General features: G+C 40.1%; 1 protein-coding gene across 3 annotated transcripts; it reads left to right on the top strand.

The window, feature by feature from the left end:
- The first annotated feature begins 124388 nt into the window (after positions 1-124388).
- slc30a9 (solute carrier family 30 member 9) lies at positions 124389-249755 on the top strand. 3 transcript variants are annotated; one of them, XM_069924793.1, is made up of 20 exons: positions 133508-133596; positions 159366-159474; positions 159584-159687; positions 160144-160323; positions 190277-190324; positions 191641-191740; positions 198481-198573; positions 206229-206311; positions 215504-215562; positions 217037-217104; positions 217446-217548; positions 218844-218899; positions 219180-219315; positions 222841-222880; positions 224509-224580; positions 227920-228027; positions 229135-229300; positions 239729-239858; positions 247971-248084; positions 249043-249755. In XM_069924793.1, the coding sequence occupies exons 3-20, from the start codon at positions 159618-159620 to the stop codon at positions 249085-249087; spliced, it is 1671 nt and encodes a 556-aa protein (XP_069780894.1). In that variant the 5' UTR covers positions 133508-133596; positions 159366-159474; positions 159584-159617; the 3' UTR covers positions 249088-249755. The 3 variants fall into 3 exon arrangements, with proteins under 3 accessions (XP_069780891.1, XP_069780893.1, XP_069780894.1); XM_069924790.1 differs by lacking the exons at positions 159366-159474; positions 159584-159687 and adding an exon at positions 124389-124530 and having other exon boundaries at positions 133476-133596; XM_069924792.1 differs by lacking the exons at positions 159366-159474; positions 159584-159687 and adding an exon at positions 124554-124846 and having other exon boundaries at positions 133476-133596.
- The last annotated feature ends 23480 nt before the right edge of the window (positions 249756-273235 follow it).

Genomic DNA, 273235 nt, shown 5'->3' with positions numbered 1-273235 from the left:
AAACCCAGGAGTGACCTTTCTGTGCACTCTGTCAAAACCCTCAAAGTCCGTCCAACAGCCAGAGTGTCTCTCCAGTCCTACACTATTTCCTGTAGTTAGGTGACCAAAACTGCACACCCCTGTACTCCAAATTTGGCCTCACCTACTCAGTATGAGACAAAAACTTTTAAGGTGCAAGTAGGCACATTGGGCACAAGGGACTCCAATACTGGTGGCTGCTTACCCTACTACACTCTCCCACATGTATACACACTTCACAGATGGACCTTCAAACAAGTTCTCGATTCCCTGTACCAACATGGGTGTGGGTCTCTGCAAGTACTGATCTATTGCAGTACGATGGCTCATCTCCATGTAGTGCACACCTTGCCCGCAATTCCTTCAGTGATGTCCACAGTAGCGACCTAGTGTGGAGCAATGCCTGGGATTTGGACCAAGATAAAAAGTGGCATGCAATGATATTTATACTGTTCTGAGTTGAGTGTCTGGCCAGTGATGACACCAAATCATTTAAGTGAGCCAAAGATAAGGTGTGCGCTTATGGGTGGCCAGAGTCCAACCTTGATAGGAGATGCAGCTTCCGAATAGGTTTCAGACAGAGGTCACATGGTCCTCTGCAATCCACAATGTTCCAGACGGGGAGGCGTCGTGTTCCTCCACAATTCACTTAGAGGTCCTATCACTCGCCATTCACTCTTCTGGCTATCCATCCCATAGGATGATAATGGTTCTTTTTAAGTCAGTTTGTGGGGTTTGATATGTGCATCCTAGAGTGGCTATACTGGCCAGTCTTTGATAGGCCCTGCTTGCCACATAGCAGGTAAGGCTTGTACTGTAGTTGCTGGCTTTGTTTTTGGGTACCACTGAACAGTTGGCTGTACAAGATGCTCTTGGGCAGTCATCTGGCAGACATTCTGATGACATGTCCCGCTCAGCACAGTTGGGCTGAAATCACCAAGTACTGCTGGCATTCCGGCTCAAAAAAGGACCTCAGTATTGGAGAACTCGTCTCACCAGGTGATCTTCATCAGAAATTGCAGGTGATGCTGCTGCAGTTCGTCAAGCTAACTAAGTAACTCAGATATGGGCACCTTGGCTCAGATCCATTTAGCAAGGTTGCTTGGACAACAGCCCTGTACACCTTGAACTTGGTGGCCAACCTGATGTTTTGTGACCAAACCCAATCTTTCAGCTGACCAAAGACAAAGCAGGCCTTTCTGAATCTTGACTCAGTCTCTACATCTAGAGAAGCTGAGGATGTTGTTATTGCTGCCCAGGTGCAAAACCTGTTTTAAAAAAAAATATATTTTATAATTTTCATAAACTCACAAAACTCAACAAACCATTCAATCTTTCCAGCATTCCTGCTTCTGTACAGAGTTTGTACTTATCCCCTCCCCATCACCCCCACCCCAACGCATGCAAATTAATATACATCACCATCAGATAATTTATGTTGATACATCATTGGGGTTATTGACCCCTACAAAAACCTAAACAGAGGGAAAAAAGAGAAAAGAACTGAAAAGAAAACACGTCATCTGCACCATATCCTTTTTTATTAGTTACACTCCTTTTCCTATTGGGGGAAGATTATTACAGTATCTCTTTCTAGAGAGGAGGTGGGGGGGGGGGGGAACAAATCCATCTGAGTGCCGATATATCTCAGATAAGGTTGCCATACTCCAATGAATGTGTTAGGCTTCTTAGATTGTATGTGCTTTTCTCCAGGGGAATGCATGGAGTCGGACTTCCATGAAACTGCTTTACACTTCCTGGCTACTGCCAAGGTGACCTTCATGAACAAAATTTGGTTAGTCTAAACTGCACTTCTCTAATATCCCCCAGTAGGTACAACTCTGGATTCCGTGGAGTATCCACTTATACAATTCTTTTCAGAATTTCTTCCAGGTCTTCCCAGAAGGGTCTCACATAGCCAGGTGGAGTGGACACAAGTTCCCACCTCCACACCAAAGCAAAAGTACATCTCTGAAATTTCCAGCTTTGATTTGTGTAATTTTTGAGTGTAAGATATAACTGGTGCAAGAAATTACATTGCAACATCCTGTATCTGGCATTGACCACCCTGTCACACTATCCAGACAGGTCTTGCCACCATTTTTCATTGATTGTTGTACCAAAGTCCAATTCCCATCTCTCCCTCAATCTGTGTAAGCCTGGCTTCAGGCTCTCACTTTGGAATATGCAATACATCTTAGAAATAAATTTACATACATCCCCCTTTCAAATTAGAACTTGCATGTCATTACATTCAGGTAGGGTCATAGCTGGTCCCAATTTTTCCCTTATGAAAGATCTCATTTGCAGATAGCAGAAAAATATTAGACAAATCATAACTCAACTGCTCAAATGTCATTAGCTGCCCCCTTTTCTAACAATCCTGAATACAACTGATCCCTTTCTGGCAGCAGGTGTCCAGGATTTTATTACTCAGTATTAACTTATTCTGGGTCAAGTGCATTTTGAGGAATATTCCCCACCTTTCATCCCAATACTTTGTTTTGCTCTTTTCCATATCTGGAGTACATCCTTTAGGATGTGGCTATCCATTTTCTTTTTCTTTAACTATTTATTTGAAGAATCATTAATAGTAATACAAAGTACATTCCATAAAGAAAATTTTATGAATATACATTAAAAAATATTAAAATTTTAAAAAGACAACTGAATTTTTTTTTTAATCCCCACCACCTTCCCACCCCATCAGCCTACTCTCTTAAGGAGAGCTAAATATATATAAACAGAAACCAAAAGTAAATAATAAATCAAAATATATCTAAATGCATATATTCCAAATATGGTAACCACTTATTAACAAAAAAAGAATGATTGTCATGTAAATTATACATTTTTTTCTAAAACAATACAAGCTTTCAATTTATTATGCCATCGCATTATATTGATCACTATATTATCTTTCCATGTACTTGCTACACATTTTCGAGCAACAGAAAATGGTAAATATATAAATACAATTTGAAATTTATCCAACCCTAATCCCCTTAAAGGAATCATATAACCCATTAAAAAATAGATGAATCTAATGGTAACTTAAAATTATATAATTTTTCCAAAATTAACTTAATTTCAACCCAGAATGGTTGTACATACATACAAGACCAGACAGCATGTAAAAAGGTTCCAGTGCATTCACCACATCTAAAACAAGAATCCGAATTACTAAAACCGTATTTTTAAAATTTCTCCGGTGTTAAATACAATTGATGTAAAAAAATTATAATTAACCATTCCATACCACACATTCGACAATTTAGTAACACTATCATGACACATATCTCCCCAGTAGTCTTCAGGAAAAACAAAAGCTAAATCATTTTCCCATTTAAACTTAGACTTCTCCCATTTTGACTTATCCATATTGTCTTGTAATACTTGATACATAACAGAAATATAACCCCTTTTTGGTATAGAAGAAATCAAAGACTAGAATTCCATCAATTCAGGTAAAATCATCTCTCTACCATACATATTTTTCACCAAAAATCGAAGTTGATAATAAACAAATAACAAATTTTCAACAATATCAAAATGCTCTTTCAATTGAGTAAAAGAAACTGACCTTGTACAAAACAATCCTGTAATGTTTTTATATCCTTAAAATCCTAACTCTTTAAATTATTATTAAACATTGAAAAATAAATAAGCTGATTATTGTATAATGGAGTTAAAATTGACAATTTACCTTTTGATCATAAAATCTTATTTTTTTACTCTATAAGGTTAAATGTTTTAATATCAGCATATTATATTCCCTCAACAAATTTACATTCCATCAAAATATAAATTAATACACCTCAACTTGAATACAGACAATTCAACTTTACCCCAACTTGGAGGCTGGTCCAAATCCATCAATCTACTAATAAATTTCAACTGGGCTGCTTTATAATAATTCTGAAAATGAGGTAATTGAAGCCCACCTAACGCATACTTCCAAGTGAGTTTATTTAATGCTACGCATGATAATTTACCTTTCCTTAAAAATTCTCGCATAACTATTCAAATCCTGAAAGAAACTCTTTGAAAGAGAACTCGGTATTGATTGAAATAAATATTGAATACAAGGAAAAATATTCATCTTAATAGAATTAACTCAACCAATTAAAGTTAACAGAAGATCTTTCCACTTAATTAGATCTGCTTTAACCTTTTTTAATAATGGAACATAATTTAACTATATAAAGATTGATACTCAGTATTTACAATTATTCCTAAATATTTAATTTATTCAGACCATTTCAATTTTATAATATTTTTATACTCTGAATAATCTCCTCCAGTGGGTAAAATTTCACTTTTATCCCAATTAATTTTATATCCAGATAATGTTCCATAATGTAATAAACATTGCTGTAAATGTGGCAATGATTGTTCTGGGTTTGTTAAATATATCAAAATATCATCTGCAAACAAATTGATCTTATACTCTTCATCCATAATTTTTATCCCTCTTATCTGTTCATTCTGCCTAATTGTTTGAGCTAATGGTTAATAGCCAATGCAAACAGGGCTGGTGACAATGGATAACCTTGTCGAGTTGAACGTGTCAATTTAAACAATGAGGAAATGTGAGCATTTGTCATCACCCTAGCAGTCAGGTTTGTATATAAAGTTTTAACCCAACCAATAAAAAAAGAGCCAAATTTAAACTTCTCCAGTACTTTAAATAAAAAATTCCATTCGATCCTATCAAAGGCTTTTTCCGAATCATGCGCAACCACCTTTGGGTGGTTGGGCTGCTGTCGATATGCATTGACCAAACTAATAAATTGAAGAATATTATCTGAAGCATTTCTATTTTTAATAAAACCTGTTTGATCACCAGTATCAATTTAGGTAAATACTTAGCAAGTCGATTTGCTAGCATTTTTGTTATAATTTTATAATCAACATTCAATAAAGAAATAGATCTTAGCGAAAACACTTTCAATGGGTCCCTATCTTTTTTTGGGATGACAGTAATTAAAGCACTAGAACAAGATTCTGGTAACTTATACTGTTCAGTCACTTGTTGTAATACCTCCCCGAACACTGAAGATAAATCTTCATAAAAAGTTTTATAATATTCCACCAAAAACCCATCATCACCTAGTGACTTTCCATTGGGCATTTCCAACATAGCCTCCTTAATCTCTAATTCTGTAAATGGAGCTTCCAAATCCATAACATCCTCCTCTTCTAATGCTGATAACATTAACTTAGATGAAAAAAGAATCAATAGAACGATTATCCTGTTTCCCCTCAGAAGTATATAATTTTTTATAAAATGAATAGTCATTAATTTCCTGAGGTTTATAGGTAACTGTTGAATTCTTTTTTATAGCATTAATAACCTGTGAAACCTGTAACTTTTTAAACTGCCATGCAAGTACTTTATGTGCCCTCTCACCAAACTCATAATATCGCTGCTTAGATCGATTAATTAAATAATCAAATTGATAAGTCTGCAATGACTAAATTCAATTTAGTCAAAGCTACTTTTTAAAAATCTTCTGTCACTTCCTTGTGAAATTCCTTCTCCAATTCATCAATTTGCTTTTCTATTTTTTTGAAGACTTTATTTAAAATTTTATAACATGAATACAATAAAGAATTACATTTAAAGAAAAATAGAAAAAAAATTTAAAAAGATATGATTACAATATTACATCAGAAAACTACACAAAATACCCCCCATTAATTGTAACACAATATTAATAGTCTAACTTAAATTTAGTCTAACCCTCCCCCAAAATAAAGAGTGAAGAGTTAATAAAATTGACAATATATATGAGAAAAAAATACCCACTTACAAAAAAGAGATAAAACTTAACCTAAAAAATTTCTAACAACAACAAAAAAAATTGTCAATACTAAAATATCACACTTAAACATATATTTAAATCAAACTTAAATGCATATAATTAGTAAACGGAGTCCACTTTAACTTATAAAAAGACATCGTATCCTTTCCATAGTCAAAAAAAATTTCATTTCCAAATACCACTTATCTAAAGTTAGTATATTTCTATCTTTCCAAGTAAGTGCTATACATTTCTTAGCCACAACTAAAGCTAAATAAATAAATGAAATCTGATAATCCTCTAAACCTAAATCAATTAATGATTGCATGTTCCCTAATAAAAATATATCGGGATCTAATACAAGATGGATATTATATAAACTGTTAAAAACAGATTGAATACCTTTCCAAAACTGTTGCAATCGATCACAAAGCCAAACAGTATGCAAAAAAGTATTGGCCGTCTGATCACATCGAAAACAAGAATCCAACTTACTAAAACCAATTTTTTTAAATTTCTCCGGCATTAAATATAGCTGATGAATAAAATTATAATTAATCATCGCTAGTCTAGCATTAATTAATTTCTGAATACTATTCTGACAAATTTCCATCCAAGCTTCTTCAGCTATTTTATGTCCTAAATCTTTTTCCCATTTCAACTTATCTTTATCCCAGTCTTTTTTACTATCAATTTCTTGTAAAATACAATAAAAATCAGATATATATCCCTTTTTTGGTATTGAAAGTACATATTCTTCAAAACTAGATTCAGGCAATAAAATCATATGTCGACCACATAACTGTTTTACAAAAGATCTTAATTGATAATATACAAATATAGAATTTGCACTAATACCATATTTCCTTTGTAATTCATCAAAGGAACAAAAACAACCCTCAGAAAAACAATCAGATAAATTTTTTGTTCCCTTCTTTTCCCATTGTTTCAAAGTGGCATTGGAGACCGTAAAAGGAACAAGTTGATTGTTATATAATGGCAATCTTCCAGAATATATATTTTTAAGTCCCAATTTTTTAAGTTTACTTGTCCATAAATTCAATAAATGTTTCAATATTGGCATATCATAAGTTCGTAATAAATTTTTATTCCATCGAACAAAAACTCATGAGGAAATTCAATTTGCTTTTCTAATTCAAAACTTTCAACCATATACTGTTTCTTTTTTTAATTTTAAAAAAAAATTTCACACTATGAACCATATTGACCAAAATACACATAAACATTTCCCTCTTGAATATACACAGTAATTTTTTCTACTTTCCCCCCCCCCCACTCCCTTCCCTCCCTCCTTCATCCCCCTTCCCCACCCACTGAACGTTCAACATATATGATACATTAAACCCATTAAACAATGTCATCACACAATGAAAATAAACAAGAAAATTGTGTCATCTACTTTTACATACTGGGACAGTTCATTTCGTCTTCTCCTTCTGTAATTTTAGGCGGTGGAGGTCCGCGGTAGGACTTCTCTATTGTGTGCCTTGTATGGTTACCAAATTTGTTCAAATCATGTGACTTTATTTTTTTAATTATATGTTATTTTTTCCAATGGAATACATTTATTCATTTCTCTGTACCATTGTTGTATTCTCTGGCTATCTTCTAATTTCCAGGTGGACATAATACATTTTTTGCTACAGCTAAGGCTATCATAATAAATCTTTTTTGTGCTCCATCCAAATCAAGTCCAAGTTCTTTACTTCTTATATTACTTAGAAGAAAGATCTCTGGATTTTTTGGTATGTTGCTTTTTTGTGATTTTATTTAATACCTGATTTAGATCTTCCCAAAACCTTTCCACTTTCTCACTTGCCCAAACTGCATGTACTGTTGTTCCCGTTTCCTTCTTACAACGAAAACATCTGTCTGATACTGTTGGGTCCCATTTATTTAACTTTTGGGGTGTGGAGTATAGCCTGTGTAACCAATTATATTGTATCATGCGTAACCTCGTGTTTATTGTATTTCTCATAGTTCTGGAGCATAGCTTTTCCCATTTTTCATTCTTTATGTTTAGATCTTGTTCCCATTTTTGTTTGAGTTTACAGCTCATTTCCTCATTCTCTTTCTCTTGCAGTTTGATGTACATGTTTGTTATAAATCTTTTAATTATCATTGTGTCTGTAATCACATATTCAAAATTGCTTCCTTCTGGTAACCTCAGTCTGCTTCCCAATTTTTCCTTCAAGACGGTTTTCAGTTGGTGGTATGCAAACATTGTACCGTGAGTTATACCATATTTGTACTTCATTTGTTCAAAAGATAATAAATTATTTCCCAAAAAACAATTTTCTATTCTTTTGATCCCTTTTCTCTCCCATTCTCTAAAGGAAAGGTTATCTATTGTGAAAGGGATTCGTTGATTTTGCGTCAATATTAATTTTGGTAGTAGGTAATTTGTTTTATTCCTTTCTACGTGAATTTTCTTCCAAATGTTGAGCAGATGGTGCAGAACTGGTGAATTCCTATGTTACACCAGCTTTTCATCCCACTTATATAGTATATGTTCAGGTACCTTCTCCCCTATTTTATCTAGCTCTAATCTGGTCCAATCTAGTTTTTCACTTGTTTGATAAAAATCTGATAGGTATCTTAATTGTGCTGCTCTATAATAATTCTTACAGTTTGGTAGCTGTATGCCCCCTTGTTTGTACCATTCTGTTAATTTATCTAGCGCTGTCCTCGGTTTTTTCCCCTTTCCGTAAGAATTTCCTTATTATGTCCTTTCGCTCCTTGAAGAATTTCTCTGTTAGGTGAATTGGTAATGATTGAAATAGGTATTGTATCCTTGGGAAGATATTCATTTTAATACAATTTACCCTTCCTATCAGTGTTAGTGGTAAGTCTTTCCAATGCTCTAAGTCATCTTGTAATTTCTTCATTAATGGCTGATAATTTAGTTTGTATAGATGTCCTAGATTATTATCTAGTTGTATACCTAGGTATCGAATTGCTTGTGTTTGCCATCTAAATGGTGATTCTTTCTTAAACTTTGTGAAATCCGCAGTATTCATCGGCATTGCTTCACTTCTATTTGCGTTGATCTTGTACCCAAATACTTCTCCATATTCCTTCAATTTCTTATGTAATTCTTTTATTGATATTTCTGGTTCTGTTAAGTATACTATGATGTCATCTGCAAATAGACTGATTTTATATTCCTTCTCTTTTATTTTTATCCCTCTTATTTTATTTTCTGTTCTTATCAGATCTGCCAGTGGTTCTATAGCTAACGCAAACAGTGAGGGAGATAGAGAACATCCCTGCCTAGTTGATCTGCTTAATTTAAATTGGTTTGATAGATATCCATTTACTGTCACCTTCGCCAATGGTTCCTTATATAATGCTTTAATCCAATTAATATATTTCTCTGGTAGGTTGAACCTCTGTAGTACTTGGAATAAATAATTCCATTCTACTCTGTCAAAGGCTTTCTCTGCGTCTAAGGCAACTGCCACTGTTGGCGTCTTATTTCCTTGTACTGCATGGATTAAGTTAATGAACTTACAGATAACGTCCTTTGTTCGTCTTTTCTTAATAAATCCAGTTTGATCTCATTTTACTATTTTTGGTACACAGTTGGCCAATCTGTTTGCTAATCTGGTTCATTACTTCCAGGAGAGGAGAAATTAATAACTCTTTAAATGTTTTATAGAATTCTATTGGGAGTCCGTCCTCTCCAGGCGTTTTATTGTTCGGTAGTTTTTTTAATATATCCTTTATTTCCTCTACCTCAAATGGTTTTATTAATTTATTTTGCTCCTCTTCTTGCAATTTTGGTAGTTCAATTTTAGCTAGAAATTCATCTATTTTGTATTCTTTCCCTTCGTTCTCAGTTCGATATAGTTGCTCGTAGAATTCTTTGAAGTTTTAATTGATCTCCGTTGGGTTATATGTAATTTGTTTGTCCTTTTTCATTGATGCCAATTCTGTTCTTTTAGTTTGTTCTGTCTTAAGCTGCCAAACTAGTATTTTGTGCATTTTTTCTCCTAGCTCATAATACTTCTGTTTTGTCTTCATTATGTTCTTCTCCACCTTATATGTTTGTAGTGTTTCATATTTTATTTTTTTGTCTGCCAATTTTCTTCTTTTTGTTGTATCTTCCCTTGTTGCTAATTCTTTTTCTGTACTTACTATTTCCCTTTCCAGCTGTTTTATTTCCCGATGTTAGTCCTTCTTCATCTTAGTTACCTAACTTATTATCTGCCCTCTGATGAATGCTTTCATTGCATCCCATAGTATAAACTTATCTTTCACTGATTTCGTATTTATTTCAAAGTACATTTTAATTTGTCGCTCAATTAATTCTCTAAAATCCGATAACAATCTAGTTTTATATTCCATTTTCCTAACTCTCCCTTGGATGTGGGCTTACAACAGGAACAGGTCTATCCTTGATTATGTTTTATGTCTACCCGAATAATATGAGTATTCCTTCTCATTTGGGTGTTGTCTCCAGCATATATCCAAAAGTTGCATTTCCTGCATCAATTTAACCATAAATTTGGTTACTTTGTTCTTTCTTCTAGTCTTTTTTCCAGTTTTATCCATCTTTGAGTCCAAATTAAGGTTAAAGTTCCCTCCTATCAGTATATTCCCCTGCTATCTGCAATCTTCAAAAAAATATCTTGCATAAATTTTTGATCTTCTTCATTAAGTGCATATATATTGAGCAAATTCCAAAATTCCGAATATATCTGACACTTTATCATTACATACCTCCCTGCTGGATCTATTATTTCCTCCTCTATTTTGATTGGTACATTTTTATTGATTAATATAGCTACTCCTCTGGCTTTTGAATTATATGATGCTGACATTACGTGCCCTACCCAGTCTCTCCTTAATTTCTTGTGTTCCACTTCAGTTAGATGTGTTTCTTGCACGAATGCTATATCAATTTTTTCTTTCTTCAGTAAATTTAACAGCCTCTTCCTTTTGATTTGGTTATGTATTCCATTAATATTTATAGTCATATAGTTCAACATGGCCATTTAATTGTTTATCTTTTCTTTCCGCTTCCTCATCACCACCTTTCCTCCTTATCCATTTCTGTTTTCTTTTTTTGAACACACTGTAAGACAACACTTCTAAAACATAAAATATTTCCACTATTCCCACATCTCGTCGAACCAGTCCTTGTTTTTCCTGGAGGAGGAGCCCAGTACCTCTTCAGTGGTAGTCTTCAACTGATCCCAGAGGGTTTCAGGGGACGGGTCCATGAGGCGGGTTGCATCGTCGAGCTTTGCTTTGAGGTTTGCCTGGAAGTTTCCTCTCACTTCGTCTGACTGCAGGTTTCCAACATTGAACCTCTTTCTGGGGGCTTTACTGTTCCTGGGCTTTGGCTTGAAGTGAAGGTTGAGCTTGCAGCGAACCAGCTAGTGGTCAGTGTGGCATTCCGCGCTGGGCATGACCCTGGTGTGGAGCACATCTCGTTTGTCACTTTCTCGCACCAGGATGTAGTCCAGGAGGTGCCAGTGTTTGGATCGGGGATGCATCCAGGTAGACAACGCTGGTGGAAGCGTTCTAGGAGCCGTAGGTGATGCCGGTAGAGGACCCATGATTTGGAGCCGAACAGGAGTGTGGGTATGACAACGGCTCTGTATACGCTTATCTTTGTGAGGTTTTTCAGTTGGTTGTTTTTCCAGACTCTTTTGTGTAGTCTTCCAAAGGCGCTATTTGCCTTGGAGAGTCTGTTGTCTATCTCATTGTCGATCCTTGCATCTGATGAAATGGTGCAGCCGACAAAGTCCTCCTCAGCAACAAGATCTCCATCCTCAACCGATGGTCAGAACACTTCCAATCTCTTTTCAGTGCCAACCGCTCAGTCCAAGATTCCGCCCTGCTCCAGCTCCCTCAATAGCCCCTAAGGCTAGAGCTGGATGAGGTTCCCACCCTGGATGAGACATATAAGGCAATCGAACAACTGAAAAGTGGCAAAGCAGCAGGTATGGATGGAATCCCCCCAGAAGTCTGGAAGGCTGGCGGCAAAACTCTGCATGCCTAACTGCATGAGTTTTTCAAGCTTTGTTGGGACCAAGGAAAACTGCCTCAGGACCTTCGTGATGCCACCATCATCACCCTGTACAAAAACAAAGGCGAGAAATCAGACTGCTCAAACTACAGGGGAATCACGTTGCTCTCCATTGCAGGCAAAATCTTCGCTAGGATTCTACTAAATAGAATAATACCTAGTGTCGCCGAGAATATTCTCCCAGAATCACAGTGCGGCTTTCGCGCAAACAGAGGAACCACTGACATGGTCTTTGCCCTCAGACAGCTCCAAGAAAAGTGCAGAGAACAAAACAAAGGACTCTACATCACCTTTGTTGACCTCACCAAAGCCTTCGACACCGTGAGCAGGAAAGGGCTTTGGCAAATACTAGAGCGCATCGGATGTCCCCCAAAGTTCCTCAACATGATTATCCAACTGCACGAAAACCAACAAGGTCGGGTCAGATACAGCAATGAGCTCTCTGAACCCTTCTCCATTAACAATGGCGTGAAGCAAGGCTGTGTTCTCGCACCAACCCTCTTTTCAATCTTCTTCAGCATGATGCTGAACCAAGCCATGAAAGACCCCAACAATGAAGACGCTGTTTACATCCGGTACCGCACGGATGGCAGTCTCTTCAATCTGAGGCGCCTGCAAGCTCACACCAAGACACAAGAGAAACTTGTCCGTGAACTACTCTTTGCAGATGATGCCGCTTTAGTTGCCCATTCAGAGCCAGCTCTTCAGCGCTTGACGTCCTGCTTTGCGGAAACTGCCAAAATGTTTGGTCTGGAAGTCAGCCTGAAGAAAACTGAGGTCCTCCATCAGCCAGCTCCCCACCATGACTACCAGCCCCCCCACATCTCCATCGGGCACACAAAACTCAAAACGGTCAACCAGTTTACCTATCTCGGCTGCACCATTTCATCAGATGCAAGGATCGACAATGAGATAGACAACAGACTCGCCAAGGCAAATAGCGCCTTTGGAAGACTACACAATAGAGTCTGGAAAAACAACCAACTGAAAAACCTCACAAAGATAAGCGTATACAGAGCCGTTGTCATACCCACACTCCTGTTCGGCTCCGAATCATGGGTCCTCTACCGGCACCACCTACGGCTCCTAGAACGCTTCCACCAGCGTTGTCTCCGCTCCATCCTCAACATCCATTGGAGCGCTTACACCCCTAACGTCGAAGTACTCGAGATGGCAGAGGTCGACAGCATCGAGTCCACGCTGCTGAAGATCCAGCTGCGCTGGATGGGTCACGTCTCCAGAATGGAGGACCATCGCCTTCCCAAGATCGTATTATATGGCGAGCTCTCCACTGGCCACCGTGACAGAGGTGCACCAAAGAAAAGGTACAAGGACTACCTAAAGAAATCTCTTGGTGCCTGCCACATTGACCACCGCCAGTGGGCTGATAACGCCTCAATCCGTGCATCTTGGCGCCTCACAGATTGGCGGGCAGCAACCTCCTTTGAAGAAGACCGCAGAGCCCACCTCACTGACAAAAGGCAAAGGAGGAAAAACCCAACACCCAACCCCAACCAACCAATTTTCCCTTGCAACCGCTGCAATCGTGTCTGCCTGTCCCGCATCGGACTTGTCAGCCACAAACGAGCCTGCAGCTGACGTGGACTTTTTACCCCCTCCATAAATCTTCGTCCGCGAAGCCAAGCCAAAGAAGAAAGAAGCCGAGATAGGTAAACTGGTTGACCGTTTTGAGTTTTGTGTGCCCGATGGAGATGTGGGGGGGCTGGTAGTCATGGTGGGGAGCTGGCTGATGGAGGACCTCAGTTTTCTTCAGGCTGACTTCCAGGCCAAACATTTTGGCAGTTTCCGCAAAGCAGGACGTCAAGCACTGAAGAGTTGGCTCTGAATGGGCAACTAAAGCGGCATCGTCTGCAAAGAGTAGTTCACGGACAAGTTTCTCTTGTGTCTTGGTGTGAGCTTGCAGGCGCCTCAGATTGAAGAGACTACCATCCGTGCGGTACCGGATGTAAACAGCGTCTTCGTTGTTGGGGTCTTTCATGGCTTGGTTCAGCATCATGCTGAAGAAGATTGAAAAGAGGGTTGGTGCGAGAACACAGCCTTGCTTCATGCCATTGTTAATGGAGAAGGGTTCAGAGAGCTCATTGCTGTATCTGACCCGAACTTGTGCAGTTGGATAACCATGTTGAGGAACTTTGGGGGACATCCGATGCGCTCTAGTATTTGCCAAAGCCCTTTCCTGCTCACGGTGTCGAAGGCTTTGGTGAGGTCAACAAAGGTGATGTAGAGTCCTTTGTTTTGTTCTCTGCACTTTTCTTGGAGCTGTCTGAGGGCAAAGACCATGTCAGTAGTTCCTCTGTTTGCGCGAAAGCCGCACTGTGATTCTGGGAGAATATTCTCGGCGACACTAGGTATTATTCTATTTAGTAGAATCCTAGCGAAGATTTTGCCTGCAATGGAGAGCAACGTGATTCCCCTGTAGTTTGAGCAGTCTGATTTCTCGCCTTTGTTTTTGTACAGGGTGATGATGGTGGCATCACGAAGGTCCTGAGGCAGTTTTCCTTGGTCCCAACAAAGCTTGAAAAACTCATGCAGTTAGGCATGCAGAGTTTTGCCGCCAGCCTTCCAGACCTCTGGGGGGGATTCCATCCATACCTGCTGCTTTGCCACTTTTCAGTTGTTCGATTGCCTTATATGTCACATCCTGGGTGAGGACCTCATCCAGCTCTAGCCTTAGGGGCTGTTGAGGGAGCTGGAGCAGGGCGGAATCTTGGACTGAGCGGTTGGCACTAAAAAGAGATTGGAAGTGTTCTGACCATCGGTTGAGGATGGAGATCTTGTCGCTGAGGAGGACTTTGCCGTCTAAGCTGCGCAGCGGGCTTTGGACTTGGGGTGAGGGGCCGTACACAGCCTTAGAGCCTCGAAGAAACCCCTGAAGTCGCCAATGTCCGCACTGAGCTGGGTTCGTTTGGTGAGGCTAGTCCACCACTCACTTTGGATCTCCTGGAGTTTGCGCTGAAGATGGCTTCATGCGCGACGGAAGGCTTGTTTCTTCTCTGGACAGGACGGCTTTGTAAGGTGAGCCTGGTGGGCAGCTCGCTTCTTTGCCAGCAGCTCCTGGATTTCCTGGCTGTTTTCGTCGTGCAAGCTCACACCAAGACACAAGAGAAACTTGTCCGTGAACTACTCTTTGCAGACGATGTCGCTTTAGTTGCCCATTCAGAGCCAGCTCTTCAGCGCTTGATGTCCTGTTTTGCGGAAACTTCCAAAATGTTTGGTCTGGAAGTCAGCCTGAAGAAAACTGAGGTCCTCCATCAGCCAGCTCCCCACCATGACTACCAGCCCCCCCACATCTCCATCGGGCACACAAAACTCAAAACGGTCAACCAGTTTACCTATCTCGGCTGCACCATTTCATCAGATGCAAGGATCGACAATGAGATAGACAACAGACTCTCCAAGGCAAATAGCGCCTTTGGAAGACTACACAAAAGAGTCTGGAAAAACAACCAACTGAAAAACCTCACAAAGATAAGCGTATACAGAGCCGTTGTCATACCCACACTCCTGTTCGGCTCCGAATCATGGGTCCTCTACCGGCATCACCTACGGCTCCTAGAACGCTTCCACCAGCGTTGTCTCCGCTCCATCCTCAACATCCATTGGAGCGCTTTCATCCCTAACGTCAAAGTACTCGAGATGGCAGAGGTCGACAGCATCGAGTCCACGCTGCTGAAGATCCAGCTGCGCTGGGTGGGTCACGTCTCCAGAATGGAGGACCATCGCCTTCCCAAGATCGTGTTATATGGCGAGCTCTCCACTGCTGGCCACCGTGACAGAGGTGCACCAAAGAAAAGGTACAAGGACTGCCTAAAGAAATCTCTTGGTGTCTGCCACATTGACCACCGCCACTGGGCTGATATCGCCTCAAACCGTGCATCTTGGCGCCTCACAGTTTAGCGGGCAGCAACCTCCTTTGAAGAAGACCGCAGAGCCCACCTCACTGACAAAAGGCAAAGGAGGAAAAACCCAACACCCAACCCCAACCAACCAATTTTCCCCTGCAGCCGCTGCAACCGTGTCTGCCTGTCCCGCATTGGACTTGTCAGCCACAAACAAGCCTGCAGCTGACGTGGACTTTTACTCCCTCCATAAATCTTCGTCCGCGAAGCCAAGCCAAAGAAGAAAATTCCCACATCTAAAACTCCCTTAACCCAAAATGTTCCCCCCCTCTCTGAGTTTCCCCTTGTCCCTTGTCGGGCAACCACATCTCCCCTCTCCATTTGGATTGCGAACCCGCTTGCAAGCGTCAACTGATTTCGCAGTGACTGTTATTCTCTCTCACCCAGCCCCCTCCAGAAACGACTTTTATCTTCTGTAATGGAGGATTTAGACCAGCTTATGCAAGAAGGGATGCAGTTGCATCAGAAGACATTATCTAATTTACACTATGGGGCCCAGGGATGCATATGAATTAGTAGACATTATCTAATTTTCACCGTGAGGCCCAGAGATGCAATTGTCTTTTGTTGGTCGCAGACTGTCAGGAGACCTTGAAGATAATGAAATCATTTGTTCAAAGAGATAAGATCTGAAGTAAACAAATTTTGGGTAATATAAGCCATGGTCCCACTGCTGAAGTTTGAGACTCTCCAAGAGGTGGCAACATCTCTCAGCAAGAAGAAGAACTTCAAGATTCCAACCAACGTCCCTGTCTGGGGAGGTGAAGAAACTGGCGCCCAGACAACCTACTACAAGTGTGCAGTCATCGCCTCACTTTGGCAGTTGGGACCAGTCCAGGCATTGATAAGTATAATTGGGAAGGACTTGCATATTGTAGTGTGAATTCAGCTAGCTATTTAGTAATAAAGACTTGTATAAACTGAACTGCTCTCGGTGTGTGTGTGTCTATTTCCTTTCGGTAGCTCAAACACTGTGACCAATCTAAAACGAAGAAAATGAGAAGTATAAGTTTACCCAAGACAATTGGTGCAGCGAGCAGGGTTGGTCTCAAGATGTTTCGCCGAAAGAAAGAGGTGAGCCCTGAGCAGTTCTTGATTCCGGGATGGACTTCCAAAGACGATGAGTTTGGCATGTTGGCCAATACCCTGTCTTTGTTGGGACCACCCCTCAGTTGGGATGAGAAGTTAGATCCATCAAGTGTGCCTCTGGGAGAACGGGTTGCCACTCTCCTTCAAGAAAATAAATTTCCTGTTAAAAAGGGGACACTGACGGACGGTTTTTGGCTGCTGGCCACAGCCTTATGCCGCTCCGTTCAGCGTGAAGCAGAATTAGTTCAGTGAGAAGTAGAATCTCAGCATAAGAGAGAGCAATTAGAGGAGGAGCTAGAAGCCTTGTGACAACGCTATTCCTTGATGAGTGAGATTGTTTGCACCAGTCAGGACCGAGTCAAAGAATGGGAGGATAAGCATGACCAAACGATCTGCCGTAATATTAAACTCCGGCAGCAGCTCTGTGCAGATAAAGAAAGGCATGGAGTAGAACCCGATCCACATCGTATTCGTGCCATGATAAGGAATGGCAACGATCCTGATGTAATTGATGAATGGGACGGGAATATCTGGAAAGATGACCATGGTAATAATGCAGATACTCCTCGGCAGGTGCCTAACATACTGCCCTCTCCAACTGCTGTTCACGCCCGCCCAATAAGGCAGCAGACTTCCCAAACAGATGGAAGGGGGGATGATGTAAGGGTAGAGATTGAAGGGATAGATACCCCGATCTCCCAAGAGGACCCAGGGGACAATACCCAAACCCCTGCTTATGCTCAATGGCCCACCCCCTCTACGGGATGGCCTAGGCCTCGTCCTGTCCACTGGGCAAAGGACCCTGTGGGCCAAAGTGGGAACAGGGGTCAAGAGCAGTCAATGATACGTGACTTCTCTATAAAAGAGCTGGCTGCCATTGGAGATCGATATAGGCAAAAGACGGGAGAAACTCTGGCGGCCTGGCTCCTGCGTGTTTAGGAGCAAGGAGGGGGTAATGTATTTTTAACCCCTGAGGAATTGTTGGGATTAGGAACATTGACTACTTCAAGACCACTGCTGAGCTGCGGGGTAGAGGAAGAGAGGTGGATTACTTACTTGCCACTCTAGGGGATGCCCTGCTACGAGTATACCCATCACCAGTAGATTGGGATTTACATTTACAGAACAATTGGGGCACCCCAGAGGAGGGTATAGCAATAATTCGTCAGCAGGCCCTGGCCTCTGCCTTGTATGCAGGGCGTTTGAGGCTGTGGGTACATGGGGGGAGCCCTGATGAAGAGATATTCACGGCCGGAATGCATACCAGATTGGTTCGTTCTGCCCAACCCACTGTACGGGGACTGGTTCTGTCCGTAACTAGTCCACTAATTGGGCACCCTGTGTCTGAGGTGGTGCACGCCTTATCTGGGCTTAGAGAATTAGAGGTGGGAGGTAAAATCCACTCACGTACAACCCAGGTTAAATCAGACAAGCAGGATGAAAAGAGAGGGGCTGCTGTTAATAACGGACCGACAAGGAAGGACCTTTTTCTAACCTTGTTAAAGTTAGGCGTACCGAAAAGTGATATTGATGGGAAACCTACTGCAGTCCTTTATGCCCTTTATAAGAGGAAGGCAGGGGAACATCTTCCCCAGCTGTTGAGTCCTCCTGGCCCAGCTCTGCCTTCTGCTCCCACTGCTGCTCCTATCGAGCCAACTTCTCTTGCTCCAGTTATCCGTGATGAGATACAACAAATGGTTAAAAAGGCTCTTTTGGATAATAGTGGCATGTGGGCCTGAAGCCCCCGAACCCGACTAAAGTCTACTCTATTGAGACATGGTGGATACACGGGGACCCTTGATGAGGGTCTCTCTACATACCATTAACAATCCATTGGGGTGGGGGTAATGTTCGCCAATATTTGGCCTTGGTCAACACCGGTGCGGAGCACTCGGTGATTCCTGGTAACCCCGACCTCTGGACTAGACCGACATTTCGAATAGAAGGGATGGGAGGAGCGATCACCCTGGCGAAGGAAATAAAAGTCTGCGCCACGGTGGGTGATGGCCCTTCCCCTATATGGTTACATGCCCTGGTGGCTGCCACTGATGAGTGTATCCTGGGTATTAATATGTTGGCCGGTACGTCCCTTAATACTAGCCAAGGGGGATTTGCATTTGGAATTCGGACTATTACAAAAAGACTAGTGGTGGGTCGGGATAAGTGGGATCCTGTGATGGTGCCTCCCCCCTCTCCCCCCCAAAACCAGTATGCATTCCACAATATCGCCTCTCTGGGGGGCAGGAAGGGATTACTGCCACCATCAATGCTTTGCAAGAAGAAGGGGTAGTGAGGCCCGCAACGTCGCCCTTTAATAGCCCTGTTTGGCCGGTCCAGAAGCCGAATGACTCCTGGAGAATGACAGTTGACTATCGTTTTTTGAACAAACATGCCCCACCACTTGCTTCGGCAGTTCTGGACATTGTTACCCTTGTTGAAAACATTGCTACTGGGAATTCAGGAACATGGTATGCTGTCATTGATCTCGCTAATGCCTTCTTCAGAATTCTTATAGACGAGGTCTCACAGGATCAGTTCGCCTTTACCTGGAAGGGGTGCCAGTATACCTTCACCCGCCTCCCTCAGGGCTATGTACACTCTCCCACTATTTGCCACAGCCTAATTGCCCGTGATTTGGAGACGGTGCCAATATCGCCTTCCCTCTCAATTCACCATTATATTGATGTTGTAAAGATCCAAGGGGCCACGGAAGAGATGGTACAGGAAGCAGAACGAGAGGACGTCTGGTTTACTGATGGTAGCAGCCAGTGGGTGCAAGGAAAGCAGAAGTGGAAGGTGGTGGCTTACCATCCCAGGTCAGGAACTCACTTATTGGAGGAGGGGGATGATGGCTCCTGTCAGTATGCTGAGTTGAAGGCGGTCACTTTACCACTAGACCCCCATGATCACCCTCTTCGCTTGCTTACTGATTCCTGGGCTGGTTGCTAATGGACTAGTGGTATGGATGCCTGATTGGCAAAAGAATGACTGGCTGGTGCATGACAGCCCAGTATGGGGCAAACAGTTGTGGCAGCTGTTGTGGGATGCTTCCCATCATCGTGAGATAACCATATATCACGTTGACGCCCATACCAATGCGACAACGAACATGGCACAACATAATGCAGTAGCAGATCAGCTGCACCGATACTGTCCCCCCGGCTCGATGGGCACACGAACAGAGTGACCATTTGGGGGAGAAGGGATCAGCTATGTGGGCCTGTACACATGCCTTACCCATCCATCAGAACAATGTCTGCATGGTCGTGGGAACACCCCTAGCATGCCAGCTTGTGAAGTCCCGCACCGTTCCTCCTGGTCCGCATGGCCGAATAAGACGGGGTGCTCGCACAGCTGTGGGCTGGCATATTGATTACATAGGCCCTATGCCAGACTATATGGGTAAACGTTATGACCTAGTAATGGTTGACACCTTTTCGGGCCTGGTTTTTGCTTTTCCCACCAAGGCAGCTGACCAAGCTAGCACTATCCAAGGACTAAACCATTTAATTTCTCGTTATGATGTACCAGAGGAAATTCAGTCTGATAATGGCTCGCACTTCTCCGGGAAGCCAATCTTTGAATGGGGAACTGACAATAGTATCTTATAGGTCCACCATATTCCTTATTACCCGCAGGCTGTCGGGTTAGTTCAATGAATGAATGGCTTACTGAAGTTACTGAAGGAACAAATTCGTTTGTTAACACCACTGGGGACCCTGAAGGGGTGGTGCCATGTGCTGTAGAGGCAGTCGACAATTTGAATCATCGCCCTTTGAAGGGAGGTATACTTTTCCACCATCTTCTTCACGCTTCTGAACTACAGCCTATTCCAGAGGAAAAACAGTCATTGCCCCCACCCCCCATTCCTGAGCCAGAGAATGCCGGTCAAAAGGTATGGGTGGCACCATCAGGTAGTGGCCCTCCTGTAAAAGGGGAAATAGTGACACCTGTCCAGGGTAACACTCGGTGGGTAGCTATTGAGGGACAGGATGATTTAGTTTGTTTAAATATTGAACGCTTACGGCATCGTGAGTGACACAAGTCAGGCTTCTTTGTTCCAGGTCCTCCATCTTGTGCTCCTGCTGATCTAGCTTAACCGTTGCTTTGATGCCAGCAATTGGATTTGTAATGTGGAGGACGTTCGAGGGAGTTGCCCGTGGGGGACACGGCCCGATGTATCCACTAATATATCTGATATTGTTAAGCATGTTTCAAAATCTGTTCGTGAGCTTCAGTGTCTGGGTATTGTGGCCCACAAGGATAGTTTGAGCCTTGATTGGAATCCTTTTTCATGGTTAGCTGGTACATTTGGGGGATTGGGCCACAATATTCTCCGTTGGTTGCTCGCATTATTGCTTATTTTTTTGCTTATTATAGTTTTAGTTTCTCTTTTTCGCTCCTTCTGTACTCAAATGCTTGTAAAGTCTCGTAAGTGACAGGCTGCGACCAAGGGGTGGAATGTAATGGAGGATTTAAACGAGCTTATGCAAGAAGGGATGCAGTTGCATCAGAAGACATTATCTAAATTCTACTATGAGGCCCAGGATGCAGTTGAATCAGTAGACATTATCCAACTTCCACCATGAGGCCCAGAGATGTTGTTTTTTGTTGGTCGCAGACTGTCAGGAGACCTTGAAGATAATTAAATCATTTGTTCAAAGAGATAAGACCTGAAGTAAACAACTTTTGGGTAATATAAGCCTTGGTCCCACTGCTGAAGTTTGAGACTCTCCAAGAGGTGGCAACATCTCTCAGCAAGAAGAAGAACTTCAAGATTCCAATCAACGTCCCGGTCTGGGGAGGTGAAGAAACTGGCGCCCAGACAACCTACTACAAGTGTGCAGTCATCGCCTCACTTTGGCAGTTGGGACCAGTCCAGCATTGATAAATATAATTGGGAAGGGCTTGCATATTGTAGTGTGAATTCAGCTAGCTATTTAGTAATAAAGACTTGTATAAATTAAACTGCTTTCAGTGTGTGTGTGTCTATTTTCTTTCGGTATCTCAAACATTGTGACCAATCTAAAATGAACAAAATGAGAGGTATAAGTTTACCCAAGACATCTTCACATATAACAAAGCTCACTCTCTTAATTCCCCCCTTACTTCATTTCTTCCCCGTCTTAGTTCTTACTTCTACTTTATTCTTCTTCTTTATATGAAGTTTGTCGTCATTCTTGTTCTTGCTACATCTCTTCATCTCTCTGTCTGTTTTGCAGGCATTCTGCAAATTCTCATGCTTTCTCCAGATCCGAGAACAGTCTGCTTTGCTGCCCCGGGATAACTATTTTAAGCACCGTTGGATATCTTAACATAAATTTATAGCCTTTCTTCCAATAGATCAATTTTGCTGCATTAAACTCCTTCCTCTTCTTCAGGAGCTCAAAACTTATGTCTGGGTAGAAAATTTTTTTTGACCTTTGTATTCCAATGGCTTTTTGTCTAGTCTTATATTTTTCATTGCCTTCTCCAATATATTTTCTCTGTCGTATATCTCAGGAATTTTTCTAGAATGGATCTTGGTTTTTTGTTGTGGCTGTGGTTTAGGGGCTAATATTCTGTGTGCCCTTTCTATTTCTATTCCTTCCTGTAATTCTGGCATTCCTAGGACCCTGGGGATCCATTCTTTTATAAATTTTTTCATATCTTTGCCTTCTTCATCTTCCTTAAGGCCCACTATCTTTATATTGTTTCTCCTATTATAGTTTTCACTATCTTTATATTGTTTCTCCTATTATAGTTTTCCATTATATCCATCTTCTGAGCTAACAACTCCTATGTTTCTTTAACTTTTTTATCAGATTCTTCCAATTTCCTTTTTAAGTCGTCCACTTCCATTTCTATGGCTGTTTCTTGTTCTTCCACCTTGTCTAATCTTTTCCCTATTTCTGTCATGACCAGCTCTAATCTACTCACTTTTTCTTCTGTACCTTTTATTCTTCTTTTTATTTCATTAAATTCTCGTGTCTGCCATTCTTTTACTGCTTCCATATACTCTTCAAAAAATTTCCTATCTATGTACAATCCATTCTATTTATCTTCTATTTCTCTGTGCAGAGCTTGATGTTCTCCCTCCTCTTCCCCTGAGTCCACTCCAGGACCTGTGTCCTCTACCTATCTTCCTTGTATCTGTGTCTCTTCTGACTTTCTTGTTGGGCTGCTTATCTCAGTTTGCTGGGTATTTTTTTTATTAATGGTGTCTTGATATTGGTCCTCTTCCTCTGGGCTGGTCATCTGCTGTGTCTCTGATTTCCTTTTTTCATTTCCTCCCTCTCGTTCCCGTTATTTTCTGTATTTTCCTGCTGGGAGCCCTGCTGTTGGGTCTTACTCAGCTGTTCAAGCTGTGGAGTTCCACTCCACAGCTGGTCCCCCCTCCCGTCGGTGTTGTCTTTGTCATGCGCAGTTGCGCACCTCTGGCTCCGTGAGCCATCCTTGTAGTCCTGCGCTCGGTGGGCGTGGCCCTTCAGGGTTTCCATTGACCTTAGGGAGTGGGCTCCTCTTTCCACGGCTGGTCCCTGCTTCTTCGTACAGGTAAGGCTTTCACCTTTCTCTTCTGACGTCTCTCCTTCTTCTTTTCTTCCCGTTATTTTTGGCTTTTCTTTCTTTGGTGCCATTTCCTCCACACCTTTATTTTTTATTTGTTGTGGTTTGTGTATCTGTGGCTTTGCTTTTTCTTTACATTTTTCCTTCTTTTCTGGAGAGGGCTGGAATCCTCCTATCAGCCACTACTCCATCACGTGACTCCTCCCTGCTACTGCTTGAATGCATTCCGGCCACCCTCGTGACACTGGGTCCAACATTTTTGAGAGGAATGTCACAGGTTGCCTCTGGCCTCCTCTTTTGTGAGCTAGCACTCCCAAAGCTATCCCTTTTTCCACATTTACAAACAAGTGGAAAGGCTGATTAATATCAGGCAAAGCCAGGAGCGGAGCATTAATTAGGTCTTTCTTCAAGCGATTAATTCCTGCTGTTCCTCTCGGTTCCACTCCACATTTTCTTTTTCACTTCCCAGTTTTTCATCTAAGAATCGGACTTTCTGTGCATATCTATCTATCCACATTCGGCAATACCCGATTAATCTGAGGATCTTCCTTATCTCTTTCTGATTTTTAGGTATAGGCAGACTGGTGATACCAGCAATTCGTTCAGGTCCGATTCTCTTTTTCTCTTGACTAATCAAGTGTCCCAAATACCTTTCTTTCTGTTCCACAAATTACAGTTTGTTCTTAGAAACTCTTAACCCTTTCTCTCCCAAGAAGTTTAGCAACTCAATGGTGGATTTACGAACTTCATTTTCCTTTGTTCCTGAAATCAACAGGTTGTCTACATACTGTTCCTGTAGTGCTTGGGTGTTCTTCTAATACTTGCTCTAAAACTTGTCCAAATAGATTGGGAGATTCTGTAAATCCTTGGGGGAGGATTGTCCATCGATACTGCTGTTTTCTTCCCGAGTGAGGGTCCTCCCACTCGAATGCAAACAAGTCCCGACTATTCTCATCCATGGGGCAACTCCAAAAAGCATCTTTCAAATCTACAACACTAAACCACTCGTGTTCCGGGGGAATTCAATTCAATATGTTATAGGGGTTTGGGACTGAACAATCTTATTTAATTCTCGTAGATCCTGGACCAAGTGGAAAGTCCCATCTGTTTTCCGTACAGGGAGGACAGGGGTGTTATAAGGGGACATGCAACTTTCTAGCATTCCATCTCACAGCAAATTTTCAATAACCAGCTGAAGGCCTCTTCGTCCTTTAACCAAAATAGGATACTGTTTCACCCATACTGGCTGGAACCCCTCCTTTGGAGTTATTTTGAGTGGGGTCATTTGCTGTCCTCCCCTGTTTCCCTCTCTGGCCCAGACACAGTCCCCAATGTCCTGGATATCCTCTTCCCTTAATGGGTACAATTTCACCATTATATGTCCTTCCACTGGAGTGGTACCAACTCCTAGTCTAATTTGCAGATCTCGTCCCATCAGATTCACCCCAGCTTGAAGAACCAGAATCAGGTTTTCAATTGCCTACCTGTCTTGATATTTCACACAGATCCCCTTGATCAGAGGGGTCTTCATGACTCTCCCCCCTACTCCCGATACCTTTAATTGTGGACTAGTGAATCTAACTCCCTCCAGTATAACGTTTAATGATGATCTAGTGGCCTCTGTGTCCACCAGAAAAACGGCATCCTCTTTGTTGGGTCCCACCTGGAAGAAACCCCTGATACCTTTAATCCTCCCCAAAAGTCATCAGAGGGATAACATCCCTTTTCCTCTTTAATTTGGGACATTCCTGTTTGAAATGTCCCACTTTCCCACAATAGTAACACCCTGCCTGCTGGGGTTACCCAAAACTCAAGTACATCAACATAATAACAACCGGAACATTTCCATCGCTCAATTTCTCTATCATCTGGTGAAGTCTAATCTCCTAGATGGAAGGTATAAGGCTCATTGAGGAGGACTCATGTTGAACTAAATCTTTGGGGTCCCAATCTTGATAACCCTTTAGATACTTTATCTGCTGCCTCATTAAGTTAAGAAATCACATCTTTATCATGGGTATGTGCTCAACTTTAAATTGCAAACAAATTGGTATCTTGTGTGGCCCCTTTAAGAGTATTCCTGGCTGTCTTCGTTAATTTTTAAACTGTGCAAATGCAGACGAACGTGTTTTAACAAAAGCTTCTAGAATTTTCCAGACTTTAAATCTTAACTTCTTTGTTACAGTGGCCAGATGATTTATCATGGCTCTGGGTTCGAGCACGAACAGAATCCGAAAATACTTTGGGTATTGCTGGCTAGGGGTCTAGATACAGGCAGATGATATGCTAGTGGTGGTCCTTAGGGGGTCCCCGAGGAGTACTCAGGGTCACTCGTCTCTTCCTCCTCCATCAACCTTAGGACTTCCATTTAACTACGTAATCTTTGTTTACCTTCCTGTGCAAGAGGCTTCTCCTGCCTACCTTTTGCTTTTTTCCTTTCCTGATTTTTCCTGTCCTGCTCCTTTCTATGTACATATTCTTTCTGGAGGACATCCATAGGTTTACTGTACCCCCTTCTGCCAGTTTTACAACGTTAGTTTGGCATCCTGCAAGCCTATCTCTTTTCTTTCTTGTGCTAACAGGCACCACTTTCCAATGAGCACTTTAATGAATTCATCATCCCAAATACCACCCCCCGCCACGCCCCAACGGCCAGCCTTCTCTCCCTAGACTTTTATTTAATGTCTCAGAAACTTTTCAAATTATATTTTCAACCTCCAGATAGTTGTATCTACACAATTCCCCATTGTACCTCAGGTTTCCAAAACCTGAGCTCTCCGAGCACACACATACACACAAACGGTCCCTGACCGGACTAGTTCCCTGAACTCTTAACTGAGCTCCCTGAGCTCTTATTCAACCACAGTCCTAGACTGCCGAGTTCCCTGAAATATCTCCGGAGACATTCCTTGGTCTCCAACCCGACCCTTTTACTGGTCTGTTTCTCTTTTTCTCATGTTTTTCCTGCCTGTCCGAGCTCTTCTATCCTCCCTCCTCCAGCTCCGGGGCTGTAATGGAAGATTCTAACTTGCTTTTTTAATTTGCAGCTCTGGGTTCTGCAAGGCTGAGAACCTGCTTGTTTTTAGAATCATGAGAACCTGCTTGTTTTTAGAATCAGCAGACATAAGCTAAATTCCACCGAGGGGCCAGAGATGCTGTTATCTGAAGAAAGGACACCTGTGTACCAAGAACATTTAATCTTCCTGCTTGTTTTGGTCACAGACTGTCAGAGGCCTAGCCTTGATACAAAATAAACCATTGTATTCAAAGTGATAAGCTGAAAATTATATTAATCGATAGAAGCCTAGGCATGCTAGCTTGCTCGATTATCTTTCTTGCTGTGCTGGGAATAGGTGCTTGGGTAAGCAGTTTTTGGGTAATATAAGCCATGGTCCCGCTGCTGAAGTTTGAGACTCTCCAAGAGGTGGCAACATCTCTCAGCAAGAAGAAGAACTTCTAGAGTCCAGCCAACATCCCGGTCAGGGGAGATGGAGAAGCTGCTACCGGCGCCCTGACAACCTACTACAAGTGTGCGGTCGTTGCCTCACTTCGGCAGTTGGGACCAGTCCAAGTGTTGATAAGTATAGTTGGTAAGGGCTTGCATATTGTAGTGTGAATTCAGCTAGCTATTTAGTAATAAAGCCTTGTATAAACTGAACTGCTCTCGGTGTGTTGTCTATTTTCTTTCGGTAGCTCATACACTGTGACCAATCTAAAATGAACAAGTGAGTTTACCCAAGACAGGGGCACAGGCCTCAACACCTCCATCGGACTCTCTCACCTGTTGGTGTTCCTCGGAAGGGATATCACCAGCATCCTGGTTATTCTCCCCTCCCCTCTGACTGTCATACGGTGGGGGAAGGTGCTTCAAAAGATCCCAGGGAGGTACGTCTTCCTCCTCATTTTTTTTCACAGCAACCTTATACAATTCGGTCACTCAGATCCAACACGTTGCATAATCTGACTCCTCTGGGTCTAGAGAGCTTTTTTCATTTATGAATAAATTTAATTTCTGACATATCCAATCTTCATCTGAACCCAGTCGGGGCCACCAAACCGAAGACCCCAGAATTGGAGTCTGAGGCCATTTGTAATAACAAAACTTTATCATAGTTTTCTTAGTCTTTCCCTGTGTCCTTCCCTGACCCCAGTTTCCTAACATCTGCCCCAATGGACTATCGGGCGGAAGGTCAATCCCGGGACCCCCCACTCTGGAGTCCCTTCTTCTCTCGGGTTCTCTTATTACCCATATCCCTATCAGATCACTCACTTCTGACAGAATCCCGGTCGCCCGAGTAGAACTTAATAGTCAATTTTTCTTACCCGGGTCTCGTGCATGAGAGTTGCCCCGACCAAACCACTCCTCCTACCAGAGTCCCTTCATTCTGTTCCACTCCCTCTACTGGAGCTTTCCTTGGTCCTGTTCTCCAGAGTCTCCTGTCCGGATATCACTCGCTCAAACCACTGAAAATTGGAGACCACTGAAATCAGTGGGGTGCACCCTCTCATTCTTCGATAGCTAGTCGAGGATCCCAGACGAGTCCCCAAGCTTTTTTTCTTACATTTTTATATTTTTCACACTTTGAACCATATCAATCAAAATACATACAAACATTTCCCTTAAATATGCACAGTGGCATTTTCTCCCCCTTTTTTTCACCCTACCTTCCCTCCCTCCTTCCCACCCCCCTCCAAACCCATTAAACATTCAACTTATACAATACAATAAAACCATTAAACAATATCATTACACAATGAAAATAAACAGGAAAATTGTGTCATCTACTTTTACACACTGGATCAAGTCATTTTGTCTTCTTTTCATTTTATGATTTTAGGGGGTGGAGGTCCGCGGTAAGCTCTCTCTGTTGCGTTCCATGTCCCGTTCCCAAATTTGTTCAAATAATGTGACTTTATTTTTTAAATTATGTTATTTTTTCCAATGGAATACATTTATTTATTTATATGTACCATTGTTGTATTCTCAGGCTCTCTTCTGATTTCCAAGTTGACACTATACATTTTTGTGCTACAACTAAGGCTATCATAATAAATCTTTTTTGCGCTTCATCCAGTTTGAGGCCTAATTCTTTACTTCTTATATTACTTAGAAGAAAGATCTCTGGATTTTTTGGTATGTTGCTTTTTGTGATTTTATTTAATACTTGATTTAGATCTTCCCAAAACCTTTTCACTTTCTCACATGCCCAAATTGTATGTACTGTTGTTCCCATTTCCTTCATACAGCGAAAACATTTGTCTGATAATGTTGGATCCCATTTATTTAACTTTTGACGCGTGATATATAGCATGTGTAACCAATTATATTGTATCACCCGTAACCTCCTGTTTATTATACTTTTCATAGTTCCAGAGCATAATTTTTCCCATATTTCATTTTTTATCTTTATGTTTAAATCTTTTTCCCACATTTGTTTGGGTTTATATCTTATTTCATCATTTTCCTTCTCTTGCAGCTTGATGTATGTTTGTTATAAATCTTTTTATTATCGTTGCTTCTGTCATCACATATTCAAAGCTGCTTCCCAATTTGTCCTTTAAGTAGGATTTCAGTTGATGGTATGCAAACATTGTACCATGAGTTATTCCATATTTGTACTTCATTTGTTCAAATGTTAATAAATTATATCCCAAAAAACAATTTTCTATTCTTTTAATTCCTTTTCTCTCCCATTCTCTAAAGGAAAGGTTATCTATTGTGAAAGGGATTAGCTGATTTTGCATCAATAATAATTTTGGTAGTAGGTAATTTGTTTTTTCCTTTCTATGTGAATCTTCTTCCATATGTTGAATAAATGGTGCAGTACTGGTGAACTTCTATATTGCACCAGCTTTTCATCCCAGTTATAAAGAATATGTTCTGGTACCTTCTCCCCTATTTCATCTAGCTCTATCTTGGTCCAATCTGGTTTTTCCCTTGTTTGATAAAAATCTGATAGATACCTTAATTGTGCTGCTCTATAATAATTTTTAAAGTTTGGTAACTGCAAACCACCTTGTTTGTACCATTCTGTTAATTTATCTAGCACTATCCTCGGTTTCCCCCCCTTTCCATAAGAATCTCCTTATTATTCTCTTTAGTTCATTGAAGAATTTCTCTGTTAAGGGAATTAGTAACGATTGAAATAGGTATTGTATCCTTGGGAAGACATTCATTTTAATGCAATTTACCCTCCCTATCAATGTTAGTGACAATTCTTTCCAATGTTCTAAGTCATCCTGTAATTTCTTCATTAATGGCTGATAATTTAATTTGTATAGGTGGCCTAAATTATTATCTAATCTAATACCTAGGTATCGGATTCCTTGTGTTTGCCATTTAAATGGTGATTCTTTTTTAATCTCTGTGTAATCTGCATTATTCATTGGCATCACTTCACTTTTATTTGCATTGATCTTGTACCCCGAAATCTTTCCATATTCCTTCAATTTCTTATGTAGTTATTTTATTGATATTTCTGGTTCTGTTAAGTATACCATGATGTCATCTGCAAATAAACTGATTTTATATTCCTTCTCTTTTATTTTTATCCCTTTTATTTTATTTTCTGTTCTTATCAGTTCTGCCAATGGTTCTATTGCTAAACCGAACAGTGAGGGAGATAGTGGATATCCCTGCCTAGTTGACCTACTTAATTTAAATTGGTTCGATACATATCCATTTACTGTCACCTTCACCAATGGTCCCTGATATAATGCTTTAATCCAATTAATATATTTTTCTGGTAGGTTGAACCTCTGTAATACTTTGAATAAATAATTCCATTCTACCCTGTCAAAGGCTTTTTCTGCGTCTAAAGCAACAGCCACTGTTGGTATCTTATTTCCTTGTACTGCATGGATTAAGTTAATTAACTTACAGACATTATCCGGTATTTGTCTTTTCTTAATAAATCCAGTTTGATCTTCTTTTACTATTTTTAGTACACAGCCGGCCAATCTGTTTGCTAATAGTTTTGCTAATATCTTATAATCTGAATTAAGTAGAGATATTGGTCTATATGATGCTGGTGTTAATGGAACTTTCCCTGTCTTTGGTATTACTGTAATTATTGCTGTTTTATATGAATCTGGCATGTTTTGTGTTTCTTCTATCTGGTTCATTACTTCCAGGAGAGGAGGAATTAATAACTCTTTAAATGTTTTATTGAATTCTATTGGGAGTCCATCCTCTCCAGGCGTTTTATTGTTCAGCAGCTTTTTTAATATATCCTGTATTTCCTGTATTTGAAATGGTTTTATCAATTTGTTTTGCTCCTCTTCTTGCAATTTCAGTTGTTCAATTTTAGCTGAAAACTCGTCTATTTTGTCTTCTTTCCCTTCTTTCTCAGTTCGGTATAATTGTTCATAGGATTCCTTGAAGTTTTAATTGATCTCTGTTGGGTTATATGTAACGTGTTTGTCCTTTTTCCTTGATGTCAATACCATTCTTTTAGCTTGTTCTAAGTTGCCAGGCTAATATTTTGTGTGTTTTTTTCTCCTAGCTCTTAATACTTATGCTTTATTTTCATTATGTTCTTCTCCACCTTATACATTTGTAATGTTTCATATTTTATTTTTTTGTCCACCAATTCTCTTCTTTTTGTTGCATCTTCCCTTGTTGCTAGTTCTTTTTCTGTACTTACTATTTCCCTTTCCAACTGTTCTATTTCCCAATTGTAGTCCTTTTTCATCTTATTTTCTGCCCTCTAATGAAGGCTTTCATTGCATCCCATAATATAAATTTGTCTTTCACTGATTCCATATTTATTTCAAAGTACATCTTAATTTGGCGTACAATAAATTCTCTAAATTCCTGTCTTTTAAGTAGCATGGAGTTTAATCTCCATGTATATGTTCTTGGTGGGATGCCCTCCAGTTCTATTGCTAATAACAGGGGTGAGTGATCAGATAGCAATCTAGCTTTATATTCCGTTTTCCTAACTCTTCCTTGGATATGGGCTGACAACAGGAACAAGTCAATCCTTGAGTATGTTTTGACTTCTTGAATAATATGAGTATTCCTTCTCCTTTGGGGGTTGCTTCCTCCATATATCCAAAAGTTGCATTTCCTGCATTGATTTAACCATAAATTTGGCCACTTTATTCTTTTTGCTAGTCTTTTGTCCAGTTTTATTCACCTTTGAGTCCAAATTAAGGTTAAAATCCCTTCCTATCAATATATTCCACTGAGTATTTTCAATCTTCAAAACAATATCTTGCATAAACTTTTGATCCTCTTCATTAGGTGCATATAAATTGACCAAATTCCAGAATTCTAATATATTTGACACTTTTACATTACATACCTCCCTGCTGGATCTATTATTTCCTCCTCTATTTTGATTGGTACATTTTTATTGATTAATATAGCTTTTGAATCATATGATGCTGCCGTTATGTGCCCTACCCAGTTTCTCCTTAATTTATTATGTTCCACTTCAGTTAGATGCGTTTCCTGCATGAATGCTATATCTATTTTTCTTTTTTCAGTAAATTTAATAGCCTCTTTCTTTTGATTTGGTTATGTATTCCATTAATATTTATAGTTATTTAGTTCAACATGGCCATCTCATACTCTGTTAACACCTCATTTCCACTTCCTCACCACCACCTTTCCCTTTTCACCATTTTTATCTCTCAGTTTTCCCTTTTTGAAATCAATGTATGACAACACTTTTAAAACATAAAATACTTCAACCACTCCCAAATCTAAAATTCCCTTAACCCCAAGTGTTTCCTCCCCCTCTCTGAGTTGTCACTTGTCCCTTGCCAGGCAACCACAACTCCCCTCTCCATTCAGATTGCAAACCCGCTCGCAAGCATCAACTGATTTCGCAGTGACTGTTATTCTCTCCCACCCAACCCCCTCCAGAAAAGTCTTTTCTCTTCGCATTTAACAAAGCTCACCCTCTTCTTTTTCTCCCCCTCCTTTTTTCCCCTCTCCCTTACTTCCCTTTTCTTTCTCTTCTTTAGTTCTTACTTATACATTATTTTTACATCTTTATATGTAGTTTGTCATCGTTCTTTATTCTTGTTACATCTCTTCATCTCTTTTTCTGTCCTGCAGGCATTCTGCAAATTCTCGTGCTTTCTCCGGATCCGAGAACAGTCTGTTTTGCTCCCACGGGATAACTATTTTAAACACAGCTGGATATCTTAACATAAATTTATAGCCTTTTTTCCATAGGATCGATTTTGCTGTGTTAAACTCCTTCCTCTTCTTTAGGAGTTCAAAATTTATGTCTGGGTAAAAAAATATTTTTTGACACTTGTATTCCAATGGTTTTTTGTCTTCTCTAATTTTATTCCTTGCCCTTTCCAATATATTTTCTCTTGTGTATCTCATAAATTCTGCTAAAATGGATCTTGGTTTTTGTTATGACTGTGGTTTTGGGGCTAGTGTTCTGTGTGCCCTTTCTATTTCCATTCCTTCCTGTATTTCTGGCATTGCCAGAACCTTTGGGATCCATTCTTTTTTAAATTCTTTCATATTTGTGCCTTCTTCATCTTCCTTTAGGCCCACTATCTTTATATTGTTTTGCCTACTATAGTTTTCCATTATATCATCTTCTGAGCTAACAACTCCTGTGACTCTAACTTTTTTGTCACTTTCTTCCAATCTTCTTGTCATTCACTTCCATTTCTACAGCCATTTCTTGTTCTTCCACATTTTCTAATCTTTTCCCTATTTCTTTCATGACCAGCTCTATTCTACTCACTTTTTCTGTACTTTGCATTTTACTAAATTCTAATGGCAACCATTCTTTTAATGCTTTCATTTGTTCTTGAAATTTTTTTTTCTCTTCCTCCTCTTCCTCTTCTTCCTCTTCCCACCCCCCACCCCCCCAGTTTGTTGGGTGTTTTTTTGCATAGCTTCTTGTTGTTGGTCCTCTCCTTCTGGTGTAGTTATTTGTCGGGCTTCCTTTTTTTCTTTCTTAACAATCCCTTTCCTGTTGCTTTCCTCTTCTTCCAGCTGAGAGCCCTAATGTTGGGCATCTCTCAGCTGGTCATGCTGTGTAAGTTCACTCCACAGCTGGGCCCCCCTCCCGTCGCTGTTTTCCTTTTCCTTGGTATGCACATTTGAGCACTTCTGTTTGGCTCAGAGAGCCATTTTTTGCAGTCCTGGGGTCGCCACTAACCTCGGGGAGCGGGCTCCTCTCTCCATGGCGGCTCCCTGCCTCTTCATGCAGGTAAGGCCTTCTCCTTTCTCTTCTGGTGTCTTTCCTCCTTTTTTCCCCATTGTTTTTGCTTTTTTCTTCTTGGGTGCCATTTTCTTTCTTTTCTCCACACCTTTATCTTTTATTTGTTGTGTTTTGTGTTTCTTGAACTTTGCGTTTTCTTCACTTTATTTCTTCTTTTCTGGAGAGGGCTGGTATTCTCCTACCGCCCACTACTCCATTATGTGACTCCTCCCAAGCTTGTTAAATATAAAGTGTTCATAATTACTACTCTGGAGACAAAGTCTTGGAGAACAAGTTCAGCTTTATTTCGAGTCTGCAGAGTTGGGTGTCCCTGGTCTGGAGACATACCGGAGGTTCAGAATCATCACTCCTTTGTACAGTCCCACGCTCAACATCACCCCACCTTCATTTACTTTCTTCCAATCAGAATCCCAATACATTATAACATTCTCCTTCTCCCTTCCATCAATCCAGGTATCACTCAGTTTCTCCCTCTTCATACATCACATGTTATGTTAATTAGTTCATTCCCTCCTTAGGGCATCTAAGTTAATATTCATGTCTCTATTAAGCAAGCGCAGTACTAGCTATAGACTACCTTAGGTCACTGACCAGCCTGAATCAGATCCTTGCATCCTTGGGGCTCGAGATAAGAAGGGGCACACTAGCTAGTACTGTCTATCTCAAGCTTTAATCTATGGCCGGTGAGGGTCAATGGGACCAGGTGGAAGTAGGTGTTCGGCATGGACTAGAAGGGTCAAACTGGTCTGTTTCTGTGCCACTATTGTTATTTGCTTACAAATTCTACCCCATCTATCCCTCTTGCAGTGAGATGCCAGTCAATATTTGGGAAGTTGAAGTCTCCCACAATAGCAGCCCTGTTATTTCTTCTCCATTCTAAAATCTGCCTACTCATCTTTTCCTCAGAGTCACAAGGACTTTATGGGGCCCATAGACCACTCCAAAATACAGTGATAGCTCCCTTCCTATTTCTGACTTTTACCCACACCGATTCAGTGGACACTCCCTCTACAGCCTCCTCCCTTTCTATGGCCATGATACTAACCCTGACCAGTAATGCTATTCTCCCCTCCCTCTTTTACCCTCCCCCCTCATTCTATTCCTTTTAATGACCCTGGTATCTGTCCTTGCACCAGCCAATCTCTGTAATAGCCATAACATGATAATTCCACATACTGATCCATGCTCTAAATACATATTCCTTATTCCAAATACTTCATTGAAAAAGACACATGTCAAACCCTTCAACTGACTATAATTATGCTTCCTCTCCTTCTTCACAACACATTGCATCATCCTTCCCACTTCCTGCTCTTTTTCTTCCCACACATTCTGATTCTCAATCCCTGCCATATTAGTTTAAACAGTCCCCCCAACAGTTTGAGCAAACCTGCCTTCCAGAATAATGGTCCTTCTCCAGTTCAGATGCAGCCCATCCTTTTTGTACAGGTCACCCCTTCCCCAGAAGAGATCCCAATGATTCACAAATCTAACCCCTCCAAGCCCCTGTACCAGCTTTCCAGCCATGCATTCATCTGTCACAGCTATAACAGCACTGATTTTCCACAGCTTACAAAGAATACACTCACTCATTTCTTTCAGCACACATGGTTGACTTCTTTTAATATTCACTAGCCACAACATTGCATTCTTCAACACCCAGCCAAACCCCTCTGACCTTCTCATTGGATCACTGCCACACGGGTGATCCTGATGCTCTCACTCCCCTCCTCCTGCATCTGAGATCCATACCTGTATGCTGACGCCTAACACACTCACACATGCTCACTATTATTCCCATGTGTCTCTTATCCTCATGCAGATAAGTATGCAACCACAACACAACATCCTATTCTTACCACCTTTGAGGCCCCTGCTGTTTAGCTTCTTTCCTAACTCCCTATATTCACTCATTCCTACTTCTATCTGTGTCATTAGCCCCTTTTACACTTGCATCCCACTAAATTGGCCATTCAGTGTTCCGGGATATGAATGGTGTTTTTGCTGTTCACACTTGATCACTCTTAACTGGACATTTTGCTGTTCACACTTGCAAGGAGCCATCCCCGGGGGTTAGGACTGTTATGACATCACAATGCAGTGAGCAATAGCGCATTTGCCCTAAATTTTGATCAATGTATATTGATCTTGTGGTGGCCCGCAATTGCGGAGATCGGGCTGGCACATCGCGCGGCAGCAGAAGCGGACAGAGATCGCTAAAGCAACTCCCAGGAGAACAAACCAGTGGGGGTAGAAGCAGGGGCAGCATCAGACCAATAACCCTAAAATGGCATTGGTCAAGCTGCCCAGCTAACTCAGCAGAAACAGGCTGTGGAAGAAGGACATTTATATGCATGGATGTTCCTGACAATTATAGTTATTCATATGGCTAACTCAGTCAATCATCAAAAATGGCAGGTACTTGAACAGTATAAAAGCAGCCTTTCCAGCCCTAATAAAGAAGTGACCTTAACCTTCCGCACTGCGTGTGTGTGTTACTTTGAAGCAGTCGACTACAATTGGTGACCCCGACGGTTTAGAAGGAATCTAAACCTAGCGATGGAGAACGAAACAGCAGTCAGCGCAGTCGGCCTGAAGCTCCCAACCTTCTGGACAGTTCGACCCAGCATGTGGTTCAAAAAGGCGGGGGCTCAGTTCCAGATCCGGGGCATCACAGCAGAGACCACCCATTACTACCCACCCTGGACCCACAGACTGAAGACAGAGTGGCCAACTTTATCCACAGGCCACCATGGGAAGACACTTACAATGCCTTCAAAGAGCTATTAACCGTGACATTCAGACTCTCGCGGCGAGAGCAAGGCGCACGTTTGCTCCACCTGGATGGGGTTGGAGACAGATCCCCATCGGCACTCATCAATGAGATGCTGGCCCTCCTGGGAGATGAGAAGCCTGGCATCAAGTTCAAGCAGGCGTCCCTGGAACAGATGCCTAAAGACATCTAACTGCTCCTGGCAGATGCGGATTTCACCGACCCCCAGAAAGTTGCAGCACGGGCAGACATTCTGTGGAAACAGAAACAGAAATGCTCGGCTACTGTGGGGCTCATAAAAAAGTCCCGCAATCAGACCAGAGCAGTCCCAAGCAAGGAAGAGCAGACGAGAGGCAGGAGTAAGTCCAGCGTCAGATGGTGATTTTACCACCGGAGATGGGGCACTGAGGCCCGCCGATGCCAGTCCCCCTGTAAGTTCCAGGGAAACAACAAGGCCAGCCGTCGCTGATGGCATGACAGCTGCCCACCAAGAGATCCTCCTGTACATTGGCCTGTCCAGCAGACACTTCCTGGTGGATACAGGAGCAGAGGTCAGTGTGATACCCCCGACAGGATTGGACACTAGGTGCAGGCTATCGGGACCCATATTGAGGGCTGCCAACAACAGCAGTATACGGACCTATGGCACTCGTAGGGCCGAGCTGCAGTTTGGAGGCAGTCACTTCTCGTGGGAGTTCACACTGGTCGCAGTGGAACAACTACTCCTCAGAGCAGATTTCCTATGAGCTCACAGCCTCTTAGTGGACCTTAAGGGTAAGCAACTCATCCACACCGAGACCTACCAGACCATTGCATCGACGGGCGCTAGGTTTCCAGCAATGCACCTGGACTCTGTCCACAGCTCGGAGAATGAGTTCTCCAAGGTGCCAGCGGGATTCCCGGCAATCCTGTCCCCTCAGTTCACAGCGGAGATGCCTCGACACGGCGTCAGACATCACATCCTGACCAAGGGCCCACCTCTCCACACAAAGGTGAGACGACTTCCCCCAGAGAAACTCCGACTGGCCAAGGCGGAGTTCCGCAAGCTTGAGGAGTTGGGTGTTGTTCGACAGTCAGACAGCCCATGGGCCTTGCCTCTGCACATGATGCCTAAAGCAACTGGGGGTTAGAGACCATGTGGCAACTATCGCCGGCTCAATGAGGCCACCACCCTGGACCATTACCCCGTGCCATACATCCAGCAACAATATTCTCAAAAATGGACCTCGTGAGAGGATATCACCAGATCGTAGTGCATTCTGATGACATCCCTAAGATGGCCATCATCACTCCATTAGGGCTGTTCGAGTTCCTGAGGATGTCATTCAGGCTCAAAAATGCGGCACAGATATTCCAGTGACTGATGGACGCAGTGGGCTAAGACCTGGATGGCTACCTTGACGATATCCTCGTGGCAAGTAGACCCCAACAGGAACACCTATGGCACCTCCAAAATATCTATAGTCGTCTGCAAGTGTTCGGCCTCACCATCAACCTGGCCAAATACCAATTTGACCTGAACACCATCAACTTCCTGGGCCACAGGATTACAAAGGACGGGGCCACACAACTGCCCAACAAGGTAGAGGCCATCCGCAGCTTCTCGAAGCCCAAAGGTCTGCAGGAGTTCATGGGGATGATAAACTCTTACTGCAGGTTTATCCCAGCAGCTGCTCAAGTGATGTACCCTCTGTTCATCCTGATGAGGAGAAGGAGAAGGGCCTGACCTGGGATGACGAATCCGCACATCTGTTTGGCACAGGTACTACCACCCTCCTGCTCAATGTGGCCACCGGGCAGGTTCGACCTATTGTCCCAATGGCATGGAGGTGATTAGCTTTTGACTCCATCCACGGGCTGACACACCCATCCATCAGGACTATGGTCCGGCTGGTGGCCAGCAAGTACGTGTGGCATGGATTGCAGAAGCAAGTCCGGGGTTGGGCCAAGGCGTGTACGCAGTGCTAAACAGCCAAAGTGCCATGGCATACCAAGGTCCCCTCCACCCCACAGCCTTTCGAGCCAATGAAACACAGGTGGACATAGTGGGACCCCTGCCAGTCTCTCTGGGTTTCCGCTACCTGTTCACAGTGGTCGACCGTTTCACCTGGTGGCCAGAGGCAAACCCCCTGGCCGACACATCCACCAGGTCCTGTGCCAAAGCACGCTTCTCATCTGGGATTCCAAGATTTGGACTGCCACAGCACATCACTTCTGACCAAGGTACACAGTTCACCTCCAGTTTGTGGACGGACTTTGCTAACCTGTGGGGCACTCACCTACACCATACGATGGCATACTACCTGCAAGCCAATGGGATGGTGGAGTATTTCCATAGGTACCTCAAGACTGCCCTCATGAACAGACTCAATGACCTCAACTGGATGGACAAGCTACCATGGACACTACTGGACATCTGAACAGCGCCAAAGAAGACCTCCGCTGAACTCGTCTACAGAGCCCCACTCACGGTTCCCGTGGATTTCATTCCACAGGCCGGAGGACAGGAGGAGGAGACAACCACCTTCCTGGACAGGCTGCACGGAAAGGTTCGTAACCTGGCTCTGATCCCATCCTCCAGACACTGACAAGCCAAGTCCAACATCCCCAAAGAAATCAAGGACTGTGAGTACGTTTGTACACTGTTCTCACTGCAGAAGCTATATGAAGGTCCCTTTCAGGTCATCTGGAACAACGGAAACATCTTTGACCTGGACCGGTGGTAAACCAAAGGTCTTCACTACAAACAGACTCAAGCCAGCAGAACCCATGTAGACACTAACACCTCGACACAGAGGCAGACCACAAAAGACTTTGGGGATTATACCTACGACACTATAGACTGTAGTGCTGGTTCTAGGTGGGGGGGGGGGGTGGTCATGTGGCGGCCTGCAATTGTGGAGATCAGGCCGGCAAATCGCGCGGCAGCAGACGTGGACAGAGATCACTAAAGTGACTCCCAGGACAATGAACCGGTGGGGGTAGAAGTTGGGGCAGCATCAGACCAACAGCCCTAAAATGGCATTGGTCAATCTGCCCAACTAACTTAGCAGAAACAGGCTGGGGAAGAAGGACATTCCCGTGTCCCGTGGATGTTCCCGCCCGCTATTGTTATTCATATGGATGACTCAGTCAATCAGCAAAAACTAGGGGGGCGTGGCAAGATGGCGTAAGGATCAGACGTGCCTTCCAGTCCTCTCCTGACTCTATCTTATTGTTTTGTCTAGAAATGCCCGTTAAAATTCTTTAAAAGTTTAGATAATTTCAGTGCTGTTAATTTAACTTATGATGGTACAATTGGTGAAAAAGAGCAAAAAAAAACGACAACAGATCATCAAAAAAACTACATTTTCCAAAAGTTCAAGGTTTGGAGCCTACCTGCAGGAAAGACACCGGGACTCAGCGTGAAATGGATCCCAGGAGAGAGGTACAGTGTTCGGATGTAGAGCTCTATGTTACATTGGTAGAGCCCCCTAAAGAGGGCACCAAACAGCCTTTAGAACAAAGAGTTACTCAAAGGCATTTGTCAACTGTACCTCTTGAGATAGAAGAACCTATACAACTTGATGTACTGGGAGAACTTAATACATTATGGACCGGCCAGCGTCCTCCAGTCACTGCTGGAGAGGCTGTGGCTGGGGTTTCCACACGCAGTCATACTACAAGGAAGGCAACCAGAATGAAGGAAGGAACAGAGATCCTTTGGTTATGCAGAAGAAGCAGGAATCTGTTGAGCCAAAATCTCTTCCAATTGAAAAGATTTTTGTGAATCTTGAATCTAAATTATCTTATACAATGCAGGGATTATCCAAGATTATGACTGAACTTGTTACTAGGTTTAATACTCTGGTGAAAATACATTCTCAACAGATGGCTGAGTTTGGAGCTTTTAAGCTTGAAGTGAGAGATAAATTTAATTCGTGTGAAGAAGATATAGACGAAATATGGGATCAAGTTTTTGATGTGACCAAAATGGTCGAAGACTTACAAACTCAAAATAAAAATTTGGTGAAAAAGATTGATTATTTGGAAAACCAATCCAGACGGAACAATATAAAGATTATTGGTTTGCCGGAAGGTATGGAGGGACCAGACCCAAGAAAATTTTTTACTGAATGGATTCCGCAGGTGCTGGGTCAAGAACATTTCCCGGAAGGTATAATACTGGAACATGCTCACAGACCTATTTCAGGTCAAAGTCCAAGACCTGTTTTGGTTCGTTGCTTGAATTATTACGACAGAGAAATAATTTTACGAGTGGCTATTAGAAATGCACAACAGAGAAAATCACCCTTGATGATTTAAAAGAAAAGAGCCGTGCTCCAAGAAGGGATGGTTGTAATGGTGACTCGGCAGTTGGAGCTGATTAAAAGAAGAGTTGTCCTTTTTTTTTTCTAATGTTTTTTTTTTAAAAAAAGGGATATTAAATAATGATGATGTTAGTTTAAGATGAAGTGAGAGTTGGGGGAGAGAACTGGATAGGCACTATTTCCTGAAAGTCATCTGCTACGTGTGAGTTATCTCACACCCATTTTTTTTTGGGGAGTTACCGCATTGCGCGGTTTAGACGGGAGGGGGTATTTTTAACCTCCTACCCGTTTTTTTTTTCCTTTTTTTTTTGTATTATTAGATTAAAGAGTGAAGGAGTTTTTTTTAATTTAAATATTTTAAAAAAGCATAAGAAAGTATTTGATTGTTTAAAAAACTAAAAATTGAAGTGGTTTTTTTTGTGAAGTTTATTCAGTAGATAAGGAATATCTGAAATTTAAATGTGAATGGGATGGATAAGTTTTTTTTTATTTTTTTCTTTAACTTTAAGGTGAAAGGAGTGGTAATTCTGGTGTATATTATTTTGCTATTTTAGTTATAGAACGAAGGGAATAATGGTGAAAGTTATAAATTGAATTGTACAATTCTTAATGAGGCTTGAATTTTGTTTGTGGTTTATGCTCCATTTGTTGAAGATATAGATTTCGTTGTAGATGTGTTTTTATTATTTGTATATCTGAATTTTAACGTAATGATTGGGGATATTTAAATGTGGTATTGGAGCTTTTATTGGATAACTATTCAAGAGTAAAAGGGAAAAATGGTGGAAGAGTACTAAAATTGAATTGTACAATGCTTAATGAGGTTTGAATTTTGTTTTAAGATGGTGGTTTATGTGACTAATATGATGATAGATGTGAAGTTAGTTGATATTTGGTGAAGGTTTATCTCTATAGAGAAAGTTTTTTTCATCTTTTTTTTCATGCTACAATTTTTTAAAGAATTGATTATTGTTTAAGAATTTTTGATAGATAATGTTACTAACTTTAATTTTTTATATTAAGTTTGAGTTAAATATATGTTTCATCTTAACTCCGTTTGTTAAATATATGCATTTAAGTTTGATTTAAATATGTTTTTTAAGTCTGATATCTTAGTATTAATTACTTTTCTTTTTGTTAGTATTTTAATCGGTAATGTTTTTGTTTTTTTTGTAAGTGGGTTTTTTTTCTCACATATATTATTAACTTTATTAATTCTTCACTCTTTATTTTGGGGGGAAAGGGGGGGTTGGATTAATTTGAGTTGGGTTATTAATGTGTAATAATTATTGGGGAGGGTATAGTTTATTTAGATTACTGATACTGTATTGTAATTTTATTATTTTATTCTTAATTTTTTTTAATGTAATCCTATATGTTATTCATGTTATAAAATCTTAAATAAAGTTTAAAAAAAAAAATCAGCAAAAACTGCGGGAACTTGAACAGTATAAAAGTAGCCTTTCCAGCCCTAATAAAGGAATGAGCTTAACCTGCCACACTATGTGTGTGTGTTTCTTTGGAGCAGTTGGCTACAATCTTATATTTGAACATAATTAAACTTTATGTACAACACAGTATGGGCCCTGTTGTTAATGTGTCAACCTATATAAACCTTTATAAGGGACCATGGGAAAGTGCTAGCAATAAATAGCAAAGCGGACAGTTTTTAAACAATGTGGGAAAGTTGGTAGTGCTATCATGGAAATACCATGGGGAAAAAGCAATGGCAGGCCTGCCTTTCTAGAAGGCTGTGTGGCAGAGAAAGAGCTGTATGCATGAAGCACTCATGGAGGGTTTCTTCGCTGCACGGCATTCTGGAAAGTCAGGACTGCCATCGCTTCCCCCCTCCACATGTTAATAAATTGTGTGCTATAGTGCTACCAACTTTCCCACATTGTTTAAAAATAATCTGCTATTGCTATTTATTTCCTCTCTCTCTCCCCCGCTGCAACTTTCCCATGGCAAGTTTATACCTTTATTTTAATTTTTCTTCCTTCATGTTCCTACACTCACGCAAAAGCTTGGGTCATTTCTATCCCAGAATGCAAGTGCCTGATCTACACTTGCCTGATTGCAACGCTAGAGTCTGCAGATGTTAAGGATTGTACAAGGGGTCAAGGCCATCAATCCCTGGCGTGAAATGACATCATCTCATGCCAGCATTGAGAAGATTTTCCTTTCACACTAGATTCTTTTTTGGCCAATTGGCAATGAATTCCTAGGACCACTTGCATGTGTGAAAGGGGCTATTGGTACAAGTGTGGAGCATGACATCTGGGAATGTTGTTGATTCAATCTGAGACATCCTTGACTTCGGTACCTGGGAAGCAATATACCATCCGGGAGACTCGATCTTGTTCATAGAACCTGCTAACTATTCAACTAATATGTATATTCATGTAATAGTCAAATTTTATGGACTAATATTTTAGGTAAATTTGGGGATTTGACTTTTACAGGGGTACTGCTTTCAACTGTGTAAGTACCTATGATTGGATGGCCAGCGTCAGGTGGTAAGTCTGCATTCGGGGCATCAGAAGCTCAGATAGGCAGGTGGCCAGGGCCTTGGAGAGGATCATTGACCAGGGTGTCAGGAGCTTGGATGGGTCATCCATTGGAGCCGAGAAAAAAGTCTGGCCAGGGCAGGTGCTCTGGTGTTTGGGTGGCTGGGCCGAGAGTTTGCAGTCAGGGCATTGGGAGCTGCAGTGGGCAGGTGGCAGGTGCAAGGATCAGTGGTTGGGGCACCATGAGCTCAGATGGGCAGATGGATGAGGCATTAGGAGCTCGGATGAGCAGCCAGTCGGGAGCTCGGATGGGTGGGCAGCCAGGGGAAGATCCACAGTCATGGAAATTGGAGTTTGGATGGTTGGGTAGGGATGTTGGGAGCTCAGATGGATGGGTAGTCAGGGCATCAGATGGATGGGCAGTTGTGGTATCAGGAGCTCAGATGGGCGGGCCATTGGGCCGCCAGGAAGTTGGATGGGCAGGCAGGGCGTGGGGAGCTCAAATGGATGAGCGGTTGGGCTACTGGGAGCCCAGATGGGCGGGTGGGGTGTGGGGAGCTCGGATGGGCAGGTGTAGCGTGGGGAGCTCAGATGGGTGGGCAGTCAGGCCACCGGGAGCTCGGATGAGCAGGCTGTCGGGAGCTTGGATGGGTGGGTGGGGCATGGGGAGCTGAGATAGGCAGGGGGTCAGGGGGATAGCCACAGTCATGGCTTTTAGAGCTTGGATGGGTGGGTGGGGATGTTGGGAGCTCGGATGGGTAGGCAGGTGTGGCATCAGTAGCTCAGTTGGGCAGGCAGCTGAGATGAGTGTCAGTGGGCATTGGGAGCTCAGATGAGAGGGTGGTCGGTGTGAAAATTGGGGGGTTGTTTTTTTTTATATAAATGTACACTGGTCATATGGAAAACATGATATTTGGGCCAAAAAAATGCAGGTGGATGGTCAACGATTATGCAGGATTGACTTTTACAAGAGTATATAGTAACTATCAAATCTCCAATCACTGCAGCTCTCCCTTCTCTCCACTTCCCTGTCTCTGTGCCACAGACCTGTCCACTAAGATTTGTTCCTGGTAGACCATCGACCCCAACATTATCCAAATCATATCTACACATGAACAGTAATAGTCAAGTTTTTTTGGAGCAATTTTTCAAGTCAAATTTTGGGAGGATGACTTTTATACGGGTCATACTGGTAAGTCCACATTCAGGGCATCAGGAGCTTTGAAGGTCGCATTACCGAGGTGATGATCGTGGTGTTGGGAGCTCAGTTGTGCGGGTGGATGGGGAGAGGATCCATAGTTGGGTTGTGGGAAGCTCCAGTGGGCAGGTGCACAGTTGGGTCATCAGGAACTCCAGTTGGCAGGTGGCTGGGGTGAGGATCCTCATTCAGAAAGTTACGAGTTCGGATGGGCAGGCAGTCAGGAGGCAGCAAAGGTGATGGTCATGGTCAGGGTGTCAGGAGCTCAGATGGACAGGCAGTTGGAGCCTAAAATAGGAGGGTCGACCTTTACAATGGTCATATAGAAAAAGCATGATTTTGTCCCATCGTTTGCATCTCTCAGTGTAGCCTCTGTACTTCTGTCCATGACATCTTCTGCAAACAGTTGTCATAGACATACCCACACCTGCCTCTTGAAGAGTGTTTCTGATCTGTTGGACATATGTTTGGGAATTTTTCTTCATTATGATAAGAATTCTTCTGTCTTCAGCAGTGGAGATCTTCTTGGAGTACAAGTCCTTTTTCAATTACTGAGCTCACCAATAAGCTCTTTCTTTTTAATGATGTTCCAAACAGTTGATTTTGGTAATCTTAAGGTTTGGACGATGTCTCTTACTGTTTTATTCTTGTTTTTCAGCCTAATAATGGCTTCTTTGACTTTCATTGGCACAACTCTGGTCCTCACATTGAAAATGGCAACTATAGCTCCAAAGGTAATCAAAAGCTTAGAAACAAGCCTAACTCTCTTCTATCTGCACTAATGAAGCAATTAAACATACTTGAGTACTCACAAACAGCTGTGCAAACCAAATATCCCAAACATTCTTCTTTCTTTGGCTTCGCTTCGCGGACGAAGATTTATGGAGGGGGTAAATGTCCACGTCAGCTGCAGGCTCGTTTGTGGCTGACAAGTCTGATGCGGGATAGGCAGACACGGTTGCAGCGGTTGCAGGGGAAAATTGGTTGGTTGGGGTTGGGTGTTGGGTTTTTCCTCCTTTGTCTTTTGTCAGTGAGGTGGGCTCTGCGGTCTTCTTCAAAGGAGGTTGCTGCCCGCCAAACTGTGAAGCGCCAAGATGCACGGTTTGAGGCGATATCAGCCCACTGGCGGTGGTCAATGTGCCCTGAAATATGGGGACTATGTAAAAAAAGTGCTGTAATTTCTACATGGCCAAATCAAAATATATACAAATAACCTTGAATAAAATCTGGAATGTGCACTTTAATTACATTGTTTGATCACAAGTTTAAAACTATGGAACACAAGAGAAAATAAAGGAAAAAATGTCTTATACCAAACATTATGCACTATATGTGCATATTTGAAAGATTAAGTGAAATTACGATTTCAGAATTCTATAAACAGACTATCTGTGCAGATTTTTTTGATTCTGGATGTGTGCTGAGGAAGTCCATGCCACAGACCACTTAATCATGTGGGCAGATTGCACCGGTATGTGCAATCCTTTTGACACTCAGAAAATATGGTTTATACTTTTTTAAATATAGAACTGTTCACTATGTGACATTTGTGGTCTAACCAAGCTTCTATGCAAGTTTAAACTCCATTAAAAGTTGTTGCAAAAATATAAAGTCTGTATATACATGCATAATAGTTGATACCATGTCCCAAAAATCTGCTATTTTCCTTTTATCCCATAGAAAAGATGGCCTCCCCCCTTGTTTATAACCATGGCTGCCCGTCCATCCAATCTCCCAACACCCCGACAGTGGACTTTCACCTAGGCCTTGGCTGCCTGCCCACTGGAGCTCCTGGCACCCCAACCATCATTTCTCACCCAAGCCCCAGCTGCCTACCCTCCAGAGCTGCCGATGCCAGACTCTCACTTAGGTTGAGGCTGCCTGCCCATCCAAGCTCCTGACAATGTGGCCACTCACCCATCCAATCTCTTGTTACCCCAACCATGGACCTTTGCCTAGGCCCTGACCACACACCTCTCCAAGCTCCTGACAGCTTAAAAATGTATGAACCCCTCCCTACCTTGTAACCCTCAATTTTATTTCCATCCATGTGCCTATCTAAGGGTCTTTTAAATGCCCCCAATGTTTTAGCCTCCACCATTATCTCTGGCATGGCATTCAAGGCACCCACAACTCTCTGTAAAAAAAACCTGCCCCTGATGTCTCCCCTAAACTTCTCTCCCTTCAATTTGTACTCGTGACCTCTGGTGTTTACTATTCCTGCCCTGGGAAAAAAAGCCTCTGGCTGTCCACTCTATCTAGGCCTCTCAAATTTTATAGACCTCTATTAAGTCTCCTCTCATCCTTCTACACTCCAAAGAGAAAAGTCCCAGCTCTGCTAACCTTGCCTCATAAGACTTGTTTTCCAATCCAGGCAACATCCTGGTAAATCTCATCTGCACCCTCCCTATAGCTTTTACATTCTTCCTATAATGAGGTGACCAAAATTGAACACAATACTCTGAAGTGTGATCTCACCAGAGATTTGTAGAGTTGCAACATGACTTTTCTAATCTTGAACTCTATCCCTCTATTAATGAAGCCCAGAATTCCATAGACATTTTTAACTATCCTATCAACCTGCACAGTACCTTGAGTGATGTATGGATTTGGACCTCAAGATCCCTCTGTTCATCTACACTCCTAAGTAACCGACCATTAACCCTATACTCAACCTTTTGGTTTGTCCTTCCAAAATGCATGACCTCACACTCACCTGGATTAAACTCCATGTGCCACTTTTCCACCCAACTATGCAACCTGTCTATATCCTTTTGTAATCCACACCAATCTTCAGCACCATCCACAAGTCCTCCAAACTTCGTATCATCTGCAAACTTTCTGACCCATCCTTCCACTTCTTTATCCAGGTCATTTATAAAGATCACAAAGAGCAGGGGTCCCAGAACAGACCCTTGTGAAACTCCACTTTTCACCAACCTCCAGGCAGAATACTTTCCTTCCTCTACTACTTTCTGCTTTCTATATTCAAGCCCATTTTTTGTCCACATAGCCAAGATTCAATGCATTCCATGCCTCATGACTTTCTGAATGAGTCTCATGGGAAACCTTGTCAAATGCCTTGCTAAAATCCATATAGACCACATCTACAACCTTATGATCATCAACTTTGTTTGTTACCTTCTCAAAAAACTCAATTATGAGGCACGAGCTTCTCTTCACAAAGCCATACTGATTACCCTGGAGTAGACTGTACAAAATGCTCACAGATCCTGCCATTAAGAATCCTCTCCAATAGTTTGCACATCACTGACGCAAGACCCACTGGTCTATCATTCCTATTATCTTTTATTAAACAAGAGGACCATATTTGCCATTCTCCAAACCTCTGGCACCTCCACTGTTGCCAAAGAGGATTCAAACATCATAGCTACTGCCCCAGCTATTTCTTCTCTCACTTCCCACAGGAGCCTGGGCTATATTGTATCGAGTCCCAGGGTTTTATTCCCATAGTCCCATCAATCCCACAATTAATTCAAGCCTCATATAGAAATCTCTGCATAATCCTGTAATTCTTAGTCCTGTACAGCGAAACTGCCACCCTGCCACCCACCGTTGGCGTGTAGCTCAGCAAGTGGGCTCGGGTGAATTTGGGGCAGATGACTTGTAGCCTGAATCAGATCTGGAGCGGTGCAGGCCATGGACTTCCCTGGGCTTCCACTCATGTGGATCCTCACCCAATGCCCTTTCTTGCCACAGAGGTCAGGGATGCTGGCTCTTGCTGCAGAAAAAGTACTCCCTAGCATGGGTGCGCTCCCTAGCATGGAAAGAGGTAGCTGTTAGGACTGGGGTAGTGGGAGCACCCGGTCCTTGGAAGGGGTCACCTGGGTGAGCGAGCTCACTTGCTTGGAGATCGTTATTCTCAAGCTTGGCTTGTTCCAACAATTTGGCCAGTTCAACATGGCTAGCCAGGTCCTTCTTCCCAACTCAAGTAGTCACTGTCTCATGCATTTTGAGCAGAACCCTGTGATCAGGAGTGTCCCGGATCTGTTCTTCTTCGTGAATGCAGCCCATAGCCACTTCATACCTGCACTTCTTGGCAAGTGTCCACAGATCCAGCAGGTAGTCATCGATGATCTCTCCTGGCCATTGGCAACGTAAAGTGAGTTGGTGCCTCGCTAGGACCTCATTTTGCAACTTCAGGTACCAAGCCTTCAAAACCTCGATGGCTGTGTCATATGTAGTGCAGTCCTTGATGACTGCATACCCTTTCGTTCCTACCCTCGAAATGAGTGCGGACCACCTGAGTTCATCAATGTAGACTTCTCTGGTCATGTTCAGGTAGGCCTGAAAGCAGCTTAGCCAACACATGAACTCCTCAGCAGAGTTGGGGGGCTGTGGGTCTAACAGCAGCATACTTGGCTTGAGTAACACTTCTATCATTTAGGGAATAAGTGAAGAAAATTGTAGCATGAATAAAAGCTCTCACGACTGGAGAGAGAACAAACACATTTATTAGCTTATAACTAAGGGTAGGGTCTCACAGTGGTTTTCAGAAGGGTTCTGAGTTTAGGTGGGAAATCAGAGTTATATGTGAGCAGATGGGGGTGGAACCAGCCATCAGAACAACACATTACCAGTGAATTGTAGTTCACGGTACCTGCCTCCTGACTTTTGGGCAGGAATATCTCCCTGAAGCTCCTCTCTATCAGTGTCTTTGCCTCCCAAATGATCCTGTGTTCATCCAGCTCCAGCTCCTTAACTCAGTCACTTAGGAGCTGCAGCTGGATGCACCTCTTGCAGGTGTAGTCATCAGGGACAATTGTGCTGTCTCAGATTTCCCACATTCTGCATTTGGAGCATTCCACTGCTCTAGCTGCTGTCTCTATTATCTATTCCTAGTTTAAATACAAAGGTTCTACCTGGTCTTACCTTAATAGAAACAAGCTCATCTTCTGCTTGCCGAAGCCTCACAAGTCAAAGCTTCTAAATCCCACTCCTACACTGAGCTATTAGACACTCCACTTGAGCTTCCCCTCTTTTTATTTGTTACTGCCCCTTATCTTATCTTATCAGTAGTACTCACTCCCACCAATCACACCTCCATTTAACCCTTAAATTGCCATTTCCTCCCTTTTTAAACGCACTCACCAAAGCTGGTTCCCGATACTCACAACTCTCCTGAGTCTGAAGCTCTTCCTCTCCCATGAAGGTCTTGAAATTATGATAGGATATATGGTAGTACATACAGTACGAATTAAGATTGCAGATTCCTACCTTGCAACTGGATTTACAGGACCTTTTTATATTCTAAGATACTGTTACCAATGAAGGACTTTTTCAATGCAGTCACTCCAGTAATGCACTTAAAGATTCCTCTCCTACTATTGATGGCATGAACAAGATCACCAAGCTCTTTGCATTTCTTTCTACATGGCTCAATAAGTGGTTCCCTTGAAGAAATGGGATGTTCGTCTGGAGCTACATTGTTACCTTATTTCTACAGCTAGAATGATTGCATGAACAAAATTGATTCCTCTCTGCTCCCCAGCTTTAATGCCGACATAAAAATCACCACTGCTCTTCCAAAATAAATCAATGCACAAAATGCTTTGAGCCGTGTTCATGACAATTGGCACATATGTACCTGTTAAGCATCCACTTTAGAACTGTGATTATATATTTATTATTTTATTTAGTGACCTTCAATATGGCTCATTTCAGTATATTGATGATGTCATGAAAAATGTACATGACATCTATCATGTCACTATGGTATCTCAAGTAGTGTCTCCGACACTGATAAAAGATCAGCATGATGCTGAGGAAAGCTGGCCTCCAGCACATTTCTGTACTGGATAACTCAAGCACAATGGTAACAATATTGCTACTTTAGCAATAGACTTAGCAGGGAAACAAATCAGAAAAGGAAGATGTCATGCTATTGCTGTCCCTGAGGACTTGAAAATCTATTTTTTGTGTTTTTAAGAGCATCAGAGTGATAAATCAAAGTTTTATTTAAAGCAAGAATAATCAGTAACTTCAGAAGTTGTTTTGAACCAAAAGATATTGAATAAAACAGCTTCTTTCTCTGAAAACGTGAAACCACCAAAATTAGTAGCACACCAGAAAGACAGTTTTATTATATTCTGTTGCTCTTTATTTGGTGAAAATGTAACAAATACTTTGTTCCAAGTGAGACAAATACTTTTTATCTCCAAGTGGAATGATTGATTATATCTTGGTGTAATGTGTTCATTGTTTTAATTGTGCTTTAAAAAAGAATGGTCAACTAAATATAAAAAAATAGTAAAAATCCAATAGGAAAATGCAAAGGGGTTGAAGGTTACAAAAAAAGGATAGAAAAGAAATCATGACTATTTTCACAATATGCTTACTTCTCTTCCTGTATTCCACTTGTAGATCACATTAATGGAAAAATATATTTATTAATATTCTTCCAATTTGTTGCAGTGAAATATATAATTAATACCCAATAATCAACATGGTGGCATTTATTTCTATTTCCTCCAGATGAAGTTGTACTTGTTCATTAAACATGAGGAAAAAGTAGAACAGATTTCAGAGAATCTGATAGCTGATGGAATAGTGATCACACTTCAGCAATGGATGGCATTAAGGTGTACCCTAGCTTCACGCACATTCATAGAGCCATATAGTATGGATCATATCCTTTGGCCCAACTCATCCATGCCGACCAGGTTGACAATCTTGGTGAGTCTACACTTGCCTGCATATGGTCCATTTTCTTCTGAGCCTTTCCTATCTGTCCTATCCTCTGAATTTGAGCTTAATTTTACCTCTAAACCAATGAATAATGTGACATTTTCTAAATTCAGCATTAAAATGAACCCCAAAAAATTAATTAATATAAATAACAAAATATGATTTTAGGAATCTAATATATCATAAAATACAGCAACTACATTTTCAAAGTAGTTTTCACATCATATCCACTGTAAGGTTGAATGGAAAAGGTTATAAAGACATTATATAGCTCCAGTGGTGAAAAGCATGAAGTAATGAAGCAGAGGCAATTGAAGTCGTGGAGTAGGCTATAATGTTCTATGTTCTAAACAAAAGATTATGATGTTTCTGTGATTAAAATGCTATTACCCCAATTTACAAGAAATAACTATAACTCAGAAAATAATAAAAAAAAATCTGAAACAAACATTAAAAAAAAACAGTGGGAACACAAATCATTCAGGATAAATTTTAAAAAATTGAAAATGTACTGCAAATATCATTCATCATATCTTCTGTTAATGCTTCAAACTGGAAATTAGGTTATTACATATTATTGTGCAGCAGGTTGTTATGGGGTATATTATATTTTATATTATGTATTAATATGTCTTTAAAAGAGATAGATTGTGGGGGGTTAGTGTAGGTCATTTCACAAACAGACATTATGATTTCACAAAAGACATTTCATTTAAGATGCAAGAGCTTTGCTGAAAGGGAGACTTCATGTCCACAGTAACTTTACAGAAACTTTGAAAAATGCCTATGGAGACTTCACAAGTAGGTGTTAATTGGACTGATTCTGTGGAGTAAATGGACTCTTTAAAGTGACAGATGCCCAGGTAGAAAATGATCCCTGTGCCAGCAATCTGTCTGGTTGCAGTTTGCTGTTCTAAGAGGCAAACTGGCAAACTGGAAGACTTGTTAAAACCCCATTTTTAAGATGGGTTGTGAGTTCTGAGTTCAGCCTGTTGAAAAACCCTTGTAATCCTTACAAGAGAAAAGGCTGGGTAGAGTGTTTCTCCTGAAATAAGGGGGAAAAGAGGAACTCTGTGGTGACCTGGAAAGAGAGGTTATCATTTGGAAAACTCACGATGGGGCAAGTTTCTTCGGCAAGACATTGAAGTGGCTGATTAGAGGGAATCAGTTTTGTCTGTGTCCAACGAAACCAAAAAGATCCTTCATGAGTGGTATCCATTTACCTTTAAGCACTAGAGCCTAGTGAAAATTCATAAATGTTAAATTCTGTGCACAGTATAAGAATTGACTGATACCGATGAACTTGGAAGAGTGAGAAGTGAGATTGGACTGTGAATCAAAGAACTTTCCTGAACATATACACTTTAGATGCATGTGAACTTAGAATTAGAAGGGGGTTAAGTTAAGTTAAAAGTAATAAGTTAAAGTTTGATCCTGTTTTTTATGTTTAAGGAAAATTAAAAGCAACTTTTGTTTAAGTAACTATTTGTCTGGTGAATTTCTATTCCTGCTGGGTTTTGGAGTCCTCTGGATTCATAACACAGGTTAATATCAAATTATTCATCTGCCTCCTAAACAAGATTTCAGATGATAATATTCCTCTACAGCGTTATTACCCTATTCTGAGCTTTCTCATCCATATATTATTCAGACCCTTTGAGGCATGGGTTTGAAGTAGGGGTTGTCAAAGTGGTCTATATTGACCCCTTGGGGCCAATTGGACTATCCAAGGGGTCGGTAAATGTCTAGGCTATAGAGAAATTTATAATTGACATTATTTATTTATTTATTTTACATGCTTGGGGGTCGATGAGAGATCAAGGATTCCATGAAGAAGTCGATGATTTAAGAAGTTTGCTGACCCCAGCTTAAAGGGAGAAAGACACAAAATATAGATACAGATAAATTATACATTTTTAAATTTTAAATTTAGACATACAAAACGGTAACAGACCATTTCAGCCCATGAGCCTGTGCCACCCAATTATACCCAATTAACCTCGACAACCCCCAGTACGTTTCGAACATTTGGAACCCTCAGAGATATGGAGAGAACATACAAACTCCTTACAGACAGCACAGGATTCCAACCGATCGCTGGCACTGTAAAGGAGTTGCACTAATTGTTGCATCAACTGTATCTCTGGATTAAATCAATTGTGGAAATTTATTTTTTGGATGGCGTGAAATTATATTGGAATCCAAAGTAGACACTACTTTGGCCCATCTAATACTCCACATGAATTGATCTGTTTCATCACGTTTATCCACCTTTTCATGGGCTTTAATTAATTTATGCCAAGTGCCTTTATCTTAAATTGTATATTTATTAGGAATCCAACTTTTCCCATTCCTTGACAACTTTTATTCAGATCATCTCATAATTTTCCAGTCAAATGAAAACATTTCCAATCCTTAAAGTTCTTCCTTTTATCATTTCTGATATCAGGTATCAACTAACCAAATGTGTGTTCTACTTTTTTAATATGCTTTATGATATTGTGAACTTCTATAAATGTAATTTAGATTTAGCATTATATTTTAACATTTATATTCTCAACATCTTGACATAAAATTCACATAATTATTTAATTTTTTTGTGTGAATACAAGCCTCAAAATTTCTGTTTTTCCATCATATCACTCACCTTTCCAGGTTCAAATACTGTAGATGTAATACTTCCTGATTTTTTGATGCAATATTTGTCACCATATTTCTACATATCTGATTCTTTTGGCTACTGTATCATTTTAGCAGCTTTGTCTTACAATTTTAAAGGAAAATCAAGAAGCTACAGATGCTGGAAATCTGAAATAAAAATACAGGGGACTTCAATCTGATGTTTTAAATTAGTTTTTCTTTCCACAGATTTTCTGAGAGTTTACAGCATTTTCTGCTTGTATACCCTTTGATTTCTTCTCATCTGGACGTCAATTCGCAGATTCCTTTTATTTTAGCATCATCTGCTTAACTGGTACACCCTTGCCCGATACCAAAGATATGTGGGTGAAAAAACTCAGAATATGGTAACAACAATGGTTCAAGAACTTAATACTTTGCTTCTGTAGAGGAATGCACAGATTACGTCAAATGGTCTTCTATATTTAAAACTTAAGTAAAGCATAACTTGTATGGTGAGGTGCATAACAAAACGTTATGAAATCATGAAAGCCATGCAGTTTCGCTGTACAGGACTAAGAATTACAGGATTATGCAGAGATTTCTATATGAGGCTTGAATTAATTGTGGGATTGATGGGACTATGGGAATAATACAGTTCATCCATTTACAAGTCAAAACATCTCTGAGGGTTTCACTCTTGGTTAGTTTGGGAGTCAGGGACTGATTTATGTAGCTAGCAGTGAAACCAGATTTACATTGATTACTTCCCAAAATCAGTAATGAGATAAAAAAAACTACTGTGACAGCATTTTGCTGAAGAAGACTATTTGCCTCCTTTAATACAGAGGACATATAGACTGACATATACAGGGAGACTGAAGTTTGTTTTAACTTTCTAACAACTTGGCATTCTTCCAGTATTCAGCCAGAGTACCTTTCTTCTGATATACAGTCACAAGTTGTGCCAAATTAAGACAAGCAGGCACAACAGCTGTCAGTGGTTAAAGGTGAATAAGACAGGAAAAAAAATTGATTGGTTTTCTGGAACTTTGCATGTCTTGCTTTTGGAGATGTCAGGAGTCTAGCAGAATATTTCTTCAACAGAACGGGGAGTTGGATAGCTCAGTGTAAGATAAACTTTACCTGATGTGTGAAAAGAAGACTAAATGGAATCAGCAGCTTTATTTACTTAGCATTATGCTTTTTCATATTCCCGTAAGTGCCAAAAAATCTCATGCATAAAATGTCCTGGTGTCCGGAAATGATTGGACACTGACACATATCTAGAAATTAACTTACAAATGTCCAAGAAAAATGGAAGACAAATCTTGTAAAAATTACAGTCAGGTATTTGAATCAAATGCTTTATTGTTATAACTCAACTGTATCAAGAATGAATAATATCTGAAATGTGAATTCAAATAGCCAAAGTGTATTCATATGAGGAAAATACATTTTCTTCAGAAAAAATGTTAAATTTCAACTCCCTCTTTGTGATGTGGCAGCACGTTATTGTAATCAGTCTAAAAATCCAGAGTTACTGAACTGTATCTGGTGTCAATTTGCATGTTTAGTTTGCCCAAGCTGTGGATGAAAAGAACACATAGACTGCATCCATCTTCTGTTTATCATTTGTAAATAAACAATTCGATTGAAAAAAAGCACTCGGAAGTGGATTCAGAAAACGGAACACCGCTCTTCTAAATCAAAGGAGTCAGACTTCATAAAATAACTATGGCTTGGGATTTCAAATATCCCATTACATTCAACCTGGAATTGAAAAATTACTTTGGTTTATCTACTGTTATGGTACAGAAATGCTAATGCAGGCCTTAGAGGGCAGGTATATTTCCCTTGCTCATTTGACAAAATGTGAAACCCATTCAGTAAAATCCAATAAATGCAATAATCACAGTCTGCTGACACTAAAGAAAAAGGACTTTATTTGCTGTTTCTTTTATGCAGCAATTACAGGTCCCTATAGATTTCCAAATCAGATCAGCACAGTGAATTAGACTTGCCATTACCTGTGAATGTGAGCCTTTGGATCCATATTTGTTTTAGGTTCTGCTTAAATCAGCAAGAATGATAAATCTGATGGTGTAAAATTGGAAATGTCAAGGGTATTCTGCATTGGCAGCTGTAATTTATTGTGACCCATCTTTGTACATGCATTTTATTGCAAAATATGAGACAATGTTTGTTTCAATTTAAATTAAATTATCCTTTTCATTATTTTATCCCCGTTGCTGTCACCACTGTCAGATTTTTATATAATTTTTTTCAGAATTTCTGATTTGTTCATTGTTTATATTCTTGTTCAAAAGTACAAGTATTAGTTAACTGTTTATTTCTCTAGTGGGCAAGGTTTATGCAATCATTCAGCATTACATGAGGCAATTCCTGAACAAGAATTGGATTTCATCTTGGATAATTTTGAAAATATTAGCTCAGATATTTAAATGCATTAATAAATAAAACACCAAATTGTCAAACTGTAAACTAAAGAATTTTCATGTCTCAAAGTTAACAATACATTTTCTACTCCATACATGGAAAACCCTCTCCAAACATTTTGTGGAATGTTATATGATATTTGGAATAGTTTGAATATTCAATTCAATGCAGAAACCAATCTTTCAGATTTATTGTCACATGACACCACATCCAACCCTGAGATTCTTTTTCCTGTGGGCGAGGCAGAATTGCCACTTATTGGTTGTGCAAAAACTGTTCTCACATAAACAAGTAAACAAATAAATGTAAACAAACTGACTGTGCAATACAGAGAGAAAAAAAAATCAATAAAGTGAAAAAGTAAGGCTTTACTATTGGATAATTTTGGACATACTTTAAAATGATCAAGGAAATCAAAATTTGAAATTTTACTTATGGAAGGTAGTACAAATAAATTTATTTCAGATATGTATAAATAATTGCAAAGAAAATTAGACATTCATAAATCAAGATTAAAGTGGGAAAAAGATTTAGGAATAACAATAGATTAAGATGATAGGAGAACTATTTGTAAGGATAGTATGACATTGCAGGCAAAATCTTCGCTAGGATTCTACTAAATAGAATAATACCTAGTGTCGCTGAGAATATTCTCCCAGAATCACAGTGCGGCTTTCGCGCAAACAGAGGAACCACTGACATGGTCTTTGCCCTCAGACAGCTCCAAGAAAAGTGCAGAGAACAAAACAAAGGACTCTACATCACCTTTGTTGACCTCACCAAAGCCTTCGACACCGTGAGCAGGAAAGGGCTTTGGCAAATACTAGAGCGCATCGGATGTCCCCCAAAGTTCCTCAACATGATTATCCAACTGCACGAAAACCAGCAAGGTCGGGTCAGATACAGCAATGAGCTCTCTGAACCCTTCTCCATTAACAATGGCGTGAAGCAAGGCTGTGTTCTCGCACCAACCCTCTTTTCAATCTTCTTCAGCATGATGCTGAACCAAGCCATGAAAGACCCCAACAATGAAGACGCTGTTTACATCCGGTACCGCACGGATGGCAGTCTCTTCAATCTGAGGCGCCTGCAAGCTCACACCAAGACACAAGAGAAACTTGTCCGTGAACTACTCTTTGCAGATGATGCCGCTTTAGTTGCCCATTCAGAGCCAGCTCTTCAGCGCTTGACGTCCTGCTTTGCGGAAACTGCCAAAATGTTTGGCCTGGAAGTCAGCCTGAAGAAAACTGAGGTCCTCCATCAGCCAGCTCCCCACCATGACTACCAGCCCCCCCACATCTCCATCGGGCACACAAAACTCAAAACGGTCAACCAGTTTACCTATCTCGGCTGCACCATTTCATCAGATGCAAGGATCGACAATGAGATAGACAACAGACTCGCCAAGGCAAATAGCGCCTTTGGAAGACTACACAAAAGAGTCTGGAAAAACAACCAACTGAAAAACCTCACAAAGATAAGCGTATACAGAGCCGTTGTCATACCCACACTCCTGTTCGGCTCCGAATCATGGGTCCTCTACCGGCACCACCTACGGCTCCTAGAACGCTTCCACCAGCGTTGTCTCCGCTCCATCCTCAACATCCATTGGAGCGCTCACACCCCTAACGTCGAGGTACTCGAGATGGCAGAGGTCGACAGCATCGAGTCCACGCTGCTGAAGATCCAGCTGCGCTGGGTGGGTCACGTCTCCAGAATGGAGGACCATCGCCTTCCCAAGATTGTATTATATGGCGAGCTCTCCACTGGCCACCGTGACAGAGGTGCACCAAAGAAAAGGTACAAGGACTGCCTAAAGAAATCTCTTGGTGCCTGCCACATTGACCACTGCCAATGGGCTGATAACGCCTCAAACCGTGCATCTTGGCGCCTCACAGTTTGGCGGGCAGCAGCCTCCTTTGAAGAAGACCGCAGAGCCCACCTCACTGACAAAAGGCAAAGGAGGAAAAACCCAACACCCAACCCCAACCAACCAATTTTCCCTTGCAACCGCTGCAATCGTGTCTGCCTGTCCCGCATCGGACTGGTCAGCCACAAACGAGCCTGCAGCTGACGTGGACTTTTTACCCCCTCCATAAATCTTCGTCCGCGAAGCCAAGCCAAAGAAAAAAGAAAGAAATGACTAAGGTTACTAATATGAGATATAGATTAGTCCAATATAACTTTATACATCAGTTGTATTTAACACCTCAGAAATTAAAGAGATATAATTTAATTTCTTCAGATTTATGTTTTAGATGTTGCAAAGAAGTAGGTTCTTTTTTACATTTGACTTGGTTATGTGACAGCATTAAATCATTTTGGACACGGCAAGGCATTTCTGGAGAAAGTTTTAAAAGTTCAATTATCAATGGACCCAACATTACTTTTATATGGCAATGTTAAAATGCTTAGTTTAAGATTTAATTGACTATGTATCAAATTACATTTTTAAGATTAACAATGGCTGTTACAAAAAAATGTATAGCTATTACTTGGAAAAATGAGATTGATTTGTGATTGCAGAGATGGCATTTGGAAATGAAATGTTGTATTCCATTGGAAAAAAATAATGTATAATTTACATGACAAGTAACCTTTTTTTCCCAGAAAGCATGGAGGCCTTATTTAGACTAAATAGGTTTAAAAATTTGAATCTCTTGTAGCTCATTGTGGCACTGTTGCCCTGATCCATGGCAGTTGATTGTATTTGTAATTGTTTAAATCTCCTTCTTTCTTTCATTTTTCTTTCTTGGGGTTATTGGGTGGGAGGGGGTGGGTTCTGGGGGGTGGTGAAAAGAAGGGAGGGAGGGAGGGTTATTTTATATCTTTATAATGATATAGAATATTCACTGTCAATTCTCTCATGGTTTGTTAAATATTAAGTCAAATATTTTTTAAAAATGCAAAAGTAAGAGTCCTTAAATGAGTCCGTGATTGAGTTTGTTGTTGAGGAGTCTGACAGTGGAGGGGTAGCAACTATTCCTGAACCTGGTGGTGTGAGTCTTATGGCACCTTTACCTTTTTGCTGATGGTGGCAATGTGAACAGAGCACGTCATGGTGATGTGAACCCTCGATAATTGCTGCTGCCCTCCAAAAGCAGAGTTCCCTGTAGATGTTCTCGATGGTGGGGAGGGTTTTTCCCATATTGTCCTGGCTGGGTCCACTACCTTTTGCAAGGCTTTACTCTCAGTGGGTATTGGTGTTCCCATACCAGACCACGATGCAGCTGGCTAGCACACTTTCCATATAGTAGGCAGCATACATTAACAGTCATCAAGCCCCCAGCAGCTGAAAACTGTTAATCTCTATAGCCACAAATACTGTAACTGACATTTAAACAATTCAAAAACGACAGTCAGTTTGTTATCTATGGCTTCAGATGTATATGAAATAAGTGGTATGTCGGACAATCAGTGAGAAGCTGGAGCATTCATGGGAAGAAATGGTCAGTCAGCATTTTGAGTCGGGACCCTTTATTGAGACTAAAGTAGAAGGGGGCAAAAAAAGGGGGAAGAAGCTGGGAGGGGCTAAGAGATGATAAAGTATTGGACTGAAGGTAGGAAAGATGGAGAGAAAGAGAGAGAAGGAGAGATCACTGGGAGGGATGTGTGAGAGAAAAGTAAGAACAAAACTAGGAAAGATGAGATGTAAACATTGTAATCAGATAGCGGAAAAAAAACGAATCTGCAGATGCTAGGGTCTAGTGCAAAAACCTGAGGAAGGGCTTAGGCCAGAAACTTCAACTGCCAGTTGCATGGTCCTGCTGAGTTTTTCCAACATTTTTATGTATGGAACAACATAGCAATAGGGGTGACCTAAAACTGGAAACATCAATGTTTGTACCTTTAGATTTAAGGTCATCCAGGAAGAATACAATATGTTGTCCCTCACATTTATGGTTGGCCTCTCTCTGGCAATGGATGATGCCATGGTCAGACATGTCTGTGTTGGAATGGTTAGTGGAGTAGGCATTGAGTGTTCTAGCATGGACCCACAAACAGGGTGCAGGCGAAGTGATTGCTCAATCTGTTTGGTCGCACCAATTTAGAGGAGGCCACTTTGTGTCCACACAATGCAGTAAATTGGCACTTTACATGTGTAGGTAAGGCTCTATCTCACCTGGAGGATCTTTTTGTGCAGTTGGCGAAAATGCTAGAGGATCTCAGCAGGTTATGAAGCATCCATGGAAAGTAAAAGGCAATCAAATTTCAGGCCTGATTCCTTCTTCAGGTGTGTACAAAAATCAGCCAGATAGCTAATAAAAATGTGTGTTGGGGGGGTGGGGGGGTGGTTGGGTTGGGGAAGGGGATGTGCACCATCTAGTAGGTGGTACACATGGAAAGGAAAGAAAAGAAAGAAGCTGAAAAGTAATAGGGAGATGCAGAAGCCAGTGGGGGTAGAAAGTGGGGGGAAAAGGGACTCTGTCCTTGTTCTGCCTGGGGAATGGTGGGGGGGGGGGGGAGAGGGAGTGGAAATACAGGAAATAGAGAAGTTACTAGATAGCTGCAGAGAACTGACATTAAAGAATGAAGTCATTTTGGAAATCCTGAAGTAGAAAGCCTCATCCTTGGAACAGATTCAGTTGAGACAGAGAAACTGGGAGAAAGAGACAGTGTCCTGAGAAGAGGCATGGTGAGAAGAGTTATAATCCAGGTCAATGTGGGAGTCATTTATTTTATAGATACCTGTTTATTGCTCCAGATGGAGACAGCGAGGTAAAGGAAGGGGAATAACATATCAGAAGCAGTCTAGGTAAATTTAAGGGAAGGGAGGAAGCTACAGTGAAGTTAATGAAATTATCAGGTTCTGCGTGGGTATAAGAAGTAGCCCCTTTTCAGTTGTGATGTAGAAGGAAGGGTTGGGGAGTGGAACTTGAGTGTAATTAGAATGGGGACAATAAAGCAGGAATAGCTGAGGCCCAGGTGTGTGCCAAGGCTCACCCTAAGTCTGAGGGAAATGGGAAATGTTGAATAAGTTGTTAAGGGTAAGGACAAGTTCTGCCAAGCAGAGGAGAATGTTAGTTGAGGGGGTCTGAATGGCTCTGCATTCAGGAAAGAAGTGAAAGACATTGAGGCCTTTCTAATGAGGTCCGGATGTATAACAGGATTGGACATTCAGGGTGAAAATGAGGCAGAGGGGGCCAAACCATTGGAATCCTTCAAGGTGGTAGAGAGTGCGAGTGGAGTCCTGGATGTCGGTGGAAAAGGACTGAACGAGGAGGGACAAAATGGTGTTGAAGTATGAGGAGATGAGTTCAGTGGGCTGGAGAATTCAGAAACAATGGTTCCATTTGTGAAGATAAATGTAGGTGGAGAAGGTTTGAAATCATCAGGCTAGAGGTGGTGTCCATGAGATCAACTGGAGCGATGCATCCATGGTAATCTGGGAGATAACTTGATGATGGTTAGTAGGGTTCTGGTCTAGGGGTAGATATGAGGTGGCTTGTGGTCTTGTTCTTTAAACTGTTTAAGAAAATAATAAAATATTTGGACTTGGAGTGGTACTTCATAGTATTTGTACAAGTGGGAAAGAATAGCAAGACCAAGTGGTCAAGTGCAAATCACTTTGAAGTGCACTGATCTTACAGCTTGTGTACAAACCTAAATATTCAGAAAGAGAATGGAGCAAAAATAGTAACTAATAAAGATTAGTTTTTCTCTGACTCCCAATAACTTCTATTTGAGGCCCTATCTACAGGTGACTGTGTAAATATGGATTACCTATCAAGCCTTTATTACAACAGTAAAAACACAATGCTGAAGAAACTCAGCAGGTCAAACCGTGTCTTTTATATAACAAAGGTAAAAACACATAATCAATGTTTCGGGCTTGTGTCCTTTATCAAGGAACAAAGGGGTCAAGCCCAAAATGTTGGTTATGTATACTTACCTTTTCTATATAAAGGGCATGGTTTGACCTGCTGAGTTTCTTCAGCATTGTGTTTTTACTTCAATCACAGTGTCTATGGATTTTTGTGTTTTACCTTTATCGCAACAGACCACATTGTCCAGTGTTACATCCTTAGACCTCCCTCTCATTGCTGCAACTGTTTCAAACCTCCCTTCCACTATTCCTCTTACCTGCAGGTTTGATACTCTCTCAACTTTTGGGTTGGCTTCTGGAATTTCAGGATCTGTGTTTCTTGTCAGGATTTGGTCTTTATTACACTCAATGTTAAAATACCACAATTTGTCCATTTGTTTTGTAATTACAAGAGCAATCGTGTCTGCCTGTCCCGCATCGGACTGGTCAGCCACAAACGAGCCTGCAGCTGACGTGGACTTTTTACCCCCTCCATAAATCTTCGTCCGCGAAGCCAAGCCAAAGAAAAGACAAGAGCAGTGAGACTCTCAAGGACATTTCTCCCAGGCTACCATGGAATTTTAGCATGGAATTTCAGAAACCCCATACAATTAGTGTCAACTGTTCTGTACTGCTACACTAACTGTGTCGAGTGTCTGAGATCAATGACAGGTATTTACAAAATTGAGGAGAGAGAGCGAGGTTCAAATGAAACTCATTATGTTAATCTTATTAATTTTCATAAAGGTTTAATCTAGTGTTCGATGCAAATGGATGACCCCAATCTTGAAAGTGTCACAAGCAAAGTTTCTGGACAAAATAATCATGAGGTTTTGGAACTGAAATTCATAAAAAGATGGTTTGCAATTTGTTAAGAGGTTCTTGAAATAGTCACACTGAGATCATCGCATACAGTGTCATTCAACAAACGTTTCCATGAAAGCATTGATGGATGACAATTGGACAAAATGCTCCTTCATCTGTCTCTGATATGCCTTTACACAGATTGTGAGTGTCTAGGACATAGTCCAATAAAATCCAAGATTCCTTCAATTGTAATCTAATTCCAACTTTATCACAAAAATAGTAATTGATTAATTTGGATCTTCAGCTTTGTGCAAATTGGCTGTCACATTTCTCTGCTAGCATTTAAAAATGATCCACAAATTAACACAGCCTGGCACATGAATTTTAAACAAGCAATTGCATTTGGGTTCATTGCACCACTCCCCTCAATAGCCGCCCAGAGTTTCTTTTTTTTTAAAAAGGATCAATCCCTAGGTGCAGTTCATGTTAATGTCAGGAAGTTACTTTCTTGTCAATGAGTATTATCTATATTTAATGTAAATGCATAATGAAAAAAATAAGTTTTTCACTAATTGATGTAGGTTAGAGATGGTGATCAAATCTGAATTAGAACTCCTCTAATTTTCCCATTAATACAGCTTTACAACAAAGAAATCAATCATCTTTCCTTGAATTTAACATCTCTTGTACAACCTGTTCTTCTGTGTATATTTGATTTAAACTTTATGTGACTCAGGTATAAGTTTAACTTTGCGATGTGCATAATCAACTCATTTTTATTCTTGCAAGTAGATAATCAGGAAACAGGAAAATGACGAAGGTTAGAATTTCAATCTGCTGTGAAGCTATTTCTGAATCTGATTTACAAAAGACCAAAATCGTTTTTTGCATCTTTTTCCTTTGCATTCATTTCAGTTCCTTCACCAAATAGTTTCATACCTCTTTAGACTCCCACTATAGATATTATTAAACAGATATTCTGCCACAGCCCAAAAATATTGATATAATTTAAAAAATGGTGGTATAAACTAAGCCACATCCAGAAACATTAAATCTTATAATCTATTCAAATCTTTCTTGAAAGAAGATTAATCATTATAAAACAAAAGTGACAAGTAGAATGCTGCATTCATCTTATGAGTGATCTGCCCAATTTAAGATTGCCAGATAACCAATTGTTGCTGATCTAAGGGAAAGATGTAGCAATAAATACATTTTAATAAAGTCCATATATTTTACATTCATCAATGAAATCATTGAATTTTTGACACAATGGCATAACAACAGAGGATTAAGCAGAAGTAAAGCTATATAGTGGTCTGCAATTAGCTTTAGGTCCATTTAATTTAGAGAGCCAAGCATGGGTGAGGTATACAGTTTTATTAATTTTGCTACATGAAAAATTATTTTTAATCTGAAATTCCTTCCACTGGCATTTTATCAAAGATTTTAACCATTCACGACAAGTTGGTTAAAAGCACAGAGGAAGTCTAGATGTATGCGATAAACTCCCACTCTTTGGGTAATTTCAAAATATTGATTTTGTATATGGATTTTCTTTATTTCCATTAACAAAAGAGTGGGATTTTTACATTTCAGCGCACATATGGTAATTGAGAAACAGTGTCTAAGCAGGACACTTAAGAGTGCTGCTGACTGTCCAGAGGGACTTTTGTAAGTGAAATCTAGACAGGGAACAATGATGGTGATGTTTAGAAGGGACAGAGTGGACCAGAGGGAGTGTTAATCATAAAGCTCGCTAATGGACAGTGTTTCCAGGCGTGTTTTAATTTTAAAATGGAAACCCTTAGTAAAAGTGACATGTCCTGACAGAGATTTGCAATTGGTGTCTGGCATTCATTATAATCTATTTGCTTTCAGCTGGCAAATATTCAACCACCTCCAGCAATAATACTGAAAATTTGCTCAATTTAGTTTGGGAAAGAGGGTTGAGATTGGGGTAAATGAATGATTGTTTTACTAGTTCGCTAAGATCCTTTTTTAAAAAAAACTTTTATTGAGCATAAGCTATGATGTTGCCCATTTTGTCAGATCGAATATTGAAATGGTTTGAAATAAATCAAAATGTCAGCAATACACAGCAGGGCATGCGGCATCTGTGAAGTTTAAATCAGTTTAAACTGATTTATTAAAACTGGACTTTATTAAAACTTAATCAGTTTAAATCTTTCATATCAATGACTTTTCAGGCCACAGATGCTTCCTGGCCTGTTGAGTATTCCCACTATTTTCTGTTTTTTTGGTCACATTTCCACCAGTCCTTGCTTTTCAATTAAAGTAGTTTGATCTTCTTCTTCTTCTTTGGCTTGGCTTCGCGGACGAAGATTTATGGAGGGGTAAAAGTCCACGTCAGCTGCAGGCTCATTTGTGGCTGACAAGTCCGATGCGGGACAGGCAGACACGGTTGCAGCGGCTGCAGGGCAAAATTGGTTGGTTGGGGTTGGGTGTTGGGTTTTTCCTCCTTTGCCTTTTGTCAGTGAGGTGGGCTCTGTGGTCTTCTTCAAAGGAGGTTGCTGCCCGCCAAACTGTGAGGCGCCAAGATGCACGGTTTGAGGCGATATCAGCCCACTGGCGGTGGTCAATGTGGCAGGCACCAAGAGATTTCTTTAGGCAGTCCTTGTACCTCTTCTTTGGTGCACCTCTGTCACGGTGGCCAGTGGAGAGCTCACCACATAACACGATCTTGGGAAGGCGATGGTCCTCCATTCTGGAGACGTGACCCACCCAGCGCAGCTGGATCTTCAGCAGCATGGACTCGATTTGAACGCTAAATGACAGATAAGAGAGGATTGTCAATGAGCCTGTCCCTATGCCAAATTACCTTTGTGTGTGGTTTTATTGATCCTAAAGATATAGAAAACATGGGGCTAATGTGTGCAAGACCAATGGCGAGCTGGGGTCCAAGGGTCTCGGGTGTTAATTAACAACTTTAGTTCAGAAATCAGGGGTTGAGAAGGATGGCTCAGATGCCTGGGGTTCAGATCACCACTGGAAAAGACAAGGTGCCATGCGGTAATGGAGGTTATAAGCGGCAGTGGCATCTGAGGTGTTGGTGGGATCCACAGACGGTGTATGTCTCTGAAGGGACTCTCTTTAACTTCCTTCTCTCTTCTCAGTAGGGACAATGGACAAATGGCATCTCTTTGTCTATATTTATGGGCAAACAAAAGTAAACAAATGTTGTGTATTATGTACTTGAAAATAAAGGGACCTTGAAATTGCTCATTATTAGCCAGGCAGCTGACTTCATGGCAGGTACCAAAAATGTACTTTGAATCCTTCCAGGTTTAATGGGAGGGAATTTTGTTGCAACCATAAGTTAACCTCAAAAGCTAGCTTAAAACTGAGAGATGGCCAGAGTTAAGAGATGGACAATTAAAGCATAAGATGCAGGATAGTTAGGGTTTTCATTTGCTGCCTCTATATGAAATCAAAAAAAGTGCATTGAAATGCAGGCGAATATGTGATGGTCTGTTGGATGGCAGGAAATTATTATCAATAAGTGTAGAATGTAATAGGATAGTTAGCATAAATTAATAAATTGTATTGTATACGCGCATAAGAAATTAGTTGAATTCAACTGACTGGTGGAAAATGATAAAACAGATCAGGACTGAGCATCAGTACGCAAAGGGATAGATAGCATAATGTGTAAAGAGCACATAACTTGAATGAATATAAAATTTTAAGTTTAGAGCTAAATAATCAAAAGATTAATAATGTGAATAGCAAGTATTAGAATTCAGTAAATTCGTTACACAAAAATACTGAGATTCTTTTAGTATAACAAGGCAAGAATGCAAAATTCAAAAGCCATGTGGATTTATATATATAATAATTAAGGCCTTAATCCATTCAGCTTCACATCACAACCAGTCACATATCTGCTACTGTGCTGACATGTCAGTTGCAAATAGAAAACAGAACAAATGCAATATACAAATTTGCTAATGACACCACAGTGATTGGCAGAATCACAGATGACAATGAGAAAGAGTACACGAGTGAAAAAAGTGGTGTCACAACAACAACCTTCCACTTAACATTAACAAAATGTTAAGGAACTGATTGTGGACTTCAGAATGGGGAAATCAGGAGAACACAAACCAGTCCTCATCATGGGGTCAGCAGTGGAAAAGGTTAAGAACTTCAAATTCCTGGGCATTAACATCTCTGAAGATCTATTCTGGGACCTCCATGTTGATGCAGTGGCTCTACTTCATGAGGAGTTTGAGGAAATTTAGTATGTCACCAAACCTCCTTGCAAATTTCTATAGGTGTACCATGGAGAGTATTCTGACTCATTGCATCACTGTCTGGTTTGGAGGTGCCAATGCACACGACAGGAAAGACTACAGAGAATTGTGAACTCAGCCAGTGCCATCAAGGCCATCAGTCTTCACTCCATTAAGAACATCTATGAGAGGTTCTTCACCACCCTGGCTATGTCCTCTTCTCACTGCTACCATCAGGAAGGAGGTTCAGGAGCCTGAAGACAAACATCCAACAATACAAAAACAGTTTCTTCCCTTCTGCCAACAGATTTTTGAATGGACTCAACACTACCTCACTTTTCTTTTGCACAAGTTTATTTATTTAAAAAAATGTCATTCATAACAATATTGTGCCTGTAATGCCACCGCAAAACAACAAATTTTGTGACAATAAATACTGATTCTGAAATGGAGATGTTTAAAGCAAGAAATAAAAATATGTGAATCCCTTTATGAAGATAATTCAATGTTAGTAAAGACCTGGATTAGCGATGTTCCCTCATCATAATGGCAGTTTTACCCATATGAGCTGCCAAATAAGATCTGTCATGATAATCTAACACAGATATGTCAGACGTATTAATTATGGAGGGTTACACAGCAATACAGAGAGTGAAAGCCAAATTTTGATTTTGTGCAGGTGGAAAGAGAAGGCAATGTTGAAGGTATATTCAGAGAGTTAGGATGTAACAAAGTAATAGCTTTTCTGTAGAGCAAATTGATGTTTCCCAGCACAATACAGGAAAAAAACCCAAGTTCTAGAGAACAAACTGAAGAGGATTGGAGATGAAGTGAAGGTTGCAGAATAACTTCCTGATGAGAGAAATAGTGATGAACATTCTGATAGTGAAGAGACAGTGACTGAGAAAAATTATCCAACAATGATTTGAGAAAAAACATCAAAGAGAAATAGTTACAGTGCCCTCCACAATGTTTGGGACAAAGACACTTTTATTTAAAGTGCTCCACACTTTTAAATTTGTAATCAGACAATTCACATGTGATTAAAGTGTACATTCCACATTTTATTCAAGGGTATGTGTACATTTTGGTTTGACCATGTAGAAATTGTAGCACTTTTTATACATAGTTCCCTCATGTCAGGGCACCATAATGTTTAGGACATTTGGTTTCAAAGGCATTTGTGAGTATTCAGGTAAATTTATTTGCTTCAATAGTGCAGGAGTAAGAAAGCTAGGCTTTTAATCCCCTATGGAGTCTATGGTTGTCATTTTTCAATATGAGGGCCAGAGATGTGCCAATGAAAGTCAAAGAATCCACCGTGAAGCTGAAAAACAAGAATAACACAGTAAGAGACATTGCCCAAACCTTAGGATTATCAAAGTCAACTGTTTGGAACATCATTAAGAAGAAATAGTGTACTGGTGAGCCAAATATGAAAGGGACTGATATTCCAAGGAAGACCTCCACTGTTGATGACAGAACAATTCTCATTACCATGAAGAAAAATCCCCATACATGTCTGTCAGATCAGAAACACTCTTCAGGAGGCAGGTGTGGATGTGTCAATGACTACTGTCCGCAGAAGACTTCATGCAGATAAATACAGAGGCTACACTGCATTTGAGGATTTTTCTTCATTATGATGAGAATTATTCTGTCTTCAGCAGTGGAAGTTTCCATGGCCTACCAGTCCCTTTCCGATTACTGAGCTCACCACTACACTCTTTCTCCTTTATGATGTTTTTGATTTTGGTAATCCCAAGGTTTGGGTGATGTCATTTATTGTCGTATTCTTGTTTTTCAGCTTCATAATGGCTACTTTGACTTTCATTGGGGCACAACTCTGGTCCTCATGCTGAAAAATGACAACTACAGACTCCAAAAATGATCAAAAGCTTAGAAGCAAGTCTAGCTCTCTAATTGCTTCATTGCTTCACAAACGCCTGTGAAGCCAAATGTCCCAAACATTATGGTGCCCTGAAATGAGGTAACTATGTATAAAAATTGGGTTAATTTCTACATGGTCAAACCAAAATGTATACAAATAACCTTAAATAAAATCATGAATGTCCACTTTAATTACATGTAAATGGTTTGATTACAAATTTAAAACTGTGGAGCACAGGGGTAAATAAAGGATAAAAGTCTTTGTTACAAACATTATGGAGGGCACTATATGTAGTAAGAGGTAGGGGCTAAAAGGTAGGGGGTGAATTGCAGGAAATAGATTAGTTATTCTAGGGAAATACTGAAGTAAAGCAACAAAGCAAGACTAATTTGAACTTCACTGAATTTCTTAATATTGGGCAAATATAACTGAAATATGTATGATATGGCAGATAAATAAGATTAGAGAGGCTGAAATAAGTTTGGTAATGTTTTGATTCTCAGAACATTTTAAGGAGTGAAGGAAATATTACATTGGAGAGGGGGATGAAATAGTACAGGATCAGAGAAGGTTGACAGTAAGAATAGTTGTATGGGAACTGTGGTGGGAATTAGAAATTTGCAAGGGGAAAGGACAGTGGCCCCATGAGGAGAGACAACAGTAAATCAACATTGACCCGATTAAACAATGTGGAGAATTAGGGAAGGAATAGGAGAAGAAGCTGCAAATATTTTTCACCAGAAATGTAAGAGCTTTAAGGAATAATTCTGTTATTGGAAGCAAAAAAAAGCATTCTTAAACAGAGGCACAATGACCAGTTGAATGAGGAAAAGATTCAAGGATCTCAAAGCCTCATTCCATTCTAGAAACACTGTAGCATCCCCATTAACATTTGGGAATTACTTTCTCAGAATGAAGAAAGAGCTAATTCTCATTTCACAGCAGTCACCCATCATTAGCTGCTGGCATCAGAAGCCCAATGTAAGCAATACAAGGAGCTTGTCAACTCATCAATTATCCATCACCCTCCCCATAGGTCTTCTTGCTCCACCTACAGCAGAGTGTGCGATTCTCAAATTGACCCCATCAGATACCTTACCTCAGAAAACACTGAAGTTCACAATCCTGAGGAACCACCCAGGAAAATTGCTGCTACCTCCCCCTTTACTGTAACATTGACAATATCTTTCTCTTTATTGAACACAAGCAAAAGTATTCCTTTAATTTCTAGCTATGTCATCTCCTTCCAAATAAAATCACGGAGAGTTAGAAGGTTGAAAATGGAAAGTTAAATGTTTGGTGCATTTTTATTTAGCAAGATGGGATTCACACATTTTTTTTGGATGAGGATGTAAAGGTAATTTCATTTAAATATCAGGAACATCAAGAAGCCATTGACTTTGTTCCTCAGTAACTTAATTCCTTAGCCACCACCTCAGTCCCTTATCATGGCATCTGCCTGAAATTCAACCTGCCTGTTCAGGGCATTGACTTCATATTTCACCCTGAGATGATCTTTGGACAAATCAATGAAAAAACTAAATAATTTGGTGACCCAAATTGGCTACCAGTTAAGTAACATGTTACTTATTACACTTTTTTTAAATAATTCCCCCCCCCCCCCCCCCCCCCACTGGGACTTATCCCATCCTGTTCTTGAATCCCAGCAGCATACAACCTTTCAAGCTCTCTGCACCTCACAAATATTAGCGACTTGGCTATTCCTGAACATGAATTCCATGAATGGCAACCATAATTTCAGCTGCCAAGATTCCAAGACACTCTGATCCTCCTTTTTTTCCTTAAAACAGTTTTTTTAAAAATCTCTGACCAAGCTTTTGAAGGCATTTGATATATTTGTGCATCACTGTCAAACTTTGGTTATGCTCCTGTTAACCATCTTGAAAGGATTAACCATGTTATACATGATATATGCAGAAAATTCAAGTTTAATGTTACATACATCAGATACAATGATAGAATTTTGCGAGCAGTCTAACTAGCCATCTCAACATAGTACAGCAAGTAAGAGAGTGCAGAAGTACAGAGTTACAGAGAGAGGTCAGTTGGTACAGAGCAATATCAACATAGTTTAACAATGTGAGGCTTATTCAGGAGTCTGATAAGGGCAGGAAATAAACTTTAAATATTTATATTTGTAATTTATTGTTCCAATTAACTTTGTTCAAATAATATCAAACCTGGACCTAAATTTTCTCTTCAATATGCCTTTAACTGATAATAAAAGAATATTGTATTGTTTTGTATTCCATACTTACTTTTCAGTTGCTCAAATATTATTAAAATTGAACCTTGAAAACTATCTTTTATTGTCTTAATTCCTTTGTTAACCCAAATATCAAAAAGTTTATCATTTATTGTAAAATAAATAAGTTGATTCTGAGTCAATATCATTCCTGGTATCTGAAATGTTCTTATTCCCATTTCTGAATGTATTTTATTCCCTATTAATAAAAGGAATATCTCTATTTCCAAAAAAAAGCTAATTTTTTTTAATATATAAATTTTATTTATATATAAAATTCTCTAATTTATCTTCTCCTATTTTATTCATTTCTATATGAATCCAGACTGGCTTCTCTCCCTCTTGAAAAAGTAGAGAGAAATCTCAGCTGTGCTGCTCTGTAATAATTTTTAAAATTTGCTAATTTTAGTCCTCCTAATTCAAATTTCCATGTTAATTTTTCTAATGCAACTCTTGCCATTATCTCTTTCCAAATAAATTTCCTTATGTACTTATTTAGTTCTTCAAAAATTTTTTGATGCTACAGTATAAATGTAGGTTGCTTTTTAAATAAATACTGTATTCTAGGGAATATATTCATTTTCATACATTAATCCTTCCTATTAATGTTATAGGTGTATAATTTAATGTAAATAAATTATTTAGTTTGTTATCAATTTTAATACCTAAATATTTAATTGCATCTTTCTGGCACTTAAATTGGCTTTCCTTTTTACATTGCTCATAATAGTTGTTATTTCACCTTTATCACAATTTATTTTATTGCCAGATACTTCACCATATTCTTTTAATCTTAAATGCAATTTACTTAATGACCTTTCTGGTGCAGTCAAATACATTATAACATCATCTGCAAATAAACTAATTTTATGCTATTTCCTGTCTACTTTAAAACCTTTACTATCATAATCATGTCTATTTAATTTTGCCAAAGGCTCTATTGTTAAAATAAATAATGAAGGTGACAATGGACATCCTTGTCTACTTGATCTAATCAATGAAAAAGATTCTGATATTTTCCCATTTGTTACCACTTTCGTTTTAGGTTTATTATATAGAGTTTTGACCAAATCTATAAATGTGGGTACTATTCCAAATTAACTTAAAACTATGAACAAAAAATCTCACTCATCTATCAAATGTGTTTTCAGCGTCTGAAGTAACTATTATACCAGGTACCTCTCGAAACTGTGCTAAAGAGTCTTTCCCTTTATTCAAAATCACTGTTATTATTACTGTCTTAAATGATTTTAGTAAATCATTCATCTCTCACATCTAATAATTCCGTAAATGGAGGAATTCATAAATCTTTAAATGCTTTATAAAATTCAGGGGAAAGCCATCTTCTCCCAGACACCTATTATTTTGTAAAGAACCCAATGATTCTTTAACCTCCTTTTGAGTAAATGGAGTAGCCAATATTCTTAGATCTTCCATATATAATTTTGATACAAAAATTCTACTATTTTATTATCATCTTTTAACAACTCTGACTGATACAGATTTTTATAAAACTCATTTATAATATTCATTTATTTCTTGTGATTTATATGTTATCAGATTTGATTCTTTCTTAGTTGCTATAATTGTCCTAGAAACTTGTTCTGTTTCTAACTGCCATGCAAGAACCTTATGTACTCTCTCTCGTAACTCATAGTATCTTTGCTTAGTTCTCATTACATCTTTCTTTTTATGTTTGCAAATTATATTTCAATTTCTTATTTAACAACATTTTTTTTCATTTGATTGTATAAGTAATTTTTTTCTATGTCTTGGGTAAACTTGTACCTCTCACTTTGTTTGTTTTAGATTGGTCACAGTGTTCAAGCTACCGAAAGAAAATAGACACACACACACCGAGAGCAGTTCAGTTTATACAAGTCTTTATTACTAAATCTAAAGCTGAATTCACACTACAATATGCAAGCCCTTCCCAATTATACTTATCAATGCCTGGACTGGTCCCAACTGCCAAAGTAGTAGGTTGTCTGGGCGCCGGTAGCAGCTTCTCCACCTCCCCGGACCGGAACGTCGATTTGGAATCTTGAAGTTCTTCTTCTTGCTGAGAGATGTTGCCACCTCTTGGAGAGTCTCAAACTTCAGCAGTGGGACCATGGCTTATATTACCCAAAAGTTGTTTACTTCAGATCTTATCTCTTTGAACAAATTATTTAATTATCTTCAAGGTCTCCTGACAGTCTGCGACCAACAAAAGACAACTGCATCTCTTGGCCTCATGGTGGAAGTTGGATTGTCTACTGATTCATAGAGTAAATTTAGATAATGTCTTCCTATTCAACTGCATCCTGGGCCCCATAGTGGAATTTAGGTATGTCTACTAAATATGCATCCTGGGCCATCATAGTCTTCTGATGCAACTGCATCCCTTCTTTCATAAACTAGTCTAAATCCTCCATTACATTCTATTATTTCTTTCTGAAGTTGCTTTACTTTTAAATTTTAGATGTTTAACATTATTTGACATCTTAAATATGCTTTCATTGCATCCCATAAACAAACTTATTCATTATTGAATTAGAAATAATTTCAAAAAGTATACATATTTGCTTTTCCATAAATTCACAAAAAACCTTCCTTTTTAACAAAATAGAATTAAATCTCCATCTATAAACTTATTTCTCTCTATCTTCTATAGATATTGCTAAATTTTTTTCCTTGCAACTGAGCCAATACTAATAAAAAATCAATTCTGGAGTAAGAATCATGTCTTTTTGAATAAAAAGAATAATCCCTTTCTTTTGGATGAATTTTCCTCCATACATCTATTAATTTAATCTCTTTCATTAATGACTATGAAACTTTGGCAGATTTACTTTTAATAACATTTCTCCCAGATCTATCCAACAATGGGCCAAGGCAAAAATTAAAGTCTCCTCCTATTAATACATTTTCATTAGCATTTGCTAAAATTCAAAAATGTTTTTTTCCACAAATTTCTCATCATCTATACTTGGTGCATATATATATTTTAAAAAGTAAAAAAATTGACAATGTACCTTTATATATCAACCTTCTGGATCTGTAATAATATTTTGTATTTTAACTGGAAGGTTTTTATTAATCAAAATGGCTACTCCTCGAGCCTTGGAATTAAATGAAGATGCTACAACATGTCCTACCCAATCTCTTTTCAATTTTTGATGTTCAACTTCAGTTAAATGTGTTTCTTGTAAAAAAAGCAATATCCACTTTCATCCTTTTCATCTATACCATTAATATTTCCTTTTAATTGGATTTTTAATCCAGTTAATGTTAATACTTACAAAATTTTCCATTTCACCCATTGATTATTATGATAATAAAACCACCTCACACCCATACCTCATCACTTCCAACTCTTAATTCTACTACATTATCATATATAGGACTACTATTATCATCTATTCCAGATATAAAAATCATAAGGAAAAAAAAGGAAACTCTAAAGATTAAAAAAAAAGAAAAACCCCTACAAATGTTGTGACACAGAAAAACAGCATTACTCCCCTCCATGTTACAGGCAGTGGCCATCAACCCCTCCCTCCCAGCTCTCCCAAAAACTTGTCACATTTAATTTAATTAAACATAAACTGATCACCCTATATCAATTTAAAAAAATTATTGTTAGGAATATTTTTCAGATAGTGCTAGCATACATCTCCTCTTTACGATGAATATCTGGCAAAAAGTTGACCTCCTGGAACAGAAACCTTCAGAGTGGCTGGATATCTTAAAACAAGTGCATGACCTTTTTTTCCACAGTATATTTTTAATTGGATTAAATTACTTTCTTTTCTTCAGCAATTCAAAACTTATATCTGGATAGAAAAATATCTTCTTTCCATTATATTCTAAAGGTCCTTGTCTCTCCTTTGCTTGTTTAGCTGCTAGTTGCAAAATCTTCTCTCTTACTTGATAACGTAACAATTTAACCAATATTGATCATGACTTTTGATCTGGTTGTGGTTGAGTTCTTAAAGGTCGATGTACTCTTTTTATCTCAATATCTCCCTGAAACTCTGACTCTAAGACTTTGTGGGATCCATTGTTGCAAAAATTGTCTGATATCATCTCCTTTATCTCTTTCTTTGAGTGTTACAAGCCCAAAGGACCCCATCACCCAGCAGCAATATACATTCACCAAGACAAGTAGTTACTTAAACAAAAGTTCTTAATTATCTTTAAACATGAAAACAGAATCAAACTTTAACTTATACTAATCTTAACTTAACCCCCTTCTAATTCTAAGTGCACATGTATTGATGTGTGTGTGTAAATGTAATAAAAGTTCTTTGGTTCACAGTTCAATCTCACTTCTCATTCTTCCAAGTTCTGAGGTTGCAGGCAATTCTTATACTCTGCACAGAATTTAACATGTATAAAGTTCACCAGGCTTTGGTGCTTGAAAGGTAAATGTTTACCACTCAGGAAGGTTCTCGTAGGGTTTGCAGAGAGAGATTTGTTGTTCCAGGATTTCCACAACTGAGGTTCCACCATGAGTCACTTCAATGTCTTGCTGATGAAACTTGCCCCATCAGGGTTCTCCAGATGATAATCTTTTTTTCTTTCAGGCTACCAAAGAGTTCCTTTCTGTTCCACTTATTCCATGAGAAACATCAGACAGATAGCACTTCTAGCCATCTGCTGTTCTGGAGTTTGTTTCAGTTCCAACCAGCTTCTCCTGCTTGTTTCAGCTATCTCTCTCTCTCTCTCTCTCTCTCTCTCTTTCTCTCTCTCTCTCTCCAACTGCCAGAAAGCCCATGTGACTCTCTCACTTGCAAAACCCCTGACTTTCTCCAGCAAACAATAGGAGTTAGTCTTCTTGGTCAAGCTGTTGTCTTTAGGTAAACAAAAACCCAGGAGTGACCTTTCTGTGCACTCTGTCAAAACCCTTGCAAAGAGCTGTTAACAGCCAGAGTGCCTCCTTCTTGTTGCTTTAATGACATCATTTCAATTAGCACCTACTTGTGAAATGTACACTGCATTCTCCATAGTTTCTGTAAATTCACTGAATATGATTTCTTCAATATTTCAAATAAAATCTGTTTTAAAGTATGTATGTAACCTACTCTAATTTTACCAATTTATCTCCCAAATATTCCATTGCATGAGTCCCACAATTTTTATATTATTTCTTTACTAAAATTTTCTAAGGCATCCAATGTTTGAGCTATTTGATTTTGAGCAGAAGCAAAATTAGTTTGAATATTCTACATCCAATATTTAATTGATTCAATTTCAAATTCTGCTCCTTTAACTCTTCTTTCCATCTCTTCAAATCTTTTTTTACATATCATCACTATTTCTTCTATGTTTAGTTCTAACATCTGATTTTTCCATTAAGGCTCTAATATACTTAATGTGCTTTATTTCCTTCATCATTACCATCCTTTGCTTGTTTAACTTCTGCATACCCAAAAACTTAACAGTTTTACCTTTCCTAGCTTTCAGCTGTCTGCTGCTCTTTCTAATTCTTCCTCTTCTTCTTCTTCCATTTCTTCTTCTGATTCATGATCACTAGAATTAGATTCTTCTTCTATTTCTTCTTCTTGGTGAACCAGTCTGTATCTGCTTCCTTCTTCTGGCGATGCTCCCGTTTTATGCGTTCTGCGTCGCTTCCAACACAGACTTCCTCCGATGGGTCGCTGCCCCTGGAATAGCTCCCGAATCCATCTTCAAGGAACCCTCTCTTTAACTCATTGTAATTTCTGTTGCTTTTCTTTTGAGCCAGCAGCAGCTTTTTATCTCTTTGGAGACATCTCTAAATATTTATTATGTTTTCTTTTCTTTCTATCTCTTTCTTTTTTACACTTTAATATTTTTTTTGGGAGAGCAAGGTTTTCCAACTTGACATTACAGCATCACATGACATCCCCGCCCCCCACCTTTCTTAGTCAAGGCATCAACATGTGTTGACCAGAACAATTCAATGGAGGTTTTACCCACTGAGAACTTAAAGCTGTGTCCTATGTACTCCTCAACATCATTGATATGGACTGGGGAATGAGCTTTGGTCCTCTTCCAGAAGTTTATATCCAACTTCTTGGTCTTGCTGATGTTGAGGAAAAGGTTGTTACCATGGCATAAGCCTCTAGTCTCTCTGTCTCCCTTCTGTAATCTGACTTGTCATTGCTAAAGATCCTGTCCACAACAGTGGTGTCATCTGTGAAATTATAGATTGAGTTGGAGCTGTGTTTGGTCTTTCAGTTATGCATAAAGAGTACAGTAGAGGACTGAGTGCACAGCCTTGAAGGGCTCTAGCATTGAGAATGATCATTGGAGGAGATGATGTCACCAATCCTCACTGATTGTGACTTGCAGGATAGGATGTTGTGGTTCCAATTGCAGCAGTAGATGCTGAGGCCAAAGTCATTGAACCTGGGGATAAACTTGTTTGGTATTCTTGAGTTGAATATGGAGCTATAGTAGACTGGCAAAAGTGTCCTTGTTTTCAAGATGTTCCAAGGTTGAGTGTAGGGCGAAGGAGATGTACCCATTACGGTTGTATGCAAACTGTAGTGGGTGGAAGGTGATTGATAGGATGGAGTTAATGAGAGCCATGCCCAACCTATTAAACTCATGAAGAACTACATGATGGTAGATGTCAGAAAGACTTTTTTTTTGATTATTTTGATTTTTTACAGACTCAAAGTAATTTCAACAATCAATACAATCTCTTTAAACATTCATGGATCATGAGTTTGTGTTTTGTTTTCCATCCACCACCCCCCCCCCCCCCACCTTGCCCCCAAACACATAACCAGACCGATTATACATTATACTAATGCAAGTAAATACAAATCTGGTCAGATCCTCCACCAAAAACATAAAAAAAAGGAACAACCTAATTAACTAAATAACCCAAGTAAGAAATAAAAGAAAAAAAAAACAAACTAAAATAAAACAAACTAAAAAAGGGCTGTGAAAAGAAAACACACACATTGCTTGTGCCATTTTCCAATTTTTACTCCAATCCTTTCCCTACTAAGACAGGTTTTTATAATATCCATGTCATTCTTGGTCCCCACGTATTTCAGATATGGCTGCCACACTTTAACGAATGTGTCATGTTTCCCCTTAGCTTGTAAGTGATTTTCTCCAAGGCAATGCAATTCTACATTTCCATATTCCATCGTGTGGTATTTAGTTGGGAGTCAGACTTCCATGTAACCGTTATACACTTTCTGACTACCTCTAAGATGACCTTCGTGAACTGAATTTGATATTTGGACAGTCTAAAACTCACATTTCCAATACCTCCAAAAAGGTGGAAAATCCACTTTTGTATTTTTTTGTAAATGTCCCTCTGTTCTTCCCAGTAGTCTCTCACCTTTATATACAGCCAGGTGGAGTGGACAAAGGTTCCAATCTCCACACCACACATAAAGCACATTTCTGAAATTTCCAGCTTTGATTTATGTAATTTTTGTTGTGTGAGATACAGCTGGTGCAAAAGGTTACATTGCACCATCCTGTATTTGGCATTAATGACCCAAGTCACACTGTCCAGACACAGGTCTTTCCTCCATTCTTCAATGATTGTTGTGCCCAAGTCCGACTCCCACCTTTCCCTTGACCTATGTAAGCCTGGCTTTGGGCCCTCACTTTGGAATATTTAATACATTAGAGAAATAAATTGACACACATTTCCTTGTCCAATTAGAATCTCCACATTACTAAATCCAGGCAGGGTCATAGACTGTCCTAATTTTTCCCTTAAAAATTATCTTATTTGCAGATAGCAGAAGGATGTTCTATTAGACCAGTGGTTTCCAAACAGCCCCCTATACTCACATTCCACCTTAATCAATCCCTATGCCATGTGCTCTGTGATTAGTAAGGGATTGCTTAAAGTGGAATGTGAGTCGGAAGAAAAAATTTTGTATGCCACCTTTATTGATTCATTATGTGAACAGTTTCATAACTCCAAAGGAAATGGGCCAAGGTCAATTTTTCTCAAGCAAAATATTTCAGTACAATTACGTCTAGAGCAGTGGTTCTTAACCTTCCCTTCCCACTCACATACCACCTTAAGCAATCCCTTACCAATCACAGAGCATTTATAGAATAGGGATTGCTTAAGGTGGAATGTGAGTTAAGGAGGGCAATTTGAAAACCACTGTGTTAGACAGACCATATTTCTTTCTCAACTGCTTGAATGACATAAGCTGACTTTGTTTGTAACAGTCCTGGATAAACCTGATCCCCTTCTGGAACTAGGTGTCAGGATCTTATTACCCAGAGTCAAGGGTATCAACTTGTTCTGGGTCAAAGGCATTTTTGGAAATATCCCCACCAATTCATTGATTTTTTTTTTGCCATATCTGAAGATTATCCTTTAGCATGGAGTTATTTGTTTTCTTTGAAATTAATTTGGTGTCCCATTTGTATATAAATTTTCATGCCATCTTTTCACCTATTGCATCTAATCCAATTTATGCCCAGGAGGGGGATCGCCACCCCCACCAAACCTCCTCAAAGAGTGAGGTGATAAACTTTGCCTTGGCTGCCCAATATTTTTTTTAAATCTGGTAATTTTAAATTCCCCCCCCCCCCCCACTAAATTGTGATCCCATGTCAACTTTTCCATGGAGGTTCTAGCCACCTGGAGTCTCGGCATCACCTTCATTCTGATACAGTTAACTCTGCCCACCAGTGTTATTGGCAGAGACATCCATCTATCAAGGTCCTCTTCAATCTTCTAGAGCAAAGGGAGATAATTAAGTTTGTATAAGTTATGTAAATCTTTATCTGTTTTTACCCCCAAATACTTAATGCCTTCCTGTGGCCATTTGAATTGACTCCCCTTTTGGCTATAATCTCCATTTGTTAAAGGCATAATTTCACTTTTATCCAGATTCACATTATGCTCCAAAACCTTCTCATAATCTTCCAGTGTGGTCTTCAGCCTACCCAAATGACCCCATCCCCCTCCAGGGTTTGTCAAATATCAACAAAAAGGTTGAATATGTGTTCCACCTTGCCCACTGTGGACCCCTTTATGCCTGGATCTCACTGAATGGTTTCCACCAGCAGCTCAATTGCCAGTACAAACAGCACTAGAGACAATGGACAGCCTGCCTAATGCACCCACTCAATGGAAACACTGGAGACATCTGCCCATTTGTAATAATTTTTGCTTGGGGCTTATGATAAAGTATATTCACCCAATTAATAAATGTTTGACCCAATCCAAATTTCTCCAGTACCTTGAACAAAAAGTCCCACTCCAGACTGTCAAAGGCCTTCTCCGCATCCAGAGATACAGCTACTCTCAAATACAGCTGCTCCCGGATCCACCCCCGATTGTGCCAGATGTTCTATATTAAGCAGTCTAGCTACATTGTTTGCTGACTGCCTCCTTTCTATAAATCTGGTTTTATCGGGACTTACTAATTTTGGCAGATATTTTGCCAACCTGTTAGCTAATGCTTTTGCGATGATTTTATAATCTATATTTAATAACAATATAGGTCTATACGAGGCAGGGTTCAATAGATCCCTGTCTATTTTAGGTACCACCATGATGAATGCTGTTGAGAAAGACTCTGGGAGGGTAAGCATCTCTGCTTCCTGATCCACAACCTTCATAAAAAGAGGCATTAGCAGGTCTTTAAACTCTTTATAAAATTCAGTGGGGTAATCCTCTCCTGGTGATTTCCCAAGGTCTCTGCGATTTCCTCAGAGAAAGGGGCATTCAGCCCCTCTCACTCTTCCTGATCCAAATTTGGTAAGTCCAGTGGAAACAAGAAATCATCCATTTTGTTGGGATCACCCCTTAATTCCAATTTATATAATTCCTTGTATAAATCAGTTTATATGAGATCTTGCCTTCCCCTGTCTGAATTGCATTAATTGCTCTTAAGGCCTCTTCCAACCTCACCTGCCAGGACAAGTCTTTGTGGGCCTTCTCCTATAGCTCATTATACTGCTGTCTAGATCTTAATATCAGATTTTCTGTTTTATATGTTTGTAACGTATTGTATTTGAGCTTTTATGTTCACCAAATTCCTGCAATTTTCTTTTGTAACTGCTCTTTGATTATCCTTTTCCAATTGGGCTATCTCCTGATCTAGGATGCTAACCTCTTTCATATGTCCATTTTTGGTGCTTTTGGTATATCTAATAATCTGACCCCTTAAATAAGCCTTTAATATGTTCAATATTATAAAATTGTCTTCAGTAGAGGGGCAATTCGTCTCACAGAACAATTCTCTCTGACAAAGCTACAAAATTACAGTTTTCCCAGAGCTACTGTATTCTTATTTGACACAGGGATGATAGTGACATCTTGAAGCAGGTGGGTACTTCAGCCTATGGGAGACAAAGATTGAAGATATCTGTGAATATTCCCTTTAGCCGGTCACTTTTCGTGTGTTCACTCTCTAGAAGGTCACTGATGGCTGTGCTGATGACCGTGGATGCAGGAATACCTGATGTTGAAGAGGTGTGTGCCACTGGTTTGCTGACCTCCTGCTTGGTGAGCATAGAAAGCATCGAGCTCATCTGGGAGGGATGCCATGTTGTTTGCTAATGTGCTCGGTTTTACCATATAATTTGTGATTGCTCTGAATGTACACATAAGTTGCTTCCCTTCCAATAACTAAAACAATGTGCAATATTCAAACTATTGGAAGGATATATTAGAGGTGTAGAAACTGCAATGGAGATTTATTAGAAAGATATCACTTATAATTCAGATTGAGGAGCCTTGTGAACTTGTTCAAATCGAACAAGTTACATTGGTTCTGACCTGCAGGTCTAAAATAAATGAAATAGCTGGTCCAACTGAGTCTGCAGGACGCCACCTACTGACCACGGTAAATAAAATAATTTCATATCATTGGCAGGCACTGAACCATGCTTCAAAGCAATGCCCTCTGCTGGTTAACATATGTATTGAGATTAAAGATGTGAAAATCAAAAACAAACAACTGGACACTGGAGAAATGAATAAAAAGGCAGAAAATGCTAAAACAGGGCATCTGTGGAGATGAAACTAGAATGTTTCAAGTCCAAGGCCCTTCATCAGAAGTCGGGAAGAGAGAACAACTGGTTAATTATCCATTGTAGGGGAGAAAGGGAATAATGAATACAAAGGGAACATTTGTGAAAGGACATGATCAGGCCAAGTGTTATAAGCCATTTAGATAGTGATTTACAACATTTGTCTTTGTCATGAGTTGCTAACAACAGAGTTGTGGGGCATGCCTAACAAGCAAGGCTATGTTTATGAAGAGTTTTTTAAAAACGGAGCTAATATCACAGATCATAGCCAGTTTTGACATGGACAGAGAAAGTTAGTTACCTTATCTTGGAGAATCCAATATTAGATCCAGACGGTTCCCACATGCCTACACAGAAGATAGAGTGTTGCTCTTCAAGCTTGCATTAGACCTCATTGGAACATTGCATGAGGCTACATGCAGACAGATCAAAATGAGATTGGGAAGGAGAATTAGAGGTAAACAATGGAGAGCACATTTTAATACTGCTGACTAAGTGCAGGTATTCACAAAGCAATCGCACAATCTTTGATGGTTTCTCCAATATGAGCACCAGCTTCACATTGGGTTGGAAGATGTGCGAGTGAACTGCTGGCTCACTGGGAAAGGTAGTTTTGGTCCCTGCATGGTGGGAAGAGTGAAAGGACAGATTGGAGAAGCCATGCACCTGATGTTCAGCTGGCATTATGGGGCTAATGAAGATTCCAAGCTCTGCAATGCCACCACTACATGCACCAGTTCACAAATGGATTGCCCCTGCTGATTAAGTAGTTAACCCATTCTCTAGTTAGGGAATGCCCCTTGTGGAAGGAACACTGAGAGCATCATGAACACATAATAAGATTCCAGCAGGTAATTAAGGATGGCTGCTGGGATTGTGTATCAGCTGCATTGGCTAATCTGATGACATGTATAACAGAGAGAACATATCAGTTTATTATAACCTAGAAAAGAACAGTATAGAACCTTACAGCATGGAAAACTGCCCCTTCAGCCCTTCCAGACTGTGCCAAACTATTATTCTGCTTCAGCCCTTCTGGTCTGTGCCAAATCATTTTTTTTTTTTTGGCTAGTCCCACTGACCTGCACCCAGTCCATAGCCCTCCATACATCTCCCATCCAAATGCCTGTCCAAATTTATATTAAATGTAAATGTGAAAAATTAGCTCGCATTCATCACTTCAACTGACAGCTCATTCCACGCTCCTACTACTCTCTGTGTGAAGAAGTTCCCTCAAACATTTTGCCTCAACTTTTCCCCTTTTACTCTTAACCCATGTCCTCTAGATGGAACCTCAATGGAAAATGACTACTTGCATTTACTCTATATCTATCATAATTTTGTATACCTCCATCAAATGATCCCTCATTCTTCTACTCTCCAGGTAATAAAGTCCTAAACTATTTAACCCTTCCCTGTAACTCAGTTCTTGAAGACTCACCAATGTTCAAGTAAATCTTCCTTGCACTCTTTCAATCTCATTGATCTTTCTTGTAGTTAAGTGACCAAAAATGCAAACAATACTCCAAATTTGGCCTCACCAATGTCATATAAAATTTTACCATTTCATCCTAACTCTGAAACTCAATACTTTGATTAATGAAGGCCAATATGCCAATATGCCAAAAGCTCTCTTTCCAACCCTCTACCTGTGATTCCACTTTCAAGGAATTATGTATCTGTATTCCAAAATCCGCCTCCAATCTGAGAAGCCATTATCCACTATCACTCTCTGGCTTCTCCTGTATAGTCAATGTCGAATCCAGTTTATTACCTCACATCTGGCATCTGAACCTTCCTGATTAACCTCCTAAAGGCCTTACTAAAATCCATGTAGACAACATCCACAGCCTTTCCTTCATCAATTTTCCTTGTAACCTCCTTGAGAGAAGATTGGTTAAAGGGAACCTACCGCACACAAAGCCATGCTGACTATCTCTAATCATTCTCTGACTATTCAAATACTTGTATATCTGATCTTCCAATAATGTACTACTGATGTCAGGCTCACTGGCCTATAATTTGCAGGGTTACATTTGGAGCCTTTTTTAAACATCGGAACAACATGAGCTACCCTCCAATCCTCTGGCACCTCATCTGTGGCTAAGGACAGTTTAAATATTTCTGCCAGGGCCCCTGTAATGTCTACACTAGCCTCCCTCAAGGTCTGAGGAAATATATTGTCAGGCCCTGGGGGGTGGGGGAATTGTTTTTTTTTCCCCTAATTTAAAAAGTACTCCCCTTTATTTCCTGTGGTGATGAATGTTATGAAATGCTCAATTCCCAAGCCTTTTTTTTGCGCTTGGCACCTCTAACTCACCCACCCAATTATATTGAGTGCCCAATACATTGAAACACCATTTATCACCCAAAGGGTCATCAAATATTCTGCCTTATACAACATGCATTGATCCATACAAAAGATGGAAAATGCTGGATTCTGCAAGTAACCATAATCTGCTGAAGGAACTCATTGGGAGAAAAAGGTTAGCGTTGCAGGCCCAAATGCTTCAACAAGGCATGGAAGAGAAGCCGTGGAAGGAGAATGACATGGGCCCATGTGGGATTGGTGAATCAGGAAGAGATGAAGCATACTGGATAGAGGCAGAATATTGGCAGATGCCAAACAAAGGGAAGGAGAGGCAAGAGAAAGAAAAAGTTTAGCTGGAGGAAGATGAGTCATATAGAATGGAATGGGTGTTAGATAATAAAAGCTGCCAGCTCTGGAATCTGATAAAATGAAGGTGAGAATGATAGTAAAGAGACCAGGTGGAACTGATGGGGGAGGAGGAAGAGAGTGCAGAATCATCTAGTGGTGAAATGGGGGTGGAAGGGGATGAAACCAAAGAGGAGGTTCAGAATGGATGCGGGGTTGGTGGGGGTGGATGGGAAATAGGACAAAAAAAATTGAATAAAGTTAAAAAAAAAGGGGAAAGGGGATAGGAAAGGTGAACAGAGGAAAAGAGAAAGGGGCTCCTTAACTGAAATTAGAAAATGCTATGTTCAAACCATTGGGCTTCAGACTGCCCATATAGAATAAGTGGTGTTATTCCTGTAGTTTACATTGAGCTTCACTCTTGTAGTGGAGAATGGAAAGGGAAGATGAATTGCATGCAACTGGGAGCTCAGGATGGCATTGCAGACGGAGTGTAGATGTTCTGCAAAATGATCCCCAATTCTACACTTGGTCTCAGTGATGTAGAAGAGGCTACATCAGGAACACTGAATGCAGCTGGTGAGGTTAGAAGAAGTGTACATGAATCTTTCCCACATATGGAAGGGCTGTTTAGGTCTGGATGGTGGTGAGAGAGGAGATACATGAGTAAGTGGTGCACTTTCTGCAGATCCAGGAGAAAGTATCAGGGGTCACAGAGAGGTGGATGAGGAAGAATAAGTGGACAATAGGCAGAAAGGTGTGGAAAAGGGTAGAAATATCTGATAGTGAACCTAAAATTACAGAAGTTAATGTGCTGAATACAAAGGTTGGTGGGATGAAAGGTGAGGACTAGAGGACCAGAGGAACCCTATCTCTGTTTTGTTTGAACCATAGAACCCTACAGCACAGAAAACAGGCCATTTGGCCCTTCTAGTCTGTGCAAAAACCTCATACTGCTTGTCCCACTGACCTGCACCAATTCCGTAACCCTCCAGACCTCTCCCACCATATATCTATCTAACTTATCCTTAAAACTTAAGAGTGAGCCCACATTTACCTCGTTCCACACTCCCATCACACTCTTTGTAAGGATGTTCCCCTCTGATGGGTTATATTATATTTTAGATTATAATATAAATATGTCTTTAAAATAGATAGAATGTGGGGGGTCATCTTTTCAGATTGAAATATTTGGAGTTTTGGGACCTTTAACTTTTGGAATTTTTGCGATTTATTAGGGTATTAGTTTTTTCAAGCTAATTTAAAGCTTGTGTGTGTTGAGCAACAGCAGCTGGGACTGGACCATGACAATCTTGCAAGCTGTTGAAACACTATTTTGAAGACGGGTTGTGGGTTCTGAGTTCAGCCTTGTGGTCCATACAAGAGGAAATGGCTGACTTGAGTGTTTCACCAGAAATAAGGGAAACAAGAGGAACTCTGTGGTGATCTGGAAGAAGAGGTTATCTTCAGAAAAACACTGAAGTGACTGATGGAAGTAAATCAATTTGCGTGTGTTCAATGAGCAACGAACCAACAAGAACTTTCCTGAGTGGTATCCATTTAACTTTAAGCACCGGAGCTTGGTGAAAATTCACAAATGTTAAATTCTGTGCACAATATAAGAATTGCTTTATACTGGTAAACTTGGAGATGTGAGAAGTGAGATTGGACTGTGAATCAAAGAACATTCCCGAACATATGCACATGTGCTTAGAATTAGAAGGGGGTTAAGTTAGGCTAAGTTAATAGTAATAAGTTAAAGTTTGACTTTTTTATGTTTAAAGAAAATTAAAAACAACTTTTATTTAAGTAACCATTTGTCTTGGTGAATTTCTATTGCTGCTGGGTTTTGGGGTCCTCTTTACTTTTAACATCCTTCTAAACCTTTCACCCTAAAGCCATGCCCTCTTGTATTTATCTCTCCTAATGTAAGTGGAAAGAGCCTACTTATATTTACTCTGTCCATACCCCTCAACATTTTGTAAACCTCTAGCAAATCTCCCCTCATTCTTTTATGCTCCAAGGAATAAAAATCCTAATCTGTTTAATCTTTCCCTGAAATCCCAGCAACATCCTAGTAAATCTTCTCTGCGCTCTTTCAATCTAACTGATATCCTTTCTGTAGTTTGGCAACCAGAACTGTGCATAATACTCCAAATTTGGCCTCACCAATGTCTTATACAACCTCACCATAACATCCTGTACTCAATACTTTGATTTATGAAGGCCAAGAAGCCAAAAGCTTTCTTCACAACCCTGACTAACTGTGATACCACTTTCAGGGAATTATGTACCTGAATTCCCAGATCCCTTTGTGTCTCTGCACTCCTCAGTGACCTACCATTTACTATGTATGTCCTACTTTGGTTTCACTTTCCAAAATGCAACACTTCATACTTTTCTGCATTAATTCCATCTGCCAGATTCCGGCCCATTTTTCCTGATCCCCCTGCAAGCTTTGAAAGCCTTCCTTGCTGTCCACAATGACTTCAATCTTAGTGTCATCAGCAAACTTGCTGATCCAATTTACTACATTATCATCCAGATCTTTGATATAGACAATAAACAACATGGTCCCAGCACTGATCCCTGAGGCACACCATAATCACTGGCCTCTAGTCTGAGAAGCCATTATCCACTACCACTCTCTGTCTTCTCTCATTCAGCCAGTTTCAAATCCAATTTATAACCTCTTCATGGATACCTAATGTCTGAACCTTCTGTACTAGCCTACCATGTGAGACCTTGTCAAAGGCCTTGTCCATGTATACAACATCCACAGCCTTTCCTTCATCTTCTTCTGGCTATCCATCTCCGTAGGATGATGGTGGTTCCTTTCAGTCAGTTTATGGGGTTTATACCCCACTCCTCAGAAAGAAACAGCATGTGTGTCAATGGATTTTATGTGAGTATGGGGTTGCACAGGTCCAGCCCCACCTTCTTGACATTCCCTCCCAGATCAAGCAGCATGGTGAGGTCCAAGACACCTGGGGTAAGTTCTGTGGTAGTGAATGGCTAGACTAAGCTTTGATGCAAGGAATGTCCTTTCCATGCTTCATGGCATGTGTTTGCTAGATGGCCATTGACCCTACAAGAGGGTTCATCTGCCCTTTTGACAGGTCTTGTTTTTCATCCTGCAAGATGTCTAGCCACCATCCACACCAGGTAAGCCTAGTGGGGGAGCCAGTTTAGTCGCCAACAATTTGACCATGTGACAGGTAGTACTGAGTTACGTGGTACCAGTAGCACTCATACGAGTGACCTGACACCATCTACTTTTTCATCTACTTTCTTGATAGCCTCCTCGAAAAACTTCATCTGCTCTCTTGGTAACCTCCTCGAAAAACTCTATAAGATTTGTTAAACCTGACCTACCACACGCAAACCCATGCTGACTATCCTTAATCAGCCCTTGGCTGTCAAAATACTTTTATATTAGATCTCTCAGAATACCCTCCAATAATTTACCTACTACTGATATCAGGCTCACTGGCCTGTAATTTCCTAGTTTACTTTTAGAGCCTACCCGCCAATCCTCCCACACCTCATGAATGGATTAAGGATGTTTTAAATATTTCTGCCAGGGCCCCTGCAATTTCTACACTCATCTCCCTCAAGATCCTATGGAATATCATGTCAGGCCTAGTGGATTTATCTACCTTTATTCACTGTAAGACAGCAAGCACCTTCTTCTCTTTAAACTCTATATGTACCATGACATGACTGCTTGTTTCCCTTCCTTCCTTCCTCATGCACTATGCAAGTTTCCTCATTAAATACTGATGCAAACATACTGTTTAAGACCGCCTCCATTTCGTGAGGCTCCTCACATAGACGACCACTCTGATCTTCTAAGGCAGGGGTGTCAAACTCAAATTCACGGAGGGCCAAAATTAAAAACTTGGACTAAGTCGAGGGCCGAACTAAATATTTATTGAAAATTTTCAACATCTGCATGTTTTCTCTTCTTTCAACATATGTAATGTTAAACTTTTTCTTATTAAAATAAATGTTTAATAATAGCTTTGGATAAACTCTTTCATTGTCATTGGCCCATTTCCTTTAGCGTTCTGAAACCGTGCACATGACGAGTCAATGAGGGATGATTAAAGCAGTGGCCTTCAAACTTTTTCTTTCCACCCACAGACCACCTTAAGCAATACCTTACTAATCACAGAGCACCAATGGCACAGGGACGCGAGTGGAAAGAAAAAGGTTGAGAACTGTTGTATTGTGGTAACTCCACATCTGATTAGGTTAATTGTTAGGCAAGTGGTCAGAGAAGGACCCCCCCCACCCCAAGAAAGGCTTAAATCACAGGAACAAAATAAGCTTCTGTCTCACTGCTCCAAATCTTACACACAGTCCTGATGTGGAATGTGGGGTCGCAGCTCCACGTTCACCCGAGTTCAGGTGCTGTCTGTGTGGAGTTTGTACGCTATCCCCTTGTCTTGGACCAACAGGTCGGTCGCCTGACGAAGGCACCCGAACCCCCCGTTGAAACGCCGGCGTCCGGGGCGGTGGAGGAATTGGCTGAGAAGAGCGCGTTGCTCTCACCCCCCTCCCATGGTTGGAGAGGGATTAAACTGCGATCTCATGGCGCCGGGCTTGTCTCCAACAAAAGGAGCGGGAGGCAGGGTCCGCCGTGCACAGAGCGAGGGGGAAGGCATCGCCAACGAGACATTCGGTCCGGCGACGCCGCTGAAGCGCAGACCCAGCGAGGATGGTCCCCAACTCCAGCCGCGTCTGTGTGTCCGGGAGCCGGGTGGGCTGAGTGCGGCGCTCCGATCCCCGGGATTCGGGACTCTGAGATCCCTCCACACCTCCGGCGTCTTCATTTTCACCTTCAGTGTGCATGCGCTATATTGGCGCGGCGGCCAGCGGGCCAACTCTAATATATATTTAATATGATCTTGCGGGCCAAATATAATTATAGCGGGCCAGAGTTTGACATGTGTGTTCTAAGGGACTAATTTTTCCCTATCGTTTTACTCTTAACATATTTGTAGAAGCCCTTTGGATTTACCTTCACATTATCTGCCAAAGAAACGTCATGTCTTCTTTTTGCCTTCTTAATTTTCTTCTTAAATATATTCTTATATTTTCTACACTCTTCTAGTACCTTATTTGCTCCTTGTTGCCTAAACCTGGTATACACTTCTCTCTTCTTCTTAACCAGATTGCTAATATCCCTTGAAAACCAAGGTTCCCTATGTCTTTTAACTTTGCTTTTAATCCTGACTGGAACATGCAAACTCCACACTCTCAAATTTTGCCTTTGAAGACCTTCCATTTACTGAACACATCCCTGCCAGAAAACAACTTATCCCAATCCACTCTTCCTAGATCCTTTCTCATTTCCACATAATTTTCCTTTCTCCAATTTAGAATCTCAACATGAGGTCCAGACTTATCCTTATCCATAATTCACTTGAAACTAATGATATTATGGTCACTGGACCCAAAATGTTTGTCTACACATACTTCTGTCACCTGATCTGTCTGGTTCCCTTATAGAAGATCAAGTATTGCATCCTCCTTCATTGTTACCTCTATAAATGTGGCAACTCTAGAGGTCTGGTGGTTGCTTTGTCTGGGCCTCATGGCAGCTGATGCCAGAGTTTGGGAAGCTCTGTGAACTGTGACTGTGCAGTGTATACTCTTCTCAATGGCAGTGAGGTGTCGCTTAACCTGACTTGCGATGGCGGTGGTGCATGTAATCCATAGCAGCTTCGGAGATTAGGGGAAGTGTTCTTTGCCATATGAATGGCGGGCGTTTTAACATCTGTTGCAAACGGACTTGCTATATCAGGTCTAAACTCTGCTCACTAATTGTGTAATATTGTATTGTTAGGCAGTTTTTTTAACTATATACTGAGATCTATGATGTTTCATTGCTAGTTTTACTGGACAATGACAATAAATTGAATCTCGTCTCATCTCTCATAATGATTTAGAAAACTTTCCTGAACACATTTGACAAAGTCCAAGCCACCCAGCCCTTTTACAGTATGGGAGTTCCAGTCAATATGTGGAAAGTTAAAATCTCTTACTATCACAACTGTTTGTTTCTTACATTGGTCTGCTATCTCTCTACAGACTTGCTCCTCCAATTCTCTCTGACTGTTGGGTGGTCTATAATGCAACCTTTGCATGGACATACCTTTACCATTCCTCAACTCCACCCACATGGCCTCTCTTATTGAACCCTCTGGGCTGTCCTGTCTAAGCATACCTGTGATATTTTCCCTGACCAGCAATGCCACTCCTCCCCCTTTCATCCTTACCCCATTTGAAGGAACAGAACCCCGAAACATTGAGCTGCCAGTCCTCTCCCTCCTGCAACCAAGTCTCACTAATAGTTTGGAGGGAATTACTTAAGAAACTATATTTCAGATGTCCTGAATGGAAGGTCTCATCTTGAGAACAGATACAGCAGAATAAGAGATACTTGAAGCAATTGATGGCATCTTTACAGGAGACAATAAGAAAAAGTGCAGTCAAGATAACAATGGGAGATGTAGGTTTTTAGGAAATGTCAGTATGTAGCTTGTCTTCTGAGATGGAGACAGAGAGATCTAGAAAGGGGAGAGATGTCCAAGTGAATTTCAGAACATGGTGGAGGTTACTGGCAAAGTTGATAAAATTAATGAATTCTGCATGGGTGCAGGAAGCAGGCCCAAAGCAGTCATCAATGTAACAAAGGAAGAATTGGGAGTTGTGCTGGGCTGGATTCAGAACAGAGACTTATATGTAGCCAGCAAATAAGCAGGCATAGCTGGGACCCATGCGAGTGCCCATAGCTGCACCTTCGATTTGAAGGAAATGACAGGCATCAAAAAGAAAGTTATTGAGGGTGAGTACAAGTTCGACCAGACACATGAGAGTGTTGGTGGAGGGGAACTAGTCAGAATAGTGTTCCAAGAAGAAGCAAAGTGCTTTGAAACCTTCCTGATAGGATTTGGAGGTGGCCTTCTTGATGGGGGATGGATGTCCATAACTGAAAAATAAATCCAATCTTGAGAAATGACAAATGCGTAAGAATTCATAAAACTGGCTTCATCAAAGGTTCAAAAGCAGACAAGTTGGTTCTGTTTTGGAATTCCAAACACATGCCCAAAAAAGTACATTGGAAAGTCATCTATCTAAAGTTTGTGACTTCATGTGCATTCATCTCCATTAAAAAAATAAACACTGATGCTATATAGTTTCATGGCCTGTTCTGGCAGACTTTGGAACAGCTAAAGTGGATGTTTTAATTCTTTTTGTTGCCAAAGACCTGAAACATTAATTTTGCTTCTCTTGCCAAAAGCACTATTTGACATGTTGAGTATTTCTAGTACTTTGTTTAATTTTACTAGAGGTTGGTTGGTGAAAACTTCTTTTCCCGAAAGAGTTCTATTAGACTTTTATTTGTGAAAATACATCTCAATTAGAATAATAAGGAAATAGTAGAATGGATTTTGTGGGATGTTTTTCAGAAGCAACCAAATTATAGTAGGCTCTGCTAAAGCTGGTGAGAGAAGAGATTATTTCCTTGGATTCTTCCTGCAGACCTAAATAAAGCTTTCTTGAATGAAACTGAGATTAGTCTTCCAAGATCTAGAACTATAGAGATGACAAATATTCGGTATTTAGTAAGGGCATCTCCTTAACAGCACTAATTTGGTGAATTCATTCAGTATTCTTTAATTTAGCAATGCAGCTTGATGTTGGTTTACTGGGATTTGCAGAATATTGCAAAGATGCATACATCAGGGTGCTCTTTATCAACTACAGTTCAGCATTTAACACCATCATCCCCTCAAAACTGATCAGTAAACTTGAAAGCCTGGGAGTAAACACTGCACTGTGTAATTGGATCCTGGATTTCCTTACCTCCAGAGCACAAACAGTGAAGATTGGTAAGAACTTCTCCTCCACAATTTCCATCAGTTCCGGAGCACCACAGGGCTGTGTCTTTAGCCCCCTGCTCTACTCACTTTTCACCTATAACTGTATAGCTCAGTATGACAATAACACTATCTGCAAATTTGCCGACGATACCATAAAAGTAGGTTGAATAAAGGAAGATGAGTCAGCATAGAGGATGGAGATTGAAAGCTTGGCTGAATTTTCTTCTTTGGCTTGGCTTCGCGGACGAAGATTTATGGAGGGGGTAAAATGTCCACGTCAGCTGCAGGCTCGTTGGTGGTTGACAAGTCCGATGCGGGACAGGCAGACACGGTTGCAGCGGTTGCAGGGGAAAATTGGTTGGTTGGGGTTGGGTGTTGGGTTTTTCCTCCTTTGCCTTTCATCAGTAAGGTGGGCTCTGCGGTCTTCTTCAAAGGAGATTGCTGCCCGCCAAACTGTGAGGCGCCAAGATGCACGGTTTGAGGCGATATCAGCCCACTGGCGGTGGGCACCAAGAGATTTCTTTAGGCAGTCCTTGTACCTTTTCTTTGGTGCACCTCTGTTACGGTGGCCAGTGGAGAGCTCGCCATATAACACGATCTTGGGAAGGCGATGGTCCTCCATTCTGGAGACGTGACCCACCCAGCGCAGCTGGATCTTCAGCAGCGTGGACTCGATGCTGTCGACCTCTGCCATCTCGAGTACTTCGACGTTAGGGATGAAAGCGCTCCAATTAATGTTGAGGATGGAGCGGAGACAATGCTGGTGGAAGCGTTCTAGGAGCCGTAGGTGATGCCGGTAGAGGACCCATGATTCGGAGCCGAACAGGAGTGTGGGTATGACAACGGCTCTGTATACACTTATCTTTGTGAGGTTTTTCAGTTGGTTGTTTTTCCAGACTCTTTTGTGTAGTCTTCCAAAGGCGCTATTTGCCTTGGCGAGTCTGTTGTCTATCTTGTTGTCGATCCTTGCATCTGATGAAATGGTGCAGCCGAGATAGGTAAACTGGTTGACCGTTTTGAGTTTTGTGTGCCCGATGGAGATGTGGGGGGGCTGGTAGTCATGGTGGGGAGCTGGCTGATGGAGGACCTCAGTTTTCTTCAGGCTGACTTCCAGGCCAAACATTTTTGCAGTTTCCGCACAACAGGACGTCAAGCGCTGAAGAGCTGGCTCTGAATGGGCAACTAAAGCGGCATCATCTGCAAAGAGTAGTTCACGGACAAGTTTCTCTTGTGTCTTGGTGTGAGCTTGCAGGCGCCTCAGATTGAAGAGACTGCCATCCGTGCGGTACCGGATGTAAACAGCGTCTTCATTGTTGAGGTCTTTCATGGCTTGGTTCAGCATCATGCTGAAGAAGATTGAAAAGAGGGTTGGTGCGAGAACACAGCCTTGCTTCACGCCATTGTTAATGGAGAAGGGTTCAGAGAGCTCATTGCTGCATCTGACCCGACCTTGTTGGTTTTCGTGCAGTTGGATAATCATGTTGAGGAACTTTGGGGGGCATCCGATGCGCTCTAGTATTTGCCAAAGCCCTTTCCTGCTCACGGTGTCGAAGGCTTTGGTGAGGTCAACAAAGGTGATGTAGAGTCCTTTGTTTTGTTCTCTGCACTTTTCTTGGAGCTGTCTGAGGGCAAAGACCATGTCAGTAGTTCCTCTGTTTGCACGAAAGCTGCACTGTGAATCTGGGAGAATATTCTCGGCGACACTAGGTATTATTCTATTTAGGAGAATCCTAGCGAAGATTTTGCCTGCAATGGAGAGCAGCGTGATTCCCCTGTAGTTTGAGCAGTCTGATTGCCAAAGCAGCAGGTATGGATGGAATCCCCCCAGAGGTCTGGAAGGCTGGCGGCAAAACTCTGCATGTAAAACTGCATGAGTTTTTCAAGCTTTGTTGGGACCAAGGAAAACTGCCTCAGGACCTTCGTGATGCCACCATCATCACCCTGTACAAAAACAAAGGCTTGGCTGAATAGTGCACCAACAACAACCTTGCACTTAATGTCACCAAAACTAAGGAGCTGATTGTTAACTTCAGGAAAGGAAAATCAGAGGTGTACAATCCAGTGATCATTGGGGGATCAGAGGTGGAGAGGATGAGCAAATTTAGGTTCTTGGGAGTCAATATTTCTAAGGAACTTTCCTGGACCCAACACACAATGGCATCATGAAAAAAGTATGTCAGCACCTCTACTTCCTCTGGAGTTTGCAGAAGTTTGGGATGACACCAGAAACCCTGGCAAATTTCTACAGAGGTGTGGTGGAAAGTGTGGTGACTGGAATAGACCCCTGAGCATAAAGGCCTCCAAAAGGTAGTGGACACAGCCCAGGACATCACAGGAAAAACCCTCCATACTATTTGGTACATCTACAGGGAACACTGCCTTTGGAGGGCAGCAGCAATCATTAAAGACCCACACCACCCAGCACATGCTCTGTTCTCACTGCTGCCATAGGAAAGAGGTATAGGTGCCACAAGACTTTACCACCAGGTTCAGGAACAGCTACCATCAGAATCCACAACAACAAACTTAATTAGAGACTTGTTTAAGGACTCTTACTTGTACATTTTATTGGTTTCCTTTTGTTCTCTCTGTATTGCACAGTCAGTTTGTTTACATGATTTGGATAAATTGAGGGACTGGGCAGATACATGGCAAATGCACTACAATGTGGATAAATGTGAGGTTATCCACTTTGGTAATACAAACCGGAGGGCAGATTACTATTTGAATGGCAATAGATTAAGAGATGGGGAAGTGCAGAGAGACCTAGGGGTACTTGTACATCAGTCTCTGAAGGCAAGCATGCAGGTACAGCAGGCGGTTAAAAAGGCAAATGGTATGTTGGCCTTCATATCAACAGGATTTGAGTATAGGAACAAGGATACCTTACTGCAGCTGTACAGGGCCTTGGTGAGACCCCACCTGGAGTATTGTGTGCAGTTTTGGTCACCTTATCAAAGGAAGGATGTTCTTGCAATGGAGGGAGTGCAGAGGCGATTCACCAGGCTGATACCTGGAATGGCAGGAATGACTTATGAGGAAAGATTGCGCAAATTGGGATTGTACTCGCTGGAGTTTAGAAGATTGAGAGGGGATCTCATAGAGACATATAAAATTCTGGCAGGACTGGACAGAATGGATGCAGATGGGATGTTTCCAATGATGGGAAAATCCAGAACCCGGGGCCATGGTTTGAGGATAATAGGCAAACCATTTAGGACTGAAATGAGGAGGAATTTCTTTACCCAGAGGGTGGTGAATCTGTGGAATTCATTGCCACAGAGGGCAGTAGAGGCAGGTTCATTAAATATATTTAAGAGGGAATTTCTTCAGTATAAGGGTATTAAAGGTTACGGAGAGAAGGCGGGGACGGGGTACTGAACTTTAAGATCAGCCATGATCTCGCTGAATGGCGGAGCAGGCTCGAAGGGTCGAATGACCTACTCCTGTTCCTATCTTCTATGTTTCTTTGTTTCTATTTGGTATCTGTTCACTGTTCTTTTATTTGTTTACAAGTTTACACTGTGTGCAGTTTATTTTTTGCACCATCAATTAGTGGTAATTCTGCCGCACCCACAGGAAAAAAGAATCTCAGGGTTGTATGTGATGTCATGTATGTACTCTAAGAATAAATCTGAAATCTGATATTGATACTATGAATAGCAGAATCCTGAGAATCATGGCTCTAAACATATATTGATTATGTGGCACAGATATGTAACTTGTTTTTGAACAAGCAAATTAGAAACAAATAAGAGGAAAGCAGAAAATTGTATTGGATGATTTCTATTTACTTTTTGTGTATGTAATGTTGATTATTATATACTAAGATTTGTTTGAAATATGGATGATTACCTCTGCAAGCAAGCATCCATGCTCAAGAATTGGTTCGTAACCATGAAATTACCTTTAATTTAGCAAACAGCTACGTAATGTACACAGAGAGTACAAATGTTGAACATAACTACATTATAAGGGAAACATTTTATCTTATCTTCATACAAAACCTTTTTCTTAGGACTCAGTTGGAACACTGCTTTAATTTTAGTCTCCTCAAATGCAAATGTTGAATAGTGTAGAGTAGAACCACAAAACCAATTTCCAGTATAAGTATATTGGTCACCAAAGTAGGCTCAAGGAGCTTGGATTATGTAGAATTGGAGCAATTTGTTTGAGAGTTTGAAAATGAACAATGACTCTGTTGGTGCAGACAGTTTGTTTCACTAAAGGGATTTGGGTGGATTTTGAATACTCTCAGGCTATCCTGGGCCTAGATGTTAAAAAATTGTTTTCAAGAAGAATCGAACAGTCAAACATCTTGCTAATTTGAATGTTCATTTGTCAAAATCTTTTGTGAATTCTTTTGGCATGTTCTTCTGGCTGGGGCAGAGAATAATGAAAAAACATAGATTATAAATAAAAACATAAAAAGCTGGTTATAATCAGTGGCAAACTTCAAGAGGGAAACACAATTAACATTTCATCAGAGCAGAAATCCATTTGGTTTATATTTGATTATATTAATTTCTAAGTTTATCGGTATCATTATTTGTCATGTGATTGAATATTAGATAGCATGAAGGAAAGCTACTTCAAACACTACAAACATCCCATGGCACAGAAAACTGATATTCAAAAGAGACTAGTTAGTCTGCCTTCCTGTTCAGCAGTTGTATTTGATATAGGGTAAGGGCAATTATAATTGTCCAATGTTCTGGAATTTCAAGGCAGTAAAAAGATACATGATTAATCCATTCCATTAGTGCTTTGCCTTCTTATTGAAAGCTCCAGATTGTTGCTTCTATTAAAGAACCATCAGACTATAGAACATTACAGCAAAAAAACAAGCCCTTTGGCCCTTCTCGTCTATGCTGAATTATTATTCTGCCTAGTCCCACTGACCTGCATTCAGTCCATAGCCCTCCATACCTTTCCAATCCATGTATCTGTCCAAATTCTTCAATGTTAAAATTAAGCCCGCACTTACTACCTCAGCTGCCAGCTTGTTCCACACTCCCATCACTCTCTGTGTGAAGAAGTTCCTCCTCATGTTCCCCCTTAACTTTTCCCCTTCGACAGTTATCTCTTGGCCTCTGGTTTGTATCTCACTTACCCTCAGTGGAAAAAGCCTAACTACATTTACTCTGTCTCTCCCCTTCATAATTTTAAATACCTCTATCAAATCTTCCCTCATTCTTCTCCGCTCCAGGGAATAAAGTCCTAACCTGTTTAACCTTTCCCTGTAACACAGTGCCTGAATTCCGGGCAACATCCTACTAAATCTTCTATGCTCTCTTTCAATTTTATTGCAATCTTTCTTGTAATTAGGTGACCAAATTTTTATTTTTCTTTAATTTAAATTTAGACATACAGCACTCTAGCAGGTTAATTCGGTCCTATGAGTCCATGCCGGCCAATTTACATTCCTTCAGGATACCATCTCACTGGTCGTCCACCTTTGTTTTCCCAAAGCAACTGGATTTTTGACTTACTCATCAGCATATCATTCAGTGCAAATTGGCCACATCACCTTCTTCACACTGACCATTAAAACCCAAGCACCCCAAAGCTCCATGCTTAGTCCCCCTTTTATACTTCCTGAATGCTCAGGACTGCATGGCAAAGTTCAGTTCCAACTCAATCTACAAATTTACTGACAACACCATCGTTATTATTCAAATAACAGAAAATGATGAGTTAGAATATATATGGAGATTGAGAATGTGGTTGGGTAGTGCCAGAAGCGTCATATATTCCAAGAAGCTTATTGTTTACTTCAGGATTAGATGCAAGGGACCTTGCACCTGTCAACATGATGGGACAGATGTGGAGATAATTAGGACATTCAAGTTCCTGTGAGTCCATATTTCAGAAGAAAGACTTCCCCTGGAGCCAGCACATTGAGGCAACTGTGAAGAAAGCACCAATGCCTCTACTTTCTAAGGAGTCCGAAGAAATTTGGCATTTCATCAAATTCACTATCAAATTTCCACAGGTGTTCTGTTGAAAGTATACTGACTGGCTGCATCACAGTCTGGTTTGGTCATTTGAGTGTCCAGGACCGGAGACCCCAGAGAAAATGGAGAGAATGTACAAACTCCTTACAGATAGCACAGGATTCAAACCCAGGTCCGGTCCCGATCACAGGTACTGTAAAGCCATCATGCTAACTGTTATGCCAACTGTGCCACCCTATCACTTCTTAATCCATAGAACCATAGAACATTACAGCACAGAAACAGGCTTCCTCAGCCCTTCTAATCTGTGCACACAATACTCCAAATTTGGCTTCACCAATGTCTTATACAACTTTACCATAACATCCCAACTCTCTTTACTCAATATTTTGATTTATGAAGGCCAATATGTGAAAAGTTTTCTTTACAACCTATCTATATACCTATAATGCCACTTTCAGGGAATTATATCCTTATATTTTATTCTTGGATTCTTTAATTGTTCCTTTTTAAACTTGCTCCAACTCAGTTGCATCCTACTATTTTATTTTGGATTATTTAAATGTTCCTTTTTAAACTTCCTCTAACTCAGTTGCATCCTGCTATCTGCTCAATGCTCCAGGCTGGGTCTGAACAATGAGGTAAATGATGTTAGAATTGCTTCCTTGATTGACATTACTTTCCATTTTTAATGCAACAAACATCTAATTTGCTTTTTCACATATGCCAGACATTGACTTGGTGTCCTGAGGGACCTATGTAAGATCCATTTTCTTATCCATTTTAGTTATTATTCAAATTATCCCATTAGCCCTGAAATCCATCTCCTTATTTGTTCTGCACAAATGCATTATACATCCCAGAAGTTCCCATACATAACTGCATATAGCTTGATATCTGAGCAATACCACAATTTTGCATTAAGCTGTCCAAAAGATAGTGAATGGTTTTCTTAAATAGAACCGAATGACAACAATGTTTTGCTTACTCAAAATCAACTTGAATTCAGGAAGAATTTAGCCTATTTTGGTATGGTTTATGTTTCTGAGTTCTTATTTCTTCTATGATAAATTTACATTCAAATATCTTGGTTCAGAAAATCCTCATATTCTTACATATAGAGGAAAATAATATAAAGTAGATGATATGAAAATCTTAAAAATGAAGTCCATAATCAGCACAAAGAACAAGTGAAATTTGTTCAGGATCTCGGTCTCATTTTCCATAGAAACCATTATCATAGTTCATCTAAATCTATCTTGAATTATTTCCATCAAAACACTGATCTCAATTAATTTCTTTGTTTTTTTTGTAAAGTAATATTTTCTCATTTATTTCTGGAATTGATCAGCAGTTATTGCAACATTGAAGAGATAAAGATGAATTAAGTAAAGCTAGTGGTGATGTTGGGTGCAGTGAATGAGATAGACAGTCTGAAAAAAAAATTATTTTCCAAATATTTCTCTTATTTTCTTGTGAAATAAGAGGCCATTTGGCCCATAAAGTTTATTCAAGTTTCAAACCATATAACCATTTATGCCAACTTTTAAAGTTTTCCAATCAGTCTTCATTCCCCCAGTTATTTCCCTGCAATCTATTCTCTCCTACGTACCTTGATGAAGTGTCCAGGCCTGAAACGTTGCTTACCCTTTACTTCCTATGGATGCCGCATGACCTGCTGATTTTGTCCAGCACTTTTGTACACTGCACTCTCTTACATGTTCCTTGACTATGGTAGGAGAAACTGACAGTACTCATTTAGCCTCCCAAGCAGCTCTTCCTTGAGCTGTGGATGGAAACTGGAGCACCAGGGGAAGGAACCAATACAAGTCACAGGCACAAAGTGCCAGAGGTTATAACATTGACCTGGCAGCAGCAGCACTAATTGCTGTTCCACTGCATCAAAGCAAGTGAAAATTAAAACCTACATATATCTCAGTCACTTCAATCATCTGATACCTTTCACTTCATTAGCCCATTAATTCAAATCTTCATCAATGAAAGCGAGACAGTATTCCAAATACAAAAATTTACTCGTTGGAAAATGTGAAATATTTCAAATAAATCATCTTTAAAAAAAAAGCTCAGGTGTACTAATTCAAATGCACTAACTGAACAGTGATCAAGTGCAAGAGTAATTGTACTTGACATCAGCTGAGAATTTTTATTTTAAGTTTTCCTTAGAGGAATGTTTCTAAATGTACATATTACATTACTGATTAGGCAGCACTTTAACACTATTTTACAAAACACCTTCTAAAGCTCTGAGGTTTGAAGGAACATGAAATCTTCACTCTTCCAGGCAATCTTTCCATGGATATTATCTTCTAAATATTCTGCCAAGTTAACCTGAAACATAAATAACCCAACAAGTAGATTTTAATCTTTTTCATGTATTCCCATTGTGTTAAAGAACAGTTGCATTGGTACTTCATAGTTAGCCTTATAATATCAGCGGAAGGACACTTGACCATTTGAACATAGAAAGGTACCACACAGGAACAATCTCTTTGGTCCATACTGATTGTCCTGACTGTTGTGCCACATTAAACTAACAACTTATATAACTAAAACATGATCTCCCTACTTTTACTCAGGCACTAAAAGAAAATGTTTGAACAGTTTTGTGAACTGTATACTAGACTTCTGCAAATCTTGCAGGAGGATAACAATTCCTGTTTACATCACATGGCTCTTTCACCAATGCTCAAGAAAAGCAAGGTGACGTGCCTCAATGACGATCGGCCAGTGCACTGATGTCTACTATGATGAAGTGCTTTCATAGGTTGTTAATAGAGCAGATCAACTCCTATCACAGGACGGACCTTGACCCTCCGAAATTCACCTGTCATCACAATAAGTCCATCTCAGATTCCATCTCACTGGTCGTCCACCTTTGTTTATCCCAAAGCAACTGGATTTTTGACTTACTCATCAGCATATCATTCAGTGCAAATTGGCCACATCACGTCCTTCACACTGACCATTAAAACCCAAGCACCCCAAAGCTCCATGCTTAGTCCCCCTTTTATACTTCCTAAATGCTCAGGACTGCATGGCCAAGTTCAGTTCCAACTCAATCTACAAATTTACTGACAACACCATCGTTTTTATTCAAATAACAGAAAATGATGAAATAGAATATATATGGAGATTGAGAATGTGGTTGGTTGGTGCCAGAAGCATCATCAATTCCAAGAAGCTTATTGTTTACTTCAGGATTAGATGCAAGGGACCTTGCACCTGTCAACATGATGGGACAGATGTGGAGATAATTAGGACATTCAAGTTCCTGTGAGTCCATATTTCAGAAGAAAGACTTCCCCTGGAGCCAGCACATTGAGGAAACTGTGAAGAAAGCACCAATGCCTCTACTTTCTAAGGAGTCTGAAGAAATTTGGCATTTCATCAAATTCACTATCAAATTTCCACAGGTGTTCTGTTGAAAGTATACTGACTGGCTGCATCACAGTCTGGTTTGGTCATTTGAGTGTCCAGAAATGGAGAATCCAGTTCCATAAATAGCACGTAATTAGAAATTTTGCCTGCCCCATAATTCTTGTGCCCTTTAGTTCCTCTTTTTGTAATTTTATGTTTTTTTAAATTTAGAGATGCAGCACAGGAACAGGCCTTTTGGGCCACGATTCTGTGCTGCCCAATGCATCTATGTGACCAATTAGCCTACTAATCCTGTACGTCTTTTGAATGTGGATGGAAACAGGAGCACCCAGAGAAAATCCAGATGGATCTTGGGAGAACTTTCAAACTCCTTACAGACAGCGCCAGATTCAAACTCTGGTCACTGGTGCTGTTAATAGTATTGCACCAACTATGCTGCTCTGTTTTGATTCTTCTGCATTGGGAGTTTTCCTGCATTATTATTTTTAATTTTGTTCACCCTTGGGAGTGAGGTACTAAATATTGTTCTCAAAGTATGGGAAGAAGTACTCAGTGGGGCTTTTACAAGCATTTTGGGATAGAGGAACAGGCTGGGTAAAAGTTTTGATATTTTTATTGTCCTAAATAATTTCAATTAATATCTGCACAAATTTTCCAGATTTCAGATGGTTGGATTTGTAATAGAAATCATACATCCTAATACTATCTTTGCATTTTGAGAGTTTGAAATCACATTTTTTTACATATATAAAGCAAGATAGTGAAAATTGCTTAAGTGGTTATTGTCATAAATATACAACAGATTCAATAATATATTTTGGAAAAGTAATTTTACATGCCTTTGACTCTAGCCTCTCACCAAAGGTTGACTCTGAGCTTTTAAAAATAGCCACCACAGAATTATCTATCATCAGTTCACAAGATGGGTCCAAGTGCAAATGGAGGTGAGCAAAAAATGTTGGGTATTCATTGAGATTTGCATTTCGGAAATGCATTTAAAAAGTTAATGTTATTGTAACTATTTCCTTCCAACATACTGATTTGTATGATTGTGGTAGTTGTAAAATTTGGGTTAAGATGGTAGAAGGCACAATTTGTCTCCAACTCTTCAAGATTCTCATGTCAAGAGTGGATACTGATGTGTTTTAGGTGTGGTGTAGAAATAGATTCCTTTTTACATTCTACCTAGATTTGCATGAAGGTGATCTGGTATAATCTCTGTGACACCTTAACCATGATCATGAGAGTCACCTTCCCAGTAGACCCAGAGCTTTGTCTTCTGGTGAACTTTATCACAGTTAGTAGATCACTAACTAATTCTCAAATTAATTTCACAGAATTTGCCTGATGAATGGCCAGGAAGTGCATAGCAGTAACTTGGAAGTCTGACTCCCATCTACTCGTGGATGAATGGTCTTTGGAGATGAATAGCTTCATCTCATCTGAAAAGGTCACATACAAACTCAGGAAGGGATATAAAACCTTCCTAAAAATCTGGCAGCCTTATTTCGAGTATATACGTACTTCCCTGACACCAATATAGAGAGACAATTACGACTGGCTTGACCTCTGTAAAGATTTTAACACCATGGGATTTTCATGTCTCCATATGTTTTACTGTACACATTGACAATAGGATGTTCTCTTTTTGTGTTTCTTTTTCTTTGTTCTTTCTCTGAAAACAGAGAGGGGTTCTCGATGTTCTGTATTTGGTTGATTGTTGATTGTTAAATATATTTAAAATGATAAATAAAATATTACAAAAAAAGAGTTTATACAAGAAAAACATGGAACAGTTCTTGAAAACCATGGACTGAGTGTTTTTTTACAAAAATGTTCTGCTGAGAACAGAAAGTGAAAATTAAGAGGTTTAAACTACTTTTGAATGCTTTGTAGACATTTAGCGTAGACTTTGGATTTATAGCACTTGGAATTTGAATATGTATTTAATTCTATGAATGCAGAAATCTGGTACATTTATTTTCTTCATAATTCTTTCATTATACCCAGAATTATAGTGGAATTAGGATTGTGTAGTCTGTGGAGTTTATATATTTCTCTAAGATCACTGTTGAATGATGAAAGAAAGGGATAGCCATGTTGGTTAAGGTCTGGTGATGTATTAATAAGTTGAATGTTAATAAATGTTGAACATAGATATTATCTGCTGTTTTTAAAAAAATTTAAATACAAGTCTGAGTGAATTTTCTTGAGGCTGTTATTAACCAAGGATATCTTGTCCCACTCTATTTCTCATTAATGTGCTTCCATCCTGTTGATTGAATTCAAAAGCACATCAGATCCCACATGTACGCTCTGTTGTTTCTCAGATTTCTTCTGCTACTTAGCCATATCAGATTTGGAGCTTGCTACAAGATTGTGTCCTTGACCTTGATTCCCATTGCAGGAAATTATCCCAAGCTGAGCCAGAATATTCATACAAATAGTGTTTGATGCAGTTAGGTTTTTGTCTACACATTTTGTTTCCTTGACCCTTACCCATTTGACCCATTTCATCTCCTTTACAGCATCTAAATCTGAAACTTTGACTGAAACTTTCATCCATGTTTGTTATTGCATTTTGGATAGTTGTTCTATTGTTGCAGACCTTTGGATAGTAATCATTTCTGGGGCTTAGGTGAATATTTAACAGAGGCCTATTTATGTGTTCTCTGTAAATATCCCAAGGAAAAGAGATTCATTGGAAAATTGGACCATATTTTTCAGTCCCTAGACCATCAGAGTTGATTCACTCGGTAAAGAATCACTATCAGGTTTCTAAAGCACATTGAATTGATTTGCTTCTATTTGGGGTTTCAGGGCTTAGAACTTCTTTAAAAAAAATATGCTGTAAAGAGGTGCAACATTTTTTTTTTAAAAGCAAGTCATTTTAATCTCAGTGAAATATAACCCAATTCAACCTGATAATTGTAAGTACCTTTACACTGGGATGGATTGCAGAGAATACTTTTTAGGTTTGTAGAGGACAGAGTGTAGAACCTTATGGAAAGGGTTAAGGGGAGGTCTACAGCAACTAACAACTGTTAGTTCCTTTCAGATCCTGGGTCCAGGTAGTTTAGTCTTTTTGAAAGCCATTTTAGATAAAATTTCATCCAATCAGCAGAATATTTTGAAGTTTATTGCATGCAATGAAATTTTCCTGATGCCTGCCACAGTCTTCATGCTGTTAAGGTAATGAATCTTAATGGGGATATTTGGGTACTTCTGACTTGTCATGTTAAATAGCAGAATTTTTTTAATTTTAAAAATCTAATTTGCATAAACAAGTACTAATGTATAAACATACTAATTTTGCATTTTTGCACCTTCATAGTGGTCATGGAAGTTTGTTGCAGCCTTTCATTTACTATAGATTTCTTGCGCTCCGATACTCCTCTCACAGAAACCCCTACTGTCGGTATGTATTTTTAGAGTGTTGTTAGTGCATTGGTTAAAAAAATTAATCAAACTTGACATGTATCCAGAGTTAAAAGGAATGATGTTACAAATTCTATTTAGAAATGCGAATGCAAAATGTCAGGAGTATAATTATAGGGCAAAGACTCGTACATAAAAATCCTTATATTGCATCTGTTCCATAACTGAGGATAATGACAAACTGAGTTTTATGGGATGTATGTTGGATAGTTTATTCAGAACTGGTTATGGTGGTATACCACCAGCCTACTGCAGGGGGCAACCTCTGTACCTGCTGGAGTGTAAGGGGACAGGACAATACCTGGCCGGCTATCAATCAGTCGGCCTGAATGGATCAAGCCCCACCCAGTCGGGTGTCAATCACCCTCTGGGATATAAGCCTGCACCAGCCTCCTGAGACCTCACACTGAGTTGCTGCAGCCACAACCAGCCTGGTTCTGTGGAAGTTTTTGTGGATTAAAGCCTGTTGTTCAGTCTTTACCTTGTGTGTGTCTGATTCTATCTAACAGCACACCACAATTTAATCCACAAAATTTTCCCACAGCTGCCATGGAAAAACTCCAGAACGCAGGGAGCCTCGAGGTCGACCCACGCCACCCGGAAGCCCAGACACGCTTTGAGATCTGGCAGCACGCGGTCGAGGCAATCATCGAGGCACACGAGGGTGACATCCTGGACTCCGAACGGAAGAGGTTGGTCCTACTCCGTTCAAAGCTGGGTCCCCGCACCTTCTAGGTAACCAAAGGCTGCTCCACGTACAAGAGCGCAATGGACACTCTCAAGAACTTGTACAAGCCCCCCATGAATGTGGTCTGTACAAGGTACCTCCTCAACACCTGAGCCCAGCAACCCGGGGAGATGGCTGAGTCTTACCTGGGACACTTGCGAGAGTTGGCCCAACCGTGTCTGGCTGAACGCGGGGTATGTGTAGAGGAGGTCGAGAGGCTGATACGGGATGCCTTCGTCCGAGGACTACGCTCGATGGCCATCCAGCAGAAGCTGCTAGAAGACAACATCTATGCCCTAGCCAGGACTGTGGAAGTGGTCCAAACCCTGGAAGCAGCAGCCTTGCATGTCAAAGCCTTCGATTCCAGGTTCCCTCAGGGTCCCTCATGGCCCTCTCACACTGCAGCTGCAGCCCCAGGCCAAGCTGGGGAGGAGAACATCGCTGCGGCATGCACCCGGCGCCCCTGTAAGTACTGTGGGACCTGGTGTGGGTCAGATCGACGATCATGCCAAAACTGCCCAGCTAGGAACAAGTGTTGTTCCCGATGCGGAAAGAAAGGCCACTTGGCAAAAGTGTGCCTCTCTAAACCTGCCGGCAGCTCAGCGGCCCCATATGACCTCCCTACCTTCCCTGCGCAAAGGCCCAAAGTGCACATGCTGGGCGGCGCCATTGTCCCTGCAACGAATTCCGCCTTCCCCAACTTCGACCACGCAACATCTGGCCCCGCCAGCAACCGTCGCAGCGTGTGCCCCAAGCATCTGCACCAGCCCTTGCCCTCGCTGAGAACTACAGCAACGTCACTTCTGTCTCACGGCGTGATGTCAATTACCCCAGCGCAGCAGACACGGCTGGGGAAGGAAGCCAGCCACCCAGCAGCTCCCCACATGCCGCCACCATCTTGGGCCAGGCAGTGCCTGACACGGAGGGCCCCCGACAAAGTTGAGAACGACGTGGTCAACACTGGCGATGACCAAGCCACCCTACCAACGCTCCCCACACATCCGGGTGCCATCAGCTGCCGCACGCCGCTCCCAGCAACCAACGGCAATGTGGTCAACATGGATGATGACCAGGCCGCCCTACTGACACTCCCCATGCCTCCGGTGGCCATCGGCTACCGCATACTGCATCTCACGACCGATGTTGACGTGGTCAACACGGGTGGTGACCAGGCCACCCTATCGACGCTCCCCATCCCTCCGGATAGCGATGACTCTGATTCTGAGATCGTCCTGGCTGCCACCATGCTGACCAGGGACATTCCCCACGATCTCGGGTGCTCGATGATGGACATGCGAGTCAACGGACAGGTAACCAAGTGCCTGTTGGACAGTGGCAGCACCGAGAGCTTCATTTACCCAAGCTTGGCCCACTCCCTAAGGTTAAGGGTCCATACCACCACTTGCTCGATCACCCTCACCACCAAGGTATCCTTGTGTGCTGCTCAGTCGATATAACGGTGGGAGGGGAGACTTACACAGGATTCAGGCTCCTGGTCATGCCCAAACTCTGCGCACCACTCCTCCTGGGCCTGGATTTCCAGTGCCACCTACAGAGTGTCATCCTTGCGTTCGGAGGGGCCCCAACCTCCACTCACATTGCACAGCACACCAACCTACCAGCCGCAGCCAACCTGCGGCCTCTCCACACTGCGCATCACCCCACCAGCGCTCTTTCCACATCTTGCGCTAGGCTGCAAGCCGATTACCACCAGAAGTTGGTGCTATTGTGCTCCAGACAGGGATTTCATCAAGGCGGAGGTGTGGCGACTCCTGGCAGAAGGTGTTATAGAGCCCAGTAACAGCCCTTGGAGAGCCCAAGTCCTGGTGGTCAAAGGGGGAAATAAGCCGAGGATGGTTGTGGATTACAGCCAGACCATTAATCGGTACACCCAGCTGGATGCCTACCCCCTGCCTAGGATCGCCGACATGGTCAATGAGATTGCCCGCTCCCGGGTTTTCTCCATGATTGACCTGAAGTTGGCGTATCACCAAATCCCTATCCACCCAAAGGACAAGCCCTACACCGCCTTTGAGGCGGACGAGTGCCTGTACCAGTTCCGCCGGTTCGTTTTGGGGTCACAAATGGGGTCTCTGATCTCCAGTGGGAGATGGATCGCATGATAGACTGGCACAAGTTGAAGGCGACGTTCCCATATCTGGATAACATCACTATCTGCGCTGTGAACAGCAGGACCACGATGCTAACCTGAAAAAATTCCTCCAGATGGCCGTGGAGCTGAACTTCACTTACAACAAAGACAACTGTGTGTTCAGCACCACCCGCCTCACCATCCCGGGGTACATTGTGGCCCATGGAGTCATCATCCCAGATCCGGAAATGATGCGCCCATAAATGGAGTTACCCCTCCCCCACCACGCTAAAGGCCCTCCGCAGGTGCCTGGGCCTGTTCTCTTATTACTCGCAGTGGGTCCCTCACTTCTCGGACAAGGTCCGTCCACTGGCCCATGCCACAACTTTTCCCCTCCCATCTAAGGTGCAGGCAGCCTTCACTCGCATCAGGCAAGACATCGCGGACGCCATGATGCAGGCTGTAGATGAGGACTCCCCCTTCCAGGTGGAGAGTGATGCCTCCGAGGTGGTCCTTGCTGCTACCCTCAACCAAGGGGGGCGCCCCGTCGCCTTCTTCTCCAGGACTCTCCATGGCTCCGAGCTAGGGCATTCCGCCATTGAAAAGGAGGCCCAGGCGATTGTGGAAGCGGTCCGCCACTGGAGCCACTTCCTGGCTGGCAGGTGATTCACACTCCTCAAGGACCAGTGGGCCATAGCGTTCATGTTTAACACTACCCACAAGAGCAAGATAAAGAACGACAAGATCCTGCACTGGAGAGTCGAGCTGGCAACCTACAGCTACAACATCCAGTACCGCCCCGAGAAGTTTAATGACTCCCCTGATGCCTTCTCTCGCACCTGCACGTCTATGCACGATGACAGGTTGCAGGCATTGCATGAGTCCCTCTGCCATCCGGGCGTCACCCGGTTGTACCATTTCGTTAAGTCCCGAAATCTGCCCTAAAACATCAGGGACGTCAGGGACATGACCGAGGCCTGTCGGGACTGTGCGGAGTGTAAACCCCACTTCTTTAGCGCCCCCCCCCCCCCCCCCCCCCAGGCCCAAGTTGTAAAGGCTACTCGGCCTTTTGAGCATCTCGGCATGGACTTCAAAGGGTCCCTGCCTTCCACGAATTGAAACGCCTACTTCCTCACGGTAGTGGATGAGTACTCATTCTTCCCTTTCACCATCCCTTTTCCAGACACCTCCACGGCCACCGTCATCAGGGCTTTGGGGCAGATTTTCACCATGTTTGGCTACCCCACCTTCATCCACAGTGATCGGTGGTCTAGTTTCATGAGCGACGAGTTGCGCCAGTACCTGACGGCGAGGGGTATCGCGACCAGTCGCCCGACAAGCTATAACCCAAGAGGCAACAGGCAAGAGGAATGCGAGAATGGGGTAGTCTGGAAGGCAGTCCTCCTGGCACTCAGGTCAAAAGGGTGGGCCGTTGAATTCTGGCAGGATGCCCTGCCCATGGCGCTCCATGCCATTCGGTCACTGCTGTGCACGGCTACCAACGAGACTCCTGGCAACTGGAATGTCACTCCCAGCATGGCTCATGACCCCGGGACCGGTGATTCTGCATAAGCATGTACAGACACATAAGGCCGAAGCCCTGGTGGAGCAGGTTTTCCTCCTTCATGCAAACCATAACTACGCTTATGTTAGGTTTGGCAGTGGCAGGGAGGACACCATCTCAACCAGGGACCTGGCACCAACAGGAGCACTCACCACACCACGCCACCCTCCAACCCAGGACGACGCTGACTGGGCATACATCCCCATCCCCATGCAGCTATGGGGCATGCAGTGCTTCCTTGACCACCAGGGGCCCGCTTCAGCCTTAGAAGATTAACCCCCCCCCCCACCCATCCAATACGACCCACATACGTCGACCCCGGCCCCCCAGGCCACCCCTCCACGCGGTACCACACCAGCCACACACATCCCTGCACCAGCCCCCCCACTTCCCCTCTGTGACCAGGAGCTAGTTCTATGACGGTCACAGAGACCCCGGCGGCCGCTGAATCGTCGCGACCTGTAAATATTGTATGTACATAGTGGGTGCGATTCCTTGTTACTGCCCCCCCGCCCCCGCCCCCGCCCTGGGACAATTTTAAAGAAGGGGGTGAATGTGGTGGTACACCACTGACCTACTGCAGGGGGCAACCTCTGTACCTACAGGAGTGTAAGGGGACAGGACAACACCTGACCGGCTGTCAATCAGTCGGCCTGAATGGATCAAGCTCCACCTGGTCAGGTGTCAATCACCCTCCGGGATAAAAGCCAACGCCGGCCTCCAGAAGCCTCACACTGAGTTGCTGCAGCCACAGCCAGCCTGGTTCGGTGGAGGTCTTTGTGGATTAAAGCCTTTTGTTCAGTCTTTACCTTGTGTGTCTGTCTGATTCTGTCTAACAGCGCACCACACTGGTGTTAATTTTATTCTGGGTATCTATTGCTTTCAAGAGGACCATTTTTGTTTAGTTTATTTTGTGGTTGAACGAATTTGTTTTCCTTGTGCAGATCTTTACCCCTGAAGACATCATCTTTAGATTTGATGATTCTCCATTACTGAACTCTATTCAGTATTAAAGTTTAAGCATTTGACTTTTTATGTCAAGCTATTGTTCTGTCACAAAACAACAAGAAATGAGTTTTCACTATGGCAATATGAACTATTGAAATATTGAACTAATTCAGCAGTTTTGACCATCTGTTATGTTGAATCATTTCAAATTTCTACTCTGGCTAAAGAGAAATTATTTACCACTCTAAATTTGACATGACTTTGAACTCTCATCAAATCTCCTTTCGACCTCCTGTGCTCAAAGGAGATCACCCAATGATTCTCCAGTCCATCCTTTGCTCATTCCTGGACCTATTGTAGGAATTATTTTTTTTTACCTTGTTTCTTTAATCTGTACATCCTTCCCAGACTGCAGTGACCAAAATTGGACCTAATGCTATAGCTCTGGCTTGCTCTATGATTTGTAGAAGTTTAACATAACCTCTGCCTCTGGTTTACGTGCATTTCCATTTATCTCTACTATCACTGCCTCAACTTCATTTTCCATGGCTAAGACTGATAAAATATATTTTTAAATTATATATTTCACTTGCACCTTTTGGCTCATACATAGATCATCTCTTTTAGATGCTCTCTAATTGGTTCCAGCCTTTTAACTACTCACTAATGTGTCTATTACACCTCACTGACAAAAGGCAAAAGGCAAAGGAGGAAAAACCCAACACCCAACCCCAACCAACCAATTTTCCCCTGCAGCCGCTGCAACCGTGTCTGCCTGTCCCGCATCGGACTTGTCAGCCACAAACGAGCCTGCAGCTGACGTGGACTTTTACCCCCTCCATAAATCTTCGTCCGCGAAGCCAAGCCAAAGAATGTGTCTATAAAACATCATCTAGTTCCTTTATGTGTTATTTGTCAATCTATTCTTCCAACCTGTGTCCTTGTTTCTTATTTGCTTTCACTTTGGAGTTGTGCATTCAGTGGATTCTTGTCAGGCTAATCATTTTCAATGCATGCATATAGGTTTTGGTTATCCTTCTGTTGAGTTTGGAGAATATAATGTTTAAATGTTTGCAGTGTCTTATATCGATAGTCCAACTTTCAGAAGTAGAGGGGAGTGCAGGAATCACAGCTGCACAGAAGACCATGAGCTTTCTGTTGGTTTGAGATTTAGACACCAATATCAATGCCTCTCTTAAGCCAACATCCCAACCACTGAGGATTGGATTTATCTGATCACATATTGCTTGTGTGCCAGACATCTGAAACAGAAATTGTTCCAATCTGTTATACAAAGAGATCACTAGGCAGAAGGAGGAAATCCCTGCTGATTGGCTGCATCACGGCTTGGTATGGGTCTACCAATACCTCTGAACGGAAAGCCCTGCAACAGTTAGTGGACACAGCCCAGTACATCACAGGCAAAACTCTCCCCATATAGAAAATTTACATGGAATGCTTCAGTTTGAGAGCAGCAGCAATTATCCAAGTATCCACACCTCCCAAAGCAAGGTCTGTTCTTGCTGCTGCCATCAGGAAAGAAATATTGGTGACACAAGACTCATGCCACCAGATAAAGGAGCAGTTACTGTTCCTCTGTCATCAGACTCCTAAACAACAAACTCAATCAGACTCGTTTCAGGACTCTTACTTTGCATATTACTTATTACTGAAAATTTATTTTTTATGTATTATACCATCAATTTGTTCATATTTCTTTCTTTGCATACGTATCTTTTCTTTAGTACAGTTTTTTGCACTACCAATATGTCGAACTTTTACCTTCCTTGGAGGACAAAGAATCTCTGGCTCCTACGTATAAGTACCCTGACAATAAATTTGAACTTGAAATAAATTTGAAATTTCATTGTTTTCAATGTCACCATTTCCACTGGCTCTCCGAAATCTCTAGACTATGACTACCTGAAGTGAAGGAGAGTCATTTTGGTGGCACCAAGATCCTAGAGTCCAAGCACCGGAAGCACACAGAAGTACTGAGTAAATACCAGGAGTGTTCTGCTCAAACACTCCATTCACTCATTCCATCTGCAAAGCTGTCTGCCGTTCCCACTATGTCTCGATCACCTCAGAACCCACAAATCCAGAAAGGTAGCATGTCATTCTGAGGGACTACTAAAGAAGCAGCAGCTTTATCCTTCTTTCTATTGCTCTTCCAGTGTGCTCTGGCTTTGATCTACCTTTTTTGTGGTAATATACTGTGGCAATGCCCAAATTACCTTTTTTTTATAGTCATTACTTTTTAAAAATTGGTCATTCATTGCTCTATTACAGTTTTGTCTGTTAGTCATCAGTTTTAGTTAGCCTGGCACATATCCCTTACTCAACCAACTGAAGTCTGCACCCAATTCAATTGATGAATAGTCCTCTAGTTGCCTCTTGCCCTTATCCATTATGAATCTTGTGATACTGTAACTGTGAGCACCACTGTGTGAATGATTCTGATGCAAAGTCCTCAGACTGTACAACAGGTTTTAATTAGTTTAAACTTGTTCACCAGTTTTAGTATCTTTGCTGGCTCCACGTGTCTGATTGACCCCCCCAAAGGGGCCATGTCCAATCTTTATATGGGCCTGTGATTGACAGCTGGCAGGTGGGGCCATCCTCCCAGATTGCTACCTGCAGGTATAGTGGTTGCCCCCTGCAGGAGGCTGGTAGGAGTGCGGCCAGTGTAGTGGTTGTATCACCACAATAACCTCTGTTCCAAAGTGCTTCCTATGTAGATAATTCCCCAGCCCATTCCTCAGAATTTTAAGAAGGAATGATCATGAAAGCTCACTGAATGTAGTTCAGAAATTTCTTCTCTTTGTCTTGTGTTTGAACACTACTGAGCAATATTGCAATTATTTTTTCCTCTCTTGAATACAGCTTTGCATACTACCGTTAAGTAGAAATTCTGTCTGGCCCGCAGGAAAAAGAATCTTCGGGTTGTATGTGATTTCATGTATGTACTTTCACAATAAATCTGAACTTTGAATGTTCTAAGATTGAGGCTCCAGCATCAATCCCTCTGACATATAACTCATTATGACTTGCTAACCATAAAATGACCCATTTATGCCTACTTTCAGTGTCCGCCGTTAACCAGCAGTCTTCATTCAACACCAGAGCATGGCCTCCTGCACCATAAGATGATGCTATAGCATTGTCCATTCAATCCATCCTGAACCACTTCGAGACTATTTGTCCTTCAGTCCCGTCACCCCTGCATCTAACTCCCGCCGCGGCAGCAGAGGTGCAAATCATATGCTCAGGTTGGTACTCTCGTGATATGGTCCTCAATGTGGACAAGATGAAAGTGATAATCGTGGACTTCAGGAGGACCAAGAATGACCACTCTCCATTACACATTAACAACTCTGTAGTGGAGATAATGGAAAGCCCCAAGTTCCTCGGAGTTCACTTAACTAAAGACCTATCGTGGACTCACAAAATCTCAATTGCCAGGAAGGCGCTCAGCAACTGCACTTCTTGGGAAGACTGAAGAGGGCAAGGCTATTGGTCACCAATGATGTCAACCTTCTACAGGAGCTCGAGCAAGAGTGTCCTGGCCAGCTGTATCAGTGTGGTATGGTTGCTTGAGAGAAATGAATTGGAGGTCAATTCACAGAAATAAAGAGTGGCAGAGAGGATCATTGGAGTCTCCCTCCCACCCCCCACCCCACCATCGACATGATCTACCGAGATTGTTATCTAAAGAGGGAGCACAAAGTTATTGAGGACCTCTTCCACCTTGCACATGGCATCTTTCAGCTGCTCCCTTTGGAAAAGATACAGGAGTATCAGAGCCAGCACCACTAGGGTGAGGAACAGCTTCTTCTCACGGGCAGTGAGAATGCTGAACAACCAAAGAAACTGTTCACATTAACCATCCAAGACTACTTGTCCTGCATACGTACTGTTTGTCTGCATGTGTGTTACATCTGGTTGTGTATCTGTGTGTTTTGCTCCAAGGACCAGAGAACAGTCTCATCAGGTTGTATATGAACAATCAGATGACAATAAACTTGACATGAGCTCTTATTTTTGCCAATAAGCTTGATTTAGTAACGTATCCAGTGTTATCAAGTGTAGTGAATAGTATAACCTGCAGAGGGTGCAATAAACCTCATTAATTCAACTACAAACTACTTACTGAAAACAGCACAAGCATGACCTTGGCCTGGAAGTACAGGTGCCTAACCTTTTATCCAGGATTCTGAACACCAGCAACCTTTTTTTAGATAATGAAAAGGCCCAATTGCCTCGCTCCTCATCGGTCACCTGTCCCTGGTTGTCCTTTGGTTGCCAACCCCCTGTCGACCATCTGATGTGCCTGCTCCTGGCTCCCCATCAGTCACCCCCAGCCATCAGTCACCCAACTATTTGTCCTTCAGTCCCGTCACCCCTGCATCTAACTCCCGCCGCGGCAGCAGAGGTGCAACGCTGCCAGCATCAGAGCAGTTCCAGCTGCGTGGGCGATAATGGGTAAGGAAGATGGCCATTACTTCTGCATTGAGCCAGCCTCCAGCCACCGCTGCAAGTGAACTCCAGGTTCAGGGCCAAGAGTCACCTTTCCACCGAAGGTAAGAGAGGGTGGGGATAGGGAGGGTGGGGAAGAAGACGAGGGGAGGGGGGAAGAGAGATGGTGGGTACAGGGATTTGAGCCAGTTTTAATTTGAAGTTTTACTTTAAAATAAAAAAAACATGCTAGTTATATTATGGTCTTTATCTAAATTCATTTAACACCCTGCGCCTCCTGGTTTGTGCAATTTTGAAACATCACATTTGCTTAAAGGGACCACTATTTTAAAATGATTCCGAAATCCGGAATATTCCTAACAATGGCATATGTCCGGCCCTGACTATCCTGGATAAAAGGTTATGCACCTGTTAGCAGTGAAGTAATGGTACCAACTATTCATTGTACAAACATAAGATTAAATGGTTCCTTCAGCAGTCTGGTGCAGCCTGTAGAAGCCATATCCAGTCCTCTGGACAGTTCAGTGATGTTGTTGAAAAACATGAAAGACTGCAGACACTGGTTTAAGTAAAAACACACTGCTGGGGAAACTTAGAGAGTCAAACATTGTCCTTTATATAGTAATGTGGAGGCCTTCATCAAGGTAAGAGCAAAATATAGGCAGGCACCCAAACAAAATGGAGGGGGAGGGCTGGAGGGACAAGAGCACAGTTCCACAGGCAGGAAGTAATAGATGGATAAGGGAGGGAGGGCACACCAGCAGAGGGAGGTGGGATGGCTCGATGAATGGAGAAGCGGGTGCACGGCTGGAAGACCACCTGTTAATTGAAGGAGAAACACCTAATATTCTGTCTGGCCATTCTCCAACGTGATGGCATTAACATCGACCTCCAGTTTTTGCTAGCCTACTCCCATTCTCCCTATCTTCCCTATCCCTTTGTATTCTTTCCTCCTTCAAAGCTTCTGCCAACTTCAGCATGAGCTCTTCACCAGCCACATCTCCCCATCCCTAGCTCATATACTTTTTGAAGGGATCAGTCTCTTTGATTCCTGGTCCATTGTTCCCTTCCCATTCACCCTTCCACCATTTAGACACTTACCACTGCAATCACAGAAAGTGCAAAACCTCTCACCAAATTCCTCCCCTCACTTCTATCATGGTCACAGATACAAATCTTACATGCAAAACTAACATTATCTACTTCATTCAGTGTACTCAGTGTGGTACCCTCACTGCGAAGAGTGTGACCTATTTCAATTGCCTGTTGATGAAAATAATCCACTGATGCTGTAGCCTTGTCCCTCCACTCCGTTCTGATCCATCTGGAGAATGATGCCTCATACGGCAGGCTGCTGTGAAGTGCCAGTTGATGAAGTAGACAAAGACGATGTGGTCAAACAATGATCATGGCTTTTATTAGCAGAAACTCATGGTACAATAATGAAAGACAATAGATGCATATACAGTTATATCCAAGGGGAGTGTCCTTAACAGTAGAGACAGCCAATGTTAGTACAGCAAGGCTCGCCAGAGGGGAGACAGGCAGCTTGGCAGACATTCACCACAGTCTCCCCCCGGCAGAAGAAAGGTTAAAATCAAAAGGACAGCTGCTAGGAAAGACTGAAGCAAGCAATACATGGATACCATGCTTGACTTTGATATACTCTAACAGCCAAATTACGCCAGTATCTAGCAAGCAATCGAAATATAATGAGATGTTTTATGAATATGTCAGCCTATCAGGTTGTTTATGAATTCTGGTGCTTCGTCTCAAAACAGGTGGTTCCTTTGCAACCTTGGGAACTGGTACAATCCTGGGTCTGTAGTGTGGGAAGGACTGGCTTCTGGACCCACTCCAGAATCGCCAGCATGAGGCAGTGGAGCCTCAGCATGGCCATCTGAAAGCTTACGAGGGGTCACAGGCTGGGGGGGTGAGTTCAAACTCTCAGGTTCCCTCTGAGTAGGGGTGCGAGGAAGGGGCGAACCAGGCGAGGCCAGATGTCCTAGGGGTACGGTGTCAGTACTCTCGTCACCTACTGCTCCTAGAACGCTTCCATCAGCGCTGTCTCCGCTCCATCCTCAACATTCATTGGAATGACTTCATCACCAATATCGAAGTACTCGAGCTGGCAGAGTCCGCAAGCATCGAATCCATGCTGCTGAAGACCCAACTGCACTGAGTGGGTCACTTCTCCAGAATGGAAGACCATCGCCTTCCCAAGATCGTGTTATATGGTGAGCTCTCCACTGGCCACCAAGACAGAGGTGCACCAAAGAAGAGGTACAAGGACTGCTTAAAGAAATCTCTTGGTGCCTGCCACATTGACCACCGCCAGTGGGCTGATATCGCCTCCAACTGTGCATCTTGGTGCCTCACAGTTCAGCGGGCAGCAACCTCCTTTGAAGAAGACCGCAGAGCCCACCTCACTGACAAGACAAAGAAGGAAAAACCCAACTCCCAACCCCAACCAACCAATTTTCCCTTGCAACCGCTGCAACCACGCCTGCCTGTCCCGCATCGGACTTGTCAGTCACCGATGAGCCTGCAGCAGACGTGGACATACCCCTCCATAAATCTTTGACCGCGAAGCCAAGCCAAAGAAGAAGAAGAAGCTGGGGTTAGTATGCAGTAGCTGAACTGGTTGGACTAGGGGGTCTGTTTTACACGCCGGAGCATGGCTCTTCAGCAGCACGGTTCCAGGCTCAGATAAACAGGCTGGCCAGTCCATCACAGTTCCTGATTTCCTTGGAAAGGCAAACATACATTCATGAGGTGTTTGATTTGTTGCAGTACACAATAAAGACCGAATAGAATGTAATGCCTCAGGCAGCACCTCCTGCCACCGGGTAACAGGGTAACCATGTGTTTTTAAAGCAAGATTAACAGTCTTCCAGACTGTTGCATTCGCCCTTTCAACCTGCCCATTGCCCTGCGGTTTGTAGCTCGTGGTACGGCTGGTGGCAATCCCCTTTCATAGCAGGGCTCGCCGGAGCTCAGCACTCATGAATGCTAAGTCTCTATCGGTATGAATGTAACTGGGAAAACCAAAAATGCTGGAAATTTCTTTAAGTTGTTGTCGTGCTCAGCCTGTGTTTTCCCATAGTTAGTGACATTATCTAGAGAGGGAAACGTACCTTGTAATTCTTACGTCCTAACAATCTTATCCATTTCCCTCTGAAACACTGACACAACATTAGTGACTCCAAAAGGTACCCTTTTAAACTGGTATAACCCCGCCCCCCCCCCCCCCCCCACCCCATCAGCCTCAAAGGCTTCCTTAAAAACACATCATTACTTTCAACTGTAGGTATTCCTTCTACCTGCCCCAAATATAGGAGTCCAAATAACATCTTGTAAGGGGATATTCTAATGTCTTGTCGTGGGGCTATCTGAATTCTGAGAAGAGCTATCGGTAAGTTTCTCTTCTGATGTCCTGGACCAAGCGAAAGTCCCATCCGATTTCATCCATTTCAATTCGGCTTTTAATACGATCATTCCCCAGAGGTTGGTGGGGAAGCTGACCTTGCTGGTATCAAAACCCCTTTCTGTAACTTGAATCTGGACTTCCTCATGGAAAGACCACAATCTGTCTGGGTTAGAAGCAGATCGTCAAGCTCCTCATGCTGAGCACTGGCGTACCTCAGGCCTGTGTGCTCAGCCTGCTTGTCCAATGACAACATCACCAAATCCAGCTCCCACAGAGACATCATTTGGAGATGACACAAAAATAGTTGGCTTCATTAGCAACAATTATGTGCTGCACTACAGATGGAAAATATTGTGATATGGCGTGAGAATAACAACCAGAGTCACAACATGGAAAAGACAAAAGAGATGACTGAGGATCAGGTACGACCACTCTTGGTAGTGGAGAGAGTGACCTATTCTGGACTCACAATACTTCCACCCTTGTCAGGAAGGCACAAAAGTGACTGCACTTCCTGAAAAGATTGGGGTGTTCAAGGGTACCAGCCACCATCCTGTCAACTTTCTACAGGAGCTCTATAAGAGGGTCCTGGTTAGCTGCATCACAGTACGGATACTGTAGAGTATTTAATTGGAGGTCAATCCACAGGACCATAATAGTGGCAGAGAGGATCATTGAGGTCTCCCTCCCCCCCCCCCCCCCCACTCCCCATCAATGTGATCTACTGGGATCGTTGTCTGAAGAAGGTGCACAAAATCATTGAAGATGCCTACTACTCTGCTCACAACATCCTTCAGCTGCTACCATCAGGAAAGAGATACAGGAGTATCAGAGCCAGAACCACCAGGCTGAGAAGCAGCTTCTTCCCACAAGATGTGAGCCTGCTGAACAAGTGAATGAACTGTTCAAAATAACCCGCTGAGACTCTACTGTTTATTAAACAATATTTATATATGTACGGCATATGTTATCACTTATCTGTATGTTTGTGATGTCTGGTTGTGTATTTGCATGGTATTGCACCAAAGACCAGAGTGCACTTTCATTGTGTTGACTGATACAGTTGGATGATCTTTAACTTGAACTTGTTTTTTTTCTACATCAGTGAGACCAAATTTAGGTTGGATACCAGCTTCACTAAACCCAACAGCATGAACATTGTTTTTTTTTCTAATTTCATGTAACCCTCACCTCAATCTGGTTCCAGTTTCCATTTCTTTCTTTTCTTTTAAATTATTTTTATTAAGTTTTATCATGAAAAAAATACATTGTAAGTCCATATAAATTAAATTTATTATACATTTAGATGATATCATATTATATAGATATAATACATGGACTCATGTTCCAATCTATACATATATTGAGTAGTATAAGAATAAAGAAAAAAACTAAAGAAAAAAAGGAAAAAAAAGATTGGTTCTGATAATCTGACCCCAGCTACCAACCAAGGTTGAAATTAGTGTTCTAACCAGACGTGAAATCGAGCAATGGCCTCTGGAGATCTGACCAAATACGCCAATTTATTAATAAATCTGAATCTAATATCCAAGTAAAAAGAAACTATTAATAGTGGTAATGAAAGCATGCAGGTTTAAATATAATTGATGAAGGAATTGAGGTAATGCATCTTTTGAAAGATACATTGAGTTGTGAAGTGTCTCGGAAGCTGATTCAATTGCACCATATAAAAATGTATATAATTTCTTCAAGAAAAATATTATTATCAAGGAAGAGCAAGGGAGTGAAACTAAATGGGTTCACCAGATTAGAGAGGGATGAATAAAGTAAAAATGAAGAGTATGGGTAAAGTAAAAGCAAAGGTTAAAAAAAGAGAAAAGTAAAGGTAGAGTGTAAATTAGCAAAGGTTACCAGAATTTAAACACACAATAAGAATAAGGGTACTTTATCTGAATGCCCATAGTATTCAAAACAAGGTCAGTGAACTTTTGGCACAAATCAGTTAAAAGTATATGATTTAGTGGCCATTATAGAAACGTAGTTGCAGGGTAGAGAGGATTGGGATCTCTGGTAATACGGAAGAACAGGCAGGAAGTAAAGGAGATGGGGTAACGCTCTTAGTTAAGGATGAGATAGTGAGAGATGATGTAAAATCTAAGGAACAAAATATTGAATCCATCTGAGTAGAGATTAGGAAGAGCAAAGGAAAAAAAATCACTGTGGAAGTTGTCTATAGGCCACCCAATAATAACATTACAGTGGCACAGGCAATAAACCAAGAAAGATTGATGACATGTAAGGATGGAACACCAGTTATTATGGGGTCTTTAACATGCACATCGACTAGGTGAATCAGGTTGGTCAAGGCAATCTTGAAGAGGACTTCATGGAATGCATAAGTGATGGCTTTCTTGAACAGTACTGAAGGGAACATTCTATTTTGGATCTCGTCCTGTGCAATGAGACAGGTAAGATTAGATTTCTTGTAATTAGGGATCCTCTAATTGTTTTTGATTGTTTTTCATACAAATGTAGGGTACAATATAGTAAAAGTAAAACTAGTGTGTTATGCTTGAACAAGGGAAACTACAAGGGAATGAGGGAAAGGTTGGCCAGGGTAAAGGTAAAGGTTCCATTATTGTGACATAATACTACATTTAAAATGTAATTTACTTGAACTGGGAATGCAGGCTATATGAAGGAACAGTTCAGGAACAGTGGAAGTCTTTCAAAGAGATTTTTCATCATGTTCAACAAAAGTATATTCCAGTTAAAAGCAAGGACAGTAAGGATGGGAACAACAGCCTTGGATAACTAAAGAAATAATGGAAGGCATCAGACTAAAAGCTTTGGAGGCAAGCAGAAGAGGTTCACCAGGTTGATTCCAGAGATGAGAGATTGAGTCATCTGGGGCTGTACTCATTGGAATTTAGAAGAATGAGAGGATATTTTATAAAAACATGTAAAATTATGAAACATATTGATAAGATACAGGTAGGTAAATTGGTGGGGGAGACTAGAGCTAGGGGGACATAGCCTCAATCTACCAGGGTGGTAGATTTAAGATGGAGATGAGGATGAACTGCTTTTCCCAGAGAGGGGTGAATCTGTAAAATTTGCTGTCCATTAAAGCAGTGGAATCTGCCTCAGTAAATATATTTAAGACAAGATTGGATAGATTTTTACATAATAGGGGGATTAAGGGATAGAGGAAAAAGACAGGTAGGTGGAGATGAGTCTATCATCAGATGAGCCATGATCTCATTGAATGGCAGAGCGGGCTTGTGGGCTGGATGGCCTACTCCTCCTTCTATTTCTTATGATCTAATAGATAGCTCCACCAAGGAGAAAAAGAGAACAGATATCTGGAAATCTGGTGAAATCAATGGCCTTCCTGCCATTTAATCGAAACTATTCTTCTACAAACAGGCTATCAGATTATCATCAACATTCAAAGAGCCAATTAAAGAGCACAATTTACAGAGATTAGGATTTCAATGAAAAACAGGGCAACATGAGAGCACTGTTATGGTGTTCATTCATATAATTTACATGGTTATGAGGGGCTTTAAGCATTTTTGGGATTCCATGTGCTGCAAGGATGAAACTGTCTTTAACATGCTTCTAAATGAAGTTGTTTTTCCAGACTCTTTTATGTAGTCTTCCAAAGGCACTATTTGCCTTGGCGAGTCTGTTGTCTATCTCGTTGTCGATCCTTGCATCCGATGAAATGGTGCAGCCGAGATAAGTAAACTGGTTGACCGTTTTGAGTTTTGTGTGCTTGATGGAGATGTGGGGGAGCTGGTAGTCATGGTGGGGAGCTGGCTGATGGAGAACCTCAGTTTTCTTCAGGCTGACTTCCAGGCCAAACATTTTGGCAGTTTCCACAAAATAGGACTTTAAGCGCTGAAGAGCTGGCTCTGAATGGGTAACTAAAGCGGCATCATCTGGAAAGAGTAGTTCACGGACAAGTTGCTCTTGTGTCTTGGTGTGAGCTTGCAGGCGCCTCAGATCGAAGAGACTGCCATCCGTGCAGTACCGGATGTAAACAGCGTCTTCATTTTATATTCATTGGAGCGACTTCATCCCTAACATCGAAGTACTCGAGATGGCAGAGGCCGACAGCATCGAATCCACGCTGCTGAAGATCCAACTGCGCTGGGTGGGTCACGTCTCCAGAATGGAGGACCATTGCCTTCCCAAGATCGTGTTATATGGCAAGCTCTCCACTGGCCACCATGACAGCGGTGCACCAAAGAAGAGGTACAAGGACTGCCTAAAGAAATCTCTTGGTGCCTGCCACATTGATCACCGCCAGTGGGCTGATATCGCCTCAAACCGTGCATCTTGGTGCCTCACAGTTCGGCGGGCAGCAACCTCCTTTGAAGAAGACTGCAGAGTCCACCTCACTGACAAAAGACAAAGGAGGAAAAACCCAACACCCAACCCCAACCAACCAATTTTCCCTTGCAACCGTGTCTGCCTGTCCCGCATCGGGCTTGTCAGCCACAAACGAGCCTGCAGCTGACGTGGACATTACCCCTCCATAAATCTTCGTCCGCGAAGCCAAGCCAAAGAGAGAGATGAAGTATATTTTGAAATAATAGTGTATCTCCCCACTGACTTGTTTTATTAACACACAGGCTGAAGACATCTATAATTTCAGAAAAGGATGGAAATACGTGCACAAAGTTTGGTCACACGTGTGGAAAGAAACCGAATTCATGCTTTCGAGCGAGGCGTGATTGCTTTCCTTTTGTTCTGTCCACCACACCAGAGGAAGAATGTCACATTGCGGAGAGTATGCACAGGACATTCACCAGGTTGTCGTTGCCAGAGCAGATTGAGCAATCTGGGTTAGTTTTTCCCTGGAGCGCCAGAGGGGCATGGTTGACCCGACAGAGCACAAAAATTATAAGGGGGCAGATGATAAGTATCTTCTTTTTTTTAAGAAAGAGGTTGAGAGGGGGTTTTAAGGATTTTTTTTTTAAAGATATCGTTTTGAATCTGGAACGTACTGCCTGAGGTGGCGGTGATGCTAGGTACTCCCCAACATATATCTAGACAAGCAGTTGGATGAAGTTTGGGACAAAATGTGACATGCACAGGGTGTTGAAGGGACTGTTTCTGCGCGGTCCATCAACTCCCCCATTGAATGAACTCTCTACAATACCTGGCAACTTGGACAAACTTCTCTCTACTTAAATCCCGTGCACCTTGTATCAAGGATGGAAGTCACCCCACGACCACCACCCCACCCCACGACCACCACCCCACCACCACGACCACCACCCCACGACCACCACCCCACCCCACGACCACCACCCCACCCCACGACCACCACCCCACCCCACGACCACCACCCCACCCCACGACCACCACCCCACCCCACGACGTCCGCCTTCCCTCTTGGTTGGTGTTCACGATTCCCCCGCTCAACCTTCAATGAAACCAATCAATCGTGTCATTGAATGGTCTGGTTCTGACCCCCTTCACACAACCACCCAACGTGCCTCCCGCGTCCACCGTGCCCTTCTCGCAGACGTCTCCCGCCCCGCCGCGACGTGATCTCGCGATGTTTGGCGCTCTTCCCGTCACGGTGTCTTTGCGAGGTGGAGGAAGCGGGGATGGGTCCAGTGGGAATGAATGAGGAAAAGTGAAGGCGGTGTGGGTTATGAGCGGCTGGGAAGTGGGGCGGCGGACCCTCGTCACCGGCAGAAAGACCCACAGGTGAGAAGGAGAGCGCCAGGCGCACCCCTCAGCGAGGACGGGCGAGACGCCGGCGGTTCAGCGGGCCGGATGGTCAGGGCGCTGGGGGAAATTGGATGTGGTCGGTGCTCACGGCGCCAGGACCTGCTCCACCCGAGATGAATGGTCGATCTTTACCAGGCCGAACAGCCCTGGTTCACCACCTCCCTGCGAAGCAGAGCTCTCCTAGGCCGCTGGTGCATCCTATCCCCTCTGCATTGTCCCACCCCGACCTCCGCCTCTGCCACGGCCTGAAAGAACATTCCGGACTCAGCAGACCAACCTGATGTGTTGAGAGGTGAATTGTCCGATGCTTCGGATGATGAATATATAGAGAGAACAAACCTCTTTATCGGGAAACAAAACTGGAACTCGACACCACAGGGAATAAATGAGTCAAAGAGTATCTATTTGGAAAGCTAAGAGTGTGGGAGATGGGAATGGGGGAAATTAACTGGAACGGGAAGAGTTTGCAGTGGAGTAGATATGTTCTAAGTAATCCTTTTCTACCGGCAGTTGTGCAGGAAGTTCTATTTTTTTTGTGAAGTTCTGTGAACAGAAGAGCAACTGACCAAAGTGAAAATTGAAACTTTACCACATGGAATCCCAAAAATGTCCCCTCATAACCATACAGTATTTGTCATCAGACACTAACAGGCAAATATTTTCTCTGGGTCTTAATTTTCTTTTAATCTGCTACAATTCACCAATACATTAATATTCACCTGGTGCTCTTGAATGGACCTATTTTATCTGCATCTTTTGATTTAGTATCTACCATCTTCAGATTGCAAACTCCAGTGAAAAAAATTAAGTTGCTCAAAAAGCAAAAAAGATAAAGCTTGAATCACTGCTCACAGGTTACATCGTCTGAATTTAAACATTCACCGCTTGTAGCTCTCAACTCGTTCCACACTCCACCACTCTTGGGGTGAAGAAGTAAGTTCTCCCTAAACTTTTCCCCTATCACTCTTAACCAATGTCCTCTGGTTTGTATCTCACTTGCCCCATGAGTGTAGTCTTGAGTGAAGTACCAATTTCCATAAAGTGGCATAGTGTGCTTGGCTCCCATTTCATTTGTTTGTGCTGGACATGGTTCTAAAATGTGATCCCTTTCATTGCAGCTAGTAATCCTCAACAATATGTCTCCAATAATAATGTTATGATCTTTATCTCAGTAGTCACCTACATTAAAAATGCCATTGGTCCAGTCTTTCAGCTTCCTTTTGTTTTGCTTTTTTATTGCGTTTGTCAGTTTTTGACATATTTTCTGCAAAGACTCCAAATAATTTTTTTGTTCAGTAGTGTACCTAGGTTTGGAGTAGTTTATACATACCAGGTGTTAGCAATTTTATGGCAATAACTGAAACCCTTGTATCCTCTTGGCTCTAAATACAAGCATCTCATGAAGTTCACAGTACTCAGAGTAAGACCATCTATTAATTTCTGCAAATCTCACATTCCATGGTTTCATTAGCCAAATATCTGTGTAATCACTTTTAACTCTGTATTTTTCAGACTTTATTCATTGTTCTCTCTCCTCTCCCATGGAAAACTGCCTTTGTCATTCTTTGCAGTTATTTTTTTCATGTAATTGAAGCAAATTCTTCTCTGTGCAGCAGTTCTGAAGGATTCAAGGTGTATTGTTTATCAATATCCTGGCTTTATCACTGTATTTACAGTAGCATCACATGATCTTTCCCAAGCATTTTTCTTATTTTCATTTGTTTGAGCCTGATTTCTCCGGTTGTAGCTCCAACAATTGTTTCTCATCTTACCCCTGTAACTTGACTCAGGGTTGCCAAAATGATCTGCTGTTGGCCTTCTCATATTACCTCATCATGCTGAGGTATTACATTTAAGGTAATTTAAGGCGCCTGCAAGCTCACACCAAGACACAAGAGAAACTTGTCCGTGAACTACTCTTTGCAGATGATGCCGCTTTAGTTGCCCATTCAGAGCCAGCTCTTCAGCGCTTGACGTCCTGCTTTGCGGAAACTGCCAAAATGTTTGGCCTGGAAGTCAGCCTGAAGAAAACTGAGGTCCTCCATCAGCCAGCTCCCCACCATGACTACCAGCCCCCCCACATCTCCATCGGGCACACAAAACTCAAAACGGTCAACCAGTTTACCTATCTCGGCTGCACCATTTCATCAGATGCAAGGATCGACAATGAGATAGACAACAGACTCGCCAAGGCAAATAGCGCCTTTGGAAGACTACACAAAAGAGTCTGGAAAAACAACCAACTGAAAAACCTCACAAAGATAAGCGTATACAGAGCCGTTGTCATACCCACACTCCTGTTCGGCTCCGAATCATGGGTCCTCTACCGGCACCACCTACGGCTCCTAGAACGCTTCCACCAGCGTTGTCTCCGCTCCATCCTCAACATCCATTGGAGCGCTCACACCCCTAACGTCGAGGTACTCGAGATGGCAGAGGTCGACAGCATCGAGTCCACGCTGCTGAAGATCCAGCTGCGCTGGATGGGTCACGTCTCCAGAATGGAGGACCATCGCCTTCCCAAGATCGTATTATATGGCGAGCTCTCCACTGGCCACCGTGACAGAGGTGCACCAAAGAAAAGGTACAAGGACTGCCTAAAGAAATCTCTTGGTGCCTGCCACATTGACCACCGCCAGTGGGCTGATAACGCCTCAAACCGTGCATCTTGGCGCCTCACAGTTTGGCGGGCAGCAGCCTCCTTTGAAGAAGACCGCAGAGCCCACCTCACTGACAAAAGGCAAAGGAGGAAAAACCCAACACCCAACCCCAACCAACCAATTTTCCCTTGCAACCGCTGCAATCGTGTCTGCCTGTCCCGCATCGGACTGGTCAGCCACAAACGAGCCTGCAGCTGACGTGGACTTTTTACCCCCTCCATAAATCTTCGTCCGCGAAGCCAAGCCAAAGAATTAGGGAAAATACAAGTTGAAAATTATATTGTGTTTTGGACAGTGTGAATTATTTGAAAGAGCAATTTAAAATTCAACAGTAGCTTTCAAAAGGAAATTGTGCTTGAAATAAAAAGAATGAGCTACAATGATGTGAGTGTTTTCAAAGGTTTAGCAACAGTCTGGTTGGGCTGAATGGTCATGTTCTGTATGATTCTATGCCCTGAGAGTTTGTATAATACCCAATTATAAATGAGCTCTAATTAAACTTTGAGGTAAAGCCATTTTTTAACATATAATGCACTCTAACGACTCTCCACTCTGGCTACAACTGCTTTGGTACCTGATTTTATGATCTTGTGTTCTCTTTGTTAAGGTTATTATCAGCCAACTTCTGTTAAAATTATCACTTGAAGTCTTTTGAGATTTTCTTCTGAATTTATTAACACGTGGTACGTCCTCTGTTGAGCAGCCTCACACCTGACTCCCATCTTTTTGTCTTCTAATTTTTTCTTGTTAAATATTTCAGAGCTTAGAATCTACTTTTATTCCTCTCCCTAATGTTGAACCCATTTGTTTCTTTGTTCATTATAAGTTTTTCAATATTTGTTGTGAATAACTCTCTCATTCTCACTGCTGCGATTTTTTTTTTTCCCCCAAGGTTTAAATAACTCTTGATGCTTTCCAATTAAAAGTCTTTGCCTGTTCAGTTAAAATCTCTTTACACAATTACAAGTTATCTTGATTAATTCTGGTAGGATCTTACTCGAAAATTATGGTATTTGGATTGTTTCTCAAGTAATAAACCATTTATTTTTTTCTCTTATCAAGTTTAGTGAGTTTGAAATAAAATTACTTTCAAAAGCTGAAAAACCACTGTTTATAATTTTAAATATCTTGGCATTGTTGAACATCAGCCTGCGGCTATTTCATGGCCAGTACTTCTATATAAAATGAAAGAGCAAATATATTAATTTGAAACATTAAGTACAGATTGGCAGTAGGAATGTCAGTTGTAAATGCTTTCTTCCTCGTTGTATCTTGGACTATATTATTTACAATCATGTTTTTTTTAATGAACTTAATCTTGTTAAATAAATAACGTGAATGACCAAATAGTTTAATTGAATCTTGTGGCTATGCTGAATGACTTCCTCATGACTTTCTCATGATAGACATGAATGTGAGGCCCTGCCTCAAGAAGGCAGCGTCATTAAGGACCCCATCACCCTCATCACAATCTCTTCTCGCTGCTCAGCACCTCTAGATTTAAGAACTTTTTTCCCCAATGGTTATCAGGCTCTTGAATTGCTATTAGGCAATTACTCCCCTAACTATTCTTGGAGCACAAAAAGATCAGTCTGCACTACTGAACTCACTTGTTTTTCTTACACTAACTGTTAACTCTGAATGTTTATTGTATATCTTTTAGAACCATAGAATATTGCAGCACAGAAACAGGCCCCTTTGGCCGTTCTAGTCTACGCTGAACCATTTTTTTGTCTTGTCCCACTGACCTGCAGCCAGCCTACAGCCATCTGTACCTCTCCCATCCATGTGTCTGTCCAAATTTTTCTTAAATATGAGCATTGAGCCCACATTCACCACTTCAGCTCTCAGCTTGTTCCACACTCCACCACTCTAGGGGTGAAGAAGTTCTCCCTAAACTTTTCCCCTATCACTCTTAACCAATGTCCTCTGGTTTGTATCTCACTTGCCCCATGAGTGTGGTCATACATTTCCTGTTCCTCAGCTCCACCCATATACCCTTAGTAGACGAGCCCTCTGGTCTTCTTGCCTCAGCACAGCTGTGATATTTTCCCTGAAGAGCAATGCCACTCCTCCCCCTTTTATTCTCCCTCCACCTTGTTCTATCGCATCTAAAGCAATGGAACTCAGAACATTGAACTGCCAGTCCTGCCCCTCCTGCAACCAAGTTTCACTAATGACCACAATGTCATAATTCCACGTGCTCTAAGCTCATCTGCCTTTCGTACAATACTTGCATTGAAATTGATGCACCTGAGATAATTTCCACCACATACAAACCATTAACTTCTCACAATCTATTTCCTCCTTCACTCCTCTATCTGGCACTCTGGTTCCCATCACCCTGCAAATCTAGTTTAAATCCACTAGCAGCACTAGCAATCCTTCCAGCAAGAATATTAGTTCCCCTCCAGTTCAGATGCAAACCATTCTGTTGAACCAGCTCCCACCTTCCCTTGAAGAGAGCTCAATGATCCAGAATCCTGAAGCCCTCCCTCCTTCACCATGTCTGTAGCTATGTGTTAAGCTGCACTATCTTCCTATTTCTAACCTCACTAGCACATGGCATGGGTAATAATCCTGAGATCACAACCCTGGAGATTCTGTCCTTCAACTCTCCTTGCAGGACTTCCTCATCCTTCCTATCCATGTCATTGGTCCCTACATGGACCACGACATCTGGCTACTCAACCTCCCTCCTGAGAATGCCGTGAACTTCATCCTCGATATCTGGGAATCTCAATCCCGTCCACAGAATCTATTGTTTATCCCCCTAACTATGGAATCCCCTATAACTGCCTGTTCCCTGCACTGCCTGTTCCCTCTCCTGACTCACCCATCTACCCTCCACCTTCCTCCTAGGTGTGATGATGTCTCTATAACTCTTGTCTGTCACCCCCTCTGCCTCCCAAATGATCAGAGGTTCATCCAACTCCAGGTCCAATTCCTTAACTTGGCTTGTCAGGAGCTGCAGCTGGATGCACTTCTTATAGATGAAGTCATTAGAGATAGTGCTGGCTTCCTTGACGAGCCACATTCTGCAAGAGGAACATTCCCCTGCCTTGGCTGTTGTTCCCACTGTTTATGTTTACTATCTTTCTATACTGGAACAGTTTATACTTTTTCAAAAAAGTATCCTCTTGGTAAACAAGAATTTTGGTGCATGTATACATTGAGCTTTGTATGTATATCAAACTGATTATCATTTTCATATTTTTTGGTAAGGAGGCTCAGAATGGAATTGGATTTGTCTTTTGAAACCTTATAAATTTCTCTTTCCAACTAGCTAAGTTTATTCTTTGCAACCTAAACCTTTACGATGTACATTTCCAGTTTTTCTTGATGCTCAGTCCAACCCACGCAGGTATATAGCATTTAATAGAAATGTTCTACACCTTCATTGAAAGTGTGAAGCTTCATTGACCTTAATTCTCTGGGTTTTGATAAATTAGTTCAGCATTTGATAATGTGCAGTAGGATACCTTTTTTTTGTTATCTGCCTTAATGGCAACATTTTAAAATTGTGATGTGTATTTTATTTAAATGTTGGATTTGTGCTTCTTGTTACTTATATTTGGAAATGCTGTATTATCTGCACCATAATTAAGAGAAATTGATGGAAATACTCATCAGCAAATGTGGGAGGAAAAGGAATTAAAATTTCAGGGCTGCAAACTTCAGAATTAAGAAAAGAGAAATAAAGCATGTTCTATGTTGCTGAAGGGAGAGGATGCAGAGAAGAGAATGAATACTTTCAATAAAATGATGACTATGAGTGACTGTTTATGGTTGTGGTGCCAACTAAGGAAGGATGATAAAGATTTGTTGATTGTAGTTGACTTGCCTGGTGAGGTGAATAGATTGAGATGATGAAAATAAATGGAATTGTGAGATGCCAACACAGTGCAAATGTTAAAAAAAATTGAAATAAAAACAAAATGGTAAAAGTATGTAGTATTTTAAGTAGGATTGTTGAAAGGCAATTGTGGAGTTATCATTACAGATTGTTGATCTATCATCAGACCTGGGTGTAATTTGGTTTATTGTTCTATATTTTATTGGGGAAGCATTTATTGATTAGTATTGCACTGACTGTGAAAGTTTGTATTGAAGATTTCATTTGTTTTTTTAATATATTTTAAATGTCTACACTATATTTGCAATTAGTTAATATAACAATAAAATTCAAAAATTACACTACATGATTCTTGTAATTCCCCCTTCCCTAATCCCCATAAAGAAATTTTTTAACAAGTATAGAAATATAAAAGTTTTTTTTTAAAAGAAAAAGAAAGGAAAATCTTCAAGGATTGCTCTGAGATGCACAAGGAAACACACAAGACATAACCAATCTTTTATCTAATCAATTTAGAGAGGCTCTCTATAGGCCTCAAGGGAAAGGAAGAAGACTATTACATAAATAATGCCTAATGTTTGCATATATGGGCACTATATTTGCAAAAATATACCATGGTTATTTCTCAAATTGTATGTAATTTTCTCCAAAGGAATACAACTCTGAATTTCTGCATTTCATCTTTCCATACCCAAATGTGAGTCTGGTTTCCAAGTAATTGTAATGCATTTTCTTGCCCCTGCTAGTGCAATTTTAACAAATTCCACTTGATTATATTGCTAACTTTAATTTACGTCTCGTCCCTTGTATATTCCCCAATAAAAATAAATCTGGATTTTGAAGAAATGCAACATTTGTAACCTGCTCTAAAAAGTTCCCTAATTCCACCCAAAACTTCCTTACTTTGGGACATGACCATGTTGAATGCAAGGAAGTCCCCACTTCAAGACCACATCTAAAACATTGAATCAATGTATCTGATTTAATTCTATTCAATTTTTGCAGCGTAAGGTATAACTGAGGTAAAAAATTATACTGAACTAATCTATTACCTTACATTAATAGTATTAGTCATACAATCCCGGCTTAGCTCTGGCCATCTTCGTTCATTAATTGTAATATTCACATCTGTTTCCCACCTTTGTTTAGATTTATAAACTCCATGTTTAGGAATTCCTGTTTGTAATAAAAGGAATATTATAGAAATATTTTTTTAATACTGCTTTTTCTAATGAGATTTTCCATTTCACTACAAATAGGTAATGTCATAGCTGAACCCAGCTTTTCTCTTAAATATCCTCTCAATTGGAAATAACAGAAAAGATTATTACTGGATATCCCATAAGGGATAAATTACATCAATTGATCTTGTTCATTACAATCTTCAATATTCTTTATCCCTTTACAGGTTCAAATACTTAAAACTGATTATTCTTTGAAAAAAGTCCAAGATCATTTTGAAATAACAGTGTTTTGGGCAACACACCTTCCTTAATTCCAATTTCATCATTTATTTTACTCAAACATTAATTAAATGCTTTTCTTTTACACCAACTATTAATTTTGAATGCCATTTATATATAAACTCTTCTGCTACACTCTCTCTTATTTTTTACAATTCTATTTTGACCCATGCTGGTTTTCTCTCCTTTAAAAAAAGTAGGAAATCTCATTGAGCTGCTTGATAAAAATTCTTGAAATTCGGAAGTTGTAATCCACCAAATTCATACCTCCATGTTAATTTTTCTATGGAAATTCTTGACGTTTTACCTTTCCAGAGAAATTTTCTTACATATTTATTTAGATCCTTAAAATTTTTTGAGGTAATAATATTGACAAAGTTTCATTTGTTGAATGCAAATTAATCCTCATTACATTGCCTCTGGTGCACTGTCATCTGTTCCTTCTGTGTTATTGGCCTAATTGCACTTATATGTGGCTTTAATTTTGGAATGTTCTGTATGTAACATCACTCTATTCTAGCAAGGTTAAAAAAAAAGAAAAATTGTATTCTAATATAGGTGCCTAACCTTTTATCCAGGATCGTCAGGACTGACCATCTTTCTTACCCATAATCCCCCATGCAACTGGAACCTCTCTGGCGCTGGCAGAGGGGTTCCAGCTGCATGGGAGATTATGGTTAACAATGCCGTCGCCAGCTGCTGCTGCGAGTGAACTCTGAGCCTGGCAGCACTGCACACTTGCTGCCGTGTCGGGTATTAGTGGGCGGGGGGGGGGGCGACGGATGAACAACTGTGGGTAGGGGGAAATGGCCAGGGATGGGGACTAGGAGCGATAAAGGGTTATGCATATATAATCTACTCAACAATTGACTCTGTAAACTACCAGATATATTGTTTGAACAATGAGTTTTTATTGCTAAATTCAAGTTATTTTCTCCACAGAAAAGTTTGTCTACTGAAAGCTGCATGAATATGTTTCTTGGACTGGTGCAAAAACCATGGCACACAGTGTGCCAGTTTTATCTCCGACATTATGCTATCAGATCTGGTTGGACGCAATATGGTGAGTAACATGTACTTAGAGGATATTGGTATACTATTCTTTGTTTTGTAGTCTGAGTCAACAGTTATAGTGTCAGTGATTACTTTTATTTGTTATGATGATGGAAGTTGCTTTGTTGCCTGATATTTTCTTTTTATCTTTTTCATTGGTAACAGATTATCAAAAATATCTGGTGGTTTGTGTCCAAACGCAAATGATCATGCATGAGAACTAGAGAAGTCATTATTAATTGAAGACTATACCACTAAAACATCAGTATGCTTTCTGTGGCAACATATTAGGAAGATATAATTAAAGTATAATTGTGATGTAATGAAATTTTGTTGAAATAATTTTAAATTAAATTTAAAGTTAGACATACAAGGTCTGACCATAGGTCAAGGTTTACAGGCCCTTTTGGTCCAATATCCTTTGCTACCAAATTGACCTATTTCTTCCAGTACGTTTTAAATGGCGGGAAGAAACTGGAGCACATGGAGGAAACACACGCAGACATGGAGAGAACGTGCTAACTCCTTGCAAACTGCGTGGGATTTGAACCCTGGTCCTGATTGCTGGGGCTGTAACAGTGATGCATTAACCATGCCACCCTATGGTAAATTGTAAAACATCTCTGGATGTTCTGTACACAGTATAGGATAGGATAATATATTGTGCAAAAGGATAGTAAGGATCAAAATTGGTCGCCTTGAACATCAGAGTGGTTGGCTATGTATGGAGCCAAAAGGAGTGATTTTAAATGGGTTTTTTTTGCATCAATATTCACTCAGGAAACTAGCACAGAGTTGAGGGAAGTAAGGAAAATGAGCAATGAGGTCATGGAGCCTATACAAATTAAAGAGGAGGAAGTGGTTGCTGTCTTAAAGCAAATAAGGGTGGATAAATTTTCAGTCCCTGACAACATATCTTGAAAGAGGCTAGAGCAGAAATTGCAGGTAGAAATATTTTAAAAAGTCTTTAGTCATGTTTGTGCTGCCAGAGGATTGGAGGGTAGCTCACATTGTTCCATTGTTTAAAACAGGCTTCAAAACTAACGCTGGAAATCATAGGCCACTGAGCCTGATGTCAGTAGTAGGTAAATTATTGCAAGGTGTTCTAAGAGATCGGATATACAATTATTTAGATAGTAAGAAAATAATTAGGGATAGGCAACTTGGTTTTGTGCGTGGTAGGTCATGTTTAACCAACCGAGTAGTGCTTTTCAAAGAGGTTACCAGGAAAGATGATGAAAGAAAGGCTGTGGACATTGTCTTCATGGACTTTAGTAAGGCCTTTGACAAGTTTCTACATGGGAGATTAGTCAGGAAGGTTCAGATGCTCGGAATTCACGGTGAAGTAGTAAACTGGATTCAATAATGACTGGACGGGAGAAGCCAAAGAGTGGTGGTGGATGATTGCTTTTCAGTCTGGAGGCCTGTGAATAGTGGTGTGCCTCAGGGATCAATGCTGGAATATTATTGTTTGTCATCTATATCAATAATGTGGATCAGCAAGTTTGCAGATGACAGAAGATTGGAGGCGTTGTGGACAGCGAAGAAGGTTTTCAAAGCTTGCAGTGGGATCTGGACCAGCTGGAAAAATGGGCTGAAAAATGGCAGATGGAGTTTAATGCACTTTGGAAGGACAAGCCAAGAAAAGACATGCACAATAAATGGTTGGGTACTGGGGAGTGTGATAAAATAGAGAATACAGATACATAATTCTCTGAAAGTGGCGTCACAGGTAGATAGGGTTGGAAAGTGAGATTTTGGCATATTGGCCTTCATAAATCAATGTATTGAGCATAAGAGTTGGGATGTTATGGTAAAGTTGTGTGAGACATTGGTAAGGCCAATTTTGGAGTATTATGTGCAGTTTTGATCACCTGCAGGAAGAAAACAGAAAGAGTGCAGAGAAGATGTAGTAGGATATTGCCCGGACTTCAGGAACTGAGTTACAGGGAAAGGTTAATTTGGTTAGGACTTTATTCTCTGGAGCATAGAAGAATAAGGGGAGATTTGATAGAGGTATTTAAAATTATGAGGGGCATAGAAAAGTAAATATTGGTAGACTTTTTCCACTGAGGGTAAGTGAGATACAAACCATAGGTCAAGGTTTAAAGATGAAAGGGGAAAAGTCTAGGGGGTACATAAGAGGGAACTTCGCGCAGAGAGTGGTTGGAGTGTGGAACAAGCTGCCAGCTGAAGTTGTGAATGTGGTATCAATTTTAACATTTAAGAAGAATTTGGAGAAGTATGTGGATGGTAAAATCATATTGAAATGCTGGAGGAACTCGGCCAGATTTTCATTATCCATAGGAGTCAAAGATTGAGAGTGGTGCGATTGGTGTAGCAGTTAGCATGAGTACATTGCCAGTGATTGGGGTTTGAATCCTGCATTGGCTGTAAGGAGCTTGTATGTTTTCCCCGTGTTTGTGCTCCAATTTCCTCCCACCATTCAAAACGTACCAGGGTTTTTAGCTTAATTGGGCAGCATGGACTTGTGGGCCGAAATGGCCTGTTACTCTGCTGTACGTCTAAATTTAAATTTCTATTGCTGATGTTTCGGGCCTGAGTCCTTCAAAGAATAAGCAGAAGGTACATGGTTGGGACAGGTGTGGGGGGGCTATGGACTGGGTGCAGGTCAGTGGGACTAGGCAGAGAAATCGTTTGGCACAGACTAGAAGGGGCTTGTTTCGGTGCTGTAATGTTCTATGGTCCTATGTGAATGCTTGGTAGAATTAATTGAAATATCGTTGTTCATGTGCAATGATAAATCGTACCTTCCTCTTAAAAACACAAATGGGTAATGTCGCTGGTAATGTAAAGCATTATTGGAGTGCCGAGTCATTGATCAGGAAATTTTTCCACCTGTGTAAGAATGGCTAGAAGAGGCATTGCAGAGAATTTGTGGCAAAGTACAGTCCTTCAATTTTCAACTGTAAATAACACCCAAAAAATCATACTCAATAGAATTGGCCTTCCACAAACAATCAAGCTCTGTGCTTGTTTTTGAAATGTTGTGCATCAACTAGTAATTTCTTCTTTACCAGTTTTGATTCTGGATCACTTGATATTTGCAATTCAGAATAGTTTCTTTTTCCTTTTTTAAATTAGTTTCCATATTTGCACATGACCTTCATTGGCAATTATGTTTTTTTAGATTGAAAGGAACATGTTTTAATGAGGGTTAAACTGATCTAAACTCCACTTTCCTGTTAGCTTCCCACAAATCCACAATTTTTGCTACTTAAACGAACTTAAAGACTATACAATACAAGAGAATAGGCGAGCCAATACCTGAAACAAAGTTCTGCAAGTTTCCCTCTTTTTACCCCACCTCAAGCCACCTGGAATTTTATTTGAGGTCACATCTCTTTATTTAAAACTGCAGAATATAGGTCTAATCTATTCAATCTATCTTCATAAGACAACCATTGATCACATAAGTTTATAAAATGAACCTTTGTTCGTGGCTTCTCTGCCAACAATATCTTTTGTTCAAAAGGGAGATTAATGCTGTTACCAATTCTCCAGGTAAGATTTCCCCAAAGGTCTTCATTTATAGCAAAACCTCCCTATTTTAATATTCCATCGCTCTAGCAAATAAGTGAAATATTCCATTTTACTTTTTTTTAATCACTCGCTGCACCCATATTCTAACAATCACTGTGCCTTGTACAAGGCAACTCTTAATCTCTCTGCCAACACCCAGTATTCAGGTGCTCAATGAAGCTATCTCTCAGTCTGTGTCCAGTCTCTCCATTTCTACAATTTCCGCCACCAAGAATGTAATCTCACCACTGGACCCCTCTGCCTTTCTCAGGGATCACTCTCTATGTGATTCACTCATCTTTCCCACCAATCGCTCCCTTAGTACCCACCCCTGTGACCACAGGAAATGCTATACTTGTGCCCACACTTCCTCCCTCATCACCATTCAGAGCTCCAAGCAAGTGAATTCACAGGGACCATCTACTGCATCCAGTGTTCTTGTTACGGCCTTGTCTCCCTACCTTTTTATTCAGATGCCTGCCTACTTTTGGCTCATACCTTGATGAAGAGCTCAGGCCTCAATGTTGGCTGTGTACCTTTGCCTCTTATGGACATTGTTCATTGACTTCAGATCAGCATTCAACAGTCACAACTCTGTGAAATCTCTTCGTAAGATGCTTACCCTGGCAAAGTTCTCCTTTGCTTTCTGAAGGGAGTTCTGTGGGATTCTCACTGCTCCCCATCTGTAATCCCTGCTGCTCCAAAGTTCAAACGCCTGCTGACATTTTTCCATACCTTGATAAAGGGCTCCAGTCTGAAATGTTGGTTATGTATTTTTACCTTTGCCATATAAAGGACTGCTTGACCAGCTGAGTTTCTCCAGCTTTGTGTTTTTACTTTTACATATCTCAGAAGCTGGTGGATAGACTGTCTTTGCTGGGACTTGGTACCCCTCTCTGCCACTGGATCCTGGACTTTGTGATTGAAAGGCCACAATCTGTCTGCATTGACAGCAAAACCTCAAGCCATATCACACTGAGCATTGATGCACCTCAAGGTTGTGTATTCAGTCCGCTGTAGTTTACAATTGTACTGCCACATTCAGCTCCAACAGAATCATTAAGTTTGCAGATGACACAGTGGTAGTTGGCCTCATCAGCAACCATGGTGTCGACATACAGAGAGGAGATTGAAAGGTAGTACAGTGATGCAAGAACGACAACCTGAGCTTCAGTGTAGACAGGACAAAGGAGTTCATTGTGGCCTTCAGGAAGACATAGGACCACTTAACGCTATATCAGTGGCTCTGTAGAGAGAATGGGGAGCATCTTTATGCTTGGTGTCCATTTAAAGAATGACCTATTCTGGATCCACAACACCTCCTCATTTGTCAGGAAGTCACAGCAGTGCCTATACTTCCTATGGAGGTTGTGGAGGGCAAAGCTACCAGCCACCATTTGAACAACATTTCACAGGAGCACAATAGAGAGTGTCCTGGCTAGCTCCATCATAATGTGGTATGGTAGCTGCAAAGCATCAGATTGGAGGTCAGTGCAGAGGGTGATTAAAACTGCTGAGAAGATCACTGGAGTCTCTCTTCCCTCTATTCACAATATCTACAGGGAGTGGTGCTTAAAGAGGGCTCAGAGAATCATTGAGGACACTTACCATATAGCCTGCAGTATCTTTGAGACACTACCTTCAAGGAAGAGGTATAGGAACATAAAAACCTGGACTGCCAGGTTGGGAAATAGTTTCTTTCCACAGGTGATGAAACTGTTGAACAAACAATCCTAAAAACCAGTAGATTACTTTTATGTATGTTTTGGATTGCTGTGCTTTTCAGTTGTTAGTGTATTGCGTGGCTGAGTGTGCACAATGGTCCTGAAATATGCTGTTTCATTGGGTTGTACAATCAGATGACAATAAACTTGAACCTGCTGAATTTCTCCAGCACTCCAATCACAAGGTCTGCAGACTTTACTTCACTCAATTATATTTTTCCTACTAAACTTGGACTTGCCCACATTTCACTTCAAATACTTTGTCAAATGTTACACATTGTCATTTTATTGTTATGTTTTATTTGTTTTTCACATACTAGATGAATAAAAGCTTCTCTGATGTTCTGCCATGAAGTAATTTAATCTACTTCAAGTCAAGTCACCTTTATTTTTTGTTTATACCATAACTACTTAATGCAATGCTCAGTAAAGACAGGATGGTGTTTCTCCAGGACCATGGAGCAGAATTACATAAATAGGAATTAAATATTAAGTCATAATGCAATAAAAATCTATGATAAACTAGTACACACATGTTCTAGGAATTGAGGAGCCTGATCGCTTGGGGTGGGGGGGGCAGGGGGGGGGGAACTGTTGCACAATCTGGATGTGTGGGTCCGAATGCAACAGTACCTCCTTCCAGATGGCAGAAGGAAGAAAAGTTAACGAGGGGTGTGAGAAGTCCTTCACGATGTTATTTGCCTTCCGTGTGCATCATGTGTTGTAGATGTCCGTCATGATAGGAGGAAAGTCCCCAATAATCTTCTCCTCTGACTCTACTATTTTCTGCAGGATCTTAACAGTCAGAGGTTGTACAGTTTTCAAACCAGGTGGTGATACAATTGCTCAGTATGCTCTCAATGTATCCTCTGTAGAATGTAGTGAGGATGGAGGGTGGGAGATGAACTTTCCTCAGCCTTTGCAGCAAATAGAGACGCTGCTGGGTTTTCTTGGCTATGGAGCTGGTGTTGAGCCACCAGGTGAGATTCTCCACCAAGTGCACACCAAGAAACTTGGTACTCTTGACAACCTCAATGGTCGAGTTGTCAATGGTCAGCAGAGAGTGATTTTCGCCTCCTTCCCACCCGCCCCCCCCACCTCACTCCCGGGGCCTCGGGGCCTCCTGAAGTTGACAACCATCTCTTGTTTTATTAGCATTCAGATGCAGGTTGTTGGCTCTGCACCAGTCCATTAGCAGCTGTACCTCATCTCTGTATTGTTCTTCTCTGCCTACTTTCTCCTTAATATAGCCTCTGAATATTTTGTTCATTATCATCCATGAACATTTCTCATATTGTGTACACTATTGACATGATGTACTGTAGGTTTCAGATTCATGTTTGAATTTTATGAGCAAATTAATCTGAATTAATAATGTCATACAGTGCAGAACCATGGCAGTCTGAATTTTTTTTTCTTTTTAAATGTTGGAAAATACAACCCATTAAAATTAGCCCTGATACTGTCACTTAATGGTTCAATAATATTTTTTGTGGATTGAAACATTTTTTTTAAATCGAGTCTGGCCTATGCAATTCCTGTTCCACACCAAATTCATTCTTCATACCTCTGTTATTCAGGTTTATTAAACTGTTAAGGTAAACTTGAAGATCAAGTCAAGTTTTTTTGAATATTTTATTTTTCATTTTCCATAAATACATTCACACAATCTTTAAACATTTGTACACGTCACATATGTTAAATATCTACAAAATCCCCCCACCCCCCAGAAATACAAAAATATAATTTCACATACAGTCAGAGCACTCATTTTTCATAATTCTCTTACAGGGCTATCACATTGTTATATACATTGAAGGGTCAAATTTATAATTGGACCTCTACATAATCTAAATATAGTTGCTATATCTTAATGAATTGTCATTTATTCTTTAAGTTGAAAGTAATTTTCTCCATGGGTAACTCCGCGGCCCATCGATCAATAAGAAGAGGAAAGCTGAATTTCCAAGTGATTGCTATACACTTCTTGGTCACAACCAGAACTACTTTAACAAAATGAATCTGAAATTTAGTCATGTCCATAAAGTTGCCTAGAAGATACAGCTCTGAGTTGCATGGGAAAGTCACTCCTGTTACACTTGTTAGTGTTTCAGTGATATCATACCAGAATGGTCTTACCTTTGGCAGTATCTAAAAAGGTTCCAAATTCAATGCCACATCTGAAGCACATTTCAAATATTTCAGATTTTGATTTATGCAGTTTTTGTGGCATGAGATATAATTGATTTTTAAAAAAATTGTATTGAACTGGTCCATATCTCACATTGATTAGTGATGTAATTCTATTCCAAACACCAATCAGTCCCACACTCCTCTGGTACTATAACATCCAGGTCCAACTTCCACCTCTCTCTTTTAACCTTTGTAGGCCCAGCTTAGCACTTTCATCTTGGAGAACAAAATACATCCTAGTTATAAATTTAGGTGCATTTCCCAGCCTAAGCATCCCTTCCACTTCATTACTTGAAGATGGGACCATTGTGGAAGTATTTATTCGACAAATCATATTTCTGTTTTAGTTTTTCAAAGGACATAAGTAGCTCTTTCTCATGCCAAATATTTATTACCCAAATTCATGGGCAATAATTCTGGCACAGTAGTGCTTTTGGTAATACTCATGTCAAATTTTAATTATGTATTAAAATTAGGTTATCCATTTTTTTTAAATTAATTTAACATTCCATTTCTAAATAAAATCCTGCACTCTCTCTCTTTTCACTGTATATAATCCTATTTGGATCCTGAGGGAGAGCTTTCCTCTTCAAAAAAGGTTGAAAGGAACCTCCCCTGGACTGCTGAATAATATTTTTAAAAATCTGGCACTCATCACCCCCAATTTATATTCCCACATCATTTTCTCCATGGAGATCCGAGGTACTTTATTATTCCAAAGAAATTGTCTCTTATGACCATTGAGTATGTTTAAAAAAAATTCCAAGGCAACGACTGGAAGAGGTATGGCAGTCTCAGCATCACTTTCTTTTTCAACATTTAACTCTCCCAACTAAAGTAATAGGCTGTAGCTCTCTGCTGCGAAGAAATACACACACTTGCAGTCTGGGAGGTTAAGCTCTGACTTTATTGAGGCTGGAAATGCTCCTTTTATGCAGTTGGAGTTCCCGATGTTTGGTTGATTGGCTGACATCAGCCGCATTAATAACAAAAACGGGATTCCCGCCCATGGGAACATTCTTGCAAATGAATACTCTTCTTCCCCAGCCTGGTGTTGTTCTGTTAACTGTGCAGCCTGAGCAGCCCCATTTTAGGGCTGCTGGTCTTGTGCTGCCCCAGCTTCCAACCGTGTCAGTTCGCTATGCTAGGGGTTGTGTTAGTGAGTTATGCCGCTGTTTATTATCGCACATTATGCTGGCCTGAAATCTGCAGTTGCGGGCCGCCACAAGGCAAGTTTTTCCATCTTTGTAGATCGTCTTCTATCTTTCAAAGCAGAGGGAGATAATTAAGTCAATATAAATTTTATAAGTTATTATCTAATGTTATTCCTAAATATTTAATTCCTTCCAATTTCCATTTAAACCAACTTATCTTTTTTGGTATCTTTTATAATCAAAATTTATTGATGGCATAATTTTGCTTTTTTCCCAAAATAATTTTGTAACCAGAAACTCTTCCATATTTCTCTAGTGTGGTCTGTAGTCTGGCCAAAGACTCATCAGGGTCTGACAAATACAACAGCATATCGTCTGCAAACATAATGATTTTATGCTCTTCCTGGTCAACTTTGAATCCCTTTATGTCCAGATCCTTCCATATAACCTCTGCTAATGGTTCAATTGCCAAGCAAAGAGTCCTAGTGACAGTGGGCACCCCTGCCTCCTGGATCTACTCAAAGGAAACTTCAAGGACATCTGATCATTAGTAATAATTTTGGCTCATGATAAAGGGTTTTTATCCAGTTAATAAATATTCGGCTCATTCCAAACTTTTCTTATACTTTTAATATAAATGGCCACTCTAAATGATAACATAACATAACATAACAATTACAGCACGGAAACAGGCCATTAGGCCCTTCTAGTCCGCACCGAACCAAACACCCCTTTCTAATCCCACCTCCCTGCACAATGCCCATAACCCTCCATCTTCCTCTCATCCATATACCTGTCCAACCTTTTCTTAAATAATACAATTGACTCCGCCGCCACTATTTATCCCGGAAGATCATTCCACACAGCTACCACTCTCTGAGTAAAGAATTTCCCCCTCATGTTACCTCTAAACCTCTGCCCCTTAATTCTTAACTCATGTCCTCTTGTTTTAAACCTTCCTCCTCTTAACGGAAATAGTCTATCCACATCCATTCTGTCTATCCCTTTCATAATCTTAAATACTTCTATCAAATCCCCTCTCAACCTTCTACGCTCCAAAGAATAAAGACCCAATCTGTCCAATCTCTCCCCATACTCCAGATGCTTAAACCCAGGCAACATTCTGGTAAACCTTCTCTGCACTCTCTCCACTCTGTTTATATCCTTCCTATAATTAGGCGACCAGAACTGCACACAGAACTCCAAATTAGGCCGCACCAACGTCTTATACAATCTCAACATCACCTCCCAACTCCTATATTCCATGCAATGATTGATAAAGGCCAGCATACTAAAAGCCTTCTTCACCACCCTATTCACGTGAGTTTCTACCTTCAGGGAACGATGTACCGTCACCTCTAAATCTTTCTGCTCTTCTGTATTCCTCAATGCTCTCCCATTTACCACATATGTCCTATTCTGATTCTTCTTACCAAAATGAAGCACCTCACACTTATCAGCATTAAATTCCATCTGCCATTTTTCAGCCCACTTTTCTAAGCAGCCCAAATCCCTCTGCAATCCTTGAAAACCTTCTTCATTATCCACTATTCCACCTATCTTAGTATCGTCTGCATATTTACTAATCCAATTCACCACCCCATCATCTAGATCATTAATGTATATAACGAACAACAATGGGCCCAATACAGATCCTTGAGGCACACCACTGGTCACCGGCCTCCAACCTGACAGACAATTATCCACTACCACTCTCTGGCCTCTCCCTTTCAGCCAATGTTCAATCCATTTGACTATCTCAAAATTTATACCTAAAGACTGCACCTTCCTAACTAACCTTCCATGTGGTACCTTATCGAAGGCCTTACTGAAGTCCATATAGACAACATCCACTGCGCTACCCTCATCCACATTCCTAGTCACCTCTTCAAAAAATTCAATCAGATTGGTCAAACATGACCTTTCTCCCACAAATCCATGTTGAGTGCTCCTGATCAGACCCTGTCTATCCAGATGTTTATAAGTACTATCTCTAAGAATTTTCTCCATTAATTTACCTACCACAGACGTCAAACTTACAGGCCGATAGTTGCCAGGCTTCCTCCTTGAACCCTTTTTAAATAACGGAACCACATGCGCAATGCGCCAATCCTCCGGCACTATCCCCATATCTAATGACATTTGAAAAATTACCGCCAGAGCCTCTGCTATTTCCTCCTTCACTTCTCTCAATGTCCTGGGGAAGATCCCGTCTGGTCCCGGAGACTTATCCACCTTTATATTCTTCAAAAGCTTTAAAACTACACCTTTTGTAATCTCTATATTCCCCATATTTACCCAATTTGCTTTTTTTTATCCCACATCTCCCAATATCCTTCTCCTTAGTGAATACCGAAGAAAAGAAACTGTTCAATATCTCCCCCATTTCTCTAGGTTCCACACACAGTTTTCCACTCTGATTTTCTAAGGGACCAATTTTGTCTCTAGCTTTCCTCTTACCATTAACATATTTGTAGAACTCTTTTGGATTAGTTTTCACCCTGCTTGCCATAGTTTTCTCGTACCTTCTTTTAGCTTTCCTAATTCCTCTCTTAAGATTCCTCTTACATTCAATGTATCTTTCAAACATCTCCTTAACTCCATGCTTCTTATATCTAATGTACGCCTCCCTTTTTCTTCGAACCAAGTTTCCAATATTCCTTGAAAACCACGGCTCTCTCAAACCTTTTGCCCCTCCTTTTAACCTAACAGGAACATAAAGCTTTTGCACTCTCAAAATCTGATCTTTAAAAGACTTCCATCTCTCTACTACATCCTGCCCATAAAACAAATTGTCCCAATGCACACCCTGCAAGTCCTTTCGCATCTCCTCAAATCTAGCTTTTCCCCAATCAAAAACCTCAATCCTTGGCCCTATTTCTCTCTTTCCATAATGACATTGAAGCTGATGGCATTATGATCACTGGACCCGAAGTGCTCGCCAACACTAACCTCCGTCACTTGACTCATCCCATTTGCCAACAGTATATCTAACACTGCTCCTTCTCTGGTCGGCACCTCTACATATTGTTGTAAAAAACTATCTTGCACACATTTCACAAACTCTAACCCATCCAGTCCTTTCACAGAATGTGTTTCCCAATCTATATGTGGAAAATTAAAATCTCCCATAATTACAACCCTGTGCTTATCACAAATATCTACTATCTCCCTACAGATTTGCTCCTCTAGGTCTCGGTCCCCTCCGGGTGGTCTATAATACACCCCTACAAGTGTAACCTCTCCTTTCCTACTCCTCAGTTCCACCCAAATAGCCTCCGTGGATGTGCTCTCTAATCTATCCTTCCTAGGCACCGCTGTAATATTTTCCCTGACAAGCAATGCAACCCCAGCTCCTCTTGCCCCTCCGACTCTATCACACCTAAAACAACGAAACCCAGGGATATTCAGTTGCCAATCACATCCCTCCTACAACCATGTCTCACTAATCGCTACCACATCATACTTCCAAGTATCAATCCACACCTTTAGCTCATCCACCTTTTTTACAATACTCCTGGCATTAAAATATATGAATTTCAGAGATTTCCCAATTTTTAATCCCTGTTTTCCCTCATCTTTAATTAAACAACATTATTTACTTTTCCTGCCAATTGCCCTTCATCTTCTTCCAGAGCATTTCCCTTCTCTATCACCTGCCCATCCATATTCAAATACTTACTACAAACTTTCTTTGTTTGCATTCTAACCTTCTCCTTACTGCTCTGTACTATTTTGTTCCCTCCCCCCAACCATTCTAGTTTAAAGGATCCTGAGTAGCCCTAGGAAATACCTCTGCCAGGATTCTGGTCCCCCTGGGATTTAAGTGTAACCCGTCCTTACTGTACAGGTCACATCTTCCACAAAAAAGGTCCCAGTTATCCAGAAACTTAAAACCCTGCCCCTTACTCCACCCCTTCAGCCACGTGTTAATCCTCCACCTCATTCTATTTCTATTCACACTGTCACGTGGCACAGGGAGTAATCCAGAGATTACCCCCTTTGCGGTCCTTCTTTTTAACTCCCTACCTAACTGCCTGTACTCACTTTTTAGGACCTCTTCTCTAATTCTCCCTATGTCATTGGTACCTACATGTACCACGACCTCTGGCTCCTGTCCCTCTCACTTTAGGATATCTGGGACACGAGCAGCAACATCCCGGACCCTGGCACCAGGGAAGCAAACCACCATCCGGTTCTCCTTGCTGCGTCCGCAGAATCCCCTATCCGTCCTCTTAACTATGGAGTCTCCTACCACAATTGCCCTCCTCTTTCTTTCCCTCCCTTTCTGAGCTACAGGGGCCAACCTTGTGCCGGAGGCACAGCCACTGTCACTCCCCCCAACCTTGATGTCCCCCTCAACAGTGCTCAAAGAGGCGTACTTATTGCTGAGGGTTACATTCACAGGGCTCGTCTCTGGCTCATCTCTGGCACCTTGCGTTCTGGCACCTTACGTTCTTTTGTCCCTCTCCTAACAGTTACCCACCTTTCATCCTCCACATGTAGGTGGAGCCGTTGTGTCTGACGACATGGTATGGCTCTTCATAAGGCTGTTGAAGAGGTGGCTGGTGGGCCCCTTGTCAGATGAAAATGACTGTCTTCAGAGTTTTTTTGGGACAAAGGTGCTGGCTTGCCTATGAGCTCTGGACTTAACTGGGGCTTGTGAGCACAGGCACTCGCGCAGTCGACACAATATTGTCACTGGGAGCTCCCCAAGTTCTCGGAAGCTGCCACAAATTTGCCCGGGATGACTCGGGACGCACCATAGACCAACTCGGCAGAGTACCTCGAGATCCTCCTTCGGGGCGGTGGAGATGCCTAGCAGAACCCACGGGAGTTCATATACCCAGTTTGGTCTGGTGAGTCGGGCCATCAGAGCGGTCTTCGAGTGCCTGTGGAATCTCTCTACCAGCTTGTTGGCATGCAGGTGGTATGCTGGGGTATGTTGGAGTTCAGTCCCCAGGGCATTTGCTAAGATGGTCCACAGGCTGGAAGTGATTTGAGCCCTCCACTAGATGTTAATTGTTCGGGGACCCTGAAACATGTCACCCAGGTGTTTAGTAATCCCGTGTACATGTTTCCATCGAGATTTCTGGTAGTGGCACCGCCTCTAACCATCTAGAGATATGGTTGACTATGGTCAATAGATAACGTGCACCTCTGAATACAGGTAGGGGCCCTATGATGACTATATGCATGTGACTGAAACACCGGCATGCTGGTTCAAAAGGCTGTGGAGGGGCTTTAATGTGGGGCTGGACCTTGAATGCCTGGCACTGAATACATTTTTTGACCCACCGAGTGACCTTTTTACAGAGGCTGTGCCAGACATACCTGTTGGCCACCATTCTAACTGTAGTCCTGAGAGCGGGGTGAGCCAAATTATGGACCGAATTGAAAACTCGCCTCCTCCATGCAACCGGAATGACAGGGCACGGTTTACCAGTCGAAGTGTTGCAGAGCAGTGTGCGGTTACCTGGGGCAATCTGGATGTCCTCCAGTTGCAGGCTAGTAAGTGCTGTCCAGTACACGTCAGGGTCTGCTTGCTGCGCATCTGCCCGGCCCACACAGTCGATAACCAGGATGGGGTCGTGCACTGCTAGGATAGCCGGATGGGATAGGATGTTGGCTACCACATTGGACTTTACTGAATGTCTTTACTGGGCCCTGCCATGAGGGGAAATAGAGGACTCACTATGTGGCCCATTGCAGGTATGAAGTGATGATTAAAAATTGACCATACCTGCAAACTCTTGCAGTCCCTTCACAGTCATTGGACTAGGGAAGGAATGAATAGTGTCCACTTTGGTAGGTAATGGCCTGGCCTCATGTTGGTCAATGCAATGGTCCAGGAATTCAATTGTCTCTCGGCCAAACTGGCACTTGGCCGGATTGATGGTTAAACCAAATTCACTTAGCCTGGAGAAGAATAGTATTAAGTGAGTGGTGTGCTTGGTGCCGATGTGGCTGGCTATTAAAATCTCATCGAAGTAGACAAAGGCAAAGTGCAGATCCCGGCCCACTATGCCCATCAACCTTTGGAAAGTTTTTCAGCCCAAATGGCATTCAGACGAGTTCAAACAATCCAAAGGGGGTTATGATGGGAGTTTTGGGAATGACATCGGGGTGAACTGGGATCTGATGATAACCCCTAATGAGATCCACCTTAGAGAATATCTGTGGCCCTTGCAGAATAATGATGAAGTCTTGGATATGGAGCATGAGATATCTGTCAGGTGTGTTGGCCTCATTAAGGTGGTGGTAGTCTCCGCACTGCCTCCAACCTCCAGCTGCCTTAGGTACCATATAGAAGGGGAGCCCCATGGGCTATTGGAGCACTGCACAAAGCAGAGTTGCTCCATCTTTCAAAACTTTTCTCTAGCCAAGTTGAATTTCTTGGGGTGAAGAAGCCATGTCCTGGCGTGGAGAGGAGGGGTTTCTGTAATAATTTGATGTCTCACCCCTGTGTTTGGGTTCTGCCAAGTTGAAATGGGGTGTAGTGATGGAGGGGAATTCCACTAAGACTCGAGTGAATTCGTTGTCTAGTACTCACCGAGTGTAGATGTGGAATTAGTAAGTTTGGTGCCCATGAGCGAGAATGTCTGAAATGTCCGGGCGTGCACCATCTGACGCTGCTTAATGTTCACCAGTAGCAAGTTGGCTCTCAGAAAATTGGCACCCAGTGATGGTTGTTGTACGGCTGCCACCATAAACCTCCAGGTGAATTGTCTGTCCCCAAAGCGGAGGGGAATTGAAGGGGTGCCAAATGTCCAAATGTTGGAGCTGTTTGCTGCTCGAAGTTCTCGGCCCACCTTGCTGCTGTGGGCTTCTAGGGTGGATGGTGGACGGATGCTTTACTGTGTCCCGATGTCGCCCAAAAATGTTGGCCCAACAGGGAGTCTTGGATATGAAAAAAGCTATGCAGTTGGCCGATCATCACAGCCATCAACGACAGCTGGCCTTGGAGTTTCCCTGAAACGTGCAGGGGGAATGACATCCATCATCAACAGTGGGGTACCAAATGATGGAAACAGTACTTCTCACTGGTGGGGTGCATCAGTTGGATGGACGATTGGTTGACGGGCTTCCTGGTCGGGCATTGCTGATGAGGTACCATCACTTGTTCAAGCGAAACGCAGCTGTCCCTCTTTGCCACCCATAGCTTGTCAGCTCGGGCAGCCACCCTCCTGGGGTCATTGAAGTCTTCCTCCTTGATGAGCAGCCAGATGTCTTCAGGCAGCTGCTCCAGAAAGATCTGCTGGAACAGTGCGCAAGAGGTGTGGCCATCATTCAGAGTGAGTATGTCGCTCATGAGGGCTGAATGGGCCCTGTCCTCCAAACTGTTGATGTGCAGCAGTTGGTCTGTGTGGTCGCACTTTGAGAGCCTGAAAGTGCAGCTTAATAGCTTCTTGATGGCCACATACCTTCCTTGCTCCAGGGGCTGCTGGAGGAAGTTGATGATGTGGGCTGCAGTATCTTGATCGAAGGCGCTGACCACATGGTAGTAGCACAAGTTGTCTGCGGAGATCCAGCGAATGTTCAACTACGCCTCGGCCTGCTGGAACCACACCCATGAATGCCTTGTCTAGAAGCCCTGCAGCTTCAAGGTTACACGTTGATTGTAGGCTGTTCCTCCATCATTGGGTCCAAAGTGATGTTTGGACTGGTTGGGGTCACCACTGGAGCAGGGTCGGTACGGTTATAGTTTGGTTTATAGCACAAAGTAGAAAGAAAACTTGCACACCAAGAGAGTGTAATCGACACTGACTTTATTTGCCTGCAGCTCTGCCTCTTAGAGGCAGCTGGCTGCATTACCACTGAGGCATGGCTTAAGTGAGGCCAGCTGCAGATTGGTTGTCACATGCTCAGGCCTGGATTGAACCCCCTGAGATCCACTGGCTGTGATTGGCCAATTTAACTTCTATTCCCGCAGTCTATGGGAGCGGGCGTCTCATCCCACGTGCTGTCTGTCTGATCGTTGTGTTTGATGACTGTTTGCTGTTTCGGCCCGTGGAGTGGGCCATGGGCTGCCACGATATGTTGATATATCAGGCTCTGTTTGGTTTCCATTAATCATCCTTTATGTTTCTTCCACCTTTAATTGCCATGACAGAACTTTGTGCTCTATCTCCCAATTCATAATATTTCCTTTTTTGATTTTAAAATAGTTCTTTCTATTTCATATGTTTGTAATGCATTATATTTCATTATTTTATTTTCCAAGATCTAGCCTTTATCTTTCAAATCCGATCTCTGGTACTTTTTTTTCCAGCTTTGTTATTTCTTTCCCCAGACCATTAACCTCTTCCATGTTTTTTTTAGTATATGAAATTATCTGTCCCCTTAAATAAGCCTTTGAGTATGTCCCATATTAAAAAAAAACATATCATTAGTAGAGGGGCAACTCATTTCACAAAACAATTCTATTTGTCCCCTAATAAAATTACAGAAATCTGTCCTCAACAGCGTAGAATTAAGACGTCATCTATAAACACTCTCGTTTGTCTGACGTAATTATCATTTGGGTCAGCAGTGCATGATAAGATAGCCTGGAAGGTAGAATCAGGGCCAAGTTGCTGACTCTTTCGCTTAGCCTGCTGAGGAATGCTGCAAAGTCGTCCTGTTGTCCACCTGGGGATGGTACAAATTCTCCGTGACCACCAGTGAAGCTCTGTAGATGAGTTCGGCTGAAGAGGTTTTCGTTGGGTGTTGTGTGGATGCCCAACAGCACCCGTGGTAGGTCGTCTACCCATTTGGGTCCTTGGAGTCTGGTAATGAGAGTGGATTTGAGGTGCCTGTGGAAGCGCTGTGCCAACCCATTGGACTGTGGTAAGCTGTTGTGCGATGCAGCTGTGCATCCCACAGGCTGGCGAGGTTGGACCACAGACTGGAGGTGAACTAGACCCCTCTGTCAGATGTGATGTGGGATGGTAACCCGAACCGTGCCACCCAGGATGAGATGAGTGCCCTGGCACACGAGGTTGTGGATGTGTCTGCCAGTGGGTCTGCTTCTGGCCACCTGGTGAAGCAGTTGACCATCGTGAACAGATAGCGGAAACCCTGGGAAGGGTCCTACTATGTGGTCGAACCTTCATTCTGCGAGGCCGAAGTGCTGAGATGAGGTCTTGGTGTGCTGCTGTACCTTGGTTGTTCAGCACTGTGTGCACGCCTTCGCACACCTGTTTCCGCAATCCATGCCACATGTATTTGCTGGCTACCAGCCAGACCGTGGTCCTGATGGATGGGTGAGCCAGTCCGTGGATGGAGTCGAAAACCTGCCATCTTGAAGCCTCTGGGACAGTGGGTCTGACCTGACCAGTGGCCACGTCGCACAAGAGGGTGGTATTACCTGTGCCGACTGGGATATACTGGAGTTGCAGTCCTGATATGGCAGTCCTTCATTGGGCCATCTCCTTGTCTTTCTGCTGCGCCTCCGCCAGTGCCACGAAGTTCACTCTCCTTGATAGCGCGTGGATACTTTGCCTGGACAGTGTGTCGGGCACCACGTTTTCCTTGTCGGAGATGTGCCTTCCATCTGTGGTGTACTCCGAGAAGCAAGACAGGTGTAATTGCTGGGGGCTGACTAGGGGTCTGAGATTTTGGCCAAAGCGAAAGTCAAAGGCTTGTGATCTGTGAAAGCAGTGAAGGATCTGCTCTCTTGGAAGTACCTGAAGTGGTGGTTGGCTGTTGGAACATCTGATCTGGGATGTACCAGGAAAACTGGATCCTCCAGGGCTTCCTTGGCCTTCATGATGTCTTCTGCTGATTCCTCGTCCCAGATGATGTCCTTCGGCTTGCCTGCCATCTGGGTGAAGAAGGGCTGCATGATCTGGGCAGCTGAGGGGATGAAACTGTGATAGAAATTGATCATCCCCATGAATTCCTGTAGTCCCTTAGTCGTGTTGAGGTTTGGGGAACTTCCGGATGGCCTCCACTTTACTGGGTAGTGGTGTGGCTTCTTCCCTGGTTATCCTGTGGCCCAGGAAGTCGATAGCTGGGTTGATCGTCAGGCCGAACTCGCTCAGTCGGGTGTAGAGGTTGTAGTGGTGCGCCATTTGCTTCTTGTCGGTTCCTGGTTACCACCAGGATGTCGTCCAGGTACCGTAAGGTGCCATCCAGGTCATGGCCCACTGAGTCCATGAGATGCTGGAAAATCTGTGTGGTGTTCTTCAGTCCGAACGGCATTCGGAGGAATTCGAAAAGGCCGAACAGGGTGATGATGGTGGTCTTGGGGAATATCATTGGGGTGTACCAGGCTCTGATGATATCCACGCACGAGGTCCACCTTGAAGAAGAGCCTTGCCCCAGATTAACCGTGAAGTCCTGGATGTGCAGCATTGGGTACCGATCTAGTGTTGTGGCCTCATTGAGCCGGCGGTAGTCTCCGCATGGTGTTCAGCCCCCAGTTGCTTTGGGAGAAGCCCATGGGTTGGACTGCTGTTTGATGCTGAGCTCCTCCAGCTTCCTGAATTCCTCCTTCACCAGCTGGAGCTTTTCCAGAGGAAGGCATCTTACCCTTGCATCGAGCGGTATGCCTTGGGTCAGGATGTGGTGCTGTACTCCATGTCAGGGCATCACTGTAGTGAATTGGGGGGTGAGCACTGCAGGGTACTAGGCCAGGACCCTGGCGTACTCATCCGATCTCTGGACTGTGTGCAGGTGGAGTGCTGGGACCCTAGCATCTTTGAGGGGGAAGGTTTGAAAAGTCTTGATGTGGACCATTCTCCTTCCATTGATGTGGGCACGCAGGAAGTCTGCCCTGAGGAGCAACTGTTCCATTGCAGCCAGCGTGAACACCCACTAGAAGAGGCTGCCTCCCAACTGCAGTTGGGCCTTGTGGGTACCTTAGGTCTAAATCGTGCTGTTGTTGGCAGCCCTCAGCATCGGGCCCGACTGCCTATTCCTGGTGTCCTGTCCCTGAGGAAGCATCGTCTGGACTGATGGTCCCAAACATACGGGAGGCTGTCTTGGTGGCCAGCCGTTATGGCCATTAACAATGGCTGGCCCCGGTGTTTCTCTGAAATGTGCATGGTGGCTCTGGCACCCCATCTCTTGTGGTAGAAACACCACTGGTCGTCTCGATCACCTTCTCTGGGGTGCTGCTGTTCTCTTGGCAGCTCTGCATGGGTCTGGCTGTGGGCTTTAGTGGTGAGGCCCGCTGATGCAGAGCACTCTCTTTTTCCACAGAACGTCCACTCATGCTGCGACTTTCCTGGGGTCACTGAAATCTGTGTCAGCCAGGAGCAGTTGGATGTTCTTGGGTAGTTGCTCCAGGAATGCTTGCTCAAACATGGTGCAGGTCTTGTGTTTGCCCAGGATGCCCAGCATCTCATTCATGAGGGCTGACAGGGGCTTGTGTCCTAGCCCATCCAAATGGAGCAGACGTGCTCCTCTCTCCTGCCATGAGAGTCTGAAGGTCTCGATCAGCAAGTCCTTGAAGACGGTGTACCTGCCTTTGATGGGGGCTCCTGAATGAAGTTGGCCACCCAGACTGCTGTGTCCTGGTCCAGGGTGCCCACCACATGGTAGTACCGGATGGATTCTGCTGTGATCTGCCAGATCTAGAACTGAGCCTCAGCCTATTCAAACCACATGCATGGTCGATCGCAGCTTGAGAGCGACCCTGTTGACTGCTGTCTGTTCACTGGGTTTAGATGCTGTTTAATTCGTCGGGGTCACCAATTGTAGTCCTGTGTACATCTCTGTCCCTTAAGGAAAAAAAAATAGAAAAACAATTAAAAAAGGAAAATATCATTAATAACAAACAGAAAAGATATTGCTTAAAAATTATATTTAAAACAAAAACCCCAAAAAGTGCTGAATTAAAATATAACAGCACTATTTCCACTCCACCATACAGGTCATGGCTCCTGCTACGATATGGCACATAATGGTTAGTGCAAGCAAGGAAGAACATTCAACACCCCCACCAAGGAAAAAAATAATTAATTACACATTAGGAAATAATAAATCACCTGCTGCTTCAAGGTCCACATTAACTTGATTATCATCATTTAAAGATGTTTCCATCTGGGTTTCCAGCTTCAATTGAGACTCTTTTTGACAGCTTACCATCTGCTTTGGCACAGCTTTCTTGGTGTAATTTGGATCCTCAGCACCTCTCTTTGAACCTTGTTGAGGACTTAAACTCAACAATTCTTGCTGTTCTTCCTTAATAGTAGGAAGTGATTCTGCAAATCTTCATGGTTCTTCACCCATAAAAAAACTTGGGTCGTTCATTCATCAAAAACACCTTCACCGTAGCTGGATATCTAAAGGTAAATTTATTAGCCTTTCTTCCAAAGAATCGCCTTCACTGGATTGAATTGTTTTCTTCTGTCCACCACTGCTTTACTTAAATCTGCATAAAAGAACATTTTATTTCCATCAATAACCATAGATTCCATGTTCTGCCTTGCTTTCTAGACCACCAATCTTAAAATTTTCTCATTATCTTGATGTCGGAGATATTTAATCACTAGCTCTAGGTGGTTGATTTGGCGGTGGCCTCCTCCGTAAAGTTCTTTGTGCCTTTTCCAATTCAATTTGGAAATTTTCTTCTCCCAAGATTCCAGGAATCAATTTTTGGAAAAGAATTCCACAGAGTCACCACTTCCTTCAAAATCTTCTTTAAGTCCAACAATCTTAACATTATTCTGTCTACTTTGATTTTCCAACATATCCATAATTTCTTTTCTTTGTTTTTCCCAGAGTGTATCTGAATTTTCAACCATTTCAATTCTATCCATTTAGACAGCCATATAATTTTTAACTCTCTGCAGATCCAAAACAACTCTTTGGACTGTTGCGTTAACTTTCACTTCTGAAGCATACTTCAACATTTCAGTTTTAACCTCCTTCATATCAGATCTAACTTCTTTAATATCAGGCTTTATAACTTGATATTGACCCATTATTAGTAAGTAAACATCTTTCATATTTGGTTCATTTTTCCCCCAAGACCTGAAGCCCCCAGTATTTCCTCTCCATCTTTTTGAGCATCTTTATCTGATTCTTATTGATCCCCTTCTCTTGATCATCAGCTGTCATAACTGTAGGTACTCCTGACAGTTCTGGCATATCTGGTTTATCTGCCTGTAGTTCCTTCACTCCACCAGCAATACTGGGAATGGCGCTATGGATCAACCATTCCAAAGCATATTCTTTCTCTTCAAGCAAGCATGGAGGTAAATCTTTGCACATGTGCATAAGGTTAGTATATTCTTCTGGCTCCATCTTCCCTGGTATCCATGGGAGGTGGCTTTAGCTGAAAGTAAGCCGTCATCATGTGAGTTAGTCATGGAGGCTTCAGAACTTGAGGCCCAGGCTCCAACTGTAAGGTAGGCTGCTCTTCCTCATTTTTTTTTAGTATCTTTACCTACGATTTTCTTCTCTCTTGCTGCTTTCTTTCCTCTAGCTGCCATATCTAACAGCTTCTAGGTAGATTCTGGAGAATTTTAATATATTTCAAATTTGAAATCAATTTTTAATTCGGACTTTATATTTTAATCCCCCGGAAGAGTTGTAAGTCCATCTCCTCCCCCACGCCACTACGCTCTTCCAGCTCCCTTAAATCGGGGTATCCACCCTGCTACTATTTTACGAAGTATTCACCCTCTCCTGAGCTCTCCTTATCCATTTCAATACTACTTTAATCAATTAAAGACTCTTTGGCTTGGCTTCGTGGACGAAGATTTATGGAGGGGGTAAATGTCCACGTCAGCTGCAGGCTCGTTTGTGGCTGACAAGTCCGATGCAGGACAGGCAGACATGGTTGCAGGGGAAAATTGGTTGGTTGGGGTTGGGTGTTGGGTTTTTCCTCCTTTGCCTTTTGTCAGTGAGGTGGGCTCTGCGGTCTTCTTCAAAGGAGGTTACTGCCCGCCGAACTGTGAGGCGCCAAGATGCACGGTTTGAGGCAATATCAGCCCACTGGCGGTGGTCAATGTGGCAGGCACCAAGAGATTTCTTTAGGCAATCCTTGTACCTTTTCTTTGGTGCACCTCTGTCACGGGGGCCAGTGGAGAGCTCGCCATATAACACGATCTTGGGAAGGCGATGGTCCTCCATTCTGGAGACGTGACCCACCCAGCGCAGCTGGATCTTCAGCAGCGTGTACTCGATGCTGTCGACCTCTGCCATCTCAAGTACTTCGACGTTAGGGATGAAACCGCTCCAATGAATGTTGATGATGGAGCGGAGACAACGCTGGTGGAAGCGTTCTAGGAGCCGTAGGTGATGCCGGTAGAGGACCCATGATTCGGAGCCGAACAGGAGTGTGGGTATGACAACGGCTCTGTATACACTTATCTTTGTGAGGTTTTTCAGTTGGTTGTTTTTCCAGACTCTTTTGTGTAGTCTTCCAAAGGCGCTATTTGCCTTGGAGAGTCTGTTGTCTATCTCGTTGTCGATCCTTGCATCTGATGAAATGGTGCAGCCGAGATAGGTAAACTGGTTGACCGTTTTGAGTTTTGTGTGCCCGATGGAGATGTGGGGGGGGGCTGATGGAGGCCCTCAGTTTTCTTCAGGGTGACTTCCGGGCCAAACATTTTGGCAGTTTCCGCAAAACAGGACGTCAAGCGCTGAAGAGCTGGCTCTGAATGGGCAACTAAAGCGGCATCGTCTGCAAAGAGTAGTTCACGGACAAGTTTCTCTTGTGTCTTGGTGTGAGCTTGGAGGCGCCTCAGATTGAAGAGACTGCCATCCGTGCGGTACCGGATGTAAACAGCGTCTTCATTGTTGAGGTCTTTCATGGCTTGGTTCAGCATCATGCTGAAGAAGATTGAAAAGAGGGTTGGTGTGAGAACACAGCCTTGCTTCACGCCATTGTTAATGGAGAAGGGTTCAGAGAGCTCATTGCTGTATCTGACCTGACCTTGTTGGTTTTCGTGCATTTGGATAACCATGTTGAGGAACTTTGGGGGGCATCCGATGCGCTCTAGTATTTGCCAAAGCCTTTTCCTGCTATTCAAAATATAACTCTCTTTTTACTTTTATCCAGATCTGTACGTTCACATTTCACTTTGTATTTTTCTTATTTCTTTCTGGAATCCATTCTGAGGTCCCTTTTATAGTTGTTGTATATATCTTTCTACCTCCTTTGGAGATTTACAGAATTTTCGAGGTCCCTCTGACACATCGATCCTCAACATCGCTGGGTATATCATCGAGTACTTTATGTTCCGTGTTCGCATTTGACACTTGACACCATCAAATTCCTTTCTTTGCTTAAGCAAGTTCGCACCTTCCAACTCAATTGGGCCATTATTTTCCCTGGCACATTCGAATGCAGCTCTTAGAATTGCCTCCTGATCCTGATAATTTAAAAATCTTACCAGGACTGGTTGTGGTCTTTGATCATCTGGTCTTCTGGGGTTGAGGGTCCAATAAACAAGTTTCTTTGAATCTTCCTGTTCCTAACACTCGCGGAATCCTTTCCTCAAAGAAATCCACTTCTTTTAACCCGATGATATGGACATAATTCCTTCTACTGAAATTCTCCATATGATCAATTTTATCCAGCAACAGTTGTTTGTCCATTTTCCATGTATTTTCTTCCAGGGCTTTAAGTTTTTCCTGAGCCATTATCAGATAATTTTCGACTTGGTCCACCCAAGTCATCAGGTTTTCAAGTGCCGTTGCCATCACCAATATTTAGCATATTTTCTTCTTTAGAAAATCGTCCATTCAATGTCTCCATTGTTTCCAGTAAATTTTGCAGATAGGGTGTTGAACCCCCCTACCCCCACATCTATTTGAGTCTGCTTTGACATCATGATGGCACCTCCTTTACCATTCCCTTGTGGACTTTCGACAATCTCAGCGATTATATATTAAAAAAAAAAAATCTTCTTCAGGCCTAATTTTTGGGTCTTATTTTTCGTAGCTGTCATTTTCTATGTTTAGCATGTAAAATCTTTAGTTTGATAACTTTGAATCGTCTTTTTAATCACTCTTCATGGAGAACTCTTCTAACCATTGTCTTGACTAGATCCTTCGCATGGCTACGCCCCTCAAATCACGTTTATTGTCAACTGATTGCACAAGCACAACCTGACAAAATAACCTTCTCTGGTTCTTGGTGCAAAACATGCAGACAAACACAACACGCGTACAAACAGTAAATATGCAGAACAAGTATTTCATCTATACATATAAATTGTTTCATGAATATGATAGTCTCGGGTGGTTAGTGTAAGCAGTTCCTTTGGACGTTCTGCATTCTCACTGCCTGTGGGAAGAAGCTGTTCCTCAGTCTGGTGGTGCTGGCTTTGATACTTCTGTATTTCTTCCCCTACGGGTACAGCTGAAAGATACTGTGTGCAGGGTGGAAGGGGTCCTCAATTATTTTGCACAGAGAATGATCCTGGTCGATCACATCAATTGGAGGTTTAGGGAGCAGGGGGAGTCTCCAGTGATCCTCTCTGCCACTGTTAAGGTTCTGTGGATTAATCTCTGATCCATTTCTCTACCACATTGTGAAGCAGCGGCAAAAACGCTGAAGTTGATTTAATGGATTGAAATGAGATTGGGGCCTTAACTATAATTCATGACTCATTATGTCAGGGATTCATGTACAAGATCCATCAGCATTTTCTTGGCATTTACAGATGGATAATTTAAAAATGCCAGTCTTGCTGGTCACACCTGCATCTTTACTATCTGGTTCCTATTTGCCTTGTTGCTGGGCCATTTTTATCTGTTGACTATCTTTCAGCTTAACTTGGGACATTAATACCTCAGATGAAGATTCTTCAAAAGGCTTGAAACTAGAAGGTAATTGAGCTCCTTAAAGGGACTGAACAAAACAATAGGTTAGAAGAAAAGTAAATTTCAGAACTAAACAAATTTTTAAGCTGACTGCCAGCATATTAATAGACTGGGATAAAAAGTCAAAGTTTGAAGGAACTAAGAACTGGTGCATGATGCAGAAAGCTGCTATACTGAGGAAATAAATAAATCGAAAGATATGAACCTTGCTTTGTCCCTTGCTTTGTCCATTACTTTCCCACCTAGTGGAGGAACTTGATGTAGCAAATACTTCTGAAGCTTTTATTGTTGTATTACGAGAAAGTGCTGGTAAAATGCAACAGTTGAGCAGCATCCAAAAAGCTGCATTCTGACAAAGATCAATAGCTGAAACATGAACATGCCTTCCCTCCTTCCAGATGCTAATGGTTCTCTTATGAATCCCTGCATCCAAGAAGATGAAGACTAGTTGAGGTCTAATGTTAGTCTTCAGAACAGAAAAACTGGAATGGATAGGAGAAAATTAAGGTAATATTTCTGGAGCTAGTTAAATTTTGTTGGAGCAATGTAGAAAAATTGAAGAAACCATTTGAGAGAGAAGTTGAGTCTACAAGTCACATGCCTTGTTTCTCACCAGAAGATTCTATGTCTTGCTGCACTCAAGAAAATGAATGAGATTTTATTGTTACATACACAAATACAATGTACAGATGCACCAAAGTTCTTTCTGCAAACACAGAGGTATGTAAGCCACGCAGCCACAATGGGGGATATTATTGACAACTGAAGCAGCTATATTTACTTCGAAGGCTTGAAATTGGGAGTAAGATGTAGGTAATATATTAAATTGAATTTTAGCATATTAGAACAGAAGTCTTGAATCAGACAAAGTGAATTACAGAGATGCTGGAAGCTGATTAATACTTAAAGCTAAGTGATAGATGTTTCTCAAATCTGTTAATTTGCCCTACTTAAAATAAATTAATGAAAATTTCTCTTCATTGCTTATTTTTACTTATGTCATTTTTTCTGTTAACATTTTTAGATGTGACAAAGCTTCAATTCTTTTATGAATTGGTCTCATGGAAAGGATTTGTGGTTAATATCCATAAATTGAATATTTTGATTTAAATATATATATATATATTTTAAGGTTATCAACAAAACTGTTACAATTTTCTTTTTTTTCATTTTCAGTATACAAGAGCAATGTGGTCAATCAAAATATTTTGCATAATGTAGGATTAAATTTTCCTATCAGTGCTGTTACCCAGCTTCGTTTATGTTCATCCAATGGCAAAAAGGATAGTACCAGTGAGAAGAGTCCCAGCAGTACTTCAACAGAATCCAGAACTCGCCAAGATCTCAAAAGAGCTGGTAATATTTATACTACTTCTGTTTGATATCACAATTTTTGTCATAGAAGGCAAGCTTACCATTGTCATTTATCTCTTTTCAGTTACTTGTAATCGATCATTGTTTTTTATGTATTGGGTATGCTATTTTCTGTCTTTGAATTTAGTTTATGATGTTGAAAGCTATTTGAAACTGGCAGCCTGATTTGCAGCTTCTTTTCCTATATGAGTGGATAGACTGTCCCACACGTTCACTACCTTCTATATTAATTGACTTGTCTATGTATTTTTATCTTGCAAGTTTCAGTGTGTATTCTTGATCTGTGTATTTGTGACATTCTAACATATTGACAAAGTACCTTTTGTTAACTACTGGCATGGTTTAAAAATAACTGAAAACTCTTCAGCCTTTTTAAATGAGGTCTTGGGTGTAAATAGAGTAATTACTGTGATTTACCTAAACCACCATGTTAAACTAAATATGAGATGTCATCTGCACCAAATAATGTTGGAGGCAGGGAAATTTGCATCCAGCCTGCAAAATCTTAGTAGGCAGCTTTATTCAAGATCAAAATAATTACAATACCTTTGGTGCTGATGGGGCAATCTGGCCTATTTTTAACGATTCTTGTAGTAATATAATGTAGCTTGCAAAGCATCTCCAGCTGCTGAACAAGAAGCATTGATTAAAATGTTGTGGTAATGAGTTTTTAGTTAGAGGGGGAAAATGGCAAAATTGGGATAATTATCATTTGTACAGGGTTAGGAATTATTTTGTGAAATTTGTGCAAGATTGTGGTTACTGAAACCAAGTCAAAGTTCAGATTTATTGTCAGAGTACATACATGACATCATATACAGCCCTACGGTTCTTCTGTTCTGCAGCCCAGGCAAAATTTCTACTTATCAGTAGTGCAAAAAAAACTTTACTCAACAAAGGAAAAAATGTAAACAAAGAAAATGCAAAGTGTGTAATATAAAATAATCAATGATAAATTATGTGCAAAAGTCCTTAAATGAGTCTGAGTTTGTAGCTTAGGAGTCTGATGGAGGAGGGGTAGCAGCTGTTCCTGAACCTGTTGTACTAGTCTGGTTCTTAGTGAGAACAGCATGTCCTTGATGGTGTGGATCCTTGTTGATTGCTACTACTTTCTGATGGCAGTGTCTGATGTGGATTTTCTCTATGGTGGGAAGAGTTTGCCTGTGATGTGCTGGGCTGTGTCCGCTCAAGAGTGATTGGTGCCATCATGCCAAGCCAGGATGTAGCCAGTCAGCACACTTTCCCTGAAACATCTGTAGAAGTGTGCCAAGGTTTTCAATGTCATACTAAAACTTCACAAACTCAGAGAAAGTGGAGGTGCTGATGTGCTTTCTTCACGGTGGCATTTGTATGTTGGCTCTAAGATTGTGACTCCCCAGGAATTTAAATATGCTCACACTCTTCACCTCTGATTCCCCAATGATCACTGGATTGTACATTTCTGATTTTCCCTTCATAAAGACTACAATCATTTCCTTGGTTTTGATGACATTGAGTGTGAGATGGTTGTTATTGCACCATTCAGCCAAGCTTTCTGAGGGGTGCTTGGATGTCGATTACTTATTGATGTGGAAACTGAGGTGAAAAATAATATGCATAGAGCGAATAGTTTAAAAGAATTACATTGTGGCGGTGTGAGCAGAGGAAAAAACACAGCCACCAGGTGGAAGGTCGTTAATGACAGTTTTTATTCAAATTCAGCGCGCCCCTATAAGGGCAGCTTGAGCTCAGTCACCTGGTGCATTGAGACATCATAATCGCTGCCCAGGGTGCGCGTAAGTAGGAATGCTGGAGTCGGAGAGAAACCTCTGACGACGCCATTTCCCCATGGCTACCCCGCCACATGGCGATTCATAGGAACATTGGAAGTAGGAACAGGAGTAGGCCAAAAATGGCCCATCGAGCCTGCTCCGTCATTCAATACGATCATGGCTGATCTAATTTATGACCTAACTCCACCTACCTGCCTTCTCCCCATATCCCCTAATTCCTCTATCATGTAAAAATTTATCTAACCAAATTTTAAATATGTTTAATGAGGCAACCTCAACCACTTCCCTAGTTAGAGAATTCCAAACATTCACTACTCTCTGGGAAAAACTATTTTTCCTCATCTCTGTCCTAAATCTACTCCCCCGAATCTTGAGACTGTGTCCTCTCGTTTAAGTTTCCCCAGCCAGCTCAAAAAACCTTCCTACATCTATCCTATCCATACCCTTCATAATCCTATATGTTTCTATAAGATCTCCTCTCATTCTTCTGAACTCGAGTGAATACAATCCTAGACGATTTAATCTTTCATCATAAGTCAACCCCTTCATCCCAGGGATCAACCTAGTAAACCCCGGCCAGCGTCCTCCAGTATGTGGTCATACTACAAGGAAGGCAACCAGAATGAAGGAAGGAACAGAAGATCCTTTGGTTATGCAGAAGAAGCAGGAATCTGTTGAGCCAAAATCTCTTCCAATTGAAAAGATTCTTGTGAATCTTGAATCTAAATTATACAATGCAGGGATTATTCAAGATTATGACTGAACTTGGTACTAGGTTTAATACCCTGGTGAAAATACATTCTCAACAGATGGCTGAGTTTGGAGCTATTAAGCTTGAAGTGAGAGATAAATTTAATTCGTGTGAAGAAGATATAGACGAAATACAGGATCAAGTTCTTGATGTGACCAAAATGGTTGAAGACTTACAAACTCAAAATAAAAATTTGGTGAAAAAGATTGATTATCTGGAAAAACAATCCAGACGGAACAATATAAAGATTATTGGTTTGCCAGAAGGTATGGAGGGACCAGACCCAAGAAAATTTTTTACTGAATGGATTCCGCAGGTGCTGGGTCAAGAACATTTCCCGGAAGGTATAATACTGGAACGTGCTCACAGAGTTTTGCGTAGAAGACCTATTTCAGGTCAAAGTCCAAGACCTGTTTTGGTTCGTTGCTTGAATTATTACGACAGAGAAATAATTTTACGAGTGGCTATTAGAAATGCACAACAGAGAAAATCACCCTTGATGATTCAAAATAATCGAGTTTTCTTCTAAGCGGATTTGAGTCAAGAGGTTATGTTCCAACGACGGGAATTCAACCCTGCTAAAGAGTTGTTGTGGAAGAAAGGTTATAAGGCAACCTTTAGATATCCAGCTGTTTTGAAGGTTTTTCAAGATGGTTACCAATCAAAGTTCTTTGATTCTCCAAAGGAAGCTAGAGCATTTGCTCAAGAGCTGCCAATCACTCAGTTTCAACAGAGATATAGTCCGCTGCAATCTCCAAGGAGACAAGAGATGGAAGAAAAGAGTCGTGCTCCAAGAAGGAATGGTCGTAATGGTGACTCGGCAGTTGGAGCTGATTAAAAGAAGAGTTGTCCTTTTTTTCTAATGCTTTTTTTTTTAAAAAAGGGATATTAAATAATGATGACATTAGTTTAAGATGAAGTGAGAGTTGGGGGAGAGAACTGGATAGGCACTATTTTCTGAAAGTCATCTGCTACGTGTGAGTTATCTCACACCCATTTTTTTTGGGAGTTACCGCATTGCGTGGTTTAGACGGGAGGGGGTATTTTTAACCTCCTACCCGTTTTTTTCTTTTTTTTTGTATTATTAGATTAAATAGTGAAGGGTTTTTTTTTGTTTAATAAAAAAAAATTTTTTTTTCCTTTTTTACTCTTTCTTTTTTTTGATCGTATTAAGAGAGGGTAAGGGGGTAAGAGTTGGGTTTTTTTTCTAACTGTTGTAAGACATGTCGAAATTTAAATTTGCTTCTCAATGTTCAGGGTTTGAATAATCCTATAAAGCGTAAGAAAGTACTTGCTTATTTAAAAAAATTTAAAGTAGATGTGGCCTTTTTACAGGAAACTCATTTGACAGATAAAGAACATTTGAAACTTAAGCGGGACTGGGTTGGACAAGTCTTCTATTCTTCATTTAATTCAAAGGCAAAAGGAGTTGCGGTTTTGGTACATAAGAATTTACCGTTTCAATTGCAAGACGAGGAGAAAAATGGAGGAAGACTACTTAAGTTGAATTGTATGATCTCTAATGAAGCCTGGACTTTGATTGATGTTTATGCTCCAAATGTTGAAGATACTGCTTTTATTACAGAAATATCTTTATTATTGGGACAAGCTAATTCCAATGTGATGATTGGGGGGATTTAAATATGGTATTAGAACCGTTATTGGATAAGTATCCAAAGGTAATAAAGAAATCTAAGATGGCGATACATATGGCTAATATGATGAAAGATTTGAATTTAGTTGATATTTGGTGTAGATTTAATCCTACATAGAAAGACTTTTCTTTTTATTCTTCTCGACATAATTCTTTTTCAAGACTTGATTATTTTTTAATTTCGGCACATTTACAGGATAAGGTTATATCTATGGATTACAAGGCAAGGTTAGTCTCGGACCATTCATTGTTATTACAGGAATATCAAAGTTCTCAAGTTACACAACATACTTTAAGATGGAGATTTAATACTATGTTACTACAAAAGCCAGAATTTATTGTTTATTTGAGAAAACAAATTGAGGATTTCATTGCTAATAATGTTCACTCTGTTTCTGATCAGTTTGTTTTGTGGGACGCAATGAAAGCTTTTTTACGAGGTCAAATTATCAGTTATGCATCCAAACTGAAGAAAAAGAGAGTTAGAGAAACTGAGGATTTGGAGAAGAAAATAACAATCTGTGAAAAAGAATTTCAAAAGAAAGCTACTGAATTCCAAAAGATCCAATTAACTAATTTAAAGTTGAAGTATAATAAGTTACAGTCATATCGATTTGAATGTCTGTTGAATCGTTCAAAAAATAAATTTTATGAATGGGGTGAGAAAGCTCATAAAGTATTAGCTTGGCAATTAAAAAAAGAACAGTTATCTAGGATTATACCAGCTATTAGAAATAAATCAGGTATTATTTTTAGTCAAAAAGAAATTAACGATGAATTTTGTAATTTTTACAAAAAACTTTATTTGACTGAATGTAAAGAGATAAAAGAAGATGCAATAGACTCTTTTTTGAAAAATATTAATTTACCACAGTTATCTCAAGAGGACAGACAAGAGTTAGATAAACCTTTTACGGATAGTGAAATTGAAATGGCTATAAAAGATATGCCAAATGGAAAAGCGCCTGGTGGAGATGGTTTTTCTATTGAGTTTTACAAGACTTTTTATGTTGATATATCTTCCTTATTTAAGAATGTAATACAACAACTTTATGATACTTTTCAATTACCTGAGTCCTGTTCTAATGCTATAATTACAGTTATACCAAAAAAAGATAAAGATCCCTTACAGGTAGCTTCTTACCGTCCTATATCTTTGTTAAATGTAGACTATAAAATAGTGGCTAAAGTTATGGCTAATAGATTGGCTCAGTATTTACCAAAGATAATACATCGTGATCAAACAGGTTTTATAAAAAATAGGTATGCTTCGGATAATATTCAATGATTAATTACTTTGATAAATAGATCTAAGTCTCAGAAGAATTATCCAATGGTGGTTTCATTGGATGCAGAAAAGGCATTCGATAGAGTAGAATGGAAGTTTTTATTTAAAGTACTTGAAAAGTTTTCGTTTGGTCTCTCATTTATTGGTATGATTAGGGCTTTGTATAATGGTCCGAAAGCTAGAGTTGTTACTAATGGTTTGCTTTCAGAATCCTTTAATTTAACAAGATCTACTAGACAAGGATGTCCATTATCACCCGCCTTGTTTGCTTTAGTTATTGAACCTCTAGCACAATTAATACGTCAGAATGATGTGAGAGTATGAGAGTGTTGAATGAAGATTATAAAATAAATCTATTTGCGGATGACGTTTTGCTGTATTTGGTGGATCCTGATGTTTCTCTGCCAGCACTTCAAGATTCCTTAGAGATTTATGGTCAATTATCTGGTTATAAGGTTAATTGGACTAAAAGTGAAATTTTATCAATTAGTAAAGATGATTATTCAATGTTTAGAAATATTACGAATTTGAAGTGGACAAATCAAATTAAATATTTGGGAATTAATGTTAACACTGACTACCAAAATTTATATTCACTTAATTATCTTCCTTTAATGAAGAAGATTAAGGCAGATTTAGTTAAATGGAAAGATTTACCTTTGGGTTTATTAGGAAGAATTAATACTATAAAAATGAATATTTTTCCTCGTATACAATATTTATTTCAATCAATTCCTTGTTGTTTACAAAAAAGATTTTTTAAGGATTTATATAAAGTAATTAGGGATTTTTTGTGGAAAGGAAAATTTCCTAGGGTGGCGTTGAAAAAATTGATGTGGGATTTTCAATTTGGAGGGTTACGGCTACCTAACTTTCAATTTTATTATGAAGCAGCTCAATTTAGATTTCTTAGCGCATAATGGCCACACAAGATACACCTAGTTGGACACAGATAGAATTGGCAGTTATTTCTGAAAAATTTTCGAATGAATTTTTATTTCGATGGAATAAAAATTTGTTACGAACTTATGATGTAGCAATATTGAAACATTTAATGAATTTATGGACAAGTAAATTACATAAAATGGGATTGAAAAATAAGTGGTCGGAATGATTGCCATTATATAATAATCAACTTGTTCCTTTCATGGTGTCTAATACTATTTTGAAACAATGGGAGGAGAAAGGAATACATAATTTATCTGACTGTTTTTTTAGAAGGTCATTTTTGTTCTTTTGTAGAATTGCAAAAGAGATTTGATATAAGTGGTTATTCTATATTTGTGTATTATCAGTTAAGATCTTTTGTAAAACAGGTATTGGGTCATTAAATAAATTTACTGTCTGAAACTGATTTTGAGAAATATGTGCTCTAATTTCCAAAAAAGGGATATATATCAGGTTTGTATCGTATTTTGTTGGAAAATAGATTGGGATAAAGATAAAATGAAATGGGAAAAAGATTTAAGTTTAACAATAACTGAAGAAGATTGGTCTGAAATCTGCCGTAATAGTGTTCGAAAATTCATTAATGCTAGATTGGCGATGATTAATTATAGTTTTATACATCAATTATATTTAACACCCGAAAAATTAAAAAAATTTGGTTTTAGTAAGTCAGATCTTTGTTTTCGTTGTGATCAGGTTTCTGGTACTTTTTTTTTTACATGCTGTTTGGTTGTGTGATCGGTTACAACAATTTTGGAAAGGTATTCAATCTGTATTTAATAATCTATATCATCTTCATATTGTATTAGACCCTGATATATTTTTATTAGGGAATATGCAACCGTTGATTGATTTAGAATTAGATAATTACCAGATCTCTTTTATTTACTTAGCGCTGGCAGTGGCCAAGAAATGTATAGCGATTACTTGGAAGAATAGAAATGTATTGTCTTTAGATAGGTGGTATTCAGAGATGAAATTTTGTTTGGTTATGGAAAGAATATCTTTTTCTATACAAGATAAGATGTCTTTTTATGAGTTAAAGTCGACCCCATTTATTGATTATATACAATTTAAATAAGTTTGAGTTAATCACATTTTTTCTTTAAAAAAACTTTTTTATTATATATTTTTTCTATTTATGTTTTTTTTGTTTTTTTATTATTAGTTGTTTTTTTTCATTTAAGTTATTTTTGTTTTTGTTTTCATATATTCTTATATAATATTTTTTTTTATTAATAATTAATACTTAATTAATATTTTTTAAATATATATATCGATTTTTTTTAAAAAGACATATATATATATTTTTATTATACTAATAGTATTAATTCTTCACTCTTTATCGTGGGGGTGGGGAGGGGGGTTTAGGGGTTAAAAATAGTTTTTTTTTTAGTCTTAGTTTTTAGTTGTTAGGGGGAGATGCCGAGATTGGTATTGTATTAACTTTGTTACTTTGTATTTGTATTACTTTATTTTGTATTTTTTCTGTACGTGAATTACTTACTTTCTTCATATGTTAAAATTAATAAATAAAGTTTCGAAAAAAGAAAAAGAGAGCACACAAAAGACTGGTGCTAACCAAAGGTCTGCACGGGCCCCTACTTTTTCTCCTGTCCCACCTTTGGTAGAATTTGCAGGTCAGACACTGGCCTCATCAGTCACCTTGGAACCTATAGAATCCCCCTACCACTATTTCTTGACCTTTTTTCCCCTCACTTTATTGACTTTTGAGACTCCATGAAGCTGTGCTCTTAGTTGAGGCCACAATTCCTGGAGAATAACTTGTCATCACCAGTCCTCAGAAATTATACTCATTAGAAAATAAGATGCCCACAGGAACTTTCTGACCAGTAGGGGGAAACTGTCGCACCCAGAGGAAAACCATTTGCTCTCTGGGATAATGTGCAAGCTCCTCACAGATACACCAGAGGTCATGAATGAACCTGCAATTGATGGAAAGGTGTGAAAGAAGCTCGACCAAATGTGCCACTGTGCTGCCAACTTACTATGAGATTGTTTATGTACCCAGAAGTAACTTTATCACTGGCTGTTTGTTTAAACCAGATAGTTTTTTTTAATTAAACTTGCCAAATCTTTGTTTACTATGCTCCTAACCTGACCAGGCTATCCTTCCTGCATTCCTTTAAACAAGTGCTGAGTTTAATGCATTGAAGTTTGCAGCCAATTGTAAAGCAATAGGATTTGCAGCTGGTATTATATATGGCTGTCACATAGACTCAATTTTACCAACCAGAGACAAGCATGAAAGTCCATCGACACAGAACTCCTGGAGGGAATGAAGGGATCTGTGGAAATAAATATGGAAAAGATGGGGCACATCATGTACAACTATGGAGTGGAGAGATTTGAAGTGAAGGAAAAGAGTCAGGAAGGAGAAAGAACCACCAGGTCGGCCCAAATCATGGAAGATGGCAGGAAATCAAGAAATTGTTAAGACAGCAGTTGAAGAAACAATGGAGGAAGGCGTCAGAGGAGGAAAAAGGAGAAATCAGTGTGTTACAGGAAGAATTAAAACAGTGCTTTGCCATCCTGCAAAGAGCCGAGTACCTGAGATGATAGCATAGAATAAAAGATTGGGCAAGAGGAGACTTCCACAAAGATCCTTACAAATTCATCAAAGACTTTTTCAATGCAGAAAAGAGCAGGAGCAGGAGTGCCAAGGAGCGATCTCGAAGAACACTTGAGGAAGACCCATGGAGACAGCCTGAACAATGAACCAATTAGGCGAGAATAACACAAGCCCCAGGGCCCAATGGAATTACATACGGAGCCTATAAGAACACCCCTGGCATCCTGAAGTTCCTCTGAAACTTGATGAAAGTTGCATGGGGGAAAGGAATCATACCCAAGGCATGGAGGAGAGTAGGAGGGATCTTGATTCCTAAAGAAAATTACTCCTTCGCCATCAGTCAGTTCTGACAGATCAATCTTCTGAATGTGGAAGGAAAGATTCCCTTCAATGTCGTGGCTCAATAACTCTGTACTTAGTGAACAACAAGACCATTGATGCATCAGTATAGAAGACAAGATTCTTTGGATGTTTAGAACATACTAGCATCATCTGGCACCAAATGCAAACAGCCAAGATGGAAAACAAAGACTTTCATGTGTTATTCTTAGATCTAGCCAATGTTTTTGGATCTTCAGTAGATGGTCTGGACAACCTTCAACTTCAAGATGCCATAGACCATGAGGAGTCATGTGATGGACTAGAGGGCGGTAGGAGAATACCAGCCCTCTCCAGAAAAGAAGAAATAAAGTGAAGAAAATGCAAAGTTCAAGAAACACAAAACAGCACAAATAAAAGATAAAGGTGTGGAGAAAAAGCAAAACAATGGGGAAAAAAAAAAGAAAAGACACCAGAAGAGAAAGGAGAAGGCCTTACCTGCATGAAGAGGCAGGAAGCCGACGTGGGAAGAGGAGCGCACTCCCCGAGGTTGGTGGTGACCCCTCAGAGTCGCGACCTCCCAACCGCTGGATGCAAAAATGGCTCTCTGAGCCAAACAGAAGTGCGCAACTGCGCACACTAAGGGAAAAAAAACACCGACGCGAGGGGGGCCCCGCTGAGGAGAGAACTTACACAGTGCTACCAGCTGAGAGATGCCAGACAGAAGGGCTCTCAGCTGGAAGAAGAGGAAAGCGACAGGAAAGGGAGTGATAGGAAAGAAAAATAGCAACAGGAAGCCCAACAGATAACTAGCCCAGAAGAGGACCAACAGCAAGAAGCTATGCAAAAAAAACACCCAGCAAACTGAGGCAAGCAGCTCAACAAGAAAGTCAGAAGAGACACAGATACAAGGAAGAGAAGTAGAAGACAAACACAGGTGCAGACACACAAGAAGAAGAAGACCAAGCTCTGCACAGAGGGATAGAAGGTACAATAGATGGACAGTACATAGATTTTAAAAAATTAAGAACAAATAAAAGCATTAAAAGAATGGTTGACATTAGAATTTAGTGAAATGAAAGGAAAAATGAAAAAAGAAAAAGTGAGTAGAATAGAGCTGGTCATGACAGAAATAGGGAAAAGATTAGAAATGTGGAAGAATGAGAAATGGCTATAGAAATTGAAGTGAATGACAGAAGAAAATTGGAAGAAAGTGACAAAAAAGTTAAAGAATCACAAGAGATGTTAGCTCAGAAGATGGATATAATGGAAAAGTATAGTAGGTGAAACAACAAAGATAATGGGCCTAAAGGAAGATGAAGAAGGCACAAATAGGAAAGAATTTCCTATGGATCCCAAAGGTCCTGGGAATGCCAGAAATAAAGGAAGGAATGGAAATAGAAAGGGCACACAGAACACTAGCCCCAAAACCAGAGCCACAACAAAAATCAAGATCCATTTTAGTAAAATTTCTGAGATACACGACAAGAGAAAATATAGTGGAGAGGGCAAGGAATAAAATTAGAGAAGACAAAAAACCATTGGATTTTTTTTACCCAGACACAAGTTTTGAACTCCTTTAGGAGGAGCAAAAATCAAGAGCACAGCAAAATCAATCCTATGGAAAAAAGGCTATAAATTTGTTAAGATATCCAGCTGTGCTTAAAATATTTATCCCACGGGATCAAAACAGACTGTTCTCGGATCTGGAGAAAGCACGAGAATTTGCAGAACGCCTGCAGGACAGAAGGAGAGATGAAGAGATGTAACAAGAACGAAGAAAGATAACAAACTACATATAAAGATGTAAAAATAATAAGTAAAAACTAAAGAAGGGAAGTAAGGGAGAGAAAAAAAGGAGGGGAAAAAAGAAAAGAGGGTGAGCTTTGTTAAATGTGAGGATAAAAGTCTTTCCTGGAGGAGGTTTGGTGGGAGAGAATAACAGTCGCTGCGAAATCAGTTGAAGCTTGCCAGCAGGTTCGCAATCCAGATGGAGAGGGGAGTTGTGGTTGCCCGACAAGGGGCAACTCAGAGGAGGGGGGACACTTGGGGTTAAGGGAATTTTAGATGTGGGAGTTGTTGAAGTATTTTATGTTTTAGAAGTGTTGTTATACATTGAGTTCAAAAAGGGAAAAGTGAGAGATGAAAATGGGGAAAAGGGAAAGGTGGTGATGAGGATGTGGAAATGAGGTGTAAACAGAATATGAGATGGCCATGTTGAACTATATGACTATAAATATTAATGGAATACATAACCAAATTAAAAGAAAGAGGCTATTAAATTTATGAAAAAAGAAAAAAATAGATATAGCATTTGTGCAGGAAACGCATCTAACTGAAGTGGAATATAATAAATTAAGGAGAGACTGGGTTAGGGCACATAACGGCAGCATCATATAATTCAAAAGCCAGAGGTGTAGTTATATTAATCAATAAAAATGTACCAATCAAAATAAAGGAGGAAATAATAGATCCAGCAGGGAGGTATATAATTATAAAGTGTCAGATATACTCAGAATTCTGAAATTTGATCAATATATATGCACCTAATGAAGAGGATCAAAAGTTTATGCAAGATATTTTTTTGAAGATTGTAGATATGCAGGGGAATATATTGATAGGAGGAGATTTTAACCTTAATTTGGACCCAAAGGTGGTTAAAACTGGACAAAAGACTAACAAAAAGAATAAAGTGGTCAAATTTATGGTTAAATCGATGCAGGAAATGAACCTTATGATTTATGCAGAGGCAGCACCCAAGGGAGAAGGAATACTCATATTATTCGAGTAGACACAAAACATACTCAAGAATTGACAAGTTTTTGTTGTCAGCCCATATTCAAGGGAGAGTTATGAAAATGGATTATGAAGCTAGATTGCTATCTGATCATTCACCCTTGTCATTAGCAATAGAACCTGGAGGACATCCCACCAAGAACATATAGATGGAGATTAAACTCCATGCTACTTAAAAGGCAGGAATTTAGAGAATTTATTGTACGCCAAATTAAAATGTACTTTGAAATAATACGGAATCAGTGAAAGACAAATTTATATTATGGGATGCAATGAAAGCCTTCATTAGAGGGCAGATAATAAGTTATGTAACTAAGATGAAAAAGAACTACAATCGGGAAATAGAACAGTTGGAAAGGGAAATAGCAAGTACAGAAAAAGAACTAGCAACAAGGGAAGATACAACAAAAAGAGAATTGGCGAACAAAAAAATAAAATATGGAACATTACATACGTACAAGGTGGAGAAGAACATAATGAAAATAAAGGAAAAGTATTACGAGCGAAGAGAAAAAAAAACTGACAAAATATTAGCCTGGCAACTTAAAACAGAACAAGCTAAAAGAACTGTATTGGCATCAAGGAAAAAGGACAAACAAATTACATACATTCCAACAGAGATCAATGAAAACTTCAAAGAATTCTATGAACAATTATACCGAACTGAGAAAGAAGGGAAAGAAAACAAAATAGATGAGTTTTTAGCTAAAATTGAACTACCGAAATTGCAAGAGGAGCAAAACAAATTGATAAAACCATTTGAAATAGAGGAAATACAGGATATTTTAAAAAAGCTGCCAAACAATAAAATGCCTGGAGAGGATGGACTCCCAATAGAATTCAATAAAACATTTAAAGAGTTATTAATTCCTCCTCTTCTGGAAGTAATGAACCAGATAGAAGAAACACAAAAGTTGCCAGATTCATGTAAAACAGCAATAATTACAGTAATACCAAAGACGGGGAATGATCCACTAACACCACCATCATATAGACCAATATCTCTACTTAATTCAGATTATAAGGTAATAGCTAAACTATTAGCAAACAGATTAGCCGACTGTGTACCAAAAATAGTAAAACAAGATCAAACTGGATTTATTAAGAAAAGACTACCAGCGGATAATGTCTGCAAGTTCATTAATTTAATCCATGCAGTTCAAGGAAATAAGATACCAACAGTGGCTATTGCTTTAGATGCAGAAAAAGCCTTTGACAGCGTAGAATGGAATTATTTATTTTAAATACTACAGAGGTTCAACCTACCAGAAAAATATATTAATTGGATTAAAGCATTATATAAGGGACCATTGGCGAAGGTGACAGTAAATGGATATGTATCGAACCAATTTAAATTAAGTAGATCAACTTGGCAGGGATGTTCACTATCTCCCTCACTGTTCGCTTTAGCAATAGAACCATAAGAACAGAAAATAAAATTAAAGGGATAAAAATAAAGGAGAAGGAGTATAAAATCAGTTTATTTGCAGATTACATCATAGTATACTTAACAGAACAAGAAATATCAATAAAAAACTAGATAAGAAATTGAAGGAATATGGAGAAATATCGGAGTACAAGATCTACTCAAATAAAAGTGAAGTGATGCCAATGAATAATGCGGATTACACAGATTTAAGAAAGAATCACCATTTAAATGGCAAACACAAGCAATCCGATACCTAGGTATTAGATAATAATTTAGACCATCTATACAAATTAAATTATCAGCTATTAATGAAGAAATTACAGGATGTCTTAGAACATTGGAAAGAATTGCCACTAACATTGATAGGGAGGTTAAATTACATTAAAATGAATGTCTTCCCAAGGATACAATACCTATTTCAATCGTTACCAATTCCCTTAACAGAGAAATTCTTCAATGAACTAAAGAGAATAATAAGGAAATTCTTATGGAAAGGGGGGAAACAGAGGATAGCATTAGATAAATTTACAGAGTGATATAAACAAGGTGCTTTGCAGCTACCAAACTTTAAAAAATTATTGTAGAGCAGCACAATTATGGTATCTATCAGATTTTTATCAGACAAGGGAAAAACCAGATTGGACTAAGATAGGGCTAGATAAAATAGGGGAGAAGGTACCAGAACATATACTTTATAAGTGGGATGCAAAACTGGTGCAATATAAAAGTTTACCAGTACTGGCTCATTTACTCAACATATGGAAGAAGATTTACGTAGAAAGAAAAAAAAATTACTAAATAGCAAAATTATTATTGAGGCAAAATCAACTAATCCCTTTCACAATAGATAACCTTTCCTTTAGAGAATGGGAGAGAAAAGGAATTAAAAGAATAGAAAATTGTTTTTTTGGGATATAATTTATTAACATTTGAACAAATGAAGTACAAATTTGGAATAATTCACGGAACAATGTTTGCATACCATCAACTGAAAGCCTACTTAAAGGACAAATTGGGAAGCAGACTAAGATTACTAGAAGGAAGCAGCTTTGAATATGTGATTACAGAAACAACGATAATAAAAAGATTTATAATGAACATTTGATTTTGCTATGAAGCTTACATTTATAATGTACATCAAGCTGCAAGAGAAGGAAAATTATGAAATAAGCTATAAACCCAAACAAATGTGGGGAAAAAGATTTAAACAAAGATAAAAAATGAAATGTGGGAAAAGTTGTGCTCTGGAACTATGAAGAATATAATAAACACGAGGTTACGCATGATACAATATAATTGGTTACACAGGCTATATATCACGTCCCAAAAGTTAAATAAATGGGATCCAACATTATCAGATAGATGTTTTTGCTGTAAGGAGGAAATGGGAATAACAGTACATGCAATTTGGGCATGTGAGAAAGTGGAAAAGTTTTAGGAAGATCTAAATCAGGTATTAAATAAAATCACAAAAAGCAACATACCAAAAAATCCAGAGATCTTCTAAGTAATATAAGAAGTAAAGAATTAGGCCTCAAACTGGAGGAAGCGCAAAAAGGATTTATTATGATAGCCTTAGCTGTAGCAAAAAATGTATAATGTCAACTTGGAAATCAGAAGAGAGCCTGAGAGTACAGCAATGGTACATAGAAATGAATAAATGTATTCCATTGGAAAAAATAACGTATAATTTAAAAAATAAAGTCACATTATTTGAACAAATTTAGAAACCATACATGGAACACAACAGAGAGGGCTTGCCTCGGTCCTCCACCTACTAAAATGATAAGAAGACAAAATTACTTGATCCAGTTTGTAAAAGTATATGTCACAATTTTCTTGTTTATTTTCATTGTATGATGACATTGTTTAATGGTTTAATTGTATTGTACATGTTGAACATTTAGTGGGTTTGGAGGGAAGGTAGGGGGAAAAAAGGGGAGAAAATGCCACTGTGTATATTCAAGAGGGAAATGTTTATGTATTTTGATTGATATGGTTCATAGTGTGAAAAATTTAAAAATGAAACAAAAAAGATGCAATAGACCATTATGCAAATCATCCAAGCGTATTTTCAGAATCTCCAGTTCTCCATTACAAGCACCTGGAAATAGGCATAATGGCAGGTTGCACTATCTCTTACCTTGCTTTCACCATGTTAATGGTGCTAGTCATCCAAGCATCACACTGCATGGTAGGAGGGGAGTGCCTGAAGAGTGGGGTACATCCTCCTCCAATTAGAGCATACATGGACTACATGACCACAGCAACAAAGGCCTGCACCAGGTGCCTTCTTGATAAGCTTCATAGCAAAATCAAATGGGCATGCATAATCAGCCCTTCAACATTGGGACATAGTGGGTTCTGCACAATAAGAGGCTTTGGCTTAGAAACAAAGAAACCCACCTGGCAGAAAGCAATTCCCTCTGAACGTAAGGCACTGGTGATGGAGGAAGTGTGCTGACAAGAAACAGCCAGGTTTGTCAAAGCCATATCTCAGCCAAAACAAGGGCACTGGTCAAGGTGAGAGGCCATTGAGAGGAAGAGACTAACCTGAAAGAACCTGTGGAATAAGGAGTCAGATAGAACGAGCTTGATAATCAGAGACACGTGGTGTCCTGCCCTCTCCCGTAAACATAAATCTGTGGTTGAGAGAGGATCCAGCATGTTTCCTCTACGCAGTTACTGCTATGCTCAAGCACATTTTGGTTGGGTGTAATGACAAACATGGCCACATAATCAAGTGCTGAGATGCATAGCAGCCAAACTCGAAGAAAAGAGAACATCGAATGCCCTGCCAGCAAACACCCAGATCACCCTCCCATGTCTAACACTTTTCATCTGGGAGGGAATAAACCACAGGACCCACTCCTCCTCACTCCCAGATATAGGCCCATTGAACATGGTCAGAGATGGAAAATTGCCTGTAGACCTCGGCCAGTGACTCATCTTTACAGCACCCTTGGTCCTCTGGTTGAGCTCTCGGCAGAGTGTGTTCATCATTAAGCTGACAGCCCCTTGGGAGGGTGCCATGGACGAGGCACAAGAATGGAAGACACTAAGTTACTCTAATTTTGTCACAGAACAGCGAGGATGGAAAGTGAAGATGTGCCTGGTTGAAATTGGTTTTTGAGGATTTGTTGCCAACTCCATGACAAAGCTTCTGAAGGAAATATTAATCACACGTAAGGCCCTCAGAAAGGCAATTAAATCACTCTGACTCAGTCAAATCAAGCAGTCATTGGCTGTGGCTGAAAAGAAGGGATCTTATCTGGGCTCCGAAATGACCACAAACAGAAATGGATATGGGACACACACCCAGGTTTGATCAACCTGTTATGAGCCTTCCTTGGCAGAGGGTGTTTTGTGTTGAAAAGGCTGAAACACCCAATGATGCCAGGAATATAACTGAAGATGTCCCACGCTGGATAACATCTACTAGTGATCATCCTCCATCTTGGTAATTGAGGCAACAAATAAGAGACAATCAATCTAAACAATGCTGAAACAATACTCATCCTACAAATTAACCAAACATTCCTTATGCCATGGTTAATACATAAAATATCAAGGTCTGCTTCAATGGTGCTGAGCAGCCAATTATTATTAAACAATTTGAACAACACACTATAGAACCATAGAACATTACAGCACAGAAACAGGCCCCTTTGGCCCTTGTAGTCTATGCCAAACCTAGTCCTACTGACCTGCACTGTCCATATCCCTTCATACCTCTCTCGACATGTACATGTCTAAATTCTTCTCAAATGTTAAAATTGAGACCATTCACCACTTCAGCTGATAGTTTATGCCACACTACCACCACTCTGTGTGTGCAGAAGTTCCCCCTCATGTTCCCCATAAACTTCCCCTTTCACCCTTAACCCACATCCTCTGATTTGTATCTCACCTGCCCTCGGAAAAAAACAACTTAAGTTTACTCTGTCATCCTCATAATTTTAAGTACCTTTATAACATTCCTCCCCAATTCTTTTCTGCTCCAGGGAATGAAGTCCTAATCTGTTTAACCTTTCCCTGTAATTCAGTCCCTAAAGTCCAGACAATATCCTAGTACATCTTCTCTGAACTCTATCTATCTCATTGACACCTAACCTGCAGTTTGGTGACCAAAACTGCACACAATACACCAAATTTGGCCTCACTACTCTCTTATTGACTTTACATAACATCCCAACTCCGATACTCAATACTTTGATTATGAAGGCCTCGATGCCAAAAGCTCTCTTTACCACCCTATTCACCTGTGACACCATATTCAGAGAATTATGTATCTGAATTTCCAGATTCCTCTTTTGTACTGCACTACTCAGTTCCCTACCATTTAACGCGTTTGTTCTTTGTTACAAGCCCAGAGGACCCCAAAACCCAGCAGCAATAGATATTCACCAAGACAAATGGTTACTTAAACAAAAGTTGCTTTTAATTATCTTTAAACATGAAAACAGGAACACACTTTAACTTAACTAACCTAACGTAACCCCCTTCTAATTCTAAGTGCACGTGTATGTAATGTATATGCAAGTTCAAAAAAGTTCTTTGATTCACAGTCCAATCTCACTTTTCATTCCTCCAAGATTCGTAGCTGCTGGCACAGAATTTAACATTTATGAAGTTCACCAGGCTTTGGTGCTTGAAAGGTAATTGGTTACTGCTCAGGAAGTTTCTTGTTGGTTTGCAGAGAGAGATTTGTTGTTCGCTGGACACCCGCAACTGACTCCTTGTAACCAGCCACTTCACTGTCTTGCCGAAGAAACTTGCCCCATCAGGGTTTTCCAGATGATAGCCTCTTTCTTTCAGGTCATCAGAGTTCCTTTTTGTTTCACTTATTTCAAATGAAACATTAGGCAGCTAGTCCTCTCCTCTTGTATGATGCACAAGAGCTTTGACCAGGCTGAACTAAGCACTCACAACCCATCTTCCAAATGGGGTTTTCCATAAGATTTCCAGGTATTTCTGTTCCAGTCCCAGCTGCTGCTGACTAGCACTGCAGAATTTCTCCCCTCCCTCTGGCCTCCCCCCAGCCCGCCCCCCTCCCCTCCCCTCCTCCCCTCCCCTCCCCCTCCCCTCCCCTCCCCTCCCCTCCCCTCCCCTCCCCTCCCCTCCCCTCCCCTCCCCTCCCCTCCCCTCCCCTCCCCCCCTCCCCCCCCCCCCCTCTGCTTGCAGACCTTGATATTTTATGTATTAACCATGGCATAAGGAATGTTTGGTTGATTTGTAGGATGAATGTTACATCCCTGATGTTTCAGCATTGTTTAGATTGATTGTCTCTTATTTGTTGCCTCAATTACCAAGATGGAGGATGATCACTAGTAGATGTTATCCAGCGTGGGACATCTTCAGTTATATTCCTGGCATCATTGGGTGTTTCAGCCTTTTCAACACAAAACACCCTCTGCCAAGGAAGGCTCATAACAGGTTGATCAAACCTGGGTGTGTGTCCCATATCCATTTCTCTTTGTGGTCATTTCGGAGCCCAGATACGATCCCTTCTTTTCAGCCACAGCCAATGACTGCATGATTTGACTGAGTCAGAGTGATTTAATTGTCTTTCTGAGGGCCTTACCTGTGCTTAATATTTCCTTCAGAAGCTTTGTCATGGAGTTGGCAACAAATACTCAACAAGTTCCATTCCAGACAGCCAGCGGCTCCAATGAGTTCTTTCACCTAGTGCCTTTTTGTAAACAACAGTCCATTAGTGAAGTCTCTTGGGCACTCTCCAAAGCTTTTGCAAAGGCTCTTGGAGCCGACCTGTCTAGCATGAGCAGCGCTCCAGTATTTTAAATAAGATCTGTTTTAAAGTGTTTGTATGTGTCCTACACTAAAAAACCTGCCGCAATTTATCTCCCCAAAATGTATCTAATCTGTCACACCTTCCAAAGTGCAACACCTCATACTTGTCTGCTTAAATTCTATCTACCATTTTTTAGCATATTTTTCCATTTGGTCCAGATCCCTCTGCCACCTTTGCAAACCTTCACTGTCCACAATGCCGCCAATCTTAGTGTTATCTGCAAACTTGCTTTTTTTTTTGAAGACTTTATTTAAAATTTTAACATGAATACAATAGAGAATTACATTTAAAGAAAAATTTAAAAAATTAAAATAGTATGATTACAATATTACATCAGAAAACTACACAAAATAACCCCCCCCCGTTAATTGTAACACAATATTTGTAATCTAACTTAAAATTAGTCCAACCCTCCCCCCCAAAATAAAGAGTGAAGAGTTAATAAAATTAACATTATATATGGAAAAAAATACCCACTTACAAAAAAAGAGATAAAACTTAACCTAAAACAAAATTCTAACAACAAACATTTTTTTTATCAATACTAAAATATCACGGGGGGCGTGGCAAGATGGCGTAAGGATCAGACGTGCCTTCCAGTCGTCTCCTGACTCTATCTTATTTTGTCTAGAAATGCCCGTTAAAATTCTTTAAAAGTTTAGATAACTTCAGTGCTGTTAATTTAACTTATGATGGTACAATTGGTGGAAAAGAGCAAAAAAAAATGACAACAGATCATCAAAAAACTATATTTTCCAAAAGTTCAAGTTTTGGAGCCTACCTACAGGAAAGGCACCGGGGCTCAGCCTGAAATGGATCCCAGGAGAGAGGTACAGCTTTCGGATGTAGAGATCAATGTTACATCGGTAGAGCCCTGTAAAGAGGGCGCCAAACAGCCTTTAGAACAAAAAGTTACTCAGGTTCACACATGTGCAGTAGCATCTGACAGCAATGTTATGAATGAACCACTTGTAGTAACATCAGTTAAAGAACCGGCTGGGGAAAGGCATTTGTCAACTGTAGCGATGGCACTGCAAACTGCACCTCTTGAGATAAAAGAACCTATACAACTTGATGTATTGGGAGAAATTAATACATTATGGACTGGGGAAAATCCCGGCCAGTGTCCTCCAGTCACTGCTGGAAAGGCTGTGGCTGGGGTTTTCACATGCAGCTATACTACAAGGAAGGCAACCAGAATGAAGGAAGCAACAGAAGACACTTTGGTTATGCAGAAGAAGCAGGAATCTGTTGAGCCAGAATCTCTTCCAATTGAAAAGATTCTTGTGAATCTTGAATCTAAATTATCTTATACAATGCAGGGATTATCTAAGATTATGACTGAACTTGGTACTAGGTTCAATACTCTGATGGAAATAAATTCTCAACAGATGGCTGAGTTTGGAGCTTTTAAGCTTGAAGTGAGAGATAAATTTAATTCGTGTGAAGAAGATATAGACGAAATACGAGATCAAGTTTCAGATATGACCAAAATGGTCGAAGATTTACAAACTCAAAATAAAAATTTGGTGAAAAAGATTGATTATTTGGAAAACCAATCCAGACGAAACAATATAAAGATTATTGGTTTGCCGGAAGGAATGGAGGGACCAGACCCAAGAAAATTTTTTACTGAATGGATTCCGCAGGTGCTGGGTCAAGAACATTTCCCGGAAGGTATAATCCTGGAACGTGCTCACAGAGCCTTGCGTAGAAGACCTATTTCAGGTCAAAGTCCAAGACCTGTTTTGGTTCGTTGCTTGAATTATTACGACAGAGAAATAATTTTACGAGTGGCTATTAGAAATGCACAACAGAGAAAATCACCCTTGATGATTCAAAATAATCGAGTTTTCTTCTATGCGGATTTGAGTCAAGAAGTTATGTTCCAACGACAGGAATTCAATTCTGCTAAAGAGTTGTTGTGGAAGAAAGGTTATAAGGCAACCTTTAGATATCCAGCTGTTTTGAAGGTTTTTCAAGATGGTTACCAACCAAAGTTCTTTGATTCTCCAAAGGAAGCTATAGCATTTGCTCAAGAGCCGCCAATTACTCAGTTTCAACAGAGACGTAGTCCGCCGCGATCTCTAAGGAGACAAGAGATGGAAGAAAAGAGCCGTGCTCCAAGAAGGAATGGTTGTAATGGTGACTCGGTAGTTGGAGTTGATTAAAAGAAGAGTGTTTTTTTTTCTAATGTTTTTGTTAAAAAAATAGGAATATTAAATAATGATGATGTTAGTTTAAGATGAAGTGAGAGTTGGGGGAGAGAACTGGATAGGCACTATTTCCTGAAAGTCATCTGCTACGTGTGAGTTATCTCTCACCCATTTTTTTTTGGGAGTTACCGCATTGCGCGGTTTAGACGGGAAGGGGTATTTTTAATCTCCTACCCGTTTTTTTTCCTTTTTTTTGTATTATTAGATTAAAGAGTGAAGGGTTTTTTTTTGTGTTTATAAAAAAAGTATAAGAAAGTATTTGATTGTTTAAAAAACTAAAAATTGATGTGGTTTTTCTTGTAAAGTTTATTCAGTAGATAAGGTATATTTGAAATTTAAATGTGAATGGGATGGATAAGTTTTTTTTTAATATATTTTTTTAATTTTAAGGTGAAAGGAGTGGTAATTCTGGTGTATATGATTTTGCTATTTTAGTTATAGAACGAAGGGAATAATGGTGAAAGTTATAAATTGAATTGTACAATTCTTAATGAGGCTTGAATGTTGTTTGTGGTTTATGCTCCATTTGTTGAAGATATAGATTTCGTTGTAGATGTGTTTTATTATTTGGATATCTGAATTTTAATGTAATGATTGGGGATATTTAAATGTGGTATTGGAGCTTTTATTGGATAATTATTTAAGCGTAAAAGGGAAAAATGGTGGAAGAGTACTAAAATTGAACTGTACAATGCTTAATGAGGTTTGAATTTTATTTTAAGATGGTGGTTTATGTGACTAATATGATGATAGATGTGAAGTTAGTTGATATTTGGTGAAGGTTTATCTCGATAGAGAAAGTTTTTTTTCATCTTTTTTTTTCTCATGCTACAATTTTTTTTAAAGAATTGATTATTGTTTAAGAATTTTTGATAGACAATGTTACTAACTTTACTAATTTTTTTGTATTAAGTTTGAATTAAATATATGTTTCATCTTAACTCTTTGTTAAATATATGCATTTAAGTTTGATTTAAATATGTTTTTTAAGTCTGATATCTTAGTATTAATTATTTCTCTTTTTGTTAGTATTTTAATCGGTTATGTTTTTGTTTTTTTGTAAGTGGTTTTTTTTTCTCACATATATTATTAACTTTATTAATTCTTCACTCTTTAGTTTGGGGGGAAAGGGGGGGTTGGATTAATTTGAGTTGGGTTATTAATGTGTAATAATTATTGGGGAGGGTATAGTTTATTTAGATTACTGATACTGTATTGTAATTTTATTATTTTATTCTTAATTTTTTTTAATGTAATCTATATGTTATTCATGTTATAAAATCTTAAATAAAGTTTAAAAAAATACTAAAATATCACGCTTAAACATATATTTAAATCAAACTTAAATGCATATAATTAGCAAACGGAGTCCACTTTAACTTATAAAAAGACATCCTATCCTGAATTGAAAAAGATATCCTTTCCATAGTCAAACAAAATTTCATCTCCAAATACCACTTATCTAAAATCTTTCCAAGTAAGTGCTATACATTTCTTAGCCACGACTAAAGCTAAATAGATAAAGGAAATCTGATAATCCTCTAAACCTAAATCAATTAATGATTGCATGTTCCCTAATAAAAATATATCAGGATCTAATACAAAATGGATATTATATAAACTGTTAAAAATAGATTGAATACCTTTCCAAAACTGTTGCAATCGATTACAAAGCTAAACAGTATGCAAAAAAGTATTGGCCGTCTGATCACATCGAAAACAAGATTCCAACTTACTAAGACCAAATTTTTTTAATTTCTCCGGCGTTAAATATAGCTGATGAATAAAATTATAATTAATCATCACTAGTCTAGCGTTAATTAATTTCCGAATACTATTCTGACAAATTTCCATCCAAGCTTCTTCAGCTATTTTATGTCCTAAATCTTTTTCCCATTTCAACTTATCTTTATCCCAGTCTTTTTTACTATCAATTTCTTGTAAAATACAATACAAATCAGATATATCCCTTTTTTGGTATTGAAAGTACATATTCTTCAAAACTAGATTCAGGTAATAAAATCATATGTCGACCACATAACTGTTTTACAAAAGTTCTTAACTGATAATATACAAATATAGAATTTGCACTAATACCATATTTCCTTTGTAATTCGTCAAAGGAACAAACACAATCCTCAGAAAAACAATCAGATAAATTATTTATTCCCTTCTTTTCCCATTGTTTCAAAGTGGCATTGGAGACCGTAAAAGGAACAAGTTGATTATTATATAATGTCAATCTTCCAGAATATATATTTTTAAGTCCCAATTTTTTAAGTTTACTTGTCCATAAATTCAATAAATGTTTCAATATTGGCACATCGTAAGTTCGTAGTAAATTTTTATTCCATCAAAACAAAAACTCATGAGGAAATTTTTCTAAAATAACCGCCATTTCTATCTTTACCCAACTAGGTGGGTCGTCCATATTCATAATGCACTAAGAAATTTAAATTGAGCTGCTTCGTAATAATGCTGAAAATTCGGTAATCTTAAACCTCCAAATTGAAAATCCCACATCAATTTTCTCATTGCTACTCTCGGAAATTTTCCCTTCCATAAGAATTCTCTAATCGCTTTATACAAGTCCTTAAAAAAACTTTTTTTAAATAAGGAATTGATTGAAACAGATATTGTATTCTAGGAAAAATATTCATTTTTATGGTATTAATCCTCCCTAGTAAACCCAAAGGTAGATCCCTCCACCTAATCAAATCTAATTTAATCCTTTTTATTAAAGGAAGATAATTAATTGAGTATAATTCTTGAAATTTCGTATTAACATTAATTCCTAAATATTTAATTTGTGTAGTCCACTTCAAATTTGTCATATTTTTATACACGGAATAATCATCTTTACAAATTGGCAAAATTTCAGTTTTAGCCCAATTTACTTTATAACCAGATAATTGACCATAAATTTCTAAACATTTTTGAATTGCAGGTAAAGAAGTATCCGGAACCACCAAATATAATAAAACATCATCAGCAAATAAATTAATCTTGTATTCCTCATTCAGAACTCTCATACCTTTAACATTTTCATTTTGACGTATTAATTGTGCTAAAGGTTCAATAACTATAGCAAATAAAGCAGGTGACAACAGACATCCTTGTCTAGTAGATCTTGTCAAACTAAAAGATTCTGAAATTTGGCCATTAACAGCAATTCTAGCCTTCGGGCTATTATATAAAGCCTTTATCAATCCAATAAATGAAGAACCAAAACTAAATTTCTCAAGTACTTTGAACAGAAACTTCCATTCCACTCTATCAAAAGCCTTTTCTGCATCCAATGAAACCACTATTGGATAATTCAACTGAAATTTAGATTTATTTATCAAGGTTATTAATCATAAAATATTATCTGACGCATACCTATTTTTTATAAATCCCGTTTGATCACCATGTAACAACGATATTGGTCTATAAGAAGAAACCTATAAAGGGTCTTTATCTTTTTTTGGTATAACCGTAATTATTGCGTTAGAACAAGACTCGGGTAATTGAAAAGTATTATAAGTTTGTTGTAATACATCCTTATAAATAGAAGATACATCAGCACAAAATACTTTATAAAACTCTATAGAAAACCCATCTTCACCAGGTGCCTTTCCATTTGGCATATCTCTTATTGCCATTTCTATTTCATCGTCTGTAAAAGGTTTATCTAACTCTTGTCATCGGCAAACTTGCTGATCCAATTTACCACATTATCATCCAGATCATTAATGTAGATGACAAACAACAATGGTCCCAGCACTGATCCCGGAGGCATGCAGGCCTCAGTTGTGAGAAGTAAACTACTACTCTTTAGTTTCTCCCTTCTAGCCATTATTGAATTCAGTTCACGACTTCACCATGAATCCTAGGGTTTGAACCTGCCAGACTAACCTCTTGTGTGGGACTTTGTCAAAGGCCTTAATAAAGTCCATGTAGTCAAAATCCACAGCCTTTCCTTTGTCAACTTTCCTGGTAACCACCTCAAAAAAACTAAAAGATTGGGTAAACATGACCTACCAGGCACAAAGCCTTGTTGACTATCCCTAATCAGTCCCAGACTCTCCAAATAATTGTAAATTTGATCTCTTGGAGCACCTTCCAATAATTTACCACTAATAACATCAGGCTCACTGGCCTATAATTTCCACAGTTACTTTTGGTGTCTTCTTTAAACAACAGAAAAATGTGGGCTACCTTCCAATCCTCCGGTACCACACCTGTGGCTGAGGACATTTTAAATATTTCTGCCAGAGCGCTTGAAATTTCTACACTAGCCTGCCTCAATGTCCCACGGAATATTTTGTCAGACCCTGGGAATTTATCAACCCTTATTTATTTTAAACTGAAAACACTTCCTCCTCTTTAATCTGTATAGGCTCCATGACCTCACTGTTTGTTTTCTTTACTTCTCTCAACTCTGTGCCAGTTTCCTGAGTAAATACTGATGCAAAAAATGCATTTAAGATCTTCCCCATCTCTTTTGGCACCATACATAGCTGACCACTCTAATCTTTTGTCCCTTACTATCCTTTTCCAATCACATTGTCTGCCAAAAGAATCTCATGTCTTCTTTTAGCCTTCCTGATTTCTTTCTTGAGGTTTTTCTTGCATTTTTTATAGTCCTCCTCATTTGCTCCATTTCCTATATACCGCTCTCTTCTTCTGAACCAGATCCCCAATATCGTTCAAAATCCAAGCTTGTTAACCTTGCCTTTAATCCTACCAGGAACATACTTGTACTCTCAAAATTTCACATTTAAAGGTCTTCCTCTTACCTTGCACATCCTTGCCTGAAAACAACATCCTAAATTCATGCATTCTAGATCATTTCTCATTTCCTCAAAATTGGCCTTTCTCGGATTTACAATTTCAACCTGAGACCCAGACATGTCCTTCTCCATAAATAACTTGATTAATGGCATTATGACCACTGGGCCCGAAATGCTCCTCAACACATACTTATGTTATCTATCCTGTCTCATTCACTAATAGACAATCCAGTATTGCGCTCTCTCTACTTGATACCTCTATATTCTTCTCTCTTTGGCTTGGCTTCGCGGATGAAGATTTATGGAGGGTGTAAATGTCCACGTCAGCTGCAGGCTCGTTTGTGGCTGACAAGTCCGATGTGGGACAGGCAGACACGGTTGCAAGGGAAAATTGGTTGGTTGGGGTTGGGTGTTGGGTTTTTCCTCCTTTGTCTTTTGTCAGTGAGGTGGGCTCTGCGGTCTTCTTCAAAGGAGGTTGCTGCCCGCCAAACTGTGAGGCGCCAAGATGCACGGTTTGAGGCGATATCAGCCCACTGGCGGTGGTCAATGTGGCAGGCACCAATAGATTTCTTTAGGCAATCCTTGTACCTTTTCTTTGGTGCACCTCTGTCAAGGTGGCCAGTGGAGAGCTCGCCATATAACACGATCTTGGGAAGGCGATGGTCCTCCATTCTGGAGACGTGACCCACCCAGTGCAGCTGGATCTTTAGCAGTGTGGACTCGATGCTGTCGACCTCTGCCATCTCGAGTACTTCGACGTTAGGAATGAAAGCGCTCCAATGAATGTTGAGGATGGAGCGGAGACAACGCTGGTGGAAGCGTTCTAGGAGCCGTAGATGATGCCGGTAGAGGACCCATGATTCGGAGCCGAACAGGAGTGTGGGTATGACAACGGCTCTGTATACGCTTATCTTTGTGAGGTTTTTCAGTTGGTTGTTTTTCCAGACTCTTTTGTGTAGTCTTCCAAAGGCGCTATTTGCCTTGGTGAGTCTGTTGTCTATCTCATTGTCGATCCTTGCATCTGATGAAATGGTGCAGCCGAGATAGGTAAACTGGTTGACCGCTTTGAGTTTTGTGTGCCCGATGGAGATGTGGGGGGGGCTGGTAGTCATGGTGGGGAGCTGGCTGGTGGAGGACCTCAGTTTTCTTCAGGGTGACTTCCAGGCCAAACATTTTGGCAGTTTCCACAAAACAGGATGTCAAGCGCTGAAGAGCTGGCTCTGAATGGGCAACTAAAGCGGCATCGTCTGCAAAGAGTAGTTCACGGACAAGTTTCTCTTGAGCTTGCAGGCGCCTCAGATTGAAGAGACTGCCATCCATGCGGTACCGGATGTAAACAGCATCTTCATTGTTGAGGTCTTTCATGGCTTGGTTCAGCATCATGCTGAAGAAGATTGAAAAGAACCAAGCCATGAAAGACCTCTATATATTGATTTAGAAAACTTCCCTGAACAGATTTGACAAATCCCAAGCCATCCAGGCCTTTTACAATATGGGAGTCCCAGTCATTAAGTTAAATCTTCTACTATTACAACCTTATGATTCCTGCAGCTGTCTGCTATCTCTCCACAGATTTGCTCCTTCAATTCTTGTTGACTATTGGGCTGTCTTTAATACAGTCTCATGAATGTTGTCATATCTTTTCCTCAGCTCCACCCATATACCCTCAGTTGATGAATCCTCTGGTCTGTCCTGCCTGAGCACAGCTGTGAAATTTTCCCTGAAGAGCAACGCCCCTCCTCCCCCTTTCATTTCAACAAATCCACCCTCCCCCCAACTTCTATCGTGTCTGAAGCAATGGAAGCCCAGAACATTGAGCTGGCAGTCCACTTCTTCCTGCAACCAAGTTTCACTAATGGCCACAATCCCATATGCCTATCAACAGTCTAAGCTTGTCTGCAAAGAATTAGATGCACCTGAGAATATTTCCATCATGTACAACCCATTGATTTCCAACGGTGCATGCAATTTTCACATAATCTTTTCCCTCCTCCATTCCTCTATCTGCTCTGGAACTCTGGTTCCCATTCTTTTGCAAGTCTAGTTTATACCCCCTGTAGCAGCACCAGCAAATCTTCCCACAAGGATATTGGTTCCCCTCCAATTCAGATGCAAACCATCCTGTCTGAACAGCATGCACCCTCCCTTGAAGAGAGCCCAATGATCCAGAAACCTGAAGCCCTCATGTTAAGCTGTATTATCCTCTTATTTCTAACCTCACTAGCATGTGGATTGCAATCATGAGATCGCATCTCTGGAAGTCCTGTCCAACCTAGCACCTAACTCTGTAAACTCTCCTTGCAGGACCTCCACCCTTCCTACCCATGTCATTGTTCCTTACATGGATCACAACATCTGACTGCCCATCCTCCCTCTTGAGAATGCTGTGAACTCAATCTGAGATATCTCGGATACTGGCACCAGAGAGGCAACATACCATCTGGGATTCTCAGTCCCTTCCACAGAACCTCTTATCTGTCCTCCTAACTATGGAATCCCTGATCACTACAGCTCTTCTCATCCTCCCTTCCTAGTCACAGGATCAGACTGTGCCAGAGACCTGATCGCCATGGCTTGTCTCTGGTAGATCATTCCCCCCAACAGTATCCAAAATTGTATTCTTGTTATTGAGAGGATCAGCCACAGGGGTTCCCTGCACTGCCTGCCTTTTCCCTTTCCCTCTCCTGACTGTCACCCATCTACCCTCCTCCTGCCTTCTAGGTGTGATAGTGTCCCTGTAACACCTGTCTATACCCCTTTTGTCTCCTGAATGATCCAGAGGTCATCCAACTCCAGCTCCAGTTCCTTAACTCAATTTGTCAGGAGCTGCAGTTGGATATACTCGCAAATGAAGTAGACAAAGATACTGCCAGCTTCCCTGATGACCCACATTCTGCAGGAGGAGCATTCCCTTGCCTTGGCTGCCATTTCCACTATATATTACTAGAGGCAAAAATATATAAAACCTGCCCTTACCTACCTGCTGAATCCTTTTTGTTCCTGCAATAGGCTGGCCCTTTCTTCACCTCCTTCACCACCACCACCTCAGCCTCTTCTTGCCAAAACCTCTTGAGCCAAAGCCTTTCCAACTGACTCAGCCTACTCTGATAATGACTGCTCCACTACACAGCTCCTCACTTTTATAGTGATGTTTGGGTCACCTGACTTCAGTTGCCCTTGTTATCAGAAAATATAAACATTGTACTTTCCGTTAATGCTTTAAATGTGAGTGTAAAAAAGATTTGGGAATATGGTACTTAAAATTAAGGTAGACATCAAAAAATTATTTTTAAAAAATAATTTTATTTAAAAACACAGAAAATGTTGAAATAATTGAGGGAATTCAGTTTCACAAATGTAAAATCAATTTTATAGGTTTTCTGTGCATCTGTTTACTTTCAACCAACTTGTAAAGCAGAACTTTCAAGTCTCTCTGCCCTTCAGCCCTCTCTATGATAAAATGTAATCATTCTCTATTATATCATGATTTTCTTATGTTAAAAATTGATTTATAAGTGTTGGTTATTATCCATCGTGTTGCACTTTAGTTTTGCTTCATGCAATTTTATCTTCCTTACTCAAGGGTCGAGTTCTCCAAGTCCGCCTACTTTGGAGCAAATCCAAGTGAAAGGTAAGTAATTTTATTTTGTGCCAATTAAACAACTCGCTTTTTCCTACCATGTTGTTTTTTTCTTATCAAAGTTCTGCTCTGTTTGCTCTTTTTTCTCTCTCTATAGTTGCTGCCTAACCTATTGATCCTGGGTTACAAATGGAGTGTGGCCCAGTTCTCTTCAAATGGTAGATCCAGTGACAGCAATTAGGATATGCTGCCACCACTTCGACCCACACCCATGCACCCTCTACCCCCCGACACCCCAATACTAACTGCACAACCAGCAGTCCCATCAAGTATGTTCTCTTTTCTAGCATTATGATTTTTAAAACATTTATACACCTCTCTTTTACTTTCCCTCTTTCCTGAATGTCTTGCACCCAGAACTATTCAGCTTTTAATCTTTTGAGGCAAATCTTCAATATCATTGACTCTATGTCAGAATGCTCATTTCTGCCTGTATCATATTCATGTATTTTCATTCTTAAACTCCCTGCTTAATCTAAACTTTTGTATTTTGTATAATTCTATCTAATTCTGTATTATTTCTAACTCTAATGTCTTCAGTTTTATACTTCTCCTGAAGTTGACTCTCTTTGTTCGCTCATATACAAAACTTGTAATTTTATCTTTTGGTGGAAATATGTATCTAAAGTTTACTTGAATTGGTTTGTTTCAAGTGTATTGTATAAAAATATCTTTGAATTCAAGATGAGGCTATCTTGGTAGAATGTTTTTTTTGTAGATAAATCTATTAAGTACAAATTGGCAGTGAAATTGATGTGAGAAATTAAGCAATAAAGTAGAATGAAAACAGAAATATGAAAATTATTTAAATGTTCAAAAAGTAATTTGCCTAGAAATTCACATCTGTTGGTACTGCTTTAAACAAAAAACTCAATGGAGCTGCTCAGAATATGAACAGAGGAAAAGACCTTCAAGGGCAATTAAGTGTCCCCTACAAATAAAGATGGGAGAACAAGTCAATTCCACAGCACGAGAATAGGCCCTTCAGCTCATCTTGTCCAGGCCAATCAAGCTAGTCTCATTCAACTGCCTTTGGCCCATGTCCCTCTTAACATTTCCTTTATCCACTAATATAGGATAAAGCACTAGTAAAGGAATTAAACAACTACTTTGTGACAGTCTCAACAGAAAAAGATGCACAAATCTGCAAAAATACAAAGGATCAAGGATAGAGTGCCCTGTATTTTGCTTAACAGAGACCAATGATTTCACACTAAAATGTGCAAAGTATAACTTTAGTTCTATTTAACTAGAGAAATGTATAAATGATAATTTCATTGTTTGAATCCTAATTCTGTATTTTTCAGTTAAAGCTATTCTGAAGAAACGAGAATATGGGTCTACATACACTCAAAATAATTTCATCACAGCTATGCGAGCAATGAATGAGTTCTGTCTAAAACCCAGGTAATCATTAGTTGTATTAAAAGTATTATATTTTAGTTTTAAAGCAGAAAAAAAATTATAACTGCTGGATAATTGTTCTTTCTTTTGCCGTAAAGAACCTAGCTATATAAACCAAAAACTAAGTTTATGAATTCTGTTAAACCCAGGTATAAGAATGAGATAAATTACTAAATTATGAGATGTTCATATACCATATATGCAGTTGTATAGGATGACCATGGAATTTCCACCTAAAATGTTGGTTTTGAATGATGCCCTTTGAATAAGATGCCCCCTCCCCTCAAAATGGCACTTTCCGCTGACCAGTGATGCTGTTAAAAGCAAATCACAATATTTAACAATTATCATTTAAAGGTTTAAATTTTATTTGGATGTTTTAAAATAAATCACAGTAGGCTCCTGTAACAGGCCGGTTAAAACCTGTACAGAGCCGACAGCAGTTGGACCCTGCAGAGGAGTGCTGAGACTTCGTAAATTACTAACGAGTCATGCACGAGATTGCTTCGGAGCCGACAATTACTTCATCATCAAGGGAAGAAGTTTAGACTCTTTGTATAGGACTACCCCTGATTTTAAGGTGAAAATGTGGAATTTTGAGAACTGTCCTATACAATGGCATATATGGTAGGAAAGTGCATTGTTTTAACCATCTATTATTGATTCCAAATCTATGTTCTGAAAGGTGTCATATCTTGTATTTCAAAATTCTGTAATGTAGAAATCTTTCATTAAAGTAGGTATTATGTTTTGTGACAAATGATGTTGTGCTTGTATTGTATATAGATATGTTTTTGGGAGATAAATTGGGGCAGGTTTTTTTAGTGTAGGTCACATACAAACACTTTAAAACAGATCTTATTTAAAATACTGGAGCTAATCTCATGCTAGACAGGGCAGCACCAAGAGCCTTTGCAAAAGCTTTGGAGAGTGCCCAAGAGACTTCACTAATGGATTGTTGCTTACAAAAAGGCAACAGATGCAAGAACTCGTCGGAGCTGCAGGCTGTCTGGAATGGAATTTGCTGTTCTAAGAGGGTTGTTTTGTTTTGCAAGCAGAGAGAGAAAAACAAGTTTTCTCTCAGAGAGAGAGGGAGAATTCAGTTCTGCAGGGCTACAGTCAGCAGCAGCAGCTGGGGCTATAACAGGATAAGCTGGCAAGCTTGTGGAAAAACCCCATTCGGAAGATGGGTTGCAAGTTCTTAGTTCAGCCTGGTCAAAGCTCTTGTGGTTCATACGAAAGGAGAGGACTGGCTGCCTAATGTTTCACTTGAAATAATATAAACAAAGTGGAACTCTGTGGTGACCTGAAAGATAGAGGTTATTATCTGGAAAACCCTGAAGGGGCAAGTTTCATCAGCAAGACACTGAAGTGGCTGGTTACAAGGCATCAGTTGTGGGTATCCAACGAACAACAAGTCTCTCTCTCTCTAAAACTGACAAGAACCTTCCTGAGTGGTATCCATTTATCTTTCTAGCACCAAAGCCTGGTGAACTTCATAAATGTTAAATTCTGTGCTCAGTATAAGAATTGCCTGCAACCAGTGAACATGGAGGAGTGAGAAGTGAGATTAGACTGTGAATCAAAGAAGTTTTCTGAACTTACATACACATTACATACACGTGGGCTTAGGATTAGAATGGGGTTACGTTAGGTTAGTTAAGTTGATAGTAATAAGTTAAAGTTTGATCCTGTTTTCATGTTTAAAGATAATTAAAAGCAACATTTGTTTAAGTAACCCTTTGTCTTGGTGATTATCTATTGCTACTGGGTTTTGGGGTCCTCTGGGCTCGTAACATTTTTGGGGACTCGTCCTTTCAGATTGAAAATTGGAGTTTTGGGATCTTAAACTTTAGGAGTTTTTGTGATTTATTAGTTGGTTTTTCCAAGCTAATTTAAAGCTTGTGTGTGGAAAAACAGTAGCAATGGATCTTGATACATTTTTGTAACAACCATCACTTGCAGAGCAAGAGAAAAAAGGAATTGATGGTTATTTCTAAGGCATTAAAGCTGACTGAAGTCAAGCATTGGATGAGGAAAATACAAATACAGGGGATTATAGTGAACTACAATTTAGGTTAGGGAAAATTTGTTGATAAAGACTTGGAATATTTTCCAGAGGATAGATCTTTTGAATTGGAATTGGAGAAATTGAGGGTGGATGAAGAAAGAGAAAAACTGAGGGTGGAAGAAGAAAGAGAAATCGAGGGTGTTAGAGGCTGAAAATCAGGAGTGAAAAATGAGGATATATGAGGAAGAGGAAACTGAAAAATGGAGGAAGAGGTAGATGAAAGACAGAGGGAGGATGATGAAAGACAAAGAAAATATGACTTGGAAAAGGTTTCAATTAGAGAAGTTAAAAATTGAGTTAGAGGGAAGTAAGAGAATTGGGGCTGTAAATCCTGGGGAGAGGTTTTTGCCGGTAGAGAGGTAAATCTAGTTCCTCCTTTTGATGAGGGAGATATAGATACATATTTTCAGCTTTCTGAAAAGGTTGCTGAGAGCTCAAGATGGCCAAAAGAAAAATGGCCTCGTGTGCTTCCAAGTGTATTGAAGAGAAAAGCACAAATTGCATACTCTAGTTTGACTTCAGGTCAAGTGGCAAATTATGCTACTGTTAATCGAGCAATATTGAAAGCTTATGAGTTGGTTCTGGAAGCATATAGACAAAAATTTAGGAGTTTGGTGAAAACATGGAATCAATCTTATATAGATTTTGCTCTGGGAAAATCTGTATGTTTTGACTGTTGGTGCACCTCAGAAGGAATAAATAATGATTTTGACAGATTGAGAGAATTGATACTAATTAAGGAAATTAAAAGGTGTTTTCCAAATGAGATTAAATGATACCTGGATGAGAGAGACGTGGGGACGTGGTGGCAAATGGCTAGATTAGCAGATGAATTTGCCCTGATTCACAAAGGTACATCTCAGAATAGTAGGTATTTTCAGAGAGTTAATGTGGAACAGATTAGTAAGCCTGTTCAGAGGGTTAATGTGGAGCAGACTAGTAAGCCTGAAATTGAGTGTGGGGAGAATATTAAGAGAAAAGATGAAGAGAAGGTGGGAAAGGACAGAACTTCTGGATTTCTATGTCATTTTTGTAAGAAACATGGTCATTTTATTGCAAATTGTTTGGTGTTGAAAAAGGTTTTTCCGGAAGCATGTATTCAGACAGTTGAATTTAAGGAGAGCAGATGTTCCAAACATGGAGAGGGTGTCATGGATGTTTTCAAACTTTTTGTTTCAGAGGGCTTAGTTTCAGTATAGAAGGGAGAATCACAGGTTCCAGTTAAAATTCTTAGGGATGCTGGGGCTGCTCAATCACTATTGTTGGAAAATGTTTTAACTCTCGATCAAAAGACTGACACAATGGAGACGACTCTTATTAAAGGTGTTGGAGGTGAGGTAGAATCAATGTCGCCTCACAACATAGTGCTGAATACAGAATTAGTTAAAGGACTTGTAGTCAGAGTAATTTCAAAGTTTGCCATGCCGGGTGTCTCATTTTTATTAGGGAATGATTTGGCAAAGTTGTGTCAGTTTTGAGATTAATAAATCAGCCTAGTAAGGATGAGGTTGAAGAGGATTGTGAGATACATCCTGCATGTGCTGTAACAAGGTCTTTGTCTAAGGAAATTAGGAGAGTTGATGAAGGTCCAGTTGATAGAGACTTGCCTCGTCCTTCTGAAATAGTCTTGAAGGAGCAGGTTAACTCTAGTAGTAAGGATTTCTCTTTGTCAAGAAAAGGGTTAATTAAGCAACAGAAAACAGATACAGATCTTAGTGACTGAAGGGACAAAGCAGTAAGTGGACAGGAGATTGAAGAAATTGTTTGTGGATATGACTTGAAGGGTGAATTGTTATTGAAACCTTATTATGAGGATAAGGGTAGTGGGGAACAATCTGTATCAGAGGTGTTAGTTGTTGACAGGGTTGAGAAAGTTATGGATCATAAGATTATGGAAACAGAATCTTGTGAGGGTAACCTTAAAGAAACCATGGTTCCTGTGTGCCTGTCTAACTTGGCAATTTTTGAAAATTTGGAGGAAAGGTTGGGCCATCTTAAGTCACAAGAACATATGCAGTTGAAAGAATTAATTTTTAAATATACAAATTTGTTTCCTGATGTGCCATAAAGGGCATTAGTGATTTATCATGATGTGGATGTGGGAGAATCAAGTCCCATAAAACAACACCCATATAGAATAAACATTCAGAATGTAGTGAAATAAAGGATCAGGAGGTGGAATATATCTTTAAAAATGATATTATTAGACCTCCAAACTCAGATTGGTGTTCTCCTTGCATTCTGGTACCTAAACCAGATGGAACTGTTAGGTTCTGTACAGATTATAGGAAGGTTAATTCAGTAACTAAAGCAGATACTTATCCTATTCCGAGAATAGATGACTGTATTGATAAAATTGGCAAAGCTAAATTTCTTACTAAGTTGGATTTGTTGAAGGGTTACTGGGTGTGTCTCTAACGGAGAGAGGAAAGAATATTTTGGCTTTTTTAACTCCATCTGGTTTATAGGAGTATAATGTGTTACTTTTTGGCGTGAAAAATGGCCCTGCAACATTCCAAAGAATGATTAATTCGGTAATCCAAGGGTTAACACATGCAGGTGCTAATATTGATGACTTGGTCACAAAAAGTGAGGCATGGGAAAAACATCTAAGGGAATTGGTCAATTTGTTTGCAAGATTATCCAAAGCAAATCTAACTGTTAAATTAGCAAAAAGTCAAATTGCAAATGTCACTGTAACATACTTGGGTCACATAGTTGGTCATGGCAAAGTTGCACCTATTCAAGCAAAGATTAATGCAATTTCTGAGTTTCCTATTCCCAATGGCAAGAAAGCAGTGAGAAGGTTTTTAGGAATGGCAGAATATTATAGGAGATTTTGCTGAGGTTGCTCTTCCTTTAACCAATGTTTTGAAGAAAGCGGAGAAATTTGTGTGGACTAAAGTTTGTCAGACAGCTTTGGAAAATTTAGAATAGATGCTATGCCATTGCCCTGTGTTAAAATCTTCTGATTTTGACAGACCATTTTCTTTAACAATGGATGCCAGTGAGGGGGCAGCAGGTGCAGTTTTGTTACAAAAACATAATGAAATTGACCATCCAGTTGCCTACTTTCCAAAAATATTCAATATTCATCAAAAGAACTATTCCACTATTGAGAAGGAATTGATGTCTATAATATTTGCTCTGCAGAATTTTGATGTATATCTTAGCACCTTTCATGAACCAACTGTGATATTTACTGACAACAATCCACTGGTGTTTTTGAATAAAATGAAGAATAAAAACAGAAGATTGTTAAACTGGAGTTTAATATTTCAAGAATATAATCTGCAAATTATTCATATCAGAAGTACAGATAATGTGATAGCAGACTGTTTGTCAAGATGTTAAAATTCATCATGTATTGAAAAACATATTCTCAACATTGGGTTACATTGTTATAACATATATATTGTGTATTATTATTTCTTTAGTAATTTTAAAGTCAGTTCAGTTATTACTGAGTTTAAACTCGAGTTAAAATTCCTTTGTAGGGGAAAGTGTGACAATTTATGTTGTGTTTGTATTGTATATAGATATGTTTTGGGGAGATAAATTGGGGCAGGTTTTTTTTAGTATAGGTCACGTAGAAACACTATAAAACAGATCTTATTTAAAATACTGCAGCTCTGCTCATGCTAGACAGTCCAGCGCCAAGAGCCTTTGTAAAAGCTTTGAAGAGTACCCAAGAGACCTCACTAATGGATTGTTGTTTACAAAAAGGCAACAGATGAAAGAGAAAGCTGCAGGCTTTCTGGAGTGGAACTTGCTGTTCTAAGAGGGTCGTGTGGTTTTGCAAGCAGAGAGAAAAATGAGCTTTTCTCAGAGAGAGGGGGGAGAGAGATCAGTCAGCAGCAGCAGCAGCTTATGGAAAACCTCATTTGGAAGGCGGGTTGTGAGTGCTTGCTTCAGCCTGTTCGAAGTTCTTGTGGTTCATACAAGAGGAGAGGACTGGCTGTCTAATATTTCACTTGAAATAAAAGATAGAAAAAGGAACTCTGTGGTGACCTGAAAGAAAGAGGTTATCATCTGGAGAACCCTGATTGGACAAGTTTCTTCCGCAAGACACTGAAGTGGGTGGTTACAAGGAATCAGTTGTGGATGTCCAGTGAACAACAAATCTCTCTCTCTAAAACCGACAAGAACCTTCCTGAGTGGTAACCATTTATCTTTCTAGCACCAAAGCCTGGTGAACTTCATAATTGTTAAATTCTGTGCACAGTATAAGAATTGCCTGCAACCAGTGAACTTGGAGGAATGAGAAGTGAGATAGGATTGTGAATCAAAGAACTTTTCTGAATTTACATATACATTACATACATGTACACTTAGAATTAGAAGGGAGTTAAGTTAGGTTAGTTAAGTTAATAGTTATAAGTTAAAAGTTTGATCCTGTTTTCATGTTTAAAGATAATTAAAAGCAACTTTTTGTCTTTGTCTTTGTCTGTTGCTGCTGGGTTTTGGGGTCCTCTGGGCTCGTAAGACTGTATAAATAGCACACCCTGAATTGATGTGTTAGAGGTTATTTTGACTTCATCCTGTCACTTAGCACATTTTAAGCTTTAACAACTAACTCCAGTCTCATTGTACCATGTCACAACACAATGCAGTTTTAAAATGTCTATAGTAGTTCTTCAGTAAACGTCTGTTGTATTCCTTTTGTCTACAGTGACCTGGAGAAATTGAGGAAAATAAGACGGCGAAGTCCTCATGATGATACAGAGGCTTTTACTGTACATTTGAGATCTGATGTGGAAGCCAAGTGGGTATTGCTCAATTTTAATCCTGAAATAATGCATAAATAAGTAAGAAATGCAAGCTATATAAATGTTAAAATGTTTAATTTATGATCACAAGGTGAAAACATTGAAAGCGATAGAGCTGAGAGCAGAACAGAAGTAGAATATGAATGAACACATGGCTTTTCGATCAAATGTTCTATCAATCCACCAACATTCCATGCCCTTAACATTTCTGGTCCAAATTATATTTTCTTTAATGCCTAATAGTATATCCTAACCCAAGGTTCCTTTAATGTATCCATTCTGGGTTTTTTTGTGTCGATATACTGTGCGATATACGATATACTATTTCAACTTGGAAATCAATAGAATTGTATTGAAATTAAATACAGCTTTCTCTGTCAAGTACATGATTCAGTATGTTCTTCAATATAAAATGCTTTCATGTGCCCTTTGTTAGAATGTTGAATGTTGTCATTGAATTATAGCCAACAAGTTTTGTGTAATTTGCAGAATAAATATCCTGTGTTTCACTGAATGTTGTTTTTTCTTATAATAATCTTGACTATGGAATCAGAAAGGTGATACCTTACAAAAACACCCCTGATGAAAGGTTCAGGTTGAAACATTGACCACCTTTTACTTCCAATGGGTGCTGTGTGACCTGCTACGTTTCTTCAATACTTTAGTCTACTGCACTAGACTCCAGCATTTGCAGATTTTCTTGTTTTCCTCAATCTGCAGGAGTATCAGAGCATGCCAATTTCCCTTGAGAGAAGTCATTCCAGGTATAGACAGAAGGATTAGAGAAGTGTTGAATAATTTTTTTATTCAAAGAATGGTGGTATTTGCAAAATCACTGCCTAAAAGTGCATGAAGATACAAATGTTCAATTTATTTTTAAAAAATATTGGAAGGATTACTTGCGTCATAATCTGAGACTAAGATCTTTTAAGTTGTAATAATAAATTGGATAAATACATGGATGGGAGAGGTCTGGAGGGTTATGAAATGGGAGCAGGTCCCTGGGACTAGTGGAATAATCAGCACAGACTAGAAGGGCTGAATGACCTGTTTTCTGTGCTGTAGTGTTCTCTGGTTCTAAGAACTGCAAATTTAGGAAATTTTCAGCAAGTCTGCAGGGCGGCATGGTCGGCACAGTGGTTAGTTTAAAGCCTTTACAGCGCCAGCGATTGGGACCAGGGTTCGAAATCTGTGCTGTTGTTAAGGAGTTTGTCCCTTCTCCCTGTTTCTGCATGGGTTTTCTCCGGGGGCTCTGGTTTTCTCTGACAGTTCGAAACGTAACGGGGGTGTAAATTAATTGGGTGTAAATTGAGCATCATGGACTCATGGGCAAAATGGCCTGTTGCCGTGCTGTATGTCTAAATTTATACCTGGGGCCTAATGTACTTGTACATTTTGAACATTCACTGAAATTGAACCACTTAGAGCAATGACATAAGCCATCAAAACAAAATAAAAATGGGATTTATTTCCATAGAAATGGAATCAAAAAGCAAAGTTACTTTAAACTTGTATGAAGCTCTGCTTAGACTGCAGGAGTAATTTCTGAGATCCAGTAAAAAGAATATAGCAGCACTAGAGAGGGAGCAGAGAAGAATTATACTGGAATTGTGGGCATCAAATAATAACAGTACCTATTATCTTGTGATGTGCAAAATATTTGACAACTTTCCAGTTTAAAATAAAGGAATACACATAGCATTTTCATTGACAATTCAGTATATATTAAAGTTTAACAAGAAATTGCTCCCAAATGACAAAAATGCTCAACAGACTGAAGGAAAGAACAAGTATCTATTAATTTAAACATTTTATTTTCTTAATGTTTAAATTATAACCTTTTTGACTATCACAGAAATTTTTCTGACAGTTATTTCATCACTTGCCATTTGTAATAGCATTTAACATTTGAAAGTGTGTTCAATTTATTTTCCAGTTGATACCAAAAATTTGAGAGCATTGAGTTTCAGCAAATGGAGACAGTGGTCTGTTTCTTCATGAATAGGAGAAGAGAAACCTACTTTAAGCCAATGTTACTAAATCACCAAGATATAATATGCCAAGTTGATGATAGTGGGAAGGATGCATTTGATACGATATCCTAGAAATGTATTCACGGGATTCTTTTTTTTCCACAAACAAGAGTTGAATGTCGTCATCAATGAAATGATCTATGAATAATGCAGAGGGGCAGCATGGTTAATGTAGCAATTAGCATCATGCTGTTACAGTGGCAGCGACCTGGGCTCAAATCTGGCGCTGTCTGTAAGGAGTTCGTATGTTCTCCCCGTGTCAGAATGGGTTTCCCCTGAGTGCTCTGGCTTCCTCTCACTTTCAAAGCATACTAGAAATTGTAGGTCAATTGGGTGTAATTGGGTTGCATGGGCTCATGGGCCAAAAGGGCCTATTACTGTCCTGTATGTCAATGTGGAAATGTGTCTCTTGTAGTATGCTGTACATTATTAAATTGAGTTTTTTCTCTTTCTCCCTCATCTTGTATATGCTTTTTATGAAAGCTTTCTTTCTTCAATCTTTTTATTAAACATCTTGTATCAAACAATACATAAGAAGAATAGAATACAGAATCAAATACTAAAAACAGAAACATGCATATATTGCAATACATAATACAACATATAACATTATAACATAGTGAACAATATTATCCCTTTCTCCTCAATTTGGAATATTCAGAAAAGAGAAAAAAAAATATTGTTAAAACCCCATCTAATCTACCAAAATAAACAAAATAAAAACAGCAAAAAAAATTACTGGGCAGCCTAAACTGAGTGTTTACTACAACAGATCAGTGCAAACTATTTATCTGGTCTTTGCCATTTAAAAAAAAACAACAGAAATCCAGAACAGTCTGGAAGATGGTCAAAATTCAAATGAACTCATACAAAAATACAGTACAACTCTGATTATCCAAAATCAGATTCTCAGAAATCCTAATTTATCCATTTTTTTTTCCAAGCCGAACTGACCGGGGACCTTGGTGGGGAGGTTTTGGTGATCGGTAGTGGCCAGCATTTTTTTTTTGGTGAGAATTAAACATTATTTCAATGCTTAAAAAGCAGTCCCTTTTTGCTTGTTACGTGATATGCTGTTGCTACTGGGCTGTTTTTTTTTTAAATGACTCTTTATCTGACACAGGCCCAGTCCCAACCATTTCGGATAATTGGAGTTGTACTGTAGTTTATGAAAGGACGCCATCTCATCAAACCTAACAGAGATATCAAAGTGCAGCTTCTAATTTTTTCTAAACTTAAATATAACATAACTTGAGAAAGCCATTGCATCAAAGTAGGCGAATTAGGATCATTCCATTTAAATAAAATGGCTCTTCTGGCCAACAGTGTAGTAAGTGCAGAAGTGAAAACTTGGCCCACCTCTGGAACTATAATTCCAAAAATAGCAGTCAATGGATTAGGTTGCAATCTAATACTCAGTAATAATTGACAAAGTCTTGAAAATATCTGTCCAATACCTCTCCAATACAGAGCAAGACCAAAGCATATGTGTTGGTGTGGCCACTGTGATTTAGATCTATTTAGGTCTAACATTAGGAAAGATACAGGCCAATTTTTCTTTTGACATATGAACCTGATGTACCACTTTAAACTGAATCAATGTGTGTTGGGCACATAATGAAGAGGTATTAGCCATTCCAAAAATCTTTTCCCAAAGTTCCTCTGGGAGAAGTGACTGAAGTTCCAATTTCCAAGCTCTTCTAATTTTATCATCAGAGATCAATTGCAATTTTAATAAATTATTTTAAATATTCCCCAGTAAACCCTTATGGGAAGGTTTCAAATGAAAGAGAGTATCAACCAAATCAGGTTGAAATGATACAGGAAAGTTAGGTAATATTTTATCCAATGCATTCTTAAAATGAATTTTTCCTATAAACCTTGAGGAATATTTGTTTGGGATATTTATTTTTTTGTAGATGAAAGACAATTATATGGTGTTCAGTTCAAATTCTAAGACCCACAAATTATTTTACACACGAAAAGGACTGTTAATGGGCCTTGTTTGCTGTTAATGATTCCAATAATGAAAACTTATTTTCCTGTGGGGTATTAAAATCTATAACTGCTTATCCCAAAGTCAGGCATATGAGTTGGAATTTCTTAGGATGAGGTCATTTTGGACCTTTTGCATTTGGGGAAGTGATTGGGAGGATGAGGATATAGTGGAAAGAGGAAGGTGAAAATGTTGGGCATTGAACATCAGAGCCTGTACAGTGTGAGGCAGGTTTGGTGAGACTTTGCAGAGTGATCCTAGCCTTTATGGTGCCTGTTGTGACCAGGAACAGGAACATTTGGGGACAGACAGTTGGTCCTTGAAGAGAAGCAGCAAAGGTAATGACATCTGTATATATTTGGCATGTATATGTTTGTTGGACAAATATGTTAGTGGGAAAATGTCAGGGAGTTGTATTTAACTTTTATTGGTGCATGCAGAGACAAGGCAATGGCCAAGTGATCTTGTGTCTTCAGGTAAGGAGGACAGAGAGGAAGCAATTGAGCTCATTAAGGTCAGAGTCTGGTCTCACAGTTCATGGGATGGGGTGGCAATCAATGGGAAATGAGTGCAGTGGAGGGCAGGTGAGAGGTCAAAGGATGAATGAAATGGAGATGTTTCTGAAGGGGCTTCCAGTGGTGTGCTGTGAGGACAAAATTGTTCTGAGAATATAGCAGTTGCAATGAACTTTGCACGGGAAGTGATTTCATATTCTGCCATCTTGATCAGGAATTTTGGTCAAGGTGAAAGATATTTCACATTTAGTGAGGATGTTATGTGATTGATTTTTCTCAGTATTGTCTTTTCCATCAGGAGTAATTTGGCAGTTTTGGATTTTTTAAAAACATTTTCTGCCCTCCCCTACCAAAGAAAGAGGTATAGGTGCCAGAAGGAACAGTTGCTGCCCCTCTACCATTAGATGCCTAAACAAGAAACTCAATCAGGGACTCAATTGTGGACTCCTACTTTGCGCATTATTTATTACTGATTTTTTAATGCAATTGTGTATTCAGTTTGTTTACATTTCATTCCTTGTTTTACATTTCCCTTCTTTGTGTATGTATATCTTTCTCTTGAGTGCAGCTTGCACTACTGATCAATAGAAATTCTGTCTGGCCCACAAGAAAAAGAATCTCGGGGTTGTATCTGATGTCATGTATGTACTCTGACAATAAATTTGAACCAATAAAATAGTTCCAGTTTTAGAAGTTGTATAGTCAATTCTTGATATTCAAATTTTCAGCATCCCAAATATATTCCTAATTAACTACCTTGCATTTTCATTAGTATTAATGCCTGAACTAACATCACTATAATAGAGTATTTCGTGTGATTGTATTGATATGTATGGGAGTAGTTTAACTACAAATTGATTAACATGTATTATCTTGCTGCATATTCTCTGCCTCCTCAGTACTTTGGTTGTAAAGCACTGGGAATATTGGGACCACAGGCACCATGTAAACATATAACTTCAGTTTATTTTTATTGGACATAAACTACAATGTACTAATACGGTGTGTATATCAAAATAAATGGCAGACATTTAAAAGCCATTTGGACGAAGATAACAAAGGGTAACATGGTTATGAATCAAGTGCAAACAAATGGGACTCACTCAGATTGGTAATTTGGTTGGCATGGTGAGTTGAGCTAAAGGGCCTATTCCTATTGTTACGAGCCCAAAACCCAGCAGCAATAGATATTCACCAAGGCAAATGGTTACTTAAACAAAAGTTGCTTTTAATTATCTTTAATCATGAAAACAGAATCACACTTTAACTTATCACTATTGATTTACCTAACCTAACTTAATCCCCTTCTAATTCTAAGCACACGTGCTTGTAATGTGTGTGTAAGTTCAGAAAAGTTCTGTGATTCACAGTCCAATCTCACTTTTCTTTCCTCCAAGTTCACTGGTTGCAGGCAGTTCTTATACTGTGCACAGAATTTAACATTTATGAAGTTCACCAGGCTTTTGTGCTTGAAAGGTAAATGGTTACTGCTCAGGAAGGTTCTTGTCAGTTTCTTGTCAGCCACTTCAGTGTCTTGTCAAAGAAATCTGTTCTCCAGATGATAACCTCTATCTTTCAGATCACCACAGAGTTCCTTTTTGTTTCCCTTATTCCAAGTGAAACATTAAACAGCCAGTCCTCTCCTCTTGCATGAACCACAAGGGCTTTGACCAGGCTGAACTAAGAACTCCCAACCTGTCTTCCAAATGGGGTTTTCCACAAGCTTGCCAGTTTGTCCTGTTCCAGTCCTAGCTGCTGTTGCTGACTATTCCTGTGGAACTGATCTCTCTCTCTCTCTCCATCTCTCTCGCTCTCTCTCTCGCTCTCTCTCTCTCTCTCTCACACACACACACACACACACACACACACAGAAAGAAAAGCCTGTTTGCCTCTCTCTGCTTGTAAAACCACATGATCTCGGACACTCTCCAAAGCTTTTGCAAAGGCTCTGAGGCCCCAACATTTCTAGCATTAGCAGAGCTCCAGTATTTTAAATAAGATCTGTTTTAAAGTGTTTGTATGTGACCTACATGAACAAACCTTTCCCAATTTATCTCCCAAAATCATCTATATACTCTGTCACACTGTGCTATATCACTCAATGACTAATTTACTGAACTGCATTCTTTTTAAGACATTTGAGTGTTATGGCACTGGTTTCCTTATTTGAGGAAAGATGTGTTAGCTTTGGAGTTAGTGCAAAGGAGGTTCAACAGGTTGATTCCAGATATGAGAGGGGTTTAGCTTCTGCAAAGAGATCAAGTTGTCTGGGACTCTACTCGCTGGAATTTAGAAGAATGAGAGGATATCTTATAGAAACGTATAAAATTATGAAAGGCATAGATAAGATGGATGGAGGTAAGTTGTTCCCATTGGTGAGGGGAGACTAGAATTAGTGGACTAGCCTCAAGATTCAGGGTAGTAGACTTTGAGTAGCGATGAGGAGGAATTACTTTTCCCAGAGGGTGGTAATCCTTGGAAGTTGCTGCCCATTGAAGCAGTGGAGGCAACTTCACTAAAAACATATTTAGACAAGGTTGGATAGATTTTTACATAGGGGAGAAAAGGCAGGGAGGTAGAGATGAACCATTCATCAGATCATCCATTATCTAATTGAATGGCAGAGGAGACTTGACTGGCTGGATATTCTAATATTCTTATAATGAGTCATTTTTCTTCTGCCAGGTGATGTATTTATATTGATAAAAATAATTGTATATAATAGTTTCTGAGAGCATGCTGCTTGACAGCCTCCAAAAATAAGTTTTTACCACAGTGCTCAATTTTTATGTCACATGCCTCTCTCTCTGTTAGTATCAGCAGATGCTTCATTCTTATTTTTTTGTCAGCTATTACCTTTGCAAACTGAATTATTTGTGAGGTCTGCTCTCTGTACTTGTAAACGAGTAGAAGAAAACATTCTCTCTAAAGCAATTGAATGTTATTTGAAGGAAACATGACTAATTAAACACAAGATGGGAAAACTACTCGTCTTGTACAATCAGATATAAGTATTTAAATAACTTTGTGAATGGAAGTTTGAAACTTGTGTTATTAGCCGAGTATATATCATCATTTCTGATCATTACTCAATATTGTTTTTCAAGAGCTCTTGACGTGCATGGAAGTTTAGAAGCTCTTGCAAGGGCAAAAAAACAACGTAAAGAAGAGGAAATCGCATATAGAGAAAGTAAGTGAATTATTTCTGGGGAATTTTAATAAAAAGTTGATATTTTGTTTTAAATTATTAACTCTGGGAGAATTAAGGGGATAAAAACCTGAAAATTCATGTTTTATCATACCAAAGACTGTTTACTAATTCTTTTCATAATTGTTCAAATTCTAATCCATTGGATTTCATTCCAACTATGCAGATTTGAATTTGAAGGATGGTGGTTCAACTAACTACTGTGAGCTCACTTCTGATTCCAATGGCTATAATCCTGAAATTTAAAGTTCAATTATATAATCCTGAATCTTTTCAACTACATAATATTTTTCTGTTTAACTGCAGTACATGAATCACACTGACAACCCAGTGGTGCTCAATTGAGTAAAAATTTGGTACCAGATTAGACATCACTTTAGTTGGGCAGTGACATCAGTTCAGGGTCTCTTAAGTAACAAATAGTAACAGGTCAATGGCGAATGCCATCTCATTGGCTTTACACAAAGCCCTGGAACACCTGGACAGCAAAGATGTATATATCAGGATGCTCTTTATTGACTACAGTTTGGCATTTAACACCCATCATCCCTTCAAAACTCCAATGACCTGGGAGTTAACACCCCACTGTGTAATTGGATCATGGATTTCCTCACCTCCAGACCACAATCAGGGAAGATTGATAATTTCTCCTCCACAATCTCCATCAGTTCCAGAGCACCACAGGGCTGTGGTCTTAGCTCCCTGCTCTACTCACTTTACACCTACGACTGTGTAGCTGAGTATGACAATAGCACCATCGACAAACTTGCTAATGATACCACGGTAGTGGGTTGTATAAAGGAAGGGGATGAGACAGTATACAGGATGGTAATTGAAAACTTGGCTGAAGGGTGCACCAACAACAACTTTGTACCCAATGACACCAAAACTAACCAGGATGTTAACTTCAGGAAAGGAAAGCCAGAGGTATACAATCTAGTGATCATTGAGGGATCAGAGGTGGAGAGGATGAGCAAATTTAAGTTTTTGGGAATCACTATCTCGGAGGATCTTTCCTTGACACAACACATCAATGGCTTTGTGAAGAAAGCACGTCAGCGCCTCTACTTCCTCAGGAGTTTGCAGAGGTTTGGTATGACACCAGAGACCCTGGTAAATTTCTACATAAGTGTGGTAGATAGTGTGCTGACTGGCTGCGTCACAGTCTGGTATGGGAATACCAATACCCATGAGTGTAAAGCTCTCCAAAAGGTAGTGGACACAGCCCAGGACATCACAGGCAAAACTCTTCCCCACTAATGAGTACATCTACAGGGAAAGTTGCTGTCGAAGGGCAGCAGCAATCGTCAGAGACCCACATCACCCTGCGCACGTTGTGTTCTCACTGCTACCATCAGGAAAGAGGTATAGGTGCTACAAGTCTTGCACCACCAGGTTCAGGAACATCTGCTACCCCTCCACCATCAGACTTTTCAATGATAAACTCAATCAGAGAATCATTTATGGACTTTTACTTTTGCACTTTATTGATTTTCTTTTTGTTTTCTCCATATTGCACAGTCACTTTGTTTTCATTCGTTATCTTTACAGTTATTTTATTGTTTACATGTTTATGCTGTATACAGTTTATTTTTGCACTACCAATTAGTAGTAATTCTGCCGTGCCTGCAGGAAAAAACAATCTTGGTTGTATTTTCTTTCCAAGGTTTACTTTTCAAAATCCCAGCTGTCAGCCATTTATCCTGAACTAGAGGACAAGTGCAATAGGCATAATCACTTCCCTTGCCACCTTAGTCACATGTTTTATCACTGCCCAAAAACACAAGGGTTCTGGAGCAGTCTTCAGCACACTACTTGAAATTTTTAAAATCAACTTGCAACCCTGCCCGTTGACTTCAATATTTGGAATCTACGACAACTCCCTAAATTCCCTGCGGAAAGACATGATAGCATTTACATCCCTATTAGCCAAGCATCTAACCTTATCACACTGGAAGCCTAATAGGAGTCCTTCTAATAAACAATGGATTAAGGATATCAATTTCTTTATTAAAATGGAAAACATCAAATACTGTACACATTACAGGAGTCAACTAGAAATCTTTTCCAAAAATGGCAACCCGTTAGGCCATTTTTTCCAAATTATGAATGCTTACAGAGTAAAAGATTAACTGTGAGATGGTTGTACAAGTACAATCGGTAAAATACCGATGATACAATCAGCAAAGGTGTTTGGGAGTGGAGTGTGTGGGTGAGTATTTGAGGATGTATGCAAACGTTGGTGTATGTGTATGTTGTTTTTTCCTGTTTTAAAGAAAAAATTAAAATAGGAGCACAATGTACATCTGTATAATGTGAACAAAGTTGTTTTTGATGCTCAATAAATATATTTTGGAAAAATAACTGGTGTACATGAAGTTAAATACAATCATTTAATTTGCACATAACATCTATTTTGTAATTGTCAAGGAAACTATCTTCAAATCAGACGTGGTTGTGTCACCCTGTTGAGAAACAAAGACAGTTCATGACTTGCGGAGTTCATGCAAAAATTTTGTTTGTGCATATGCATGGAAGGTTTCAGACTCCCCATACATCTTCTTAGAATAGAGTTTCCAGTAAATATTTATAGTTCTGTATCTTGCATTACAATATTTCATAACACTCTCTAAAACTATCTACTTTGTGCAGGGCTACAGATGTTCTGTTATCTGGAGTGACACAATGGTAATGCAGCTGTCTTGCAACTCCAGTAACTTGGGTTCTTGATCTGTCTGGTTGGCATTTGTACTTGTATCCAGTGACCGTGTGGGTTTCCCCTGAATATTCCTGTTTCCTTCTATATCCTGGAGATATGCTGTTTTTTGGTTTAATTGTCAGTTGGGAGAATCACTGAGCATTTGTGAAAGTATAATTTACTCAGAAATGAGTGCAGAATGAGATTGATAGGGTTACTTTGAGAGCTGTCATTGGGCTAAATCACTACCTTCAGGTTCACGTTTATCATCCTGTGCAGTGACAAAGTTGGTTATGTTAGCAGTCCTGTTGGTCAACACATATGACAGTAGTAAAACCTGCTCTATTTATTTTTTTTTTAAACTTTATTTATTTAAGAAAATTATTAATAGAAAAAAAATATACAGTTCAATATGTAATTTTATATATATATATATATATATATATATATATATATATATATAAATTATACCCCTCCCACCCCATCAGCCAGCTCTCTTGGGGAGAGCTTAAAAAAAAGGAAAAATATATGATACCTCAAAGTACATCTAAATTCATATATTCCAAATACAGTAACCACATTAACAAAAAAGAATAATTATCATGCAGACTGTATGTAATTTTTTCCACAACAATACAAGCTTTCAATTCATTATGCCATCGCATTATATTAATCACTGTTATCTTTCCATGTATTTGCTACACATTTACGAGCTACAGACAGTACTAAATGTACAAATTCAATCTGAAATTTATTCAGCCCTAGTCCCTTTAAAGGAACCATGTAACTCATTAAAAAATAGATGGATCTAATGGTAACTTAGTCATATAATTTTTTTAAAATTAATCTAATTTCTTCCCAAAATGGTTGTACATGAACACAAGACCAAACAGCATGTAAAAAAAAAAGTACCAGTACATGCACCACATCTAAAACAAGAATCTGAGTTACTAAAACCATATTTGTTAATTTCTTTGGAGTTAAATATAACTGATGTAAAAAATGATAATTAACCATTCCATACCGTACATTTGTCAATTTAGTTACACTGTTGTAGCACATATCTGCCCAATAATGTTCAGGAAAAACAAAAGCTAAATCATTTTCCCACTTAAGCTTAGACTTCTCCCATTTCGGTTTATCCATATTGTCTTGTAACACTTGATACATAACAGAAATATATCCCTTTTTTGGTATAGAAGAAATCAAAGATTCAAATTCCTTCAATACAGGTAAAGTCATCTCTCTACCATACATGTCTTTCACCAGAGCTCGAAGTTGATAATAAACCAACAAAGAATTTTCAGCAATATCAAAAAGTTCCCTCAATTGATTAAAGGGAAGAAACTGTCCTACAAAACAATCCTGCAATGTCTTTATACCCTTAAAATCCCAACTCTTTAAATAATTATTAAATAATGAAAAAGGAATAAGCTGATTATTATATAATGGGGTTAACATTGACAATTTACCTTTTGATCCTAAAATCTTATTTCTTTTAGTCCACACCTTTAATAAATGCTTTAATATTGGCATATTATATTCCCGCAACAAATTTATATTCCATCAATATATATATAAATTGATGCACCTCAATTTCAGAAATGCAAGCCTTCTCAACTTTCGCCTAATTTGGGAGTTGGTCCAAATCCATCAATCTACTAATAAATTTCAACTGAGCTGCTTCATAGTAATTTTGAAAATTAGGTAATTGAAGTCCACCTACCGCATACTTCCAAGTAAGTGTATATAATGCTATCCACAATAGTTTACCTTTCCATAAAAATTCTCTCACGGGTTTATTCTGAAAAAAATCCCTTTAAAAGAGGACACGGTATTGACAGAAATAAATATTGAATTTGAGGAAAAATATTCATCTCAATACAATTAACTCGACCAATTAAAGTTAATGGGAAATCGTTCCATTGAATTAAATCTGCTTTAATATTTTTTAGTAAAGGAACGTAATTTAACTTATATAAAGATTGATGCTTCCTAAATATTTAATTTTATCAGACCATTCCAATTTTATAATATCTTTATATTCTGAATATCTCCTTCTCCAACTGGCAAAATTTCACTCATCCCAATTAACCTTATATCCAGATAATGTTCCATATTGCAATAAACATTCCTGCAGATGCGGCAATGATCGTTCTGGGTCTGTCAAATATATCAAAACATCATCTGCAATTAAATTAATCATATATTCATCATCCATAACTCTCATCCCTCTTATCTGTTCATTCTGTCTTATTGTTTGAGCTAACGGTTCAATAGCCAATGCAAACAAGACTGGTGACAATGGACACCCTTGTCAAGTTGAACACGTCAATTTGAACGGTAATGAAACTGACCCAACCAATAAAAAAGGGCCAAATTTAAACTTCTCCAACGCCTTAAATAAAAATTCCCATTCAACCCTATCAAAGGCTGGTTGGGCTGCTGTCTATATGCATTGACCAAAGTAATCAATCATAGAATATTATCTGATGCATTTCTATTCTTAATAAAACCTGTTTGGTCAATATGTATCAATTTAGGTAAATACTTAGCAAGTTGATTTGCTAACACTTTTACTATAATTTTATAATCTACATTCAATAGAGAAATAGGTCTTTATGAAGACACTTGCAATGGATCACGATCTTTTTTTGGAATTACAGTAATTAAAGCACTGGAGCAAGATTCTGGCAACTCATGCTCTTCAGTTACATCCTCAAACACAGAGGATAAACCTTCATTAAAAAATTTTTAAAATTCCATAGAAAATCCGTCGTCCCCCGGTGACTTTCCATTTAGCATCTCCTGTATAGCTTCTTTAATCTCAAATTCTTTAAACGGAGCTTCCAATTCCACAGCATCTTCCTCCTTTAATGCTGGTAACATTAATTTAGATAAATAAGATTCAATAACACCACTATCCTTTTTCCCCTCAGAAGTATATAATTTTTGATAAAATGAATAAAACTGATCATTAATTTCCTGAGGTTTATAGGTAACTATTGAATTCTTTTTAACAGCATTAAACCTGTTCTGTCTTTAACTGCCATGCAAGTAACTTATGTGCTCTCTCACCCAACTTGTAATAATGCTGCTTAGATCGATTAATTAAATGCTCAAATTGATAAGTTTGCAATGTGTTATAACGTAATTTCAAATTAGCCAAAACCACTTTCTTATCTTCTGTCACCTTTCTGAAATTCCTTCTCCAATTCAGCAATTTGCTTCTCCAATTCTAAACTCTCTGCCATATACTGTTTCTTAACTTTAGTAATGTAACTAATAATCTGCCCTCTTAAATAAGCTTTTAGTGCATCCCATAACACAAAACGACTATCTACAGAATTGTCATTCTCAATCAAGAACAAAGTGATCTGTTCTTTAATAAAGGTAACAAACTCTGGTTTTTTCAACAACATTCTATTAAATCTCCATCTATAAGATTAACGTACCACTTCTGAACTTACAAGAAAAACATAATAAAGAATGGTCTGATATAACCCTACTTTTATATTCCGCCTGTAATACTCTTCCTTGTAAATGTGCTGATACTTTAAAAAAATCTATTCTGGAAAATGAATCATGTCGAGACAAATAAAAGGAAAAATTGATCCTTCTCCAAATATCCACCAAATTTAAGTCTTTCATCAAGGCCCCAATTTGTATCGCCATCATTGATTTCTTTATACTTTTTGGAGATCTATCCAATAAAGGATCCAAAACACAATTGAAATCTTCTCCAACTAAAATATTTTCATTAGCCTGATTTAACAACAAAAAAGCATCAGAAATAAAACTCTCATCAACTACTTTAGGTGCATAAACATTAAGCAAAGTCCAAGACTTATCAAAAATTTTACAATTCACCCTTAAAACCCTCCCAGCATTTCCTTCCATAGATTGTAATTCAAAAGGAAAATTCTTATGAATTAAAATCGCTACACCTCTTGCCTGAGAATTAAATGAAGAAAAGAAACACATGACCAACCCAATTTCTCTTCAATTTGAGATGTTCTTTTTCAGTCAAATGTGTTTCTTGCAAAAAGGCAATATCAATTTTCATTTTCTTAATATAAGACAAAGCTCATTTTCGCTTAATCGGGTTATTTAACCCCTGAACTTTAAAAATTGCAAATTTAAGATTAGACATTTCTATGAATTAACAATATGATCACTCACTACAAATCACTCCCCTTATAATATCTTAAAATCACTATCCCTCCCCTAAATATTTATTTTTTAATTAAAAAAAATTCCAAAACAAAAATTTTTTATTAACCAAAAAAAACTACCCAAAGGTAGAAACACCCTAAAAAAAAACTGGGTGCGGTAAACCCCACTAATGGCAGATGACTATCAAAGATTTCAGTGCCATCCACCCCCTGCCGCTAACCCCCCCGCCCCCCGCCAGAGATACATTATTCACATCAACATAATCAAATATAATCAATATATTCAACCCATTGACTCCTATCCCAATTATTGTTCCGGGTCTTCAATGTCGATAAGACTTTGAGTTAACACTTCTTTCTTTCCATTCTCCCATTTCTCCCATTCTTCCCATTGTCATTTCCATTTGCCTTCCTTTTAGGCGATGGCGACGAAAATAGACCATTTCCTCGCAAGTCTGGTAGTGAATTAGCAAAGATTAATGCATCATGGTCATTTTCAAAAAATTGAGATTGAAAATTACCATAAAAGACTTTTAACACTGCAGGATAACGAAAAGCAAATTTGTAACCCTTCAGCCACAATTGAGTTCCCGACGTCGCCTAATAATCTCCTGACTCAGATCTGCGTTTTTAAAAAAACACTGTTATTTTGAATCATCATTGAAGTTTGACTTTGTTGTGCCTTCTGCACCGCCAGCCGTAGTATCATTTCTCTATCCTGATATTTCAGACAACGAATTAAAACCGCTCTTGGCGGTTGTCCTGGAAATGGTTTCTTCCGTTACGCTCTATGTGCCTGGTCCAACTCTAGGCCTTCTGAAAAAAACTCCTTGCCCAACATCTCTGGAATCCATTTCTTAAAAAAATTTATTGGATTAGAACCTTCAATATCTTCTGGAAGACCCACAATCTTCACATTATTTCTTCGACTTTGATTTTCCAGTGAATCAATTTTTTTTAATAATTCCTTCTTCTGAATTCCCCAATCCACAAAAGAATCTTCCACTTTCTCAATTTTTTCCTTATTACGTTCAAACTGATATTTACATTCAGAAAAACTTGTTTCAATTTTTTTTAATAAGTAACAAGTACTGATTTGATACATGTATTAACATCACTCTTAACTGCAGTCATATCTTCAGACATAGTATTCATTTTAGTTGTCACTTCCAAAAATCCTTGAGTCATTTGTTTAAACATATTATTCATTTGATAAGCAATCCCTTCCAAAGCAGCACACATAGACTCCATTCCAGATTCCAGTGCCTCTTTTTGAGGCCTACCTTCTCTAGTTTCCAGTTCCAATTGCTCCTGCGTGCTGCCCAGTAAAGGTAAGTCGTCTTCCTCTTCAGATGTTGTCGGTCCCTTTCAGTGCGGCTGCGGGTCTGAACACCTGACGACAGCATCCCAGCCACGTCGGGCCGCCGCCGCTCAGTCCCCCCCACAGCCCTCACCTGATCCAGCAACTCCCAAACCCTAGAGGCACCGCGCATGCCCGGTAAGGCCAGGGACTGCGCAGGTGCAGCTTCCAACGTCACTCTGCGTCCCTGGCCCACCCAACGGAAGCGTGGGCTCACGGGCTCCTCTCGGCTGAGTTGCCCACGTGCCTGACCACACGGGCGCGCGATTCGGCACCAACCGAACTTGTCATCGAGCCGGCGCCTTCTTGCGAAGGCAGAATCGGTGCCAGCATCATACTCAGCCAGGCAGGGGTCTTCTGTGCCTTAGGAACTCCCGATATTGACTCCGTGGCTTCAGTTAAGCAGGTAGGCCTCAATTCTTCAGCACTCTTAAGAGATAGTTTCTTCTGCAATTGACTTTTCATTTTTTTTTACATTAGTAGCCATTGTAATCCACTAATGTTCCAAAAAATTAAAAAAATAATTTTTAATCATTTTTATAAACTTTAAAAACAGGTACTTAAAAAACTAGCTGAGGAGGGGTGGAATCGCACATCTGTCCTCTATGCCATCTTGCCATGCTCCCCCACCTGCTCTATTTCTGAGAAAGAATGAAAAGATTGTCCCTTTGCAAGCTTTGTGCTTATTGGTTCTCATAATGACTCAAACATTCTTGTTTGCCTTCACTTTGACTTCCAGAGATGTGAAAGTATCACATCTGGCCCAATCAAAACTACAGATTGAGTTAATATTAATCCTACTGCTTATCAGGCATTAATCTTCCACAAATTCTTCCTGTTTCTACATTATCAATCTACATCACAATAGACTAATTGAGTTTTAATTTATTGAACTTATTTGCAGTCAGAACATGGTTTGACACATGCTTCCACTTTTGCAGATCTTTTCAGGAACCAGAAGTTAATGAAGGAATACAAAGAGTTTTTGGGCACCACTATGGTAAGGTACAGATAATGTACACTATTTCCTGTTTTCTGCTAGTTTCTCACCTAGATACTGTATCATTTAAAAACAAAATGGACTAAAAAAAAACATTTGCGCTTGTTTTTGGTACTCTATAAGCTAATTTAAGATTTGTTGGTATGTCGAAGTCAAAATTGATGAGTGCAATGTTTAAAGTTATGGAGAAATGTTAAATAGTATTAACTATATTTATAGCATTCCTCTTCATGCCATTCCACATGCCATCTTGATTTTCATCATCTCAATCACGAATAGACATAACTTTTGGTGCTACTTAATGCCCTCTTGCACCCTTTAAATTGTTCTTCATATCAATTTTCAAATTCAAATATTCGCTAGCTTTGTTCTTCTAAAGAATTCAACGTTCTTCATCATATTGAATTAAAAATTCTCATGTTTTCAAATTCCTGCAAAACTTTGCTCTTCTCTATGTCTAATGTTTCCCAGTCCTATGTTACTCCTAAAATATATGTGTTTCTCCATTGCTATCTTCCTGATATTTCCTATAGGCATTTATGCCTTTTAGAGCTTAGGGTCTAAGAATCTCTATAAAACCCATTCTTTTGGCTACCCCCCCCCCCCCACCCCCCCAATCTATCTACCTTATTCTCATATTCATTAATTTCCTTATATTCTAAAAATATACCTAAGGTGCTCTTTAATAGATGTTTATTCAATTACTCATGCATCTTTGGAATAGAGCAATGGTTCTCAACCTTTTTCTTTCCAATCACATACCACTTTAAGTATTCTCTATGCCATAGGTGCTCTGTGATTAGTAAGGGATTGCTTAAGGTGGTATTAGGGTGGAAAGAAAACGTTTAAAAACCACTGTTTGAATCGTACCTAATTGACTCTTTTTATGTGCACAGTTAGGAAATAGGCCAATGACAATTTTTCTCAAGCAAAATATATCAGTAATAACTGGTCTAGAGCAGTGTTTCTCAACCTTCCCTTCCCACTCACATACCACCTTGAGCAATCCCTTACTAATCACAGAACACCTATAGCATAAGGATTACTTAAAGTGGTATGTGAGTGGAAAGGAAAAGGTTGAGAACCACTCGAGTAGAGAATTTGAAGATTCAGTCCTCAAACAAATAAGTTTTCTTCTCCATATCCAAAGTGATTGATCCATTATTTTGAAGCCGTGTGTCTCTATGCTTTGGACACTGGGTGGAAAAATACCCATCTTGTAAAACTCAAGTTTTGTTTTTCAATGAATTCTCTTCAATTAAAGGGAATAAAGAGTCTGGAGCTACTCATAAAATAATGCCCTCAATAGAAAGATCAATTTTGTAAATTTTTGTTGCACTTTCTTCCAGGCGAGAAAATGTACATTGTCCTCCATGAATGAACTTATTACAATTAAAACTTACTTTAACAATGGTGTACTCTAATTATCTAGTGTCAGAGGTTAAAGGTTTTGATTTTCAAATGTTCTCTTCAGCCAAAGTCAACAAAAACGACACCATTTTTACAAGGACCAGGAAAAGTCGTGATGGTTGCCATCTGTATGTAAGTCATAATTTTTTTTAAATAAAATTGAATAAAACAATTCATATGGAAAGCTAGATTATGGTGAATTGTTGATGTTTAATAAATGTTTTTTTCTGATTCCTTCTTCTGGCAATCTTTCATGCACCATTCTATTCCTTTATGAGGTAACCTGCAGGATTGCAGCACACCTAATTTTGCAAACTAGCCATGTGCTTATGGTTAACCTATATAGGAGATTGTGTATTTTACATATTAAATGTTTATTTTGTGAATTTAAAACATGTTTTATTGGCCCTTAATCAAAAAAAATCTGTCACTGCTACCTGTCAATATGTTATTTTTGTTAACCCCATCTCTAGCAATGGACTGAATTTTATCTTCAAACTACTTGCCTGGGTTTATACAGGGTCTGCATCGATGTTTTCAGAAGCTATTCATTCATTGGCTGACACCTGTAATCAGGTAAGGAAGTTATTAATTTATTCTAACAATATTGTGTGGATTATTGAATTTGGTGAGCAGGTCTTGAACATCGCACTTTGTTTTTGTATATTTTTTCTGATTTAAAAATGTCCAAGGAAATGTTTATAAATTGCAATTAAAATGACAAGTCAAATCACCTTTATTTATCATTTATACCATGCTCACACGGTAAAGACAAGATAGTGTTTCTCCAGGATCACAAAGCATATTTACAAAAGAATAATGTAATTCAAAGTCCCCTATCACCACCAATGCTTTTACAATTCTGGACTTTTTCCTCCAAATTACCCATTTGCATTATTGAATAATGTATTCTATTTAATGTTGACAAGTAAATATGATTTCTATTTTTAATTAGGCAGTTGGAAGCATTTATTCAGTTATTATCTGTTGAAATTGAAAAATTCAAAGCCTAAGGATATTGAACCTTTCCAAATATAAATTACTGTTACCATGTGGTTATGCATCAAAGTCATTATTAATAGGAGTTAATTTATCGATAATTAGAAACAAATTAAAAATATTTTTAATTAAAAAATGAGTTACTATTGCTGCAGTTGATTTTAATACGTCTGTGTTTACTGCATGTAGCAACTATTTAATGACATGCCATTGTTATGCTCAATTACTTGGAATGTTCAGGAAATGTAAAAAGAAGTTGGAAAATAGTGGATTTTATTGCATCTTGTTCAACTTAATCTTACTTATTACTGGATTTGCACATTAAATGCCAACTGACTTCACCAACACAACCCAAAAATGAATAATGTATTGTGTTCATTCTAACTCCTGCCTGTGGGAAATTGTTGGAAGATAGAAATAAAAAATAATTCTTGGCACATCTTTACACTCATTCCAATATTTCTTTTCCCCCTTTGTTACTATTTTTGAGCCTAATTTGACTGTAATTCAATACATTTCTCAGTCATTTGTATTCAATCCTTGAATCTCATTTGGTAAGATGAACAATTGGTCCTAGGTGCATTGTTATCTTGTGCAATGACATTATCAGTTTCCATCAAGGAACACATCAAAACCTTTTAAACCTAAAGGGAAAAGAGTTCTGTGCCACTTACAGACATATCTAGCTAGTAAACAGTGTAATTTCTTGAAAACCAAAACCATCAATAGTTAACTGTAATGCTTAGCCATTTTGGCATTGCAAGTAAAATCTGGGCTCTTTGGTTATTTTTAAAGTAGAGCTGATTTATTTGCTATATTCTTTTTGACTATTTATACAATATTTGTAAAATTGACACGTGCATTTTCCACAGGCATTACTAGCAGTGGGTGTCATTCAATCTTCCAGGACTCCAGATCCTGGCCATCCGTAAGGAAAACTTTATTTTATTTTACTCAGAAATATTTAATTACTATGTGTCTTAATCTTTACTATTAAATGGGATTAAAATTGTGACCCTTATTCTTTATTAATTTTTTTGAAGATTCAAAAGTGTATAGGTATTATTAGTTTCCACTATTTAAAATGTTTGACCATGGATTAACCTCAATGTGGTACACAAAATAAAGCATAATTCTTCCATCCACAAAACTGATGCAGTTTGGTGACTTGTCTTTACAATTGGTATTCTGATTTTGTTTAAATCAAGGTATGGATTTACAAATATGCGCTCCATTGCATCCCTCATTAGTGGAGTAGGAATTTTTATGATGGGTGCAGGACTTTCCTGGTATCATGGAATTAGTGGACTTTTACATCCCCATCATATAGAATCCTTAATGTGGGTAAGTTCTGTATTAGAAAATGATTCAGAGATGAATTGTTGAATAGATTCAACAAGAAAACTACATTATTTTACTGTTACAGGTGCTCAAACCAAGTTTTAAAATGTTGTACACCAATTCTTTCACTTTACATAATCCAATTTTAAAAAACAAAATAGAATATAAACTTGGGCATGTTTGATTGACTAGAATCTCAGTTGTGCCACATGAAGGAAACTAGCATGTCACATAGCATTTAAAGATTTTCCCATTCAGAATGATATAATTTAGTGTTTAAGTTTGAAATTGAAACCAGTCTGCCTTTGTGCCATTATGACAACAAAAGAAATAATCAGTTATTAATTGTCACTGTTTGGATTGCTATATGCTTTGAGTGTTAAAAATTAAAGTCTAAATAAAATTATTGATATAAAGACATTCATTTGAACCAAGATCCAGCATTCACTTAAAGATGGACAGATGACTGTCACTCAGGGAACAAATATTTAGAGAGGAATGTTTTTGGGTATAATTGAATTTTCTATTAACTTGACTCACTTTTCCTTGCACTTTAAAGGAAGCTGATATTTTGTACATTGTATGTGTGCATTGCATGACTTTCAAGGAGTGTGTTTTTTGTTCCTGATTGAGGACTGATCTTGATGCCATCAAAAAATACTTTTGATTGTGCAAAGCTGCACTTTTAGCTGGAAAGAAATTTTTCTATTACTCTCAAATTCTATTTATTACCACTTTCTGAATTTGTTTTTTTTAAAAAAGCTGTCAGTTGGCGTATGATCTTAGCTTTCCCCACATTTTTTGTGGGCTTGGGAATCTGAATTATTCTGTTCAGACCGTAGAACAGTACAGCACAGAAATAGCCCCTTTGTCCTACCTAGTCCGTGCCGAACAATTATTCTGCCTCATCCCATTGACCTACACCTGATCCATAGCCATCCATACTCCTCCCATTCATATTTCAATCCAAATTTTTCTTAACTGTTTACATCAAGCCCACATTCATCAAAACATCTGGCAGCTCATTCCACATTCTCGCCACTTTGCATGAAGTTCTCCCTAATGTTCTCTTTAAGTACTTCACCTTTCACCCTTGATGCATGTTGTCTAGTTCTTGTCTACTTAACCTCAGTGGAAAAAGCCTGCTTGCGTTTACTTTATCTATACCCCTCATAATTGTGAATACTTGATTTGATTGATAAAATGATTTGTAACCAAATCAGCTTTTCTTTCCTTGGTATTGGGAAAGGCCATGTTGTCAGGTCTGAGCATTATCCCTGATTTTTTTTTAATCAGCAAATTGTTAGATCTTGAGAGTCTGGAAATAGTGTATTTTATAAATCGGTTATTCCACAAAACAATAGAGTTCAAAGATGTATATTGATCTTTGGAAATAAATAGACAATGCTAATGTGTATTTTCACAAGTCAAGATTCAATTTATCATCATTGCAATAAAACAGTGTCATATTACATGAAATTGCTTTTGCCTGCTCTAAGGCAAACAGCTTCAACATTAGCAGAAATTGCCTAAAGTGCCTCCTACAGTCAGAGAAAGAGAAAGAAGCAAAAGAGTCCCCCCCAGAGTCACTGAGTGTCTGTAGATTCGCCTCCAACCCTTCCGCAGCCACATAGTCCAGTCCAAACCATTTGCAACCTGAACTCTAGATCCGAATCACCGACATGGTCAGGAACCATCCTGGTTCAGCCAGTTTTGAGCAAGTCTCTAGCAGTCTGTAGCCCTGCGTCTCCTCTGCTTCTCCTTCTCAGACAGGGTATGATCTACCTGTTTTCTGGTGCCCTGTGCCAGTCCTCTGCTCTGCTGGAGTCTGCAGCTCCTCGTGGCTGTGCTGATCATAGGTACCACCATCTTGGACGTGGACCCCGGGATTTTATATAACAATTAAAGGACAGAAACAGGCCTCTAGTCTGCACCGATTTGCTCCCTGTCCATATCCCTCCAATCCCCTCACATCCATGCACTTATCCAACATTCTCTTAAATGACAAAATTTTCCCTGCTGCAACCACCTCTTCTGGAAGGTCATTCCACTCAGCCACCACTCTCTGAGTGAAGAAGCCCCCTCTTATGTTACTTGTAAACTTTTGGTCCCTAACCCTTAACTTATGACCCCCTCGTTCCAATCTCACCTACCTTCAAGGGGAAGAGCCTATTCACATCTACTCTATCTATCCCCCTGATAATTTTAAATACCTCTATCAAATCCCCACTCAACCTTTGATGCTCCAATGAATAAAGATCCAGTCTAATCAATTTTTCTTTGTATTCTAGATACTGCAATCCAGGAAACATTTTAGTAAATCTTCTCTGCACCCTCTCTACCTTCTTGATATCCTTGCTATAATTTGGGGACCAGAACTGCACAGTGTTCCAAATTTGGCCTCACCAATGCCTTGAACAGTCTCAGCTCTTATATTCTATGCTTTGATTTATAAAGGCCAGCATACCAAAAGCCTTCTTTACCATCCTATCCAAATGAGAATCCACTTTCAAAGAATGATGAACCATTATTCCAAGATCTCTCTGTTCCTCTGCATTCCTCAATGCCGTTACCTTCACTGCATACGTCCTGTTTTGATTATTCCTCCCAAAATGAATTACTTCACACTGATCGATATTAAACTCCATCTGCTATCTTTCAGCCCACTCTTCTAAACAGTCGAAATCCTCTGCAGTCTCTGAAAACCATCTTCACTATCCACAACACCCCCCCCCCCCCCCCCCATTTTTGGTTCATCCGCATGCTTACTAACCCAATTTACCACTCCATCATCCATCATCCAAATTAATCATTAATGTAAATGACAAACAACTGAAACTACTGTCAGCTCCTTTATCAAGCCGTTCAAAATCTGTGTGGAGCTGACGGTAGTTGACTGGGTAGTTGGACCCTGCGGGTGTGCTGTATCTCTGCTCCTTGCTCCCCACAGGTCCCCACCTGCAGCAGTGCTGCCAGTACAGCAGCTCCAGTAGCCCCGCCATTGCACCTTCTCCACACCTTTTATCAAAATATTGCAAATTCTGTTCTATTAATGCTAAATTTTTGAACACTTTAGTTTTACTCCAGTTAGTGGGAACTTGCAGTTAGCTAAACTTTGATAAATGTAGCTTCCAAAACATGATTCTTACTTCCTCTTTGACATATCAATTTTTAGTACTGTTGTAACAAAAATATTTTGTTGCCTCTGTTTAATCTCTTTGTCATAAATGCTATAAATGAGAAGAATGCAATTTTTTTAACTAACCAGAAATTGCGAAAAGACCTTCAATGTTACCCAAAGTTAAAACCAAGAATTTAACTGTCCCTACCTAAATGGAGTCTCTTATTCCTGTTGGTGTTCACCAAGCTGAAGTATTACACATTTGACTATTTCCTTGGCTGTTGGTTTTTGTTAGTGTGATTTTTGCATTTAATATGTTAATTAATAAAGTGTTTTGGCATGCTTGAATATGCTTAAATGCAATCATGTTTTAAACATGTTCAAAATATTCTATTTATATATTTCAGGCCTATTTTATTCTGGCTGGCTCATTAGTGTCAGAAGGAGGTACAGTATTCATATACCAATTTTTAAAAACTGCAGTTTTGTTTGACGCATTCATGTTCATGGTGACATTGAGAAATTCTGCTTGACCTTTTGTTTTTAATCTGTCCTTTCCATTAAAATGATTTGGCATGCATGTGAGCACACTAATTTTTAGTTTTAATTTGCATATAATGTTACAGCACAGTACAGGCCCTTCAGCCCACAATATTATCCTGACCTATGTAAACCTACTGCCTCCCACCCATAATCTTTGCATTTTCTTGCATCCATGTACCTACCTGAGTCTTTTGAATGTCTGTCTTGTACCAGACTCCACTACTACCCTTGGCAGTGCAATCCAGGCACCCACTACACGAGTTTAAAAGAAAAAATTACCTCTGACTCTCCTCTAAACTTTCCTACACATCTTAAACAAATGTCTTCTGGTATTTGCCATTATCACTCCAGGAAAGAGGGGTTGGCTATCCACCTTATCCAATCCCCTCATAATTTTATACACCTTAATTAAGTCACCTATCCTTTTTTTGTCGTTCCAAAGCCAAAAGCCCCAGCTCTGTCAACCTTTCAGCATATGACACTCTCCAATCCACGGACCATCCTGGTAAATATCCTCCAGATCCTCTCCAAAGCATTTACATCCTTCCTGTGATGAGCTAACCAGAACTGAACACCATATTGATCATATAACCAGAATGATATAAAAAGTGTGATTATATCCAGTTTTCTAGAATTGCAACATTACCTCTTGGCTCTTGAACTCAATCTCCCGACTAATGAAGGCCAACACACCATATGCCTTCTTAACCATCCTCTCAACTTGCGTCGCAATCTTGAGGGATCTAAGGAGCTGGACCCCAAGATTTCTCATTTCCACCACACTTCTGCCATTAACCATGTTGTCTACTTTCAAAGTTCAACCTTCCAACATTCATCACTTCTTAATTATCTGGATTGAACTCTTTCTGCCACCTCTCTGCACAACTCTGCATCCTGTCCTTATCCTGTGACAACCTTCTACACTATTCACAACACCTCTAACCTTTGTATCATCTGCAACCTTACTGAGCCACCCTACACTTTATCCAAGTCATTTATAAATCACAAAGAACAAGGTTCCCAAAGCAGATTCCATGGAACCCGGGAATTCTGATCTTTTATTCTTGTCCTGTTAAACCAACATTATTTAATTACTTTCTATTAATTTGATTAGTAACACTTTATAATTTGATAGAATTAAACTGGAACTTGTAACTTTGATAATTTAAAACATTAACAATTGACATCAACTTAAACAAAATTGTAATTTAAGCTCTAAAGGATTTAAGAATGTTAAATACTCTGCAGATCCTCATTTTACATCAATCATATTTTGTTCTTAAGGTTTATAGCTTTTGAAATACCAGTTTAAATTCACTCTTTGTAAATGCCCACGATTGTACTGTTTTCCTTGTTTATTTTCTGGTCATAATAAATTATTCACATTTCTTTCCACATCAGGGTGGAGTTCTTAATGTTTATTGATCTTTCAGTTTATTCTTAAGGTGCCAGTTTTGTTGCCATAAATTTGTATGTTTCTGAAGTAATATTTTGTTTCTGACTAATGAGTATTTGTGTTTTTCTTTTTACAGCAACACTTTTGGTAGCAATAAATGAACTCCGAAAGAGTGCTCGAGCTAAAGGAATAACATTTTATCAATATGGTATGCCAGTTTTGTATTTATATTCCAGTCCACATTATGTAAATATAAACGCGCTGCCAGCAGGGAATGTGTGCATGGGCAGACAAATACTGCATAAAGCTGGATAATTTTATTGGATGTAGGGAAAAACTTTGAGTATAATTCAATACTAAGTGTTACAAATTAAGTTGGAAGCACAAACTCCAAAATGTCCATTCTTTTTTAATTTCTTCATTAAATTTCAGTATTGCTGACAAGGTAAACATTTATTACCCACCCCCCAGTTACTGTGGATTCCAGTTCTTTCGGTGGACCTCACGAAATGACTTTACCAAAACTTTGTCTGGTCAAGACTTTCTTTATTCTGCAGAATTATGAGTTATCTCCACAGAGGCTCACAGAGATGCTCTCTCTGTGAAAGCGGGCAGAGACTGACCTCGTGTTTCACAGCTTTCTTTGTCTTGTTCATACGTGGGTGGAGATACATTTGACCCAATCAAAAGTTCACACAATACATTCTTACCTAATGCAATTCCTACTAAGTACAAATTCCATTGCTACAAATAATTGACAGCCTCATATCAGACCTGCTTGTTTGATTGGTTCAGAGTAAATTCCTACAGTTGGTCGTCATGCTAATTGGTCCTTTTGAATTGCCATGCCCACCTTACTAGAATGCAGCAAACCCTAGCTACTTTATCACTAGCTGTTAACCCTTTCCTTTCTCATTACCATTAATAAAACAGTGGTAAGCTGGTTAAGTTTTTAACAGTTCTTGTGATGACATTGCACCCATATTTTGTTGTGGTCTCAATTCAACATTAGATGAAAATATAGGTTATTTTAAGGGCCATATGGGGCTTTGAGTTTTTTCTGATACTAAAGAAGATGACCTATCAGTTGCATAGTGATATGAAAATATCTGTAAGGTAAGAAGACTGTGGCTCAGAGAATTTTCTGTAATAGTAGTTAAGTTATCAATTTATAAAATAGCCTCTGTATAAAGCAATTTAAAAATACTGAAATTATTAAACAAGTGAAAGCTCTAAGTAGGAAGCAGGGTCTTTTCTCCCCACTTCTGACTTAGAGCTTTCACTTGTTTAATAATTTTAATGACTTTAACAGTTTTTTTGCATGTAATTTTGTGAGATCATCTTCAAATGCATCTTTTGGAAGAAGTGTATATACTGCAAGATTAGATAGGTCTTTGGTATGAGTAGGAGTCTGAAACAGGAATACGTGAGCAGGCAGGGAATAGAGGGATGTGGACTATGTGCAGGTGTGTGGCATGTTTAAATTTGGCATCATAGTTGAGACAGATATGGAATGTAAGGCCTGTTATTATGCAGTACTGTTCTATATTCTGTGTCTAATAATGGATTCTCTGTAAAAACTTTTTTTCCTGTTTTTGTATTATTTAAACAATATTTCTGAACTCTCCTTGCAGAACTTTCTCACCCTTCCAACCCACATCATTGGTCCCAACATCTGGCTGCTCACCCTCCCTCTTGAGAATGTCATGAACCTGATCTGAGATATCTCAGACCCTGGCACCAGGGAGGCAACATACCACCTGGGATACTCGATCTCTTCTACAGAACCTCTTATCTGTCCACCTAACTATGGAATCCCCTATCGCTGGCTTGTCTCTTCTCCTCCCTTCCTTTCTTAGCCACAGGTCCAGAATCCGTGTCTAAGACCTGATTGCTGTGCCTTGTCTTTGGAAGACCGTCCCCCGTCCCAACAGTATCAAAATGGTATACTTGTTATTGAGGGGAACAGCTACAGTGATGCCCTACACTGCCTGCTTATACCCTTTCCCATGCCTGTCACCCATCTAATCTCCTGCTGCCTCCTAGGTGTGATCGTGTCCCTGTAGCTTCTGTCTATCACCCACTGTGCCTCCTGAATGAACCAGAGTTCATCCAACTCCAGCTCCAATTCCTTAACTCAGCTTGTCAGGACCTGCAGCTGGATACATTTCTCACACATGAAGTAGTCAAGGATACTGCTGGCTTCCCTGACAACTGACATTCTGCAAGAGGAGCTTTCCTCTGACTTGGCTGTCATTCCCACTGTTTATGACTAGTTGAAAAAATATGATATCTAAAACTTGCCCTTACCTGTGCTGACCTGCTGAATCCTTCTTGTTCCCCAAATAGGGTGGCCCTTGCTTACTTTAACTCCTACTGTCCCTCGTCTCTGACCTGTTCTCACCGAAGGACATTAAGCCAAAGCCTTACCATTCTGACCAGCCCTTCCAATGACAACTGCTTAGTTACACAGTCCCTCACTTTTATGTGACATTAAATACCTGGAAAATTAAATGATAATGTCTAGAGTCCAGTTATTGTATTTAATGTGGGTCAGAAAAATTCCCTGGCAATTTCCAATTATGATAAATTAAGAAATACCCAAGTGACTACAGGGGAAAATACAAACTTATTGAAATTGTATTTATATGGTTTAATCATGTATTGAAAGCCCAAACCAATCATTTGAAATAACGCATAACATTTTCTGTATTATTGGATGGCATTCTGAGTTCCTTCCCGGTCATGAATATTTAATTACTTATTCAAGTTTCGACATGGCTGAGTATAGTGTACTGGCCATTGGTGTTTATTTTATTTGCTGAACAAAGAAAGAACCCGATTCAGTAAAAAAGCATTTAAATTCCACTTCTTACTGCATGCATATAAATTTTGCAACTATCATTTGGAAATATTTTCCACGATATTAAGTAATGGGTTGGACATAAACTTCCAATGTACAATTTGAAATATTACTGAAGGATTCTCTAATTTGACCCGAGAAGCCAAGAGGTTTTTCAATTTCATAGCCAGAAAAAGATTGCTCCCACAGCATAAAGTACCCTCAGTTCTTCCAATTATGAATGTTCATTTTATGAAGTCTTGCTAAATGCCATTGCAATGCACATCTCTGATTTTTCAATCTTTTTTCACAATTAGGAATGGGAGCCACTCTCCACCCACCTCCATACCAAAAATAACATTTATTTTGTCCCACCTTTTCCCTTTACAAAATGTTGCTTTATGAAACATTTTGTGGGAAAGTATAAATTTCATTAATTAAGAAATGTCTGTGCTGTTCTGAAATGTCTGATAAGATGCAAATATTTTAACATTAAATTATGCCTAATATTTATGTCATTTTGTTTTGATGCAATCTCTAATAACTCTGCATGGTAGCGGTTGTTCATGCTTCTCCAGATGGTCATTGGTGTACTCTTATTAAATAAGTAGTAATTGGCTTCTAAAGTTTCATTGTGCATTATCTAGTAAATACTTTAACCTGTTCCTTGTGCTTGTATTAACATATAGCCTATTTGTTTCCTAGTGGTCCATAGTCATGATCCAACCACCAATGTTGTTCTGTTAGAAGATGCAGCTGCTGTACTAGGAGTGTTGTTAGCAGCCAGCTGTATGGGGTTGACTTCCCTTACAGGTAGGGAATGTTAAAATGCTCACTGACTCATTCTGTAATTTCCTACGTGAATAGGAATGTGCATGCATGGCAAAGATGGAAAGACTTTAGTCTTGAAATTATTGGAGATATCAGTATTAATTTATATTTAAGCAACAACTTCGAACCAGCTTGAAGTTGCTAGTAAATGCCAGCAGTTTGATGTTGAACAATCATTTTTTTTTTGCTCTGATGCATTGCCAAATTGTTCCATCTTTGACTATATAACATGAAATATGAAATGACAACTGGGACGGGGGAGAATTTGATTACTGAACCTATGCCAGGTTAGACCTGGCACAAAGACAGAGTTCATTCATTTCATAAGAAGATGAACAAAGTAATTTCTTGTTAATGAACATTTTTTGATTAATTGAATCTAACCAAATGGTTAAAGGATTTTTATTTTTTGAAATGTTTAAATAATATTCAGATGCAATTAAAATCAAAGGCATTCAGAAACATTTCAAGATCTTTTATAAATTTGCCAGCTGGTTTCTTGAGAACATGGCTTAGTCAAATATTGGAATTTTTTTCAACTGTTTAGTGTCAGGTGTCAAGTCTATCCTCGTGATCATGCAGTGCCTTTCTTTAGCCACTTTCTAGCTCCCAGACACTAGTGGATTCACTAAAGCCAAATAGGTCTTGTTAATTAGTGGCAACTAGCCTTGCATGTAGCATGCTCTCGCGTTAATTTTTGTGTTCTGAAAGGGAAAGCTATAAATAGTTTTTTGTTCTTTGCTTTTACCTCCCTGTAATCTATCCCTACCTTGTGTTTCTGCTCAAAACTTATTGCATTTGTATCTTTTTGCCCCATTGTAATGAAAGATCATGACCCTGAAATAGGATTTTTTTATATTTCCATACGTTTTCTTTGTAGATTTGTCCCTTGTACCGACACAAATCTCTTTATAAATGCATTTAATATATTTGAGTCTATTCGAGGCACAGAATATCCATTTATTGATTTCTGTTTCCATAGTTGTGCAGATGTCTATTCATTTTCCCACTTTTAGTATAAATGTTTTGGTATTTGAAACAGTTGGGCAATTTAAACAGTTATTGATATTCTGTATGCTTTATTTTTAGGTAATCCTTATTATGATAGCATTGGCTCCCTCGGTGTTGGAGCACTCCTGGGTACAATTTCATCATTCTTGATATACACAAATACTGAGGCTCTGATTGGGAGGTCTATCCAGCCTGAAAATGTACAAAGACTGACTGAAATTTTGGAGAATGACCCTTCAGTAAGGTATTTGGATAGATTACATTAGAACTAAGGAAGCTTGTATAACTGCTAAATATTATTTTCAAGTGAAAGATCCAGTAAAAAAAAATCTACATGTCTTTTTCTGGGAGTACAGTGTTCCAAGAAAATCTAATTGTTATTTTTATTCATTGAAGATAACAGGCAATAAAAATGGAAAGCTCGGTTATAGATAATTTCTCCCCAGTTTTTTTTTGCCATGTGCTGCATCCAGTGAGTCCATAGTACCAAAGAGCAATTAGAGGATGATATGTCATATATGGCATAATTGATTCTGCATTAAAAATTGGTGGATTTCTGGTTGGCAGCAATATGGTGTAGAAGCAAAGATCAGGAGCTCCTGCCTGCTGTCTATTTTTTTTTCTCTCCTTCACCTCTATTTCACATCAAGGTGATACAGATTTTGCATTTTTCTCTTTTTTTGCCTCAACCTGGCCACAAGAAGCGGTAAAACTGGGGGAAAAACGAAGACGTGGCAACTGCTATTTCTGGGGGCTATTTCCGAGCTACTGAACCAACTCAAACAGACACTAGCAGCTGGCTTCAAAACTTCTTTTAACTTGATAGAAATCAAATTTGATCAAATCCAGAAATTAGTGGATGAGTGTGGCCAATGACCATCACCTCTGGAGCTTGCTTTGGATGACCTGAGCCAGTGTGTTAATGATTTAGAGGATATTTGCACCAGCCTACGAGAAAGTAATTTGAAGCTAACGGCTAAAGTCATTGACCTGGAAGGTCGGAGCAGATGGCAAAACCTACCTATCATGGGCTTGGTGGAATCACTTGAAGGAGGGCACCCTACAAAATTCTTCCCTGATTTGTTAAGCGAGGTTTTTAGGAATGAGGCACTCCCATCTCCGTTGGAGATTGATAGACCTCACTGTTCATCAGTACCTAAACCAGCTCTGGGACAGAGACTGCACTCTGTTATTCTCCATCTACATTGCTATTAGATAAAGGACATTTTGATCCATGAGGCCCAGCAGAGAGGGAAACTGGAATATCATGGTCAGTCGATCCATCTTGTGGAGGATTACAGTCCAGAAGTCCTGAATCAGTGAGCTGAACACTGGGAGGTAATGTTGGATCTATATAATCAAGGGCTCAAGCCCTCCCTGCTTTATCCTGCACGACTCCACATCACACACCCCAGCGGGCTTAAGAGGTGGCTGCCCTCAGTCGACGAGGCACGGAACTACATAGACGTTCTTCCCTCTGCATCATGCCCACTGTAAATATCTGCTTGGTGTCATTGTCTGATTGATTGATGATTATTATTACTTCTAATTTTTCCAGCCTATGTCATACAGTATTCGAGTGGAAAGGATTGGCTGGCCCTCCCTGCCTTAGTAACATTTAATGGGATAAATTACTCACTTGGGTTGTAGTCATGCGTGTACTTTCCTCTGCCTTAAATTTAGTGATCTATTCAGTTTCTGTGAGATCATCGGGAAGTTTATTTTTTTTAGTAATAGGTTATATTTCTATGGTATACTTTTCAAAACTACATAAGAAATTTTAAGAGGAATTATTTTTTTCTTATATGGTTGTACTTCTAACAAATTTAAATGCTGTTTTGGGAGTGTTAAATGTATTTTGAATAACAGTGGAGCTAAAAATGATGGTATGTGGAACAGGAAGATTGTTTTGGCTTGGAAATGGGTATTTTAAGAGTTTGCTGCTGTGAAGTTTGGCAGCTGTCTTGGTTTGGGTTGGGGGAGGGAGGGGGTGGCTGTTTCATTGTCGTTACTACTCTAGGAGTCCACACTAACCTTGTGTATGCAGGGTTTATCTCTATTGTACTTTTTTTATGTTCCTGTCTCAAGGCCAACACCTGGAGTTTTGGTATCATTTGTGCTTACCAACCTACATTTTCAACCAGGGATAATGGATAGTCTTTTAAAATTCATCAGCTGGAATGTTGAGGGTCTAAATCACCCTGTTAAAAGAAGGAAAGTATTCTCACACATTAAGCAACTTAAAACAGCAATTGCATCTTTACAATAAACACACATTTGTACCTCTGATAATTCTCACCTCATGGCAAGGTAGAGGGGCAGCATTTTCACTCCATTTTCCAGGGCAAATCTGGGGGGGTCTTGATTCTTATTAATAAATATATAATAAATACATCCCTTTGTGCATCACAATGTAATATAATTGTCTCAGGGAAATTGTATGATAAAATATTAGTTTTTGCTAACATCCATGACCCTAACATGGATGATGTGGAGTTTTTTTTCTTCCTTACCCGATCTGAGCTAATTTTCTCTTGTGCTTGATGGGGATGGGGAGCTGAATGCAAGGAGAAAGGGGCCTGGTGCAAAGTGCAGTCAGATTTTCTTCAACAAGTCACTAACCTTCTGGAATTTTTCGAGGATGTGACAAAGAGGGTGGACTTGGGAGAACCAGTGGATGTGGTGTATTTGGACTTCCAGAAGGCCTTTGATAAGGTACCGCATGGGAGACTAGTGGGCAAGATCAGGGAGCATGGTATTGGAGGTAAGGTGCTGACATGGATAGGAAATTGGTTAAGAAATAGGAAACAAAGGGTTGGGGTAAGCGGGTCTTTTTCAGGATGGCAGGATGTGACGAGTGGAGTGCCGCAGGGATCGGTATTGGGTCCTCAGTGGTTTGTAATTTATGTAAATGATTTGGATGAGGGGATTATTAATAACTTGAGCAAATTTGCAGATGACATGAAACTGGGTGGCGGTGTGGGGTGTGAGGAGGATGTCAGGAAAATGCAGAGGGACTTGGACAGGTTGGGGGAGTGGGCTGCTGAATGGAAGATGACATTCAATGTAAGCAAATGTGAGGTTATCCATTTTGGGGGCAATAATAGGAAAGCTGAGTATTATTTAAATGGAGACAAGCTAGGCAGTGGGGAGGAGCAAATGGAACTGGGAGTACTTGTTCACCGGTCACTGAAGACTAGCATGCAGGTTCAGAAAGCTGTGAAGAAGGCTAATCGCATGTTGGCTTTCATAAAGAGGGGAATTGGAGTATAGGAACAGAGACGCCCTTCTGCAGTTGTACAGGGCCCTGGTGAGACCCCACCTGGAGTATTGCGTCCAGTTCTGGTCTCCAATTTTGAGGAAGGACATACTAGCTATAGAGGGTGTGCAGTGCAGATATACAAGGTTAGTTCCAGGGATGGCGGGGTTGACATATGCTGAAAGGCTAGAAAAACTGGACTTGTATCCGATGGAGTCCAGAAGGATGAGGGGGGGACATGATTGAGGTATACCAAATTATCAGGGGGATAGACAGGGTGAAGTCAGATTACTTGTTCCCAATGATGGGGGAGACGAGGACTAGAGGGCATAGTTTAAGAATACAGGGTAGGCCCTTTAGGACGGAGATGAGAAAACATTTTTTTACCCAGAGAAGTGTGAATCTGTGGAATGCTCTGCCACAGAGGGTGGTAGAGGCAGATACGCTGATTATGTTCAAAAGAGAGTTAGATAAGACTCTAGTGGGCAAAGGAGTTAAGGGTTATGGGGATAAGGCTGGAAAGGGGTACTGATGGTAGTGATCAGCCATGATCTGTAAAATGGCGGTGCTGGCTCGACGGGCCGAAGGGCCTACTCCTATTGTCTATTGTTTTCAGTTGTTCAATTGCCTTATATGTCTCTTCCCGGGTGAGGACCTCATCCAGCTCTAGCCTTAAGGGCTGTTGAGGGAGCTGGAGCAGGGCGGATTCTTGGACTGAGCGGTTGGCACTGAAAAGAGATTGGAAGTGTTCTGACCATCGGTTAAGGATGGAGATCTTGTTGCTGAGGAAGACTTTGCCGACTGAGCTGCGCAGCGGGCTTTGGACTTGGGGTGAGGGGCCGTACACAGCCTTTAGAGCCTCGTAAAAACCCCTGAAGTCGCCAATGTCCGCGCGGAACTGGGTTCGTTTGGCGAGGCTAATCCAGCACTCATTTTGGATCTCCCGGAGTTTGCGCTGAAGATGGCTGCATGCGCGACAGAAGGCTCGTTTCTTCTCTAGCCAGGACGGCTTTGCAAGATGAACCTGGTGGGCAGCCCGCTTCTTTGCCAGCAGCTCCTGGATTTCCTGGTTGTTTTCGTCGAACCAGTCCTTGTCGCAGGAGGAGAAGCCCAGTACCTCTTCAGTGGATTGCAGTATGGCAGTCTTCAGCTGATCCCAGAGGGTTTCAGGGGACGAGTCCGTGAGGCGGATTGCATCCTTGAGCTTTGCTTTGAGGTTTGCCTGGAAGTTTCCTTTCACTTCGTCTGACTGCAAGTTTCCAACATTGAACCTCTTTCTGGGGGCTTTACTGTTCCTGGACTTTGGCTTGAAGTGAAGATTGAGCTTGCAGCGAACCAGCCGGTGGTCAGTGTGGCATTCCGCGCTGGGCATAACTCTGGTGTGGAGCACATCTCGTTTGTCTCTTTTTCGCACCAGGACGTAGTCCAGGAGGTGCCAGTGTTTGGATCGGGGATGCATCCAGGTAGTCTTCAGGCTGTCTCTCTGCTGAAAAAGAGTGTTTGTAATGACAAGCCGCTGTTCTGCGCAGAGCTCCAACAGGAGGCGCCCATTTTCGTTGCACTTGCCGACACCATACTTGCCCAGGATTCCTGGCCAGGTTTCTGAGTCTTTGCCGACGCGAGCGTTGAAATCGCCAAGGATGACAACCTTGTCGGCTGTAGGGGTGCGTTGAATGAGGTTGCACAGATCAGTGTAGAACTTGTCCTTTTCTGCTGGTTCCGCCTGGAGGGTTGGAGCATAGACACTGATGAGGGTGATGAGACGCTTGTTTTGAAGGGGGAGTCGCATGGACGTGATCCGGTCCGAGTGGGCTGTCGGGAGGTTTTCGAGTTTGGAGGCAATGGTGTTCTTGACCATGAAGCCTACACCAAATAGGCGTCGTTCATCCATAGGCTTGCCAGACCAGTAGAGTGTGTAGCCCGCGCCTCATTCTTGGAGGCTGCCTACATCTGCAAGGCAGACTTCACTGAGAGCGGCTATATCGATGTCAAGTCTGAGGAGTTCATATGTGATGAGGGCAGACCGACGTTCAGGTCGGTGGCTGTCAGCCTTGTCTAGCATGGTTCTGATGTTCCAGCATGCTAGCTTGAGTTTGTGAGCATCTTTTGAGAGGGAGGATGTGGAGGGGGAGGACGTGGACCTGTCCTCGGGCCTGCGCAAAGGAGCTTTTAGGTGGAGTGCAGTGTGCGCAGTACTGGCCCCACCCTTTACACCCATGGTTCATGTGCCGTGGCCAAGTAAGCTGGGACGTGGCAGCGAGGTCCTTGGGTCGTAGGTTTATATCGGAGTGGCCTTCTCCTATGCAGGTTTCTTACCCGGATTGGAGGGGCCTGCCTCCCCTCCTAGGTCGGACCATACCTGGTCGCAAATCACCTGTGGACATGGCCTAGGTAAGTTTAATTGGGTTCTTAACTACCTCTGAGGTAGGTCAGGGACCCGGTTGGATTCTGACGGGGTCCGGGGCCTCTGCCTGCCTCACTCTGCCGAGGCCGGGGCCACCGCCTCCCCCTCGCTTCTGCCCGGTCCGGGGCCTCCGCCTGCCTCATTCGACCGAGGCCGGGGCCGCCGCCTCCCCCTCGCTTTTGCCCGGATCAGGGCCGCCGCCGCATTCTTTCTGCCCGGGCCGGGGCCTCCGCCTGCTTCTCTCTACCGAGGCCAGGGAAATAACAGGAAATGATGGAAAAGCTCAGCAGGTCAGACTGCATCTGTGGAAAGAGAAATGGTTGATGTTTCAGGTTGAAGGTTTCTGAAGAAGTGTGTATCTGATGGGCATAAGACATCTGGAAATTTTAATGAGATAGATGCTCTCTAGTCAGAAATATCAAGTAAAGAACATTGACTTTTTTGTATGGTCATTGAAATTGTACTACAGAAGTAGTTCAATAGGGTAACATTAAATGATAAAGCATGCAAAGCTTTGGTGATCCTGATTCCTTGCACGTTTGATTGTAACTTTTTCTGATAGGGGACCGTGGGATGCTGAAAAATGTTGCTGCGCATTTGGGTACCCAACATCAAGGCCAGCTATCTGGTGGTGGTTTACTTGCCTTTCTTCACAGATTAATTTAGTCTGCTGTAAAGAGGGAAATAGATAACAAATCAATGAACAAATTCATATAGATTTTTCAATTTGCTATACCATTCTTAAACAATTTGTCAGTGTATTTTAGAAATAATTCAATTGCTTATCAAAACAACTATATTTCTCCACAGTATGCTCATTGATGCCACGGCCACATTCACAAGAGAATGGACATTCTGAATAGGCTGGTGATGACTGATTTTTTTTCAGTGCAAAATGGGAGGGGTAGGTTGGACAGAAAGGAGATTGCATGGTTATAATGGAGCAGATAGGAGAACTGGAACCAGGATGGAATGCTTTGTTGTGGTAAGGTGGACAAGAGGAGAGGAAGATGAAATATTGAAGTTTTTACCTAAATATAAGAAGACAAATACTATGGTGGACTCTAAGAATGCCATGTAAGAGATAGGGTCTTTACCAAGGAAGAGGATGCTGCCAAAATCTCAGTAGAAGCAGAGGTAGTGGATAATATTGATGGGGCTAGGCAGAATAAATAATTCTGCATGAACTAGATGGTCCAAAGGACATGTATTGTTCTATGGATGATAAATGATAAAGGTGAGGTACTACAAAGGCTGGTGATGCCAAGAGTAAATTTGTCTCCTCCCAATAAGATGCAATCTTTTTGCTGACAGGTGTGGGTGCAGGGATTCTTGCCATTATCTTCTAATTTTTCCCAGTTATCATGTATTTACTAAAGTAAACATCTTGTTCAGAGATTATTTAGACTGGTCTGTTTATGAAAACAAAATGATAATCCAGGGAGAATATTAGCATTTAGAAGTTTTGAATTTGCCAGAGGAAACTAGCACAGAATTGTTAAAGTTAAATCGTGTTCAACTCGCCTAATTGCACTTTTTAATGAGGTATAAGGATGAATAAGATTCCTTTATTATCATAAACCTAAACACACAAAATTTGTCAATATTTTCTTGCTGTAAAAGCTCACAGAGGTGCCACTAGCCCAGTGCCCCCACTAATAGGAATGAGAAGCAAAACTGAATCCTTTCAGAGACACCAAGTGACCATGGATTGGCTCCCGTAACAGTGAACCAGAATTCCTGGTTCCAATCCTCCTATGCGATCAGGATGCTGTTAAAAGCCTTCATGACCCCTTCTTGCCATCACTTACCATTTGAGTATCATGAACCTTGAGCCTGCCTGCAGCCTGGTGTGAGTCTTTCAGCTTCCAAACCACTCCCTGGTCTACTGCTGTGGTAATATTCCCTAGAGCAGGGATGTCAAACTCAAATTCACGGAGGGCCAAAATTAAAAACTTGGACTAAGTCGAGGGCCGAACTAAATATTTATTGAAAATTTTCACCAACATCTGCATGTTTTCTCTTTCTTTCAACATATGTAATGTTAAACTTTTTCTTATTAAAATAAATGTTTAATAATAGTTTTGGATAAACTCTTTCCAGAAGCATTAACAAATGAGAAATAAAATATTCAATAAATAATATTTCTCTATAGAGGATTTGTCAAATGTTGCTAGTGTGCTGTCCAATAGTAAAATCTGAGGGCTATTGAGAATGTGGGAGAATAACATGATTCCTGAAACAATCAAATGGGTGACTGATTGTGGGCATGAACTCTAGCAGGGTTATTTGCCATGCCCTTTTTCCATTGGTACAGATATCCTTTGATTTACACACTTTTCAAGTTTTATGCCTAATGAGCTTGTATCCAGGTGCAGGACCATTTTTAACCAGGAATATATTTATCACTGTGACATGAAACTATTGGAAGATTGTTTTATCCTGAGATTAAAGTTCATAATCCTTACTCAGGCCTGTGTGCGGGAGGGCGGGGTTTGCGGGCGATCGGGTTGGACAACGACAGTGCAGGGGCATCGGCTCTCGCTGCAGGGTGGCATCTCGGCGGATCAGCGGCCCCGTCACCGTGAGTCACGGATCGGCCTGCGGCAGGGAGGGGGAGTGGGCAACGGTCCTGGCGAGGTCAGGCCCGAGGCCTCCGGTTCCGGGCGCTGGGAAGTGGCCTTGGCTTCCCCTGACACCGGCCAGGCCCCAAAACCAGAGTCCACGGTGAGACCCTGCAACATAAACAGAGGAGGTGGGGGCGATTAGCAGGCTGATGCCAATGCATTCTGGGATTTGTTGTATTACTGTGCACGCGCTATACTGGCGCGGCGGCCAGCGGGCCACCTCTAATGCATTTTTGAAATGATCTTGCGGGCCAAATATAATTATATCGCAGGCCAAATTTGGCCCGCGGGCCAGAGTTTGACATGTGTGCCCTAGAGGGTCATCTCCCAGACTTCTAACTCTTGGCAATGGGTTGTTGTCTCACTCTGGTGATCTGCGCCAGCCTGCATCCCTTGTGTCGTCTGTTGTCGAGCATGGGCACTGCCATCTTGGGCACAGTCCTCCTTGGTTTCATCTGTTTTAAAAAAAAGTACCACCGCCCCTTTGGTATACCAGGCAGTAGGTCTCCACAGAGGATTACCCTGCTCCCTACTCTTCCTTGTCTGTGGCAGAGCTGCCATTCCAGCAGTTGCAGCAGCACCACATTTGTTTATATATAAATGAAAGAGTGTGCATTGGATTTTCCCAAGATATTTGGTGACATTTCTCACAAAATACTTGTTACCACAATTGAGGCATAGGGAATTAAGGGATCACTTGCAGCGTGGATAAACCAAATTGGATTAAAGGTTGAAAGCAGACAGTAGTAGTTTTTTTTTAAATTTGGAACATGGAACATTCTTATCAGGAAACATTTTTGATATCTAATGACGTGGAAATGGATTGGATGTGGATGGCATGAAGCCTGGAAGTGTGCTAACAAGTGAGAAGAGTAATGATAAATTACAAGACATAGATGGACTTGCTGAGTGGACAGATGAAATGTAATACGAAGAAGTGACAGGCAATACACTTTGGCCAAATAAAAAAGAATAAGGGTTTGCAGAACAGTGACCATCGTGCTATATGCATAAATCTTTGAAAGTGGAAGGACATATTGAAAACAATAAGTAAAGCACATGGAATGCTGAGCATGTTAAGTAGAGCCATAGAGTACAAAAGCAAGGATGTTTATTGAACTTGCACAGGAAGCAGGAGAGGTTTTTCATTAAACCTCAAAATATGAGCACATTTGGACACACTTCCCAATGTCTCACTTTTTTGTTTAAAAACAGTCACATTTTATTGTATTGTCTTTCACCTCATCCAAGTAAGGGCTGGCACAAGGAACCCTGGGAGTTGAACAGAAAATTTTCAATCCTGTTTGATGCTTATTTTGCAGCTATCCAAGATAGTGGTGGTCCTACTGCCGTTCAGCTCTAATATTTGACCCTGACCTCTGGTGCTCTCTTTGTGGCATTTGCACATTCTCCCTGTTACTGCCTGGATTTTACCCAGGGTGCTCTGTTTTCTTTTGCATAATGAGGAGATGCATTAATTGGCTATTGTAAATTATTCCTGAGCGCTAAAAGTGAAGTGGATGGGCACGTGAGAGAAAATGGGTACAAGAAAATAGAATGATGCGTCTAAGCTGGCTCTTGGAAGAAACCCACGAAACCAATTCCATAATCTATGTTTAAAGAAAACACAATGTGAAGCAATAGTATGGTTATTTAAACTAAAGGTACAGTTTTCCCTTATTGTGTAAATAATCCACCCTCTGTTCTTGTGTGTGCAGCACATCTGAAGGCGTATCATTTTACGGCTTCTCCTACATGCAGAAATTCTCCTCAGTACCCATACAGTAAATTTTTGTGTGCATTAATGTAGTAAAGTAGAAATTCCTACAAATCAGACACTGCTCAGAAGAGTAAGGATCAGTGGTAAGAAGCAAAGAAAAGCAGCTAGAAATATTAATCAACTCATAAGAGAAACAGGATTATGGTTTTAAATTTGGTAATGAACAGCTGTGAAAGATCATCAATCTGAAACACTTTTTTTCTTCATGGGCAGTGCCTGAATTGCTGAGTGCTTGTACCATTTTCTGTGTTTTGAAATTTCCAGCAAGGGCAAAATTTTGAACTATGAGAATCAATATTAAACAGGCGTCACGGATGAAATGTGGTTATAATATATCTCTGATTACTTGTGTCTAGTTTGCCTGGAGTAATGTTTATTGAATATTTAAGCTCCTTGGAGTATTGTCAAGTGTATTACAATTGCAGCTAAGCAAACTAACATCAGGGACTGAAGACAAATCTTTCTCAGCATTTGGTGATGAAATGCCCAGCTGCAGTATTAAATTGAGCTTCAACTCTGTATTTTCCTTTCCCGCTAAAATTGCATTTCTTTTTTCTGCGGTAAAATACTTTTTATTCTGATCCTCGATTTAATTTTATCAGGGCTGTGCATGATGTCAAGGCCACAGACATGGGTATGAATACAGTTCGATTTAAAGCAGAAGTTGATTTTGATGGAAGAATAGTGACAAGATCTTATCTGGAGAAGCAAGACATTGATGTAATCTTAAATGTATGTAAAATTTAAATATTGGCATTTGTGGAGGAGCCATTTAGCTACTCTGTAAAATTGCAATATCTGATTCAGAAATAAGGCGAATGAGATTTAATGTATCATATGAATGACTGTAAATTATTTCTTTTTGCACAGGGTTAAAAGTGAATGGAGTGTGCTTCTGACATCCATTACATTTTTCCTGGTGCTTCAGTAGATGCTGACGTGTGTTTACTGATCTCCACTTGGGTTGAATTTTGCCTCCTAAATAATAACTTGGATTAAGGCTGTCACTAGGACACATGGGGCAATGTTATTTTTGAAGAAAAATTGTATTGCAGTTTTACAACATGTGTGTGACTTTATGGGTTTTTCTGGACTGATGCAGAACATGTCTCAAGAACCTTCTGAGTGGATGGAATAAAATCATATTGTTTTTAAATATCCAGCAGCATCACTCTACCCAGTGTACATACAATCTTGCCCAAATTTATTCTGGGCAAAAACAGATATAATGCCCATAAATAACAAGATGTAGCTGTCAGTGTTGGGGGAGGGGAACAATGTTTAAAATGTAATAGATTTCTGAATATGTGCACTTCATTTTCCTTGGGCAAAGATGATGATTTCAACGGTTGTGTGTTCCAGTGACAGCTTTCATTTGAATCCTCAAGGCAGTTCCAATATGTCAAAAGATTCTTTTTTTTTAAATTGTCTTGTCCATCGATAATGATCAAACTGCTGAGTTCCTCCAGCGGATTGTTTTGCTCCAAATTTCAGCATCTGCAGTCACTCGTATCTTGGGCTTTCATTCAATCTTTATCAATTTTCCTGTAATACTTCCAAGTATATTTGTTTACATATTTCAAGCCTACGATAAAGAAATCCACATTCTATCTCTTGATTCTTCCTCAGTAACATATTTCAATCATAGTAAAAACAGGAAGTAGAAGTTGTCAACATTTGTTGAAAGAGAAACAATTAACAAATGTTTCCAGCATTAACTTTTTATTTTAAATATTGAAGATTATCTTAACTTTGATTTACATCGAGTTTTGTTGCTCATCGACAGTACATGATTTGCAATTTTCAGCGGTTCCACCTTGTGATTAATGACTTGTATCAGCAGGTTATTACTTGTCCCTACTGCATCATTAGCCCCTTTAAAATTGCAGCACCTGGGTTGCCCTCCTGGGATCTTGGTGCAATTACTGGAGCGAAGGTGCTAGAAGCACCTTTCAAATCGCAGGGGGTTCTACCTATTAAATTGCCAACCCGGTGATTTAAGGGGGAATCCCACCTCACGATGACACAGTGAATGACGCATCACGCACTCACCGGAAGTACAGCTGGAAGTTAAGAATTGAAGTGCAAATGACGAACAGGAAGGATGTTCAGATGCTGGCTGCCACGATAATGCACACACGCAAGTGCTAAAGACACTGTAATAAACAAGTCGTATGTACCCTCTGAGGTAGGTCAGGGACCCAGTTGGGTTCCAACGGGGTAGGTCCGGTTGGACCCTTTCAATCTACCGTGTAACTGGGCACTAACTGTGCAAATTGCCTGGTTAACCCCATTTTACACGGCAGTTTGAAAGTTGCCAATTGATTTGCCCATGCACTTTGCCATCTTTTCAACCAGGTGTATTGCTTTCAGTTGGTACTTTGGATCTGACCCCGTCTCTTGCGCTCATTACATCCACTACATGGACTTTCAATATTCTTTTCATCCCATGCAGTTCTTGAAAATGATTTCCTGATCCACATTGTGCACTCTCATTTCCAGGTGCAGGCAAGTTTCTTTGTTTGCCACTTATTGCTTCCATGATTCTTCCAAACCAAGGCAACTTCAACTATACTTTCTATTTTTCTGCCTTTTTGACTATGTGCCTCCTACTGTTGGCCATCCAACATTTCTTGTCTGGTTTTGAATAGGCCCATTGCAGATGTGCAGATAGGTTTCGAGAGTTAATTTTAACTTGCATAATTACCATCCTTCCCCTGGATCCACTGTTATTTGCTGATATCTGCCTTATCCTTCTACCACTCCTTTTTTATACCAACTCTCTCCCTTTTATATTCTGTCATGATACAGCTCTCTACCCGAAAAGTTGACCATCTCTTTCCCTCCATGAATGCTCCATGACCTCCTATATTCGTCCAGCATTTTTCTTTTTGCTCTGAGATTCCAGCATTTTTTTAAAAATTGAATTTCATGGTGCAGGGATACGTCCACTCACCTCAATTGGGAGGGATCATGCCAGTATTCTGATTTAGGATTTGTGTCTAAATTTCATCAACTGGTAGTTCTAAAACAGTATCTCCCTTGTATATTCTCAAAGATACTAGTTGATAATTAAAAATATAATTAAGGTGCTCTTTTCACAAGATAACGTGCTGAGCAGCCAAAATCCTTTCAATTTCTTTCATTTCATCTGTTCCCTTCTGGGCCTCTTTTCCCAAACGAGTTTGCAGCGCTAAAAGCAGTTAATCATCTGAAATAATCTTTAAAGGAGTAATTTTTGTATATGGACCAAGATTATGATTTGCATACAGGATGCTTTCATTTGCTTTTAGTTTTGTAGCTGCGCGCTACTCAAAAGAAAGAGACACTCATGAGTGTAGTCAGATTAAGCTCTCTGCTGTTATTGGGGCTCAAGCCTGACTTTTGTACCTCTCGCGTTCTCGTCATTTTCCCCCATTGCTGACATAATGACTTGCATAACAAAAGTGTGTTTCCTGTGCGCAGGTACCTTCCTGCATGACAATACCTTCTTCTCCGTGCATTCTCCCTGTCTGTTCGCACCATTTTGGGGTCGCTGGCCCTTATGCTGCCCTTGCCGTTCATCCATCAGTTCTCTTGCTAGGGCCAGTGCCACTGCACGGTCTGCTAGCTTTTAGGTGTGCCTGGAGCGCTGGTTTGATTGCGGTGGCGGGCTGCCACATGACCCTCCCCCCCCCCACCCCCTCCACCCCCTAAAAGAACCTGCGGTATTGTCCTTGGTACCTGGAGGAAGACTCTCTGCAGGCTTCGGTGGGCTGCCTCTTTTGCGTGGTGCTGGCGTCTCGACTGGGCACGCTGGATCCTGGTGTGCCAGCTTTAACCTGCCTGTGGTGAAGACCTCAGTCCTGTCTCCGACCTCCAACTCAAACGTGGCCCAGTTGTTACAAACAACCCGGAACGGACCCTCGTACGGCCTCTGCAGTGGTGGGCAGTGTGGACCCCTGCAAATGAAAGCATACTCACAGTCCTTTAGGTCTTTGGCTATGTTGGTCCATGCCTGGCAGGTGGAATCAGGGCCAGGTTGCTGACTCTTTCCCTCAGTTTGTGGATGAGTGCTGCCACGCCATCCTGCCGTCCGCCCGGAGAAGGTATGAATTCCCCCAGGACCACCAGTGGAGGTCTGTAGATATTAATTCGGCTGAAGAGGTGTTGAGGTCCTCCTTGGGCACCGTGCAGATATCCAACAGCTCCCATGGAAGCTCGTCTACCTAGTTATGTCCTTGAAGACTAATCATGAGTGCAGCCTTGAGATGTCTATGGAAGCACTTCACTAGCCCATTTGACTGTGGGTGATAGGCTGTTGTGTGGTGCAGCTGGGTGCCGAAGCTGACGAGGTCAGACCACAGGCTGGAGGTGAATTGGGCCCCTCTGTCCGATGTAATGTGGGATGGTAACCCAAACTGTGCCACCCAGGAGGAGATGAGAGCCCTGGCACACGAGGTTGTGGATGTGTTCGCCAGCGGGACTGCATCCAGCCACTTGGTGAAACAGTCAATCATCGTGAACAGGTAGTGGAAACCCTGGGATACCGGCAAGGATCCTACTATGTCCACGTGGACAGGGTTAAACTTTCGCTTCGCTGGCTCGAAGTGTTGTGGTAGGATCTTGGTATTCCACTGCACCTTGGCTGTTTGGCACTGCTTGCACACCTTCCACAAGGTGGTGATGTTACCTGTGCCAACTGGGATGTCCTGGAGCTGCAGTCCCGATATGGCTCCCCTGTATTGGGGCATCTCTGTATTGTCTTGCTGCGCTTCTACCTCTTCCATGAAATCCACTCCTCTTAAGAGTGCGTGGATACTCTGTCTGGACAGTGCATCGTTCACCATGTTGTCCTTGCCAGAGACGTGCCTTACATCTGTGGTGTACTCCGAGATGTAAGACAGATGACATTCTTGGCGGGCTGACCAGTAGTTCAAGATCTTGGCCAAGGCGAAAGTCGGGGGCTTGTGGTCTATGATGTCCATAAAAGACCTGCCTTTGAGGATGGCTAAGTACAGTACCAGTAGCTCCCTGTCAAAAGCGCTGTACTTTATTCTGGAGGACGCAGATGTTTGCTGAAGAATGGCTGCCACTCCCTTTGATCTACTGCTCCAGAACTCTGCTGATCACCATTCCTGAGGCATCCACCATCAGGGCTGTTGGGAGCGTTTGCCCTGGGATATGCCAAAAAATGGCACCTGCCAGAGCTTCCTTGGCCTTCACGAAGGTCTCCGCTGACTTCGACTCATGTGATGTCCTTCGCCTTGCCTGCCATCCGGGCATACAAGGGCCGCATCATCCAGGCAGCCGAGGAGATGAACCTGTGGTAGAAGTTTATCATCCTCATGAACTCCTGTAGCCCCCTGGTCTGCTGGGCCTATGAAACTTCCAGATGGCCTCTATCTTGCTGGGTAGTGGTGTGGCCCCTTCCTTGGTTATATTATGGCCCAGGAAGTCAATAGTCTCCAACATGAACTGGCATTTGGCTGGGTTGATCGTCAGTCTGAACTTGCTCAGCTGGGGTGTAGAGGTTGTGGACGTGCGTCAAGTATTCTTGATGATTCCTGCTCGCCACGAGTGTGTCATCTAAGTAGACAAAGGTGGCATCCAGGTCTTGGCACACAGCGTCCATTAGCTGCTGGAAAGCTTATGTGGCATTCTTCAACCCAAACGGCATTCACAGGAATTCGAACAGACTGTATGGGGGGATGATACCAGTCTTGGGGATATCATCAGGATGAACGAGGATCTGATGATATCCCCACACGAGGTCCACTTTGGAAAAGATCTTTGCCCTGTGCAGGTTAGCTAGAAACTCCTGGATGTGCGGCACAGTATTGTGGCCTCATTGAGCTGACGATAGTCGCCTCATGGTCTCCATCCCCCAGTGGCCTTAGGTATCACATGCAGGGGAGAAGCCCGTGGGCTGTCTGACTGCCGTACGATGCCGAGCTCCTCCAGTTTCTTGAATTCCTCCTTCGCCAGCTGGAGCTTCTCCGGAGTGAGGTGTCTTGCTCATCCGTGGAGCAGCGGACCCTGGGTAAGGATATAATGCTGTACCTTGCCGGGGCATCCCCGTGATGAAATAGGGGGTGAACACTGTCGAGAACTCAGCCAGGTCCTTGGCGTATTCATTGGTGGATCGCTGCATGGAGTCCAGGTGTACCATAGGTCCGGATGGTGCTGCTGTTGGCAGCCATCAACGTGGGGCTCAACTGCCATGTTCCTAGTGTCCTGTCCCAACAGGGCAGGACGCTGACTTCTGTTCCTGTGTCCACGAGGAATTGCTGCCCAGACTGGCGGTCCCAAACGTACAGGAGGTTATCTTGTTCGCCAGCCATCATGGCCATTAGCAACGGATGGCCCCGAAATTTCCCTGAAATGTGCATGACGGCCTGCATCGGCAGGCACCGGAACCCTATCACTGGTGCTAGCCTTCCAATGGGGACTCCTGGATGAAATTGGCCACCCGGGTCACTGTTTCCTGGTACAGGGTGCTCACCATGTGGTTGTACCAGGTGGACTCTGCTGTGATCTGCCAGATCCGAATCTGCACCTCAGCCTGATCAAACCACGCATGGCTAATTGGTCCAGAAGGTCATCAGCTTGAGAGCAACTGTATGGTCCCTCTCTGTTGGCTGTGCAGCAGAGGCCAGCACCATTTTGGGATCGTTGGCCTTAACGCTGCCCTTGCCGTTCGTCTGCCGGTTCACTTGCTAGGGCCAGTGTGGTCTGCTGGCTATTAGGTGCGCTCACTGGTTTGATTGCAGTGGCGGTGGGCCACCACAGTTTGCTTAGTTTATGGTTGTGCGTTATCATTTAATCATTTAATCCCTGATCATTTAATCCTTCTTATGCGAGTCTGGCTTTTATCGTCTTATTTCTCGCCTTCAGCCTCATTATTTACATTGCTGAAGATATTTTGCAAACTAATCTACTGCCATTGGAATTGCTTTGAAAGGTTCATACTATTATCATCATACCAGAAAAACTCTAAATTTGGTTATTTGGGACTCTTGTTTGTAACTGGATTCGTGACTTCCTCATGAGGAAGAACCAAATCAGTGCAGATTAGCAACATCACCTCTTCCTCACTGACAATCAGCATGGGCCCCTCGAGGCTGCATGCTTAGTTCCCTGTTCTTTTCCTTCTGTAACCCAGTTTGGCTCTAACTCGTTCTATAACTTCATTAACGACACTATCGTTGTTTGCTGAATAACAGGAAATGAAGTGTTAGAATATCGGATGGAGATCAAAGATCTAGTTGGATGATGTCAGACCAACAATCTTGCTCTCAACATTGTTAAGACCCATGAACGTAAACATATTGTGGATTTTAAGAAGAAGAGGGCAGCAGGACAATGCACTTGGTCTTAATTGGTCATCATTAGAGAGTAATAGTTTCTTAAAGTTCTTTCTTGTCCACTTCTCACAGGACCGCTCCTGGTACCAGCATGAGGCAATTATGAAGAAGACACACCAGTATCATCACTTTTTAAAGAATCGCAGGAGATTAAGCAGGTTGTCCAATGCGCTCTCAAACGTCTATAGGTGTACTGTGGCACGTATAATGACTAGATGCATCACAGCCTGGTTTGGAAACTTGAATGTTCAGGAATGTAGAAAGCGACAGACAGTGGTCAACCCAGCTATGTCCATCACAGGCACTGATCAATGCACTATATGCAGCGTTGTCTCAATAATGAAGCCGATGTCATAAAGAATATCAATATGGTTGCACTGCTGTCATGGCAATGCTGCTGGTGGTGCAGGTCTAGGAAGAGCGGGTGAGTGGAGTGGTCATGGGATTCTTCGCTCCTGTGTGGGATCCTACTGCCCAGATGTCTTTTCTGATGATCCTGTACAGGTTTGAATTGCCTGGTTAATGGGGCCGACAATGAAGATCCTTGAAAGTCTGTGCCCAAGATAGCAACCCCACATTCACCAGCCCAGACCTTGGGGGTTACAGGCTCTAAGGAACCAATGGATCAATGTAGGACATGTGAGCGAAAAGACCACCCTCTTCCCACCAAGTGAAAGAGGCCTAGGAGAGGAACCTGTAGTGTACAAAATCACAGCAACTGATCAGACTCCAGCTCAGGGTTCCATGGCCAAATGCCTCACACCAAGCTGTAAGGCTGCTGATAAACAACCTCTAGAAACCAGCTATCAGGTCCAGGATTTGTGAAGGTGTGATAGTGAATGGGGCTCAGAAAGGGCATCTGGCACTAACATCTACTTGATGGCTGGAGGTTCGGAACCAGGGCACAGGAGGGTGACTTGAATGCTTGGATTCACTACTGAGGTTGCAGAAGTGCAGGAGGCTTTGGCATTGGAGAAGCTGTTGAAATTCTCTGATACTTGGTGTCTCTGATGACACTTGCTTCTCTTTCTTGGTTTCATAGAAGTGCAGGATGAGTAGTACCTGTTTGTTTGTTGGAGGGCAAACAAAGGATAAAAGATATTTCTATATTTTATGTACATGACAGTAAATGGAATCTTGAGGAATACTCATCATCCTGGTCATGCTCACTTCTTGATGCTACCTTCAGGCAAAAGTCGATTCAAGAACTGATCCTTTTCTTACAGTCATGAGGCTCTTGAACCTTCCTCTACTACTCTAACTAGAACACTGCTTCAGAACCAAAGATCTGTCCACACTGTTGTAACATTGCTTTTTTTTGCACTAGCTTCAAATGCAAATATTTATCTATCTTTTTATCGTTTTCCTCTTAATTAGTTTTTAATCTTAATTTTGTGCAGTTGCAACATGTAACAATTTCTGTACATTTTTACTTGGGTGCATGACAATTAACTTCTCGACTGGACTGAGAACCTCTTCTACTTTCTTTATTCTGCAGGAAATTCAGCAGGTAAAATCTCCTGAGGACTTGGAAATATTTATGCTGAAACATGGAGAGAATATTATTGATACTTTAGGAGCTGAGGTTGACCGATTAGAAAAGGCACTTAAGGTAAATAACAGTTTTCCCCCTTGTATAATCTATACAAAGTAAATACAAAATAGAATTTTAAGAACCATGTGTTATGTAAATAAATTTAGAGTTTTGATTATTAATTGAGCTTTACATACAAATCTGGAACAAGGAATTTAGCAACATGGCCAGATTAAAATAGTAATTTTTTTAGTTGCAGATTCTAACATAAGAATTGGCATCCATATTATCTTCTTATTTTAAAATAATAAGTGTTCTCTACAAATACAGGGTATGCGCCACTTTACGTCCATGATACTTTCTGTAAAATTGGGCATTATGTGGGCGTTGTGCGAACATCACATACTTAGCAAAGCTATATGGGATACCTGTAAACTTTTAATTGTAAGTAGGGATCAGTGTGGGGATGAACACAGGGCTGTAGGCAGAGAGCAGGGCAATGGGATCAGTGTGGAGACTGATATGGGGCTTTGGGGAGAAAGAGGGGCAGTGGGATCAATCTGGGAACTGACACAAGGCGTGGGGAGAGCGCAGGACAGTGGATTAGTTGGGACTGATATAGAGCTGTAGGGAGAGAGCAGGGCAGTGGGATCAGTATGGAGACCGACAAGGGGCTGTGGGTAGAGTGCAGGACAGTGGGATTAGTTGGGACTGATACAGGGCTGTGGGAAAAGAGTGGGGCAGTCAAATCAGTTTGGGTATACAGTATACAATTTCCCAAAGCTAGTGATCACTTTTTCTTAATTGCTGTGAATTTGCTCGCAGTAACTGAATAATTATGGGGCCACGGATGTATATGTGGTCATACGGACCAAATGTACGCTAGGTGGCACATACCTGTATATGAAATAACATCTCAAATATTTAGATTAGTATCTTTTTACTGGAACACATTGGTTTAATTATAGTCATTGCATTATACACTTTTTTCTTTAAAGAAGCCTTGCATATAATTTTAAATGATTTTTTTAAACAGCAAAAATATCCAGATGTTCGCCACGTAGATTTGGAGATCTTATGAAGATGCCAGGAATGTCTTATGAAGATCATTGCCAATACAGGAAAACTCCTCCATTATTTCAATGCTTGTAGTCATTATAAGCTACTTTGATGTTTTTCTTCAAGACATTTCACAATCCAGTTTGTGTTGGTTAGCAAAGTTGCAGTGGTACAGAGAAATCGAATGTGTTGTACCATGGTTCAGGAAATAATTCTAATGATGATCATTAGCTGTACTACTATTTTGAATCTCTCCTGTCTGTCCATCAGAATACTGTCAACATGGTTGTGGAGACAGGGCAGGATCACGACAGGAGAGGTTGAAATGGGCAACTTTTGACACCTGTTCACAAGTTGAATTGATGGACTAACTTTCTATTGAACAGTTTGTTTGCTTTACTAATCTAAAATTTTCCTGATTAAACAGTGCACCATTTTGTTTAATCTTGTTCAGATTTGACATAATGCCAGCCATAAAGGGGAAAGCTAACTTCAAATAAAACCTTTTTAATTCTGGATCTATTGAGTTTACTGGTACAATAAACAAATATTCAAAATTATACATTGGGGTGGGAGAAGGCCAGCAACTTAATTTCTTACAGGCTTTGCTGTGATTTTCTTTTGAATCTAGAAGAATATTTTGGAAAGCACGAGAAAAATATTTATTATTAAATATTTAAGTTTAAAGTTGGTACTCGTATCATGTTTTCTTTTTTGGTATTAATTTCTCAAATTATAAATCCTTTCATTTGACATAAAATCAGAAACCACTGAAACTAGCTTTTTTTATTGTAGTTTCTGGGGAAATTCAACAATGTTGCTTTAGAGCGAAAATGTTCTCCTGTATACATACAGTAAGTGTTCACATCCACACAGGAAAATATGTTTATTAATGTCAATCTGGGCACGGAAGCAAAAGTCGAGGTTTTCAAATTAGAAATTGCAAGTCTTTTGTTTTCCTGGAAATGTACTAAAATTACGCATGTCTGTTCATTTAAGGTACAAATTATTTGAATTTAGTGATATAAACTATTTATAGATATATTTATGAGATTGAAAATTACTGGAATGCCCATAATTGTTCATCTTTCCTGACAGCACTGTGCAATTTGGTGTTTAAGGTGCTAAGAAAGTCTTTGTTCTGTTTTTTTTTCAAAAAGAAAAAGGAGTGCTAGATACAGTGATTTAACAAATCCATTTGCTTCTGGGACTTGGTGGAAGCAAAAGAAACTTCCATCTTTCTGCCATGTATAGAAGAGGCCCAATTTGAAAACAGTAGCTCTAGATAAATCATGTCTGTAATTAAACTTGATTTTTGCTACAAATTGCTGAGGTGCTTACAGGTGACCTCCACATTTGCATTGTGGGAATTCATCCTTCTTGAATTCACAGATCACTACCGAAAAATTGAAAAAAGGAATAATGATCATTTTCTGAATTTGTTTTATTTTTAATTCAGGTCTTTTTTGATACACGCGCAAATGATGGGGCTTTGGGTTTTGAAATTCATGATATAATTTTCTAGGAAAACAATCACCAACATCTCTCCCTACCCCTTGCATAATGTGGAGGTCACCTGTAATTTCAGGACATTTGTTATGCGTTGTTAAAATTTGTACTTTTTTATTAGGGATCAGGATTTGAGACTGGAAAGATCAGCATTGAGTCCTTAACTGGGTGTAATTGGTATGTCAAAATAATGACCTTCAATTGAATATTTTGAGTACTTAACAATATTTTCAATTGCATAGGCAATTTTTATATGTGCAGAATACTTGGCCTAATTTTTTTTCATCACTGTTATTCCAATTTGTTTTTATATTAGGCTTGCCTTCAGTAAATAGGCTAGAATGATATAAAACTGAATGTAATTGATTTGTAGTGACACTGTTTCCTTAACGCCCTACCACCACCTCCAATTAAATTTCAAGAAAACATAAATCAAAATGCATTTAGCTATTCCTCCAATAATTAAAACGCATCAGAGAAAAAGATCAATTATTATCTTAAAACCATATTTGTGCCATTTAATGACGCACTGTATATTTTACAATTTCATTACTTTAAGTTGTAAATAAACTACCATGAAAATAGGTACACCATTACCATAATGGCTAAATGTAAAAATAGCACAAAGTGCAAAATCTTACTTACCATCATTTTGAAAAAATGTCACTTAAAAGAATGCCTTGCTTAAAATAGAACAAAAAAAACTTACCATCTTTGTCAAATGCAACAGACTTTTTACAATAAGGTGATCATAATAATTCCCTTTCATCATCTGTTTATTAGTAAGTCTGGCCTCAAGTCTGTCGTGCTCTGCACCATTCATTTTATAGAAAATTCATACCTTTCTAAAGCTCAGTGTTTCATATAAGATCAATGCTTCAATTATTTAAGCAGGTGTATCACCTGAGTTAAGATGGTTGCCTTTAGATATGTACATGGGTTCATTTCTAGACAGCCAAACCACTTTCTTTGTTCAATCCTAAAGCAACTTGTTGATTCCCACATCAAGAGGGTATAGAACTCCTATCACACAGTATGGTGTATTGTAATCTTCTAGCCACCTCTGCAGGGAATTCTGATTTTAACCATATGGAGGATCACTGAATCAAAATCAGTATTGCCTTTTTTCATAATTGTGGCTTTCAGACTTTTCTAGCCGGTTTCTTACCCACACTTCCACCTTTGTTCCTGCATCCGTCCTATGCACCTCAATGCCATTGGGTCATTGCTCCTTTTGCAAAATCTTCTTTTAAAAATAAACTGGGGTTTTCGTCTAGATTTTTCTTTCTGGTTTTATTGATACTGTGATTAAAAACAGAAGATGCTGGAAACACCCATTAAATCAGGCAGCTGATGTGGAGAAGAATAGAGTTGATCTTTCAGGTTGAAAACTTAGAATTGGTAAAGAAAGAAAAGTTTTGTGGAGAGGTTGGGGCAGATGCAAAAGGAAAGTATCTGATAGATTGTCCCCAGGGCAACATTCCCTTTACACCATCTGAAATTTTTTTGTTTATTTATTGAAAAAATTCATTTGGCTCTCTTTGGCTGTCAATAATTTCATTTATAAACGGTGGTTTCATAAACATTCTATTATTGATATTAAGGGTGTGTGGCAGATGATGTTTGTTCTCATACGCCATCATGTTGAAATAATGAGACCATACCTGAAGTTGTCAGCCAGCGAAAAGCATTTATTACAATGTTATCAGGTTTAATAGAGACACACAACATGTGACCTGTCAACATGACATCTGAAGTGCAAATTACCTCATGATGAAGCTATGTTGAGTAGGCCAGGGCTTCTCAGTAGACCTACGGGTGCTGCTGAGTCATTATGCTTCATGGCTGTCGTGGCTAGTTGCCAGTTTCCAGGAGGCTGTTGGGTCTAGCTGTCACAAGACAGGAGCTGTTAGCGCTGTTTCTGCCCACTCCCTCCAAGTGTACCGTTACAGGTGAAGCAATATTGATTAAGTCCCATGTTTTAGCAAGTTGCTGATAAAATGTTTTAGCTATTAAATATTAAAGGGTTAGATTGCATTTAGTATCAGAGTGATGACAAGTGTGTAATTATGATACATTCAGCTTGAATCAAGACTGATTCACTGGAGTAAACTTGATCCAACTACCTTCACATTCTTAATCAATATGATTTATTTATACATTGATGAATAAAAGTTGGCATTTTTTTAAGGTAAGTTGGGTTTTGAAAAATATTGGTGCCTAACAACAGTAATTTTCTTAGGCAAACACTGGCATAAGTTGCTCTGTTTTAATGATTAAAATGGATTGCAAGTTTGCAAGCAGTTCTGTTGTGGCTTTCTGGCTGCTGTTTAGCATTTTTTGCATTTTTTTTTGCTGTCTCTTAGCAACATATTTGAGCCATGTTAGAAAGGTAACGTAGGTTTAGTTCTCTTGTTCTGCGGAGAGGTTCCTACTATTTCTGTTGACCATCTAACAATGTTTTAATGGCTTGTAACAACATATAGCAACTGATAATAACATTAACAATGTGTAATATCGTTTAATAAATTTTGGGAAACTCAACTCAACTTTAGTATGAATTTGTTTGAACAAGTCATAGACAACAACAACTTTTCTGATTCTCCAAGCAACTATAAAGGGAAGTAGTCGCTACAATTATTCAGTAGAAAAGTTGGAAATTGAATTTGGACTGAATCAAATGGGCTCTGTTCAGAGCATTTTGAACTGAAGGAGGCACGATCATCAGCAACATCATGAAGGCCATTGAAGAAGCGGTAAGCCTTACTTAAGGATACCTTTTATGTGTTTATTCCAAGTTAGAATAGAGTTTGAGAAACTTCTGCTTGTCCTTTGAGAACTGTTTTGGAGTTATTGTGCAAGTTTGATGTATGAATATGACGGTCGATTGGATGAATAATGGCAGCTGCCCCTGAGGAGCTACGTGTTGAGGTCGAGGAACTTAAAGAAGAATTACAATGTCAGGGATTAGATTCTAGTGGAGCCAAAACTACTCCAAGCAAGACTTAAAGAGGCAATAAAAAGAGAAGGTTACAGCTACTGGAAATACAAATCCCACAGAACTACTGCAAAAAATAGCAATAGAATTTAAGAGCAGCCATTTGGAATTGTTTGAAGATGTGCCACAAGATGGTTGTATGGAGGATGGGCAATTCAGAGTGGAGACAAAGTCAGATGTTAAGGCAACATCTGAAGTAGAGGATGATATACTACCAGTTGATAGAGAAAGCAGGAGAAGCAAAAGGAGTTCTAGATCAGGCTCCAGAGTTTCAAATACTGCATCTACAAGTTTAAAGATTCAGGCTGACGCAGCAGCTCTAAAGGTGGAAAAAGAAATGCTTCAAAATAAATTGGCCTTGGAGGAGCATATAAGAAGATAGGAGCAGACAAGGAGGGAGGAGGTGCAGCTAAAAAGAAAAAGGATCATCTGCAACTGGATTATTGTTAATCAGGCCAGGGCGAGGGTACTCGAAGACTCAGGGGTAACTGGCACTCAAATTATCTAAAGCGCTCTTTCAAAGAGGATGATGCAATATCATGGTGGAGATCGGCCATCTAAATATGCTAATCATTTAAAATAAATTATCCCACTGGATGAGAGAATTATGAAGAAGTTCAGTTGTTGAATACCATAAAAGATGCGATAAAATGGCTACTTTTATGGATTTGGTGGAGCTCATTGAAAAGCAAGTGGATGTTGTCACAGATTCAGTGTATGGAAATATCAAAGGCACTCAATAAGCAAAGAAGTTGAGAGATCCAAATCATACCCTTAACCAAAATCTTTTGGGGAAATAAAGTACATTTGCCTCCTCCTTGGCTGTTGCAGATAAAGAAATTAAGGAAAAAGAAAGTTTGCCTGCTATGAAGAATTTTTTTTTTCCCTGAAACAATAAGCATAGTTTGGAAAAGTGTCCACAGTTGGAAAAGAAGACACAAAGTGAGAAAATGGCTTTTTTGCAGGAAAATGGAATGTCTTTTAGCTGGTTGTGTAAAGGACACATCAGCAAAAAGCGACTCAGCTGTGATGTATGTAGTCATAGCATCCCAAAATGCTACATATCTTCCAGGAAAAGAAAAAATATGGAAAAGGAACAAACAGGAAAAAAAAGCAGATGAAAACAGTGCTGAAACCTCGGTGCAGACAAATGATCTTACTGGGGCCAGTGAGAACATCTGCAAACTTTTATTAGTATCTGTGCAAATCAAAGGCAAGAAAGGAAATGCAACAGCATTTCTTGACCCAGGAAGCACTGTGTCATTTTGCACTGAGGTGCTAATGATGAAGCTTAATCTTCAAGGAAGAAGGTCAAAAATTCTATTGAGAACTATTAGGTCAAGTTAAACACATTGAAATTAACTAGAGATTGTTCAACTGGATAGTAATGATTTTTATGAACTTCCAGGCGAATACACTCAGAAAACTTTGCCTGTGCATAAAGGAAACATCCCACATCAAAACAACATTGAACCATGCGCACTTTTGAAAAATGTTTACACGAAGTCAACTCTAAGATAGTGTTGCTGATTGGTTCAGATCTACTAAAAGCTCTGGAACCACTAGATACGATAAGGAGTATGGGAGATAGACCTTATGCTGTCAAAACCATGCTATGTTAGATGATTAATGGGCAATTAGGAGGAAGAAATGAGGTTCAAGACAAGATGACGACGAGTGTCAGTAAAATATTGTTTATTAAACTTGATGAGCTATGGGAGCAGCAGTTCAAGATTGACTCTCCTGAGTGCCTCAGGGATGACCAAGAACTTTCAAGGGAAGACCAGCAGTTCTTGGAATCGGTGTCAAAATTTGCCAAGCTGGTTAATGATATTTATTGCATTGGATTACCTTTAAAGAAAAGGTATTTTCAGATGAAGATTGGTACTCTTAGCTTGATTAATGATTCTTCATTTTGCGCTATCTTTGTTTATTACAATTTAAGGTGGTACATAGAATACATATGTCAAAACTCAAATTATCTCATTTTTATGCAGATGTTTATCTATGATGTGAGAAGTGTAACATTTTTGAAGCTTTGTTGATTCATATGTCTTGGGAGTGCCCCAATTTAAGAAGAATTTTGGAAAACATTTTCCAAACTTAAATGATTTTAAAAATCAAAACAGAACCATGCCCTTTAGTTGCCTTGCTTGGTTTTTCTTATGAACCTGATATACTTTTGTCCGCATCCCAGGAGAAAGTTTTAACTTTTATCATTTTGATAGCCATACGAGCAATTTTATTGAAATGGAAAGATGACTCTTCACCTCTTCATGCACACTGGTTACATGATGTAATGTCCTATTTAAACTTGGAGAAAATTAGATGCAATATTAAAGATAGAAAGTTTCAATTTGAAAAGATCTGGGACCCATTCATAGAATGTTATCATGATCGGCAAATTCATGAAGTTTGGATGCTCCAGTGATCTCTATTTAGTTTCTGAAGGTCGCTATTTGATCCATATTTTACGTCCTTTTTTGCAAGGAAACCTTGTTCAGAGGGAGGAGATTAATTAGATTTAATTTTAGGTTTTTTTGTTTCTTCTCTTTTTATTAGATTAATTTGTTAATATGGGTTTAATTATGGTTCCTATAGATCATATTACATTAGACAAAATTTACCGTTTGTTTTAACCAAGGGATTGTCTAATGTAGTTTACTTAGTTTCTACCCAGAATTATTTTTAGGAAATACTGTTAAATAAACAAAAATGGATAGGTTTTTTTAAAATGTACATTTATATTAATTTGTGAAATGCACGTGACATGGCCTGTTATTGGTATTATTAGAGAACTTAGTATATAGGATTTATTGTTTGTTAAGGAGGACATTACTGCCGTGAGGTGGCAGGATGGTATGGAGGGATCGACCAGTGAAGCTGTTTGGGTGGAATTGAGGGGTGGAGGAGGCAAGAGGGTGCTAATAGGGGTGTATTACAGACCATCAAATGGGCCTAGAAAATTAGAGGAACAAATTTGTAGGGAGATAACGTATATGTGTGAAAATCATAAGGTAGTGATCATGGGAGATTTTAACTTCCCACATATTGATTGGGATACCCATACGGTTAGATTAGAGGGCTGGATGGGCTGGAGTTCGTTAAATGTGCTCAGGATTGTTTTCTAAATCAGTTAGTAGAAGAACCGACTCGGGATGGTGTAATACTGGATCTCCTGTTAGGGAACGAGCTAGGTCAGGTAGCGGACATTAATGTTGGAGAACCAATTGGGTCTAGTGATCATAATTCTGTTAGTTTTAGGGTAGTTTTAGGGAAGAGCAAGGAGAGGCCTAAAGTTGAGGTTCTGGATTGGAAAAAAGCAAATTTCGAAGGAATAAGAAGGGATTTGGGGAGTATTGAGTGGGACAGGATATGTTCAGGTAAGGATGTTAATGAAAAATGGAGGATATTCAAAAAAGAAATTTTGAGGGTACAGAGTAGTTCAGTGTGGATCAAAGGAAAGGCTGGAAGTCATAGGGAGGCTTGGTTTTCGAGGAATATTGGAAATTTGGTTAGGAGTAAAAGGGAGGTGTACAAGAGGTATAAAGAGCAGGGAGCTGAGAAGTTGAAGGAGGACTACAAGGAGTGTAGAAGGAATCTTAAGAAAGAAATTAGAAAGGCCAAAAAAAGGCATGAAGAGGCTTTGGCTGACAGAGTAAAAATAAATCCAAAAGGTTTCTATAAGTAAATTAAAAGTAAAAGATTAGTGAGAGATAAAATTGGACCCCTTGTAGATAGCGAGGGTAGGCTGAGTGAGGTCTGAGGAAATGGGGGAAATTTTGAATGATTTCTTTGCCTCGGTATTCACTAGGGAAAAAAATGTTGAACCAGTTGAAGTAAAGAAAAATAGTGGGGAGGTCATGAAGCATATAAGGATAACCGAGGAGGTAGTGATGGCTGTGTTAAAAAAGATAAAGGTGGATAAATCTCCCAGACCAGACAAAATATTCCCTAGGACACTCAGGGAGGCCAGTGGACAGTTAGTGGGGCCATTAACAGAGATATTTAGGATGTCACTGGCCACGGGGGTGGTGCCAAAGGATTGGAGGGTGGCGCATGTGGTTCCTCTGTTTAAGAAAGGGTCCAAATGCAAACCTGGGAATTATAGGCCTGTAAGTCTGACATCTGTGGTGGGCAAGTTGATGGAAAGTGTTCTGAGGGATGCTATTTACAAATTTTTGGAGGTACAGGGATTGATAGGGAGTAATCAGAATGGTTTTGTCAGGGGTAGATCATGCTTGACAAACCTGATTGAGTTCTTTGAGGGGGTTACAAAAAAGATTGATGAAGGGAAAGCTGTGGATATTGTCTATTTGGTCTTTAGTAAAGCTTTTGACAAAGTTCTCCACAGGAGGTTAGGAAAAAAGGTGGAGGCATTAGGTTTAAATAAAGAGGTAGTGAAATGGATTCAGCAGTGGTTGGCAAGGGTTAAATGAATGGACAATTATAAATGGACAGGGTAAAACTGTCCTCACTTAACAAAGACTGTTGAAGTGGCCATTTTCTTTGAGCCCCTGTTTCTGTATTTCTTCTCTGTCAAAGGGAGAACACAACAGCATTTTTCTCACAGAAGGTTACTACAACTTCTGACTTCAGATGAAAACTGATTCACAATATTAAAGATGCCTTCTTGGAGTGTCTATATCACATCACTGCTGGCTCTTAAATTGCATTTTCTTCAGAAAGATGAGTCAACAAGGAAATTGTCTTCTGTTTATACAGGTGCTTCTCCTGAGCACCTATATAACAATAGAGAACAATAAGATTTTTATGACTGTTTCCAGCTGTCAACTCAACAATAAGTTTCTTCATTTCCCACTTGTTGGAGCCTCTGCATCTGCTTTAAAATGATGTAATGTTCTGTGTGTGTGTGTGTTTTCCCCCTGTTTCCAAACCCACAAAGTCCTTTTACTATTAAAATACATATTTTAACCTAAATATTACTATTAACATAATTCTGTAAAACTTCCTTCCAATGAAGAATAAGTTTGAACTTTTAAGAAAATTTTGAACTTCAATCTATAATTTGTCTTGTAGATATTACATTCTAAGGTTATACAACATAATCAAATATAACATTTTTAGCAACATTGCAAATTCAATATTGTGAAAGGCAATCAGCACTTACATTATCTTTGCCTTTAATATGGGTTATCATTAAATAATATTCTTGGAAAATTAAACTCCAATTTCATCTATTTTTAGGTTTCATTTTACTCAAAATCACTAAAGGAATTTGATCAGTGTAAACAACAATTGGTCCCAAGGCAAACCCCATACCAGGGGAAATAATCTTTTTGATGTTGTTTGAATTTCTTAGATAAGTAAACCACTGGAAGTTCAATGTCATCACAGTCATTCTTTTGTAATAACACTGCTACTGCAGCTTCATTACTAGCATCAACTGCTAAAGAAAATGACTTTTCAAAGTCAGGCTTGTGAAATAAAATGGCTTTCAGTTTGTAAAATGTTTCCTAACAGATGTTCCTTCCATTGGCTTGGCTTCGCGGACGAAGATTTACGGAGGGGGTAAATGTCCATGTCAGCTGCAGGCTCGTTTGTGGCTGACAAGTCCGATGCGGGACAGGCAGACACGGTTGCAGCGGTTGCAAGGGAAAATTGGTTGGTTGGGGTTGGGTGTTGGGTTTTTCCTCCTTTGTCTTTTGTCAGTGAGGCGGGCTCTGCGGTCTTCTTCAAAGGAGGTTGCTGCCCGCCGAACTGTGAGGCGCCAAGATGCATGGTTTGAGGCGAGATCAGCCCACTGGCGGTGGTCAATGTGGCAGGCACCAAGAGCTTTCTTTAGGCAGTCCTTGAACCTCTTCTTTGGTGCACCTCTGTCTCGGTGGCCAGTGGAGAGCTCGCCATATAACACGATCTTGGGAAGGCAATAGTCCTCCATTCTGGAGACGTGACCTACCCAGCACAGTTGGATCTTCAGCAGCGTGGATTCGATGCTGTCGGCCTCTGCCATCTCGAGTACTTCGATGTTGGTGATGAAGTCGTTCCAATGAATGTTGGGGATGGAGCGGAGACAACGCTGGTGGAAGTGTTCTAGGAGCCGTAGGTGATGCCAGTAGAGGACTGGTAGAGGTATGTCCAAATAAACTTGTCACCCCTTTTCAGAAGTTTAGTGAAAGAAATGCCGATATCAGCAAAATTGTTTACAGAACTTTGTAATATCCTATCATTCCTAAACTCCTAACAGCTTTCTTACCCATGGGTATGGGAAACTCAGAAATCATCAGCAATCAGCCTGTGCAGGTGCCAATTTTCCTTAGCAATAGCATAACCAAGATAAGACACTGTAGTGTGACCAAATTCACTTTTAGTTAAATTAACAGCAAGGTTTGCTTCTGAAAGTTTGTTGAACAACTTCTCTTTTGCAAACATATGATTCCAGGTGTCATTCCCAGTAACCAAATCATCAATATAAGCATGCTTTGAAATATTCCTGAGGCATTCTTCATTTCAAATGGTAGAAAATTCGTGTATTCCTAAAAACCTGACAGGGTTGCAAATGCAGACATTTCCCTACCTCTCTCTGTTAAGTGAGCACTCAAGTAACTTTTTAATAAATCCACCTTTGTATGAAAGTTGGCCCTTCCAACCTTGTCTACACAATCATCCACCATAGGGATAGGATAAGCATCTGTCTTTGTTACTGCATTAACTTTTCTATAATCAGAGCAAAATCTAACTCTCCCATCTGATTTAGGCACCAGGACTCAAGATGAACTCCAATCTGATATAGAATGTCTAATGATGTCATTCTGAAATGTACTCAATCTCTTGATCAACCAGCTTACACTTTTCAACATTCATTCCATATGGATGCCATTTGATAGGTTTTGCATCTCCAACATCAAGATCATGATATGGTATTGAAGTTCCTACATTTTAATGTTATCTGTTTAATTTGGGTCCATTTCCTAGGGCTGCAGATGAGCCAATTTATCATCCAAATTCTGCAAAATACTTGAATTAGACAGACAACCTGGAACAATGTTTTCTTTGAAGTGACCCTCACAAGGATCAGCTTGTATTGTCTCATGATCCATAAACTCCTCAGATTTATCAATAGCTAATACCCCTGCTTCTTGCTAACATGCAAGTTCTCAAAATAATGTTTGAACATGTTGATATGGCAACTGTGTTTTACTCTCTGATCAGGTGTTTTAACTATATAGTTGACTTCATTTACCTTGGACTCTATCTCATACGGTCCTGGAAATTTTGCCCTAAGAGAATTTGAAATTTTTGGGAACAAAATTAACATTTTATCCCCTGGTTTAAAAATTCTCTCACACTTTTTTTAATCATACCAGACTTTCATTTGATCTTCAGCTGTTTTCAAATTCTATTTTACAGAATTTCTGCAAATGATCTTTAAACTGAAACATAATCTGACAAATTCAATTGCACATCATTATTAACCTATTGTTCCTTCAACAACATTATAGGTCCTCTAACTTGATGTCCAAATACCAACTCAAAAGGACTAAAACCTAATAATTGTGCAGACTCTCCTACTGCAAACAAGAGCAAATGGACATCCTTATCACAATCCTTCTCATTCTCACAACAATAGGGCCTCATCATGATTTTTAGGGTCAAATGGAACCTCTCCAAAGCCCCTTGAAATGCTGGATAATATGCAGATGACATGATTTGGTTAGCTCACAATTTATGAACTATCTGCTGAAACAGCCCTGACATGATATTACTTCCCTAGTCTGATTTAATCTCTAGACAAACCGAATAAAGTGAAAACATTTATTAGAGTTCTTGACACAGTTTTAGCTTTAATATTTCTAAGTGGGATTGTTTCTGGAAATCTGGTGGCTGTACACATGATAGTTTACAAATACTGATTCCCAGCTTTTGTCTTGGGTAACAGGCCAATACAATGCACAATAGCTTTAGAAAAAGCAGGAATAGGTTTTAAAGGAGCCACTGTGGGACTCTGATTAGGTTTCCCCACAACCTGACAAGTGTGACAGGCTTGACAAAATGTCCCAATGTCTTTTCTTAGACGAGGCCAATAAAATTGTTTCTAATTTTATAGATAGTTTTCTTTACATCAAGGTAACCACCTAAGGGTGTGCTATGAGCCAAGGTTAAAAAATTACAACCTGGTAAACAACTGCCCATTCTTAATTGGCAGTGATATCAGGTGATCTCCACTTCCTCATCAACACACCTTCCTTGAAATAATATCCAACTGGCACTTTCTTTGTTTCATCAGCAGAGAGAGCCTTATCTCTCACTTCAGTAAGATCGGGATTTCTGTTCTGCCTCTCTATAATCTCCTTTTGAGATAACAAATCTTTTGGCAGGTTGCTACAACCTGATGTGCACTGTCATTGTCCCTTAAAAATCATTTTGCACAGCACTATCTTCACTGGCAAGTTTTTTTGCCATAGCCCACGTTAATGCACAAGTTGCGTATATATCAGAATCTGTCTTTATCTCATCAATAACTGGCTTATCTATCAATTGACCACAGGGACAACCTTAACCTCTGCAAGATTGTTTCCTAATAACAACAAAATCCCATCCACTGCTGAACTTGATCTAATCCCTATCAAAACAGGTCCATTAACTAGTTCTGATTTCAACAATATCTGGTGCAGAGGTATCTACTCTGCATCAAGCCCCAAACCTCAAATCAAATTCACGCCACCTATCACAGTCTTATTGCTAAACTCCAAAACACCGTCTTACATGAGTGACTGGGTGGCCCCAGTATCTTGAAAGATTTTTACTGTCACTGGTGGTGACCCTTCCTTTAGTGAAACCTTACCCTCTGACAGAAAATGTTTAAATCCTTCCTAATTTTACCAGCAAGACCAGACCTTTTTTTTTATTTCAATGTGTTTCATCTCTTTAAATACAGGCATCTTGTTCTGCCTCATTTTCTTTATTTTTCTTCAGCACAAGACAATTTACTATTATGTGATCAGATTTCTTACAAAAGTGGACTTGAAGGTTTTTCCTTTTCTTGCTTCCCCCTTCTATACCTCTAGCACTATTTCCCCATTTATATTTTTAACTTATTTGGATAGTCCACACTACCCATTTGAAAAGGTCTAACGTTGAGTTAAAGCATACTCATCTGTTAATTTAGCAGATTCCTGCCAATTCTCCACTCCCTTTTCATCTAAATATGCTTTTATGTTATTACATACAGACCTTTTAATTTCCTTAACTAACATCAACTCCTCTAATCTGTTATCATGGCTGTCCCTCATAGTCGAGGATGGTGACCTTCATTCCATTGATCACAGAGCGAAGGTACCTGGGCCTGTATTTGTTTAACGTACTTGATGTTGCGCCCCAAGAAGCACCCAATACTTCACAAATCAATCAACTAATTCCAATGGCATGAAAACCACAACAATTGGATCTGATGGATTTGTTGCAACCTTTGCCCACCTTCACAGCCGTTGAGTTCAGAGGAACTTCATTCGTCTGTTCCACCTTTGAGGACTTGGTTGGATTGTACTCTGTAAGAGACCTCACCACCATGGGTGACCCTACTAGGAGCATAGCTCCAGATGACATCACTTTCCAGATCACAGGACCACACAAACTTCTCCACCATGTCAAGGTGACAATCCATGGAAACACCATTTATTTCTTTTGATGTATTTATTTTGTCATATACAAATTCACTGATTTTCTCAAATTCTTGAATTTTTGTCTAGAAGCTTCCGGAACCAATTCATAAGCTTAAAGCACAACTTCATTTATAGTATCATAATTAGTAACTTGTTGAATTGTAAGGGCAAAGTAAACGTGCTGAGTCTACCCTTTAATTATACTCTGTAACATGAGGGAACTAATGGTTTCTTAGCCACTCTCAGCAACTTTCTCAAAAAGCTGGAAATATGTATCAATATCAGCCTCATTAAATGGAGGAACTAACTTCACTTCCCTGCTAGACGTAAAACTCAGGAGAACCAGGAGATTGGTCACCTCTCCTATTTCTTCTTTCTGCTAGACGTAAAACTCAGGAGAACCAGGAGATTGGTCACCTCTCCTATTTCTTCTTTCAAACTCTCTTTGTTTTTCAGCTTCCTCAGCTTTATGTGTTCCTAGCTTTAACTCACCCTGCTTTCATCCTCTCAACTCAAAAACTGCCTTTGCATTTCTGCTTCTTCCACCTTTCACCTACTTTTTTCTCACCCTATCTCCAGTGCATGTAGCTTAAATGTCCTTTGTTCTTTCTCAAGCTCCAATTTCATATACATAAGCCTTTTAATTGGCTTTCAAAAATAAATTTAACCAAACAAATTGAAAATTAATTGATCAATAAGCTCCAATTTTGGATAAATCCCAGATGACGAACTGGACCAGCAGCAATAGAAATTCTTCAAGACAATGGTATTTTCAATAACAATAACATATGTTAGTTTAGTTCTTTTGTTCCACGAAATGGATGGATTGGAGAGGCTCCAACCATTTCTATTGTTCTTCTAACGATGTTTTAATGGCTTGTAATAAAGTATAGTAACTGATAATAATGTTAACAATGTTTAATATTGCTTGATAAACTTTGTAAAACTCAACTTTAGTACAAATTTGTTTGAACAAGTCATAAGGCCATTTCATGTCAGGCCTCCACCTTGAGGCTGGCTACAGGAGCAGATGGAAAACTAAGAACTTACCTTTCGGACAGCAGCACTAAAAGGCTGCTCCAGTATCACATTCATATCCAGAGGCGAGCAATGACTGTCTTCCCTACCCATAATACCCTGGCAGTTGGAACAGTTGCAGCTGCATGGGGGGTTATGGCTAGGGAAGGTGGCCATTGTTCTGCTGCATTTTGAGCCACAGAGAGCGGTCCCGAAGGCTGAAGCGGCTCAGTGTGGCTGCCTCAGCCTGCACCAGTTGCCCCCTGATGGTTCCCATTGCCTTGACAGTCTCCATTGCCCCAATGGCACCTGTTGACAGCTCCCATTGCCCTGATGGTCCCCACTGCCTTGATGGCTCCTGCTGCCCCACCGGCTCCCTCTGACAGCTTCATCCGGTCCCCACTGGCCTGCGCTGTCAGCTTCCACTGCCCCAATAGTCCCTGCCGCCCCTGCCTTGGAGGGAGATGGGTCGCGGGCTGACAGCATCATCAGCCCGCCCCTAACCAGCCACTTGCAGCAGCTGTACATTCAGATTGATCAGCAGAGCGCAGTGCTCTGCCGATTATCCTTGCCTGAGAAGGGTTGGAATCGGCACTTCAGAGCCTGCCACGGCACATTCAGGAAGGTACATCTTTAGCTGTAAGGGCAATTAACCTCTGCCTTTACAATGAGTTTTGGTCTCCCTGAAAGTGCCTATAGACAACAACTTTTCTGATTCCCACAAGTGACTATAAAGGAAAGTAGTTGCTACACTGTTCTATGAGTTGCACTCTCCCACTTTTGTATCTTCAAAAAAATTCCCAGCAAGTTCGTTTTTGCACGTTTTTTTTTACTGATTTATCTCAGCCACTCAAAAAATAAAGTCCAAGTCAAAAAAAAATCTTGGGGTGTAGAATGTTGCTTTTTTTTGGAAAATTTTATTTAAGAATTTTGTAAAATATTACAAGGAAAGAAAATACAAAGTTACAAATACAGATATATATATAAAAAAGAAAAGAAAAAAAATGCAAAACATGAAAAATAATGGTAAATCAGTCCACCCTCTACTAGCTACACTATCTTAACTTTTTCCCCCACCCCTTGGAGCCTTACAAAAAATTATACATTTAAAATGAATTAATCGGTGTGCCAACTTTTACTTAAGATCAATAGCCATACAATCCAAATATAAACACATTTTAACAAAAAAAAGAATAATTATTTCGCAAATTATAAGTTATTTTTTCCAAATATAAACACGATTGCAGTTCATTATGCCATCTTTGTAGATTCAATTCCACATCATTTTTTCAAGTTATCGCTCTACATTTTCTTGCAACCACTAACCCTAACCGCAAAAATCCCAATTGTGGCTTATCAGCCAATCCCAAAGTAACAACATTCATGTAACCCAATAAGCACATAATTGGATCCATTTGCAAATCGATTGTAAATAAATCTCTTAAAAATTTAATAACTTTTTCCCAAAAAGATTTAACTTTCTTACATGCCCATACACAATGCATAAAAGTACCTGTCTTTTCTCCACATCTAAAACACAAATCTGTTAGACTAAGTCCATATTTCTTCAACTTCTCAGGAGTCAAATATAATTGATGAATAAAATTATAATTAACCATACTATATCTCACTTTAATTAATTTTGTAACACTATCAGTGCACATCCTCCCAAAACAATTCAATATCTAAATCTTTCTCCCATTTCTCTTTTGTCCTAAATAGCTCAATTTTATCCATCTTTTCTTGCAACAACCTATACATATCCAATATAAATCCTTTTGTTTCCTTGTCAACCATTAAAATCTCAAACTTAGATTGACTTGGTAAAATTAAATCCTTACCAAATTGTGTTCGCAAAAGTCTCGAACTTGATAATAAACAAAAATAGAATTTACAGAAATACCAAATGATGGCAAATTTAAATTAGCCAAAAACAAATCAATTTGCTCAGTATTTTGTCTACTTTCGGATGTGTAAAGTTCATTATAAAATCTTAAAAATTCCTTATTAATTTCCTGAGGTTTATAAGTAATTTCTAAATATTTCCTAATTGCATTAATTGTTTTTGATGCTTGTTCTGTTTTTAATTACCAAGCTAAAACCTTATGTGCTCTTTCACCTAACTCATAATAACGCTGTTTGATCTTTGAATCATTTTTTCATATTTATGTGATCGCAAAATATTTTATCCTAATTGTTATTTACATAAATGTATCTTATTATCTTCAGTAGAATTCTTCTGAATTTCTTTTTCTAACCTTTCAATTTCTTATTCCAAATTCTGACTTTCAGTCAAATATTGTTTTTTAATTCTTGCTGTATAACTAATGATCTGACCTCTCAAATATGCTTTTAAAGCATCCCATAAAACTCTAAATTGAATCTTGATTCATTTGTAAATAAAAAGTAATTTGTTCCCGAATATATTTAATGAACTCAGGTCTTTTTAATAACATCTCATTAAATCTCCAACAATAAATATTTCCTACAACAAAAACGAGTGATCAGACAATGTTCTACTTTTATACTCTGTTTGTATAAATTTACCTTGCAATGGAGCTGAAACTAAAAATAAATCAATTTTAGATAATGAATTATGCCGTGCAGAATAAAAAGAACAATCTTTTTCAGTAGGATTCCATTTTCTCCATATTTCTATCAAATTTAAATCCTTCATTGCCTCAATAATTCTCTTTGCCATTTTAGTTCTCTTTAAAGTCTTTGGAGATTTATCCAACAAAGGATCTAAGCAACAATTAAAGTCCCCTCCCACTAAAATATTTCCATTCGATTGGTTCAAATTTTAAAAAAGTATCTGTAATAAATACTTCATCATCCTCATTTGGTGCATAAACATTTATCAAGGTCCAAGCTTCTGAAAAAAATTTGCAGTTCACCACCAAAATCCTACCAGCATTAACAAAAAAAGAATCCAAAAATAAATGGTACTTTCTTATTTACCAAAATGGCTACTCCTCTGGCCTTAGAATTAAAAGATGAAGCAATCACATGTCCTTCCCAATCTCTTTTCAATTTCAAATGTTAGAATGCTCCTTTAAAACACAATGCATCTTTCTCACTGATTTGGTTTGTATATCTGTTTGCTTTCCTCTGTTATTTCTCTTCCTTTGATAGAGGTGTGGGATTTTCTTTGTGTGCTTGTTTTAGATATTAATTCAGCATGGCACGGTTGGCATGGTGTTTTACAGCACCAGCGATCGGGACCACACCTGGGTTTGAATCCCGTGCTGTTGTAAGGAGTTTGCATGTTCTATGTTTTCTCCGGTGGCTCTGGTTTTCTGCCACCCTTCAAAAATATACCTGGGTGTAGGTTAATTGGCTTTAAATTGGGCAGCACGGACTGGTGTGGCCAAATTAACCTGTTACAGTGATGTTTGTCTACATTTGTTTAAAAATTAAAATTTAATATCCTTTGCTTTCTAAATTGCTTTCAATATGTACTCCTAAATTTTAGTTTCAGATTCATAGATGATAAATATTGTGATAAGTTTAAATTAAAAGATCCTTGAAATCCTCTAAAGAAACAAGAGGAGAGTCCCTGGTTGCTTTTTGATTTTTAAAGATTCTTTCAAATTAAATTTAAATTTTAAATTTAAATTAAATTTAGACATACTATACGGTAACAGGCCATTTTGCCCCACGAGCCCATGCAGCCCAATTACACCCAATTAAGCTTCAACCCCCAGTATGTTTTGAAAGTCTTACACAAAGGTGAAGGATGTGCAAATGGCCCAGGGTAGTAATGTTTCAGAATAAAGAGACACGTTAAGGCTGTTTTGTGGCTGATCTTGCATGCAGTTAATATTGTAGTGCACTATAATTATAATTGCCTGAAATCATTCTGCTAATGAAAAAAATGGTTAACAATTGACGGGCACTACCAGTTGCCCCAATAACCACAAGGACAAAGACTGAGGGGAACGATAGGCTTTATTGTACAGAAGACTTGAGCTGGCCTGGATCCAAGCTAAGGAACTGCAGGGAAGGGAGAGGTGGCTCGACCTTTGTGGCCTAGGCCACAGGGGAGGAGTCCAACGGAGATTGTCATCAGGGGACGGGCCAGCCCATGCTTTTACCAGCCAATGACTATGTACAATCCATATTATTACAACAATTCCATGATTAAGGGAATGTTACTTCAATACATTTAAAACCATGCAAGGCATCATGTCCTTTATGGCATTCAAGTTTGCCATCAGTGCAAAACCAAAACCTCTTAACAGATGCTATTGCTGGCATGTAAATTCATTGCATATTTAACTTTGAATGCTTCATACAAGGATAATCATCAATCAATTTGGACATAATGATTCAGTATTTGGATGCAGAAAAGAAGGATTTTTAAAATAAAAATGTAAAGCAACTAAACACTTCAAGCTTAACATTACATTATTACTATCGATTAGGTACTTACATTTGTATTATTTGAACTTTGCAGTTTTCCCCATATCCAGCTACTCGCAGGTTTGACAGTAATTTTCAATAGTAAATGTTGTTATGGGTTCACTTTTTTTATGGCATAACTTTCAATTTCATTTGATATGGCAGAAGGTTTTGAATATAATATAACATAGAAGCTCAGTGGTTAGAGAGCTGGTCTTGTAAACCAGGGGTTGCAAGTTCGTTCCTTGCTGGGCCTCATTTCTGTGAGGGTCACAGGACAAAGTGGTGGCTCTCTGTCTTCCTCACAGTAGACAAAGTTAAAGATTTTCATGTATGTTACATTCTAAATGTAGCATTGCGTGAGAATAATGGAACCTTTTCCTTACCTTTAAATTACCTTAAATAAGTGAAATTACCTTAAATTAGGTGAAATTGAAAACTAAGTTATTAAAACATTAAAATATTACAGCACTGTACAGACCTTTCGGCCCTCCATGTTGTGCCAAACCGTATGAAAGTGTTAAATCCTCCCTATCCTATAACTCCTTGCTTTCCTTTTGTCCGTGTGCCTATCTCATAGTCTTTTAAAGGCCCCTAATGTTCAGCCTCTACCATCACTCCTGGCAAGGGATTCCAGGCCTCAACAACACTTTGTAAAAAAAAACTCACCCCTGATGTCTCCCCTATACTTCCCCCACTCCCCCCTTAATCTTATACATATGTCCTCCAGTGGTTTTTATTCCCACACTAGGAAACAGGTATTGGCTGTCCAACCTATCTATGCCTCATAATTTTGTAGACAATAAAGTCCCCTCTCATCCTTCTATGCTCCATAGAGAAAAGACCCAGCTTTGCCAACCTTGCCTCATAAGACATGCTCTCCAATCTAGGCAACATTGTGGTAAATCTCCTATGCACCCTTTCCATGGTCTCCACATCCTTCCTATGAGGTGACCAGAACTGGACACAGTACTCCAAACTTGAGACTTATAAACTGCAACATGACTTCTCTACTCTTGTATACGATTCCCCTATTAATGAAGCCCAGAATCACATAGGCTTTTTTAACTATCAACCTGAGCAACTACCTTGAGAGATGTATGGACAGGAACCCCCAGATCCCTTTGTTCATCCATGCTCTTAATTAACTGACTGGTAACCCTGTACTCAGCTTTTCGATTTGTCCTGCCGAAATGCATCACTTCACACTTGTCCAGATTGAACTCCATTTGCCATTTTTCAGCCTAACACTGCATCCCGACCTCTTGCAACCTCTGACAACCTTCAGCTCCATCTACAATTCCTCCAATCTTCGTGTCATCTGCAAACTTACTCACCCAACCTTCTGTATCATCATCCAGATCATTTATAAAAACCACGAAGAGCAAGGGACTGAGAACTGTTCCCTGTGGCTCTCCACTAGACACTGCAGAGTACCTCCCTTCCTCCACTTCTTTCTGCAAGCCAATTTTTTATCCAGACAGCCAAGGTTCCACTGATCCGATGCCTCTTGACCTTCCAGATGAGTATCTCGTGGGGGACCTTATCAAACGCCTTATTGAAATCCATATAGACCACATCTACCGCCCTACCCTCATCAATTTCTTTCGTCACTTCCTCAAAGAACTCAGTTAGGCTCATGAGTCACGTCCTTCCCTTTACAAAGCCATGCTGACTATTCTTGAGTAAATTATACTTCTCCAAATGCTGGTAGATCCTATCCTTAAGAATCCTTTCCAATAGTTTACACACCACTGACGTGAGACTCACCGGTCTTTAATTCCCAGGATTCTCCTTATGACCTTTTTTAAACAAAGGGACTACATTTACCATTTTCCAATCCTCTGGAACCTCCCCAGTTGTCAAAGAAGATTCAAAGACCATAGCTAATGCTCCCACAATTTCTTCTCTTAACTCCCACAGCAACCAAGGGTATATCTCATCCAGCCCGGGGACTTATCAATCTTGATTTTATTTAGAAGATCTAACACTTCCTCTTCTATAATAACCACATTGTCTAGCACATAATCCTGTTCTATTTAGACTTCATCCTGATCAAGGTCCTTTTCTCTTGTAAATACTGATGCAAAGCATTCATTTAGGACATCCCCTACCTCCTCCACTTCTAGATACATGTTGCCTCTTTGATCTTTTAGTGGCCCTACCTTCACTTATGTCATCTTTCTATTTTTTAAATATACATAGAATCCCTTGGAGTTATCCTTAATCCTACCTGCCAAGGCTTTTCCTGCCCCCTTCAAGCTCTCCTAATTTCCTTCCTGGCTTCTATATATTTCTCATGAGCCCTATCTTTTCCCTGCTTCCTATATCTTACTTCTTCCTCTATACAAGTCGCTTTAACTATTTTGTCATCCACAGTTCCCTTTTCCTACCATTTGTTCCTTGATCAAGTGGGACAAACCTGTCCTGGACCCAGCTGAATTGGTCCGATAACTTCCTCCACATTACTTCTGTGTTCTCCCCCTTGAACATCTCTTTCCAATTAATATTCCCTAGTTCCTGTCTAATGCTTTCATAATTAGCTCTTTCCCAGTTAATCACTCTCCTATTTAGCCTGAGTTTGTCTTTTTCTATAGCTAAACTGAAGCTAAGCAAGTTGTGATCACTTTCACCAAAATGCTCCCCCACCAAGAGGTCTACCACTTGACCCAGTTCATTATCCAGCCCCAGATCCAGTTTGGCCTCTCCTCTCATCAGCCTGTCCACATACTGTGTCAAGAATCCTTCTTGAACACACCTAGCAAATTCAGCTCCATCTATCCCTTTGCAGTCAGGAGGTCCCAGTCAATATTAGGGAAGTTAAAATCTCCAATGATACAACCCTGTATTTCCTGCACCATTCCTAAATCTGCCTGCTGATCTGTTCCTCAGTGTCCAGGAGAGTATTTTGGGGCCTATAGACTCCTTCCAGCACAGTGATTGCTCCCTTCTTATTTCTGATTTCTACCCATACTGACTCAGTGTCCTCCTTCTCTACAGCAGTGATACTATCCTTAAGCAACAATGCCACTCCCCGCCTCTTCTTCCTCCCTCCTATTTTTTTTAAAAACAGCTATACCCTGGTACCTGCATCATCCAGTCCTGTCCTTCCTCCAGCCAGTTTTCAATAATGGCTACCACATCATAGTTCCATGTACCGATCTAAGCCTAAGTACACCCCCTTTATTCCTTGGACTCTTAGCATTGAAATAGACACACTTCAACTTTTCTGATTGGTTGCATTTATGATTTTCCACCTTCCTGTCTCCTCAAAATAGGACTCGTAGCATCCTGCTTTTGACCTACGACTCTAGTCTCTGCATTCACGGTCTGATTCCCACCTCCTTGCCAGACTAGTTATGAGTTGATAGATATTGGAATTGTCAATAGCAGGGAGTGTATCTGTTTGACTGTTGCATTTGGGTATAAACCTACCGATTCTGTCAAGTATTAGCAGAGCATTTGCAGGTCTTCAACATTTCTTGGCCTGTGCATCATTTACAAATCTCTCTGACGGTTTAATTGTTTTTGAAATATGTTCTCCAATAGCTGGTTTGATATTTAATTATACATGCAATTTAAAGTTATCTTAAAAATAAATATTGAACATGACCTTTTTAAGGCAAGTTTTTTGCTTTTACCAAGAATACACTTGCATTGACATGCAAGTCGAGTCTAATCACTTCCATTCTGTTTGTGGCTTAACATTGAATCTGAATTTCTGTTTAACTTTCCACTCACTGGAAAGTTTGTAGTGGCAAATTTTACCTGTTGCATATGTCGCATAAGTGTAGATTTACGAGTATTGTAGATTTCATTGACTTTGCCCGTGATCAAGAACTTATCTCAAGGTTTCACCAAAATCAGGATTTCTAATATCAATGTCCTAATGAAAAAGACAGACATAAATGAAAAACAGTAATACTGGTAAAAATGGATGTAGATTTCCTCTCATTAGTAAAATTATGCTGCCCTTGTGCTGTTTTAACTGACTTTTCTTGTTCCACATTATTCTGCACTATTAAATTTTCTGCCACTTTTGTACTGGAGGATAGGTTGACTTGTCTGCATACCACACAAAAGCTTTTCCACTGTATCTAGGTGTATGTGATAATAATCAATGCAAACATTAATTTCAAGGAACTGTGGCAATTTAAGAATTTTTAAAAATCCTATGAAAAACATTTACATTCTATGTTACATTAAAGGTGGCTCAATGGAAAAAAGAAAGGTGAATTTATCTTATTATGGATCCAGCATTGCTTTCAACTCAGCAGTGTCAGGTCCGGAGCTGAGGGAGGTGGGGCGAGTGGTGCAGTAGTGCCACCCGTCGATGTGACGTCAAACATACGTGCCGAGAAGGGAAAGTGGCCTATACCCAAAATGGCGACCGAAGAACAGGTAAGAGCACTGGTGGAGACCTGTTCATGCAATCTTAGGACTCAGGCAGATCTCCTGCACAACATAATTAACTATATGACTTTAAAAATTATGTCCCTGGGTTATGAGCTGACAACGTCATCGCAAAGTCATCAGCCCACCTCTTTGCAGCTGGTTTCAGAGACATTGCCTTCTCAGAGGAGGTGGAGCGAGGTCACTCCACCTCTGAATGTACCCCC

The sequence above is a fragment of the Narcine bancroftii genome, chromosome 3 (genome assembly GCF_036971445.1).
Source record: "Narcine bancroftii isolate sNarBan1 chromosome 3, sNarBan1.hap1, whole genome shotgun sequence".
NCBI classification, from domain to species: Eukaryota; Metazoa; Chordata; class Chondrichthyes; order Torpediniformes; family Narcinidae; genus Narcine; species Narcine bancroftii.
Note: the sequence above shows the minus strand (reverse complement) of the source record. Positions and strands in the feature narration are given on the sequence as shown.

Excerpts from the sequence above, each read along its gene's own strand:
- slc30a9 (XM_069924790.1), top strand. The coding sequence starts at position 124,447 with ATGAGGAAAAGTGAAGGCGGTGTGGGTTATGAGCGGCTGGGAAGTGGG. Across the intron at positions 198,574-206,228 it reads AGATCTGATGTGGAAGCCAA|AGCTCTTGACGTGCATGGAA; the intron begins GTGGGTATTGCT and ends TTGTTTTTCAAG. Across the intron at positions 215,563-217,036 it reads AGTTTTTGGGCACCACTATG|CCAAAGTCAACAAAAACGAC; the intron begins GTAAGGTACAGA and ends TGTTCTCTTCAG.